Genomic DNA, 284134 nt, shown 5'->3' on the forward strand with positions numbered 1-284134 from the left:
TTAAGGCTGCAAATGGCGAGAGGTTGATATCTTTATGCCAGAATAGAGCAGAAATCCTGTTCTTAGTGAGCTGCTGTTGCTATCACCTCTTCCGATCTTGGTGGGAGCAGTTTAGCGTGTTCTGCTGGGCTGGACCTGCACAGTAGTGACCCACTACTACCTCTGTAACTCCTCTATAATGTTTGCCAATTACTTTCATTACTTCTCCCCTACTACACACAAGCAGCCCCATACCCACTGCATCCTTAAAGGAATTCAGAGTATAATTGTCAACCTATCGAGCCTGTCAGTCCCCTGAGGGATGTTAGCAGTTTCCCGGAGAAGTCAAATCTTCTGTAAGATCTGTGTCTCCTGGAGATCACAGTGGCCATACGTGTACATTTACTAAATTCTCCATGGTCATCACCATATTTTTGCTGCAACTGTTCCTCAGCAAAGGAGTCTTCCACACTTCGTGTTGCAGTGGAAGATGAAAGAGGGCTAACTTGCATTTTTAATAGCCATTATTAAATAAATGAGCCTATCTTGTTTCATTGTCATTTGTGTCCCATTTAACAGATCTCAGGACCTCAAGCAAGTGAACAGGATTTCTACTCTGAAATGCAAGCAACTGTAGATTTAGGTTGGTTTTTTGCGAGAAAAAATTAGCCCACGATCTGTGAGGGGAAATGATTGTGTGTTGTTCAGCACTGGTTTAGGAAATGTCTAATCAAAGAGAACAGAATTGTCCAGCCTACAGGGGATGTCTTAGAAACTTCAGGATATGCTGCCTACCTCTGTGGGTGCCTCATCTCCTATCTCAAATGGCATGCCAGCTGAAGATGTTTTAATTTTGTTTGTATAATGATTTTGTTTGTATGAATTAAATTGCCATGAAAGCATAACTCTGTTGCTTTTGAGTGAAGAATATGTAGTACCAATTAAATGAAGCAATTTTGAAAGCTGAAGGGAAAAAACAGTGTTTTGAATTCTAAATATTTGCTTTAAGCATGCAGAATGTTATTTTGTTGTTGTAACAGTCAGAATAGTGAGGCTTATGGGACTGTATAGAAACATCTTAGCAGAGAAAGAGAGGTGTTACTTTGTACAATGGAAAAAAAAATCTGCTGCTTTTCTGAAGTCGGTGGGTTTTTTTCTTCTACTGTGTTAGCCTACTGAAAGGTACTGCTGTTCTGCAGAAACATTTCCTCTAGTTTACTAAGCCATGGCTTTAAAATAGAAATTCAATGTAAGGAATGGCTAAGTACATAACATCCAAACTGCTTCTTAACCTACAAATAATTCTCCCAATAGTCACATAAAGGAAAGCATCTTCTTAGGCCTGGAAAGAGTTCAGCTTAAAGGCAAAAACAGGCACCCGGAGGCCTGGGGGATAGTTCCCAGCCGACAAATCCCATCACCCTGACTGTATGGCACTAGTGCTGTGGTACTGATGTAATGTTTTCATAATGAAAAATACCAATTTTATTTTACATCCTAGGCTTCTCTCTGTAGCCTAAACAAAACACAGGCAGAGCTCGAGAAGAGGCCAGGGCAGATTTCTACTACTACAACGCTCAATCTTCCTAGCAAAAGATGTTTGAAGGTCTGCCACATCTGCCTTTCTCGTATTGACATATCTGTCTGAAGTCTTGGTTCTTTGTAGGTGTTGAGTGTAGTCACAGAAGCTGATTTTTTTGCATGACCCAAAGAATTAATGTAAAAAATAGATTTAAAAAAAAAAAAAAAAAAAAAAGGGAACCCCATACCCAACCCTCCCCCACCCAACCCTCTCCTGGTACTGAAAAATAGAATTCCTGCTTAGAGTTTCTTTTTTTCTATTTAATTGAAAAATGGTTTAGGGAAAAATGTTAAAAGTTCTAGGAAAGGTTTTACTACTGTTAGCATGTGCAGTGGGGCACGCTGAATTTATTCATGTCTGAGTAAGCTATACCTATACAGATGACAGGTGAAATGATTAAACTTACTAATAGCGCTGTAAGTAGAAAGTGATTTTACTCTCTCGGTTGTGTAAGAGCTGGCATCAGGGCAAGCTCAGCAATAGAACTGTTAAGGGTAAAACTATATCCTGTTTAATTTACTCTCCAAAATGGACAAAATACTCTACTGTTAGAGATCCCTGTGCAAAAGCGATTTAGGGTGCCGTGTTATGCTTTGGATGTTAGGTTTAGATATAATCTTTAGTGAATTCGTGTTTTGTTATGCTGGGAAAGAAACACAAACACTCTCTCCCCCCCCACAAGAGGATTCAGAGTCAATTTTGGGTCCATAACAAAGTTTTGCCTTTTAAAGTTAAAAATAGAGCGCCAGTGGACTTCCCGGGAAGTCGTTTTGTAGTGGATCGGGCTTCCCCGTGGTCCCGCTGCCACAGCTGTCCGCTCTCATCAGTCCCCAGCTCCAGCCGTCCCCAGTCCCAGGGCGCAGTAAATACTGCAAACCCTCGTCATCGCTAAGAATAAACCTTTCAACAACAACAGCCTCTGTCAACCTGAATCATCCTGGGTTCTGGTTTGGGAAAATGACCCAGCTGATGACTTCATGTTAGATGCTCTATATAAGTCGAGGAAAAAAACAGACGTTCGCAGAGCGCGCGGGCTGGATTTAATCAAAGCCGGGAAACGACCTCGGAAGGGATTACGGTCGAGTGAGCACCGCAGTTATGTCACAGGTACAGGGAGATCTGTGAGACTGGCTCTTGTTGGAGCAGGGTGCCTAATAAATGTATTACTGTTTCAGAGGGTTTGCTTGCAATAACTTATTAGCAAGTTACTCTCATTAACCAGTGAATTCGGCTTTTCTGCTCTATATGACTTGTTCGGTTATGTTGAAGTATTTAAACACTGTTTATATATTTTAGCAAGTAAGTTGTTAGGAGGGATTACTTGAAGAAGAAGGAAAGCAGCTGCCCTCTACATGGTTAATTAATTCAGTTTTAAAATTTTCTGGTTTACCATAAATATTTTTATGTAGGAAGGGAAAAAACATTTTCACTGCTCTGGTTTGGGGTGTTTTACAAAAGGAGTGATTTCTGCTTTTGCAACACGCTTTCTCAGACAACGATTTGAAATTTTGGCAGTAGTTTTGAAAGGATGTGGCTATACTGAAGTATGCTGTTGTGTAAAGCTTAATGTATTGATATGCGGGAAAAGAGAGAGCGTGACTGAAAATTACAACTGTTAGGATACAATATTTGAGACTGTGAAAATTACAACTGTTAGGATACAATATTTGAGACTGAAATTTTGTATTACACGCTGTTACGTTCATTTTGTAACTAATAGTTTGTCTTTACTGTGTTCCGCAATAATCCATGTTTCAAAGTGATCTTAAAATTAGCTCAGAAATTTTGAGTTTTTCACATAAGTGTTTGGTTTTCAACACAAGCTACGCGTGCCTGACAGAGTTCTCCCCAGCATGAGAGTTTTACATGGTGGGTGGGATGGAGAGTAAGAACATGGAAAGGGTAGAAGAGCACAATCCTTCGACCGCAGAGAGTAACTTGGTTCGGTTTATTTTCTTTACTCCAAAGAAAGAGAGACTTAAAAAAACGGTCATATGTCTTGTAAACCAACACTTTTTGACTTGTGACAGGAGGAGATAAAGGGCAGGCTACACTGCTGTGCCAGCTGGGAATGGCTCCTGGCAAACCCTGCTTACAAGTGCACTTGCGTTGGGAGCAATTAGCAGTCGTGTGGCTGCGACACTGGTGGCTGCTGGTGCTGGCAGGTCCAGGGCTCACCTCTGTGGCTGACAGTAACTGTTCTGTGCAGCTTTTTTGCTTTTTAACTGGGGGCTGACTAATCCACAGCAGCTGTCCTGCTGGAAAATCCACCTGTAACCAAGGCATGAGAGGTTTTATTTTAAAATAACTGGATGAAATCCAACAGTTCTGCTGAGCCTGGCTGTGTCTCAGTGCATCTCAAGTGCCTCCTTTCCTTACCCTGTCCCCAAGAAGTCCCTTGTCCCCATGGAAAGAAGCCTCGCGGTTATTGCCTTGTGTCAACAATGGGTGAAGGACCTTAGCAGGTTTCGTATTCGTGTTGTACAAAACAAAGAGTTTTTTCCCCTTTCTGTGTTGGAGCCAACACGGGTCTATACTGGGGGCCTGTGCACCATGCCATGGGCATGGGGCACCGTTCCCATCAGATGCCAATTTTCATTACAGACAGACAAATGAAACCCTGTCCGTAGGGATGTTTGGTTAACCAGCTAACCGACCAAAAGCTGTTGCGAATTTTGAAGGGTTTGCTACCGCCCTTTCCCCTTGCTTGCTTTGGCTACTTGTAGAATGTTTTCCCCCAGAGGTCTTGTGAATGTTTTGTTTCCCACAACACATGCAAATGGGATTGACAGCGAGCTATTCTGAGCGTTCCCGGGAATTTACAGCCGGCAGAAAACATACCGAAGGCTCCAGTGCAGCCAGCCCACCCTGCCCGGCGCCAGGCATGCACACGCCGTCTCTGCAAGCTCCGCGGGACTCGCTGCTCCAGCCGCTTGCAGGCCTTGAGGGATTTGTTTCCCTCCACGACTGTTTTTAGCTTTACAGGCAGTGCCTGGAAACATGTAAGTGGGCTCCACCGCTGCCAGAACCCAAATATCAGAAGCCCTAAGTAGGTAGTGATGGTCGGAGAACTTTCTCGATGGTTAAGCGTGCCAATCTGTTAGAGTTGGAGTGTGGGGGTCTTTAGTTCTTTTTAATCGTATCTCCTGTGCCCCTGTATCCCACCGCAAGGTCTGCCTGGTGGGACCTTGGCGATCTGTCCTTGAAATAGTAAACTGAAGAGGGAAGGTTAATGGTGCCGACTGCTGCTGCTGCTGGATGTTGTGTCTGACTTTGAAGTGCTAATTTAAAGGTAGGGATAGGCTGATGTGAGCAAATGTTATCCTGATTTTCTTCTAGCAAGATAAACTGTAAACATGTTAGTACTTAGACATTGCAGTGCACCACCTGATGATGCATCTGGTTTTATATTAGATTTTCTTCTCTTTCTTTGGGTTCCGAGTCCAGTGTTTCAGGTGTGTTCAGCACATGCTTGTAGACAACCCTGTTCAGTGCTCAGATACTTTTGTTCCCTAAATTTAAGATCAATAACTGTGGGTCAAGTGTTAAGTTTATTCCAACTAAATCATGCCAGACTTCAGAATCTCTCTGACCAATTTCCTGAAGACGTAGTGACTAGACTGAGGCACAAGGACAATTTAGTAATGAAGTTTTTTTTTTCCTTCCCCAATATTGGACAGATCTTTCAATTACCAATCTGTACTTGCAGAATGACCAGGCAGGGTTGGACAGAGAAAATTTAAAAATAAATTATAAAAAAAAAAAAAAAAAAAAAAAAAAAAAGAACAATTAAGCAATCCATTGTCTCTTTTGAAGGCTGTACAATCAGAAGACCATTTCAGAACAGACCAGTAATAGTGGCAACAGATTTTGGGAACGGCAGTGAGACCATGGTTGTGCAAAGATCTGGAGTAGCTGAGTATACAGTCTCAGAGTTGAAATAGGTGGAATATTGTATTAGGAACTCTGTATGTTGTAGCCTTTGGGTTAAGGCAGCTTTGTTCCCTATGCTTCTAAATGTGAAATACTGATGTGTGGGCAATACGTCTGTTTCTTAGCCAGCCCCTGTGAAAAAGAAGCGGCCTCCAGTGAAGGAAGAAGACCTCAAAGGAGCCAGAGGAAAGCTTTCCAAAAACCAGGAAATTAAATCCAAAACCTACCAAGTGATGAAGCAGTGCGGTAAGTCTCCTTGACAGAAACAATTAAGCAGTCTTCCAAAATAAAACATCAACTGAATTGCTCTTTTCAAGTGAACGGGTGTGCCTCTGAAAGAGCAGCCAGCAGTGGGCTCCCCCACCCTGGCCTGGCTGTGCTGGGACTTTGCATCCATCATCACGGCTTGGAGCGATCGTTCTCCCTGTCTGGACCAAGTGGGAGGGAGAGCCCTGGCTTTGCCTTCTGAACCGGGGTTCAAACCAAGCCCTGGGACCGTAGTTAATGTCGGTGACTGCCCAAGTTGAAGGTTGGAGGCTTGGTCATAGATTAGAGGGTTTCTAAGCTCTCAGTTGGATCAGTTTGATGTGTTTGAGATGAAGCAGAAAGTGGGGGGGGATAAAGGGCAGAAGGTGGGAGAGAAGAGTGGCTGCTTGCACTGAATGCCCCTGGTGCTCTGGTTTTGTTTGGCTTTTCCACCACCTGTGGGAGAGTATAAGGAAAAATGTTGCATTTTTAACCCCTTTTCAGTGTAATAGCCTGGACCTCAGTAGTTTCCAAGTTTCTAAAGCACCTGCAAGCATCTGGGGCCAGTCGATGGTAGCAACCACAGGTGCCATCCGCTGCCCTGTGCTTGGGGTGGGAGCACTGTTCTTTAAGGTTTGGGAAGTTGATGGACGCGTGAAGTACTTATCAAATGCATATATATATTTCAGCAGCACTAGTTTTACTCTCCGTTTTTAGTGTTCTCCTTCACTGATTGCCTCTCCTGGTTTTCTTTTCCAAGAACAAATGGGCTCTGTGGCACCCTCCATATTCAGTCGGGATCGGACAGGGGGTGAAACGGTCTTCGAGAAACCAAAACAAGAGCCGGCCAAGAGCGTCTTTGGCTGACGGCAGAGCTGGATGTGTCTCACCCAGATGATTGTCGTAACGTTTTCCCAAATTTCTGCCCCTTACGCTGAAGTCACTGTAGACCTAAGTAGCTAATTTCTACTGTAAGTCATTAAGTAGGGAATAGACTCACATCAAAGGGTACAACTTCTACGATAATTTTTATTATGTGCTTTCTTTCTATGAGTTGAACGGTGTTTGCTGTAATGGTTTAATAAAAAAAGGTTGTTGGACATATCTTGGCACACTGTGGTGGCTAATTTCAATTTAGGCTTAGATTAATTCTGTGGACACTTTGGCCTTACAAGCGATGATCTAGTCTGTCAAATGCAAAGAATAAACATCCAAATGACACGGCTTTAGCGTCAGTGCAACTTCTTCACGCCGTGCCCTTGCCGAGAGGGAGCTGAGGAGGAGCTGGTCGGAGGGGCGTCACAGAAACCTGGAGAATTTGCCCAAATCTGTGCTGACCGCAGCGGTGCCCCAGCGAGGCCCCTCAGGCCTGGGCCGTGCCACAGGGCAGGGCCCCCCCGCCGTGGCCCCATGGTGTCCCCACCGGCCTCTCTGCTGAGAGGCGAGATGGCGGGCTGTCAGCGTGCCCCGGTGCCAAGGGAGGGCCTTCGGCCCCTTCTCCCATGGCTTTTTTCCCTCACGTCCTCGAGGTTCTGTTGGATCGAGCGAGAAGCGGGGCGGCAGGCCGGCGGCACCGCAGGCGCCATGTCCCTCCTGACTGACGAGCCGGCCGGCCCGCTGGGTGTCCCTGTACAACAGCAAACCCACGCTGGGTGGAAGCTGGTTTTTGGGGAACTCTGTTCAAGTCTTCATTTGCTGCATTAAACATCAAACTGTTCCTCCCCCCTCCCCCCCCCCAATCTATAAATTGGAGTATTTCCCCTCAGCTGGATCTTTGTGCTCAAAAAAGGGATGATCTGCTTTTCTGGCAGCTGCCGTGCTTCTCTCGCACCCCAAGTCCCCGGCAGCACATCTGGGGACAGTAAGGTAGGTGCCACCTTTATTTAAAGAATTACTTTAATTTTGCACAGGTGAGACCTGATTAAGAGGTGAAAGTGATATCGAAGGTCTCTGCACCATGAAGGATATCGTCTTTGCCTTTTGTGTCCCAAACACTTGACGGATAAAACGTGCTGACATCCACAAAGCTCCCAGAGAGGCTGCGGAGCGGGTTGTGCATAAGGCAGCAGCAAATCCTTTGGGTTTAAGGGGGAGGTTTCCTTAAAAAATTAAGGGTATCGCTGGTGTGTTGCCCTGCCCCATTTTTTTCACTGATTATTATTACAGCCAAGACCCTGCCTCCTCGCTTTGCTGGACACTATTTCTCCACGGGGCCTGGGCTCCTCACAAGTAACTCAGCACAGCCTTTTCCTCTGAGAAAGACCCCTTCTAGAGCTTTGAAGATCAAACCGCAACAAAACAGGATGGAAAAAGTTCCCACCCTGATAACACTGCAGCTGTCCCTGCATCAGATTTAACAAACCCTCCTTAATTAATCCGTGAGGAGAAATTGGCAGGAGGTTGTTTAAGAATTAGAGAAATGATGGAGAGGGACAAGTAGGCTATATGTTGCTATCGCTTTTTTTGTGTGATACAAGTGACTGAATATTGCAAATTTGCTAGGCTGGGGAGCGGGGGGTGGGGAGCGGTACTGTATATCAGACCCAGCTTTGGGAATGTTGCTGCCAATTTTGCAAAGCACAGAAACCTCTGTGTCGCACAGACCTGCAGCGTGGATACAGCAGGGAAGCAAAGTAAGTTATCTCCCAGAAACCTGGGATTTTGCTAACAAACAGCTTTATTTCCAGGATGTCCTCAGGTTCCATTATTTGTGATTCTTCCCAATGTGACAGGAAGTGCTCAGGACCAGGGGTCTGTCTTTTTTCATCTTTTAAGAGGGACCTCATCTGAAAAATACGCATTGGAGGTAGAATTGTATCCCTGGGACAAAGTTGCTCCTGATTTGTGACAGCAAGGTCTGTGCTCTCCTGTATGAACTGCAGGAATCCTGCCTGTCCCCAGCCTTGCTGCTGTGCTGGAAAAGTTACTGGCTGCTGCTGCAGGACAGAAGATAATTCTAGGTGAGAGGAACAAATATAAAGCTGCCTGGAGAAATTTTTTCATCTTTTTCTTCATTCTTGCAAACCTGATAAGTCCAATCGTGGAAAATGTGGGGTTTTTCCTTTTATTCCTCATTTTCATAATAAGAAATAGTAACAGAGAAGCGTCTGAACAAAGCCCCAGGGTTTGAGATTTTTAGGTCATTTTGCACTCAAAAGTATCTTCTGTTGTGATGGTGGATTTAGATCCTTCCTCCATTTATGTCCATTCCCCAGAGTGAGAAGCACGGGGTGCTGCAGGATTGGTGCCCTGCGCACCAGCAGCAATGGGCACGGGCCATCAGCGGGGATGGCTGTCGGCGGTGGTTTGTACAGAAACGGCAAGGTGCTCGAGTCTGAGGACGAGGCTGAGCATGACATTTTCCTGTAGCCGTTTCAAGAAGCCACAAAGGGTTGTGAGAGGGATTTCGCAGCTTCCCCGGGTGCTGGCTGGCTCCGTGCACCCAGGAACGGGACAGAGCCAACCATGCAGCCTAAATCTGTGCGGTTAAAGCAGCTCTTTAAAGTCTGTGTGATTTTACATGTGGGTATTAGAAAACCTGTGACAGAGCCACTTAATTAATGCTACAGCTTTCGCTCTTGGGGATCTTAGGCCACTAAGTCTATAATCCTGTGTATTTTAAGGGATTAACGCATTACATGAGTTGTAGAAGTTAATCAAATGTATAGCAGGTTTAATTTTTCTCTGTTAAAATATACGTATTTACATGTCCTGCTATAAACAATAAAATATTTGCAAGTAGTATGAAAGTCTACCTGGAAGAAGCCAAGTTTTTTTAAAAAAATAAGTTACTTAAAGCACAAGCTTTGTAACACCAGGCTGTGCTCAACAGACTCTTTATGGTGAATTTGTAAATGTCTGTTGAAGTAATAAATTACTGAACCCTGCATTAGCATCTCCTCGCAAAGCCGAGGCCACTGGAAGCATGTTTTCCACCTGGATGCTTCGTCTCTAAAATTGCAATGAATCAAACAGCGACGCATGTATTTCCACAGGATCTTTGTGTTAGTTTAGGATGATTAATGTCATCACCTACCATGGAGTTGTTAAGGGGAAAAATGCTGTCAAAAAGCAATACGAAAAGTGTTGCTGTGTGGATAGACTGCGGGTTTAGATAAGAAAGGGCTGTCTGCTATCCTGGAGCTGCCAGCACAAAGCAGACAGACAGGGAAATAATGGTGGCGAGGGCAGGATTCGGCCTTTTCTTGCACTGGGAAAGAATGAACAACTGAAGCCCTCTGAAAGCTTTCCAATAAACCAAACAAGCCCTGGAGAGGCACCCTGGACATGGGGCGCAGCGATGGCTCACGACAGTTTGCTCCCCAACCCGCATTTCTCACCTTGATTTCCCCAGATGTAGAGCTCAAGAAATGAGCTTTTGAAATGGGTTCTGCCCAGGGTTTTTTTACCACAGTGCCTAAAAACCTAATTCTTTCCCCACAACGTGTTTAAAATGCTTTGTAGAAGAGGCAGATGTTCCAACTTCTCAGATGGAGAAATATCTTTTAAATAGTCAGGCCAGCTAGCTGTCTTGCTTTAGGAGGCTACCTAAACACCACATGAGTGAGCACGTATTTTAGGAATAATGTTAGTATAACACTGTCCATAATTACCTGTGAAAAAAACTATGGACGTGTAAGAGAATTTATTTTTCCAGGGCTAAAAACCAACCCTTGACCAACAAAAACTTCACAAGAACTGCTCGAAGTCCCTGTTGGATGAAGATTTTATGATAAAATAGGAGGTGAAAAGAGCCATCCCACTCAGTTTCCAGGTAAATTCAGGTGCAGAGCTCTCCGAGCACTAAGGTTTTGTGCAAACAGCCCTGCTGAGCGTGCGGGTTTAAGGCAGCCTTGCAGAATCCCCGGCTGGATACGTTGCAGCTGTGTGAGGGCCGGACAAGACAGATGTGCTCCAGTGCACAGTGGTTGTTCCGCTGGTTTTTGGATGGTTTGTGTCTCCTTCATACAATTACATACGCATACGTACAGGCACTGGCTTAGCACCTCTCTCCCCAGGGAGTCCAAGCAAGATCCGATTACTCTGTTTTTACCGTTTAGCAAAAGACAAGCCACAACTGACTTTGCTGTCTGACAGATGAGGATTATGGCTTGTCAGAGGAAGCAAAAAGGGATGTTTCAAGAGGCCGACTCTGCACTTCTCATGGGCCAGCTGGGCAGGGAGGCACAAGGTTTGAAGAAGTCACCAGCTGTAAAATCTCACATGGATGTTGCACGTCTTGGCAATCTGCAAATCTCTGAAGTGCTTGAGGTAACATTAAGGATGTGCCCTTTCAAATTATCACTGTTGCGTATGGTAGAGATTCAGGCGTCCAAAAATGCAGCTTGTTGCACTGACCTGTTCATCTGCCTGTGGGATTTCATGTGCCACAGTGAGATCTAAGTTTAAAAGGAAAACTTAAAGATTTCTTAACTTTATGCTTTATGAAACATTACAATTTTAATGTTTAACAGCAAAGATTTGTTGGAAAAATAAACTTTAACCGAGTCCAACTTTTACTTATGTTTAACATGTAAATATTAAGTTTCTGGGTCTCTTCAAAGTCTACATAATATCCCCAGGTACAAGTTACTCATTAACTGATTAAGATAAACTGAGTTTTCATTTGAAAATCTTGTCTTTCCAAAATGGAGGAGAGAACGTTGCTCGCTTTGGTGGTCTTTTCCTCATTCGTAGTATTAGCAGAAACTATTGCTCAAAAGGTATTTGCTCTTTTGTTTTTTTAACAATACCTTGTTTGCTCAATTGGTGATCCAGTGGTATTGCGATAGCCGGCCAGGTAACACAGGTAACAACTCCTCTAGTAACCCCCACCCGTGGAGCCTCGGGTGTACTCTGTCGTGATTTCAGAGCTTTGGGTCCTTTTCAGGCCTTTTTGGTTCCTTGGGCTGTTATAGTGTAAATGTGGCAAGAGAGTATTTGCAGATGTGTCTGATGACACTCTTCCCCAGGGATGTAAAATATCAAATTTGAGGGATCAGTGGGTGTCCCTCGGCCATCAGACGAGGTTTGGATCTAATGGCACTGTATCAGTGCCATTAGAAGAGCACCAAATGAGGGCCGTTGCAGTGCCAGGTGATTTCTGAGAGGCATTTAATAATTTATATGGAATGGAAAAGAGGGGAGTAGACAGTTGTTTGTACCGTCTGGAGGAGTAAAGTGTGTTTTGTAACATCTCAGGGTAAGCGAGACTGGTCTTATTTTAAAAATATCAGTATTAGAGAAATAGAGGAAACCTTGCATTTGAAATTTTTTATTTCCGTTGCGCCTATTCAGAAAAGCGAAATGCAACCGAAATGCAGGCAGGTTTCTGGGAGGCAGGTTTCTGGTGGCTGCTGCAGGGGCAGGCGAGGGCTCTGCAAGAAGCTGTGGATGTGGTGTATGGGCCTGCAGTGCCTTGGGGAGCTGCCACAGGTCGCTCCCCGCTGCTTTTGGGCACGCACCGGGGGCTGCTCCTTCTCCTGCCTCCTTCAATAAGTGCGCAGCGATCCCCCTCACCGTGCTGCAACCCGCCGCGGGCTTGCTTGTGCCGGTGACAGCCTAAAATGCTGCTGGGACTGGGCAAGCGCAGGGGATGCGGGTCCCTGTCCCCTCGTCCCCGCAGCATCCCTTCGGCACGTGGCGGCGGGGCGGATTTTGCACAGGGTAAGTTTTGCACGGGGCGAGCTCCCCCTGTGCCAGAAGGATGCTCCACGGGCGGCAACGGCCACCACGTGCCTGCGCTGCCCCAATGAGCCACGACTGGAGGCTCAGGGCTCCTCAGTCATGGCAAACCTCCCTTCTGAACGTGCCACGGGCAGGTTTGAGCATGGCAGGGCAGCAAACGTGAGCAGAGGTGCTTGGGGATATTCGGAAAGCCTTTGGGAAGAGATAGTCCTGGGAGAGACAGCCCCAGCCTGGGCAGGGAGGGCTCTAGCTGGGGGTGGGCAGCAGGGAGAGGCACCTAAACAGCCAGGATCAGGAAATTGTTCTCTTGATGAATATTTTGGGGGGTTTATCCCATTGTTCTGGATTGTCAGTAGGCATCAGGAGATGGAGCACATTCTGGCAATATATCATGAAAAAAGAAACGGCCATCCATTACTCACACGGCACTGGCGGTGGTGCCTCCTGCCCTGATGCCTGAGCACAAAGCTGTGGTCACAGCTTTGTACTGAACGGCCATGTTTAGCTTGATTAAGCTTTTGAATTTTGGCCAGTGCCCTAACTAAAAAGAGGCCAGTGGATGCTATTAATTGGTGAGCAAAGTACAGGAGACAAATTATCAAAAGATCAATTAACCATTCAAAAGATTTGCGAGGCTGGAAAAGTAAAAATAGAAATGCAATGATCTGCTGTGATGCTGAGGTTTTTTATTTTAATAAACTATTGGACTATTGTGAGGCTGCTGATATCCAGATCAACCCTCCTTATTGTCACTGCTGAAATACAGGTAGAGCCTTTAAAACAGACATTCCCAAATGCAAAAGGAGGGTGTTTGCAGAGGCAGGTTCTCCAGGCAGTTCCCAGTCCAGCCGCCCTGTGGGGTGTTCCCGGGCAGCTCCAGGACGGTGCCCTCCTCCCTCGAGTGTTGGGGGCCCTGGAAGCACCAGACCAGGAGAAACACAAGTGCTCAAAGGGCATTTCTGCTTGTGCAACCAGCGAGGGGTTGGAGGCCCATGCGGGGTTTCAAACCTGCTAAACGTCGTATGTGACACGAGGCACCGAGCTGAAAAAAACATGCAGCAAAGTCAACAGCTGGGAGAGCAAATAAATAGTCATGCAAAAAGCCAGCAGGTCTCTTTCCATGGATGGAGCACTTTAAAGAGGCATCTGATTTTTCTGAGGTTAATCTTAGGTGATGTATCGGGGTGATGGAGCGGCTGCTTCAGAGTACCCCGAGGAGAGAAGACCACAGAAGAAGGCTTGACAGAAGTCTTCAGTGCAATGACAACATGCAGATATAGCTGCAGATTTTTCTTGGGGCTGTGATTGTAGCTGCAGAGATGTGAATAAGCAGATGGTCAGTCTGGTGGTGAACAATTCCCTGTCCACAGTTCCAGCCAGACCTTCTAATAGTTCATTTCTTCATCAAACTTTTCCGATGACGTCACCCACGTAAGGACTGCTTAGGAGCAAAACGTGAGTGTTTCTGGTTTAGCCTGTTTATTTTCTTCCAGCATGCTATTGAAATCTACAGCCTCCATGTGGACTGCAAGGTCACATCGCGATTCGCTCACACCGTCGTCACCAGCAAAATTGTCAACCGAGCTAATGAGTCCAGAGAGGCGACCTTTGAAGTGGAGTTACCCAAGACGGCCTTCATCACCAACTTCTCCATGTAGGACCAGTCCTTACCTGTGGTGTGAAGGAGGCGGCTCTGGGGGCTAGGGGGGGCAGGGTTCCTCTTTCTTCTCGGGAGGTGCTGAGCAAAAAGCACAAAATGCTGAGCTCTGGAGGGTCCTGCACAAAATGCTCAGTGGGCTGAAGCAGTAGGCAGCCAAATAGAAAAAAGGTGGCCAAGGCAAGGCTGCCTGCTGCAAAGGGTAGGTGACAAACAGGCTCGGTGGTGGGGGTTCTCCTGCTCCAGCTTCCCCGAGACCCCGCAAGGAGGAGGGCTGTGGTGTGGTGGTGGCTCCTGGCATCCTCCTGGGCGGGGAGGGATGTGGGAGCCAAACAGCATCCCCTGCTCACGTCCCAAGGGCCACAAAGTGCAGCCTTCCTCTTGTTTCTTTCCCCAGCGCTTTCCTTCTAATATTAACTAATTTTTATGGAAACCATAACAGGTCCATCGATGGTAAAGTATACCCAGGAATAATAAAGGAGAAAGCTTCCGCTCAAAAGGAATATGACACTGCGGTCTTGCGCGGGCAGAGCGCCGGCCTCGTCAAGTATGTTGCCATCCTGAGTAAGGCTGCTCCAATGCTCTTCCTCGGCTTCTGGTTTGGCTGGGGGTGGGTTAAACCCTGGAGCCAGCCACCTCTCAGTGGGGATAAATGTGAAAAGCAGCCTTGGATTCTTGTTGGGAGGGATGGGGGTGTATGTGTATATATATATATTCACATATATAAATATATATGATTTATATCTGGTCCTGCAATGGGCTTGTGGGAGGCATCACCGCTTAGTGTTGCCCTGGGATTTGCCATCACGCTGGAGCAGCTTGCCGGGCTGGGATGATGCTCAGACGTTGAGTTTGCTTCCCCGCAAGTGCAGAGGACCATGGCACTTGAGCAGATGTCACGCTTTCGGGGTATATTTAGTCTGTGCTTCCCATGTACTCAGTCCCAGTTCTGGCTGGTCCCAGTCTGAGGCACGCAGAGGTTTCTGCTCCATTTCTCAGCTTGCATATGCAGCGCCCGAGGCACGCTAATGTAACATATGTGATGTATATAATACTGCCCACAATGTAAAAAATCTTCTCTACGATGAGTAAGATTTACTGCTACTCTTTTTTTATTCATTCCATGCAGCCCCTTGGCTATTATTTAGCACGCTTCATACACTTTGGCCACCACAAGCAAACCTTCTCCCCAGGAGGTAAATCTCTGTTCTCCCCCCGCAGAATCACAGGCAGAAAACTGGAGCAGTTTCACGTGTCTGTCAGCATTGCGGCCGCCAGCAAAGTCACTTTTGAGCTGACGTACGAGGAGCTGTTGAAGCGGCAGCTGGGGAAGTTCGAGCTGCTGATCAAGGTCCGGCCAAAGCAGCTTGTTAAGCACTTCCAGGTAAGCTGTCCCGGCGAGGGCTGGCGGGAGCAGCGCGGTGGTTTTGGGGCACGGCTGTGTTCTCTCTGACACGCCGATGCTGACTTCTTCTCTGCTCAGATTGACGTGCACATCTTCGAGCCCCAAGGCATACGCTTCTTGGAGACAGACAGCACGTTCATGACAAACGAGTTAACTGAGGCGCTCACGAAAGTGCAGAACGAAACCAAGGTAAAGCAGCAGCTGCCAGATGTTACTGCCGGTGGCAGCTTTAAGTTATGTTGCTTTAAATCTTCTCTTCTGATTGCTTTGCAGGCTCATATTTTATTTAAGCCAACTGTAGATCAACAGAAGATAAATCCTGAACTCGATGAAACCCTCCTCAATGGTGATTTTGTTGTGCGTTATGATGTTAAGAGAGGTGCCACTGCAGGTGATATACAGGTAAAAAAGAAATAGAAATAAAAATGCTTTCAGATCATAGATACATCTGAATGTGAAGTGCCATCAGCAAAACGGCAACATTTACTTTGAAACACCAAGAGTGACGTTTTCATTAATTCAGGAACTGATGGCAATGTTCAGTAGGTCCCCAGAGACACTGGACACATTGCAAGAATGGATCGTCCATGAAAAAAAATCAATCTTTCAAATTTTGTTTCGATACCAAATCTATATTACCACTTTAAAGATGTCTCTCTATTTTCTTTTTATTATTATTATTTTGGCTGATCTGAGGTGTATTTGTGGCTTCTTGTAAATGAAATTTAGAGGAAAATGATTTATATAACTATTAAAATGACTGCTTGGTTTTCTTTTATTTTTTGTGACAACTGAGGCATAAATTAAAGAGAGCAGGAACTTAAAAATTTTTATGGACCAGTGCATATCCTAGGGAATGAAGTACATTATTTTCCATACCATTTCACCAATGAAGTATGCATGGATGTGCTATAAGATGGCAGGCACAGTCAATGAGCAGAGACGTGCTCATAGGTGGTGATAAAGGGGTAATGTAATATACAGTGATAATACAGATATATCATCCATATGGCACTGAGGTGTATAATATATATTATATATGGGTATTTTATATATATGCTGTTCTTTTGTAATTTGCTCTCTCCAGATAGTCTTACTTCCAGCTAGGAAATATTTAATAGTTCTTTGATTCGAGCTTATCTAGAAGAACAGAACGCTGAGCATGTACCTCCCTTCTTGCTATGCCAGAATGTTAAGATGCAATATTTATTTATTTATTTATTTAGATGTAATTTTATACATGATTTCACATTCTGTATTTCAGATCGTCAATGGGTATTTTGTGCATTATTTTGCACCCCACGAAATGCCAGTGTTTCCCAAAAATGTCATTTTCCTTATAGATCGAAGTGGCTCCATGGCAGGCAGAAAAATTGAACAGGTAACTTACCTCAGAGTACTGACCTCTGCTTGCATCAGTCACACACCTCAGCCTTTTGAGGAAGTGACTGTAAATTCCACTTTTGAAACACATGTTGGTTTTGTACACAGAAAAATTTTCAGACATATAGAAGTGCTTGAAAATACGTACGCACAGATTTAAGCTATCAAAGAGCAACACTTTTCTGACATGGCTGTTCTCACGGGTATCAAACATTAAGGCAGAGGGCACTTTTTCTGTCTATCTTTGCAGAATATTTCGCTTTTAATTTTTTTCTTTAATGAAGTTTAAAGAATTAATTTGTCTCTTTTACCTTTATTGATGACTGTGTATGTAGCTTTGCTGGAGAGCAGACAAGCCCGCTACAGTCCTCATAGGTGTTTTTTTGTGTCTGTAAGTTAAGTGAATTGGCCATTTCTGATGGTCTCAACCTGAAAAGTACCATTAGGGCTAAATAAGGGCATTGGGCTGCGTCTTGAATAGTGCTGTAGAGAAACCCCCTTATTACACTGCCATTCCTATCCCAGACCTGGCAGAGAAATAGAAATATTCAAAGTCATTGTTTTCTCCTTGGAACAGACGAGGGCTGCCCTGTTGAAGATTTTGCAAGACCTCCGCCCAGAAGATCATTTCAGCTTTATCACCTTTAACAGCAAAGTGGCGGAGTGGAGGAGTTCTTTGTTGCAAGCCACTGCAGAGAACATGGCGAATGCTGCAGGATTCGTGCAAACTCTTTCTGCTAGTGGAGGTACAAGGCATCACCTAGATGCTTATAACCACAAACACGCACCCAATATAATATATTGATCAGAAAAAATTTGGTTTTGTTAGTCTCATACTGCCACAGAACTCCATCAGTGCTCACAAAGCAAGTAGGTTTTTAATACTTACGAGTGATGAGTGGGATAGAAAGGCTGGTTATGGGAGTGGATGGATTGGTGACTACATTTTGATATGGCTATATAGAGAGATGGTTACATCACATCTACGAACTATACAAGCCACAAAGTTTTGTTTCAGATTTTTATAACAGAGATGGCTGGAAGATTTCACGATAGTACATTTTTTCTACAGAAAAATGGCAATTCACTCAACATTTGCCAGTAATTTTCTGAGTTTTATTTAGCATCAAGGGCCCCCTTGTAAAATAAAATGCACCCAAAGTTATGCTCCCGTGTTGGCTGCACTACAGAAACAAAATGGTCAAGATAGGCATGAAGCATTTGAATTGCTGCATCACTCAGTCTGCTTTGTTTTATTATTTAGTTTTAAGTATATCTAAAAGGCTGTATCACCTGTCAATGTTCTGGTGTTAGTATTAATGTAGGTTTTATCATCCCAGGTGCTAACACCAATAAAGCCCACCTGTGCCCAGCTCTTTTCTTTGACTTCTCAAATAAGGCTAGGTTAACAGATGACAGTGTGTTTATTTAAGCACTTTTTAATGGCTCTAAACGTGTTTGTATTAGCCATGACACATGTGTGGAAAATGCTCCCAAAAGAATACTCTAGCGTTGCCACTGCAGCATAATACACCGTAATTAAGCCCAGTAGGCTAAACCCCTAAATCCTCATCTCTCTGAAAGATTACTTCCTGCAGAAAACTTTAAACAACTCTGCAGGGCCTCTGCAGATGAAGTGCACCAATTTCTTCAGATTATTATCCTTTTTAGGTGAGTGATGTCTGCTTTCTCATTATAGGCACAGATATCAATCACGCCCTGCTGACTGCCGTGAGCGTGCTGGATAAAGCTAAGAGGCTGCCAAAAAGCAGCGTCTCCATGATTATTTTGCTGACAGACGGCCAGCCCACTTCTGGTGAGTAAATACTAGACTCGGTTGTCTCTCTCCTTCATTTTTTTTTATCATTTACACTTGCATCCTAGATGTTGATAGACATAGTCTGTGTTTCAGAAGAGCTTTGGTATAAGCAGGCTGGGCTATCACTGCATCTGTGTCGGAAGAGAGGATGATGATGAAAGGGCTCCGTCTGGCAAGGGCTGTAAGAAGTGATGGCAGAGCCTGCCTGCCCATGACTACACATTCTTCAGCTGGGAAATGTTTTGCTAAATACCATTGGCTTCCCAGTTTATAAACTCGAGGGGATTGTTGGAGATACTCCAGGCACAGCTGAAACATAAACGTAAAACACTTAGAGCTGAAACACGGACATTTTGCATATATTACTTACGGTCCCGTTTGAGAGGTATTGCTTCGTTTCATCACCCACCTTGCCCCATACATGAGATAATTTCAAGGTGCCTCTTGTTTTATATTCTTTTCCATGTCTAGCTCTTAACTAGTGGTCAGCTGCGATAGCACAAACCAGAGAGTCAAGATAGAAATATTAGGTTAAATAAACAGTAACTCTCATTGCAATGGCACAAACATCACTTGTTCTGAACAGGAGTTTGTCTAAGTTTTGTGTGGCACCAGCATCTCTCCAAGGCCAGCAATATTAATTCAGCTGTAAGCCCTCTAATGAGATCAGTCTGCCTTTCAGATCCTGTGATCCATGCCGCTTTGGGGTTGGTTTATTTGTTTGGGTTTTTTAATAAATTCAGCTCACGGTGCTGCCTGCTCAGCACACAGCCACAGTGAGTCTCAAATATCCCCGAGCACATTGCGCATCCACAAGTTGGCTAGAAAACAGGCCAGGGTGGAGTGCCAGGCAAATACATGCAGCGTAACTGCATACACTGCCTTCCTTGGCAAAGCAGGCTGAAAGGGAAAAATCTGAGCTGCTCCCAGGATATTGCTACAGGCAGTGACAGTTCCTGCCTGGAAATGCTGATAGAGAAGCTCTCCATGCAGGACCATCAGCAGCTCTTCAAATGGGCTAAGATGATGGTATGAAAATCTTTTCCCTTAGTCAAGCAAAAGGGCTGGGAGAGAAGCATGGCTGAGTTAATTTGCAGTTTGTCTCAATTACACCATTAACCAACCCATTCTGCTCTGAATTCGCACACATAATTTTTATGGATGGTACTTGTCTTCCCAAAGCTTGATCGAGTGTTTCCATCCCTGGCGCTGTTAACTTGTAGTGTGTGACCTTTTTGTCCTAAAAACTCCTCTGCCCCCCATGATCCTGTAAAATATTTTGCACTTAGCCATAACGACATGAGTAGAAGTTAGTAAAAGTCCTTAAGTGGGACAATCAGGTTCTGGCATTCCATAGGCAGAGTGGTGCTTTCATCTCCAATTCAATTAATGGAATTTTGTCCCATATATTTTTAATATTTTATTCTGAATTATTTTTAAAATACTTTAGGCTGAAATTTCTGTTAAACCTGCTGCTGTCTTTTTGTACTTTAAAAAACAAAACAGTCAAGGGTATGTTCTTGTTTCAATTACAGGTGAGAGTAATGTGGAAGTAATTCAAGAAAACATTCAGAAAGCAGTCAATGGGAAATATGCTCTTTTCTGCCTTGGCTTTGGGTTTGATGTCAGTTATAAGTTCCTGGAGAAAATGGCCCTAAGCAACGGGGGAATAGCACGTCGTATATATGAAAACGCTGATGCAGCCTTGCAGCTCCAGGTCAGGACTGAGGAATATGCCAGAAAAGCCATCCATCAGCTACATCTTATGTCTAGTCCTAGCAGCAAAACCACAGATTTTCTGAGATAAAGAGTTGATTTTGAGTTTATCTGTTAAATTTGGGGAGGAAGGCAGGCGATTCTGGGGTGTCTGTGGGTTTGTACTCTAACCACGACTCAAAGTCCTCTTCAAATCAGCTGCATTTGGACAAACCTGGAAACTCACACGTTTCTGTTCCTCTGCAAAAAGTCCAGGGGAGGTGATGGTGGAAAAACTTCTGTTCTTGGGTTCGATTTCAAACTGCTTGAAGTACCACCATTGGAAGCTGTTTGCTATGGTTTCCCTAAAAATAAGGTATTCTGAGGCACCTACAGGCAAACTGTCTCTGAAATACCACCAGCCTGGTCTTTCCTGTCCACCTGGAGAGAGGTTATTACTCTGGGGACATTCTCTTTTTTGGGGAAGCCACTTCTATCTGTTTTGGCTGGATGTGCAGAGATTAGATTTGCTTAATGTCAGCCCCAGTCCAGAAAGAGAAAGATTAATCCTCAGGATTAGTCAAGTTTAAAAAATCAGATGTGAAAAGTGGCTAAAGCAAAACACCTGGGTGAGATGGTGATAATGGGGATGCTGCTTGGGTACTTGAAATACCATGGGAAATACAGTTTACATGGCATTGCCAGCCTGGCTGGAGAAGGTGGGCTGAACCTTGGGAAGAAACTTTTTTTTTTCCCCTGGGTTTGCAGCAGTCTTACCCTGCTGAAGAAAAAGCTTTGCTCCTTTCTTTGTACGGGGGTTTTAGACATTCAACATATTGCTTTGCATAATTTTGCAGTCACTTGTGTGTGCTCTCCTTCTCTGCTTCTCTTTAGGGCTTTTATCAAGAAGTGGCTACCCCAATATTAAGAAAAATTGAAATGCAGTATCCAGAAAATGCCGTTGAGGGATTAACCAAGAACAATTTCAAGCTGTTTTTTGAAGGATCTGAAATTATAGTGTCTGGAAAAATTAGCAATGAGCTTGATCTTTTGCCAGTAGAAATTAAAGCTCAGTCAGTAAGTGTTTAGTTTACTAACTGTGAAAAATGTATCTCCTTTCTGTCTTTTATGGTGCAATAGGAGCTTTCAAGAAGTCTTTTGTGCGTAATATATGTTCTCTACATTTGGGCATTCAGCTGTTTTCCCATTTTAGGAAAATATTTGAGAATTCAAACAATTCCCCCCCCCTCCCCGAATTTGCTAAAAAAGAAAAACCTTGAAGTATATCCACAAATAAGCAAAAAGAAATTTTAATCCTTTCAAACCCATAATTTTTTTGGCCTTTCAAGCATTTTAAGGGAACTGGTTTGTATTTTTAGAATAAGGAAGGAAATCTGAATTATTAATCTCAAAACCATTGAAATAGAACAATTTCATTACCTCCTTTTTTCAACATTGTTTCGAGTCCAGAAACATATATCCAAAATACTTGTTTCTTTGATAGTTTGGAGTTGCATCTTCCAAGGGGAAAGGGCAAAACATAAAGGACAAAAAGGGCATTTTGGTACTGAAAGATGTTCTTTCAAGTCTAATAACGTGACTATAAAAGGAGTCTGGAACTGTTCTTTTGATGGTCAGTTTTCTCCCACTTCAGCATGCTAGTGACCTGACTCTTAAAGAAGAAGCAAATGTCAAAGAGAAGGAGCAAGTATTTCAAAATCAAAGTTACATCTTTGGAAATTTCATAGAGAGACTGTGGGCTTACTTAACCATTCAACAGCTTCTGGAAAAATCGTAAGCTTTTTTAATGTTTCATATTACAAATTTCTAACTTCTTGAAACACAAATTCCTTATTCACAAATTATATGATTGGAAAACACAAAGAAACAGAAATATTTCTGCAGATAGTACCAAAAATATAGTATACTGGAAGAATACTATGTTACTGTATGAGGAACATGAGGTGCTTTCAGTTTATGATGGTGCTGCATCATTAGATGTATATATATATTTATTTACACATATGAAAAGATAATATAAAATATTCTTCATGACAGTACTATGAAATAGATTTTAATTACATAGATTGTGTTGAGCTGTTGTTACACATCCAGAAATATTGTCTGTCGGTAAGTGAATGGCAATAGCTAGTAAAGAAAACAATAAGCATGGCCATAAGACATTTCACAGATCATGTATCTGCTATTTTTATGTATTTGAACCATACATAGGCTGTAGTGCTGCAAATAATTAAGCATCTCCATAATTTCAAGCACGAGAACAGCTGAGTTATCCCAATAAGACTACTCAACCTTCAATAATAAAAAAATACCTGTTAAGACACAGCTAATATGAAAAAGAATCATAGTCTCTATATGTTATTTCTTCATTATTAACACAGACTTTAGTATTTCAGCGCAAGAAGAGGACCAGAAAACCCTGGAGGCGCAAGCCTTAGAGCTGTCTCTGCGGTACAGCTTCGTTACACCCCTCACTTCCATGGTGGTCACCAAACCCGCTGGCCAGCAGCAGACAGAGCTGGTGAACAAACCCACCGAAGCTGGTAAATGGGGCATCGAACAGCCCCCCTGAAATATGCTGTTGTTATTGAAGATTTGCTATTGACCTCCAGTATAGCTTCCTTTCAAAATAAAACATACAGGGGTTTTTTAAAAGGTGAAGTGGTGAAATGGGCACTACTATTGAAATGGAAAATAATTTGTTTAAATATTAACTAAAAGTAATTTAACAGTTGTTACTTGGCATTCCTGGCACTGCAAAGGGATTCTGCACTTTTCTCTGTACATTAAAGTGGAAAAACGAATGCAGGGGAGGAAAGCATGCCATTGCTAGGAGTCTCGCATGTGCTCTATCTACCTACCCTTTAACACAAGAAAACCTCATCGCCTGAACCCCAACACCCACTTGCCCCAGTTTTCTGATTTGCACATGGGTAAAGTCATTTAGTGTTGACTCTATGACACTAATTTGTCCCTTTTCCTTGTGTTAGATAATGAGAAGCCCAGCAGTTTTCCAGTAGGAGGTAATTGTTTTCTTCTTTTCCACTGGCGTATTTCCATAATATTCTCTAATGAAAAAGAGAAAAAAAAAAAAGAGCTCGTGGTGTTTGTTCTATAGAGCGAAGTATCTGGGATTTGGAAAAATATGTGAAGCAAAACATAAGCGATGACTGCCAAGGTCTGTGCAGTGTTTGGGGGGATAACATGGTCAAAGGGAGAAAATCTTCCATTCAGAAAGTCTCAAAGGCCAAAATTGTCTTTATTCATGAGGAAAAACCGTTCTTCAAGTGAATGGTGTTAATGATGTTTTCTGCTTCTTCCTACCACGTGCAAAGCATCTGTCAAAAAATTAAGTTCAAGATATTTTGGAATTACCTCTGAGGATGATTTAGGTGGTTTTTTTCCCTCTTTCTGGAAATAATAATTTGTTTGAATATTAATTTTAAACTTCCAGCATTATTAATCTGATCACCACTGTGATTATACATCATAATAGCAATGCTTTTATAGGTGAAGAGCCATGGTTTGCTCTAGTTCTCTCACAGGAATGTATTGAGGGAATTATAATGCTGCCCCGTGCTCTGAAGGTAAGCTGTTCCAAAGTGGTGCTGGGGAGTTTAATAGCAGAAAACTCCCTGACCAGAAGCACGGTCCGGCAACCGTCCTGCCCTGCTCCCTTTGGCACCAAGAGGAGAAGAGTTTGGGGCCACGTCTGGAGCACGACCTGTTTCCGTAGCAGGTGCCAAGCCCTACATGGGTGTGATGGTTGGGCAGGCACGGCTGCTCGAGGGCACAGGGACGTCCCCGCTGGATCTGGCGGTGGTGCCCACCAGAGCATCGCTGAGCGCTGCTGTTCTCTGTCGTGATGGACCAGCACGGGTGGAGCGGCCGGGGAAGAGAAGGGGCAAGCGGGATTGCTGGGCTGCTGGGACCAAGGGAGGTTTTGATGTGCTCTTTTGGGGGGTGTTGCAATTTCTCGTGTTGAGCTCATCTGATTTTTAACCGCCAGTAACAGCTCTTGTCTGGGGCTGCGGCGCTCCAGAGGGACCACGTCGTGAGCCTGTGCTGGTGCTGGAGCTCCACACGGAGCCGGTCCCTTTGCAGATCCCCCCGCACCGGGGACGGGCGACTCTGCTGCACTGGCACCACCGCTCCCCCGCTCCCCATCCCCATGCGCAAGGCGGGTGAGGCCCCAGGCGTCTAGCAGATGACCAAATCCCTTTTTGCAAACCCCTTCCTCACAGAATTCTTAGTAGTTTTTGTCCATTTCCAACCTTTGGTTGGAAATATTTTCCAGGGATCAGTGCTCGTGTTCTGTGAACTTCATTACTGCAGATGATCGTTTACTTTGGGAAAGGAAGAGAGATGCACCTGGAGAATTACAGTTTTAATGTTTGAAACACTCCTGTAAGGCACGTAAAACAATAATGAATAAAACACAGATACTCTCTTTTCTTTCTCCAGATGCTTACAGACTGAGGAGTGGATCACCTCCTGGTAAGTGCTCCTCCTTGTTTTTATGCAGAATGATTTTATAAAGTTCATTTCATATGTAGGTTCATAGCAACATTACTTTAATAAATACATTTTGATTGTGGATGCCTACTTGATACACAATTTAGTATATACGATCTAATATATACAATTTATTATATGTATTTCAGTCCACAGATATTTTATAATGACCTATAAACTTTTGAAAACAATCTTGGTCCTTTTTCAGAAATAAAAAATTATTATACCTCCTGAAAATAAATGTGAAAGGTCTGGAAAAGCATGTAGTAGTAAGCTGAAGGAAATGGGTGTAAAAAAAATAATTTACCAGTCCTGGGGTTTGCTGTATGAAGCAAATGGGGGCACAGCTGTCTGCACGAGGACAATGCCTGTCCTGCAAGGAGGACAGCCCAGGGCACTGCAGAGACAGAGCCTGGCATCGCTGAGAGCTCCCATAGCGGCGAGGAGAAAAGGCACCGGCTGCGTGGATCCTGCATAGGATCTGCACGCGTGCACTCGTGGCTGTACCCAAAAAAGTCAGTGGGCAACGAGCAGGAGGGATTCCCTGTTTTAAAGGGCCGGGAGGGAGACGTAAGGCATGACGCCAAACCAACAAGACATTGGAAACACCTTTTATTTCAGGTCGATGGCGCTCCGAGACCCAATCTGGCAGCAACAAGAAGCTGTCGTCAGCAGGTAGTTATTCACAGTTGCGTGCGAGAGGAGCTGGGGTGGGTGTGCTGGGTTCAATGCTGCGTGGCGGCCAGTGAAAACGCAGCTCTAAACCCTCCCGCTGCTCAGGCTGAGCATGCCCCAGTGGCAGGGTTGATCCTATGAGAAATAGGCACTGGACATTACGCTTTTTTTCCCCATTGGGACATCTTCTTTTAAACAAAGCTCTCGGTAGAAGTCAGTGAAGAGGTCTGCTAAAAAGGTTTCTGTCACAGTATTCTTCCTGGTTAATTAGCTGACTTGGAGAAAAAGGTTTCATTAAACTCTTCTTACTAATTTTAAGTATTTCAGTTGTCAGGCTAAGAGACAAAACAACAGCACAACCTCTTGGTAAGTAATACATATACTAGTGCCATTTTAATAATTAATATAACTGTAATGTTCAGGTTTTCATACAATAATGTTTTTTCTGAGTGCATCAACTCTGTGAAAACTCTTCTTGTGAACCTTGGCTGGTCCTTTCCACGTAAGTGAAAAATAACACTGTATCCCACGAGAAAGCCTCTCTGACTCAGATATAACCACCAACAGAAATGCAGTACAACAGATCTTCAGCCTCAGCTTTTTTAAGGGCTCATTGTCCTTAATGAACTCTAAAAATCTGTTGTCTTCATTCGTATCAAAATGCTGTGTCTGGGTGTGCTTTTCAGTAATTATTACTGTGTTGATTTTAATCATTCTATTCTATAAAAGCTATAACTAATTTTTTAGGTATAAATTCATTAAGTACTTTTGCTGTGCCTATCCAAAGGGCATTTTTTTTTTTGCGTGCTAACATTGTTCTTCTGGCTTTTCAGCCAATGAATATCCACAGCTTCTCTTGCAATTACCCAAACAAAATGAAATAATCTGTTTAAATACTGATGGAAAAGCACAGCCCTCTGTCCACCTGCTGTCAGATCCGGAGCAAGGTGAGTGAGCCAGATTACCCCTGATACCAAGGACAAGGAGAGTCACTTTGGTCTATGAGAGCAGTTGGCTGCTTTGGGAATAACCTCCTTTCGTGAAGGGCCATATCATATCTGCTGCCTTGCAGTTGACCGGAAAGGCTGTAGTTAATTTTTCCTTTCTATTGGGCAATATTAACTTTCACTGCGCAACAGCTGAGGGCACTTCTCACAGGTATGGTTGTGGGTCACCTCCTTTTCCTCCTGGTGGCATAGCCATGGCCTTTAGGCTCTTCGCCTGCCCACCCTTGGGGGCATCTGAGGATGCAGAGACCTTAAACCCTATGGTCCCTGCATGCTAACAGAAAGATGCAGGCTGTTAAAGCACTGCACTTTTTCTGTGGTCCTGTATTCGGAGGAGCCGTGGCCCCAAGCGCCAGCTGTCAGCTGTTCTGATCATGGAGCAGAGCCACCTTTGTGAGAGGAGGTGGCAATGTCGGGGTAAACAGACCCTGGTGACCCCCCTGCAGCCTTGGGGGCACGTGGATCTGAAATCTGGGGTGCTGTGCCTCCCAAAACTAGATCTGAGACCCTCGAGTTGCTTTAGCAGCAAAGCTGAAGCAGTTTTATTAAGATCACTTGTACCTTATAAACACAGACACTTGACAAATTTGTGTCAATGTTATTAAAGGACTCACTGTGACGGGGAAACTTGGGGACAGAATAAATCACTTTGTGCAGTTTGAAGTTATCTATGTGAATCCCCCCGTGAGAATCCACGTGTCCACGGATGAGATTGTCCTCAGCCACGATACCGAGAGCACTCGGCTGCCATGGACAGAGTCAGCCACCTCCACTGTCCAGGGGTAAGGAACGTCAGCCCGTCCCTTCCCAAACTTGAAAATATGAGTCAGATCTTTTTTCATCCAGGCCTGTGCTTTTATGTTTACTTCAAGTAAGCGCTTCCAAATGTCCTTATCCAGTGAGTAACTCAACGTGAGCAGAAGCAGGGTACCTTCACAATCCCCCATTTCAAATACTGAGTACAAAAAAGGTTTGATTTTAATTCTCCATGCCTGTGTAAGAGAATCAAAACAACCGCGCCACCAGCCTGCCTTTCTGCTTCAACGTCAGAGGCAGACCATTTATCTTCCCAAGAAAAGGACCCGCTGCGGGACAGAGCAGCCCCCGTGCCACCGCCGCGCTGGCTGCCACCAGGCACTTCGTGTTCCTCCAGCCGCAGAGCGAGTCCTGCGAAGTGATGGCTTTGACATTTACTGTCTTTTTATACATCAGTTGGCTCCACGCAGGCTGAAGTTTTGTTTCTCCTCACTTTTAGCAATAACTCACATCTGGGCAGCTGACATTTTTTATGGGAAGCCATAAAGTGTTTGAATAGCTGTCTGTAACTAGATGCCCACTGTTGGAGAAAGGGTACTTTAAATGTAGACTTCATTTGTCAGACTAATTACAGCAGGATCCTTCACTACCACAAGAAAGAGCTGACTGTATCTAGTTCCACCAGCTTTTTTGCATAGCTGGAATAAACCTCCAGGAGGATCTGCTGTTGGTCTGGGGCAGACAGGACATACAGCACTCCCTGCCTTATAGGCAGTTCTAGACAATAACAGAAGTCCTAAACCAACTGCTTTCCATTATTTTTGTAATCTAAACGGAGCCAAGGCCATGGCTGGATTTATGCTCCTCTACAATGTGTCATCTGCCAAGCAGAATGATCCTCCTGTTTCAAACCAGCACCCGAGCCCTCGCAACCGCAGGACTTTGTACACCAGAGCATGCGGGTGTGTTTTTGTCTAACCTGATCTGCAAAGGAGACAAATGACAGTGGATGTTTGTGTTCTGCAAGCCCACCTGGGGTCAAAATAAAATTAATGGGTTAGAAGAAAGGCAGGGTGTAGGAAAAACTTGTGAAATAGCCAAGAAAAAAAAAAATTTGACTTGTTCATAAAGTAGATAGATTGAATTATTTTATCCAGTCTACCTTTTTTCTCATTAAAATGATGAGGAAAATATTCTTTTTCTTTTCCATCCAAGCATTTCTTGTCATTATGGATAATAAGGTGTTTTCATCAGCAAAAAGTTCTTTTCTGTTAGTGCATTTGCATGTAGCCTGATGTGGGAAAGATCAGTTGTGCAGCATAGAGAGAAAAGATGTGCTGCTTAATATTTTCTAGCTTAAAAATAACCACCAGCAGATAATGAAAAATGAAATTGCAAAGACATAAAAGGTAAAAATTAAACTATTTTAAGTAATTAATGTCAGCTACTTAAATACATGTTTTTTCTTCATATTCTTCTTGGAAATAACATCATAATTTACTTCCTAGGCTGAGAGTTTCAGTTGAAAAGGAAAGAAGCATTACAGCATCATTGTCTGATACGGTGACAGTAAAAATTTCCTTTGTAAAGTTTCCAGATGATTTCCTTGGGCTGTATTTCTTGAACACCGACTGTTTTTCCGACAAAGTCAATGGAGTTCTGGGTATGTAGCATTATGGATGTATGCAGCAAAGAAGGATGATCTTGTAACTAAGCTCCTGAAGTAAGAATATAGTGGGGGGGGGGGGTTCAGCTGCATCATAAGCACTTATTCAGCTTTTACTTCCCTGGGTCCTGACAAGCTCTCATGAAAAGCAGTGGGCAGGCAAGGCAGCAGGAATGCTGTAATTCAGGGGGTTCTAGAGAAACTTTACATTTCATTTATTCTTTTCAGACCTCTAACATCACCTTTTACTGCACAGCAATACAGACCCTACTCTGCAAAGAGGGGAGGTCTTAGCCTGGAAACGTAGCACAATGCTTTTCTGCTCACCCACCGGTGGTACAACCCTGAATAGACTATTAGGGGTTTAGAAAATGTTAAAATAAGGCTAAAATAATAGTTGGGCTTAACCTCAACAGTGCTGGGGAATGACATAATTTACGCAGCAAATTCATTTGATGTCAAATAATGGACTATAAATAATGGACATAAAATTATAAACAATCAGGGTTACAAAATGAAAGCCAGCTGGTCCTGAACGTCTCAACTCCAAAAATCCTGATGGGACTAACGTTGAAGTTTTTTCAAAAACTTTGCAAACGGAGAGGCTGCATGTTCTAAAACCACACCAAAATAAAAATGAAAACCCATCAGAGCAAGGCTGAATCTCTCTGTGGAGGAGTGTTAGGGATAACAGGAGGTCACAGCTGAAACATGGGAATTTTCTTAACTTACTAAGGGAGCTTCCAAACATGGTCTTTTTTCTTTTTTTTTGGTTTGCTTTCTGAGGCAGATGGCTGCTTTCCTAGTGTTATAGCTGCCATTTGGGTTAAATGAACAACAAACTCAGCTGTTTCTTATTTTTAAATAATTTGTGTATCTGTTGCTTAGGTCAATTTTATTCAAAAGCACATTTTGAGAATAATTCCTACATCAATCAGAGAGCTGATGAAAGACTCCTAAGTGTGTCTGGATCTGAGCACAAAGTTACCAGGTAACAGATATGGGATAAGGGTGAGTGATGTACATGTTTTGAGACCAAAAGAAATTAAACTAAGGGAGTTTGTCTGCAAGAATACACCTCTTTGGTGTAAATAAGAGGAACTTGTGCTTGAATTTTTCCCTAACTGCCTGAATCTGTAGCTTGTGAAGTGATGCTACAGGGCTCAAGGCTCCTATTTCATATGGGGCGGGGGTAAACCATACCCTGAGGCTAGAGTTTGCATAAAAACCACCAAAGAAAGTAAGGTTCTGCTGCCTCATTTACACGGATAAGGGAGGAGGGTTCCTCAGTTGGATTTACCACGAGAAAAACTTTTTACACTTCAATTGCTTTTAGTAATTGTCTGTGATGTGGCAGCAATGCTGTGAGCGTGCAGCTTCTGCTCGCTGTCCCTGGGCGTCCTCATCACCGCTGCCTCTGGCCCATGCACAGTCCCTCGGACCATCGGTACCATCTGCAAACATGAGGTTGATTCTGGGCCTGCCCTGTGGTTATTTTATCACAATTTTTTTCTTGTTTTGATTGTTTCAGGCAATTCAAGAAAGATTACAGGCTTGAGTCAACCAGCGATCCTGTTTCCTGCTGGTCAATAGATCTAACTCCCTAGAAAAGCGTATTCTGGGAAAGAAAACTATGCAAATGATGCTCTTCCAAATATTTTTGATACTTTCTCTCATCAAGAAAACCACACAGTTAAAGCCTTACCTGTTACTATATAGGAGTGTCACAAATCTTTTAACTCAAAATAATTACGCTTTCAAGATAAGAACGTGCTTGCTTGTTGTTATTTTAAAATGGTTTCTAATACTGTGGTTATATTGTTGAAGATTTATGTGAATGAACTAAATAAAACTGACATCAGCTCACAGTTTGATATGGGCACACGGACTTTGGTTTCCAAATAAAAATAACTAGTGGCATCATCCAATCCAACAATGTGTCATGCAGTAATAGATTTCTAAAGTTTATGCTCTGTATCCAGTTATAAATGACGGTGCTCTTGAACTGCATGTTTTGTAAAATGGGTATGAAGTTTAAAGCAGTATTAGTTTACCATTTCTCTCTTCTTGTTTTATGGAGAAAAAAAACCCAGTCTGGCTGTATTAGCGTTCTTTTGGAGATCATTCTGTAACAATGTTCAAAGCTGATGAAATTAGCAATAGGACCAAGAGGGGGGATGGCAGCCCACGCTGGCTGCCGTCCCGTTCATTGTTGCAAATTTTCTGAGGCTCTGTTTTAAAAACGCCTGCAAAACAGACATTGGCTTGTTGCGAAACAGACCTCTGACTTGTTGCGAAAAACTGCATTTCCATCCTGAAATTTAGCAGCTTTTTCAGCACTGTTTCATACAACGTTTTGCAAACATTGGAAGATGTTTTCCAAATAATGAACAACTCGAAACAACATGTGGTGCACAGAGGTAATGTTTCAGATGAAACGTACACAGAGAAACCCCTGCCCGTGGAATACAAATTGTAGTATTAGTCTTTGGGGTTTTTTCATAAATTTTAATTCCAAAATTATTTTGTGTTTTAGAATTTCAGTTCCTTTGTATTTTTGAACCCCTAAATATCCCAGCATTGTGGAAGGTTTAATAAAACTTGCTTTCTATCTTGCCAAAAACTGGAAAAACCTTATTATTTTAAAGCAAGAGAAGCAATTTCTTGCCAAAGTCAGGAAAATAAAGCAAACTATGTAATTAGAAACCTATTTTTTAAAAGAACTGTGTAGACTTGATGCCAAGCTGTATTTATGTGAATTGCTTGTACTTCCAAGATGCAGATTTGGTGATGCAGATTTGGCTGGACAAATTACATGACAGACAATGTGGAATTTGGAAACTGGAAACACCAGATTGCTTGCTTTGCCACACCATAAACAGGCGTACCAATTTGAAAAGCAGATTATTTCCATTATAAATGAACTTGGTATTTGAATTACATGCTGTTGATGCTGGGTTTTATGACTGGACTTAACGCACATTAAAAATTCCCTGCTTTCAGTTGTAGGGTGTCTGCACATCGCTTCCTCCACCTGCCTGCTGACTGCAGGGATAGCAAATAGGACTGAAATCGGGGAGCACTGGGACATGGCCGGGGGGCATCTTTCAGCTGGTCCCCTCTGATTTAAGCAAGGCTCAGGTGTGCACAGACCATTCTTGAGAGCCACTCTTCTAACCCATCCACCAAAACCTGCAATGGCTGGGGCTCTCCAAATGCTGCAGGCAGCCTGCTGCCCTGTCAATGCAACTCTCCCTTGCTGCAAAGAAGCAGATCCTGCTAATCCTGACAGATGGAAAGAAAATCAGCTGTCAGCCTTCCTCACAGCAAACTTTTACAGAGTTGGGGTTCCCCCCCCCCCCTTCCTACAACTTCTTCGCAAAGCTGTTCCTATCCTCTGGACTGCATCTGGTTTGTCTACACGGCGTTGAGGTGCTGTGCCCAGGGCTGCGGAGGCGACTGCGCCCGTGGCCGCCCCCGGCTGATGGAGCCTCTTGGGTCTTAAGACGTGCTCAGCAGCCGAACCCCCAGGGATGTCTGTTTTTTCTGCAGCAGCTCTATGTGGCTGGTGTGCCTGGCTACTGAGACTCCCAAATCCTTTCTGCAGTGCTTCTTCCCCTCTGCACGTGTGCTTTCCGTTCTGTAAGAATGTTCCGTTCCACTTTTTTCCACTTGAATTGTGTCTTAATTTGTTGTTTAGTCATTCTCCTCCCGTCCTTTCCAAGCCCTGAAGTGAGTTCTGATGGGCTTCTGATTTCCTATGCTCCCTTCCCTTGCTCAAGAAGCTGATGCCGTAATGAGTTTTTTGCATTCTGTAATTTCTAATTCCAATGCAGAATACAGAGTGTATCTCACACTCATCTTTTAACCAGCATTGTACCAGTCGGCAGTAGGAGTAAAACTTTTATCTAACTGTAAGCATTTGTCTGCTACTTTTCTCTCCCCTTACTGTCACCTTCAGCTACATTTGCAGTTATCTCCTATGTCACAGGAATCTTGGAAGAACTACATACTAAAAAAGGGATTTTTCCATCTCCACCAGTGTGAGTGGGAGTTTCCCAGGCTGCCACAGAAGCCATGCAAAAGCAGACCAGAGCCCCTGAGGCCAACTTCTGGCTGACAATTCAGTCACAGCTGACAAGACTCCTGCCACCTCTGGAGATTTGCCTCATCCCCACAAATTAAACAGGAAAGCTCTGGCTAAGGCTGTGCCTAGTATTGCCTTGTGCCTAAACTTTGCCAGCCAGGTAGGTCAAGATCTGTTGTCCATTGCTATCGTTTTTTGTCTTAATGGAGCAAGTGAGTACAGGACCCGCCCTGATGGACAGTCCTACAGCTCCTATCTCAGGTTCCATAATGGATCACTGATTTATTTTATTTTATGCCATCTAGTTCATTATCTTAGAAAAAAAATTCAGAAGCATGTAAACTTAACCTTACTAGGTTCAATTTTCTGGTCTTCTCTCACTCCTTCCTGTTTCTCCCCCTGCCTTCCACTGTAGAAACTACAGTTTTCCTTCATCATTTTCATCAGAAATTAGCAGGCAGATATCTAGCCACTGCGACAGCTGCCCTCCCTGCCAAAATTCATATTTCTTTTTCTTCTACAAAACTTCTGCTTTTAGTAAAGGATTTTGTTCCTGGAGAAGGCCTGTCTCTCCCATAAATTTAACAGGTAGTATACTTTTCCTCTATTTTTTTCCTCTTTTGATTTTTCTGTTGCTTTTTTTGTTCTGCTCTACCTTTGTTCTTTCAATTTAACCCATCACATCTTAAGTCATCTCTGGTTTTCCCACTATACTCCTCTTTCCTCATGTGTGTCTGCATTCTAGTTTCCCACACACTGACTTTCTCTCCTTGTCATATAACAGTACAGAAATTTTCTACTTTGCCATGTAAGACCACAATTGCCTTGCTATGCCTGACTTGATTAAAAGAAAACTTAAAGTAAATAAGAAATCTGCTCATTTTTTACTTTAGAACTAATAGTTTACAATTTCTCCAGTACAAAATGAATATATAAATAAATGGTACACTTCTTGCCCTGAAATAAGTACATAAATTCTGTTACGGGAACAGAGGGAGGAGTTTTACTGCAAGACAGTAAGGCTCTTTTACACAAAGAAAAGATACTGTCCAAAAGATATCTGCTATTACTTAAATCTGAGTGCTGTTTGGAACTGTGGCATTTCATTAATTTATAAAGATATGGGCATTCAAAAGTTAAGTTCAAATTAAAATGCTAAAATACAGATTTCCTGGATGCTAACAGTCATCTCAAGCGATGGCACCACACCAGCCCTCAGCACTATACAGTCAAGTGGTCAGATGGTTTTAAGTACTACTGAATTATGCTGAAATATGTGCTGGTCTGTCAGCTGTCCTCTTGTGTTGAATTGCAAACTACATCTGGCATCCTGGGCTTTGTGAAACTGGAATGAAAACATTGATAGCTGTTGGAATAACACAAGAAAGCATTAAGTACTGATGTTTTTATTTAAATCACTCCTGACACTCATTTATTGATTCAAAATTGGATAAAATGTTTCTGTTATATTTTTCAAAGTAAAGTTTTAAGTCAGAATTTTAAAACTAGTAAATTAATTCAGTAAAATTAGTGTATTTCAGGGGATGAGTGATATCTGTGCACACAAGCAGAATAGCTGTTTAGCACTTAAGATTTGATCAAATGTGCAGTAAAACTCTCTGTGAGAATCCACTGTATCTTGGCATTGCCAAACATGGTAAGCTTATATATTTTTAATAGTTCTTTAACATTGAAAAATACTATTCTTTCAGACAAATACTCTGTATACCCATGAATTTGGAGGAAGTTGCAGTTGTTTAAAACAGACTGGAAACAATATAGTCCGTATGAACACCATCTATCAGCCCAGCTCCATTGTTATGAACAAACCAGCAAGGAATATCAACGCCATGCTTAGGATCTCTTCTGTAATCCTTCTGCCAGCCCCTGAAGGGGAAAATACAGTCATGGAAGTATTGAAGCAGAAACTGCACTTTGACAAGGTAATCTTTCTTAAGTCTTTGCTAAGGGCTTAATTATTTTTTACCTTGTTACTGTCAGTTCATTGTTTTTAACAATCATTGTGGCATCTGGTTTCTTGGGATCAGACCCAGGATGAATTTCAAGTATGGTGAAGTCAATGGGGTGGAAAAACTGTCCTAAAAATAGAAGCCAAAATTACTATTTTGGGCATGTTGCACACATTGAAACAGAAACAAACCAAACAGAAACTCCAGAACTTCTTTCTACATGCTGTTTTCCATGTCCCCTCAGGGTTTTCAATAGATAAGCAAACACCAAGTTTTGTGTAAGGTTGAACATATGCCTACGGTATTACTTACTTTTTATAAACCAGAATTCTATGCATATCATCTGGATCTAAGTTCCAACTTCTGAGTGCACAGTAAAGCTAGCCTTTTCTAGATATCCTTCAAGATGTCCTCATTTTGTGTCTTGTCTATTCAGTTGTATTCATTACATACTCTCCAAGTCTTTAGCTTTTTTTAATCAAATAACGATAAAGAGTGTTGATCTCTGAAATTTTTGGATGTGATTATGCTCAGAACAAGGCTGACTTCCAAGGAATTTTCATACTCCTGCCAGAATTAGCTTTCAGACACTTTTGCCCTATCTGGGCTGGTGCAGGATGCTGCTGGTGCTTTGAGTGCTGTAATGAGCACAGATTTTAGATTACTTAGTGAAGTACAGAAGCAAGCTCAAAGATGATGACAATAGCGATGAGATGTGTCAGTGAACTGTAACATGGTGTACCCGCATGTCATGTGGGCTTTTGAAATTTTCTTGCTACTTGCAATTCACCACCATAGCAGAATAACTTCTGTGTGGAGAAGTCCTTTAGCCTGAGGAGACTGGAGCAGGAAAACATAAATAACATTCCATCCTTATGCTGCTCTTTTTCTGTCTAGTTATCACATTTCCCATGACACATGTGCTACCACTGACACCTTGGCTCACTCTCCTCAGGCCTCAAGTGCATACCAAGACCGAAAAGAGTAAGTTTGCAGCAGTTCATTATTTTCCACAGTGAGTAAATTTATTGACCCAAAATGAACGTTTGCTGCTCTTATCTGATTCTGTAAGTGAAAATTGGAAGGCAAGGGAAAATGGCTGCTATGTGTGTGTTTTCCAACGGAGAATGCACACCACAAAACCCACTACACTGGCAGAAAACAGGATTCAATGGGGTCAAAATTTTGAACCCTGAATTACCAACTTCTTATACTAGAATTAAGAATGTTAGCTAACATGAGGAAAATCTTAGATGATACAAGGTATTCTGTGATTTTAATATATGTTAGTAAATCAAGATATATATACCTTAACAACAACTTTTCTTACAAGGATGCACTAATTGAGGTTTGGCAAATTTTGATCGAGCAAATATACATTTTCTCAGAGTGCTTGTACTTAGGAGAAAGTTGATAAGATGAAAGGAGACAGAAAACCATCAAAAAGACTGGAGGAATAGTGTAGTAAGAAAAAAGAAATCTGTATGTGGGATTTAGCAAGATAAAGAGGTTTAAAGACTCCAGTGAGAACAATGGATGGTAGTGCTTTCAGCAGCAGCAGAGAAATTAATGAAAAGATAATGCATAAAACCAGAGCCCAGAATATTCTGTCAGAAATCTTAATAAGGCCAGTCAATGTTATCTCAGTTTCCTCCGCTATCTCAGTTCAGAAAGGCTAATTATAAGACTTTGTCTACAAATTTTGTAGCCTCATAAGGAAAGACAAGCACAAAAACACTAAATAAAGTCATACCTAATAATCCATGGGTCTGTTCAGACAGTTTATCACTTTCCAATGTATATAGTCCTAGGAAATCTTGGTGGAGAGGATGTTTCTTCCATACTTGGTGCAAAACAATAACAAATGAGGCACTGCTGCCCATTAAGAGCACCAGATTTTTTTTTCTGTTAATTATCAAAGTTAAACTGAGGAAAAAAGAAAAACTTGACTTAGGGCATTGTGCTTCCCAGACTTAACAGCAATAAGAAGAAACTTGAGAAGAAGAAACATGTCCAATTAACAAACATGGTTTTATAAATTGCTCAGTGTTTTTTAAAATAGAGGTTTTGCTGCCTAGTTTGGTCCGCATAAATCGTCTGTGTTCACAGACAGTCCAAGACTCATACCAAATTACACTGTAAAAGGTTACTTAGCCTTTAAACTTTTCAGCAAGATGTTTCTACTAAAACTCATCCTGTAACAGTACAATTAATCACAGATAGGTTAGCGATATGTAGATACAGCACCTCATGCTCAGTAATAAAAATGTTATTAATAAAACCATCACTTCCTTGCCTGGATGCTACCTGATACCTTTTCCTTTTGTTTTTCAGAAAAGACAGCTCCTGAATTGTCTAGGTTAGTGCTAGGATAAAGATTTGCTTCTTATTGTGTTAGTGATCATCAGTGTGGCTATCATAATAAAATAAGCATGCTGTATGAATAACAGTTCTGCTCCCATGCTCCTTCTGTTGCAGTGCCATGCTTTGAGAAGGTATTAATTTTGTTCCAGGTACACAAAGAAAATGTAAATAAGGAGGAGGAGGAGATGCTGCCCATTCCTTTCCTGAACTTCCTTTTGCACGAGTATAAATGATTCTGTAATAGATAGATCTCCAACTGACAGGGCAAAATGTACCTATTCTATAAGTATCACAATTTCCATTTCTTAAAATGGAGATTGTTTACAGCACATTATTATGTCTTTGAAAGATAACACACTATGTCTAATGTTACTCTTTAAATATTTGCATTAAGCACAATACCAAATCTAGTTTTACCTTAGTCATAGTAATAGAAAATCAGGGAAAATTCTTCACTTACTTATTCCAAGCAGAGGAATTTATGAATAATCACTCAGCAGTTATACAACAAAGTAGAGAACAGAATCCAGCAGGACTTGAATCAATTTCTTTTGTATATTCAGACAACAAACCTTAAAAGTACATTATTGATCAACACTAAAAAAAGGTGTAGAAAGTAATACAGGAGCCTGATACTCTTTCTGTAAGCCTTACCCTTCTTGTTGCAAGGTGACTGAGTCAAGCCAAGTGAAACCTGTTTTTTCATTACCATTCTGAATTGTGATCTTCTCAGGAGTTACTGTAAGTTTTAAATCCAGGTGCTTATTTGCAATACCAAGTTTTCCAAAATATGTGTTTTGGATCTTTGCATCACTATTTGCTCTCTTATCACCAATGAGTTCTCCATTGACTGTGATGCCTAATATAAAAAGGAAACATCAAGTATTGTTTTATAGATAGGACCTGATCAACTGATATCAAGGAGTGTCATGGAAATTTAACAACAACCCAAGGAAACAAATACGTGTTGAAAAATAGATCAGAATTACTTGTGCATGTTTGTACCAAAGTAGAATAAAGTTCTGGGGCCTGTTCTGAGGATTTCTACAAAGACAACAATCACTTTATTGAGAAAAGTTTAGTATTTCCTAGAGCACAAAGAGTCTGTGATGGGCACAAATAGCCTGTGTGACATAGGTATCTCTTTACTAGGTATTCCATGAAATGGTAACCTAAGGATTATTTTATTGCTTGTATTACTACTCACTGAGACAAATTATGTCTCTCAACTCTCACAGTGGTTTTCAAACAAAGTTTAAAAGTTCATTTTGCTCCAGGAAGTGAAAACGCAGTCATGGTAAAGGTAGCCTATCACAGCTACTGGAACTCCTACTAACTTTGCTGGGAAAAAAGCTTACATGGTATAAAAGAGAAACAGCCTTTAAACATAAGACATTTTGTTGTAAGCATCCTGATTTACTGTATTTAAAAAAAATTAAAACTCACCTGTAACTGGGTCATTTATTAAATTTAAGACAGCACCTGGGTTTTCATTGATATTAAAACAAATGGCATCTTCTTTTTGTGGCACTGATATAATGAAGTGTGGGTCTCCATCAACTGTGAAGGCAAATGACTGGTATTTCTATAGGGATACACAGGTTCAAAGTTCCACATGAACATTTAACATTGTGGCAATGGAACTGCTAATGGTGGGGACCAGCAGGAACTGGTCCCTGCACAAGCTACACGCCCAGCTTAGTCCAGCCCATCCTCCAAAGGAGTGGTGGGGTCCCAAGGAAGCTGCTACCACCTCCCCAAAGTGAACTACGTCCTTTTCCCCCTCATCTTTCCCAGGTACATGATATATAGCCTGTGTCTCTTGACCACTGCAAGATTTGGCACGTGGATTGTAGGTTGAGGATGGCCACCTCTAAGTGCTTATCTCTGAGGGCCATGAAAGTACTACTGTAGGCAGGAAGTTCATCTGAATAGAGAACAGGCAGTTATGAACACAAAGCCTGCCAATGGGAAGGAGGACTAAGAAAATGACCACATATAATCTCAGTGACTTGATCTTTAAAAAACATTTAGAGATGTTTAAAGTAAATTAAAATACTAGCTCCTTGGAAATAAGAGACGGCTGCATTTGTGGAAGGGAATTATCTAAAAGACTCGTAAGAATTGTGCAATTTAGTCTTAAATACCGTCTTCTGTTCTTCTTCCAAGCACACTATTCAAACTACTCACCACTAGTATACCATGCAGGGTGTGCCGTATATAGGTAAGATTGTGGAGCTGCAGAGAGTAAAGGAAAAAAAAAAAGTTAGAAAACCTTACATCAAAATGGAATATTTACACACTATCATCTGCACAAATGTGTAAGATGTCAGGAATTTAATATGCTAGGTAAATTGCTAATTCCATCCTAGTTTTTAAAGCATATAGTCCATGGAATGACAGTTTGTGCCCCTTTTGAATCAAGCAAACCTTCAGGATACAGATTTCACTTGTAGTCTAAATTGCTTTAAGGGTTTCCACAAGGCCCAAGTAACATATCTGTAGGACACAAATGTCTCAGACTTAAGGATTCAGTTGTCTATCAGCAACGATGTGCAACATCATCCATTGAAAACTTCTGAGGTTTTGACATTTGTTTTTTTCCAGAATGAATTTAAGTCTTTTCAATGAAGACTTGTGAAAACTAGACAGAGGCAGAGATTGAGAGAGACTGAGACTAATCTCCAGAGCGAAAACTGAAATCTAACTCTCCCATCTCCATGATTGCCCAACCAGCACTCTGAGAGTCAGTTGCTGTCTCTCTCTTGAATAAAACAGTTTCTTTTTGTATAAGTAACTGAACTTATTAATTTAACCAGAGATGCTGACATCATAGTCCCTTGCTTTATATAATTCCAAAGGAGAGGCAAATTCAAATCCATCCTCAGTTCTTGAGAAACAGCTTTCAGGAAAAAATGGTGGTTTGATGAACCAGTATTTACTCCTTAAAAGCTATTTAGCTGAAACTTTGTCATCTGGTATTATTCAACCTTTAAGTGTGTTTTTAGCAGTGAGCAGAATTTGGAAGTATTTGTTAAAATACAGTTGTAAACCCAGAAAAGGCAGTTTCTATCTCTCTGGTAGTTTCAGTTGTCTGAATCAATACTTCTGACAGATGCTGCTTCCTTCAGAAACTTAAACTAATGACTTACCCAGTGTAACACCTGTGATAGCCTGTGCTGTGAATGAAACAGAATGTTTTAGATGCTAGAAAGAATAAAAAAACAATCTTTCCCACTTCCTTCCTTCCACCAAACCCAACTCCAAAATATTTTAATTATGTATAAATTTCTAAATATTTAAAAAGAAAAACTTAGTCAAAACAGTTTATTTAGTACTGCAACAAAGCAAATGTCATGAACAGGCAGAAAGCACACCCTACTTTTCAGCAAAAACGTTACTTCTCCAAAGGCATGGGGTTTGCTCTGTAAGGGGCTGGGACAACCTGCTCTTCCCCAATTCCTCTGTGCCATCTTGTTCTAAACTGTACTACTGGGAAGTCAGTAAGATTTACCCTCCTGCTTCCACATTTTTTTAGTCTTCTACTCTTTTTACATCTGAAGCTATGGAGGGGTGTCTGAAGATGGGCTTTGTGCTGAAGAAGTAGCAATCACAGCATCAATGAAGACATCTCTATATGATAGACTGCTACACACAGGTATCTGGGAGCCAACAGTGCTAGCCCTGGAAAGCAACTTAGTTGTACTGGGCCTGAATTTTGTGATGGTGGGATGCTGCAGTTATCAGAGATGGGGGAACCACACTGAAAATTGTATTTACAAACTTTTCCAGCTGAAAAGTTTTTAATCTATTTATAACACAGTCTTGATTTATTCACCAAGAATTTTATAAAAATATTGCATCCTAGATCAAGTGATGCAGGAAATAGATCTCTAACAGTTAATAATATTAAGTAAATTTAACAAGAAATGTACATACCTTCAGCTGTTACCATGGGCAGGTAAGAAGTAAAAGGAAGACAAAGAGAAATTTACAGTTTCAGTTGTATGATTAAACAAGAAGGATTCTGACACTGTTAAAACATATTCTAAGAAAAAAAATTAAAAACTGTTTGACAATTCAACCAGGTATCTTCAGTATTTTACAATTCCATTTCTTCCCAATGATACAACTCAATATTTGTAGATCAAACAGAAGCCCACTGAAAGTAGAAAGCTGTTATGTGGGGCAGCAAAACTGCAATTAATTATGCATATGACAAGAGCACTATTAGTAATTGTTTCATTGTTATGCCATTTCCACATTGCAAAATGTTCCTTATTGGTTTTACTCTTTTGCGGTTTTCAAGGCATTTGATTCATTCTACTAATACTGACTGGATGATTCAGTAATCTTATTTGTGAATCTAGACTCTAGAGTGTGTAAAAATTATTTTCTTTTCTTATACAGCAGCAGCGTTTTGAGTATTTTCTTCTATTATTGCTCTATGTTTTCTATATACAGAGATGATTTACTTGGAAAGAGGTTCAGAAGAGGGCCTTCGTACTACAAGTACCTGGAAAACGAAAGCAAAGAGCTGAAGATCAGTCTGAGTGGATGCCACTTCTGTCAGATGTTTGGGTAAGTTTCTCCATCTTATGGAGTCCAGCTGTAAACTTTAAGGTCATTATGCTGTATAGTGACTTTAATGTTAAATTAACTATGAAGTGTTTTTATGTCAGTATCCCATTATGATAGTTATGAAAAATAATGCAAAAAATTTATTAGCAGAATGCCTGAAGAATTATTCAGAATTGGAGGACACTTAGCAATTAACTGGTTTCAGGACTTACTCCAGTTGAAAGAAAAACCCAGTAACTTCCAGCAAGCATCTCTGTTATACTAAAATGCCGTAAGTTACCAGGCCAAATTCAGGAGACGAGAAAGTTTTTTATCTAGAAGCCAGCTGAGTGCCCACAGAGAGCCTGGGAGGAACTTTTAGGGGACCTAAGCAAAAGGTGGAGGAAAAAATAATGGATGCTAATAGAAGAGACTGGAAAGCCTCATGAAAGGTTTGTCAGACCTGTTGAATGAGGGAGAGATGAGGATGGCCCGAACAACATATATAGATAAGGGCTTTGGGGTGCACTGCACAGATAGCATTTGCCTTATTTTGCTAAAGAGGAATAGAGTCATTTTGTTTCACACAGGTTAAACAAAGAGGCTGAACTGTATGAAAACACAGTGTTTCACTGAGCAAGTAGTTAATAATTAGCCAAAGTATCAGAGGAGTTGAGAACAAATTGTGCACCTTCAATATAATTGCTTCTCTTTCTGCAGTATATATGAATACTGTGTTTTACAGATATAATCTCCACCTTTTTACAAGCTGATATATCCTGCATGAGGAAGATCTCATGCAATTTCCCCCTTTCATGTAGAAAGATGTTACTACATCTATCCCTAAGCTGAAGTATGTAGAAAAATAAAGGAGAAAGTGATGTGAACTAAACTGAATATAGCTGGACTATTAGATTAGAAATGCTTCTTGGGTTTGGGTTTTTTTTGATGTAGTATTTTATATATTTAGCTTAAAACACAATTATTTTGAATTTATAGTATTTTGCCTGTATGATTTAGTAATGAAGGATGGTTTGATAGAAATGAACTTTACAATGAAAAATAATTTTACATAAATCATACACGTGCAAGGCCTGGAAAGTAGATTTTTCAGATATATATTTAAAACTATGCCCACATGAAAGCCTTTCTTTAGGGAAGCATCAAAGGAACACTTGGCTTCTCAAATAAAGTAAGATTTTGAAAATGTCTATACCTTCAATGGGTTTATCAGCAATCCCATCTTGATTGTTATAATCTTCTGGCTTTGTTACCACCATGGATGTCAGGGGCGTTACAAACTTGTATTTTAGTGAGAGATCCAGGGCTTTGGCTGTAAGATTCTCCTTTTCTTCTCCTGTAGCTGCAATACTGAATACAGGTAGAGACTCCTAGCACCAATGATTGCTAAATTGCTCACTGAACTCTGGATTAAATATTTTTCTTTGAAGTGAAGTCATTTCTCTGCAGCTAATTTATTGATAAGGAATTTGTTACAGTCTAAGAGCACTTCTGATTCTACTGGCTATCCAAGAAAAAGGCAAAACTGTGCTTTATATTTGCAGTAATTTAAAATTGTTTAATTTGCAACCTGAAACAGGAATACTGAGGTTGGAGAGGAGAATAGGTTGGAGGATTTTCCTTACTGTGTTTTATGCTTTCCCATTGGCACCTCAGTGTGATGTGAATTTCAGCTTCACATCCTAGAAGTTGCACCAGTCAGATGGCTTAGTGGATTCATAGCTAAGACATTATTCTAGATATAATTACCGTTTTTCCAGGAGTTGTTCAATGGTGAGATAAGCCCAGAGCCTTTCAATGTAGTCTCCAAATATGTATTCTTGTTCCTGGAAAGCTTTATCTGTTTGCTGAGCATCTTGTTGGGTAGTATATGACAGGGCATCATTAGCCTGTTAGGAATAAGGAAACTTCCTGTATAAGTAGCCAGGGACTTCCAGAACCTCCCAAAATCAAGACCTTTACATCTGAAAATCTTATTAAATTGAAAAACAGTACGGTGCTATGCAGCATGTGCCCAGGAAATTGTCAGTGTTGTATCAGGATCTTTGTTTTGTTGCTTCTGTGAAGGTTAGTAGTGTATGCTGTAGGACATAATGAAGTTTCCAAATTCACATGGAATTTTTGTTCATTAGAATTTGGCTACTCAGGATTTAAAGAACTTTGATTATGACACCGATTTCACACAGGAACATGTTCAAGCAGATATGCTGGCTAGCTTACTATTAACACTTTATTTGTAGTTGAAACATACCTAATTTCATATAATATATTTAATATACCACAGTGCATGGGGCATATATGCAGTTCACAGTATTTATGATAACATGATCTATATATGTTTGTGTTGTGTTTCTTGAATATCAGGGGCAATTATTTTTACAGAATCCAGATCTGGAGAGGTATTTAGATCACTTGGTTTGTATTAGAAGTAGACTTCTATTTTAAGAGGAAGGCATTTCAAATATTCAGCTGGCTTATCTATCCATCAGTTTTCTTCACCCAGTGAAGACTAGTGTCTGTGAACACTGAACATTAGGCTCCTGAAAGAATCAGGTAGAGTATTTAGAGACTAAAAAACAACAACAACAAAACAACAACAAAAAATTTGTTAGCAAAGCTAATCCGGTTATACTGCACAAAGTTGTTCCAGACTGACCCTTGTATACCTGACTGAGGCAAGTAACTTGCAGTTTTAAAGGCAATGACTTGGGCTCATCTAGTTTCTCACATATGCAGTAACACATCCTGCCACTGAGGTAAAGAAATACCAGTAAATATTTTAAGTATTGCCAGCTTTGAACATTCAGACATTTTGAGTACCTTACTTAAAGAAATCCATACTTACGCCTTCTCCTCTCACATCTACAGTCAAATGGTTCTGGTTGTTGTCTATAAAGCGCCCAGCCACCACAATCTCAGACCCATCATAGAAATGCTTAAAACTGTTTTTAGTTAGGCCTGATATTTCATTTTCTGGGTAGTTTAACTCTATATCCATGAGCATGGGATTCGACACCTCATCATAAAATCCCTGCAGGATAAAAAAAAAGGAAAACATTTAACTACCATTGTTTCTTTAATTCATAGGTAGATCTGTACCCAAAACCATCCTGCTATTTTAGCAATGAAAACTAAGTGTATTTTAGAAGAAATATTTAAATATTCAGTTAAATCCCAGAGCACAAGGCCTAAAAATCTACAAATAATGGAAATGTGAAAGGACATACGAACTCTTCAGTCTCAGTAAGAGAGAGGAAAAACACCTGAGAACAACATGCTGTGGATGATGAGTTCCATCAATGTTCATCAAGAGGGATCCCTAAGCTTTCCCCTATTTGATGGAAATAAGTTTCTAGATCTATTCCCTGCAGAGACTGAAGTGACAACATAAGCCAAAGGAGACTAGGTATTTGATTTTGGCAGAGCTTGCAATGAAATCCAGTATCTAAATTCTCTGGTGAATTTTTCAAATGGCTGCTATTGGAATGTGAGAAGTAAAGGTCAGCTCTGTACTGCCTATACCTGTTCTCATGTCTTATACAACTATAAAACGCTTCAGAAGTACAGTAAGATACATCTGCTTGCAGTAAGTTCCTCAAGACAGAATATCTAGAGCCTTTTTTGCTCTGTCATCCCTCTCTTCCCTTGACATGACATTAACTACATGATCTGTGAGGTATGGGAGATATAATTTTGCTGCACACCAAAGTGTCCTTCAGAACGATGACTTGTGTCACCCTATGCCAAGTTTTGAACTCTTTTCGTAGCCCACAGTGTGGGAGCAGCTCGGAACACCTGGCATTTGTTTTCAAGAGTGAATGTTAGAATTTGTTGTGCTGCATGTTTGCCAAGCCCTTGAAGAACTAGTTTTACAAGGTCAGGTCGGAGGATGACCTAGTGTACGCCTGGGAAGATGTGGCTGAAGACAGTCACGAGTATGTGTATGCAATATTTTTATCTTTAAGTGTTCTGAGGACTGGCAAACAACCCAGCTGAGCCAGGTATGTGTTCCTGTGTTCGTAATATAGACTGTATGCCGTTAGTTCTTTCCAGATCCTTGTTGAAACACATATAAGTTTGATTCTTTTGTGAAATAAACGGAATCTTGTACAGATAGCTTGAGCGCTTAATTCAGTCACTGCACACAGTATCTCCCTTTTACTGTCCTTCTACTTTCTGCTTATATAAGGGAAGGGGAAAATTAAATGCAACTAATATTCTGATTACAGCAGACTCTTGAGTATCTCAGTACCAGATTACACTTTGGGATTTTGATTACTTCAAAATAAGAACATCTGTATAGTTATCTGAATTAAGGTATCTCTCATCTAATTTAAGTGGTGATTACTGTACCTGAAGCTGTAAAGCTGCATCAGAGTCAGGATAAATCCGACGGGCCAATCCTTTATTCTCCAGCGCCATCTTCTCCAAGAAGCTGTAGTCAACACCATAGCCAAAACCAAGATTGTATAAGGGATATTTTCCTTCAATGGCTTTTTTTACATGCTCCTGAATCTCCTGAGTATTTGATACGCCTGCATCAAACCAGAAAAAGTTTGAGTTTTCTTCATATATAGATAAAATTATCACAAAACAAAATGTGGCTAGTTGTATTTGGATTTCTTAGGAGGCGTTATCAAAAATTTGTTTTAGTAGTATGATGCTGGTATAGTAGAATTTAAATCATGAAAACATCCGGAAGTCAAAGATGGAGGCCAATTTTAACTGAGCATTTTTTTGTTAGTTAATTCACTCACTTTATTATTCCACCTAACACAAACTTACCTACGTTTGGTTGGCCATCTGTTAACATAATAATTATAGAAGCGCTTCTCTTGGGTACAAGGTTTCTTTCATGAGCAGCATTCAGCATATCAATTCCCCTCATTATACCACCATGTAAATTTGTCACTGCAAGGTAGACATAGAAATTTGGTTTCAGCACAGATATTCAAAATACAGGCCCATTTTTCACTAAAAACTGACGAGCTCTCATTACAATAGGAAAATGAAATATTTGGATTTGCAAGCAGGGGGATGTTTAGATAGAAAAGTACCTGGACTTTGGAAACATAAGAAAAAATAGATGTCATGGTCTGAGTAAATTTCAATTTTAGAAATGTCCCACCAGTAATTAAAAAAAAAAAAAAAAAAGCTTTAGCATTGTGTTCACAGACTGAATCGATAAATTAATTTACACAATGACCTATTGGCAAGTCCAGTAAAGTACTTACTGCCTGCAGTGTCAATGCCCCGAACAAACTTCCTCGCTTCATCCAAATTCTCAGGAGTGGCCTTGATTAATGTTTCTTTCCAGGTCTGTACTTCACTACCAAACAGTATGAAATTGAAGAAGTCATCTTCTTTAATGTCATCTAAGATTTTTAGAAGTGCTTCTCTTGTCTATAAGAAAAAGAAATTTAAATGTATGGTTCAACATTTAACAAAATAGGTGCTTACAGATTTGACAAGATTAATCTCTCAGCATTTGGGTATTTTTAACTTCTACACAGTATGTCGTCAAAAGATTCTGAGCTTGTTCTGTCCTTGCCAGTCCCTGTGTCTATTTCACAGTAACTCCAGTGGAGTCAGCCAGTTGCAATTACACCTGGTAAATCTTTGTAGCTGAGATGAAAATCAGGTCTCATGTCATGGATCATTGTTTACACTGACGTAAGCTGGCATGGCAAATTGAAAGTGATGGGAAATGGGTAGCTACAGGTTGGTGGAGAAGCTCATATGCAAGCAAGCATGGATATTTTGATGTAGCACCAAAACCTGAAAATTCTGAGCGTTAGCTTAGAATGAGGACTCCTAACTATGAAAAGAGCTGCCGCTTCCCAGAGGAGACAGAATGAACAACATAGATAATGCACATAATACTGTATGCACATTTTAATTTTGGAACTGTCCAGTACCTGTCACAGAGCTCTCTGGAAATGTTGATATTGAGAGTTTTGAACTAATAATATTTATAAGTAAGTAAATGTGGCCTGAATGTATATAATTTTGTTCTGCAGTAACGCTTCAAAATAGTACTTATGGTAGTGAGCATTGGAGAGGTCACAGCATAAAACCACTTGGTATAGCTTAAGCGGCGCATATGCACTATAAGCCACCGTGTCCCTTCTGTCACAACAGAGGCTCTTTCATTGGGACTTTATAGTAATGTAATAACTTACCTGTTCTATTTCTCTTCCAGACATTGAGCCACTAATATCTATTACAAAAATTACATTCTTGGGCAACTTTGGTAGATTTGCTGGTGCAAAGAAGTGTACAAAGTAGCCATTGACAATCTGAAAAACAAAATGTAAAAAACCCCCAACACCCCAACTTTTGTATATTATAAAGATAAAATGGATAAAGAACAAATTACTTTCATTTAGTGCCTAGCCCCTGAGTGGACTAAAAGGTTTTAATGGCCCTTGACCAGTGTCACCTCTGTCCATGGGCCCAGGAGCTTCATTTAAGTGCAAGCCTGGGCCTTTAGCCCCTGCCTGAGCTACACTGTAATAATACCCGTCTCCAGCTGTGCCACAGCCATACCTGTTCCTGTCCACGGACTCCACTGATTTGGATCCTGTCCTGCAGACTGACTTCCTACCTTGACCTCGGGCTGCCTCATCACCACAAACTTGCCTGATGACCTGGACTCTCAGTTGAATTTGACTACCACCTCTGGCTCTGCCTTGCTCAGGTAGTGTAGGGAGTGGGCTCGTGGCTGGTGAAGCCCCTGAGCTGCCAGCTGTGTTGTCACACTCAGGTCCCTCTCCTTTAGGGAACAGCTGGCCCCTGCTGCTCCCTGACCTTTACTATGCGAGCTAAAGTGTTCAGCAGTTCAAAATTTCCAGCTGTCAGATCTACCTGCAAGTCATCTGGAGCTGTTCTCTTCACATCATATCTTACAGTAAAATCCCCATCCAAGACAGACTGTGAGCAATTTGCACAGGTTCGCTGCTGATCAAGAGTTGGCCTGAAAGAGATATGCCCCTGAAAAGAAAAGCCTTCATTAGATCTGAACCTTAATAGATGAAAATTTTCTACAGAACACAAAGAAGTTTGTTTTTTTGTAAAACTAGTATATTTATACTCACAGGCATGAGAATAACCTGTTTTATCAGGTTAGGTATTAGTTTGTATCAGTATGTACTTATGTATTTATTGATGGGTAACTGATATATGAAGGCTGCTATCTAGAGCTTTCTTTATATGTTCACTTCCCCAACTGCCTTGGTTCAGCCCTCCACTCTGAATGACACCTTTGATAAGGCTGTTGGGCAGTCTATGTCTTAGGAATGCTATCACCTCCATACATGACAAAACTAGTTGTTACTGACTCAGTTCTTCTGTAAGAAATAGTCTTACCAGTATCCAGGTTTCCAACTACTCTGTGGGACAAGGGCTACTAGTTTTGGTACAATATCATGCTAACAGCTATGTGGTTTCTGAACTGCATGGAGATGGCTAGCTTGGAATTCAAAGCTCATTTGCACAGACAAGCCTTTATTGCATTTTCTCTGTGTTTTTTTTCCTCTCACTTCCATTGCTAGCGCTGACATTGTTATTTCAGAATTATAACCGTAATAAATAAATTATGGAATGCAGTAGTCATCATACCTTTTTGTCTGAAAAAATTTTTTTAATTATATTTTGTAGATCATTGGTGATGAATGTTCCTTCTGCTTCCAGCTCAGTGATACCCTGGGGCTCAAAAATATTTACTTCAATCTGAAATATTAATTGAAAATTCATTGTCATTGATTACCCCACAATATATCACCAACTTAGCCATTTACAGGAGGATCAGCAGGCAACTACAGATGTGAAAGAGGGCTTTTCGTAAAAGCAAAAGAAATTTACTTCTGTAATTCATAGTGGCAGTCCAAATCCACACTTGTGTGGACACACCATCAGCCAAACAGGCCTTTTTATACACAGAAGTTAAAAACAAAGCTAGAAACAAATACACCTTAATAGAAATATAATTTGTTTGACAGGTAGATACTGGAATTTCGTAAAATGTCAGTAAAAACTCAAGTCCTTCAAAAATACAACCCAGCTGTTAGCTGTGAGTTGTGCCCAACTTCACCCTATATTTCAGTATGCCTTCTATCATAGTGTCTTTAAAATAACACTTCATAAATTCTTATAGATGCTGAGTTTTTTAATGATTTTTACAAAACATTTTCTGGGTATACAAAGGAGAAAAATTTTGCCTTAGAGCTGGGTTTTAGTAAGGCAGACAGGAGTGATCAAAGACAAGTTTTAGCGCACAAAAGCTGCAGTATTCTAGAATGCAATATATATACCACTGTAATTTAAGATGATGTAATTTCATGGCAGTGTGAGAAAGGTGTAGTTTATGCTATAAAGGCATTTATAAAAGCTATTAGTCTTCTATTTTACCCCAAGGCATCGTAATGGCTTTTTCAGGTTTCCATACATCATTTCTTTTGGAGGGTTAGTCGCTGAGCCAATTTGTCAGGCTTACAAATAAAAACCTGCACTAAAGCATACTGGTGTGGACTCCCCATGTGATTCATTAGAAATATTATCACGGGCCTTTAGCTCACCTGTGAACCAATGGGAATGACCATGGTACTCCACTTTCAACGGATGTACAGAATTTCATTATTTCTTAAGTTACAGTCCAATTTGATAAAGTTTGCTATTTACCTCAAAATCTTTGACAAGCTGCTTTGGTTTTACTTTGATGAACATCTCATATTTTCCAAACTGTCGCTTCAGCAGTTCCTCATATGTAAGTTCAAAAGTGACTTTACTGGCTGCTTCAATGTTGACGGAGACAGTGAATTTTTCTGTTTTTCTCCCTGAAGCTCTGTATTTAAGTGGGTAAGAAAAAGAATATTTTTATCCTCTTTCACAATATTTATTGTTTGGTTTGCTGGAATATGATTTTCAAAAAGGAGTAAAACAAAGATGGGACTTTTGATCTATTGCTAAAATCGTACCCAAACTGTAGAATTCATTCAAGTTTCCCAGTGAGCTCAATCCTAGGAACAGGTCATACAAAGTCAGTGAAAGTTGCAGAAACAGTCTTTCCATAATTGCAGATACTGCCTGCTTAGTCAGAAGTTATATTTCCTTTTTCTAATTTATACTACAATAAATCTAATTTAATGATTGTCTTTTGGTCCTGTAAAAAACAAACTTCAGAAATACACCAGAACAAAGTATTTCCAATCTCACAATTTGCTATGGCATGATGGTGTGGAAGCCATACAAGACATCATTCTTACTTGACAAGACCAGCAGTCTGTCCCTTTGAAACAGCCTTCTCATATTGTTTTTTTGCAACTTCTTTTTCCTTTATGGTTCCAGGATAAGTGACACCATCAATTGTCCTGCAGATGAAAAAGTCCTAGTTTAGCTGAATGGTTTGCACCAATACATGAAAAGTTACTGCAGGCAATTCTCTGTTTATTGATCGGTTTGCTAAAAATCACTTTCAGTAATCTGATGTTGCCAAGATTTGAGCACTTTCACTGAAGCTAGTCTTCTCAGTGAATTTAGCTGGAATGAAGAACTCTGTGCTCAGTATCTTAAGAGAATCTAAACCAATTTTTACTTTGAAAATTCATTAGATCAAAACTGGGCTGACAGCAACACTACTTACACCTGCCATATTCCTACACTTCAGCAGCTTGACCATCTTGTCTTCATCTAATGGCAAGCCAACTCTCCGGATGAGAATCATCTGTCCAAATGTAGCTGTCTACAGCAGAATATTTCATCCTTAGATTCCTTACACCATTAAACAGGCATTTCGCATAGGGGATTAATCTCATCCTATAATAATAGTTCTAGCATGCATTAAGAGTAGTTGTGCCCTAAAAGCTACTGTTTCTTTTTACTGAAAATAAAACAGGTATAGCGTGATTAGCAGAGACAGACGTGTTTAAACTGAACTAAACCTCATAATGGTGTGAGAATTGCGTATTATTGCAACTAAAGGTACAAATATAAAGGAGTAATTCTATTTCCTGCCTTTCATTCAAATATGATTTTTAAATGAAGAGATAAATTAAGATATAATGCCATCAGGGAAATTAAGTAATGGAACTTTTCTGGTTTGATAACACCAGAGTAAGTAAGTGGTACTTCTGAAAAGGTGAAGGGATTGCCAGAGAAGATTCTCCCATTCCCTGAGGTCCATGATGATGAATAGAAATAATTGAAAATTAGTCATCTTTTCTATAGATGTACCAATGTTTGCCTTTCTCCAAGTATCTTGCATGTTAAGTTAATAGTACCAGAGAATTCCTCAGCAGGCATTTAGAAATCTATCAAATGGCAAAGTAAAAATGAACATTAGGGTTCAGTTTCTCCTAGTTGTGTTTGCACAGATTTTTAGTCTTTGCTAACAATATTGTAAAGATTACATACATGCTGAAGTTGGTAATGAAGGCTGTCTTAGGGAGTTCAACATCAAAGAAGACTTCTTTGTGCACATTTCCACGATTGACAGCTCGACTGGTGATGACATTGTGGGCAAATCGGGAAGTTATTTTACTATCAATTTTCATGCTATAGATTTCTATCCCATTGACAACCTGTAGATTGAAAAATGAAAAAAAAAAAAAAAAAAAAAAAGAGCTAGCTGTTACACTGATGTCTGTGTTAATCAGCCATAATCACATTTTTAAAAAGAAATCACGGCAGGACATTCTATCACTCTAAAGCAAAACAGGAAAGACCTAATCATAAGAACTGAAGCACAGCTGTGTTTCCTTGGATATCTGTCTCACTGCCACCACAGTACTATTCCATGAGGTATAACTATAGCCTCTTTAACAAAATACTACCACCACAACAAAGATCATGCCATTGTAAGAATAATTTTTTTCTCTACTGAGACTGTGACTTTTATTTATGATTAGTCAAAGAGCACAACAACTTACTGCTGCCTCACTGTATTAGTGACTGTAGTTATCAGCTTAGTGGATGACTCCTAGAGCAGGGATATAAATAGTCATCTTGTTTAGAAATAGACCTAAACAATTTCGGATGGCTCCAAATTCCATTTTGTGTTATTGTCAACTTCCTCACAACTGGGGCTCATTTTAATTTAAACAAGCAAATGGGTAGGGCAATACTTATTTTCTTTGAATGCTCAGGTATAAGGTTGCTGGAGAATATATGAAAGCATAGGTAACAACAGATGTGACTCCTTAGGCAACTCCACAACGTCTGCTTCTTGCAGCAAAACCAGCACTGGAAAGAACCTTGGAGTTTGTATGGTGGGCCTGATCTCTGGTGGGTTGATTAAGAAGGTCCTCAAACAGTCAAAGCATTTAAACATTGCTGAAGTGGAGTCCAGGTGCCAAGTGGAATCACCTCAGAGATGAGGTCTCTTGCCTTCCTTAGAAATAACTACAACATAAAGTAAAAGTAAAAATAAAACCAACATAGAATGGATGTCAGAGATACAGAGGTGACTTCACAGAACTTTGCTATTTATTCAAATACAACGAGGTTAAAAATAATTTGTTCATTCTCTTTCCTTGTCCAGGAGGTTCCATCAGAGCTTGGAAAGGAATTGTCTAGTTAGTCCTACTGCCTAAAACAAGCAGCTCTGGGCTACTCCCCTCATCATACGCAATCAGAAATATCCACTTGCTCAGACTGGACTCACAGAAACATGTTGTGAACACAGTTAAGAACATTCTTGTCACTATAAATCTTTCTCAATAGCCTGGACAAAATCAAGCCTTACTCACCAAGTCATTATCAGCATTTCGCTTCTGTAAAGAGAAAAACAGGGAAAAAAATCATGACTAAAGTAGGAAAGCTACATTTAGAAATAAATCACTTAGCACCTATGTAGTTGTCTTATGCTTCCAAGTCAAAAGAAGTTGTCCAGGAGAAGGAAGGCTTGAGAAAGGTCCTCAGTAGTAAACTGAAGTAAATCTGGGGGAAGAGCAAGGCATCTAAGGCAGGTATAATTATTTTGCTTACAGTATTCCCAGTTTTGGTGAATCTTCTGGTTTTCATTTGATGTTAGTGCATCTTAAATACCAAAGGTTTGAAAGATAAGTTAAACTTTGAATGCTGCTGATTTTGTATTTTGCTCAAGTGACACAAGAAGAAGTTACCTCCTTTCAGCTGAAAAACAGTAACGGACTGCCTGATGATGAGGGGAGAGTGAGGGGAAAAGAGGCTTGAATGCTCAGTGCCATTTATATTTAAATGTCGTTGAGACTAAAGAACACACTAAAATCTGCTTAATGTGGCTTCCTTGAGTAGAGGTTGGATGTGTGGGTATGTCAAAGTAAAAACAGAATATCTTGTCCTGAGAGTGACATCTTTTTCTTGGGAATTCCTCTTTCTGGGCCCTGTGGTATGTATTTTGTCTTTTCAAACTAATTCTCCTTTGGAAGAAAAAGGGGGTTTGTATCAAAGCATAAAAAAACCGTTTGCACATTTTTTTTCCAGTCACACACACATCCAAACTATCAGGCATCCTTCTACTCTTTCAGACTTACTCCTAAATTTTTCCTGTTTCACCCCAACAGCCTGCCATTCTAACATGAATAGGTATGATGGTAATTCGGCAGGCTAAAAGAAAGGAGAGGCAGTCACTGTGAAAGGCTGCTTGGAGGGAAAAAAGCGGTTAGAACTTTTTTTTGGCATATTTGCTCCCAGAGTAGGTGCAAATATGAGAAGCTCTACAAAAATACCGTGTACTCTCTTCTGAAAGAGAGAACAAGCTTCAAACGTACTTACTGAATCATGTTAAAATAACAGCTTGTGTAATTCAATTCCTGTAAGCACGGCTGCAAATACCTTATCTCTTTTGGCTCTAAGAGCCTCATGGGTCACATTTTGTGCAAGCATGTTTACCTGCTCCGCCAAATAGAGGGGTGAAGACACAATAAAGTAGCAAGTCAGATACACATCTCAGGTACATTTAAGGCTTTTGTTACCTTTCACAGTTAGGAGTTTTACAGGTTGGAAACTGAGACACAGAGGGTTATTTTTTATTTTGGAGTTTATTCAAGACACTATAGTACATCTATGGTAATGCAAGTTTTTCTGGGGGGAGGCTTCTCAGCTTCTGTAAGAGTCTGGCCAAAAAGTCTGTGTATGTTTCTCTAGGTTCATCTTTCAAACTGTTATTGCCATACAGGTGATTTCTGTGTGTACGTCTCTCCTGTTTCAAAAACGTATGTGGGCTTTTTTAGTGCCTGTGTAGAGTATGTACCAATTCAGATCCATCCTTTCCCAAACTGAAATTATCTTTTCTATATCTATACTGTCATTATGGTTAATAATTTCCCCTTACAAAACACAAACTGAGGTATGGACCCTGGGAAATGAAAAGCTGGAAGTCACTGAAATGTTAGTTTGGTTAGTACAAACTTTTCCTTAAAGTGGAATTACCAAACAGTTTAAGAACACAAAAAACTATAAAAATGTGTTCTTTAGTTACAAATTCTGCAATTCTGACTACTATCACCTAAATTAAAAGATACTTTACCTTCATTTAACTTTCACAGAATTGCTGTTGTGCACATTCTTTATCAGAATTATGGGTTCTACAGTAATTTTGAAAGAGTTCTGTTCTGATTCTGTAAGTATTTTGGGGGGTACCCTGCCATTCTCATTGAAAAAGAAAATACAGAAAAATGGCTCAGTGAAAGGTAGTCTATTCAGAATTAGTCACTTCATACTTGGGCTGATCTTCAGTGGAGATGCTCAAACCCAGCTGGACATCGTCCTGGACTACCTGCTCTAGCTGACCGTGATTTGCACAGGGGAGTGGATTAGGTGACTCTGGGATTCTGTTTTGGTTTTTTTTTTTTATTCTTAATGATTCACTTGGATATAGCTAGAGACCTCACTAACATCAAGGTCATTTTAAGCTATGTGGGCAGAAAGTGATAGTGTCCCACTAAAAAATATGTTATGCAATTCTAGACCAAACTGAGATTTTAATATCCTCTACCTTGTGTAATTACAGTTACTTGATAAAATGTTTCTATAGTATTTTCACATATTTGCTGTTGCCCCAATTATTATAATTTTTTTCAGTTGTATAACAGTAACAAATTCTGCTTTTGTTTAATACTGTTTTGCTGCGGTAACAACAAAGAATACATGTGCAAAATATCTATGGAAATTGGAGAGGAAGAGCAGAGGAAACATGACATTTGAACTCCCAAGAGAATAGGGAGGGACAAGAGGGCTCCCATTACGGTACTTCCTGAAAGAAGCCTTGATTTTACAGCTTGGGAAACTAAAACACAGCATAACTAAATGATTCAGAAAAGTCTGTACAGTTAACTTGAAGTGACCTCTGGGAATTCACAACACTGAACACAACACTGATATATTTGCATATATCGCCAAGTACTACATAGGAAAAATAAGGCATGAAAATTCTTTCCAAATCTACAGCAACATTACAGATTTCATCATCCCAAGTGATGCTAATTGGTTATCACAGGGAAGAGACCATAATGCAGCTAAGCTATGTAAACTAAACTTCCTTGTGAGCTATGTAGGAGTCTCGCTGCTGCCAAAATGAGAGGGCCATAAAAGGAAGGCCGTATCATCGCTACCCATGCTTTGAAGGCTTTGAATATGTAGTTCTACAAGTAAGTTTTTAATCTAGAAAAAACTTTCCTACCCTTAGTAGCTGCATGCATAGGAACAAGGTGTACAATTGCATGTAGGGATCTTTGATTCGGATTTTTGTTCAATTTTCAGCAGAACTGGGTCTGCCAATTGTGTTTACTTGACTATGGCTTTAAAAGCAGGTTTGACAGCTTCAAAGTCATCAGCCAGCCAGACTTCCAGCCATGCTTCATCACTCCTCACTGGAATACTACTTGCTCAAAGGAGCTAAAAGAGGGATGGGGACTGAGACCTTCACACTTACATAGCAATCTCCTCCATTCCAATCAAATTACATTTGCATAAGTATATAACAAAACTGGGAGAATCAACTGACTTTTCTGTAGTGTTCTGCATGTATGGATGGAGCATTGCACAGAGCTTTGGCCATTTTCCATTGAGAAAGGCTTTAGCATTGCAAGACATATAGAGAACAACAGGTAGTATGGTAATCAGAAGGAAAAAGCTACATTATATCTGGGCTACATAATGGTTAAATAATAAGAATCCATAGCATCTCCAATTTGCAGATCTCAATCTCAAGCTGATTTTTAAAAGTTAGATACGTTATTACCCTGATTTTCAAAGAAAATGTCTTGGCAAAGACTATAACCTAATCAACAGAAATTGACTGTAAATTGCTTCATCCTGCTTTACCCACTAACCTACAATGCTCCCTAAAGAATTTGCCCTCTGTAATTTTTCATTGTATGTAACTACTGAGAGGGAGCAAAATAATTTATTGAGGTGAGGAGTAGTGGCTGACAACTTAACTGAAGAAAATTAGGCAGAACATCAGGAAGCACCACATTACTCAGAGATCCAGTCAAAAAAAAGAATGGCCCCTTTGAGGGAGAGAGATATATTTCATGTTACACGAACATGCAAATCCTTCGAGAAAAATCCTACCATGTCATTTGGATAGTAGACATATTTACCTGGATACCATGTTAGATCCGTTTTCTGCTTCTTGGAAGCATCTTTTCACTGTTATTTTGCATTGCTTTACAGGTGCTAAAGTCAGTTCCCAAGCTGCACCAATTGTTTTACACATTTAAATATAAGACAGCTAAAACATTTACTGTTATGTGATGGTGAGAGGGAAAATAGAGGAAAGTGATGCTTTTAAAAAGGGAGATAGGAGAGCTTCTTCAGAGCTGATTCAAAACTGAGGCTGATTAGAGGTAAACTAGTCTGATCTTGAGTTCACTGGTAACAGAGAACACAAAGCTTCTGGTGGCAGCACTGTATGAACTGTCTGATAAATGTTGATATATGGCAGGAAGTTAATCTATGAAGAATGGGAGCCCCATTCATGGTTGATTACTTACCTTGATGTTTCTGACATGTGCTACCAAAAAGTCTGATGAAGCAAAGGCAGGAATCAATAAAAAAATACAAAGCAACAGATGGTTTTCCATTTTGGAAAAAAGTAAGGTTCCAATCCGAACGATATGCATAAATATATAATGCTTTGTTTACCGAGTGTTAATAAATAACCCAGTGTGAAAAGTGGGATTAAGCATTAGGCATTCAGGAAAACCCAAATACTGAATTTTGAATTTGCATAATCTGCAGAATACAGTTACAATATAGTGTTACAGAATTTACAGAATATTTCAGCGATGTCTCTTCTATGTAATATCTCCAAACAGAAATTCAACAGCCGTTTCTGTACCAGCAAATGAGATTGACCTCTGCTCCAGATTCACCTCTTTTCCAAACGAAACCCGTCATCTTTCTGATACCTTCTTAAAGGCTGTTCCTGGCTCAAATTTATTACAGCCATAACAGAGCTTGCAGTCTCTTAAACCCATTTATGCTCCTCTTCAGAAACTACCTCCTGTAATCCTGCATATCACTCAGGTACCCAGCTTAGGTATCATTATTTGACATGTGTCCAGAAACTTCGTATTACATGCTTTCCTATTCATCGTCATGGCTGAAACCCAGGTCCAAGCTCCCAGGGTCTTGCATCTTGCACAATCAATACCCATTCAGCCTGCTGCTGCAAGGCCCATTTTCTTTATTTGTTATCTTGACAGCGTTAGTTCTCTCTTAATCTTTTCAACTGGTTTCATCTCTTCGGTTCTATGAAACACAAACTTTCAGGTCCGGGAGTTAAATGCTCAGTGATAATAAAGTATTCAAGGTCACAGAATTTGGGGTATTTTCTGTTTTTCCTGCAGTCAGCTTTCTGAGACGCGCAGCTGTGTGAGGGACACAGGACAGGTCCAGGAGGTCCTTTTAAATTAGTCTGGAGCTTTTAAAACCAATACTCTGGCCCATCCAAAGGTGAGAGGATGGCTCTGTAGAGCAGCTGTGCTCTGCCAGGCCTCCGTGGCCATCTCATGCCCCAGGGTGCACAGCAGGGCAGTGGGGCCCGTTGCGGGCTATGGGGCGTTGTGGCACAGCTGCCCACAGGGCTGTCACCGCGTCCCTGTCCTCACTATTCCCCAAAGCTCAGCACACAGGTCTCATGGAGCGGCATGCCAAAGACCCTCGTCAGACACTGCTTTTGAGGGGACAGCTTTGTTTCTCGGACCGTAACAAAAGGGAAAGCCAGCTTCACCACGACTAGTTGCCGCCTGCCTCACCTCTCCCTCAAGCTCCCTGCCCACTCTTAACATGGCCGCCTCACCCGCTTCCAAAATGGCCGCCGCAGCGCCGCGAAGCGCTCGCCCCATAGAGACGTGCGGCGGTCCGCTCTGCACGCCGCTACGGCGTACTCTCTATGGCTGTGGGGGGCCCTGGGGATCTCTATGGCAGCGGTGGCCGCGCTGCCGGGCGGGCGGGTACCGGAGGCGCCGGCCGCCAGGCACTGACCGGGCCGGGGCGGCGGGAGGATGCCCCTGGCTGCCTACTGCTTCCTCCGAGCCGTGGGGAAGGGCAGCTACGGGGAGGTGAGCCTCGTGCGGCACCAGCAGGACAGCAAGCAGGTAGCGAAGGGTTAGTCGCAGGGGGCACGGCTGCGGCCGAGTCTCGGTGTGAGGGGAATGGCCGTCGCCTGGTCTGGGGGTGCCGCTGGGGCCGTGGCCTGGTTTGGGGGTGCGACCTGTGGCCCGGCCTTGGCGTGTGGCCCTGACGACCGCCCCGGGCACGGCCAGGGTTGTGGCCTGGTGTCAGGGTGCAGCCGTGCCCGAGGCCTGGTGTTGAGGTGCGACCGCAGGCACATCAGCTGGGCTTGCCCGTTGAGGTGTTCCTGTTTTCCTCCCTTGTCTGTGAAGACTTTTCTTAAAGGTGTGGAGAAGACTGTTCCCCCCCCCCCCCCCCCCCGCCCCTTTTAATCTCAAAAAACCCCAAACCAAACCCCCAAAATCCTCATTTTTTTTTTTTTCTCCATTTAAATAAAACTGCTTATTAGGGTTTTGTTAAATGTATAACGTCTTGTTTTGGGGGAGGGAAACCTAGTTTTGGTAGTCCTTTGGGTGACAGGAAAATACAGCCCGCTTTTTTTAGCGTGAAGCAGAAAAGGTTGCTGTTGGCTTGTTACTGCTCGTGTAGTCTCTTCAGGACATGCACGTGTGGTGGGGATAAAGATAGCAAGGATGGAAGAAAACAGCTTCTGGTGTTGGCTTTTGCTGTCATCAACTCTGCTGGAGGAAGATGGGCTTTGTGTTTGCTGTGTCGACTGCGGCAGAACTGGGCAAAGTTATGTCAGATTTGAAATGCAAGCATTTTTTTCTTTGCCATTTTCATTGGAAATTTGAAATAATCTGTGTTGCCTGGCCAAAGCAGATGTGTTTGATAGAAAATACAAGAGGATAAAGAAATGGGCATGGAGAACATCCACAGAGAAGTACTGCAGAAACCTTGGGTGTGAGCCTTATGCCCAGGATTTTGACTAGAGATGATGGGAGAAGCGTTTGCGCCTGGTGGCGATCAGAGGGCACGTCCTTTCCGGACAAAGGCAGGGAAGAGGCTGGAATCCAAAGGCAAATCCCTGCGACCTGTGGGTTGGGTAGCAGCAATGGCAGCACTTGTTCGCTCTGGGCCAGTCACCACGGTGCATAGTCCAATGTCCACAGAGTTGCTAACCTCATCATCCTAAAAGTAAACAGTGCATTGAGGTGACTTTTAACCGTATACAGGTCCTTGGCTTTCACCTCTTTGTCATGCTGCTGATCATTAACATTGGCAAGAGCCTTGCTTCCTTATCGTTGTTATTTTATCTTAAATATTTGATGTGTTTTACTGTCTCTTATCTTTTGCCAACTTTTATAAACTTTCTTCTGTAGCAGGATGATTGAAATTTTTTGTTGTGACTTTGGCATAGTGCTACATGTTCTGTGAAAGAAATTATATTGTATTTAAGCGTATTTGCTGTTAACTGAATGGTGGGGTTGTTTTTGTGGAGAAGGCCAAGTGGCTCCAAATGTTTAAAACAAACAAAAAAACCCCAAACCCAATTTGTACACGATTTGGTATCAAATAAGGCAGAAGAGCATCTCAGTGGACTTTATGGGAATCTTGCCAAGATAACATGCTCATTAAGGCAAATATAACCGATGCCATGTTTAAAGTTAGGCTATGTGCATGCTTTTTGCATTTTGGTTGTATATCATCTAAAGATAGATGCTGATATGAAGCTAAAAGCTTTGGGTTTCCATGCCCAAAGATACAGTTGTAGTTGACTTGTGACACAGAACACAGTAGTTACAGCATTTCTATTTTACTTTAAAGTTAGATGATGCTGTACACAATTAGTTTTCTTATATTCCTCTTGGGAGCTGTGCATTGTCACAGGTGATAAGAATTGAGTAGCTTGTCTAATATCCAGCAGACTTCTGAAACACAAAATCAGGAGGTACTGTTGATTTCTGCCTAATTGATTCCCTTAGTATATAGGGGGCAGTCTTCCTCAACACTAATTAAACGTTCTGGACTAAATTAATAGGGCCAGCCTGGGAAGTAGACACCATAAGCAATTGCTGAGGATTTATTTACTCAATTACTGAAATTGAATAAATAATATTTTTTTTAAAGATATTTTGATTTAAGAGCTCTCAGGTAAGAGAGGAGTCAGGTATGTACCATGGCATGATTGTTCTGTGGAAAGCTGGTGCACTAAAAGTGATTACCGCAAAATTTACATCAGGAAGGGGGCCAGGTCAGACCTAAATATCGGTGCTGTGTATGATGAATGTGTGCTATGGATTTTATTGTCTCATCTTCAGCTTCAAGTATATTTTTGCGAAAACCTAAAATTCCTTAGAAATACATTTGATGTAGTACATATTAAGGAAGTAAATAACAGCTTTCATATCTAGTTTTAAAAAAATTCTAAACTCATCTTAATGCAGAATAAAAGAAATTTAGCAATGAGCATAAGACCTTTTGGCTCTTTTAGCAAGACCAAGAGTCTCTAGTACCCGGTAGTAGTTCATTTCTTCTTGAATAAGTTTAAGCCTGCATATGCAGAAACTCATAAATGCAACAGATAGTTTTAGGTCAGGTTTTAAAAAACGTAAATTACATCTGTGTTCAGGTTTTTGAGAAAGTATTTTTTCAATGTACCCCTAACTGTCCCTGCCCTCCAACTGCATCTCTACTTGCTACATTTCTTTTCCCGATAGAGACATTTTTCCCATTTTCCCATGCTTCACTGTTCTCTAGACTTTTTATACAAAGCAATTAATCCCAAGTCAATTCTGCCTTGGAGGTCTTCTGCCAGGTACAAGTTTTTTAAGAAAAGAACGAACAGACTTGAAAAGTTCAGCATTATTTTGTGCATTCAGAAATTCGGGTCTATTAAGTATTTCTTGTGAATATGACAATGGGGAATTTGTAATCTAAGCCTTGAAACTGAGATTTTAACAACTTTTTTGGTCTTCAAATGTATGATCTATGTTCGCCAAATTTGTGAGATGTTATTTCTTGAGTTTCTCTTTTTTTTACAAAGAACATATATTTCATTTCTGAAGAAGTGAAAGGAAAAGTCCACCTTTCCTTAAAATTAAATGAAAGGAGTTGGGTTTGGTTTTCTAGCAGAGAAGAGCAAAATAAGTCTAACCAGATGAATTTTATCCTAGGCATCCATTATAATTTTTTGCATATGACTGCATACTTTCCCTAATGTTGTTATATTTTTTAAGTTACTATTGACATGGCTCATTTTGAGAGTAACTGTGATGCACAAACAGGTATTTCAGGCTTAAGACACGAATGATAGAAACACATTTAAAATGAGAGTGGGGGGAAAAAAAAGTAAACATCAGTCAAAAGAAAGCAAACCACCACAAAATTCCTGTGCAGAGTTTTATTCGGGGAGATGGATAGAATAGCCACACCTGTTCCATTTTTACGGTGTAATGGTAGAAATGATATGTAACTGCTAGACAAATTGCAGTCTCCCTGTAGAATAACGTGTGGAGATTTCAAATACTGTATTTCCTTTAGATTTGGGGAATTCCCTAGGGCTTCCACGTAGTTACTTCATCTCTCATGATATACCTTGCAATTTCTTTTACAGTATGTCATCAAAAAGTTAAACCTTAAAAATGCTTCCAACCGAGAGAGGAAAGCAGCAGAACAAGAGGCACAGTTGTTATCCCAGCTGAAACACCCGAACATAGTCACCTACAGAGAGTCCTGGCAGGGGGAGGATGGCCTATTATATATTGTTATGGGATTCTGCGAGGGAGGAGATCTGTATCACAAACTTAAAGAGCAAAAGGGCAAACTTTTGCCTGAGAATCAGGTGGTGGAGTGGTTTGTTCAGATTGCCATGGCACTGCAGGTAAAATAAAGTATAACTTTGTCACCTTCAGATACAATTTGGCTCTTTCTGCATTTAAAAATTCCACTGTTAGGCTGCAGACTTTGAATTCCAGTTTGGTTGGGTTGGCATCTAAATACAGTGGTTATTAGTACATTAAAAATGTTCACAGGTCATTGCAGTCAAATTAACTATTTTAGGTAAGAAATTGCTGTCATATTTTATGTCTACACCTATGTATCACAGTAGACAGTGGTAACCTCCAGGGTGTTTGCAATTCTAGTCTGAAACGCTTCTCTGGTTTGAAATTTTAGATTAAATTTACGAAGTGTAGTTTAAAAAGAAATTATTATTTCAGAAGCATTTTGTGTTCTGTAGTTTTGCTGGTGGTTTTCAATGGTAAATTTAGACTATTAATTCCTCACTTCTATTAAATCTTAACTCACTCTATTGAAATATCGCAACTGGAGGTTATCAAACATTAAAGACAATTGTTACAGTGATAAAGACCAGATATAAATGTTAACACTAAGAAATAAGAAATTGGACAGAAGATTCTATCTTAAAATTGTCTGTTGTGATCAGACATATGCCAGGTCTACAGTACTGCCTGTTCATGTTTATTATAAGACTAATTTTCTTCCCTCTTTACACAAAGCTCACATTGTATTTTCCACTGATATTTTATACTTAAGACTGAGAAATGATTGTCAAGAAATGGAGGCAGCAGAAAGCGAGTTAACGTCTGAGCCTTAACTTTACATTTTTATTTCCTCTTTTGTGCTGGCTTGTTAGAGACACACAGGGAGATTTCAGTAAAGCAGTGCCGAGTTTTGGGTCCCTGCCTATATCAGTCATTCTTAATGTTAATTCACTAATACTGTCTTTAGCAGGAGCACTCCTGACTTTGATAGTGATGTATGTGTCTTTTCTGCATTTGTATTTTTCCTCTTTGACTTGTGTAACGTGACTTTACTTTTCAGTGTAGAAAAACCAATTAGGAGTTACTTAACTCTATTTATATGTTTTTTTCCCCCCAGTATTTACATGAAAAGCACATTCTGCACAGAGATCTTAAAACTCAAAATGTTTTTCTGACACGAACAAATATAATCAAAGTGGGTGACCTGGGAATAGCCAGAGTGTTGGAAAACCAGTATGACATGGCCAGCACTCTCATAGGCACACCATACTACATGAGCCCTGAACTCTTTTCTAACAAACCCTACAACTACAAGGTAGAGTATGTTAATGCAGATGTTGTTTCTGTTTCATTAGACAACTTATTTTGTTTGTTTGAGAACATTACAATCTTATCTATTGTTTTTAATTTCATATTGCTTCCAACTCTTTTTAACGTTCCCGAAGACCAAAGCAAAAAATAGGGAAGAGATTTGCAGGAACCTTTATTTCTGGAACTGTGTTTGCTGCAGTAAGTGGGAAATCATAGTATGTGAAAAGTTATCCCAGCCAAGGTGTTCAGAAGGCTTCATGTACCTATCACACTATGCCAATGTAAACAAAAATATCGGTCTGTGTTAGCTGCATTTTCTAAATTTATTATATAACAGACAGGAAGCTCTTTACTCAAAAGTCTGTATTAGACATAACAGGAGCATTAAAAAAAATTAAGTAGAGAAATAAGCAGAGTTGCTGTGAATTGAAAATAAAACAAAATAAAGCAAACGTGCTCATGTACACCTGCTCAGGTCTTTCTGCAAACCACACGCACCATAAATATGACTGTCTACAATGAGCAAGAGCTGAGGGAAAACTGTTCTTTCAATGAAAAATCAAAAGATTTTCATTTGCCAGTTAGAACTGATATTGTCCCAAACAAAACCTCCTAGAAGCAGCAACTTTTTACACTTCTTTTTGGAAAAATCTGGTGATATTTGGAAGAAAATAATTCAGTTGATCAAAATTAAAAATAAAAGAGTGTGACTGAACCCAAAAGTTTGCAATAGAATGGTCTTAATTAGTTTACTGTCATTAAAGGCCTCTTTGAAAGCAGGTGACTAAGTCTGGAGATAAAACTTCTACAATTAATAAAAAGTTCCCAAAACTTTTTTTTTTCCCCTTTTTTTCAGTCTGATGTTTGGGCATTAGGCTGCTGCGTTTATGAAATGGCTACACTGAAACATGCCTTTAATGCTAAAGACATGAACTCTTTGGTTTATCGAATTATTGAAGGAAAGGTAAAAATGTTTAAATTTTTTTTATCTGTGCTTCGATTTTTCCATCTAGAACTTGAGATTATCTTTTCCAATCAGAAATACTGCATGGAGTTGAACATATTTTGCATGTTACATGCATCATCATGTCTGTTGTAAGACTGGTATTTCATGATAGTATATGATGTAATATCAGACCCAGGGAGTTACTTGTTTGTAGCTATAGCTAGGGTTTCTTGTTACCCTTTTGTGTAACCAGTATATTGATTAATTTTCAAAGTTCTGAGATGACTTACTTTCTTAATTTGTTTCTGCTTTAAGCGTTGTGCAAAAAGTTACATCACTATTCATGTTGATGCCATTTTCCTGTTAGGTAAGACTAGCTTATTTAAGTATCTGTCTTGCTTTGGCATATAATGAAGTTAATATGGATTTATTTTATATAAATTTTTAAGCCTATCCACAGAACTTTAACTGCTGATATTAATAAAAAATTACAGTTCTTAGACAAAACACTTAGAATTTCTATATTCTGTTTGATGTTAAGCACTTGGGTAACTTTCAGCATATGAACAATGGGACTATTTTTTTACACAGAGTATGTAGCTGAATATAACTGTCATGCATAAATAATCTAGCAGTAGCCCCTATTGACAAATCTGTTAAATAATATCAGACTTCCCTTTCCTTTTACAGTTGCCACCCATGCCAAAGGATTACAGCCCCCAGTTGGTCGAAATAATACGAACTATGCTCAGTAAAAAACCTGAGGAAAGACCTAGTGTGAAAAGCATATTACGACAGCCATATATCAAGCACCAAATTTCTTTGTTTTTGGAAGCCACGAAGGCGTAAGATATTTTCATTTGAGTGATTCTGTGCAAAATATTCATGTTACTGTGGTCTCTGTTTTACAACTTTTCCTATTTTTTGTAGCAGGATAAAATGAGTTATGTGCAGTTACAAAGCATGTGAACATGAGTTTCTTTAGATTCTTTGAGAAATAGGAGAGAATTAGAATGGAAACTAGTTTTTTCTGCAAATGCAGAATAAAACTGTGAAAGTTAGGATTGCAGAGCTTATTCAGAGAGTTAAAAAAAAAAACCACCACCAGTATTTTCAAGGAAGCGAAAGGAAATATACATCTTTCCATGTGGTTCTTTAAGGCATTTATCAGCTGAGAGTTGTAATACCAAGTTCCTTTTGATATTTACTGATATAGTTATTTTTATTTGTCAGGTTTAGTCAATTATTTACTGCTTCCAGATAGAACTGATCTTGGTGTTATGCAGAACAAGTGTACATTGCTGGCAGAGTCTGAATGGTGCTTTTAAGCTCCTTTTTATCAAGATGAAAATGAGTATGTTGTACACAGTCTGTTGAAAAAGCTCAGTATCTTATACTCTCTGTAAGCTGTTTTTTCAAGTGGATTTTTTTAATTAGTATAATCTAAAGAAATATCTTAAGGTCTTGTTGATCGTGATTGAATGAGCAACTTTTATTTTCTTTACAGGAAAGCTACCAGAAGTAATAGGAAAACAGTGAATTCTAAACCTAAAGATCCTTGTTCTGTGGTCTCAGTAAAGAATGAATCTCATATCAGGAATGTTACACACCAAAACCACTCCTCTGAGCAAGCCAAGAAATACAAAGTTGTAAGAGATATATATTTTTTTTCTTTAAGAAAAAAAACAAAACAAAACCCACTTGCTTTTTCTAGAGGAGAAAACCAGCGTTATAAGAAGTGCCTTGAGCATGCATGAGAATATAGATCTGATTCCTAGCAATGTGTAAAATTCGTATTAAGGAAGGAATTGTGTTTAGGCAAGAGTGGAAGTAAATAAGCAGCTGTAGATCAGTAAAGCTAATTGCAGTGTCTTAATTATAAGATGTTAACTAAAGAACATCTGGTTTTTCATTTGTGAGTCAGTGAGTTACTTGTGGAGTATTTGAGGTCAAATATTTTTTCAAAAATATGATGGTGAGTGGTAATCAATTTTTAAATACATGTTTTTGACTGGGAAAAAAACTAATTATAGTTACAACCAAACATTGTTTATTGTTGGAATTCTTTCCAGTGGTTAGAACAAATCTTTTGTAATGGTTAATCATGTGCATGTTGTTTTATTTTCTGTAATGAGTCTGCTGTTCTGGGTTTAAGCTTTTAATGCTGAAATACTGAATGTACATGGTGATGTCATCTTAAAAACTGTTGGTACTTGTTGGCTTCTCCCATACAACTTTTCTTTCATGGTCCTGGTGAAAGGTAGGTGTACTGCATGTTTATAAACCAATGCCTGAAATAGGTGATTTGCAAATACAGTGTGTATCTCTTTAAAAATGTGGGTTGCAGCTTTTTTGAGGATCTTAATCTGTACTTGATCATAATTTCCTTGCAGTTTATGTACTCTGGTATGTTAATGATTTTCCTTTGGTGCTTAGAGTATTCTTTAATATGTGCATAATACCCAAAAGGTAATTAATTTTTTTGTTTCCTTTTTAATTCCAGAATGAAGAAGATTGCATCATCAAATATAAAGCCACCAAATTTTGTCCCTCAGAGAAACCAGCTGTTGAGTTGGAAAGAAAACCAAGCAATAATGATTTGAACAACCTGGGAGACTCCTTAGCTACAGTTAGTGAAGTGAATATTGATATCTTACCATCTGGAAGAACGAAGTATGGAAGCGAGAAGTGTGGCAGTGAGCATATTCCAGAGAATAATAAAGCAAAGTATTTAAATGTTCCAGGGAGTTCTAAAATAACATCCAGTAGCCCACCAATTAAGGAAGATGGACTACAGCAAAGAGCAAAGCAAGCTTTTAAAACTGAAAATGTTGAGTCTAAGCAGTCTTCTGCAGATGCTATAGAAGAAGATGGCGACACTTTGAAACTCCTGCAGCCTGTATCAAAAGACCAGAAACAACCTGACCTGGTAATGCATTTATGCTTACTTGAAGTAGACTTTGAACTAGATTTAACAAATGGCCAGCTCTTAAAATTTAGAGAGCTGCTGCACATGTTTTTCTGTCAAAGTAGGATGCTGCTGATGCAACTATTGAGATGCTTAAGTAGTTAGGAGCCTTGGCTTCAGATTTGCAAAGGTAGCACTGTGAAGTAATTTTAGGCTTGCATCTAGATGATGGAAATGTTCTGGCTAATCTTGAGTTGGTCCTGATTTGGATGGGGGGATAATAGGTGGTAGTTGCCTTTTCATTGCGTTTTGGTCTACAATGAGATTTTCATACACACTTTTCTAATGAGAAATCATTATCTATTGTAGAGCTTGGATTCTACTGAAAAGCTGCTAGCACCGTTTGTTCCTGTTGTAATTCAAGTAAGTGTCCTTCTTTGAAGGTTTAGTAGCTTAAAAATGCTGGTACAGCACGTCTTTTTTCTAACTGTCTATCAAGTAAGAGTTTATTGTGGTTATAACTGATATGTTAAGGTGGATGCAGTCCAAATAAAGTGGCCTGTGTTGATTTTTTTTTTTTTAAAGGTGTGTATGTGTAAATCTGGAAATGGCGTGTCTACATTTTTTTAAAAATACTTTTACTTATTAGGACGATGTCTGTCATGGAGCTTTGGGAGATGCTCAGGAAAAAATTACCTCCCACTTGCAGCCTCATAGCTCTGTCAGTGAACCCTCTCTCTCACGGCAGCGACGGCAGAAGAAAAGAGAGCTAGCTGAAGTCTGTTCAGAGAAGGTGCAGATACTAAAAAAATAATTTTCCTCTTTCCTTTCAGACTCTTGTGTTTTTTACTCTTTAAAAATGGGACCTATTTTTTTTAAAGGGTGGGGTTTTTAATGCTGTTCTTGTTTCATCTGTATCTGTATAACTTAATTGGTAACAAAATGCAGAACACTCAAGATGTCCTGTAGAAGCAGTCTGTAAATCTCTGAAAATCTCAATAACCCTCACAGGTGTGAGGTGGGTGTGCCACACAGGGGCAAGGAAACAGAGTGAACTGTGGGCTTTGCCTTTGCTGTGCTAGTGTCTTTCCTAGCAATTCTAATCAGGACTTCTCACTGTATGTGACTACAAAATATATAGCAGTACTTTTCCTGACTGTTGCGGATAAGGCTACTTGTAGTGGGTAGTAGATTACTAGTACTTTAGAGCGGACATGCGTAATGGCTGCCCTGAGCTTATGAGTGCAAGAAGAAAATCTTGTCATGCACATAAGATAGGGCTTCCGTCAATGCTTCTACACTGAGCAGAGAGATTTCTTTGGGGAAAGGCACTGGCTATACAAGGATAGAGAAGAGGGTTATTGGTGATTGATACCCTGTTTCTCTCTTGGGTTTTGCTATTTGAGGGTGGGGACAGTTGTTGCAAAGGCATTGGCTTAAAAGTAGTCTGGGAGGAGGGGGGACAAGACGTAGGGATGGAGGGAAGGGAAGTGGATGCAAACAGGTGTGGAGAGGGAGGGATAAGGTTGGGAGATGTGAAGAGGTTAGAGTAGGATCCGAAACCTCTGGCATCGAGCCTTACCATGCAAGAATGTCTTCTAGATTGCAGAGTACTTTAACTTTTAATAAAAAAGGTATAAGTTCTTGCTCGCTTCTCTTTCAAGTTCAGAACAGTTGCTTCTCGGCCTTTACCTTTTCCTTCTGACACAAACGGAAAGGCAACACAGAGGTGTGCAGAGCAGCATGGTGCTGAAGCCTCTGAATCTGTAAATAGCACCAAAACCAGTCAAGTTGCTATTTCAAAGGTTAGTGCTGAATACTGCGTCAGCTTGTTTTTGTCTCTCATTCCTTCTGAGCAATTTGTTCTCTGAGTGCATGCATAGTGAGTAAAGGAATGTATAGTAGCTTCCCATCTAATGGAAGTCCTGTCAAGCACCTGGTCAGTGTGGGATGAGAAGCTGCCTTGCTGAACCACGGAGGGCAGAAGCTCCTTTTCTAGAGTGCATATTAGTCTCATTGACCAAGACCATTTTGTAATAAATAATGAAGCATTTATTAGATGATCAGAAGGTCTACTCTAATAGCTCTCTCTTCCATGTCAGTTGAAAAGGATTTTTTGCTTTATAGGTGCTTAGATAACAAAAGCCATAATGACAATTGCTAATTAATATAAAATTAACTTCTTTTAAAGGAGCGGCCCTTGTCAGCAAGAGAACGAAGGAGGCTAAAACAGTCTCGGGAGGAGATGTTTCCCTCTGGTAACTTTCATGTTTGCATGCTAACATTTTATGTATAAGTAGGCTAATAACTTCTTTGTGAAGAAATTAGAAATTCTTGTCAGTTCTTCACTACTATCTTCAGAAAGATGCACTAAGGGTCTAGTTCTGTGTTACATAAAAATTTCTGTTAACATGTGTGTATTTTTCTGCTTCTTAGTTATGTTCAATTGTGTTTAGTGGTGACAACTTGTCTTTGAAATGTACGTGAAGTGCAGAATATACGCTTTTCAGATAGAAGCTTCAGTGTTTTCTCTTAACAGAATACCTACCTGCCTGTCTTCTGCCAGTTGATAGATTTTATTTTTTTTTTCCTTGCATGTACATGAATTTAAAATACATGCAGCTAAGTTGTAAATATTGTAAAAATGTCATCCTTCCAGTGATTCCAGCAGGACGAACATCAAATAGTGCAGTAGTTGAAGCAAAATCACATATGGAAAATCATGTTAAAGTTGCCCAGTCCTCATCAGATCCCAGTATTTCTCAGGTAAACTGGGGTCATCTCCTTTTGAAATCTTTAAATGCAGGCACAATTTGGGAGGAAAATTACATTTAAAAAAAAATCTATGTGTAGAAGAAACTCTCAGTCAGTAAGAGTGCACAGTTCTCTGTAAATATTGCTTTGTAGGTCCTGGGGTAGAGTACAGATCTCTAATCCACTTTTTTGTCTGGCAAGATCAGTTTAATGTTTGAGGCTCTGTGTGTTTTCACTCCACTTGTCAGAGACTAGGGAACTGTTACTGATTGTTACATGGGCTCTCTAGATTGCAGTCTGTATTTTATTTTGGAAGGGAAAAAGTTTATCCTGAACTCTCCTTTATTACTAAATTTCTATTAACAACACACTCCCTTTAGCCTGGTACATCTAATTTTGCTTTGATAGTGGTGGTTGAATGTTTTTATGTTTTTTAATCTGTAGTCATGCTAAGTGCATACATTTATGTGCTGGCAATAAGGAATAGTTGCTAGACGAAAAGTCAATAGTTTTTGTTAACATTCTCTTCCTTGTCTAATTAGAAAGTCTTTTTTAAGGTTTTAAACATACATTTGACAATCTTCTGCAACATCAGGGGAACATTATTAATACCAATAAATGCAGAAGAGTAACAGTGAAGAAATTTTAGTCTGAAATTCAAAGTGTAGGCTCTATTTTCCTCAGCCCAGCACTTGCATGGAAAGTATTTTGCATGTTTTACCTATGTGTGTATGCTTATAACTGGTATCTAAATGCAAAAGCTTCATCTGCATTCACAAACTGAGATTACATAAAGTTCGTATGCACTACTTGTACGTGTATATGCTAGTGGTGTTTTTGCATATTATGCTATGCACTGAACACAAGACTGTAGAGACACAAGTGGTTAAAATCTGTGTATATTTTAGGGAATGCTGGGAATTTACTGAACTGATAAAACTGTTTTAAATACTGTTTTAAAATGTGTATTAAAGACCAATAAACAGGCTAAGGGTAATGACTTTATAATATAGTTGGCAAAGAACCGACACAGATATATGATTTAATTGTTTTTAATAGAGGCACTTGGTGAAGCATTTATAGTGGTTAAAACTGCATGACTGAGATGTAATGCTTGTCACATAAGCATTTCATAAAGTGTGTTGATGATGTCCTGTGTATTAGCTTGTTTTTAAAACCAAAGGTTACATCTTTTAACTATTACCAAGCAGGGTCTGTAAAAATATGCCGTTGAAAGTGTTTCTTCCGTGTAAGAACAGTAATTCATGCCATATTGATAAATTACTTTCAGCTATTAGAATTTTTGTCATTTATTCCCTCTTCACTTAGAGAAAGAGAGAAACCCATTGCCTGTCTGATGATGAGTTAAGCTCTTCCACAAGCTCTACAGATAAGTCTGATGGTGATTCCAAGGAGAGGTAAGTATTTTGTTCAATACTGTGCAAGAGATTTCACTGCTATATTGGACCTTGACTTGGAGTGGGGAAAAAAATGGCAGGAATTGCTTTCACACTTCATCACTATGTAGTGAGTGGTTGAAGAAGTATGTGATGCATAAAGAAAACGAACTCCACTTAATTGTTGTCTCTCTGTGACTATAAACTTTCTATGCTGAACTTTCTGGGACGTGTGATTGTGTACCTCTGGTTTTTGTCAACTGTAGCTTCCCAGAAAATCAGTATTCCAGCATCAAAGGACATATACTGTCAGGATGCATTAAAAGCATGAGTTAGAAGGTGCCGACATGCTTCCTTCCCCCTGTGAATGAGGCTGAATTTATTTCTGATTTTGTCAGTGTAAGCAACTTTTCAAAAATATTATTTGTTGCATTACCACAGGTGCAGCTACACAGGTAGCAGTAGCCGATAGGATTGTGAATTGTTGCTAGGTGAATGGGCTCTGAGCCTTTGTTAGATGAAATACTGCTAACATTGCTATTGATAAAACTGCCCCACAAGAAATAATTTAACATGGAATACTTAGCAGGACCTCACTAAACTTATTTAAAGTCCTTTGAATGCAAGGTGAAAATTGCATCATGAATGGTGACTGAAGTAAATCTTATTTCTCCTCTACTAGAAAAAGCAATATGAATGAAATGAATGACTTGGTGCAGCTAATGACATGGACACTGAAAATGGACTCTACGGAGAACTCTGAATGCTGTGTAACCTCGACTCCAGCCCCAGAGTTTAAACTTCACAGAAAATATCGAGACACTTTGATTTTGCATGGAAAATCACCTGATGAATCAGAGGAATTAAAATTGGAAGAGATTTCTTCAGGTCTGTTGCTCTGTTGTTGTTTAAATGAATGATCGTTGACTGCTAATAATGAAAGAAAACCTGCTAGTGGGCAACAGAATCCACTCTTTATTTATTCTCAAGTCTCAACAATGCTTACAGAAATAGACATCCTTCTAAATAATTTTGTGTGCAAAACTGCTGTGGTTGTGGTTTTACTTGCCAATGAAAGGAATGTGCGATCGATCTATGTAATTATTAATGAAGACAGAAAGCTGGTCTGCGATATGCTTTTTTTCCCCATGTGACTTATATTTAGAAGCTTCCAAAATGAACAGTTGGAGTTGAGTGTTTTGAAATAAGATTTTTTTAAGGCATTCAAATGATTTGATAGCTGTAAAGCTTTGTGAATTACTGATAAAGCTGAAATTGTACACAAAGCATTAAATATAGTGGAGGTTTGTACAAGTATGGAAGTTCATCCTCATTGCAGAATTTGGGCAAGCTCTTTTTTCCTACAGATACAGGTGCAAGAATTGAATCACTTTTCATATTTAAGGTCTGATTTAGACCTTAAGTATGTATATGTGTTCCAAAAAGCAAGAAAAAATTGTATTTGGTATGACTGCACTTACTATACAACAAGTGAAAAAGCTGAGTGTAGGTTTCTGAAGTCTCCGACCTTCATGTGCTTATTGTTCTAAATGATAGGGATTCTACTTGTAACTAGACTGGTGATAGGCAAAGTAATGGGAGAACACTGGATTTTACTCTGGTAAGTTGATTCTGCATAGCTAAAGTAAAATAGGTTGAAAGAGTTTGTCTCTAAACAGGTGTGACAGAGTGTTGAAGGTACAAATTTCAGTTTGGTGGTTGTGGTTTTTTTTCTGTCCGTTTTTTTCACTCCTAAGTATTGTATAGTGAGATCCTCCAGCTATTTACTTAGTACTATTTGGGATGACAGGGCTACTGCATTTCTAAGCTGAAACTTAATTTATTTAGATCAGATATTTTATTTTCAGAAGGTGACCCATCCTATGAAAGGAGTGTGGGTGATTTCAGTGGTTAAAAGAGCAAGCTAGCATTCTCAGTTCTGTTCCTAATGGAGGCCTACCCTTATAAAATGACTATCTCTTCTTGGCAGCTTCAGCTGGGGAGCAAAAGATTCAAAGACTCTTGAGACAGGCAGATGACAGAAATTATGCCATTAATGTTTTACAGTGATTAAACTTTTTTTACACTTGCTGCAAATTCAAGTGATTGAATTGTTAAAATATTTTGGTGGTGTAGTAGTATTAGAGAATAGTACTTTTCATTCAAATAATATTTGCAATATAGTATACAGGAACTACCTGAAATAAAGTTCACGGACCTAACTGTGCAAACTGTATCTGCATTGACTTTGTACTGATCAATGTTTTAACAGTTAGCATCTGAATGCTTCTGATTCACCATGTTTGATCGTTATAGCTAGCCATTTCAGATAACATGCAAATGGTCAGCTGGAATTCTGTGGTAATACCCAACAGTCATCCCGTATTCTTCTTCTGCATAGAGTATGAAAATTTACTATATTGAAAGTAATTATGACTGCATTGGGTTTTGGGGTTTTTTTTGTTTGTTTTTTTTTTTTTTTTTTTTAATAGATATGTTATCAGTTCCTGACAAGATCAGGAGAATGGTTGAAATCCTGAGATCTGATGTGGTGCAAGGATTGGGAGTGAAACTTCTTGAAAAGGCATACAGCATCATGGAAGAAGACGATGAAGTGAAGAGAGAGGTGAATGTCTTTCATAATAAAATTGTTCCATTTCTTTATAAACCTGGATAAATGAGCAGGGTCTTTACTCCTCCCTCTCCCCTCCCTGCCTTTTTTTTTTTAGATATTGATACAGTAGTGCAAACCTTGATTCCAAAAAGTAGTCGTTGGCAGGCAAAGGCCTAAGTATATTGTCATTTTCAATGTTAAAAAAGTTTGATTCTGAGTGTAGACTATGTTCAATCACAGATTCTTCAGAAAGCATAGGAGCTTTAGAATTGTACCATGGTCCCTGAGTTTCTAGAAGATGCAAGGGATGCAAATTTACTCTGTAGTATTTCTCCAATAATAATTTCTTTTGAGCCATAATTTTTTGCCTCAAATTACTTGCCTTGTGCCCCTTATGTTCAAAGTGAGAAACAGTTTAATGTCTGTTCCTAACAGAGGTGAGTGAACAGTATCTCAAGCTCATTTGATTCAAAACTTGGTTACAAATGAAGGACTGCATGGGTAAGTACAACCTGTGAAGATCTGATTTATATTTTAAATTGTCAGGTGGGATTTGGAACTCTCTTGCCTTTGGACAACAAAGACTCTTCCATTTTTCTTCCCTCCCATCTATGTTGTCAGACTTCACATGCTGCTTTCACTTGAGTGCTTTGGTATTTTTTTTGTTAATATTTTGGTAGTTCCTGCTTTTTTCAATGTTAATAAATTTTGTATTTTTTTTTTTTTTTTTGTGTGTGTTCTAAATAGCTGCAGTTGCGGGAGCATATGGGAGACAAATATGCAAGTTACAGTGCGAAAGCACGCCATCTGAAATTTCTTGAAGAAAATGTAAAGTTCTGACCAGAACTTTTTTCTTGGAGAAAAGGACTGTTTTATATCTCATTGATAGATTGAACCAGCTTGCATTTATCCATTGATCTCCTTTGCTGGAATAAGGAGGTGAACTTGCAAAAAACCGTTAGAGCTTGTAGTAATATTTTCATGTTAAAATGTGAACCAGGCTATCACTTTCTCAGAAGAGAAACTCTGTTTAGTTTTTATTCTCTTAATGAAACTTTAAAAAGTTGCTTTTTATAGCTGCAAAGAAGGATGGATACCAAGTTTTGTATACAAAGGAGTATAAAAAAAAACTTTTGGTTTGAATTTGTCATAGCAAAAGTTTTTTGGTATGGTCACATACTAAATATGGTAACAAAATCTATGCCAAGGCTATGGTGTGATAGGCTAAAAGCTATTACATTAAATAGTTGTGAAAATTTAGCAGGGAGAAACAATTACTAATTTTTGTAGCACCAAAAGCCCTCCAGGTTCTGTAAATTGCCAAGTTAAAGTGCTGGGGGGCAGGGGGACCTGTATTACTTTTAAGCAGAGCCTTTGCTTTTGTGTTTTATTGCTAAGGCAATCACCAAGGTGGTGGAAAGTATTTGGTAACTGGATAAAATAAGTCTGAAAATGTTTGAAAGGAACACAGCCATGGTTACCATGGTCCCAGCTGGAGAAATCCCTTTGCCTTACAAATACTAATCCCTTTTACAAATGAAAAGTGCCCAAGACCAGGGCCACTTAGAGAAATAGGCGTCTTAGCTCTTCCCTTTCTTTGCATCTAGGTTGTGTTCCTAGACATGCACAGGCATTGTCACGTACCATCACTACAGAAAAAGCACGTGTTCTTTTTAAAGGACAAAGAAGTCAAAGGGAATTGAACTTGTAAAATAAAATTTTAAATGCACAACCTGTCTCTTTCTTTGCCTCTAGCTTTAATATTGTAACCTCCAGTATCTACGAAGAAGACTAACATGACAGCCAGTAGTAAAAAAGTGCAATACCTATGGATCCTGCTGACTCTCACATACTAGACGCTCAAGTTACAAAGTTTTAAGAGCTATTGTACCATGCAGAGTCAAGATGTTACTTTCTCTACTCGGGCAAATTTATTTTAAACAAAAAATGCCACTCTGCAGTCTCCTATTCTAGAACAGATTCTAGTTCTTAGCGTTTTTCAGAACTGTGAGGTATGTACTGTTTTACAGTACTTAAGCTGTCAGTAGTGCCAGGTTGTGTTTTACACATGGTTAGAAATATTTTAGTAGAAGTCCAGCTGTATATTATCTTTTTTTAGGCTACAGCAACAGCTTAGCTATACTTGATTTGATTCACTGTGTTCCTTTTTACTAACATACTTGAGTAAGATGTGACCTCCAGTAGCCTTCTAAAGTTAATCCCCCCACCCTGCCTTCCCAGTGACTTCACTGAAACTCCAGGAAAAATTTAGTGAGCCTTCATGCTCTCTGCAGATCTTGGTGTGCTCACCATAGTATACAAAGTAGTGAGAAAGAACCCAAACACTAAGCCAAGAAGTATCTCCCAGTGGAAATGCATTTAACAAAATTTAACAAAGTAACAGTGTGAAGAACCACATTTTTTTTTTTAGCTTTTAGCATGTCTCTTTGGCTTTCTGTCTGCTGGCTTCTTTTCTTCTGTTCCTGACTCTTGGACAGGTAGCCACTTCAGAGGATTGCGGCGGTACATAGGCCACGGAGGGAGTGTCAGCTTAGAGAAAAGGAATGAAGTCAGAACATGTAAATCAAGATGCTAGATAAGTGTTTTGTAGAGCTTGTTAGGAAAATCTCATTCCCTAACTATTGTACCAATTAGTCTTAAAAAAGTTCATACCATTTCATACTATAGAGAAATAAACGTACATAGTTTCGATTGTATACTGCATAGTCACGCTTAAGTAAGCGTGACTAAAGGACCCCAGCTTATTGCAAGGAGGAGAATTGACAGCACCCACCCTGAAGAAAAAAAGGATACTGCTGGACTAACACGGTATCGCCGGCATCCTAGCCCCTCTAACACCTCTGTGAAACCCTGCAATTATCTGGCATCGTAGGTAAGTAACTGTAGCAAGACCTGCTTCAGGGAGGTTTAGATCAAGAAAGCAGCAGATGGATGATGATGCCATAGAATTATAGTGGCTTTTCAAAACAGTAGTATGTGTGTGTTAAGTAGCAATTGGTCAAATCGTGTTGTATCTGAATGCTTGAAAGGTATAAGAACCATGTGTAAAACCGCATTTGGTGTGCCACCATTGGAACAGGACACCTCACGTGCATGAATAAGGAATTACTCTTGTAATTCTATACTTTGCGTCCTAGCCTCTCTCCTTGGTCGGCATGGGCCTGCTGCAGAATTTTCATGACAAGCTACTACTGCACAGAAAGCCTCACTGTGCTTTCTGTTATCAGTGCTATCAGCTTGACTTAAAAGTAACATACAATTGAAATGAAAAATTAATTCAAAAGCAGTATTAAATTGCAGCGTTCTCTAAAATCTTACTAGCATTTGAGAAAAGGCACTTACTGGTTTGTAAAGGACTTTCTTCGGATCAAAGAAAGTAAAAATATGTATTAACAATCTGAGTTATATAGCAAACCTTTGTCTGTACTGACAGCCCCTTAATTTAATGATTATTTCAGGTTAAATAGTGTATGTGTTTTCTGGTTTGGGGAAAAAAAAATTCTTACCAAACACGATAAAGCAAATCCAGCCATAACTATGTAGACAGTCCATCCAAACTGTTCAGTGATGTATCCATAGATGAAACCAATTACCTGGGGAGGGCGAAAAATAATTTTAAAAAAATCAAACTTTAAATAAACCCATTTCCCGTGCCATGATTAAGCTTGGGGGCAGGGGGTAGCAGTTAAGTAGAAAAATACAGGTTTTTCAAAAGCACAGTTCATACATCTTTCTAACCTTGTTTTCAAAATTGTAGGCCAATAATGAAAGTAAAAGACTGAAAGAAGAAAAGTCGTAATCCACGACAGCCCCTCTGATCTTGTCTAAAGCTTTTTGTGATCCAGTTAAGCCAAACAATCAGAAAAAAATGTTGTCTGTAAGATCAGGAGACAAAGCCCTTGTTGTTAGCGCCCATAGTTCTAGTATACTTACTGCAGAGACAAGAATGATTCCTTGAAAAATCTGTTCTGCTAATTTTTGGCCCTTGTAGTCCTGTAGAAAGAGATACGTTTTTGTCAGTTACCCAGAACGCAAACCTACCAGTTAAACTCTTTCAGGTTAGAGCCTAGAGTCAGCCTGACCGCAGGTTCTCAGCTTTTTTTGTTCAACTTTCAAACCAGGCTGGAATTATTTTTCTTACAGTGTCTGGATTTCCAGTGTAAAAGAATTAAGCTCTTAATTCACACTTAGCACCCGCCCTCTATTCTTGACCACATCATCCAAAAATAAAAGCAAGCACTGTCTGTTCAGGGTAAGTCACGCAAGTTCAAAATACCATTGCCGGTCGCTTAATACCGCTATGCAAGAGCCGTAACGCCAGAAAAGAGTAACATGCTTGAGAGGACGCGGGGCGTGTGTCACCTGCGCTTGCACGGCTTTAGAAAACGCGGCTCTCGCTGAGAACGCTTTGCCTTCTGGCCGTGCCGAGCACAGGCAGACCGCTACTGAGGGTTTCCCTTGCGCAGCTGTACATCGCCGTCATTTCACAGCCCGTTAAATCTCGACTTTTCAGACCAAAAGATCGAAACCATACGGAGTGCCCCCCCTCAGCCCCAACAGCAGTTCCTCACACGCAGGCACCGACACCGCACGGCCGAAGGGCAACGCTACAACCCGCACGCAGCCGCGTCGCCAGCGGCGACAAGGGGCCGAGGCCCGGGGCGCGGCCGGTCCTCCGGTGGCGGCTGCCCTACCATCTGCGTGGGGATGGAGCGGAAGATGTTCAGCATGGCGGCGGCGGCGGAGAGCGGCGCCTCCCGGTCCTCGTCCTGCTTCTTGTCGTAGGCGTCCTCGCTTTCCTCGCCGGGCCCTTGATGTCTGCCGGCTGTCCCCGTCCACCAGCGAGGCGGCGGCGGCGGGCCGGCTCGGCGGGTACCGCTGCTCAGCACGGCGCCCACCCCGCTGCAGCAGGACCGGAAGGCGGCTGCTGAGCTGGCCGGAAACGCGCCCCTTTCGCTCCGCCCCGTCCTCCGTCAGCCCGCCGTGGCCTCCTCCCGCCTCAGCCAACGGCTCCGCGCAGCCGCCGCCGCCCCGGGCCTCGGCCTCGGCCTCGGCCTCGGCCCTGGCCCTGGCCTGCCCCGCGCCGCCGTCGCCCTGCGGCGCCATCGGCAACGGCCGGCGCCGACGGGGCGCGGGACGCTGTCTCCCCGGCAACGGCGGCTTCGAGCCTCAGGACCCCTGACTGAGGGGCCTTCAGGCGGCGGGTGCGAGGCCGCCGGCGGAGTCGCCTGTCGGGAACCGACGCTGACTCGGCAGCTCGCGGGCGGCTCTTCCCGCCCGAGGCTCGAGCTCTCCTCGCGAAGTCGCCGACAGCTGCCGCAGACCCGCTAGTGGTGCAGCAGGGCAGGTGCGGCGCGGCATTCCCCGCCCCCCCTCCCGCGGCGGCCATCAGGCATCGCGGCGGACACCTGCGGCCCGTTGGGCTTCTGGTGCGGGGCGGCGGCGCGCTGCCGAGGTGGCAGTCGGCGGCGGCGCGGGCGGACGGTGAGGGGAACGGTGGGCGGGGGGGAAGGTCTCGGTGGAGGAGAGCTGGGCTCGGCCCTGCCGGCCTCGGAGCGGGCCCCGCCGCCGCGGCCGGGGGGAGCGCGGTTTGTGCTGCTGGGCGATGCGGTGAGACGGGGGCGGGGGGGAACGGTGGTGTGGCCGGCTTAGCGTGTGTGAACCCCGTCGCCGGAGTAACCGGCGTAGCGACGAGCGGGTGTTTTGAGTATTTTAGCGTGGGTTTGTGTTTGCACGGACAGTAATTTCTGGAAAAGTCAGTCTGTCAGCCCTTTTAGCGCAGGCTGCTGTAGCGTCACTGAAGGGCAGAAGTCGTATGTAGGTGCGTGCAGCCTCGGCACCGCTGCCGCCGGGGCTGAGGAGCGTTGCGTTGTGCTCCCGTAAAATAAGGCTACGTGCCCTGACCCCTTTCGGTAGCCCGGTAGGCACGGCACACGGCATTTAGTTGTCGTGCCCGATAAACGTGTCTTCCCCGTGGGAGAAACGCAACAGCGGAAAGAAGGTGGTTACGTCTGACGCGTGTAACGGTCACAGTTTGCAGTATTTTAATTTGGAGATTTTGCAGTGACAGAACTGTTGCTGTTCCGTGAATTTTGCGTGTTGTTACGGTGCGAGTGCTTTCTGTGTGTTACTTGAGAGCTACTTCACATTCCACGTTATGTAGTTCTTGTTCTGATTTTACAATCACGTTTACCGTTAAATAACGAATAAGTGTGTTTGAATTGCATACCAAAATTGCATCATTGCATTGTGGTTTTACCCCCTTCTATAACGTGATGGTAACACCTTCTTTCACACTTCTGTGATCTTTTTTGTGCAATGACACTTCAGCTGATATGCTGTTATATTTCACGTAGAGAATTTCATGGGTTTGGAAGTGTATAATGCTATTTGTTAAAATCTTATAAACACTGTGTCCTGCCAAAATCTTGCTGTTAGGTATGGAAAGAAACGTATAATCATTTGCCTTATTGCTGAGATGCTTCCATTTCAGATAGTTAAACAAATTTGTTCAACAGTAAAGAAACCAAGTGTAATTTTCCAGATTCCTTTCGGATCACTTATGACTGGCAGAAGGAGTTGGTTTTCTTTTCTGTTAGTGAAGTAAGTGGCAAGATCTGTATGTCTCCCTTTTTATCTCCGAGTTCTTCTTTAGATATGTCATTGTAGCTACATAGTTGCTGAGATACCATACTCAGTTATTCAAATGTGACATACAGCTTTGTCTTTTTAAGAGAAGGAAACATTTGCTGCATTTGGAAACTGTTTGGACTTTCCTGGTGATAGTGTGCTATGCCTTGTGTAGGCATGCACTGGACGTAGGAAGTGACTGCTGTATTTTTTCTCTTGCAGGTTTGCAGGAACCTTATGCTAATACATAAAATAACAGAATAAAAATGACATTAAGGAAAGGTATGTGTATATGTGTGCGACTAATGTTTTTAAAATCTCTTTTGTACTTTTCTGAGTTTCGCAAGCTTTCTCTGGTTATATTGATAAACTTTTTTCTTCTAAATTTTCAGTGAACATTTCCATCCTTGTAGTGGCTGTTGTCATATTTTTGCTAGTTCTTCATCATAACTTCCTAGGCCTAAGTGACTTCTTGAAACGGGAATTGTCAGGTACGTTGGGTTTTATTTTAATTTAAATTTTCTTTTTTTTTTTTTTTTTTTTTTAAGGTTGGTGGGAAAGCACATGCTCTGGCCAGGCAGAAACCACCACATTGCTGACATAACTTGTATGATAATGATCAATCATTTGCATAACAAGATATGATTTTTGTACTCTCTTACGAGTAGATCTTTTCCTGTTCTCATACCCAAGAAACTTCAGCTTGGTGGGCTTGTCTGTTCTTGCTGTCCTGTGACTTTTCTCAGCCAGGAAGCCAGGCAAGATAGCAGTAAGGGTTCCTTCTGGCTTTAAAAGTCATAAAAATATGATTCATTTTACTTAGCAAAGCGATTTCATTTTCCAGAGTCCACTTCTAAGAACTGCATGTGGTCCCACAGAGCCCCTCCATGTCCCCATTAACTGCCAAGCCCTAGTTTGCCACTCCTGGGAGCTGTTGCTTCTGGGTAGCAGTTGTACAGGGGCTTCTCAACAGAGGCAGAATAAGCCTGACAGGCCTTAACTAGGAATCAGTTGAAGTCAAAGCTGTTGAGCTCTGTCATTAGGAAGTGGCAAACAGAGCAGAAGCTGAGCTTTGTGAACAGCAGACCACTGCCAGCAAACTGCCAAGTCCCTGTTTGCTATGTTCCTCAAATTACCTAAAATTATCTAATATGTAATAGTCTAGATCATCTGAAAGGTACCAATGTTGTGATAAAAAGTCGGGGTAGGGGGCGATTTGCCAGCTTTTACAGGTGATGTGGTCTAGTACCTCCCATTTTCCTATCTGTGCACTGTGAGTATAAATTCTTGTGGTTTCAGCTTAGATAATGTAGTGTGATCTGTGATCCCTGAATAAACATGGGCTGTACTTAATGCCTTGATCTTTGGCAGGAAAAAATTCGCAACAGTGACTTTAATTTAGAATTTTTGTTTTCTTCATTGGTTCCTACCTAAGAGGAAAAGAAAAGATAAGAAAAAGAACAAAGGGTGATGTGGAGAAGACTAGGAAGGTGGTTAGGGTAAACAGGAGGGGGAAGTCAGTGGGATTATAGACATGGCAGAGGGGACCAAGGGTAAGTGCAGCTTACTGTAGTTAAGCCTCATTTTAGTACCTTGTTGTGCTGTGTGTGAATATGTATGGTTAAATGCATGTAGTTTATTTGTGTGATGTTTTCCTATTCATTAACATCTCAGATTCTCAAGAGCAGGTGCTCTATTTTAAGTGTTTGATACTTGCACGCTGTAATCTACATCTCAGCTTGGACATTCAAGTCCTTGTGTAGTAGAAATAATTGAAGGTGTTAGGAATTTTAGCGTGGTAGTAATGTCTGTGTTTCATTTGCATTAAACAAGTATGTGATGCCATTTGTACTCCACAGATTCAAATCCATTAGGACTTCAGCCTATAGATTTCATACCTGCAGTTCCCCAGAGGCTGGCAGATGAAAGGAATGATAAGGAGATTTCTGTGGTCATTGCAGCATCAGATGAGAGGCTTGGGGGTGCAATTGCAGCCATGAACAGTATTTACCGTCACACCAAATCCAACGTGGTTTTCTATATTGTTACTTTGAATGATACTGTGGATCACTTGAGGTAATGATCTTTTCATTAGATTCCCACAATACTGTAAAACTTAAGTATCTCTGAGAAGAGGAGGAGCTGACTCTCCCTGGGACTGCATTCCTCTAAATTGCAGTCCTATCTGCTGCTGCTTATTGCAGCTTTTTGACAAGGCTGCTGTGGGGACCCCTACAGTCATTCCTTCTGGTAATGTTTCAGGGATGGAAAAGAGCCATTTTTTCCAGCGGGGTTATATCCAACCCATGGGGTTGGAGTTTGTTGGTGGGGGAGTTGTAAAAAGTACTTCCTACATTTCATCTAAGCAATTCAAATGCTGGCAATGAGGTTTCTCTGTTTTTCTAGATTGTTCTTTGATCCTTTTGTTTTTACCCACATCCATTCACACTGATACTTTTTGTGAAGGATCTGTGATAACAGGACCACATACTTCTAATAAAATAAGAAGCAACCTCGTACCTTTCATGTGTCACAGCTGTGCAGTATGCTGATGGTGGGCATACCCCTGTAGTCATACAGGACACCACCAACATCAGCCATAGATTATATGCTATATGTATGTTTGTTGGATAGGGAAGCGAGTGGCCAGATCAAGGTCTGTGTCATTGGCAATCGGATCTCTTTTCATTTGATTTTGTTTTACTTAACAAGATCTGTGCCTTTCTCCTGTTTGCAGGCTGTGGCTAAGTAACACTGCTCTGAAAAATTTGAGATACCGAATTTTGGATTTTGACCCTCGTGTCTTAGAAGGGAAAGTACAAGTGGATCCTCAAAAGGCAGACACCTTAAAACCAGTGAGGATGATGTTGATTACTTTTTGCAATTATTAGTTAGTAACAATATATTTTGATATTGGCTTTTGAACACAATTCAAGATCAAAACCAAATCTGTTAACATAGAAGCAATCTTTTATAATCAAATTCCTAAACTTCAGTAAGTTTCCAGCTAGTAAGAGATGGATTTGAGTATCTACATATGCATGCCTAGTATTGTTTTTTGCTGCTAGCTACAGTGAAACACAGCAGCTTGCATGTCAAGCATGCCAACACATCAGAGATGCTACAGATATGTGTGGAGAAATAACAAATTCTAATATAGACCAGTTTAAAGTTAGTTTATCAATGCACAGATTCACAGGAAACCAGGAATTGATGGAACCTGTTTATTTTAAGTAACTTCTAGGATATTGCTGCCTACCATTGATAGAAGTTGTCTTGGACCTTAGTGCCATAGATAATTGCCAGGAGTATCGGTCAATTTCACATTTATTTGGACAATTTTTCATTTAATTCTTCACTTCTTTTGCTTTCTTGTTTTCACAGTTAACCTTTGCAAGATTCTACTTGCCCAATTTGGTACCTCATGCAGAGAAGGCCATCTATGTGGATGATGATATAATAGTGCAAGGTATGGGACCTTTTCCTAGCCTTTTGCCCGTGGCCTTATGCTGAGGTCAGTACGCCATCTCTGACAGTAACCAAACACTTCTGTTTCACAGAAAGATATAGAAACTTTGTAAATATGAATAAGTTGGATTAAACTGAGTGGTTTTTTTCTGCTGTAACCATGGACTGAACAAAAAGTTGCTCAGCGCTTCAACGGGATTACTTTTAATTTTTCTGTGCATACTTCCATTTTCCAGATGATATTCTTGAACTTTACAACACTCCATTGAAACCTGGACATGCAGCTGCATTTTCAGATGATTGTGACTCAACCACTAATAAAGTTGCAGTCCGTGGAGCAGGCAATCAGGTTAGTTTTATTCTGATTCAATGGTAACAATACTAGAGATCCCAGGCTTTGGAAACAAGCACTTGGTTTTAATATTCTTGCAGTTTGACTTCCAAATGCAGTGAACCTAAAGGTGTGACTGTCCCTACCCAAATCAATTTACTCTGATGTTTGTGTTAGAAATGACGCTTGCAGTTTCTGTTTAGGCAAAGTAAAAGCACTTCAAGTTTTTGCTGTGCTTTACAATGAGGGCAATTCCCAGTGTGGAACAGCAGGAGGTCTTAGAACATTAGAGGGAGAATTTTTCATTTGTGAGTGTATAAAAAGTGCTTTTCTGGGAGTGGTACCATATTAATAATATGGTATTATTGAGACCATGCAGCATTCCTTAAAATATGTGGTTTATATAACCATATTTTTTAAATGTAGACCTCTTAAGCTTTCTTACTCTCATTTTGAAGTAAGGTATTTGCTTTAACAACTTCAAGTTAAGCCAGTCTGTTGGGAGTTGTGCAAAATTTTTCTTTAAATAGTAATTTGACCATATTTTAAGCTAATTTCTACTCTCTTTTTTTTTTTTTTTCCCCCCCCAGTATAATTATATTGGGTTTCTGGATTACAAAAAAGAAACTATCCGAAAGCTTGCCATGAAAGCCAACACCTGCTCTTTCAATCCAGGAGTTTTTGTTGCCAATTTGACAGAATGGAAATTGCAGAACATCACTAAGCAATTGGAGAAGTGGATGGCACTAAATGTAGCGTAAGTACTGCGAAGCTGGGGGTGACAGTGGGTCAGGGGTTGGGTTATGGTGATGGCATTTAACTGTTAAATGAAAGGCTGTATGTGTATGTGTGGATTCCTGTCATGCAGCTGCAAGTGACAAATCAACGAATTTAGGGCCACACAAGCATCCTTTCTCAACTATTTTTCATCTTCTCTTCCAGAGAGGAACTTTACAGTAGGACTCTGGCTGGCAGCATCACGACACCTCCGCTGCTAATTGTATTTTACAAGCAACATTCCAGCATTGATCCCATGTGGAATGTCCGTCATCTCGGTATGTATGAAACATCTGTGACACTGTTCCCCCAGTGAGCTTTTCCAGGTCTGTAGCTGGACACCTAGTTGATGATGCAGCAAATGGATCTTTTCTTCCCCTATTTTATACCTTGTTCTTTAAGAAACACTGCTTTGCAACACCATCTTAGGGCTTGTGGGCCTGATCCTTCATGTTCTTTTTTTGAACTGCCAGGGGAATAGCTCTTGAATTGAATTACTCTCAAATTACTTCTCACTTTCCTCTTCTTTTTCCACATATATATATATAGTATCTGAAGGTGTTTCTTCCAAGACTGTTGAGAAAAACAGACATTCGTGCCTGTTCTGCTAATGGTGATACCCCAATGCTGGGAGAGGTTTCTTAGGTTTTGTTTCCAATGAACAATTCATAGGCTGCTGAATACATCTGGGTATTAAGGAGGTTTTAAAGAACTTGGAAGTTAAGGCAGTACATTAAAATAGATACTAAGACAAATCAAAGTGGCATTCAGATGCACCTGATTATGTTTTTCATTTTGCCCTGATTTCTGCCTCCCATATCACCTCCTTTCTCCATAAATGACATTTCCTTTGTTGAAATCCTTTGTTTTGAAGTTAAAATGTTGCACGTTGGTGTTTCTGCTGCCATTATTTCAGGCACTAATGCTTCTTTTTCAATAAAAGGGTCTAGTGCTGGAAAAAGGTACTCTCCTCAGTTTGTGAAAGCTGCCAAGCTGCTCCATTGGAATGGACATTTCAAACCATGGGGAAGGACAGCTTCATATGCTGAAGTCTGGGAGAAGTGGTATGTCCCTGACCCTACAGGCAAGTTCAGCCTGCTCCGCAGACATTCAGAAGCCTATGAAGCAAAGTAGAGTCAATTTTAATAACTGACGGCATTTTCTCAGGAAAATTCTGGAGCCAAGCAGAACTTTTCCCCCCCCCCCCCCCCCCCCCCCAACTTGTATTAGAGAGCGGTCCTTGCCTTCTGGAGCACAAGGTGACACACTTATTCAGGTGCGGTTCTGAAATGCACAGGTCAAAGGGAGACTCGCTTCACTTGTGTGACAGAAAATGCTACTCCAGCAACACTATAGAAAGCAAGGGAGGATCTCCACTAACTAGCACTTTGGTTAGTACGTTTCTGTCTATTGCACGTTCTTCTGCTCTTTACTACAAGTCTTCTACAGGAGGATCACTTTGTCAGCTACAGAAAGGAACAGTGTCTAAGAACAAGCTGCAACTTCAGCTGGTGCTTGCACCACACAGATCTTGCACAGCAATGTAATGTAATGAAGAGCTGCTTGGGTTTGTTTTGTTTTGGTTGGGTTTTTTTTGTTTGTTTCCTTATCCTGTGAAGTAGTTTCCTCAACAACTCTTTCTTGCATGAAATCTCCCCCCAGCCATTTCTGTGTCTTTCTTGCAGAATTCTGCAAAATTGAATCTTGTTTTTCTGAAAGATGAATTTTTCAAGTATTATTTCACTATGCAAAGTGGTTTTAACTGCCAGTGAACACTAAACCATTTTTTGTAAAGTGGTGGAGATAACTGTTCAAAAATAAAAGCTAATTTTAAAATCGTTGACTCAAACCTCAGGTAAATGGCAATCTGATTCTAGTCATGATCTGATATATGAAGTGCATTTCCTTTGTACTTAAATGCAGTAGCAAGTGATTGAAACTGAAGTCAGTTGATCTCATCTTTGCGAAAGCAATCTCATTCTAAAATTGCACAAAATGTTTATTTTGGGAATCGGTCTGTGTGAATTACAGATTAATTTTGTTATTGTGAAGTTCCTCATAGCTCTCTCAAGTGAGCATGGCTCTGCTATAGAAGTTTTTCCCAGTGTGCCTTTCCCAGTCTGGCCCTTTAAACTCACCAAGCAAGATTCCTGTGCCTTTTTGCAGCTGGCTGCCCATCGCCTTTTCTATAGGTAAGTTGGTTTTTTTCATAGTTGTAGTGTTAAGTTAGAGTAGTGGTTATTATTACCTGATCTATCCTGGCAGCTACTGTGCCAACCATTCCATTTAATACAGGTTTGAACTCAAGTTGTCATTTTTATTCAATAATACTGCTTGTGAACAATCTTCAGTATAAGGTGATGAGACAAAAGGCTTTGTGTTAATGCAGTGATGGGCTGAGTGTTGCATGGTCTGAGATACAGGCCAGCAGAGAGCTCAGGACTTGTTCATGAGTATAAGTATGGTTATAGGACTGCTTTGTAATTTAAAAGGATTTCCAACTGCTTGACTCATTGCAGTCGCTGTCTATAGTTCTGTTTCTGTAATGGATGGTGATCTGTGGTTTGTTGCCTATTGTTTCTTTTTCTGGTTTTGATGAACAAGAACCATTCTTATCCTTGAAGTGGTTAGAAGTAATGAAATAAGTTCAGTTAACAATCTTTGAAAAATTGTACTAGATCAGCCGACACCAACTGAATTCTGATGACCAGGCTGTATTTTAGGAGGTCTGAATAAACTGCATGTGTCTGTGCTGCACTTGAAACTTTTTTAAGCTACCTAGGAAGACTGTGCCTCAACATCCACTTCGGGAAGATACAACTATCTATTAGAGAAGGCAGCAATCAGACCTTTAAGTTAATAGGAAGAAAACAGATGCATAGGAGGAAGATGCTTGGTGTCAGGTGTTTATTCTAAGTTCTTAATTAATTGAGCAGCTGCAGGGCCTCTTGGTAATTCTCTTGCTACCCCAGTTCTGCTGTAGGCTGAGTGCAATAACATGTCCTTATCGCACAAAGCAACATTTTGCTTTACAGTTACCGGTTGCTGCCTTGTATAATAGATGTCATCAGGAAATATGTCTTTTGTTCAAAAGCACTCTAAGAACAAGAAGCTTGTTCCCCAGTAAAGACAGATTACCAATACCATAAGCTAGTTACCTTTCCCAATGAAGGTTCTGAACATAGAAAGCAGTACTTAGATAAAATACCTTATGTCTAGCTGAAGCACGGAGCATGTTCTAGCCAACCTTTACATACGAAATTTCTACAAGTTTTGCAAAAGTATACTGAAAAGTTACTGACTTAAGTCATGCTCTAGGGGTACACTCTCTCTAATCCTCTAGGAAAAAGGAATTAAATTTTATAAAGGGAGGATGAAAACTTACCTTGAAATTCAGTTGCTTGAACATGACTAGAATTAAACATTTACCATTGTTTTTCAAAGAAAAAGACAAATGGTTTATCCTTTTGAAACATCTTTTTATAAGGCAAAGTGAACAAACTAACACAGTCCATTAGGAATTTTTTAAAATAGGCTTTAACACAGGAAATAAAGTTTAGGACTTAAAGCTGAATACAGTCTGTTTCCTAGACTTGTATAAAATCTGGAACAATCAAGGGAGATACACTATTATATACATTATTTGACACAGCAATAATTGTGAATCTTTGCAGCAGCTCTGGTATGCAGCATTCCTCCAACTTCTGCTGCAACACAAGTCTTCGTCACTGTTCTGAAAGCCAGTAATAAGTCTCCAAATGGTGTCTTCAAACATAATTCATTACACATAGTCTGTATTAAAATCATAGGCATCATCTTCATCTGCTGTCTTATCCAAGCTGAGTGATAGTGAATTGGAATGTTCACTTTCTGAGAAAAGAAAATCATGTGTTAGTGAAACCAATGCAAGTGCTGGAGTACCAGAGACTATCCTTCAAGCCAGAGTTTTTAATACAGACCTGCTATCTGCTTTTCTGAATTTGTAGGGCTTGTTTGTTGTTTTCCAAGCTTTGCTTTCCTGGTGACCTGAACTTTGGTTTCCTACAAGTCAGAGAGGTCAGAGATATCTGTTTATATGCAGGTATTGCTAATGAAGTCTCCCATGCAAATGAAACCTAGCAGAGACTGATGGTAGAGGGGATGTCCCCTTGTATAGTTGGTCAGGAACACACTACCTTAGAACTGACTTAGAACAATGTTGTTTCCTTAACTAAACAAAAAGCCCAACCCTTATGTCCAGGAGAAGAGCTTTTTGATTACTCTTGGTGGCTCCACAGTGCCTATACATTCTCAGTTTACAGCAGGATACTGACTAAGTACTTGGTGTCAGGATCAAAACAGGTAGAAGCCTAATGAAACCCTGATTTACCTCTTTTTCTTCTTCTTCCACATCATCTTGATCATCCTCACTTTCTGTGAAATCCTCCTCTTCTTCTTCTTCCTCCCCCTCCTTGCCTGTTTCCAAGTTTTCCCACTCTGATACTTCCTCTATCACTTTATTTTCCTCTATTGTCCCATTTGCCATACCAGGTGACTGGAAAATGATGCTGCTTGCTGGACTGGGGTATTTTAAAGCTGGGAAAAAATAGGAAGTGTCAGTTAAGTCACTGTTAGACAGCATCAGAGGTAATGCCTACCCCCTGAGAGGACAGCCATTTTAGGTCAGGGCTAAGAAAAGACAGTCTTGCCACCTCCCTTCCACAAGACAGCACTTCCCCATAAGCAGGTAGAACAAAGGACAATTCCCTGAGAATATCTTTCCCTGAGGCATCTACAGAAGACTGCTAGGAGCTGAAAGACTTGGATTTGAGTATAGATTGTACTGAGTAAAATGTATTTGGTTGGCCTAACGAGACAGTGTTTATGTGCTCTTCAATGTTCTTTTCTCCTATTTCCTACTGAGGAGAGTTAGGTGAGATGAGCAGGAACTAAGAACTAGCAGGGGTAGTTTGTGTTAAGACAGAACACAGATGTACTGTTCTCTTGCATCAGAATCCATTCTGTTCTTAAAAGGTTCATATTCACTGCATATTGGCAAAGCTATCATATAAACCCCAGGAGGACTTCCATTCAAAATCTCCCATTAAAACTACTACTACCACTCTTAATGGTAGCAGTGCGTTACAGTAACAGTCCTACCTTGAACAGTGGTGGCGTTTTCTTCTTCTAGGTTCTTTAAATTCCAACACTCCTGCATTTCAGCTATTTTGTCTTCTGTAAGATATGGTGGCGGTCTCTGAGATACTGGAGGTTGTGAGTGGTAGCTTATTTTAGCTCTGGGAAAATAAAATATCAGCATTAAAAAACAACCAAAGATAACATAGTTAAATCACTGTATTTAAAAATAAAACCCAGAGCACAAACCTCTCAAACTCCTCAACCTAACTACTCATTTATTATTGTCTGCTTAACAGCAGTTTAAATAGCTATCTAAATTTGACTCTGAAGTTGTCAATAACACTGTTAAGTAGATAGCCCACTCCTGACAGGAAAAAGAAATGGCATACTTTGTCACCACAAATCACTTGCCTGTAAAATCATGAGCTGCAAAAGCAGCTGAACCACTTGAGCAAGGGAAATAGTCACACGCAATTACCAATTCTGAGTTATGTTTATTCCCACCCCCAGAATGTAGGAACCACTATAAATTTCCACAGAAAATTTACCATGTTCTTTCCTGTCTGTGTAAGAGGACTACATGGACTCAGTATTTGAGAGGAAGGCAAATTCCCCTAACAGAGTTATAGCAGAAGTCAGCAAACTGGCTATGGAGTAACATGCAACATGCTCTGACCCTTTTCATGTGCCCTTCACTACTTTAGAAAATTATCCATGGTTGGCGTTCTCTAAATCTGTTAGCCAATCCAGCTCTCTTTACCGAAGTAAAATGTGAGAAAGCAAAAAAAAAATAAAATAAAAAAAATAGCAGTCTCTCCTTTCTAAGTACTTCACAGGACTCAGGGCTTCTGCTGTGCTGGATTAACAGTATGAAAAAGGTGAGCAGCATAAAGCAAAATTCATAGCATACCTACCCTGTCCAGTCACAAAGTAGTAATTTAGCTATACTCTCCATGTCAGGAACACCTCCCTTTTTCAGCATACCCCTTTTCTGAGCAAGTAAAGTCAAAAACTCTTCAGTGTTCCTGAAATCTGGGATACTATAGTGCATCATTACCTAGTGCAAAAGAAAATGGTAGATTCAGAAAGAGATACCCACTTTTATCTTAGTTTTAGGAATAAAAGAGCAAATCAAATTGGATTACAATGAGGATGAACAACTATGTGAAAAGCTGTTTTTCTCTTGCATGTGGGAGTACACATTACAAAGCAAAGTGTCTACTTCATCAACAAATTCATCTGCCATTCACCCATACTAGTGGGTGTACAGAGACAGCACAGTGGTTAGCGAAAACACAGTTATCACAGAACTGAATGGGGATCAGGCTTAAGTTAATTACTTGAAACTAGAGTGAAATCAGAGTTGGATCTGAGGTCTTCACTGTAGTAATAGGAAGCAGTGAGAATATCTTCATTTTTCACTCTGTGATACTGTAATGAAGTCTTAAAAGTAGGGTTTTTTAAAAATCAGAAAAGTTATTGGGAAAATAGACTCTGGCTGACAGGATCGTGGCATGCTGTTTCTGCCTTCTGTTTATAAGGATGAAAGATCACACTTAGCATTGGATACACTAGCCAAAGTTTGCTACTCTGTATAGTTAGGGGAAAGCAGTGCAAAAGCTACCAGAATTAGTTGAAGTAAAATGAACTCTTGTTTTGGCCTAAGCAGCCTACAGAGAAGTCAAATTCAGTGAGAGAAAGGGAAAAAGATGGAGCTCACCTGCTGTTTACTGCAGTGGTTTAGAATGGCATCTACTCCTTCAAGCACATCTGCTGAGTCTGATTCTTCAGTGTCTATGATACTTCTCAAGGCCAGTGCCAGTGCACTGTTGGAAGGATCTGCAATTATACTTGGACTGTCTAACATCTTTGTCTGTTTATCAATGTGCACAATTTGCATGGACCTATTCAGAGAGAAAGGCACTGTTAGTAAAGATAATCAACTAGCAAAGGACTGGTAATGGTGAGGAATGCAAGACAAAGCTCAGCATTGGATTGAATGCACTTCATCCAGAGTCAGTTTCAGTGCTTTCTCATCATATGCTTTGTGTAGGACAGAAATCTACATGTACCAAAAGAGCAAGCTTATACACTGTATTCTCTCCTGACAGCTTGCATCACACAGATCAGTATTGTTCACCCTGGAAAACTGAAACATGCATTTAGACCTGCACACAGGGGCATACTTTGCCCCTAATGGATGGAAATTGTACACAAACAAACTCGAGGTGATCAGAACACAAAAACAGAGAAAGGAACAGCTTTTTTCAGACTCGGCTTACTTGGTAACACCTCTTGCTAGGCCAACATTGCAAGCACGAACTCCTTTAAGACTGTTGATTATGCTGCTCTTTCCCACATTAGGGAAACCTGAAGAAAACCACATAAATCCTTGTAAGTTAAATAAGAAAACTCAACCTATGTAACACTGGTCAAAACTGCTTCTTCCAGGCGTCTTTGTTAAAGTACATCTTCAGTGTGAGATCAGAGTTGGATCTGAAGTCTTCACTACAGAAGTAAGACAAAGTCTGTATCCTCATTTCTCACACTGATAATAAAAACACTGAATCTAACACCACAAATCTTAGCAGGTAAGAGGCAGTGCAAGCTGCATGGTATGTAACCTGCTTCTCTTGTTTCCCTAAGTTGGTGAATCAGCTAAGGCCTCACACAATGTGGCTTCCACAGATTACATACACTACATGCATTTAAGTGCAATGTAGATTGCTGTCAACTGAAGTATTACAATAGTGAGTCTTAGATGAAGGTAAGAATAATGACTAGAAAGCCCATTAGCAAGTCATGTGTTAGTTGTTTTACCCAATTTATAATGCAGGATATGAAAGCTTTATGGGAGAAAGAAACTACTCCTGTCTCTCCAAACACTTACCTACTACCCCAACCTGAATGGCTTTGTTTTGAGTCTTCCCATGCTGTTGAAGAAGTTTCAAAAGGCATTTGCTTCCAAAACATTCCGTGGTTCTTGATAAGTCAACACGTGCACGTCTTTTTTTGAACTGTTCCTGCTACAGGATTCAAAGGCAAAAAACCCCCATGGTCAGGAGCTATTTAGGAAGATAAATAAATCTAAGCATATATATATCTACTATAATGTTTCCAACTCCTGTCCTCTATTAGATGATGTTACTGTGTTCTTCTAAACAGAAATTAGTTTAGTAAGAAATTGGCTAACCAGTCAAGTGACAGTAAAAAAGGTAGCTGTTGACTACTAAGAGAAAAAGGAATGTGAACCAATGTAGAGGTGTTGTGATGTCAGTTCAGGCTGTATTGCAGTTCTGTTGTGCAACCATAAAATAACCATGTACATTTAGATGGTAGAATTCTTAAATCTGCAACTTCACTCAAAAGACTTCAATTTTTTGAAGGATTTGAAGACCTGATCTCTGCATTGCAGTTTCTGTGCCATTTCACAGGAGGGTCTATTTCACTATGCTGTTATCAGGGTTAAGGCATGTGAAGCATTATGTACTAATACGCATTCAACTCAAACAAGGATCTTCAAAGACCTGAGACTAGGACACAGGGAGCTAACCCCTTTATACTCTTCATGAAGTAATGGCAGGTGCTACCTTTATTGATGGCCAGTCAGGATGAAGGCAGTAGTATCGCCTGCACCACTTTATCTACAAAACAACTCAGATATAACTGGTGCAACCATCCTATGTGGAAGATGAAAAATTCCTCATCTTCCTCCCCTCACTGTCCTTCTTACAGTAGAAAAAAGACTTGCTTTGCTTTTATTCTAGTCCAGCATCCTGGGCACAAATAACAATATGTATTTCAAGAGCAAGAATTTGCCCACTGTACCACAAAGCTTAGTCAAAGTGCAGAGGCATATCCATTAGTCACAGCAGTATAATCGAACAAGGGGAAAAGGAATTTTAAAGAACAAGAGTTCCTGTTTCTCAACACGTTTCAACATGTATGATTGCAAACACATACGACTTAGTCATGAAACAGCCTGCAGTGCTCTTACCATAGTCCTGTCCTTCATCAGCGTTGCTGATTTAAAAGCAACCGTTGGAAACTCCTTCTTCAAATAATGCAACCATTTCTCTAAGTTCTCCTTTGGCACTAAATCTGGAAAAAAAGCACAGTCCTTTCACTTCTGTGAATCTTAAATGTCACTGTGTGGAGGAAATCTAATGTATCAGGAACCAGGCTGTATTTTGTCCATTTAGTACGTTTCTTTACTAGGGTTTTCAGCCAAACGTTACTTGTCATAAAGTACTGGGTATGTTCCCCAAAGGCACCCAGTGTTGCAAGTTCTAGTCTTTATTTTCTGCCTGAAGCAGAACATACTACAATTACATTTTTGGCCCCTTTGTCAGGTTTTTAATGCTGGGGTCTTGCTAGGAGACTTTTTATGGTACAGAGTGATGTTCTGTGAAGGATTATCCCATCATCCCTACAAAGGCTACATTAATACAAAGTTCCCTTTGCTCTTGCTCTTTGTATTTTCTTTTTTTGCCACTGGTAAGTCAGTAATTTCCAGCCTTTTTAGCTGGGTTTCACCTGCTTTTGCGTGGATTCTTTCATACAGCAACAGAAGGCAGAAAATACTTCCCAAAGCCAAATTTCAAATCCAAATATTGCATTGATTTGCTGATCCTTAACTCCCCATTGCCTCAGTGGGGACCAGCATTGTGACCTCTGCCTACTCACCTACGTTCACAAAAATGTTATAAAATTTTTTAAGATCCTTAACTTCTGTCAAATTTGGCCGAGACTGGCCAATGCCTTCAGAATTTACTGCAAAAGAAAGGGGCTAATGTGCATTTACCTGTCTGTGGTGTTTTCTTAGCAAACTAGACCAAAAGGCGGAGGAAATGTGACCCTGTCAGTAGGGCAGCGAGCTCAGAGTTGGATCTTATGTCTTCAAAGGAATCTCAGATTCCTTTAAAATCTTCTTCATAGCTCACCTACCACAGAACCACACAGTGACCAAGTAACACTTCAAGGAAACCTGTGCTTCTTACCAATTTTGTTCAGAACCAACAGTAGCTTTTTGTCTCCTCCAGAGCAAGTTACAGCTTGCTCCAGTTGAGGACACCGGCAGCCCATTGGATCTCTTGCATCTAAAACCTCTAGAACCACATCTGAGGCCTCAATTACCTAGGTCAGAAAAAAGAGAGAAGGCTCTCAAAGACGACATGACAGACCATTTGACAGATAACAACTCTGGAATAGCTGTGGCTTACAACAGTTACTGTTGAATTTCACAGAATGATTAGTGAGGTTTCATATGACTGTTCTTGTTTAAACTCCTTTCTTCTGAACTACAAACCAGAAAGCTGAAGCAATTTTCATCTTTTTCCTCCAAAGGCAAAAAATCCTTAGACGCTAGTACCTCATTACTACAAGAGCTCTTTGATCACTCAGTATGTACTGACATTGGCCCAAGAAGTCTAATGCCTCAAAGTGCTGGATGTCTCACTAGCTCATACCAGACAAGACTGAAACCCTCCCAGTTTCTGTTGTAAAATCCCTTACTTCAGTGTAGAAGTTTATCACAAGCAACCTTTATACTCACTAGCAGCTGCACAGTAATGCAAAGAAGGAAAATAACAAGTGGTCTCATTGCTGACTCTTATATAAAAATAGTTGAAGCGTCTCACCTTCTTGAGCTCCCTGCAGAATGATTTTTTTGAATTTTTATCCAGCAGTTTGTTAGTCTTTGCTTTAGATTTGCCAGAGGATTCCTGAGTGCAAATAAAAATGAAAGGGAATGATTAAACTGAGAATTAGTGTATTATACTTGTGTGCATATACAGCATGAAAATACAACATGTAACATACTGCTTATGAAGATGTAGTTTCAGGATGACTTTTATTGCTTCCATAAGCTTCAAAGAATCAAAATCATACCAGACACCTACCTTTCCCTCTGCTTTTTCCTTGACTTTGGCTGCATTCTTTTTAGCTTCAAGCTTCCTCTTCTTTTCATGTTCTTTCTGTCTGTTGAGCTTCTGCTTTTGTTTTAGTTCTTCAAGCTGATTACAAACAAAAACCCAAGCCAGATAAAACACATTTGAAGGTGGTAAGGAAGACTGTTCTTTCTCCCTGTTTACTTATTTATGACTGAAGTTCCTGAGACAGCTTAGTTAGAATTCATGGCTGTCCAAGTGACACTGGGAACTTTTTTTTGCATCCTACTCTGGAAAGAATACTGTTGCCTTCAATTGCCTTAAAACCAGAGGCAATACATCCATTAGCTAGACCCCAAAATAACAGCCATGCAGCAACGACATTACAACTGATAAGGGTGCTGCTCTCGTGTCGCATTACTCCACGCTGCAGACAGCGGATCCTTATTTTCTGTATAATCACATAATGCCAAGACTTAACTTCTAGCATTCTGATGGGACACCTGTGTATGTTAGCATCACAAGCAATTTGGGTTACATTAGAAATGAGACTTCCAGCATGATTTATACACACAGTGATGAAATGGAGGTTAAAAATAAAAGAACAAACTGTTACACACTGTATAATGCTGGAAATAAATATATTATTTTTCAAAAGTACATGTCTACTAGGACCATTTACGATCTACCACGATTGCACCTCTGGGTGTGCACGTGCACGCAACGCTTCCTTGAAGATAGGAATGGTCTCAGTTCTTGTCCTCTTTATCACAAACTGTATTTTACCCTCTGCTTTCTTTGCTCTGCTTCCCGTAGAAGCTCTTCCTTAAAAGGTGCAGCACTGGGAACACCGGGATCTTTCTTGGGCTTTTTGTGTCCACGTTTTTTGGCCTCCTTCCTGACTTTTCGGTGGTGTTCTCTGATCTGAAGACAGCAACAAGAACATTTTTCTCAGTCTAAGGCAAAAAAAAAAGGGGGTTGTATCCTTCCTCTTTACAGATACAGAGTAAAAAAGGGTACGTTTCTGACTTGAGATTGAAGTCTTTCTATTGCATAATGTCTCATTGTAAAGCTACACTTGAACGTACCAGCACAAAATAATGAAAAGTGTAACGACATAAAAACCCTACACTCCTTTATAGATTGTCCTTCAGCCTAGGGCAACTGGAAAGCAAATTCCTCACTACAATCCAGACTCCTTAACGTTCAACGTAACATCCTCGTTGTGTGCATGTATACGCACAACATGTTTACGTAATAATATATATAAAAAATGCTTTTAGCGTTAAACTAGTTAGCATGGAGCATCCCCCCCCCCGCCCCGCCTCTCCCCGCTCCGTGGGGCAGGGGCAGCCCGGGGGGCTCCCCACCGCCCCCAGGGCCGGGACCCACCTTCTTCTGGATCTTGTAGCGCTTGTGGCAGGTCAGCCTCTTGCTGGCCTTCTTCAGCTCTGCAAGGCACCGCGTCCCTCAGCGCCGGCTCCCCCCGCCCCGGGGACAGCCCCGCCGCTCACGGGCGCCCGGGGAAGCGGCCGAGCTCCCCCCTCCGCCCTTCCCTCCAGCCCCGGTGTCCGTCCGATTCCCCGGAGCCCCGGTGTCGATGTCCGTCCGATTCCCCCGCCCCGGCCCGCTCCGCCACGGGCGGCCGACTCCACCGGCCCTCCCCCGAGCCCCAGCCCGCCGCCGTTCCCCCGGTCCCGCGCCGCCGCCCGCCCCCGCCATTCCCTCGTCCCCGAGCGCTGGCCGGCGACAGTGCCCGAGGCCCGCGGCCACCGGCGCCCCCGCTCCCGCCGCTCACTGGGCCGCTTCATGGCGCCGCGCTCGGGCCGCCGCCCCACGTGGAAGGCCGCGCTCCTTCCTCCTCCCGCCGGCGGGCGCTGCCGTAAAGCGAAGCGGCCCTTCCTCGCCTGAGGTGTCGCGCGGGCTCGGCGCGTTTGGCGGCCGGGCGGGCTTTGCGGCAGCGGCGGGCTCGGCGGTACGGAGAGGCGGCGGCGGCGGCGGCGACGGCACCGAGGGGCAGCGGCAGCAGCGGTGGCGGGGCGGGCGGCGGAGGGCGAGTGCGGCCGCGGCTGTCGGAGGCGGAGCGCAGCCGGCTGGGTGAGCGGCGAGGCGCCGGAGTCGCGCAGGCGGGGCGGCGGGCCGAAGCCAGGAGGCCGCTGCCTCCCTTTGTGTGGCCGCCGCGGGGAGGCAGCGCCGCCCGGCCGCGCAGCAGCTCCGCCACGGCGGGCCCCGCGCCGAGCCCGCGGGCGCCCAAGCCCCTCCGCCTTCTCCCGTCACCTTCCCCCGTCCCCACCTCCCGCGGCGACCCCGGCCCCGGGTGCGGCCCCCTCGGCGTCGCCGTCCCTCAGCGGCGTCCCGGCCCCGGTGTCTCCCTCGGTTCCTCCCCGCTGCGCCGCGCCGTCCCGTCCCGTCAGCGGGCCGAGCTGGCAGCGGTGACAGCGGAGGCCGGGGCCTCCGGAGCGAGGCCCGAGGGACGGGAGCGGGTCCTGCCCGGTGGGGGTGGGCGGGTGGGCGGCAGCGCGGGTCGGGGAGGGGGCGTCGTCCTGTCAGGCCGTGAGGGCGCAGGCTGGCCCGGTGCCCGAAAAGGTGTTTTTCTTTGTCTCCTGCCAACGATAACACCTCATAAACTGAGCAGGGTGCGAGCCGGGTGCAGGCGGGGGCCCGCCCTGGGGGACGGTTTGGGGGAATTACGCGTTTTGCCTCTTTGTTTCTTGCCCCAGTGTCGATAAGAGGATCGATGTGCTGTGCCTCTCACTTCTTCACTAACTTTCTCCCTTTATAGCGTCTGGTGGTTGCCCTCCCCCTTTTCCTATGTCGTAGCGGGTTTCAGTGTGATCGGTAATCGGGGGAAATTCTGGCTGTGTTTCCCTCCCGTGTTCCGTTGGCTAAATTTGGCATGATTTAGCGAGTATTTCTGTTGAAACGTGGGAGATCCTGATAACGATAGCATACTTTCTGTGGTATCTATCGGCTTTTAGCTTTTTTGTACTTGGAGGCAGAAAAGGAAATGTGCGCTAGAACCTCATTGGCTTGTTTTAGGTGTGTTATTCAAATGCATGTAAAAACTGTTCATTTAATGAGGTCAGACTGGGTAATACTTGTGGCGATCAGTCTAATACAGCTTTCAGGAGAGGCAGTCTTCCACCCGTTGTGTATATATTAGTATACGTGTATATTAGTAATGGCCAAAGCATTTCTTATAGAGATGTCTATGGTTATGTGACATTTTTATGGGCAGTCTGAGCAATTATTAAGAAGACGCTCAAGCTCCTGTTGCACAGGAGATGCCTTGTTTGTAGCGGTGGAGATTCTTGGTGTGACTGTTGAGAGACTTGTGAGTTAGCAGTTACATTGCAGAAGAAAGTCTAGGAGACATGTTCTTAAGTAAAACAGAGTGCCTTTCTGTGCACGGTAGGATTATCTGTGTTTATGAGCATGGAGATCTAGAGAGAAGTTTGCATTTTGGAGCCTGATGCTTGCTAGGAGTTTTACGTAAGCATTTCTCTCACTGAGTATTCATGATGTTGTTCAGACTGATATGTGTTTTGCACCTTCCTCGGTTATTAGAGGAGAAAAATGGTTTTGTCGGCTGTGTACAGAATGGCCAGATGTTTTGATTATACAAGTGTACATCAGCATTTGTGTATGGCTGAGAGCCGCAGCGTACATGCCTCAGATGACGGACATGGAGAAGCCTATATGCAGTTTGCAGGCAGGTGCTGGCTGCGGGGTCCCCAGATCTTTATTTCAGGATGGGATTGGACTGAGTGTACTTTTGGGTTCCTGGGTGAATCAGAATTATTGATTCCATTAGTCCCTCCTGCCTGCCTTTCACAACGAAGAACTTGTGTTTTCTAGCAGCCTCCACATCAGCACACGCCTAGTCTTAGCCATTCGATACTGTAGCTCTCAGATAGAAGTTGGAGGCAGTGCCAAAAGCAACGGGCTGATTGACCATTCCTGAGATGAATTGCCTGCTAATAAAGCACAGTTTCCCTGTATGTGCATGTTATGCAAATGTCCAGAATACCAAAGAGGAAAACAGTCTCTCTGGGGTTTGATTGAAGACAGTAGTTGTATGAACTGAATAGAAGCAATCATTTTGCCATAAAATGGTTCCGTACATTTCACGTGGAATTTCTGAAAAAAATCAGACTTGGAAACTGCTTAGGAATTGAAACAGGTATATCTTTAGTGAACCTGTGTGAATAGATATTTAATGTTGCTTACTTACAAGGACAAAAATCCACTCTGAAGACTGCTGGAGGTGCATCATCACTAGAGAGTCTATTAAATGTTTCTTGACCTTAAAAGTTATTTTCTTATTGTTATAAGCACTGTACTACTTCAGATTCTCTGAGTTTTACTGCTTTCTGGTTTTTACTCTCAGGTCAGATATTGCTTATGTTTACTCCTGCTCTCCTTCATGAATCATTCTCTAGCAAGTGGCTAGAAATCTGTAATATGTATTCAGAAACATTAGAGAAATGTGTTTTTACTGTAAAAATGACAGAAATGTCTAGCGTTCTGTGTACAAAATTACTTTGTAGAGTTTTTGCTAGGCTAAAAATAGTTACCTTCTGTTTCTTGCTTTTTTTTTCTCTGTCACTGTAATTATTCAATGTATTCTTTGATTTTATTCTTTAGTTATCTATCTACTCTCAGTTTTCTTCTCTCTCTCTTTCCGTTTTCTTGTCTTCCAGTTTTGACTGTACTAACACCATTGCTGGTTAGCTACTCTTAGAGTGTTACCTTCTCCCAGTATCTGTACTTGGCCATCAGACACTATGAGGAGACTGGCTTTTCGAGGTGCTGGTTGTACTCTGGTAAATCTGGTAAATTATTGATTGTATGTGCACCATTCTCTCCATTCCTCTGCCTTAGGCTTTTGCTTTTCTTTATCCTAACTGTTAATTATTCCTGCCTTATTCATCTCATTTGTGTGCTTGAAATTAATTCTGTCTCTAACATAAATGCTCGAATGTGGTTATGTTGTGCTGCTATACCTTGTAAATCAACTGTGTGCTTCCTAGAAGAAATTCCTCGATTTGTTTGGAAAATGGGTATAGGCTGGGATAGACCGATCTATTCTGTCTTCAGCCTTTGAGACAGCTACAAATAAAGATATTTTTCTGATGCTGTCACTGGAAGCTGGGAAAGAGCCAACAACTTGTTCCGTAAATCACCATAGTTGTTGGATGGTGGTTATTCATTTGTCACTGTGTTGGTAAATGGAAAACTATGGCCAATAAAGGAGGTGGCTTTTTCTGCTTCTTGATGATTGAGCCATTTATCCTACACATAAAGTGGGAGTGGTAGGTCACATGATGGTCCAGACCTTTTTTTGGCTTCAGTCTAAGACAAGGTATTCAGTAGCTGTTTGAATTTTCATTTGTAATTTGTTTTCTGTGTGATTTTTTTAGTTTGTTTGTTTGTTTGTGATTTTTGTGTGGTTGTTGGTTGTTGGGTTTTTTTGTTGTTTTTTTTTTCAATTTGACATGGAATTACATGCATTTACACCAGAACTAAGCACATGCCTCTGTACAGCTTTTTCCTTTTAAGCAGCGGTTCTCGCTTAGTTATCATGCATGGGATGAGGTATCAAAATGTAGATAGTTTTAAGAACATATCCTAGTAAGAGCTGCTAAATTAATCTTCATCACAGTGAGCCCTAGGCTTCCTGACATTTCTGTCATCGGTGACATTAAAACTGTAGGACCACTTTGATTTCCCTTTACTCCTGCCAATTTTCAAAAAGCTGGTGTTTAGATATATGGCTTAACTGAACTCTAGTATATAACAAACATATGTGACTCATTCTAAGCATTGCTAACTTTATAGTTAGCTCTCACCAGAGAGTTTGGATGCAATGCCATGAGTTTAAGAACGTCTCTCTTCATTATAGAAGAAGTTGGATTCCATGGGTTCCAAGAGGCGAAGAGCTACCTCGCCTTCCAGCAGTGTCAGCGGAGGAGACTTTGATGACGGCCACCACTCCACGAATATACCAGGCCCAAGCAGAAAGAGGAGGAGACTTTCCAATCTCCCAACTGTAGATCCTGTTAGTACCTTCTTATTATGCACAACTTCTTTGAGGGGGGATACTGCATCCCTGCCTGGGAAATGCTGGATTGTAAAATGGATGATCATATGTAGCACATACACACTGGCCCTGAATCTGTTGTTGCCTTTGTTTAGGACCTTGTTCAGCTTTGGCTTGTTCTTGTCTCCCCAATTTAATCTTTTTCTTTCCCATTTTCCTTTTGCTGCTTTTCTTTTTTTGCTGATGATTTTAGCAGATGGAAGGATGTTGGAGAAGGAGCTGAAATCATAACATGCAGAATTTGAGAGCCGTGTCTGAATAGCAAATGCAGAGAGAGATAAGTGGGGAACGGCACAGGCAGCGATTGCTGAAGTGTACAATGTCTCTGTTATGCCTTTGATTTAGTAGCCTAATTAATTGCAGGGCAGAAGAACCCCTGTTGTTGTTTTAGATGTCTATAACTCTGAGAGGATTGTACTGAATTAATTTACATTTTGGGTGTGTTACTTAGAATTAGCATTGAAAGAAAGCTCCCTGTGTTCAAAAAAATAAACTAAAATTCTGCAGTACCTGGCATACTTGTCAGGTATCGTACTAATGTATGAGATGCACTGATTTCTTCACACTTCTGCTTTAGAGCACGCTGTGGATTGGCAGCTTGTCTTTCTCATTGTAAGCAGGCTTTGATTTGTTGCCCCTTTAAGATTTTCTCCTTTTTCATTACTTTGTTGCACTTACATTTTAGATTGCTGTATGCCATGAACTTTACAACACCATCAGAGATTACAAAGATGAACAAGGCAGGCTCCTTTGTGAGCTTTTCATTAGGGCACCGAAGCGAAGGTAAGACCATGGTTCTGGTTAAGCCTCGAATGTGAGGTTTAATCAGGGAGTAAGTGGATATTGAGGAATACTTCAGCATTAATAGCTGTGATAAATTTAAGCTAAATTTGTCATAGTTTCACACCAGTGTTTGATCCGAGTATTTGATGTAATTATTCAATGGGACATGCTAACACTGGTGCCCTTTTTCAGTCAAAAAAGGATACAATGAATTAATTTAAAATGTTCCTTGTGACAGCTACCTAAAACATCTATGCCTTTGACTATAAAATATTCCACATAAGTGGTGGAATGTAATGCTAAGGGCATATCTTGGGAAGATGAATAGAAGTGACCCTTGCAAATGCAGTAGGTAAAGTAAGAGACTGAATTTTATCTCAAACTCAGAAAATTGAGGATGATAACAGAACATGTAATAAAGTAAGGCTACTAACAGACCACTGTCCTGATCTTTTAGCTGTAACAAAAACTTACTGGAACTTTCTTTGTTTTATTTAGTCATAGATACATATGAACTTTAGTGCTGTGGTTTTGGTTTTACCGCTTGGAATATAATGCCTGTTTTTGTGATTGCAACAGAAATCAGCCAGATTACTATGAAGTGGTTTCTCAGCCAATCGATCTAATGAAAATCCAACAAAAGCTAAAGATGGAGGAATATGATGATGTGAATGTGCTGACTGCTGATTTTCAGCTTCTCTTCAACAATGCGAAGGCTTACTATAAGGTGAGGAAAATACATAAAAAGGCTCAAATTCATTGTAAAAGTGGTAGAGACATGTTCAAATTATTCCTTGGTTTGGCAAAAAACCTTCTCAATTTAGCCTTTATTGTTGGTAAGAGAACAGCATACATTGCAGTTATTTGCATATATGTTCCCGTACGGTTGACCGTATCTTTGTAAGATGTCCTACCATAGGAATCTTTTTATGGAAAACCATAGAATAATGTGGGGAGGATCTTCATGTAGTTTTCCAAAAGAGAGAGGAAGCAAAAATAGAGATGTAAACTGAGAAAAATACTCTTCTATCAAAGCTTTCTCATTTCACAACACACTCTGTCTAACCTTTTGGAATGGAAAAAGATATATTTTTTTTCTCAAAAGGAAGAGTTTATAAATAAGCAAGCATGCAGTAGGAGTGTTGAATCTTTCTCTCTCACTGGCCACTTAATATGAAAAAAAGGCACATTGATTATCGTCATCAGTGTTGATAGATTGTGAGTATACATGGTGATATATTTCATCAAGGGTGCAATCCCCATCTTCAAGCTGGGTGTATGTTTTATTTTAGATGTTAATGGTTTTTATTACAGTTGCTGTAAGGAAGTGGGGAAAAAAACCTGGCTTAATCTTGTTTAAAGGAAGGCTATGTTAAATACATAAAACAGTGAAATTGTATTTAGTGACTGAGATGATACAGCAAATCTAAAACTGCTAATATTACTTTTCATATGTCTGACTTTGGAGATGATCCAAATGTCTGCTTTCTGAATAACCCAACCAGCCTAATGAGGTGACATTCAGAAAAGCAGTGCTTATTTTGTTTATGTTTGCGTGTGTGTGAAGCTTTTTGAAAAACAGTCAGATTTATGGATTAATGCATTTACACATTCTGGTTACAGTAGAAAAAGTACAAAGGTTTCCAAATTCATTGTGTACTCCCGAAGCTTTGCAAGGCACTTGTCCATTAATGTTGGCTTTTTCATGGTTTCTACTGAGGGAGAAGTCCTTGATGGCAGGAGAGAATGATTAGAATTTTACAGAATGTGTGCTGCCTTTGCCTACAGAATAGTGGACTCAGAATTATGCCTGTATCATAAAAATCTTGCACGTAGAATAGAAACAGGTAGTCATCATTCTAGGATGAAAGTATGTTGACATTTCCAGAGAAATTTTGGAGTTGTGAGCTGGAGATATGACACACAAACATAGCCTCTTCTTTTTTCGTCTTTTACCTTACCCACGCAGTTCCAATGACGCATATAAAACAGGGACAGCTGATTCATTGTCAAGGTCTTTATTGCAGCAGGTGTTTTATTGGCAATGCTAGATTTGAACGCAAACCTTTGGTTTTTTTAGTATTTCAGTTCAAGTCTTAGACTTTTGAGCATCTTGCATTAATATAGAAGGAAGGAGACTAGTGGAGCAGAATACCCTTCAAATCTGTTCCTCATAATTAACACCTGGTCTAATGTCTTGAGAATATTTAAGCCTAGTAAGGTAAGCTTAAGAATAGTTCTCATGTTGGTTTCTCATTTGTATTCCAAGTTGTCAGAGGTTGAGAAAGTGAAGTAAGAAGAGCATAATCAGCAGTAATAAGGTGACATATCTGCAGGAATACCTGAAATAGAGGTTAAGTGACAGAGGAAAGGGAAAGAAAAATACATAAGAGTGGAAAAGCAGTCTTTTTTCTGGGTAGTGTTCTTAAGTAGTAATGTTAATAGGCACATGCTTGTCTGCCCCTGCCAACTCTGTATTTACGAAACTTAATCTGCTGACTCAATTCTTCTAGCTCTTCCAAAAAATATACTTAGATGTGTAGCATCTTAGGTGGTAGCATCTTGTCAGGTTCTTTGGAATTTCACGGTTAACGCTGAGTGTAAATCATTGCAGTGCTTTCAGAGATATTGGCACATTTGTTGGCATTCTTGTTCTGTAGAAATTAATTTTCAAGTGTTACACAATCGCAGCAGTACTGGCTAAAATCACATTTCTGGCATACTGATATTTAGTCTATTTTAAATATCAAGTGTTATGCTTCAGCAAAACCTAATGATTTCTCCAGATTCATCTAATAGGCTTGTACAAGACTGAACCCCAGTAATTTTATTGCTAAGTTTTCTGAAAAACTTAAATGCTTTGGAGTGATAGAGGTTATATTTTCTAGTGCTTATTGTGATTCTTAACATCTCTGTTGAAGAATGACTGAAGCAGGAATTTCCCAGGTTTTCTGTTATTTATTTAATGCATTTAGTACCTTTTAACTAATAATTTATCAGTTTCCTTCAGATAAGAATGATCTGAATTTTGAGTAGAATGTTTGATTTGTTTTTGCAGCCCGATTCTCCTGAATATAAAGCTGCCTGCAAATTATGGGAGTTGTATTTGCGCACAAAAAATGAATTTGTTCAAAAAGGTGATGCTGAGGAGGAAGACGAAGATGAGGAAGGACATGACAATCAAGGCACAAATTCTGAATTAGTAAGTGCGGGCATGACAGCTGTAGTTGGAAGAGGCCATGGCTGTGTATGGCACCTGACTCTATAAGAGGGAGATTGGCCTCCATATGTGAAAAAGAATTAAGTCTTTTCATAGTTAAATTATGCCCCAAAAGGTATTTCTTATACAAGTTTATTAGTTGTTAATTTCACAGCATTGTATGTGTGTTTCACTTTTGCCTAGCAAAAAAACATTATGAGGTTTTCTGATACAGATAAAACGTGGTTTTGGTTTAGTTGAAATAACATGATGTGTGCCTGATATGCCAACATTGAGGTTTGATGCAAGCAAGCTTCATGTCTAATGACATCATTTTCCAGCATGTGTCCCATTCAGTTAGTGCAGCTGTTCCTGGAGTGTTTTATAAGCCAGATAGGATGATAGGAAGTTTGGGCTTGTCTAGTTTTTGTGATGTTGGGATGCATATTTTCATTAATGTTGACAACCAAGTCTATTCTAACAATATGTAATGTATGTCTGACAGTCTGTAGTGTAAATGTAAAATTAATTTTTTTCTCATGTGCTTTACCTAAATGCATGAACAATGTTGTTTTGAAAAGTTGCGTCTGTGTTTTATAGCTGATTTTTTCTGTCTTTGAAAAGTAAATTAATATATTTCAGTGCAAGCTGAAGCACTCCACTATGGCTGCTATTAAAACTTCTTCTGATTTGATTTCTTATATTAGTCTTCTCCAGGTTACCTGAAGGAAATTCTTGAACAGCTTCTTGAAGCTGTAGCTGTTGCCACAAACCCATCAGGACGCCTCATAAGTGAACTGTTTCAGAAACTTCCTTCTAAAGTGGTGGGTATATTATAATATTGGTTGTGTTCTAAGTTGGAAACCTGGACATTTATGTAACTGATGTTATATGCTATGATGGGCACACTCAGGGTGCAGTTCTTTGTTACTGTCTCATCAGTGGCAAACTCCAGCTGTTTTTAGAGCTTCCCTCCTTTGCTCTGACCCACTCAATCCCAGCCCTTCATTGTAGATTGGGGCTTGCCCTGTTAAGCCAGTTTCGGTAATTGGGTTTTTTTGATGCAGAGTTTTTAATCTTTGTAAGTATGTCTGATTTCACTGTTCTGTTTCGGGGTGTAGGGTAACAAGTTTAACGAGCAAAATAAATACTCTGAAGACCATCACCACTTACTTGGCCTTCAGGCAGAACTGTTCCTTTATGTCAGTTTATTGATGAATTCTAATTCCTTGTATCTGGCTTGCCCAAACTGAAGCCTAGTGCTATGTTGATGAAGCTTACGCTGTTCTTATCTGCAATTAATCTAATAGCTCATTCCGTGAGCTATTAGAAGAATAGCTTTGTGACTGTTTATAGTAATATATAAATTATTTTTGTTTTCCAGCAATATCCAGATTATTATGCAATAATAAAGGAGCCCATAGATCTTAAAACTATTGCCCAAAGGATACAGGTACAGTACGTCAATGTGTCGGAGTATAGACTTGTTTAACAGTAAGCATTCTGAAATTGTTAGAAGCCAAATTTTACGATGGTAGGAAAGGCAATGTGTTTTTCCCCTGCTGTTTGAAAATCTGAACACTATGCTGATTTAATGTTCTGTGCTGAGTTAATGCTGCAGAAGTAGCTGTGTTGAAGATCAAGCATCATAAACTGTAGTGTGCTGGCATTGAGCCTGAATATCTTGGATTTCTTGATGTTTAATGGTTTAAAGTAGTTCCTTGGCAAGTACTGCTAATGTAAAACACTGAAGTATTGAAGCTTGGTCATGCATTATCATCACCTACTTTTGTTGTAGTGCTATAAATAAATGTTTTGTACTGATACATTTTTCATCTTACTTCTCCAGTAATTTGAAACACTGTTCTGTAATTCTAGCATTTTGTGTGTAATAGTGAGCGCACAGACTAACTGAACTAGCAAATAAAGGTAAAATAACATTTTGTCAGAACCCTTCAAAATTAAGATAATCTGATTTATTAAGTATTTTTGCAATCTTTTACTTAGCATTCATAAGCTTTATAAGGGCTTAGCACTTCCTTTTAGATGACTTTTTCCAGATGCTTATCTGTCCTCTTTATAAATACGTTCTCGTTTTTCTATAAATGTTCCCTTTATTCTATATGAATTCCCTTTGCTTTTCACTACTGACTTAGTGCTCATGCTGTCTGAAGTTTGCCACTTTAACCAGTTACATTTATTTTTTGTATAGAATGGAACTTATAAAAGCATTCATGCAATGGCAAAGGATATCGATCTTCTGGCAAAGAATGCCAAAACCTACAATGAGCCTGGATCACAAGTATTTAAGGTTAGTTTCAGTTGTTAATAGTTTGATTTGAGTTCAGATTTTCTTTACTACTTTCTGTGCTAATTGATTCTTAAATAAATCTTTAGCATAAGGACTCTGTTTGCATTTTTTTTAAAAAAAGCTATTAGTGGCTTTTCCTTTGTTTATATTGCTTTTAGTATAATTGGGGTGTCACTTTTTTTTTCTTGAGGTGTATGATTTTTTTCCAATTAAATTTTATCTCGGGATATGAGTTATGTAGCTTCTTTGCAGGAATGGAGGATTCCTGTACTTGTAATTGAAGTTGAAATGGCTGAAACTACATGTTCAAGTGATAGTGGTAGTACTCAGCTGTTAACTTCTTTCCAGATTGCAGAACTGTTTCATCATAAGCTTCAAAACTAGAGTCATGCATTTTTTGCATGGTTTTTGAAGATCCTCTTCCTTTTAGCCATATTTTTGTGACCAGATTGCACCTGCTATCTTTTTCATACTTAGTTCACCAGCATTTTGTGTACGAATTATCACATTGCTGTCTCCATACACTCTGGAAATAGGAGAATTTCAGTGGTAAATTATTCCCTTGTGTGTTCGGTTTTAAGGGCTTTGTAGTGAGAGACCTTGTATATGTATAACACTGTTATTTAAGTGGTTCTTGGACTTTTCCAATGGTACTTCTGTTTGGATTGTAGTTTCAGTTCCTAGTGACATGACTGACACTTGTAACATCACTCAAAGTTTGTAATCTCTATTTTGTGAACACTTGCTCTGAATATTGAGTCCACAGGTATAGAATGAGAGCATTATAAAGCTCGGTAATGGTAGTATCTTTTTGATTGCAAAGGCACAGAAACTCATTTGCCTGTTTGGTTCAAAGTGGTATTTGTGTATATTTGCAAACTGTAGATTTTTTTTAAAGTATATGACAAAAAATGAGCTCAAAGCTACTCAGCTATTCTATTCAGTTTTTAGAGGCCACTGTGGGTGTATTTCAGGCAGACTTTGTTCTATGCTTCATTTCTCATGCAAAATTGTTTTATATCTAAATGTAAAAACTCCTCCATTTTTGTTTTAGATTTTTAGATAGATGGGTAAACCTGACTTTCAACATTAAACAAAAAAATTCTTCTAATTGACAGGATGCAAATGCGATTAAAAAAATATTTAATATGAAAAAGGCTGAAATTGAACACAGTGAGTTGGCCAAGTCAAGTCTCCGAATCAGGTACTGCAAATAGAGTTCTTTTTACAATCTCATAGAAAAATGTCTATAGACATTCCCTTAATTTTGCTGTGGAGAATATAGTGGGAAATAATTGCTTGAAAAGTTAGTTTATTGTTGTTTAAAAAGTTATAAATAGTAAAATAGTTTTTGGAAGGAAACTTTTTCTTGAAATCCTTCTGTGGTGAAATATTTCTGTGATGTACTTGATTATGAAAAACAGTGTCAGTGGATCTTTTATAACTTAAGCTATGGCCACCTTCTACCACATGTGTTTATAAGTTAATAGCAGAAAAGGAATAGTGAAGAACAAGGTGCTTTGATGGGCTTTGCTTTACGAAAAATGCTGGATATTCTTGAACCTTGTTAGGAGCTGCAACATAAGAGCTCACAGTTAATTAGGTAGGGGCAGAAATATAGGAACAAGACTGCAGGCAACAAATATTTAGAGGGAAGTCCACATTATATAAACTCTTGTTTGAAAACCAATTTCTAGCTATGAAAAGAGGCACAGGACACTGAAAATCTGGACTTATTAATCAGTGAAGCATAGATTTGGTCTTGAATAGGCAGGTATAAAACACTGTTGATAGGTCTATTTGTTTCATGGAATGATTTTATTTAGGAAATAACATTTTCTTCCTGTGACAATCCATAATGTACAGAGAAGTGATGCAGTCATTTTAGATGTTTCTTATCTGAAATGCAATTAGATTTCTTCTCGTATAAACTTTTTACTTTTGAGTGTTACTCATAAGTAGGTTTAGGTATTATTTGCCAGTATGGGCTGTGTCATTTGACTAGAAAAATAAAGCAATGTCTTGCAAGTCATCCAAGGAGTTAGCAAACTCTTTACAAAGTGGACTCTCTTCATGTATTTGAGCTGTTTACTGGTATTTGATGCCGGAAAATAACTGCTGTCATTTCCTGCAAAGGTTTGTATGGTACAACTGAAAACACTAGCACTCCTGTACTTTACTGAAAGGCAGTTTAAATTTTTTTGTTGACTGAAAAATGTATAGATGGTGTCAGTATTAAAAGTATTGCCTAGGATTATTACATGTGAAAGAAATGGAAGTTACCTGATTGATCTTTACTATTTGATGCTTTGAGACATTCAACCTATATAGTGGTTTTTTTCTGGTTAATTTGTTCAACGTTAGCATGATTCCCATGTTTGGGTGAATCATTGTTGGAGCATACAAAAATACAAAAGCAGAAATACTGTTAGGGAATAATTCCTGACACATATTTTAATAATTTTCCTTCTTAAAAGTATGTGTAGACCTTGATTCTACAGACAGTGAATATACGTATGTGTTTGCTTTGCATTAACTAGAATTACTTACAGGCATAGAGGTTTTCTATTTAAATTTTGATTTTATTTTATATTTCTCACTGTGTTGGCCATTGATGAAACTCAGGATGTCATGTGTGTGTGTCATGTTTAATTTTTGAGGCTTAACTGTTTTTCTTCAAAATAAAGCTGTTTGCATAAGAAGGGATGACAGATAAATCACACTGATATTTGTTAGTTGAATCCTCTCTTGCACTGCCAGCCCATTTCCACTTCTCAGCTACCGTATTCTAATTGTTCTCTTATGTACTGTGTTCTCAATAGACCTGCAAATCCTGAAGTAATCTGAATGTCAGAGTAATTGACAGCTCCCCTATTTGTTTCTCTAACTTGGCCAAAAAAAATAAATTATAATGCCTGAAGCAGGCTACAATAATATTGGGCTGAATGCAAAAAAAATTGGGGTGAGGGAAAAGTATCATGAAAACCAAACCTTTCACCTGCTGTTCTGCATTTCACTGGTTGCTTTTTTTATCAAACCATTATGCTTTTTGTATTCTTTCTGCTGAATCTACATCACTGAATCATTATTTTTATTTAAATTCCTAACTGCTTAATTGTCTCAAAGGGGGGCTCCTTTACCTATTGCTGATTTTGGTAAAATACCCCCATAAGTTCATTTAAAGTTAATTTACTATATTTTTCTTCTGAATTTACATCTGTTTGTTTTGTCATTGGTGGATCAGACTCAAATTCATCATAATGCTACTAACCTGAGTTCTATAGACATGTTGCCTCTGTGTCAAAAATCATGCTTTTCTATTGCAGAGTTCATTGTATCCTTTGTCATACTAAATTGCTCTTTGTTGGTGCATTTAACTGTCCTCCCTTAAATAAAGTGGCAAAATAAAGTTGCTTGACAATATGCACTGTCAAAGCAGCTTGACAGTGATTTTGTTAAATATTGATAAAACATGATTGGATCTGTATGATTAGCTTTACCTGGATGCTAAGGAACATTTTGTTGGCTGCTTTCACTGCTATTGTAGGCTGAGCTTTGTGTATAGCTATTAATCCTCAACCTAAATGTTACCTTCCTCTGACTTTATAAACAAAATCAATATTAATGCTGGGGCACTAAAAGTATCTTGGTATTACTTTACTTTTAGCTTTAAAACATTTTATATCTGTCTCTGAACCTTTTGGCTGATCTATCAAAGTAATTCTGTAAAAAGCTTTATCCTTGCTGCAGCTTTTCTTGGGTCTAAGGTGGGCCTCTTTTTTTCCCCTTTCCTTGGCTTGTCTCTTCTGCCTTAAGGACTCCATCAAATTTGACTGCTTCCAAGCTGACAGGTCCTTCCTCACAGGGTAAAGGCAGTGTTGGTGATGAGAGAAATTCTTCTAACAAATATTATCGGTAAGTAAATTGTGGACTCGGAGGAAAAGCTGGGTCGTCATCGTATGGAATTAATAAAACTTTGGGGTTTTTTTGTTTGGGTGTTTTTGGGGGTTGTTTGTTTGTTTTATTTGAGAGTGCTCTTCAATATTGACTCAAATACTTTTTAGATTCAAATATATTTCAGTCAAATATCTATTAAGTATTATTTACTGTTACTTTGCTGTAATTACTCTTCCATGTTTGATTTTATATTTAACATTGCAAAACACCTGTTGTGAAATACTCTCTATGATATTATTTCCTTAGAAATGTTCTGAAGAACAGTATGTTAAGCTTCATTACAAAATAAAGCAGGTGAAAAAATCCATGGAATGTGTTGTAAACCTAAAGAATTATATTTGGAGACTAAAAAGAAATAATAAGTAGGACTAAATAATTAAGAGATGGATGGTGGAAAACAATGAAGCCTGTAAAAAGAAAGTATTGCATTTGAGATGCATTTATGGCAAACTTGCTGAGTAGACTGGGTTACTGGAGGCTTTCTGGTTTGTTCTTTCAGTCAGCAGTTGAGAATTTTGGTACCTAGCAGAGGCCTCGTGTCTACAGTCTCTGAGTTACTGTCTTGAAACAGTACTACTCCTGGTTAATTCCCTGTGCGTATACTCTGAAAGCATGGTTTTACACAGCAGCTGCAAGGGTGTTTAAGGGATTCAGCATTTGTACAGAGTTGGTGTCATTTTAAGCAACCCATCTGCTTTTTCCCAGTCTTCACTTTGCTCCCACAGGGCAAGGCTGAGCCCATTGCTGAAGGTGCTTAAAGAGCTGACATAGTAAAAAAGCAGGGATTGTCAGGCATAGCCTACAGTGTGGGTATGAAATGCTGTGGCCCAGGTTTGGGACAAAAGGGAGGAAGAGAGGGATACTGAAGAGTCTGTATGAGACCATAGCCAGCCTGGATGCTGACTTACTCCACCTAGAAAGCAGAGGAAGCTGCTTCACATACAGGCGCTCTGTGTCCTGAAAATGCCTAAGGTGGGGATTGGGGAATGGGAGGAGATAGCATATACCGCTTACAGTGTGCTGAACTCCTTCATGTACACAAATCCCTATAAAACAGGATCAAACAAAGTTATTAACTGGGAGGGACCCCCCTTCTCCCCCAGTAATTCAAATATTTAGGTATTCAAAATAAGACAGAAGATAGCTAGCTTGAGCTCTAGCTTTCTGATTGTGTCCAGTTTTTCAGTCTGATGGACCACCTCTTAAAATAGAGGCAGACTCATGGGTCATTAACAGTTTCTCTTGTTAAGGGCTCCAGTCTTTGCTTGCATAGTCGTGCCTGTATTCTGATAATGTAGGCAACCGTCATGAGCTTCACTTGTTTACTTACACACTCTGAGTGACTGTTAATGGTTAACATGATAACCTTTTTTTTTTTTTAAATTTTGCACATTTTTTAAACTTTTTCTCTTTTATAGTAACAAAAGATCAGCCCAAGGGGATCGTTTATCAGCAATAACCATGGCATTGCAATATGGATCAGAAAGTGATGAGGATGCAGCTTTGGCTGGTAGGAACTGAACTGCAGTTTCTCTATTTTCTTTAATTAAAATGTTTGGAATAAGCAAAACTGTAGAGCTCCCAATACATTCAGATATCTTTGTTTCAAAAATATTTTGCAGTGTTTCCAAACTCGCCCTGTAATTCTGTTAAATCCAGTCCCTGTTTCCTCTTAAAGTACGAATTTATAAATGTACAGCTGGTAAGATAGGGTAGGCCAAACTTGTTTGCATGTTTTGAATTTAGTGTGTGTGTTTCCAAGTATACTTGTGCAAGCTTTAGAAAACTGTTGCTTGTTTTCATTCTTTTGGATATGAAACAGAGGAGAAGACACTGGAGAAGACACTGGGTGCTCCTTGCAGTGAAAGAGATTTATAGTGCTGCAATTGTTTGAGAGAAATCTTGTTCACACTGGCTTGTTCTCTCTTGTGCCATTGGGTTGTCTAAGTACCTGTCAGGTTTTATTTTTTAAGGTGAAGATAATCTATATGAGGTATAAGGATAGATTAATGTTAGAACTTAATTCAGAAATACCTGGTCTAGCCTAGCAGTCGTGAAGTCTTGCATGAAGTTTTATGTTATAACAAAAGCACATAAAAAGGCATGCCTTCATACAGCATCCTTAGTTTCATTCTTTAGCATTATACTATAAGCATATATGGTGTAATATATGCATTATAACGGATATTTCAGTATCGGTCATAAATTGTTATAGGTGGTTGTCTTTTAAGTTAGCTTGCCTTGATAGTTACTGTCTCAGTAAATTCCTTGCATTCATTTCAGAGCAGGTTTCCAAAATGTTTTTGTACGTATATTATTGTGGGTTTTTTTGTTTACATTATTTCTGCATTGATGTGAAATGATGCATCGCTTCAATATATATTTTTGGGGCATTTATTTCACACCCGGTAATTGAATTGCACTCGCCACTGTTTTCTAGTGGATGGATATGCTGTAGAATTTTTTTGATCATTTTAGATCTTGCTGCAGGCAAAAGCATTTTTATTCCTGGTTAGCCCAGAGTTCAGTTACTGCTTCAGAGCAGCTGCTTTCTGGGAGGTGCGAGGAGTATTTATTAGCTTGGTTCAGTGTGATTGTTAGCTGCTGTTTTTGCAAATTGTAATTCTGTAAAAATGCATAGCTTTTTTACATTTTTGCGGTTTCAATTCTTGAAGTGATTTAACTGCTTTCAGGTGCCACCTTTGCTATAGACATTACTGTCATTTTCATGGAGCCTTGCATAAGCATCTGAGATTTTTGCCTTGCTGCTGTTGAAGCTCTATCTTTATTACATTTACCTAAGAGGCAATGCCAATTTTTTTGGCAGACATCTGTCACCTGTAAGATTTTCTGTCCCTCCAACGCACTACTTGGACATACCTATGCTTTCAGTCTCCACATGAAAAGAATTTTTATTTAAATCAAGTGGTCTTTTTATTAGTTGCTCTGGTATCTCATATTTTTCCTTCCTCTAACACTTGTTAAAATAAGCGAGAACTAGGCTGCATGACTGAAAGTTAAGAGAACTTTCTCCTTCTTGATACAGAGAACTAAATCTTTATGAGCTTCTTTGATTGCAGCAGTTGCCTAAGCAATGAAAAATACCTGTTTCCAACTTGGAGTTTATCCTTAGTTTCAGAGGGTGTCAATGTGTGATGGAGCTTGTAGAAGATTTCCAGCTCAAATGTACTTGGACATGAGCAGCTCCTTTGCTCCTCATTATAAACCTGTAAAGGCAGGCGTAGATGGTCATTATTTATTGCTTACAAATAAGTATTTCACTTTGTAATAAAGCTATTTTATTTAATTTAGAAATGCTTTGAGACTGGGTGCTGCTTTTGGTTTTACGAGCATCTATCTTCTATTGGATTTAGAGCATTCGTTTTTGTCTATGTGCTTTGGGACCACAAATGAGACAGTATTTAAAGTAAATCACTTACTGAGTAATGACTCTAATTTTCTTTCATATACATTCAAATGCTCTCCTCTCTGCTCTTTTTCTGCCTCATCACTGAGTAAGAGTACATGTATATGTTATATGCATTTATACCTGATAATAAAGCTCAGTTCACATTGTAAATTAGACGGCTTCCTCCTTTTGCAGTGGAGTTAATTTAACATCACTCCATTATGAAGCTGTCCCTTCATTAGGAAACAGCCACTGTGGTATGGAATGAACAGCAGGAAATACATTTTGTTTGGGATTGTTGAATGGCATATATTTTGTGGTTATGGTGTACTGCGGTTTTTTTTTTTCCTGTATCTGCTAACTGTAGTTGTGGTAACAGCTGCATGAAAGAGGAATAACTGACTGTTACTCTCCACTACCAGCGTGTGCTTGGTGGGGATATGGGACCTGGTGCTACTGCATATTAAAGAATCTAAAGTCTTGCATTAGATTGTTCCACAGCAAAATATGGATTTTTCTGTCTTCTGATCTGAATAATACATCCTTCAGTTCTTAAGAGAACAGTTTTCATATTGGCAGAACACTATCATTTTCTGAGTATGTGAGAATATATGTTTGACACATCGCTTTTAAAGAACATATACACATCAGAATGAAATGTTTATAGCTGTATTACAATATTATATAAACACTTTCCTTTTAGTGCCTGTTTAATTTACTGAGATTTTTATTTTAGGGAATGCTTTCTCCCTAAAGTAGTGTTCTACTTTTAATACAAAGGAAGTACATTTCTCATTTAGGGTATTGAACTGCTTTGTTGCTGGCTGCCACATGTCAGAGAATAGCAATATACTTGACTAATTTCTTATTTTTTCTCTTTCATAGAAACAAGTTCTACTTTATCTGTTTTGTTTCTTAATTTTTCATGGAGCACTCAGAACTGAACTGTTTGAGTAAACAAAACCAAAGACAATATTTTGCTGCATAATCTATTTTGGAAGCTTACTTTACCTGATGGCATTCTCTTAGCTGTTAGCATTTATCTCCATGTTCAGGTTGATACGTTAGGTACAGGAAAACACAGTGCTACCTCCAGTCTTTTGTTTCTACCCGAGTTATTCTGTCCAGCTCCTGCTTCGCTGGCTACTGTGTAGTAGATGCTACACCATTAAGTGATGCTGATTGGCATTCAGAGACATAATTAGGATAATTTTGAGTGTCCTCCCTGAATCAGTAATGAACATCATCATTATGTGTTTGCATGTCTACTGAGGTCTGCTTGTGTTTTAGCTTGCATCTAACTTGTCTGGTAGGACCCATACGTCATACACTCACATAGATCTGCAATGTCAGACTGCAGAGGAAAAGTGATAGTACTATGTTATGCAGTCAGTGTCCCCTGTCTTTGTCATCATTTCAATATGTCTTTACTGAACTTGGATAGAAAGCTTGAAACATTGCCAGCCTCCACTGAGCAATAATGAAAATGCCAGCTGGAAACTTGGCGTGAGTGTTAGAGAACTGTCTTTTGTGTAACTGAATTACCCAGTGTGTCGTCTGCCAAGCTTTCCTTCAAACTTTAACTCATGAGAGGGGAAAAAGGGTGAATAATTTAACTCTAATATGTGCAAAACCATGTAGATTTTGTGTTATGCATTTTTGCAAGGTACAAATGACACCATTTGTGTTAGTGAGAAGCATGCAAGGGTTTGCCATTTATTGCTTCCCATCCTATATTTCCACTACCAGTGTATTTTCATTCTTGTTGTGTTTCTGTTGCTCATGTAATGTTTCTTCCAATTTTATCTGCAGTATTAGTTCTTCATAGCATTTCTTTCATTCATCTTAATCATGAAGCATAATATATGCTTCATATAGACAACTAGAAAAGTTTACTATAAAATTTGTAAATACTTTATTATGAAATGATTATGCTAATTATTTAATAATTCTAAAATATTTATTTCTCCTTCATTTTGCTGCATATATTAGAAGTGTAGCTTCAGGCTTTAGTGTCATTTTTTTCTGCTAAACTTCACAGTTTTTTAATTGAGCTGTGATTAATATGGTCTAAAGGGTTATAGAAGTTTTGAAGTCACCTTTTCAATATATGTGCAAAAATTCATTTTTAATTTGGCCATTTTGCTCAACTGGCTAGGCACCTTTGAAAATTCCAGACATAGTTTGTCAGTTTGTATTCTTGTAGTGAGCTCTTGTCAGATAGCAGAGTGGTAGTGGTTCAATATACAAATGTATTTGGCACGAATACTAGTATTAATGGCTTGATGGGTAAATAAGGACATAGCTGTTGTATAGGTAGTGTGTGGCTGAATAGTCCTGTTATGTAGTCTCATGTATGAACACTTCTTGGCACTTGTAGGTGGCAAGGGTGTATTACCAGTGACAGAACTGAAGTCTCAATCTGATAAGAGAGATTGCAATACCTAGATAAAGTGCTTTTTTTTTTTTTGTTAGTTTGAGGCTTGTAAGATATATTTGTGATGTCCTTTTCTGAGGTAGGAATCTGACTGCCAGAGAGTGGCTGAACACCCTTGATTGAGGGACTGGCTTTTCTTCTGGTTTAGATCTTTATCCACATGAAAAGTCGACCAAAAAACCCACTTTGAGTTGTCCTGCTGATTTTCCTGTTTTTCCTTTCTCTCTGTGCAGCTGCTGCTCGTTATGAAGAGGGAGAATCTGAAGCCGAGAGCATTACTTCCTTCATGGACACTTCTAATCCTCTTTATCAGCTTTATGACACAGTTAGAAGTTGCCGAAATAATCAGGGCCAGCTCATATCTGAACCCTTTTTCCACTTGCCCTCCAAGAAAAAGTATCCTGATTATTATCAGCAAATTAAAGCACCTATTTCATTGCAGCAGATCAGGTAAGAAAACAGAATGAAAACTCTTACCTGGTGGGAAACTATTCAAGGGTTGGTTTCTTTTATTTCCAGAATCCTATCTGGTGGTCAAGTTGTTGATACCTAATGCAGTGTATACTGTCATTCCTCTACATTTGGTTGCTTCTTGTTTCAAGTCAGTCTGCATCACTCTTTTGACCATCTTTTACAGATGGCTGCCATTGGGTTTATTTTCCATGGCATTTCATTTGTAATGTGCCTGAAAGGTTGCCATATCAATAATTCTGAAGGCTAGGTGGGCGGCAGAGATGAAAGCTTCTGCAGAACCCCCCATTATTCTCTTTCCTTGACCCTGATGGCTTGGTTACCTCTTACTGCCATGTTTTTTTAAGTTAATAGTCTTCAGCAATGTGAATTGTAGAAAGGTAGTTGCAATTATATTTCTTTTGTCTAGGTCACAGTATAACTGTGGAGAATAATTATTTGCATTCATGATGTAGCTAGTCTGGACTGAAGTAAGCAGTACACCATTTATAAATCTGTGAGCCATGAAGCGTTCATCAACTGCCAGAGCACAGTTGTCAGATTAAAAACCTGACTGAAAAGAAGTGAGCCATATCTTTCTTTAGTGGTCCAAGATAAGCTAATATGATGGATATGTGTCAGGGTCCTGAGTGCATTAATAGACCTTAATGGCACGGACCAGCCTCGGGTGGCCCTGGCCTCCTGCCCAGTGGCCACTGGGGCTCCAGTCCCTGCCTGAGCTACACTGCAGGAGTGCTGGTCCTCCAGCTTTAGTGAGCGAGGATTGGACCCTAACACTCTTCATGGGTTTGTAATCCACTCTAATACATAGGTCTGTTAATTTTAGTTATACCGTAATACTTGATAATATGATCTGCTAGACAAGGTAACAAAGGTGTTTTTTTGGTTTGGGCCCCCCCCCCCATCATAATCTGTCAGAGGGTGTTTTGCATGTGCTGGGGAGCAAGGATGGAGCTCCCACACTGGTTATCTATCCATCAGTGGCTTTAAAGCATTTTTTCTTATCTCATAGTACAGCTGTTGGCTTGGCAAAGAAAGTGTCTTGTCTTGAACGAAGCACAAAATGTACTTGATGGGGAAAAAAAAAAGTGAAATTGAGAAAAATCATTGACAGTTGTCAGGAAGCTTTTTGTCTGAATGTACCAAAGAGTATCGGCTCAAATTATGTATAAATGGATTTAAATGGGAGAGACTTTCCATTAAAAATATACTTGATATCAGTTATAGGACAAATAATTTGCCATAGAGAGGCAGCTGTGTTTCTGCTTTCCTTACAATTTAAGCAGGTTGCATCTGGCTATGTGAGCAGTACAGAAATTCCATGCCAATATATGAAGACGTGTAGAAAAAAATGACTTATCTTATTGCCTGAGAGCTTAGAAAATAAAAAGGGACAGTCTTTTTAAAAATAGTGTTTGTAGCTTGCAAGTTAAAGTACATATTTATAATAGTCTAACTTCTTTTAGCAAATTCTGAAATTCAACTGTTCTTTAAATTAGCACATAATCATCACTTTTTTACTATACCTAAAAAGCCTTGAAGTCATGCATATGTGTACTTAATTGATGTGCTTTAGGGAAAACTGAAGCTAGCATGGTTTTACTGATACTGCAAATATGTCTTTAGGTATTCGAAACTGCCACTCATTAGGGGTGGAGGTTTTTTGTAGTGGATTTTTTTGTTCTTGGTGGTGGGGTTTTTTGTGTTTTGTATTTTGGGTTTTTTTTGAGATGTACTTACAAAGAGCATGTCTTCTGTTCACAGATGGGGACAGAAAAATTAATTGTCCTCGTAAAGTTGAAGGTGCTGGAGTGAAGTCTGGCATTCCTGTCTCTTATCTGTTTTGCTTTGGCATCTGGCTATCTAAGCTATCTTGCCAGAATGAACTGTGAAATGTGTGGTTGTTGCAAATTTTATAGCTGGTCATGTGTTTCAGGAGTTTGTGTGTGTTAAGTGCAGGAAAAGCCTTACAAAATAATATATGGTTTCTAGAGGGAGAATATGCGTATGTTTTGTTTTAATGGGATGTACATTATACCTATCCCAGCCTCTCCCTTTATGAACATTATAAACCTCAGTCATTTGAGCTGAGCGCTGATCCCAAGCCGTTCCTAGATGTGGGAGGTAATCCCCACATTTAGTTTTAGGTTTTAGTTTTCTGCTAGTTTCCTCAGACTTGCTTTTTACAGCATTACAGAAGAGCCGAGGTCAGAAGGGAGATCATCTGGTCCAATGCCTGGCTGTAGCAGGGTCACCTAGAGCCAATTGCCCAGGGCTATATCCAGTCAGGTGTTGAGTATCTCCACAAATGGAGACTCCACAACCTCCCTGGGCAACCAGTACTAGTGTTTGACCACCCTCACAGTAAAAACTAAACAAAGTTTTGGTTTTTTTTTTCTTTTTCTTGTGTTCATATGAAATTTCATGTGTTCCAATTTTTCCTGTTACATCTTGCCCTGTCAGTAGGCACAGCTGAGATGAGTCTGGCTCCCTCTTCATTCCCTCCCACCAGGTGTTCATACACACACTGATGAGACTCCCTGCCTCAAACAGGACAAAACTCAGAGCTGTAGAATGAGAAAATCCTATTTAAAAAGAAAAGCATGACACTGTGAAGGCTGTGACTTTCAGGTGTGATAAAAGTGCATGGTGTGGAGGTTATTTTGCAAACTTAACGTAGCTGGTGAGAAGACATTCTGTAGTTATAAGCGACTGGAGGAATAGTCGGGAAATAATGCTGGAGAATTTGTTCAGTTACCTGGTATATAAGTGCTAAATCCTGGCATGCTTACAAGAACTCTGTTCCTTATTAAATTTTACAGCATTAGTAAGTATGATCCCTAAGGAAAGTGGGCCAGGCTTTCCTACACCAGAGGAGGGAAGTGCTTCAGGGAATTCCCTGGCAGCAGTTCTCTCCTAAAACATGGGTGAGAGTGGTGTGGGTGCATGAGCGCTGAAATCTGTATCTTCTTTGGCATGCCCTGGTGTCTTGGACTCCAGGAAGCTGGGGTTATAGTTAAGGTTTAAAAAAGTGCATGGATCCAGTGTAAAACACAGTTGATTTTGTGTGATGTCTACTATTTGGGGATTTGAAACGCATTTTTCTTATGAACACGCATCCTTTTGGACAATGGTCTGCAGCACAGGAATCTAAACACTACATTTCACTGCACTGGGATGTACTGAGATTCTCCTGAAACTGTGAGATTTGTAGTGGCTCTTGTTGCCTTTGGATTAATTATCAATTATTTGAGTTGAACTTACAGTAAATAAGATCATCTGGTCAAGCATATTTTGCCTTAAAATTTAACCACATCTAGTAATATGGCAAATAAAGGTGTGGAACTTATCTTGAAGTAATGGAGACTTCTGTCTGGGTTAAAGCCTGAATGGTTTATAGACATATTTTTTCTTTTTTTAAATAACAGAGCTTAAGCCCATTACAAATTAAGTTCTTAATTTAAATAAAATTAAAATTTACATTAAGATTTTATTATTACATTGACTTTGGAAAACTAATATGACAGAGTGTTTCAGTTTGCTTCATTTATGAATGAGCCAATTGGGAAAATATTCTCTACAGAGAAAATGATGTCTCTCTTAGAATACCTTGTAAATTTTCACTTCATCTGAGATTTAGCAGTTCTTTCATTCCTTTTTCACTTAATATAATTTAATATTTATTGAATATTGTACAATTTAAAAATCTTCTGTGGAACCAGTTTTCCTACCTTAGCAAGTATTTTCTGTGCATGTTGTACGTAAGGCCTTTATAAAATCACAGGTTCAAGTAAACAAGGTTCCCAATGTGCTTTGTAAAATGACGACTGTCATTCCTCAATAGGACATTTGTCAAATGCCTTTCTTGATTGTATGCATTCATTGTTACTGGTTTTTTTCCTAAAGAGGCAGGACTAGCACTTCACAATTTCTGAATAGAAGAAGTTACATGATAACTGCTTTTAGCCATGTGTTTGAATTTGTTTTCTAGGAACTTTTTAGGCATAGCATACGTCTAATAAGATGGGTCTTTTGATCATATGGAGAGAGTATCTCTCATCTTCAGTTCTTTCAGATATTCCACCTGGAAGGGCTGATGAGTTTCCAGGAGACCTTTTAGGGAGTTGAGTGCCAGCTTACTGTATGTTTTTTTAATTACTATTCCAATTTTGACCAAATTAAATGTCATGCCAGTGTTGTTTTGGGTTTAGTGGCCTTATGAAACTGTAGCCTGCCTTTTAAACTACTTTTTTCCTCATTTTGCAAAGGTCATTATGTTTAAAAAGATATTCTTCCAAGTTTTACTCATGCTTTCAGATACAATTGTATCACTGTCAATTGTTTCACAGAAATTTCTCTTCGTTTCTAGTGTATAAGTTTAGTTTGTATTACTCTAGCAGTGACTTTCTGTAGAGCCATGGATTTGGTTGGTTTTAGCCTAGCTTTGCAAAATAAACTGACGTTTATAAAACTCTTTCCTTCCAAGATTGGAAAGATGGCTTTTTAAAAACTTACTGTGAAGCTGCATTTCATACTCTAAATGCAGAAAAGGCACAATACTTGAGTTCTGCTGAGTTTGAGTATAATTAAATCTGTTCAAAGTACTTCTGTGTATAACTTTCTTAGTCATCCTATTGTTTGCTGACAGCAAGTGCATTGAAGAGGATGGTAAGGTAGGAGGTTATTTGCAGACTAGAACAGGATTGCTTTTGTGCCGATGCATTTTTTCATTCTTCATATGTGTGGTTGGAAGTCGTTTATCTTTCCAAACCATATGGGCTAAGTCTTTATTTTTAATTTTGTTGTCAAGCCTTTCATGAATACAACTGTGAATCTAGGTTGTTTGCTTAAAGTCAGATAGCCTGCACCTTAATTATTTGGTGTGGATAAACAAATGCTGATAGAAGCAATATTTTATTTCCTGGTAAGATAATTTGAATGATAGCTCATCTTTCCTTTTTAAGACAATGTTTCCTCTTCCTCTTGTCTTCTGGCTTTAGGTTAAGAGTTAAAGGAGTAAGATATAAGCTGCTTTTCTTCACATGTGAGCTACTGTCAAGGTTCTCACCTTCTCCATCAGCTTAAAGATTTTGTTTCTACAGGGTCATGAGAGAGCAGAGAATCAGTGGACATAGAATGGTATTTCTAAGACTAATGGCAACTTCTTATGTTTTTTCTGCTTTTTGCTGCTTGAGGGTTAGACTGCTGCATTGTAATATGCATAGGTCACTGCCTAAATACATACAGATGAAGCTAGTGTGGGATACCAAAACTATGTGGAGTAAGTGGTATGTTTTTAGATGAAGCATGTGATAGTGGTGTTCTGGGGTCTGCATGAGCTACCTCTGCCTCTGGGAGGAGAGGCAGACTTGTTAGTGTCAAGTGGCTTGGGATCTGCTGATATGAAGAGTCACCAGTTTCTTTTACGATATCGTGAAATTGTACAGGACCCATTTAGAATTATCTTTTTGTAAAAAGAACATTGTTGCAGGCAGGATATATTCCCTAGGAAACACTATTGCCTTGCTTATTCTGCCTGCAGCTTGCTTTAAATTTGTTCTGCTTCAAAGGATATGGCAAATTCCGCCTTTCCTCAGTTTGATAAAACTGGCACCTAAACATAGAGAATTTGATTGATCAGGATATGTTACTAATCAGTAAATCTGATTTATGGTATCATGCTGACAGTGTTACTTCATAGATTCTGGACTTACAGGTGATAAGGATATAGAGTTGTCTATTGGCTTTAATCTCAGGAGGATGGTCATTGATGCTGAGTTTTTAAGTCAGTGTAATCCTAGACCTTCAGTGATTCTTTCACGGCAGCTTTAAGTTGGGTACAGAACAACTCCAGATAAAGAGGAGTAGTACCAAGTGGTAGTAGGTAGAAACAATCTGAACTGAAGAAGTGGTGCTTCAATTAAGAGGTAGTCCTTTAGGTTACTCTTTCAGAAAGCTGAATCCAGACCTCATGCAACAGCAATCAAAATGTGAACTTGCAGTTCTGTAATTCTAATTTAGTAAATTAATTGAAAGACTAGAAACTTTTACAGTTTTTATTCTTCCTGCTGTCCACTCTCTTAAAACTTGTTTTAGTTCTCTGGAAGAAGGCAACCATGCCAGAGTTGCACAAGAATGTTTATAAAATACATGCTACTAATATTTAAACAAAATTTGAGCCAGGAGTTGAAAAGCAGGAATGTTGCATACAGACTTGCTTACTTGCAAAAGGATGAACTGCAGAGTAGATCTTGAGAGGACTTTATCCCAGCTTGGTTGTTGTGATTTCTGAAGCATGATTCCTTGTCCTCCAGCAGTTGCCTTTATCAGTAAAAAGCATTGAGACATTTTAGACATTTATCTTAAGTATTTAATACTCAAATCTAAGGCAGTTTGTTAGTCTTCACTTTATTAGATTCTTAGTTAGAGCCTAATTCTGCAAAATTGTCACTCTCTGTTTCCACTCGGAAACAAATTATACTGATACTCCAAGGGGAGAAAAAAAATCTGTTGGGTCAGCATTTCTCCCCAGTGCTGCTCCTTAATTGATTTCTACACAGGATTTGCTGCTTTTTTTTTTTTTTTTAATTAATTTTTTTAAATGTTCTTAATATCTAAAGTAGTTTAGCTGACTTGGGTAACTTTTTCTAAGATGCAGAATTGCCTTTAGACATTATTTCTGTTTTCCATTAATCTTTTGAAAGTTTGAGTCTATTTTATAAACATCTGTAATAACATCATTAAACAAGGAAATTACTGCTTGTTTTACATACTTAATTTCCCTATGTGCCTTGACAAATTGGACTGTTCTTAAAGAATTCTGTTTTGAAAAAAATTAAAACTCACTTTTGATGTTTTTGATAGTTATGAGCTTATTAGTTGGGTGTTTTGATGCAAGGTTTTTAAGCCTTTCTATTCCATGTTTTCTTGAATATTCTCTTAATGATGTGTTAGCTTCTGTAACACCAACAAGTGTCTATGTGCTGAAGTCCTGTAATTGCTTCTTGGACTACAAGAATTAGTTACATACATTTTATTCTATAGATTTTGCTTTCTGTAACAGAGAGTGTTCAAATTAGCTGCAGAAGATGTAAGGTGACCTGTAGTGTTTGGTACCAGACAGTGGCAAGAGCATGAAATAGACTCAGTGTTTACATCCTCAGTATTTATGAGCCTATGCATCATGTGCTAGTGGTTTAGGGCAAAATAATCCTGAATTTAATGGGCTTTTAATTTTGTTTTTGACTTTTTTAATACCAGTCACATATTCCTTAACATATGCAAATAATTGTTGCTGGAGTTTTACAAGGTAGAAATGGGAGACTGACTTTGCCTTTTCTTCGGCAATTTAACTGGTACCCGAGCTCTTTTGCTTTTGGGCATATGTGTTTTTGTTTGGTTTTTTATTATTATCATTATTATTTGTATTTTTTACTAATCTAATGAAAACTGTATTGATATGTTATGGGTTTGTGTGGCGCGGGTTTTTTAGTAGCAGGGGAGTGGGTTACAGGGGTGGCTCCTGTGAGAAGCTGCCCCGGCTCCACGTCGGACCCGTCTCTGGCCCAGGCCGACCCAATCGGTGACAGTGGCAGCACCTCTGGGAGGACGGATTTAAGAAGGGGAACCCCCAGTGAGCAGGGGGCTTGGAATGTGAGAGGAACCCCTCTGTGGATACCGAGGTCAGTGAAGAAGGAGGGGAGGAGGGGCACCTGAGGAGGTGGATGCCCCTGCAGCCCGCGGTGAGGCGGCAGGCTGTCCCCCCCAGCTCATGGAGGGGAGCGGAGGCTGCCCAAAATGGCCGTGACTCCACGGGAAAGCCCGCGCTGGAGCAGGCCGTGCCTGAAGGACTGCGGCCCATGGAAGGGACCCACACTGGAGCAGTTTGTGAAGAACTGCAACCCGTGGGAAGGACTCAGGCTGGAGAAGTTCGTGGAGGACTGTCTCCTGTGGGAGGGACCCCACGCTGGAGCAGGGGAAGAGTGTGAGGAATCGTGCCCCTGAGGAGGAAGGAGCGGCAGAGTCAAGGTGTGAGGAACCGGCCCCCTGTGCCACTGGAGGGAGGAGGTGGAGATAACCGGGAGTGGAGTTGAGGTGGGAAGGAGGGAGGGCTGAGGGGAAGCTGTTCTCAGGTTTGGTTTTACTTCCTAATATCCTTGTTTTGATCTGATTGGTAGTAAATTAAATTGATTTTGTTTCTTCCCCAAGTTGAGTCTGGTTTTTGCCCATGACCATAATTGGTGAGTGATCCTTCCCTGTCCATGTCTCAACCCACAAGCTTTTCTTCATATTTTCTTCTCCCCATCCCACCATAGGGTGACGGGGAGCGAGCGAGCGGCCTCATGGTGCTTTGTTGCTGGCTAGGCTTAAACCACCACATGGTAACTCTCCTTTTTTTGGATTTGCAGAGTGCGTGAAGCTGACAGGAAAGCTTTTTGATTTTCTGTTGCTTCAGTTGGAAACATTAAAAATAATATAAAAAATAATGCATAAAGGTTTGCAAGATACTGATGTCTTGAAGTCTTAAAAAAGGTACATGAACCTAAAATGGTTCATTTTAAATGAGAATGGCAACAAGTCATTTTCTCCACATCTTACATTTAGGATATTCGTCCAAAATTGTTTTTCGCTTTTCTCATAGTCATTGAGGACATACTAGTTCTTCAGATCTGAAAGAAATTAAAAAGAAATAGGCTACATTTCAGTAAGGCACATGCAGCTGCCATCCTGGCAATGTGCAGTTAGTTGGATGTTTCCTGCAAAATGTATTTCCATCATGACAGCTTTATAGACACATGTGCACTTCTCAGTAGTTTTTATAGCAGTTTCAACTCCGTGCCGTGTTTAATCCAGCTGTGACTTCCTCATCCTTGGTGACCACTGAAGAGTCTGTTTAACCCAAGTTGAACTTGTTACTCTTTGTTCACTGGTTCAGCTGTAAGGTCAAATTGGCAGGTAAGGTTTAGGACTAAAAGATACTGTGTTAAATCTATTTTGTGGTAGTGCTTATGTTCCATCAGGCAGGTTTGCGTTCAGCTAGGTGCTGTGGAAACCAGACTAGGTTCAAAGGTGGTACATAACAGGTGGTTGTGACAAGCAAGCGGGTGAGGAAGGAGATGTGAAGGAGGATGACTGTGTTTTGCAGTTGTGATAGGGTTTGGTTTTTGTGTTGTTGCAGATTACTATATTCTGTTGTGTTTAATGAGGTGTTGGAAGGTTTAAAAAAGTTGGCTAGAACTTTCACCACTTGTGCAAGGAAATATGAGAAAACACATTCAGTTGTTGGCAGACTTAGTGCACTGATTCATCTGTTTAGCATATGAAAAATGACTTTTTTGTTGTTAGTCCTCTTCTAACTGTTTTCACGTGAAGTGTACTTTGTGGGTAGCACTAATCAACAGCCAGGTGGTTTTAAGAGAAGGCAAAAATTGGAGGGGGTTAACATGAGAGGTGTTGCGCACTTTTGGTTCTCACTGAAGATGAGTGGAATTGATGTGTAGGGAAGTCATGGCTGTGCGGAGCTAACCCATCATGTTGACGTCATACCCAGGACCTACACATCACGGCTGAGGTGTAATGGAGTACTCTCAGCAGGTTGTGCTTCTGCCTCATCTGTACCACAACTGGTCTGAGTATGAAAACAGGACTTCAGTCTGCACAATTTTCAAGAGGGAAGCTTTCAGAATTATTAAAATCATTCTTTAAGAGGAGATATGTTTCCCTAATGTATTTACAACTGGAAGATGTTACTGCAGCATCAGAAAAAGAAGACACGTTCCTGTAATTAGACCACTTTGGATATTGATTTATTGTGAAAATGAAGATGTTAAAGAACTCTTTCACAATGTGTAACTTGTGAAATATCTAATTGGTATTTTTCTTTTGCAGAACGAAACTGAAGAACCATGAGTATGAAACTTTAGATCAGTTGGAGGCTGATCTGAACTTGATGTTTGAAAATGCCAAGCGCTACAATGTTCCCAATTCTGCCATCTATAAAAGAGTACTGAAAATGCAGCAGGTTATGCAGGTATGTGGAGTAGAACAACCAAAAGGATATAACTTCACACGTGAATTTATTTCCCCAATGAATATTCTTCCAAAATAGTTTTTAACTAGACCTGTATTTGCAGTAGTATTTTCTTGCTTAGAGGGAAGTATGGGAATGAAGAGCATCGTAGGGTGATTTTTCTTCAGCACACCTGCTGCCTTCTGTGATTTCTTTTGGTCACTTTTATTCCTTACTATGACTCTTAACCCAATTAAGTTGTGAGAAAATTGATGATGTGGGGTTTTTTTAGGGTTTGCAGGTAACTGGAGGATGCTAAAACACTTCAGATTTCATGAAGTATTCTAGCTAAGTGCTGCAGTCTGAAATGGCATTGTTTTCAGATTGGTTCCTCAAAAATTCTTCTGACAGTTAAAAATAATTATACTGCTATTTTATGTCGGCCAACTTATATTAAAGAAATCACTGGAAATGTTTTGATGGTGGTTTAGTCTCAAAACCCATAGCTGTATCTTTCTTTCTGCATCTGATCTGTTCTGATGTTTAATACTGTTCTGAAAATGTCCAGCAGTGAGTTTGGCTTCAGGGATTTGTTCTTTTTTCAGGCAAAGAAGAAGGAGCTTGCTAGGAGAGATGACATTGAGGATGGGGACAGTATGATTTCTTCTGCTACATCTGATACTGGAAGTTCAAAAAGGAAAAGGTATGCACTTCTGTAGCTCCTGCTGACCGTGACAGTGCTACATCTTTTATTTGCTAAAAAGAATATTAAGCCATGGTTTTTAGCCATTTGTGTAGGATTTGTAATTCTGAAACTTAACCTCATTAAGTGTTCGTTCTAATTAATTCAAAACTATTTGCTGACTTTATTTTCCTTTTTTGGCCTATTAGTTGGCAGTTGTCAACATAACTTCAGTTCAGTAAGTAGCATGGACACTGTAGTTGCACTGAATTAGGTAATTTTGTCAGTGGATTTCAGGATTTTTATTAGTGTTTTATTTTTTCTAGCCTAGTGTGTGGACTGTCTTCACAGGTTGTTAGCAGTTATTGCTTCTTTTCTACTATTTCTTCAGTATATGACTATTTATGTAGTTTGGATAGCAATTTCAGAATGTAATTGAAGTTAACACTATAGTTGAATAAATTTTTTTGAAGTTTATAGTATTACTGTACAAGTATTTTTACTTGGTGAAGTCTCCTGGCATAAACATTATCATTTTCCATGACCTGAACTCTGCTTGAGAAGTTTTCATCATTAATGTTAGGAGGATTGCTTCTCTCTCCCTTCTGAATTTGTACTCTTTGGTTACCTACCTGTCAGTGTCTGGGCTGAGGAGGATATCTGACAAATAGATAAACTGTATAATTTGTATAATGAGTATAATAGGTTGATTATTCTGGATACTGTAATGTAAACAAAATTCACAATTATTTAAAATATACTCTTTTAGCGAGCAATAATAATGATTTATGGAAAGTATTCTTTAACAATGATAGCTGTTGAGTAATTAATACTAGTGATGTGTTTCACTCCAACAAGGGATATTTTCTCTAGTCTGCCTCATGGTATCATTTCAAATAAGTTCTAACTTCTGATAATATTATTGCAATAGTAGCAACTGCCAGTGTAAAACTGTAATTCAGGATCTTTCTTTGGTGTTGCCTATGACCTTCAGCGTCCTATATTTTTAGGGTTTTTTTTTGTCAAAGTAACAGCAGTTGTTGAGGGGAGGAAGGGAATGAAATAGAGCATCAGCAAAGATTCACTTAAGAGCAATCAAATAAGTGCAACAATGTGTACTCAAACTATCTGCAGAGATAAAATGTTAACATGGACTTAGGTACTACAGTCTAGGGGTGCTAGCAAGAAGAAACTTACAGAATGGTGAGACCACAGTACCAAGTGAAGATCTGGAAGGAACAAATTGTAAAAATAGCTAGTTTTGTGACTTCAGATTCAAAGAGAAGTACTAACCTAATCAAGTAAGTCAAACTGTCATCAGTGTCATTTAACCCTATGTTGTTTTTGATCACCTTGTGCAAGAGAATACTGAAATGCCTAAAAGAAAAAATCCGTCAGGCCTTGTCATCTCAGAATAGTAAAAGAGAAAAAGTTGTGTTCATAGATAAGGGAAATCAAAATTATTTTCTTTTCCTCATGCCTGAAGAGAACCTGAAAATGCTTTTGATGTTGTCAGTTCAATACTTGTTATCAGTTTCACTTGCTGAATGATAGGAAGTAAAAGAAGATTGTAAATGCTGCTGATAGCAGAAGTGAAGCACTGAGAGGAATTCCAAAATGTTGCTGAAAAAGGAAACTAATAACCCAGGCAACATTCATCCCATTGTGAAAATAATAGTGACACAGAAGAAAGTTGTTTGAATGTCCCCTTTTATATCCCCCTTTATTGGCAGGCCTTCTACTATTTCTGCTTTGGTTTTGCTTTAACTACCTCCATTGAATTAAATGTTGAAACTTGGAAACATGTTAAAATGTGGAACTCGGAAGGATGTCTCTGTTCTGGCATTGCTCATCTGCTAGTATGAACCACTAACGGTTTCCAGCAGTGAAGATAATGCAGAAAAAAGTTTTTAACCTATAGAAGATAGATTTTGAATTTTCTCACATGTTATGACATTAATTTTCATTACTTAATTTGCTGACCTCACCAAGGAGCAAGAGGTATCTGAGGCATGAGACTATGCTAGATTAGGTATATTTTAAATGTAGGAGGAAAAGGTCCAGATGATGGAAAATCTGTGATGCAGTTTGGTTTCTAGCAAGTTGTACAGTGATGTTTTGCATATTCTGCTAATGAAAATAGTTTTTGTTGTTGCCTTTACTGATAATATGGTGAAAGTTATAACTACTTGAATAAGTCTTACAGAGATTGCAATTTGGAAGCTGGTTTAAAAGACTGTAGAGAGTGCATTTCTGAGAGTGCTACGGTGTCTGAGCTGAGATTACACATTATTCGCATAAGCTTTCCTCTCCCTTACCTGATTAGCTTATAGATCCTCTAGTATATGTACAGGGAGCCATGTATAACTGTTTTCCTGATATGCTGTGTCTTGGTTGTGCTGTCAGATTTCTTGAGACAACCATAATATCTACACATAGGATGACTGTAAGGTTTGTGGTGATAGCATGTATGTAGCCCTTTTCTACCTGGGTTTGCAGTTTTGGTGAGCTTTATTGACTTGTAACTTTATTTGACTGTGGTTGACATATATTTAAGCAATTTAGACCCTTCTTTCTACTACATTCTTGATGTCCTTATTTTCTTGTATCTGGTACTGAAGAAGGTACAGCATTATTCCAAGATAAATAGCTCAAGTCTTTGATATTCTGTATTCAGCAGAGATAGTCATGAAGATACTGGCTGGGGGGTGTTTCACTGTTTGCACTAGATCTTGAGGTCTTGACTGGTCTGTTTTCTTTGAAGCTGGAAAGTGCTTAGAGCTCCTTTTGACCTTTGCACTCTTGAAAACTAGTTATTTGGTTTATTCTGTAGAACACTTAAACTTCAAGGTGAATGAGAGAAAAATTATATCTTAAAGTTGGTTTTCTGTTTATTTAGCCGACTGCTGGTTACAATGCTGTCATTATTTGCAAGTGGACCTGTGTTTCTAGTACACTGTCTTAATGTTGAACTTCTCATGTGTGTTTTCAGGTGGTTGTGGTTGGTTTTTTTTCATGATAGAGGATAATGTCATTTTGATATTAGTATTGGAAGCAGGGAAAAGAGCCCCTGACGTTTATTCTTTTCCTTTTTGTTCTTTTCCTTAACCTAACAGTAAAAAGAATATACGAAAGCAACGAATGAAGATCTTATACAATGCAGTTCTGGAAGCTCGAGAACCGGGCACAGGCAGACGGCTCTGTGATCTTTTTATGGTTAAGCCATCCAAAAAGGACTATCCAGACTATTATAAAATTATCTTGGAACCAATGGACTTGAAAATGATAGAACACAACATCCGCAATGATAAGTATGTAGGGGAAGAAGCCATGATTGAAGACATGAAGCTCATGTTCCGAAATGCAAGGCATTATAATGAAGAAGGCTCCCAGGTACTGTTTTGATTCTGCAGTCACACTTACTTTTCTGCTTCTTTGCAGACATGTAAGTTATGTTAGGATGCTTTAGCTTTGACTATTACTCACGTTACTTATGATAATTGTTTATTGAACTAAAATAGAAATATGACTTTTTCTTTCTGCTGATGTTTTAAATTCTGACTTCGTCTATAGTTGTATGAACATAAAATGCAACACGCTCCTTTGCGAAGGTTAGAGTTATTTCCTGTTAGCTAAACTCCACTACAAAGAATGCCAGCTGAATGTTTCCTAGTATGTTTTTAAAAAATAAGCTGGTTATCAAGTTCTCATTATTCATCCTCATTTAATCACGTGAAGGTATTTGCACAGTGAATGGTCATCAGCATGTGATTTGGAGCTCAGAACCTATAAGAAGGGATGTCTTAGTTGGAAAGAAAGCAGCTTTGTTTTCATGGAAATGGAGAGTGTGGGAGATCAGACTAGAAGACCTGACTTGTTTAGCCTAGCAAAAGGAGTCTGAAAAGAGTATGCTTTTCATCTACAAATATATGGTAGGGTGTTTCTATGTTGTGATGTTTCTCAGCCAGCAAGCGTGATGTCATGGAACAGAGTGGTGGTAAGAAACTTCCAGCTATTTCTGATGAGGAACTTGATCAGCTACTGTACAGGACTTCATGATAAAGTTGTGTTCACTGGGGTTGGATTCGAAGACCCAGGAGGACTGTTTGAGTCCTTTCTACCTTGATGGAATCACAATATTTCAAGAGATCTTTCATTGCTCAGCAGAATGGTTTGATGAGGACGTTGCTAAGACAACTGCACCTTGCTGTTTTGTAGTCTTGGGAACAGAAATGCAGCTTAATTGGATAATTTATTCAAAGTTTTATCTCCCTAATTTAGATGGTGTTCATCAGTTCTGCTTACCTGTATAAGTCTATTAAAGGTGTACATTTGAGAAACAAGTCCTTCTTTTTAATCAAGTACTTGGTTTTGCATTCAGCTTTTTCAAACTAACATTTAAATGTTTCTAGGGGGCTAGTTCTAAACTAGTCTAAGCACAGTAAACCTTGTTTTGTTTTGTTTTTTGATTACTTTACTGATTAATAGGTGTACAATGATGCCCATATGCTGGAAAAGATCCTTAAAGAAAAAAGGAAAGAACTGGGACCCCTAGCTGAAGATGATGATGTTGCATCCCCTAAACTAAAACTAAGTAAGGCAACGTCGTACATTGCTATGTCTCATTTCAACACTTATGAAAGCCCAACAATACAGATTAAAAGATCTTCCTTTTAGAACAGAAGACATGATCTGCAAATTTACACTGACATGCAAAGTAGAATTATGTTTTCAAAATCATGACAGCAATGGTGTGTTTATATGTGCATATAATAGAATTTAGTTGTTGCATATGGCATTTTTCTAAGAAAAGTAACTTACAATGAAGAAAGAAAATGTAGGAATGGTTGGAATGACTGGCATTTAGTCATGTGGTGTTATCCAAATGTTAGATGTTGCATTATGCGCTCAGTAACACTTCATTAGCACACTTCATGTGTGCTGCTGGGTTTGCTTGCAAGTAAGGTGCTTCTCAAACTGAGTAAAGCTCTTAATTTCCCTAGTCAAATGTCTGGGATTTCCACAGAATGATAAAAGAAATGTGAGCTTTTTTTTGAAAATTATTGAAAGCTATGAAATCACAGAAGTAAAATTTCCAACAATGTCTGTTTCTAGAGCTGTTGCCCTTACAAACTAGATTTGCTACTACTCCAATCTTACGTCCCCTTAATATGTGTTCAGAATTTAGCAAACTGAGAAGGATAAAATTGCACAGAAAAGCTTAAAGAAAATAACTGCACATAGCCCTCTTGAAAATAGAAATGTACAGCTCCTAGGTAACATACAGGTAGTAGAGAATTCACAGGCAGAGACTATACAGTACAGTAACAGAGATCCTGAACTAAACCGGAAGCTAATCTGATTGATAATCCCATGGGAGGCCTTATTTTACATTTTACCTGTAATAATCCTCTCTAATTTGGCATAAACCTGTCATAAAGGAATCTGATAATATTTAGAATGCTTAATTTTAGTGATAGCAAAACCCCCGTGATGACTGGATTTTTAAGAGCTGTAGAGAGAAATTAATGTAGAGCTAGTAAGACCAAGCTGAATTTAGAGGAGTTATTAATAACATTAAGTGGGAAAAGATGTTTTCCATTCTTTAGTCTGAAGAGACCTTTGCCAGGTGGACCACGTAGTAACATATGATTCTCTGTTTGCCAAAAATAACATTTAAAAAAAAAGAAGTATTCATACAATTTTGAAAAATAAAGGAAGCTGCAACTTGGAATGGGCTCCATGTTATGAGTCTTCTGGTCATACCATAAAGTGGTTCTTCAGTAAGCAATTCTCCACTGCAAAGGAGATGGACAAAGAAGTGTGCAAGCTCTGTTTTTTGTAATGATTTTTTCTTTTTTTTTCCCTCTTTTTGTCTGCTTAGGTAGAAAAAGTGGCATTTCTCCTAAAAAATCAAAATACATGACTCCAATGCAACAGAAATTGAATGAGGTGTATGAAGCAGTTAAGAATTACACGGATAAACGAGGCAGGCGACTGAGCGCCATCTTCTTGAGGCTGCCATCTCGGTCTGAACTTCCTGACTATTATGTAACCATTAAAAAGCCCGTTGACATGGAAAAGATCAGAAGCCATATGATGGCAAATAAATACCAGGATATTGATTCCATGGTAGAGGACTTTGTAATGATGTTCAATAATGCTTGCACATATAACGAGCCAGAATCTCTGATTTATAAAGATGCCCTGGTCCTGCATAAAGTTTTGCTTGAAACTCGGAGAGAAATAGAAGGAGATGAGGATTCTCATGTGCCCAACGTCACTTTGCTAATTCAGGAACTTATCCATAACCTTTTTGTATCTGTTATGAGCCACCAGGATGATGAGGGCAGATGCTACAGCGACTCCTTAGCTGAGATTCCTGCTGTTGATCCCAACTTCCCAAATAAACCTCCTCTGACTTTTGATATTATCCGAAAAAATGTTGAAAATAATCGCTATAGAAGATTGGACTTGTTCCAGGAGAATATGTTTGAGGTACTGGAGAGGGCAAGGAGAATGAATAGGTGAGCAAAGCTGCATTTTTCAGGTATCCTTTGTCTTATCACATGAGTTTTGCATTTTAACGTTAGACAAAGGCTGCGTTTTTTTTAAGGTTTTTGCTTTCCTTGGTATGGGTGTTTAGAAAACTAAATCTTAAAAGCTCTATCTGGTCTTCAGTGGCATGTATGCTTTCATTTAAAAACAAGGAAAAAGTTAGTTTTCTGCCATGAGATAATTTTGACATTAATCTTCCAAAGGTACACGACATGAAAACCAGGTTTGTGCTAACTTTCAGATTGAAAAAATGAAGAGGAGGAGCTGTTCACTAACTGCTTGACTGCTCCAACTCTTTTGGAGCAATCACGGTTGTATGAGTTATGGTAATATTGTGCAAAAACTGAACACTTGCAACTTCTTGCCATGTTTTACTTGAATAAGGTAGGGTACTTGGGGATGTGCAGTTGAGATCTTGACTCTGAAGGAGAGGAGGTAAAAACTGATATTAAAACATCTACTAACAGAAGCATGTGTAATTAAAATAAGTTAGTTTTGTTAATAATCCTGTTATTACTTAAGTTTTCAGAAGTTAACAGATTGTAGAGGTCCAGTAGCAAGTATTTTTGGTTGCAACTGGTTACCTTTGATTTTTCTGGTGTTTCAGGACTGGTGTATACAAAAATATTGTTTTGGGTAAACTATAATACAAACTGAGAGCAGAGTAGCAGGTGGAGCATGACTTGCTAGTGTCTGCTGCTGCTTATTATGAGTAAGCACAGAAATCTGTTGGTGGAGTGAAGCTTTAGTTTTTATCATTAAGTGTGGTGATTGATGTGTATGTGTTTAGGATCCTGTTTGACTCTCCACAAACTATGTTTCTGCCCTGTTGTACGTATTTTTGTACAGGACTGATTCAGAGATTTACGAGGATGCGGTTGAACTTCAGCAGTTCTTTATTAAAATTCGAGATGAACTTTGTAAGAACGGAGAGATTCTTCTGTCACCCGCTCTCAGCTATACCACCAAGCATCTTCACAATGATGTAGAAAAGGAAAAGAAGGAAAAGCTGCCCAAAGAAATAGAGGAGGATAAGCTCAAAAGAGAGGAAGAGAAGAGAGGTAGCTACTTTCTTTTCATTAATTTTAAATGTATTAATTGAAAAATGTACCTATGCATATGATGTATGCTCCACTGTTGCTGCAGCTTTGCCTACTTGAAGGGACCTTAATAGTCTAGTTGTCCAGCAAGGGTCTTGTATTTTAAAGTTGTTAGAGATTTATTTTATTTTGATCCTTATCAGCCAGGCCAGATGGCTTTTAAGAAGGAGATTTAGGTAGATATTAACCTATGTAAACTCTTTAATTGGAGCACATTGGGGTACCAGTAGTCTTATTTCAAGGGTATTATAAAAGAAAACAATAGTTTTTTACTATAGCTTTCTGCTGATAATAAACTTAATGACTGTTCCAATTGACTTTTGTTCATTTCCTTTTTGACAAATACTGATTTCTTGATGTGCTGATGGTGTTGTCTGTGATCATACTTTTAACACTACTAAAGAAATGGTATTTAAGTAAGCCTGTTGTGTTTCTTACTTGGCTACTGTGAGTGTGAAGAGGAGTGGGCTTGCACTATTTTGTAGAGCAAGAAACCTACTGTGAAGGTACTTTGTGTTTCATAGCTCCTGGCCATTACTGTCCATATGATCATTATGGAGTATGTCTAAGGGGATGAATAAAGCTCTCTGATTGCCCCTTTCCACATATGGGAGCAGAGCTGTTAGCTCTTTGTCCGTGAATTGTCTTTCTAATGTGGTTCATCTTCCCACATAGCACTGATGTCAGCAGTAGTAAAATCTGGTTGCTCCACCCAGGCTCAGTATTATAAAGGGACAACAGCTGTGATGCCCTTCTTCTGTCTTCCTTTGAGAGCTAAAAACCTCAAAGAAAGCAAACCATATCTTTCTGAAGGCTTCTGAGCTCAGTGCTGTCATTGAGTTCCTCTTCACTTACTGGGAGGGCTCAGTAAAATTCAACTGAAGAAGGGAAACCCAACCTTCAGCAGCACCAATAGCAGAAAGGCTAGCAGCACAAAACACACTTAAACCCTTCCTTCACGATGGAAGTCGGCGGTAGAGGGATGCATCAGGTATTGTGTGTTTCGGCATGTGGCACTTCTGCACTCAGCAAAGGGTGAGGGTGTTCATATCAGTAATACTTGGCTAACGTGGAAATGTGGCATTACTAACATCTATTTTTCCCTTCTTGAAATAAGAAGCTGAAAAGAGTGAAGATTCTTCTGGATCAGCTGGGCTGTCAAGCTTGCATCGGACCTACAGCCAGGATTGCAGCTTCAAGAACAGCATGTACCATGTAGGAGATTATGTGTACGTTGAGCCTGCTGAAGCCAACTTGCAACCTCACATAGTCTGTATTGAGAGGCTGTGGGAAGATTCAGCTGGTAAGGATGCCTTTGCTATAGGAAGACAATGTTCAAAACTTCCAATTGTAGTTTTTGTTGTGTAGATGTTATTTTATTTGCAGAAGTATGTGTAGACTGGTGAGTATTTTTCTTCTTTCTGAGTTGCTTTGTTCCACAATAGAGGAACTAAATTTGTTCCACAAATATGAAGTTCTTAGATCGGCACAGTTGTTTTGTTGTTCATTCCCACCTATTCTTAAATCGTAAGCATCCCAGAGAACAGGCTCTTCTAAGTAGGATGGGCTCCTTGTAATTTAAGCGCAGAAGAACACGTGGAGTTTTTCTGTGCTGAGAAATCTGAAACAAAGTTGGGCACATTTAACTGCAAATGTTCCACAGAACAACTCTGTTTCAGAACTTGCCATTGTTAAATTTCAGAAATGAGCTGAATCTTGCATTCCTAGGCAAATCAAGCCATGACAAGTACTATTTTGTTTTTTCTCATCAGTGATGCCTTCTGTTTGCAGCAGGTACTTCTCTTAAGTGTAAGGAAGGCTAGAGAGATGTCAAAGCATGGTGCATTCTCAGCAATCCTGGAAACTACAGTTGCTGAGAGCTACAGTGGCATACAGTGGAATGTACCATTTTGGTGGCACTTTTTTTTAAAGGGGAGCAACAGATGTGTTACAAGGACAGATTAAAAGGACCATGACTCTTAAATTTCAAGAGAAGTGCAAGGCAGGATATAATTAAGGTTTGCAAAATCATGAAGTGGGTAGATAAGGTAAATGCAGAAATACTGTTCGACAAATCCAGCAGTACTAGAGTTGGAGGGCACACACTGACGCTAATAAATCAGATTAAAACATGTGAAAGTGTTTGGCTTTTTAATGTAGGGGGTGGTGACCCTCGTGACTTCCCCAGGAGCTTGTGGAGGCAGATTACATCAGCAGGTTCAAAAATGGGCGAGACAAGTCCATGTACAACAGGTCTAAACCAAATAATAAAGGGAATAACCAGCAAATAACAGCCAGATAAAGAGAATAGCTCTCTAACACCCCTAATGCAATGACTGTAGGAGTGAAATGAGTTACGGAGAGTGGCCAAGATCAAATGCATTCTCCAAATAGCCTGTCCTGCTCACTCAGTTGGATGCAGTGTATTTGGGTAGATGGACCACTGGCCAGTTGGACATTTCTTACATTTGTTTGTCTGTGATGGAGAAAGTGAATAGTACTTTTTCTTCTGGTTCAGTCTACAGATTACAGGTTTTCTTTGATTTAGAAAAATAGTACATATTTATAACTTCTTTATAACTCATTCTTAACAATTTTATTTGTCACAGCATAACGCAGAAGAAATAGTTCTTAAAAAACCATGAAACCAGTTATCTAAGGTTCTTCAAATAATCAGGTGATTGTTGTGTAGACTTTGAAGCCATTTCAAGGCCTGAAAGTCAAGATTTATAAATAAGAACTGATTCTTCCTTTGTTTTGCTGAGTCAAGTTTTACTGGGGAAAAAACAATTAGTGGGCTTTTTAAGCAACCTGAAACAGTTAAAGAATCTTGTCCTGTTTTAAACCAGTTTACTCTCATTATAAATGACTACACGGCTATTTGATTAATCAGTCAGTCTGTAGTTGTTTTTTTCTTGCTCATGCACTAGAGAATATGCCATTTTGCATTTTTTTCTATTTCTTTCTCCCTTCTCATTTTTGTATCTTTTTTTTTTTAAAGGAGAGAAATGGCTCTATGGCTGTTGGTTTTATCGACCAAATGAAACGTTTCATCTTGCAACACGAAAATTCTTGGAGAAAGAAGTTTTTAAAAGTGACTATTACAATAAAGTTCCTGTTAGCAAAATTTTAGGCAAATGTGTGGTCATGTTTGTCAAGGTGAGAGACTATTCAGTCTAATTTGTTAAGCAAATAACATATTCCCTTCTATTTTCTTGAAGAGCTGTAGGGGTTCTAACATAGAGACAGTCTACTAATACTTAAATAAAATAGGAGTTGTTGCTGTATACTGTTTGTATTCTTCATTTGTTTCATGAGATAAATAGTTCACCCAAGTGATGGTGTTTCCTTGTGCTTGTTGGTTTGTAGAATCATACGCTTATTAGATAATTAGCTAACTGATTCTTCAAAGCATGTGGTAGAGAAATTGCAGGTAACTTCTTAAAGGTTCCCATAAAAGCATGTAGGTTTAGGTTTGGCAGAGGGAGACTTGAATGGCTTGGTAAGAGGATGAAGTCTTTCATCTCTGTCTCAGGTTTGATTCCACAACATCCTTGTGCAAAGGATTTTTGGCTTGTTTGCAACATTCCTATCTCAGCCAGTTTTCTGAAGGTAGTGTGTTTGTATGAACAACATGCTACAGCTGCTGAGGTATCATGGTCACATACCAATGAGCATGGAGCTTAATTTCCCCCACTCCCCAAACTTGGTGATTGTGTCCTCTTTCCAAGTCAAAGCTCAGAAATCTTGTAAAGGTAGTTTTAGGCTGCAGATCTTGTACTTGTTAATGTACTGTTTTGGTAAATGAATAAAACCTAATTTTTCTCACGTGACAACCTGTATTGAATTTAGCCTCTTCTTTAAGGGTGGGATGTCTTGTCGTTTGCTTTTAATTTTTAGTATAACTTGGATGTCAAACTGGAAGAAAAGAACTCATTAGAAAGCCTTTACTAGTCTAAAAGCATTTCTGATAGAAACGTAAAACAAACAAACAAACGAAACAACAGGAAGCATGAGAGGGAGTTCACCGTGTGTCTGTGGGGGCTGTGTATGTGTTGCTGAAATATTTCATATGTTTTCTTCAATCTGCAGGAATATTTTAAACTGTGTCCTGAAAACTTCAGAGATGAGGATGTCTATGTCTGTGAGTCACGTTATTCTGCGAAGACGAAATCTTTTAAAAAGATTAAACTGTGGACTATGCCTGTAAGTTCTGTAAGATTTGTCCCACGAGACGTGCCCCTGCCTGTGGTCCGTGTTGCTTCTGTATTTGCTAATACAGACAAAGTAGATGAGGAGAAACACACTGAAGCATTGGAGGACAGCAAGGTGGGAGAAAGTATCCTTCATCTTGAAAAGGTATGTAAGATAACAAGTGGAACATCAATTATGTTTGACAGGTAAAGAATGACAAGATATGAGCCCTCATGACTGCGGTTTCACAGCATCCAGACACAATAAAATATAAATAAATATAATGTTTCTGTTATAAATTATGTTATACACATTTCTAAATAAATACAAACAAAATATAAATAAACTAAACAGAAAATAAACTGTGTACATATTTGCTAGTGTCATGGTTTAACCCCAGCCAGCAACTAAGCACCACGCAGCCACTCACTCACTCCCCCCCCGCATCCAGTGGGATGGGGGAGAAAATCGGAAAAAGAAGTAAAACTCGTGGGCTGAGATAAGAACGGTTTAATAGAACAGAAAAGAAGAAACTAATCATGATAATGATAACACTAATAAAATGACAACAGTAGTAATAAAAGGATTGGAATGTACAAATGATGCGCAGGGCAATTGCTCACCACCTGCTGACCGACACCCAGCTAGTCCCCGAGCGGCTATTCCCTGCCCCCCACACTTCCCAGTTCCTATACTAGATGGGACATCCCATGGTATGGAATACCCCGTTGGCCAGTTTGGGTCAGGTGCCCTGGCTGTGTCCTGTGCCAACTTCTTGTGCCCTGGCTGGGCATGAGAAGCTGAAAAATCCTTGACTATAGTCTAAACACTACTGAGCACCAACTGAAAACATCAGTGTTATCAACATTCTTCGCATACTGAACTCAAAACATAGCACTGTACCAGGTACTGGTAAGACAGTTAACTATCCCAGCTGAAACCAGGACAGCTAGATTCTACAAATGCTTTCTTGTGATCACGTGAAGGGGTTGGTTGGGTTTTTTTACCACTTCAGAAAAGAAAATTACACTTTTAATGTAAAGCTTGCCTTAATCCTAAAGAATCAGTAGAACTAAATGTCTAGTTTTAGTTCATGGCAGTACTGAAATGCTTTATTATGTAGTATTTCAGTAAAATAGTAACTAGGCAGCAGTAAGCAATACGTAATATTCTGTTGTTTGTGACCTGTTTATGGTTGATAACTGAGTGGTTTATTGTCGAAATGCTTAAGAATATTTCTATCCAACATACTGGGTAAAATGATTTATTTTATTGTATTTAGAGTCATAAAAGAAAGAAATTTAAATAAATGTATTAAATTCAATTAAATGTATTAAATTGAATTAAATTTATCTAAAATAAATTTAGAACCATAAAAAAAAATAAACTGGGAGTTATAAAATAAATCCACATTACATTGAGTTCTCTAACAGAACCTCAGAACAGAATACCCAGCACACTCATTGTCAGCTTTAATCAGACACTTATTGTATATTACTGTATTTATTCACATCATGACAAAAGAAGGAATTATTTCTGCCAAGAGGATGAAAGCTTGTAGGGTCTTTTCCTTGCACACCTTGAGGAGATAGCCTATGTTTTCATTGGTTTTCTGAAATCCTAGACTAAAAGATCAAATGAGGCACAATGTGAGTTTTGACTAAAAAGTAAGAAATCAAATAGGGCAAGTGGTATGAATTTGCAAGCAATGCATGGAGTGTTCATATTATTGTATATGAGAGTTAAATTGTTCAATTTCTATGTATGTTAACTTGGCCATATACTCAGTTCTTGCCTGTTACGTGTGTTATTGTCCTTTAAAACAAACCATCAAAACAAGCTGACAAGGCTTGGCTTGGCCAGTTAACTTTGAAGCAGTAGAATAAAAAAGGACCTGTAAATTACTGTTCTGGCAAAATTACAGCTTTGTGAAATAGGAAAGCTTGCGACATACATGGAGGGTATCTTTGGCTTTGCTATTTTGTTTTTAAATTTCAAGGCCCCTCACTTTGGCGTGTACAGCTCTATTTAGTGTTTACCTATTGTTGGTAACATAAAAATAGAGCAAAGTCTTTTACTTGCACCTGGCATCTTTTTATTTATGTGTTTGGTTTTCCTTCTTTCACAAGTTCCTAAATGCATACTCTTCTGCAGGACAAAGAAGATGTTCCTGTAGAAATGTCCAACGGAGAACCTGGTTGCCATTACTTTGAACAGCTCTGCTACAATGATATGTGGCTTAAGGTTGGGGACTGTGTCTTCATAAAATCACATGGGTTAGTGCGACCTCGAGTAGGAAGGTGAGTGCAACTTCTTTATTTGCCGTTTATGTCTATAAAAATAACTTGGACAAAAGACGGGCTCGTTGCAAAGGGTATAAAAGAGGATGGGGAAAAAAAAAATCTTCTGAATGAAGCAAATGTTACAAGCTCTTAATAGATTGAAGTAGAAGTTTAGCCACCTAATAAAAAGGTGATGCAGTTGTACAGTTGTAGCAGGCTGTTCTTCTGTACTCATTTTTTACTGACAGCCTTCCTGAACAACCTAGTGCATCCAGCTGTCTCATTTAGGATGGCTGGCCCTTCGTTTCTGTCAGTGGTTTGGTTTTCTTTCCAGAATTGAAAAGATGTGGGTGCGAGATGGAGCTGCATATTTCTTTGGTCCAATCTTTATACATCCTGAAGAAACTGAACATGAACCAACTAAAATGTTCTATAAGAAGGAAGTGTTTTTGAGTAACTTGGAGGAGACCTGTCCGATGACTTGCATTTTGGGTAATTATTAACAACTTTAAATCCAACGGACACTCTTTTTCTTTTCCTATAGAATCTGAAGTGATTTATAGCTATGTGTAGGTTTGATTCCAAGTATGTTTTTTTCATCTTGAGTGGGGGAGGAGAGATTATTCAGTCCATTTCTAACATGCATTCCTGATTTTGGGACCTGTAGTGAGAATTTTCACTATAAGGAAGCTTTCTTACAATAAGGGAATTACATGTTATGATATCAAAGTGAACGTTGTTTGCAGCCAGAGAACATAAAACTCCATTATTCTCACTTATTAATGTAATTATTCCAGTATGTGTTACCTGGAAAGTTGGTCCAGGATGAGGTTGAAATTTGGTTTGTTGCATAAGATGCTGACTATGTACTTTGTAGTAATGATGCTGCGCTAAATATAGTTAACTGACTAGTGGTCATGGGGTTTTGTTATTTTGCAGGTTTTCTCATTCTTTAAAAAAAACCAAAAACTGCATTAATTTTGTGTAGGTTTCTTGTGAGTGGCATTATTTAATAGGGATATCGATTGGTGTATTTTCTGTAGTTTTACCAAATACTGGGAATCTTCCAGACTTACGAGACTGGCAAAAACTTGAGTCTCCACACTTTTTATAAAATGTCTGCAAGCGTGGCTGCCTTCTTACCCAACTCTTTCATTTCTGCAGGAAAGTGTGTGGTTCTGTCATTCAAAGACTTCCTCTCCTGCAGACCAACAGAAATCTCTGAAAATGATGTTTTTCTTTGTGAGAGCCGCTACAATGAAAGCGACAAACAAATGAAGAAATTCAAAGGGCTGAAGAGGTTTTCACTCTCTGCAAAAGTTGTAGATGACGAAATATACTATTTTAGGTAAAAATATGATGGGAATGAGGGGCGTCACCTGCACACTCTTCTGTATCATGGTGGACTGACTCTGGTTGGCAGCTAAGCCCACACCTAGCCACTTGCTTGCTCCACCACAGCAGGATGGGGGAGAGAATGGGAAGGGCAAAAGGAAAAAAACCTCCTGGGTCAAGATAAAGGCAATTTAATAATTGAAGTAAAGCTGCACACGCAAACAAAGCAGAATAAGGATTCACTACTTTCCATTGGCAGGCGGATGCTTTGCCGTTTCCTGGAAAGCAGGGCCTCAGCATGCATAATGGTTACTTGGAAAGACAAACACCATAACCCTGAAAGTCCCCTCTTTCTCTTCCCTTCCCCCAGCTTTTATTGCTGAGCACAATGTCATATGGTATGGAATATCCCTTTGGTCAGTTTGGCTTAGCTGTCCTGGTTGTCTCCCCTCCCAACTCATTGTCCACCCCCAGCCTGCTTGCTACAGGGGCAGGGTGGGAAAAAGAAAAGGCCTTGACTTTTGACAGTGGACCAGCACTGTTCAGCAGTTAACTACAACATCAATGTGTTATCAACACTGTTGTGGTCACAAATCCAAAATACAGCACCATACGGGCTACTATGCAGAAAATTAACTCCATCCCAGCCAGACACAGTACATATGTAAAAGTCATAGTTGTAGGAGAAGGTGAGTTTTGACTAATCACACTTTGGGGAAGAAGTCCAGATAACATCAGTCTTTTCATAGTCTTAACACCAGTGGACGTTTTCCTTTTCTTCTCCCGACTTTAGGAAAAGTTGTTACATTATCAGATTAGTATTTTAATGACATCCAAGAGAATTTACTAAAGTCCTCATTATGGGTTACAAATAGCTTTCCAGTTGGTGAAGATTGCTATTAATAAAAATATTAAGTTCTAGCAAGTAAAATGTAAAATCTGGGGAAGGTGTGGTGTTAATTCCCTTCTATTGCAGGAGTGAAGTATTTGCTACATTGAAATCCCCTTCTAACTTACAAAAAGTTAAAAAATAATTTTAAAAAATCCTTGAAACAAGTGACTGAAATGAAACACTGGCCATAGACACTGAATGATTTCTGCTCAGTGTTCTGAAAGGAAGCACAGGCACATCTGGAGTCACCATTATTTCCATGTTGTTCAGTGATAAAGGAAGAAAAGTTGGTTTTCTCTTCAAAAATATATGCTATCTCCTGTAAAGTATGAGTGTATTCTTACCTGTTTTTTGTCTTCCTCCTTCACCTTTCAGAAAACCCATAGTTCCTCAGAAGGAACCATCTCCACTACTGGAAAAGAAGATTCAGCAGCTAGAAGCAAAATTTGCTGAGTTGGAAGGAGGTGATGAGGACATGGAAGAGATGGGAGAAGAGGAAGGTGATATGACTGAAACACCTTCTATGCCTCAGCTTCAGACCCCGTTAGCTAGTGAATTGGATATAATGCCTTATACTCCACCACAGGTGAGGATCTTCCTTGAGAAACTTTTAAACCTTTATATTCCACATTCTTTCCCCAACCCAAATAAACAAAGAAACAGTAACATTTTATCGTATACACAGAAGAGATTTATACTTCAGTTTGTGAGTCTGTGGAATAAATTACATGGTACAGTTTTGGCATATCCAATATGATATCCAGGTGATATCTAAGTACGTTAAAGTATTTTTAAAGGAAATTGTTCAGTTGAGGAAAATCTAGGGTACATTTTTATATGGTATGCTAACGTTATTTCTAGTTAGTACGTTTTCTATGATGCTTGTTCAGAAATATCAGATCCTTATATTAAATATAAAGTTGGGATTTAAGGGTTTAATTGTAATTCTCGATTTACCTAATGCACATTTTTAAGCTTCTCCTTACATTTTGAAAAAAGCTAGCATTTTGGTTGTTACGGTTTTGCTACTTTTTTAGAAAATGCTGTACATCATCCTCAAAGGAACAAGAATAACCACTTTTTTAGCATTGAGTTACCATTCTTACTTAGAAATAAGAACTTGTTAAAAGAAGAATTCGATGTCCTAGAAGCTTTAGTATTAATTTCCTGATAAACGGATAGGAAGTAAAAGAGGAATTGTGTGTGGTCATATGCCACTTGAATGCAACATGAATCATTGCAGCTGCTTAAATGGGGGACTTTTGATCCCCTTCCCTCTCTTGCTGTGTTTCTTACACAAGTCCTGGTATTTATGTAACTGAATACTGAAGCAGGGTAAGGAACTGCTTTAACTAGAAATTAACCTAACCAAAAACGTTTGTTTGCAACTGGATTAAACCCTTTATCTGTCTCATCACGTTGACACATCCAAGCTAATGCCAGCATTAAAGAGGCAATGGGAATGACCTGCTGGGAACAGGAGGGAGTTTCAGACACATTTGTAACCAGCAATATGGATTTCTGCTGGGTTACATTGACTGTGAAGTGACAACCTCATTGGTAGATGAAGAAAGGATGTGACCCCTGGATAGAAATAAGTGTCTTTGGATGTCACGAAGAAGAGTTGATGAAATTGAAAGCTTTAGCTTGGTTTGATTGTGATTTTTGCCATGTGGGCAGACCACCAAATGCATTTTCCTGTGCAAGGTTGTCTTGCTGCTATTGTTTTAATGTGCTGAATTTCGTAAGTAGCATGAAAACTCTTGCAGAGTGTTACAAATAGAAAGCATGTTACCACCATTAACCACCTAATGTAACACTTTAGGAAGGGGAAGGTTACTTTTTATAAATCAAAATATTACCATTGTTAAGCATGGCAGCTGCAAGCAGTTTAAATAGAGATCATTGGACATTAAAGATGTCCTCAAACTGCCTTCTGCATTATTCACTGTCTTTTGATCGCTTTTGCTTTCTGTCTTCCTACATAGCTGTGTTTTGTTCAGATTCCCTTGAGAAGTTTTATTTAAATACTAATATAAAATATCTCTTTAAAAAGCCAGCTTGACAGTTGCATTATTTTTTAATTTTTTTTAATTGTTTGTAATGGGACAGTCTTGCAGAGCTTTCAGGAGAACTAGTGAGAAGTAAGGCTCAGTGGATATATCCAACATGTGTGTATATACCTTTAGACAGATATGAACTCTGGAGTCTAGAACTTGAAGTGAAAAAAACCAAACTAAAAAAAAAAACCCCAAAACCCCAACAAATAAGGAAAGCTGAAAAGGATCAATAGCAATGTATGCTAAGAAGTGAATGATGATACACAAGTGCCCTGGCATATTCCTCCAGCTGCTGATTTAGAAAGAACAGGCATGTTGTGTCTGAGCTGGCATTCAGAGCACAATTTAACTGGTAGAGAGGTAACTAGCATATAGGACAGCAATAAACTTTCTTCTTCAGATAATCTGTTCTATTTATGTCCCAAATGAAAAGTGTCTTTTTAAACACAGCTCCTAGGTAAAAAGCATGTGTTTGCTTCATGTTCTCTTAAATGTATGGAATTTTATTTAACAACTATTAAACCCCAGAACTTTTAAACTTTTTTTTTCTCCTGATAACAAAGAAACTCTTACTATGTCTAAGGGTAAAAGGAGTCAAGACAAGTAAATACATGGTATTGTGGAGCTTGACAGATAGGTGGATGATGCTCTCCTGCTGTAATTTGCTGTGAATCAAGTAAAACCTAAAAAAGAAAAAGATGTGCAACTTCGTTTTTTGCTTCAGCAATGTGGCTGAGAAAAGGAATAAAAAGTGTCCTGGTTTATTTCTTCTCTTAAAACATTTAAAACTGAATATGCAGTTACCCAACTCAAATAGAAAAGATTCTGTTCATTTACAAATGGTTGTATCGGAGATGTAAAAGAATGGAGTATACAAGAACCAAATTCAGAATTCTTACAGTTTCTCAAAGTCCTGTTTGCCCTCCCAAACTGATGTGTAGGCTTTTACATTAGATTACTGTTATCGAAAACTGTTGCAAAAACTGTAGAGGCAAAACCAGCTGATAAACTTGTAGCTATCTGAGTGCAGATGTCTAAGAGGCCACATATATCATTAGATTTTCCTGTTTCTGAATTGAGAACTCTGCATCTGTCAGTGTGGGCTTGCCAGAAAAGCCATTATGAGTTGTACGTGCCCTGTGTGTCATCCCAAAACCTGTGTGGACTTTTCTTCACTTCTTCCATCTTAGAGGCAAACCTAGAAGACTTCCTCCCAAAAGGACTAGTGTTGTCTTTAGGTTCATAATGAAAACATTAAGGGTGGATTGCCATTTGAAAATTAATACAGTGAAGTTTGAAGTAACATAAAAGTATGCCTCAGTTTATCCAGTGCCTGGCTTAAATTGATGAGCAGGACTTTTTAGGCATCTTGGTATTGCTGGAGCTTTGTTTTTAGCTGAGAGAAGAGTATTGAACTGCAGGATCAAAATGGCAAGTAAAAGGAGTGTTACGGATGCACGCACACTCAAGCCCAATGGGTGTTAAAAGTCAGATTTATTCTTCAATAGAAAAGTTAGTTAGCACTCTGGTAACAGTAGTGAACTACAGGCTCAGTGATGTAAGGGGAATTAGTACTACACAGCTGACTTAAGAATCCTTAAGATTCAAAAGCGATGACTCAAAATGTGCATATCACTCACCTAAAAGATGAAGGCTCTCTCCTTTGAGGGGTTACCTCGGACGGTGCCCCAACCCAAGTGGGAGTCCCCAGCTGCAGACATGCTGCTCCGTGGAGGACTGATTCTCACATGTCCTCCAGCAGGACCCCATTTATACCCTTGTTGAATCTGATCTGTGGTCATTTTAATCCCTGTTGGCCAAGAAGGTCACCTCAGTGTACCTGCCATGTCTTGATTGCCCAGTTCAAATTTCATCCTGCAGCCTCCAGGGTTTAGGTTTTTTTCCTCTTCTCCCTGCCTGGAGAAGTTTTATTTCTGGCTGGGGGGGGGGGGGGGGGGGGGGAAGGGAGTGTACTGCCACAAGGAGTTAGTAAAGTGGCCAGAATTTCAGGATAGGAAGAAAACAGTTGTGTATATTTTTCTTTCCTTTTTTTGCCAACCAGGTATTTGGAAACAATTACACTTTTCAAGTTGGGAGAAATTCGTAATGTTCAGGATTATGAGAAGGGCCTTTTGAGGGTTTTGGTATGACGATACATTTGTGGGCCTTGTTGATCAGAGTATGGGTCAATTATGGTCCCCTGTGACAAATATAGATGGAAGGAGTCTTCAAAAAGGGGGTTCCAGCTGTGGTGTCTCAGTGGTTGTCAGAAAGGTTAAATTTTTTGATGTCTGGTAACATCAAGGAGCTCTCAACAGAAGCATCCATGGTGGGAAAATCAAAGGAGGAGAATTTTTGTTATCCATTGTCGTGGTTTAACCCCAGCCAGAAACTAAGTACCACGCAGCCACTCACTCACTTCCCTCACAGTGGGATGGGGGAGAGAATTGGAAGGGTAAAAGTGAGAAAACTCCTGGGCTGAGATAAAGACAGTTTAATAGGTAAAGCAAAAGTTGCGGATGCAAGCAAAGCAAAACAAGGAATTTATTCACCATATCCCATGGGCAGGCAGGCATTCAGCTATCGCCAGCAAAGCAGGGCTCCATCAAGCATAACCATTACTTGGGAAGACAAAACACCACAACTCCCAATGTCCCCCTTTCTCCTCCCCCTAGCAGAGCATGATGTCATATGGTCTAGAATATTGCTTTGGTCAGTTGGGGTCCCAGCTGTGCCCCCTCCCAACTCCTTGTGCCCTCCCCCCCCGGCTGCTCACTGGTGGGGTGGGGTGAGAAGCAAAAAAGGCCTTGACTCTGTGTGAGCACTGCTCAGCAGTAACTAAAACATTTCTGCATTATCGACACTGTTTTCAGCACAAATCCAAAACAGCCCCATGCTAGCGACTATGAAGAAAATGAACTCTCAGCCAAAACCAGCACATCCATCAACATAAGAATGTGATGTGAACCTGTTGTGCGAGTAAACAGTGATCAGTAAAACTGGGCTTTGGGTTTTTCAGGGAGAAATGCCTACTTATGTAATGAAAGGTGAACACTAGAGAGAAGGGGAAGTCTGGCAGGCAAAATAGAGAGTATTTAGGGATGAGAAGAGTGGAAGGTGGAGCTGGGGGGGTAGGGGTTGCAAAGGCCAAGGATGAAATGGGGAAGCATTTCCCTAATATGTGCAATGGTAAATAAAATGTTTTACTCAACTTGTGTTGACAATATTTCTGAACAGCATAATGGATGAAATCTGTGACATAACACAATTACTTTTATTCTCTTCTGGCCTTCCAGAGAGTCACTTATTTGCTATTCAGCCTCCCTAGTCCTCTCGTTCAGTTTGAAATTATTTTAGCTAATAGTAAGCATTTTGTGTTGTCTTGCAGAGAATTTTTTGAAGCCTCAATTATAAAAGTGGTATTATGTGTGGAAGGGTTGAAAAGCATCAGAATATTGTGGGGTTTTTTTTGTTTGGCTGGGTTTTTTTTGCCTATGTACTTTTCATAAGTGCGTGCGTATACTCTTGTCATGCATCACTAGATGCAGTCTCTCTTTAGGGGCTCTAAGGCTGGATGATCCTTGTGAAAATATGTTCAAGAGAAATGTGGGAATATTTTAAAATACTGTTTCTTACAGCTTTGAATTTTGTATGTAGAGAAGCTTCTCTTTTGTACACTTGTGGTCATAACTGCTTTTTCTCACAGTCCACTCCCAAGTCTGTTAAGGGCAGCACCAAGAAGGAGGGATCAAAAAGGAAGATCAACATGAGTGGGTACATCTTATTTAGCAGCGAGATGAGAGCTGTGATTAAAGCTCAGCACCCAGACTACTCCTTTGGAGAGCTCAGCAGGCTTGTAGGAACTGAATGGAGAAACTTGGAAGCAACAAAGAAAGCAGAATATGAAGGTAAATAAAAACTAAGATGCTAAACTCTTTTCTTCTTTTTTTTCTTTCTCAACACGTTCACTACTGTTATTCAGATGACAGGTTTAATAAAAGAAGATATTTGTGTTTGTGTTCTGGACGTACCTTAAAGAGAAGTTCATATTGAGAGATGACTGAAGAGGAGCAAAGCGTATGTTTAAGTTATGTAGTGCACAACTGAAAATTTAAATGTCTTTGCCACAAATAACCAAATGAACAAAGACCAAGAAAATGGGGACAAAATTGGGAAGCCCCTGGGCTGGAAGTCAGTTGGAAAAATGGTTTGTGAAAGTTTCCTTAAAGGACGACTGGGGGCGGGGGGGAATTTTGGACAAGAAGCTCTTTAGAGCTGTAGTGGGCAGGTAAGAAGGCTTACAGCGGAGGGGGAAAAAGTTCTTTGATTAACAGTACTTAGCATCCTAAAAAACTTTGGTAGAATAAAATCAAGGATACAGAATCTGTTATGATACTGTAAATATGCCCTGTTGTTCAGTCACAGTATTAATCAACTGTTGTAACTGATTTTGTTGAGAGATTTCATATCCTGAAGTAAGCCTAGGAATATTTCATAGGCATGAGATACTTTAGACCTCTCTCCTCGTCTCTTTCTCTTCCTCTCCTCCTTGCTTTCTCTCCCTCCCCCCTCACTTTCTCTTCCCCTCCCTTCCTTTCTCTCCCTCCCTGTCCCCCGTCCCCCCCCTTCCTTCCCTCCCTTCCCTTCCTTCTGATATTGGTCATTGTGTTTCAACTTTATTTGATTAAAATAAAATACAATTGATCCTTAATAGCAGGCCCTTACCCAAGCCAAATACATTGGCTTAACGTCCGTAGTTACTACTCTAGTTAATAATATGTCAACGCTTCCAATATGAAAATGATACTTTTAAGCAACTGTTGCAGTTTTATTGGAAGAAAATGCTACTTTGGAAAGGAAAGTTTCAACACCCTGGAAAGTTATTGCCCAATTAAGTTATAACTTTGCTTCTTTAAAAATGAGATTTGATAGGTTTTCTGCATACTCATAACTTAAAGGCACCTTTGATCTTCAAACTAGAAGTTTGCATGCTATCGCTTTCCACTCTCAGCCACCTCAGTCCTTTCTGAATTTGCAGTAGTACCTCTTTGCAATTCTGGAGAGTGATATGGCACAACTCGGCTATATGCAAGTTTTCTTTGCAAATGCTGCGAAGGGAAACGGTAATGCTCTTTCTTTGTGAAAGTACTATGGCCTTTTTTGCTGTTGTAGTTGCCTTTTACAGCATTCTAGGTGCACATGGTATCTTTTTATTGACAGATCCCTCCTTACAGCCTAATTCTTAAGCAGTAAGATGGCTAGCATGTCATCACTTCCTAGCTTAGAGCAGCTTGATGTCTTGCACTTCTGCAGGAAGACATAGCTGTAATGTAACGGTAGCAACGGTCTCTGTCCACTGTGTTAATGGTGCCCTACGTGCTTCCATTTTAATCCTCTTTCTCAATTAAAATTTGCCAAAGCTTTTGGGTTTTGGGCTGCAGTTTCTCTGGCTTGGTGTCTGCCCAGAACTAGACTTGCTTTCATTTGGTTTTGAGGGGTTGGGATGGGGTTACAAAATGTCCAAACTGTGTTTGCTTGCCATGTGTGAAAGGAGAGGAACTCATTACCTTCCACTATGACGAGTCAAAATTCATATGCTTTCTAGTGTGGATGTGCACCAGGGAGAAGGGAACAGGCATGGTTTGACATCTCAGTGAAAAAGTGCCTTTCCATGTTCTGGTGAAAAGTATTTTGATTTTAGATCCATTTTGACCTGCTGAAAATTTCATGTGCAGGGTAATAGTTGATTTTTTAGCAATAGTTGAGCAAAGCATAGGCTGCGTTGGAAATGCCTGCATGGCTAACTACACTGCGAAAGCTCCTCAAAATAAAATAAAATAATGCATGTGATTGAGGTAAAAACCTGTTTTAAGGCAAAGCTCTGTTCAAAGCAGAAATTCTCTTTCCTGTCTCTTGAGATGTGTTGGAAATGTTGTTTTATCTTAAGTCCTGGCCTAAACGATTTAGGTTTAGTATTGAGTATTAAGATGAATATGCAAGGCCGAACTTTTAGACACCTGCTACAGTTCATTTTGGCAGTGTTCTTTCATCTGTTAGTTCCATGGCAGTCATGGCATGGATAGAGGCTAGGTAAAACTCAAGTACTGTGCTATGTCAGGTTCTTCTTCAAAGCTCAGCACTCTGAAGTCTGATAAAGCTGAACACTTAATAGTAATTCTTCATTCATCAGAGTGTCTCCAGAACTTTTGCTTTTGTCTGACCATTTTTTTTGGCTGGCCAAAAGTAGGTGAGAGTCAGAACAGCTACTTCATCTTTTGCCCAAATGCTTGCTCTGCTCTGAAGAGGATTATTTCATTTTTCTGCTTCAGGATCTAGCTTTGAATGTCTTGTATATTTTGTGCTCAATCACATATAAGTTCCCTGTAGTAAGTTTAGGAGTTTCTGTGCGTCGTCATCTCTTCCTGAAATGACAGAAGTGAAAATGAGGAAGGAAATGCTTTTGGAAATGAAACTGGTCTTTCAGTGTATGGAAGTAGTGCTAGAAGCTGCGCAAACAGGTTCTACAGGGGACAAACACATGATAGACATTCAAAGTTGTATACTAGACAAAACGAGTAACATTAGCAGGATGCATAACTTAATCTCCTTGATGAAATCCTTCTTAGCCTTTGTTTGACAGAGGACCTTGGTTGCTGTTTTAGTGGCAGTTTTCATCTTTCACCAACTGCAAGAGAACTTCTAGCCCTGCATTCACTGTTATTAAAATTTGCTGGAGATGTATGCTGCATTCATTTATTCTTTGTTGTTCCTTATTGCGTCAGTCAGATACAGTGTTCAGAGTAAACAAATCAGCAACTTGCATGCCCCCAAAGCACCTCGAGTGGGCATTCAGTATATCTCCTTTTTTTGTTTGCTTGGGTTTTATTTTTTTTTCTTTCTTCTTCCCATGACCCTTTGCCCTTCCCTTAATATAAAATTGTCCTCTGGTCAGATTCCCTTGCAGTAGATCTTTTGTTCTTGCAGTCACAGTGAGAAACTTGATTGAGATAATGACCAGATTCATCGTACAAAGGACACACATGACCTCCAGTGAGCAGCACAATGTGAGTTAGACATCTTCAGAAAAAAAAAAAAAAAAAGAAAAAAAATAGCTCAAAGGGGACTAAGTGGGGAAAATTACAGAAAGAGGCAGAGAAAAATATTTTTGGTTCATCAAACTGCTGCTTGTTATGTTCCAAACACTAAGGACCTATCTACACTAGGGAAACTTTGCAAATGCTTCCCGACTTTGCCATCACTTTTCAGCTGCATCAGTAGTAAAATATGTGGGGAGCCCAAGAATAAACGGGCTACTGGCTGGCACTGTTATCTGCTATTTGCTTCTTACTTCAGGGCACATCCGGTAGACATGGTGCTTAAAATTCCCGCAGCAGCTAGTAGTGGATCTATGTGCAAGCTGCCAGCCTTGGCTGCAACTGGTTTAGCTGAGCCAGTGGTGTCAAAAGAGGGAACGTTTTGCCATGTTCTCCTAGTGTGGACTGAGCCTAGTGCTGGACTGCTGCTTCATGTTGGTAACACTGGTGTTATTATCAAATTTGTTCTTTTGACTTTTTAAATTTTTATTTTATTATTTATTTTTTTATTTATTTATTTTTTTTAGAAAGAGATAAAACTTTGTGGAATATTTTTCATTAAAGGTTCTCTAAAAGTCTTAGCTGCAGCCACATGAAATCAAATCATATGCTGTATAAAAAGATTCATCTGTTCTACTTTATATTTGACTAAACTATGCCAGTGTTTGACTAGTCCTTTTTAATGAACAGATAATATTTTGAAATTCTGGGTTACAAAACAGAACTGAAAATCTAAAATACTTTTACAGAGCGGGCAGCTAAAGTTGCTGAGCAGCAGGAGAGAGAGCGAGCAGCACAGCAGCAGAATTCCTCCCCCCGGGCAGGCACTCCTGTCGGGGCTCTTATGGGGGTGGTGCCGCCACCAACACCAATGGGAATGCTCAATCAGCAGTTGACACCCGTTGCAGGTAAAACGTAGGAGCTATGACCATTTTTTCCTCATCCACTATATCAATCCCCTTCATAACTCTGAACACTCTCTTGGGTCACTTTGTTCTTACGGAAGAAAAAGCTCAACCTCTTCAGTCTTTCTTCATAATGAATATACATAACCGCAGCAGTAGCCTGGTAGTCCCACGTTACTTGCTCCAATAGTGAATAGCCTGTTGAAAATGCAGGGGGAAAAGGGTCCTCCTTGTGCGGTAGTCCTGTTCTGTTTGTGTGCAGTCGTGTTTATTCACTCTACTTTGAGAGTTCATGTTTAGCCTTGCTATGGCAGGAGGGGAGCAAGCTAAATACTCTTCTAGTGCATGCAGCATTAGTGGAAGTGATAAAATAGGAGGAAAATTATTATTATTTTTTTTTATTGTCAGGAAGGTGAGGGGCAAACAGAATCCAAACCAGATTTTAAATCCAAGCAAAAGCTTTACAGAATTGCTGATTAGACACTGGTAAGCAGAGCAGACTAGGATCTAGAGCCATTGCAGAAAAAAATACGAAATGCCAACATTGCTGGTTTTCTCAGGTGATTTTTCACAATAGAGCTGAGCTTGGAAAACTCTTCCACAAGGTCCCTGTTGCTGGGTGTTGTGCTTGTTACCAGTTGTAATCTCACTTGAGTTCATAGGGAATATGCTCAGAGTAAGTATCTTCAGGATCAGATCTGAAGACAATGTTGTCCACTGGAGATTCTTGTATGGGAATCAGCCATACGCTGGTGAGAAGATGAATTAGGTATGACCTGATAGGTTGTTTTCCTTCTCCCATTTCTATTCAAAATAATTAGATTACTTCAGTCAAGGTCAAAATAGTACCAAGTAGGTAAAAATTAGTATCTGGAGGGTTTTTGGTTTGCGTTTGGGGTTTTTTTTAACTTTCCCTTAAGGCATTCCAATTATTCCATTTATTCTTTTGTCATTTTTCTTTTTCTTTCCCGTCTCACAGGCTGTGGCCATATTTAGAGCTGAGAGCCTGAAGCATTTTTCATCACGGTCTCTAAATCCATTTTCAGTAAATAGGCTATATGGATGTTTAAACTGAAGGCACATTCCTTATTTGGTTCATGGTCTCCCAATTACAAAGCATTTGTTTACGCTGAGTTGCATTTTTCTTGTGGTTTTTTTCACTTTGTTCTTGATAATTTTCCTCTGAACTGTTTGCAGTTGGTGTGTGTTTGTGTGTGTGTACACATACCTGTGCATATATTAAGAAAAGAAAAAAAAAAAAAGAAAGAGTTCTGCAGTGATCTCTTTTGTGAGTAACCTACTTCAATCTAGAATATGTAGAAATGTCATCCTCTTGTGGTTGTGTTTTCTTGGTTTGGTTCTTGTTTTTTTGTCATTGAGTCACATTTCCAATTTTTTTGGAGGTAGGTGTAGGTGAGCATTAATACTTATTATTAACACTTTCTTAAAACTTTCCCAAAAATGTGCATTCTGCAAACTACACATGCTAACTTACTTCCTGCGGCAGCCTCCTCAAAAGCAAACCTGTATTTAAGACCATCATCTTATTCAAGCAGTTAGACATTCAAGTCTCTTCACTTTGGCATTGTGAAATACTTCCTTAAAGTAGACGATCAAGTAGATCTTTTTAAACTCTTTCTATTTTTATGGCCCATTTGAAAAACAGTCTTTCATCTTTTGGTTTCTACAAGTCTTACTTAGAAGTATCTTATTCTGTTAAGACCTCTTTCACATCCTCCATCATTTGATTGCTTTTCTCTAGTTCAGAGAAATTCTCCACAGAAGTTCATAGAACTTCTTTATGACCCACGGGTCCAAGAAATCTGGATGCCTTCTGAGATGCATTTCTCTTAGCGTGCAGCGCTCTAGTTTCTTGTAAATTCGGGCATTACAAAAGTTTATTTAATCTTACATTTTTATAGTAAAAATGGGAGAACAAGTAATTTGAGAGACATCGTAAATCATAGCTGTGGGAGCTGGAAATAGTTTGCCCATGTTTACTAGTTTAAAACCAAAGTGGTAACTCATACATGGGGTATGAAAGTCGCTGCTCTTAGGACCTTGTGATGAGCTACAAGAACTGTCTTCTCATGGGGATTTGATGATAACTTTATTAATGCAGCCAGTTTTTGAGTGAGTATTTTATTTGGAAATGTAGAAATGAGCTTTCATGATTGATAAATATGGGTTTGTTTCATTGGAGGATTTTTGGTTTGTTTGTTTTAAAGCTTCAGAAGTGTATGTAAATGCATTGAAGATGTGATTGCAGCTCAGAGTGCACTGGAAGTACCAGACAGTAGCTACAGTGAAAGCCCTTTATTCCAGGGATGCTTTTTGTTTTTCTTCTTTTACTTTTTCCGTTAGAAATATGGATTTCACTACATTAATAAAGAGGTACAGATGAGGTTCTAGTTATTTGAAATAGGGACTTAAGACCTATTTAATAAGTGTCAGTCTAGGTGTCCTGTGGAAAATGGAAGTTTGAGGGAGATCAGTTCTTTATTTTCTCATTTTTTGATCCATGTAAAGCTTTTGGAATTTCAGGTTTCTCACCTTTGTAACTCTTCCTGAGGAAGAGACAAATTGAGCTTGTATTTTGGAGCTGCTTGATCTGTTTTGATCCTGAGCTTGTGACAGCTTTGTTTTCAGTCAGAGCTGGTGTGAGTGTTTGGCCAGTCTTATTCCAGAAATCCCTGTTCTGAAAGTTTATTTTATGAATTACTGGCAGTGTGGCAAAGACTCAGTAGGTGGTTTCTTGGAACAGACTATAGAAGCCCCAGCAATTTTGCATTTCTAAACTTACCTCATCTCTCTAGACCTGCTTCTGTCCTCTGTCATCTTTTCATTGTCTTTCCAACCCCCTTCCTTGGTTACCTGACAACACATCCATTTAAATTAAAAAGCCTAGAAAACAGGCAAGGGACAAGCAAGTTACATTCCAGGACCTAATAAACATAGTGCAGTTATATTGTGTAGGTTCACCTCATGGACAGAAGCAAACCTGAGCTGAAACCAGAATAAGCTCCAAATTGTCTTTGCTCACATGCAGTAAACTAAATTTTTGAGCAGCAGCACAATACTGTCTTCATTGTATCATTGATTTTCCTATAAAGACACCTTGAAGACATTGAAATTCTGTGAGGAACTGGAGGTGCTCCTTTTAAGTCCCTTTACTTCGGTCTAGTGCTGTAAGTGTAAGTCGCTGCAGCCCAGCACATCCTGTGCTGTCAGGTTTAAAATTTGCGTTACTTCCTTAGTTCATACTGGAGATGGTTTAATAAAAATCACCTGTCACTGCTGTTAGTTTTAAGTATGCAAATGTTGTAGGGCTTTTGTGTGTGTAATTTTGCATATACGCTGCAGAAAAATGTATAGGTTTTTATTTTTGTTCAGTTGGGTTTGGTCTCTGAGCTAGCCCATGTAGCAGGGCCATACGTGAAGCTTGTGAAGTTAGTGTTGTGTTTGTAATCTGTATGCAGATGGCAGAGCTTTAAGCTGTATTAAAATTGCTTGCATTAGTAACATTTAATTGTGGCTGAATTTATTCCTTGTGTTAACATATCTGAATATTCAGCATTTATTGCCCCATGAGAAACATACAAATACACTAAATACTAATTCATCAAAAGAATAGTGTTTTGTATTTATAACTTTATTTTTAATTTTTGTTTATTTTTGCAAGATACTAATTGTAGTATTGTCTTGCTGTACTAAAGGTGCTTTTTTTTAATTTTTTTTATTTTGTGGATAGTGCATGTCTTACTGTGTAGATCATATTGCATGTTATTGATGCATGTTTGAAATTTGTTGTGTCCTTCAAGGCATGATAAGTGGCTATCCACCGGTGCTGCCACCTTTGCAGGGCCCAGTTGATGGCATTGTTAGCATGGGCAGCATGCAGCCACTTCACCCAGGGGTGCCCCCACCCCACCAACTTCCGCCAGGTATGCCAGGCATCCCAGGCATCCCACCACCCGGTAAGAATGTCATCCTCATTCGCTCCTTGTTTCATTTTCATGTACTTGCCGTTTAACCAGTTGTAACAGAAATTATCTGCAGCTTGTTTTGGTCATAGCGTTTGTTTCTGAGCATTGCAGGTTCGTTTAGCTGCAGCGCACACAGTGCACTGCTGAATATATGAGATATGTGCAAAACATTGACAGAGCAGCATGTCCAGTAAACTGGCAGGGAAAGGTTACTGGAGAAATGTGATGCTGCTCCAGCAGTAGTTTTGCTCCAGCCAAAAAACTTGACAATTGTGCTTGAGTTTATCAGAGGTCTGAAAAGCTGAAATCAATCTATTCATATTCTTACGTCATTTGAATAGCATCCTTCCACTCCTCCTTATTTAAAGTGGTCTTATAAATGAAATTTATTGCTCTCACTCCTTATCAAACTCTTTTTTCATTATGTTAATCAGTAGTCAGACTACCCTTAAATGAACCTGGTCATGTAAGACCTCTTGTCCATTGGAGCACTGACATATGTTATTATAAAACAGTGTTCAGATTAAACATTGTTGGTAGAATAATAACTGGAAATACTTGGTGATGAGGTGAAATCAGTATACTGTTGTGGCCAAATTTTGAATCGATTTTTGAGAGCATATGTACTACACATTTGCTTTTTGGTTTTTTTTACACACTTTTGATGAAAATTGAGGCTGAATGAAGCATAAACATTTTTCCAGTGTTAATCCCATTAACAAGTACCCATTATGGCGAAAAATGTTCATCTGCCCTCTCATCCTGTTTTCTGTGGATTCTTTCCGTTTTTACCTCTGATAACTCATGTGTCTGTTTAAAAGATGTGCATCCCATATATTCAGCAGTTAAACAAGCTGTGGACAAAAGTGGTCTCATTTGCCTCTCCTTACCCCACTTGCAACTGTGTTTATCAGAAACTCTGTTAAGACTATCTATATGTAAATTGGTTTGGGGTGTTGTTTTTCATTTGTTTGTTTGCTTGTTTTTTAAAGAAAAATCCATTAGGTGTGCAGCTTGCAGCTTTGCTGGTGTGTATGATTCACCGTAATGTCATGTAGAGGGAGTAGGAAAATAGTTGTGTGTCTGTGAGCCTGTCCCCGACTCACCAAGGCAGTGACATTTAGCACACATCAGCAACGTACAAAAATGTTTTGGAGGCGAATCCAGGACAATGCATTTCTTTGAAGAGTTTTTCCAACTGGAGAAGTGGGCTGCATGTATGATGTTTAAAACGGAGAGGATATGGATTAGGGAAAAACCAATGCCTGGGAATGGAGGACCACATGTGAAGTGGGTGCTAAATGAGGCTGGGTGGGCTAAGGGTGAAGCCATGCTCTGATGCTGGAAAGATGGGGATGCCCTCCTCCAGACCTCTTTGCTTTGTACCAAAAAAAATCCTTGCCACAACTTGTGTTATCAATGTTTTTCCCACCTTCTGACTTGCTGTTAGTACAGATGCATTTAAAATGGGGGCTGTGATCAAGTGGAAAATGCATTCAAAATACGCTTTAGTGTGCAAAATGCTGTGGCACATCTTTTGATCACTGATACAGAAACCTGCATGCAAATTAAACCCTTAGGAAGAGCACAATTAATTTGCAGCTTTTCCAATGAATGAATATGAGAAGTGGCATAAACAGAAGGAAACACAGCAGCACACACAACTTTTCAGACAAAAGCATCTGTATGTGAAATATCAGGAACTGCATGACTCTTACGTAGCTTTATAGATTTTTGTATGTAAGATTGACATGGGTGTTTTCTGCTGCGCTCTGCAATAGCAAAAAGTCTCAATATGTTTGAGAAAAACTAACAGTTTTTATTTTTTTGAAATTTATTTCAAATGTTCATCGGTCTTATACGTAAGACTATTAAAGCTTAACCTGCAAGTTACGTTTTATGTTATTGAGATCTAACAGAATTTGTGCAATGGCTTGAATTTCCTCCTGCTGTGAATGTATTTGATAAAACTGAACACAAGGAAGTGTTAAATGTTGCTAAAGCAAATCAGCATTTCCTTTCTTAAAGGATTTCAGGAAGATCCTGTCAAGCCAAAGGCATATATTATAAATGAAAAGATTTAGTCAGGCAATGAATAAGTAACATCAAAAAAAACCTGAAAAGCAAAAATTATTCACTTTGCATTTATTTAATTAAATTAATTCAACAGGCCACATATTGATGTTTGGTGGGGTAGTTGTCATGTTGGCTTTTTTATTATTATTTTTTTTCATTCAGAATCTTCTGAAGTGTTTTTACTGGGGAAGAGGGGGATATTTTAATGTCGTCCATCTGCTTAAAATAACTGTGAGCAATGATATCAAAGTATAAATTCTTACTATAGAAGACGAAAGAGGTATTTGTTACTGCTCTGAAATAAGACCAATTATTTTATATTTTGGAATATAGGTGTTATAGGCCAAAATGTGTCCCCCATGGTAGGCACTCCAGCACCCGGAGCAAGTCCTTTTGGACAGCAGGTGAGTAATTTTTGCATTATTTATGAGGTTCTAGGGCTCTGAATTAGCATTTGAACAATGTCTATCATGGTTTGACCCCAGTCAGTAACTAAGCACCATGCAGCTGCTCACTCACTCCCCTCCCCCCTGCAGTGGGATGGGGGAGAAAATCAGGAAAAGAAGTAAAACTTGTGGGTTGAGATAAGAATGGTTTAATAGAACAGAAGAAACTAATAATGATAATGATAACACTAATAAAATGACAATAGTAATAATAAAAGGATTAGAATATACAAGTGATGCACAATGCAATTGCTCACCACTCACCGATCGACACCCAGTTAGTCCCCGAGCGGCAATTCCCCCCACCGCCACTCCTCCCAGTTTCTGTACTAGATATGACGTCCCATGGTATGGAATACCCCGTTGGCCACTTTGGGTCAGCTGCCCTGGCTGTGTCCCCTCCCAACTTCTTGCGCCCATCCAGCTTTCTTGTTGGCTGGGCATCAGAGGCTGAAAAATCCTTGACTTTAGACTAAATATTACTTAGCAACAACTGAAAACATCAGTGTTATCAACATTCTTCTCATACCTAACTCAAAACCATAGCACTATACCAGCTACTAGGCAGACAGTTAACTCTATCCCTGCTGAATCCAGGAGAGTATCTCACTTATAACCTCTAGCGGTGCATATAGCCCAGGGACAGCATAAATGAAATGTACACCGATGTATTTAGAACCAGTTAATATCTTACACTCAAAGTGTATGTCGGTATTTGTTGGTTGAATTATTATTAGACTAATTAGGTCCTGTCCAGTGGCATAACTTCTGCAGTGTAAGCAAGACAGTGTTTTGTTTTGTTTTCCTTCTACTAAAGACGAGTCATTTCAATACACAGTTAAACTGCTGGTAATTTAGGTTTTGCATGCTTCAGTGATGCAGAGAGGACGCTGTCCACTTTCTCAGCCATTGATGAGTGGGTAAAAACTGTTTTGTTTGCTCCTGTATTTCACAAACTGATGAAGCAGATGTTCATTGGCAGTTCAGAATTTGTGAGTTTGGATAACAGTGATGATCAGATGTTTCTTCTCAGAGATTAACACAGATTAAGTATTCAGCACACTTCCAATTTTATTGACTAAATTTTTGCATCATAAAGAGAAGTGTGATTTTGGCTAGAGGGTGTAAAGAAAACCAGAAGTTGAGTGAGAAAGTAGTGAAGTGTTTATGTCATGACACTGAGTTATTCCAGACCACAGGATATCTCTGCTAAGAGTTCAGTACTGCTACTTAATCACAATGGTGGGAATTCTTCTGTGTGACTGTGGGTTTTTTTGGTGTGCCTGCTATTTTTGCCTGACAGTGATTAGCATTTATTCTGTGGAAGTATCCCAGTCGTCCAAGGATCAGGGTCAATTTGGATTAGATGTTTTAGATATAAACCCCACACTTCACAGATCACACAGTTTCTGATCAAATTAGAGAAAGCATGAAATAAAAAGGAGGCAAAAGGAGTAATTAAGATTAATAGGAGAGAGGAGAAATGGTGATAGTAATCAGAGTATGTTTACATAGATTAGAAATATGAACAATGTTGTCTGTTAAATATGAATATGGTTTGTTTGCACTTCTCTCTGTGCATCTCACTGACCCCAGTAGATAGCCCTGGCTGAAGTGGTTGTCCTCCAGGGAAATTTTCTTATGCTTTGCTCATAACCTGTTTTGAAGCTCCATTGTATGAGGATGACCTGATGCACACATGTGAACCGGCTTCCCTGCAATTCCCTGAAATGTGATCTCTCCATTACTTTGTCATTGCAGATAGGAATCCTTGGCCCACCGGGACAGCAGGCACCGCCTCCGTATCCCGGCCAGAGCCCAGCAAGTCAGCCAGTTATGCAGCAGCCCACAACTCCCATGTTCGTCTCCCCTCCACCAAAGACACAGAGGCTTCTTCATTCTGAAGCATATCTGAAATATATTGAGGGGCTTAGTGCTGAATCAAATAGTATTAGCAAGTGGGACCAGACCCTTGCAGGTAAGGCTTTTGATAGAGTGGAATGTTTCCAGACAGAACACACTTCTTCATAACCATTAATATCTTTTGCTTTTATGAAAAATGCTAAATAAATCTGTGCTTACTTAATAAAATGTACACATGCAAGTAATTATTAAAAACAAATCAACAGAATGGGAATATATATGTTATCGGTAGGCTAATTCCATTGATGTTGTATAAATCTAAGAATCAATTGTATGGGCTTAAATGCTAGGAGTAAAAGTTATGCTGTAGAATTACATTCAGCTTTTTCTAGAAAAATTGCAAATATCAAAGCCAGTGGATAATTGGACCATTTCTTGACCTTCCAGCACGAAGACGAGATGTCCACTTATCAAAAGAACAAGAGAGCCGACTCCCTTCACACTGGTTGAAAAGTAAAGGGGCTCATACCACAATGGCTGATGCATTATGGCGTCTGCGAGACTTGATGCTACGAGACACCCTTAATATCCGTCAGGCATACAACATAGAAAATGTTTAGTCGCATAATTGCTTCTTTCTTTGATACCGGCATATAAGGAGTTTTGTGGAACAATAGCTGTTTTAGTTACTGGGTGGGAAGAGATAACCAACAATAATTTGTATTGCATTTTACTGTACATTGCAAGACCATTTTTATATAAGGACACTTTTAATAAGCATATTTCACTTTTTGTTATATTAAGTTGACTTTATCAAATACACGGATTTTTGCATATGTTTCCTTTGTTTGAAAGGCGATTTCATAATTGGTTAAGTGTAGTCAAGGATTCATCTTTCTTATACTTTATTGCTGAGAATCGGATGCCATTGTTTTTATACAAAAGAAGAAAAAAGAAAACAAAGTATTTACAGATTGATACAGTGGAATGTGAAATTAGTCTTAGTTTACATCTTAGAAGAATGTGTGTACATGTGCTTGTGTGTGCTAGCCACTTCCAGCAGAAATCTTGCTTGGATGTGAACAGGGAGGATCTCTTAAAAGAAGCTAAAGGTAAGATGTGCATTGATGCTAGGGAAAAATGACATTTCAAGTCAATACTGAGGCAGTTGAGTGGGCCACAGCAATCATGGAAGTGCTAGTGTGGACAGGACAAGGGTGTCTTGACCACTAATGTTGTCCAGTCCTGTCCAGTTAATTGTGTAGCCAAGGCCATTGCGATCCTAAATCAGTAACAGAATACATGTGCTGGCATGTGCTTAGAAGGTGAAATGTTTCATCTACCGTGACCTGTGTTGGGGGTTCTGTGATGTCCCTAACACCAAGCAGTGGGAAGGGGAAGCTTCCTCCCTAAGCAATTCCGTCTGCATGTGGGAGAGGCATGCAGAACTTCGAACCAGTTCAGGTCTTGAAAGGTAAGTTAGAGGAGAAGAAAAGTTGAGTTGTTTTGTTAGTGAAGTAACGTGATGTTTTTAAATTCACACATGTTCTGTTAATGATTGGGCATTGTAAGACATTTTTATATGCTTTCTTTAAGTGTATTGATTCACCTTAATGAAAGTTTTGCAATGCAAAATTTGACACTTAAATTAACTTTAAAGTCAAATACTACTGTACGGTATGTGTAAGTTCAGCATAGTGAGTATGTTGGAGAAATAGAGTACTTGCATTGCAGCCTTCAGAGGGTTTGGGGTTTTTTTATTTTGGTTTGGTTTGGTTTTTTTAAGTTAAGTAAGGTAGGTATAGACTCTTCTTGCCAAATTTCAAGGTTGTGGCTGCCTTCTGCTAAAGACTTATCTGTCCTCGTAACTAACCAACCTTTTGGACTGCAAATGTATTTGTTTAAAGGTAAATCCTTTAATGTATTTAATTTTAGAAAAAGAATTAATACTTCTGGATTGCATTAAGTAACTGGGAAAGCTCTATTAATTTGCAAAAATTGTTGGCAGGAACGTGGTCACTGCATCTCAGTCCAAAAGAACTGATTTAGTGATACACTTTATCTTACTGCTAGAGATGTTCATCATGTGGAAATGTTTTTTAAAGTCTAATAGTACAGAACACTTTCATTTCAGTATATTTGGCAGAAGGTTAAATATTTTTCTTCAAATACTGGATATCTTGGGTTTTGTTTTGCTGATGTAATTAATACTGATGAGGGAAGTGACGTGCAAGTATAAACTGTTACTTAATTTTACTGGCTAATTCCTCTCCCTCTCCTATTGCAATCCTCCAGTCATTGCACAGAAAACCATGTAATTACAAATAGGCACTTAAGGACATTTTAGGTCAGATGTGCAATGGACATAAAGAAAATGGAATTAAGCAACGTATAGGGAAATTACAATTTTGAGCTCTACAAGTAGCACACCTGTGGTACAGAAATTCTTTGCTGGCCTTTGTAAATTATCAATTTTATTTAATAAAGTAGAAATTGAATAGTCTTAGACCACCCCCATATATACAGTATCATCTTAAAATGTGATTAAATTACTGTAGGCTTTGCAATTTTAGCCACAAAGACGGGACGTTGAAGTGAATCAGGCAGCAAATCCTAGTTTTGAGTATTTGGAACTATCAATGATTGTACTAATACACCACCAGATTCTCCTACTTCTCAGCATTAACAAAATTACACCAAAGAACCTGGGATGGATTTTAGTTAAGTTATTGTTTTATTTATTTTCTTTTGAGGACTGGATGGGACTCCCTTTGGAGCCTGTATAACTCAGATGTTTAATTTATCTGAAGGTCAGTGATGAGCAGACTTGCAGCACTGGCTCTCTCCTGCCCGAGCAGCTGAAGCTCTACTTTCGCTGCTCTTTCCGGCCCAGGAGCAAGAGATTGGAAGTGCAAACGAAACCTGGGTCCTCCCGCAAGGCAGTGCAGAGCACTACCTCTAAGCCACTGGGCTGGCCCTAATCAATTATTTTAAGCTTTATTTATTTCAAAATCATGTCTCTGTATATTGGAGGCATTTCAGTCAATTGCAGTAAAATTTAGGATATAATGGCTACAGTCTAGAATTCAAAACCAGCAAAAGAAACTGTTTTCTGACTCTGGTTTAAAAAAAAAAAAAAAAGACATGTCTGTCTGTCTTTCTCTTTCTCTCTCTTTGTGGGTATTTGAACCCCTCATTTGTTTTCCACTGCCGTTCATTGTACTGGCGTGAACAAAACTTTCATATTAAAATAAAAGTATGTATGGGAAATGGTTGGCTTCTGTGAGAGTGGAAAACAGATTAATTTAGGACCGGTATTTTCATAAACCAGTTGGAGGTGACTAATAATTATTTGTTCGCTTCCTCAGTCCTTCCCTTCCGTGAGAAAATTTACTGTTTGTGTAAAAATACAAAACGTTGATGTTGGTGACTTTTTTTTTTTTCCCCAGCGTATGTTTTCGGACCTGGTTAATCCATGCTTGGCTTTTCATTAGATCTTGTACTCCTGAAGGTTAAGCTGCTAACCAGGTTTATAACATGTATGTACCATCACTTTGTTTACCTGAGTCTTTTTAATTTGAATAAAAATAGTTTGCAAAGTGTTTTGGATTAACCAGGTTTGAGTGTCCCATCAAGACTTTTGTTAGGATTTTATTTCAAGTAATTCTGGCTGTTGCTGATGCAGATTTTATTAAGTCCTTGGTACATGCATGCTTGTGCGTGGGTAAAGAATCCTTTTTATATTGTCCTGTGTATTTCAAGAGGTGCCTGGTAAGTAATAAGAACAGTGATGCTGAAAAATATGGTTGAAAATTGAGCCATAAGGAGCACGAACAGTTAAACCTTGAAAAATATGTGATGCATTGGGAACAAGCTGAGTGGAGATGATAAGACTCGGTCAGGCCCAGATGCCTCCACATTAATTGCTTTGAAAATAAACAGCAAGCCTTAATTTCATACTGGAAGCTAACCTGGTTCAGGACTGTCTTTTATGTAGCTGTGTAATAAAGGAAATTAGAACAGGAATATGGAAAAAGCATCTTTTACACAATAAAAATCGAAACTAGGATAGAAATTTTCTTTAATACCACAAACTGCAAGAAAAATTAAGCGATAGCAACCTCTTAAGTCTCAAGGTGCCTCTGCCATAAAATTTACAAAGAGGTATTTAAACAACCAGAGCAGATAGCATTATATTTAATTAACACGTATTCATGTCTTTGACCCAGGGGATAAACACTGCCCAGCATGGCAGTCATGCAGGCTGCCAGCTTTACAGAACTTGCACCTTTCTAAAATTTGATGGTGCAGTTGCACAGAGGAGACTAATTCTAATCATCCTCTACATCCTTTTTTTGCTCAGACTGAGATACTGAAGATCATCCACAGATGTATGTAGCTCCCTCTTGGCTGCAAATACACTAAATTGGAGCAGTGTTTCAAAATGTCTGGGTACTCTGAGCATCAAGTAAGAAATGAGATCTGATTCACTGATATATGTGAAATTTTTTTATTAATAAAATAAACCTCATATCCCTTTTGTTTACTGCATTTTCCAGCAAGTCTAATTTGACCATCACGCAAAGAAACAAAAGGACAGCTGCTGCAGTGCAGTAGGATCTGGTGATCCTGGATAAAGAGATTCCCAGTCTCTGTCAGGCCTTGGAGACATGGTGGTCTCCTACGGTCAGTCCTTCCTGCGCCAAAAGGGATCAGAAATCCAGTGCAGAAATCTGGCCATGCAGCTTATCATCTGTTAAAGGGGGCAGTGGAGAAACAGGAAAAGAAATGGAGGAGAATGCCCTGGATTACACAGCAACATGAGTAACGGGTGTGGCTCAGCCCAGGTTAAGCTAAACTTGATGAAAGCCTTGGACAAAAATGGTGAAGGATGGTTAGTCCTTCATGAAGTCTGTGCAACTGTCTCTACAGGGAGTGTCCAAATTCAGTTTCCATTGGATGATTTTTGGGAGGACTATAATTAATCCTCACGGTTTGTGCCAAGCACCAATGTCCAGTGATAACTTAAGGAAATTCCTTGGGACCAGTCATCCCACCAGTGCCTGTTGCAGGCTTTTGCAACTTTCTTGGAAGCACCTGGGGCTAGCCATAACCAGAGCGCAGGTACAGTTTTGTATGTGTGTATGAAGTCCAAAGCAAAATCTCGCCTCCACTGAAGATGATAGAAGTTTTGCTCCAGGGAAGAGTTTACAAATACATAACAGATTACTATTTTTTCCGCTTTTTCTACTGTTGAAAAGCTGGGACAAAACTCTGCTGCACCCCTGTTCCAGGGAGGAGTACAGGCTGGGCACATACACACTTCCTTTACCAGAACTTCTTTTTGGTACTTCCTTGGCTCACCACAGGTCTTTCAGCAGGCAGCATCTTTGGGTGCACAACAGCAGGGAAACGAATCAACGAACATCCATTCTTTCCACAAAATCATTCTGAATCGGTTGTGAAATGGTTCCCTCTCTAATGCTGCAGTGGTGAGCAGCATTGCTTGTACACAAGTATCACTGTTTGTTCACAGATGACTATTTACTGCTGCTGCTTATACCAAGTTGAAATTTCCCATGCTTGATACCTTTATTGGCCTGACTTCTGCAATTTGGAAAGCTTTCAACAGAAATGCTTTGCTAATTCTCAGAATTTCCTACTGTGGCCGCTGCAAAGTGAACATGAGACCACCGTTTGTAGATGCTAAGCTGCATTCTGGGCTGACACCAGATGAACTGCCTGAAGAAGGGATGGACGTGCTCAACTCCAGAACTGGCAAGGGCTCAGCAGCACTTAAAATGAGAGCTGTGTTCCTGGCTTGCTCCCACAGTGCGTAACAGAAGCAGCGGTGTTCCCAGTGCTAGCCTGAGCTCTGAGCCGAAGGAGAGTTCTCACTTCCAGTTGCCCACCACCACAGCAGACAGAGGGGGAAGCTGGAGGATGGGACGGAAATAGGGAAATGTGAGCAGGAAAGAAGATGGGGAAGGCAAAGACCACAGAACTGGGTGTCAGCAGGGATAAAACTGAGAAACCAAATGAAGACCTTGGTTGTTGAAGATTAGGTGTAGATTAAAACTGATAGTAAAGCCCAGCATGGGCTCGGTACTGGAATGGGCTGGGCACTGGGGCCTTACAGCCACTCTTGCTTCCAGCGTTAGCAAGATTCTGGCAAAATCAAATGCAGAAGGATCAGCACTAGCAAACACATTGTGGAAGCAAGAATACAGTTCAGGTTTCTGAATGTCAAGCTGTATCTTCTGTCGTAACAGATCTGTGTTGCCTGAAATCGTACAATGCCAACTTGGACAATTTTATTCCTGCACTGGTCACGAAGACCAGTGCCACAGAATTCCCTGACACCACAATTCTTGTGACTGACTGCAGCCTGTCTCTTTCTGTTTACCTAGCTGGAGCCACCCAAGATATCTTCCAGATATGCTTGGCACTCTCAGCTGCAAATGGGAAACAGTGCTGCAAAATAAGAGCTCTGATGTGAAAAATTGGGCCTCAACTCACCGATGTCTGTGAAACACCCTGTTATTATTACAGGAATGCCAAGGGAAGCCACAGGACGTTTTCATACCAGGCTCCTGAGGACTGAGAAGTAACCAGGGCACGAGGCTTTTTCTTAAAAACAAGCAAGGATCTTGAAAAACTTATTTGCTCTATGGAAACAAAGAACCAGCAGGAGAGAGTTCCAAAAGGCTCAAGAAGTAAAGGCAGATGGATCTAAAGCGTGATAATTTTCAAAATCTGGCTTTTTATTAATGCTTTATTCTTTATTGTATTGCTACAGTCAGGATTTAGTTCAGTGGAATGCTCTGTGACTGCAAAGAGAAGCTTGTGCGTGAGTGTTTGAACTTGGGCTCTGCCTTGGAACCAAAGTAAAAATCTAATTCTTATTACTTCTGAAATAGAGGTTTTCCCCAAGTAATTCATTTGCCATCCAGTCAAAATATGCAGTGGCACGGCACGGTCACGTCTTTAATTCTCTGTCAGTTTTTTATCTCCTGAAAACACAAGTAGCACTAGTCCTCCAGATCAAGTGCTTGGAAGACACAACACAAAGTACAGTGTTTACCCTCCATTTGCAAGTTATGTACCTTCACCGTAACATCTTCACAACAGCCATTGTCTCTTTAGTTGATGAAAACTTAGTTCTGTGGAAAATGGCTGTTAGGAATTACCACAGGAATGTATGTAAATGTATGAACTCCCTTGGGTTTTTTTTTAGGCTGAACTTAAAAATTGGCTTCTTTGTGGAACCCTCAACATATACACATACTATCAGAAATGAAACAAATTTCACTAATAAGTGATCCTCACTTATAAGACTTCATCAGTCACCCTAATGCAGCCGCTGACATGCTCCCACGCACTTGAGAGCTAGTGTCACTGTGTTAAGGGAGTAAAACAAAACTTTAAAAGCTGTCTAGGATATAGCAGTTAGCTCTGTTTTCCTTCTTTGGCAATACAGGAGTCCTGCAAACAGAATTCAGGTTTGCTAGGACTACTGTTGCGCATTCCTCTAAGCTTGTGCCTGTTACCACATAAACGCATCAGACTTTTCCCCCAAAAGCCCTCAGCTCAATTAATTGTTAAGAGTAGCAACAATGGGTATTACAGCACTTGTAGGCAGTGAAGCCTGAATGCACGGATGACTTTCCAAACAGTGTGGGCTGAGTAAACATGGAACAGTAAGTCTGTCCTCTTTTTATCTAGTTAAAATTATGCCACACTGGAAAGAAAACAAATCGGATGCCAGAGCAGTTTCTGTCAGTACAAAGGAAACTAACTAAAAATTACTATTTCCATTGTGCCAAGATGCTATGGATGCAATATGTAACATTTCTTTCCCATTGGTCTTGGCACAAGAACAGTGTCTCATCGAGCAAAGAAAAGCAGTAGCCAGACTCCGTTTACTCAGTTTAGTTTATTTAAAAGTACTAAACAAACATGAAATAAGTGGCAGAGGCCTACGTATAATGAACTTTTCGCTATTGTATTTGGCTTAAATACAAAATATTAAAGATACGAAGTAGATGGAAGAAGAAAAAACTGCCACAACCATCTGAGAGCGTATTTCACAATTACAGTTCATCTTGAAGGCAAAATCTTCCCCTACCATCAACGTGGCAGTAATGCTTCTTTGGTATTAATACAGTTGAAGCATTCAGGACCTTCCCCTTGAAACCTTTCAGCTAAAATTCTTTTTTTTCCATCCTTGCCTCGTACTGTCTTTCAGATCGTTTCCTACGGTAAACGTCATCTGCCAGAAAAAGATTTTATTATATTAGCATTTTCCAAGTGCAAGATAATACTAAATGTATGAAGCCTGTCATCTCTTTTTAAACTTTTCAATCCAATTTTCTCTTGCAGACACTAAGAGGCAACTGAAAATTCAAGCCAACACAAATCCTTACTGCCACTTAAAAATAACTCAATGTTCTCCCTCCTATCCAGGCTAAAGTTCTTCCCATCAGTCCTGATGAAATGTTTTTATAGGAAGACTTTTTCCAGTGTGATACAGTCATTTCTTGTCTACTTTCCCATGAGGGTGATTAAAAATACAAATGTCCAAACTAGCTGAAGCCAAATGGAAATTAAATTATAGGCACAAAGTCAATACCTGAGGACTGCCAGCATGGCTTCAGTATTTTAGCTTTTTGCCTTTTTTTTTTTTTTTTTTTTTTTTAAAAACCAAAACAAAACACAGTAATATACCCACCTTCATAGTCTTCCTAGTTGTCCTTCCTGCCTCCCCTCACCCCGATAACCCCTAAGTATCCATCACCAAATAAAATTTCTCACTGACAAAAAAAAAAAGCTCATCAGTCTAGCACCTTGTCACTTTGCATGGATTATGAGCAGTAATATGGCTAAACTGCACAATTATTGTTACTGTAATATAGTATCATTTAGGCATAGCTTTTTTTTTTTTTCTCCAGGAAAATAAGGCTCAAGCTGAAATATAAGGGCTGCTACACGAGTGTGCTTTAGTTTCTAACCTGACTTTATTACTATACAGGTATGCGTCAGAAATTATTAAACTGAAAAACCACAACAAACCCACGCCTTCAGAAGTGAGTAGCAAAGCAATTTTGTTTGCAGCGAGTCTGTCAGCTATGGAAATTGTATCAAGCTGTTTTATTCTACGGGAGAGTCAGCTAAATTTCCCATGAAAATTTGAATATTCCCATATAACATACAGTAGAGCTGATCCTTTTTTTGAAGCACAGAAAGATTTCTAGCAAGGCTTCTAAAAGGGAAGAATGCCACATTAAAACTAAATGCTTTAATTTCTAGAAAACGACTCATGAGAACTTAGCTAATGGCACTCAGTTTCATACTTCTTTTTCAATTACCTAATTAAAAAAGTCACGTGTCAGATGAACCCACACCTACATTTAAATTCTGACGACCCCTCAAAAGACCCCGAGCCTTTTTCCAACGTAAAAAAAACCCACAAAAAACCCAAACGAAACTATAATTGAGTATTCTAAACCCATTTTTGTTAGTTTGTTTCTGCCCAGTGTCTTCTGCTAGGGTGGAGAGTCCTGTACTAAAGAGAGAAGCGCCTGACCTGCTGATTATCTTTGAAGTCCCCGCACCAGACCCCGCTAGCTCGTTGTTGTCCTCGGTAAGGGGGACCGGCGCCCCGCTGCCATCGCCGCTAGCGGGTGCTGTGGCACAGGGTGCCGGGTCAGACCCGGGGCCGGGCCGGGACCCCCGGGAGGAGGAGGAGGAAGAGGAGGAGGAGGGGCGGGGGGGGGGGGGCAGTGATGGGGGGGGGCAGTGATGACTCAGCAGGGAGCGGGCCTCCTCCCGCCGCCCCCCGGCGCGGCCCTCACTTACAAAAGGTCTCCTTGCCGATGCGGACGTTAATCATGAACCACTCCATAGCTCCCCCGAGGAGGAAGAAGAAGGGCAGGAACCTGTACACGCCGAAGCGCTGCTTCCCGGGCACCAGCTGCAAGAGGCGCCTCACCCTCCTGCTCACCAGCATGGCCGGGGCGGCACCGGCGCCCTCAGCACTTGGCGGAGGACAAAGAGGAAAAACGGGGAGGGGGAGGGGCGTGTGAGGGGCGCAGCGGGACGCACAACAGGCGCCCCCGCAGTCTAAATCGCGACCGAGAGGCCAAGCCCGCTGTGGGAGAGCGCGGGGTCGCGGTCCCCGGTTTTCCCCGTCACGCACGGTGGAGGGGTGACGCGGGGATCGCCCGGCACCAGCCTCGTTCCCCCCCCCCCCCCCGCGGCGGAGCGGCCGTGGCGGCGCCCCCCGTCCCCCCCCCCCCTCCGGCGGGGAAGGCGCGGCCAATCGGCGCGGACGGCCTGGCGCGCGCCCCCCTCCCCGGTGCCCCGCGCGCGCCCCTCACCTCCCGCGCGGGCTCCCCCGAGCCCTCAAACAGCCGAACGGAAGGACGTGGTCGGTGCCCGCGTGACCCCGCTGAGGGGAGGTTCGCCTCGCCTGATTGGCCGGGGCGGGGCCGGGGGGCGGGGCTGCAGCGGGAGACCACCGCCGCCCCCCACTCTCCGTCCCCCGCCGCCCTCTCCTGAGGGGCCGGAGCGCGGCCAGCGGAGCCCGCCCGGGCCCCCGCCGCCCCCAGCCCTTCTCCGCGGGCAGGCGCTGCGCGCCGCCTTCCACCACCGCCACCCCGTTCCCTTCGCGGCTGAGGCGTGGCGCGGCCCGGCCCCCTCGCACCGGGCGGCGGGGATTGGCCGGGCGGCGGGTGTCTGCCGCGGGCCGGGGAGACGAGACGCGGAGCGGAGCGGAGGTAGCCCCGGCCGTGTGCGGGCTGCCCCGAGGCGGCGGCGGCGGCGGTCGGCCGGCGGGACCATGGCGGCGCTGGGCATGGCGGCACTGAGGAGAGGCAGCGGCGCGGCCCCCCGCCTCCTCGCCGTGGCCGTCTCCTGCCAGAGCTGCCGCCCCAAAACCAGCCAGTGCCCCGGGGACGGCGGCCACGGGCAACCCAAGGACCACCACCCGGCGGCCCCCGGCAGAGCCCGGCGCGGCGCCGAGCCCGGCCCCGCCGCGGGCAGCCAGCCCCTCCCGGCCGAGGGAGCCGACACCAAGACCTACTTGTGGGCCAGGTACCACGAGATGAAAAAGCTGGTCTACGGTAAGGGCCGCCTCCGGGCGCTGGGACTGCCACGTCCTGCCGAGATTGGCCTTTTTCCTTTCTTTTTTTTTTTCTTTTTTTTTTTCCCTCCTTCCCTCCCCCCCCCCCCCCCCCCCCCCCCCTCACCCCTTTGCATCCTGGTGCCTTTCCCCGCGCTGCAGAACTGGGGATGTGCCCGTTGCTGTGCCGCTGCCGGGGTTAGAAGCCTTCCCCTCGGCAGTGCCATCCACATGCCTCCTTCGACCGGGGCCCTCTGGGACGGTTTTATTTCTGTTGAAAGCTGGCCCTGGTCTCCCTCACCCCATCGTGGGCTTCCCTCTGTGAACATCCCTCGGCTGGTCTCAGCGTTTCAGGACACGCAGAGTACGTGGGGTTCTAAACAACTGGCTGCCCTAACGTGGATATCGTCATGGTGAATGGTTTAAATGAAGGGCTTGTTGCATTTTTCTCTAATTTGCCGTTGGTTGGCATACCGAAACGTGGTTAGTCTGGAACAAATAGACAGTCATGTTGACTGATGTGGTGAGGAGTCCAGGGTCCAGCTTGTAACTCTCCATTGGCACAAGAGTGAGCATGGAGAAGGCTCATGCTACAGCTGCTAGGATGTCTCCTGATCCTGAGCTCAGTTTGTGAAACACCTTTTACTCATGTGTGCGTGCGTGTACGCATGTTTTTTTCTCCTCTGACCAAGAAGTTACCTGGCTCCATCAGGTACATTGAAATCTTGCTAAGCAAGGAGAAAACTCATGCCAAAGCCGTCCATGTGTAAAACAGGATTGCGGTCTTTTTGGCAGCAGCAGACCTCCACTGTATTAAACTCCCCTAAAAATATGAAAAAACGGCTTTCATGGCATAAGGGCAGGGAACTTTTCCCTGATGGTTTCTTGATTCTTGGAATGCTGAAGGTAAGCGCCTCAGAGAGCTAGGAAGCGTGACTTTGCCTCTGGTGTTAAATAGCTCTCCGTTAGTTTTTGTTTATCTAAGGGTTTGGAGAAGGATGGCAGCCAGCCATAGGCATCTGGAAGAACCATCTCACTGTTACGAGACTGGCAAGTTCTGTCATTCCTTCCTCCCCTGCCTTCCACATGAGATTTGACATAAAATCTGAAGTCCTTCATGATGCACAAATGTAAAGGAATTGGCCACCGATCCATTGAGTGCTCAGCCTGCTGCATTCCAGCTCTTGCAGGATGTGACCTCCTTTGCCTGAGCTGTTGAAGGCAGTACAGGGTGCTGACAGAGGACAACAGCTTCGTGTTAACTCCCTGCTCCAAGACTGAGTTGTGGTTTTAGACCCACTACTTCAAAGAAGTTCCAGCTCACAAGACATGTAATGGTGTTTGGACGTTAATATCCTCAAAGGCATTTTTTTTTCTTTTCTATAATGGTATTGAAACCGTAGATGTAGATAAGTTAACAGGCTGTGTCGTGGTCTCTTGGGAAAACGCTCACTTTACTATGTGATGGATTGTGAAGTTTGTATTCACATAGTTGCACTTGTTGGCATGCAAGAGATACAGTTATTACTTGAGGTGGAGAACTAGTCAGCAGCACTAAATACAAAATGAAGTTCAGTGAAGTAGCCCATGTGTTACAGAGCAGACTCTACAAACCTTCAGGTAACTATTAGGCATGTTGAGTAAGAAGGCCCTCGTTTGTTTAAAGAATAGCTCCCCAAACTAAAATTTCAAGACTGTGCTGTTATTCAAGTCTTGTCAAGAAGAGACATAAACGGAGTTGGTCCACATTGGTTTTAATTGTTGCTTTGACGACTAAACTGAGTTGTGCAAAACGTGGCATCAGTCTGTTCCTTTGTTCTTGATTTCTAACTCTGATGTAAAAGTGAATATCTGTGGCTGGGTTATGGATTTGAAAACATCGTCACATCTCAATATTCATCAGCATTGAGTTTGAGAAGACTCCTGTGGTGCCACCTCCTCCTTCCTTCTCTGAAACCCCACCTTTGTGAAGACCTTTGTCCTGTATTGTCAGTTATTGCTATTGGTTTTGGAGAGAGGTCTCTGCCAGGAGAATTTCTTGTGTGTTTTCAAACCAGCTCTTGCTTAGGACCTGATTTATAGAGCAATGTTGCATTTTGCACAGAGGGGATTCCAATGATAAATGCTGACTGAGTTGGATGGGGCAGGCTCTGTAGAATGAGAACTTCTTTGCAGTGAAGCTCAGCGGTGGTACGGGTTTGGTGGCCAGAGCCCACAAAGGTGCTGCTGAGGTAAAGTCTCCCCTTAGCATTGGCTCAAGAGAAGCCATTCTCTTCATTATTCCTCCTTACTTTTTGTAACACTGACTCTTAGGACCAAATTTCATTACTTGTAATAATTTGAGGCTACTACTTCCACTTAATGTGCCATTTTTTTCTCTTCCAAAAGGAAAAGTATAATCGCATTTGTTGCAAGTGGTGTTGAGCAAGAGGGGTGGTGTTAAGCAAGACTTGCTGTTTTCCGATTTAATGACATCTAAAGTGTCAAGGAAGGCTGATATGCTCTCTCAGTAAGCAATGTCTGAAGTCTCACACTCTAGGAAACATCCAGTCCTGAAACTGGATGGAACTGGCAAGTGAGTGAGGTTTTGGCTGTAAGCAAGTGTGTATGTTTTTCCCTAGATCTTTCAAACTTGTAAGTATGGCTATAATAAATCAGCTTTCCTAAGGAAACTTTAAAATAACTGTTAACTTCTTGCCGCTGCATGACAAGCTTGAGTGTAGTTAAACGTGAGAACTACTAAGAACAGAGACAAGTTTACAGGTAGCAAGAACATGGTTAGGCATTGATAACACTGAGGGTGTAGCTCAGAGGTAGTCCTTGCTCTCTTTAGTTTGTGTGGATCAAGAGATACCTTTGCATCTAAATAATGCAAGCTGCAGTCAGCAACGTGTGCCCATCACATTTGGAAATGGGAGAGAAGACAACAGCCCTGTGTGATCATTGCATTGGTGATTTTGGTGCGGTGCAGAGGTGTTTTTTGCAATCTAGCACATTTTGATTCTGCTTGTGTTGCTAATCTCAAGCAGGCACAAAGATTTAAGGGCCTCACTCTTTGCCAACCCAGGAAATGAGTCTAGTGCTATGACAATAAATGCCCTGTGAATCGCTTAGGGAGTATGCACATTTCACGAGTTGTGGCATCTGCAGATTGAGCTGGGACTGGGAATGACAATTAGCAGCCAGAACTGGAAGTGCAACCAGTTATGTTAACCTCCCAGTTCTGCTTTCCTAAATGTAAACATTTTTTTTTTTTGTAAAGAGCTCTTATAGCAGCATTTGTCTAATGTATATAAAAAATGTCATTTTGGAATCAAAAAGTATTTTTTAATACTGCTTTTGGTTCATGTAGATTTCATTGGTGAGGAATCCCACAATATTTAGGCATAGTGGCATAAATTTAAGTATGCTCCGGACTAACTTTAAGTACTCTTTTAACATGGTTCCTCTGCCCTTTAATGTTTTTTAAGTAATATTTCCCTCTCCCTGCCCTCTTGGTAGAGGCATCTACTTCAGCTGGTTGGAGTGCTTTGCAGGAAATGGTACAAAACAACAGTTCAAAAGGATAAAGAGGTACTTGGAAGCAAGGAAAACTGGCAGTTTGTCTTCAGAAAGCAAGTCAGTGTGAGCAAAGGGAACTTTTTCATCCACGAAAAACGTGGAGGATGGTGGCCATCTGCTTTTCAGTATCGTTCTTTTCCTTACTAGTCTTACAAAGAAATTAGCGCAGCTGTCTGCTGTGTTGGACCTCTGGGAGTACAAAGGCTGTGAGATGGGTGTGAGTTGCCCTTTTTCTGTATTGTTCTTCCCTAATGTGCTGGATCTAAGGCTGAGAGAAAAGGAGCATTTCCTGCATGTTGCCATTGGTACTCCTGGGAGCTCAGAAAAGCACAGGACATGGTTGGCATCTCCTGACCAGAGCGTTTTTCACATCAGAAGGGGCCATATGGTGTCTTGGCATCTCTAACCATTGCTTACAGTTAATTACCTGCTTTTGTTTCCATTTCTGCTCTCACGTTGGGGATTGAGTGTTATTGCTTTCTAACAATGTGGGCTATTGCCTGGGAAGAGGCACTTGTGCAGCCATGAAGATATTCCAATTTAAGCAGCTGTTCAGGGCCTCATAGTGGTAAAATAAAGGACATGTTGTGTGTTTACCTTGCATTTACATCCAGGTGTAAAAAATGCATGAGATCAAACACACTTTCTTGTGGTCTGCCTTTGTTGCTTAGTTTCATCATGTGCTACGGATATGCAGACACTTCCCTTAAAACCATCAGAGTTGCAAATGGGAGTGAATTGTGCAAGTATGCAGATTCCAGGCATTTGTATCTATTGCAAGAGCTGCTTTTTCCCCACTGTCCTCAGATGTATGCACGGCAGTTTTCCCTTAGATCATACTTCCTGGGTGAAATGCTGAGTAGACAGTGACTAACTGTGATACTGTCTCCCTTTTCAGTTAGGACCCAAACAGAAAAAGTAGTTGGGATTATCGTTCTTTTTTTAATGACCCAAACTGGTTTTCATTTAATTTTGGTTTTTTTCTTGCTGTAATTTATCATATCTGTCCAGCAATCTTTTTCAGTGTCTTAGCAGAGGAAAAGCAAAAGCTATTATTCCTGGAAAAATGGCATCTTCATGGGCTTCTGGAAGGTGTCATCTGCTTGTTTTGACTCGAGGATTGCCACGCAAACTGAGGCAAAGATCCCTGGCAGATTAGGTGCTGAGTGTTAGCAGAGCAGCAGCACCCAAGTCTGCAGCCCAGGACTTGATTAAGCACTCGGAATTTGTAACCACTCAGGTGATTATCTTTAAAACAACAACAACAACAAAACCCCAACAACAACAACAGAAACTAAAACCAAACCATAAAAACAAACCTCTTGAAACCTGGCTCGGTAAGCCAGGCATGTTTGGCCTCTTGTATTGAAACTGATCTTGCTTGTGCTCCCAGCTTCTGTCTCTTCCCTGTGGTAGTTTGAACCTGCAGAGAGTCTGCATGAGCTTAAAGAGGAGATGGACACCTACCACTCTATTGAGGAGGATGCTGCAAATGGATATTTACACTGAGCCAAAAGTGTAGCATGAGTCTCTGGACTGAAACCCAGAGCTTTTTCCTTCTCTCTAGGAGATCAGTGACTTTAAACTACTATAAATTTAAGATGCAGGGTGATGGCATGGAAAGAGCAAGCTGTCAGCAAGCTGCTGTGGGTTGCTTTGGTGATGGTGTTGTGTGGTAGGAAACACAGCAAGGAGATGTGTGGTGCTCCAGGAAGTGTGCATAGGAATGTGGTATGTGTGAGGCAACGGTGATAAAGCATTTTGGCTAGAGTATGCATTTTTTATTAGCCTTTATGAGGTAAGAGAGAACACACTGTGTAAGTTAGTGACAAAATGTCTGAGTGGTGTAAAATGATGTGGGCAGGAGGCTGTCAGAGTACAGCAGAGAGGCTCTGTACGTTTGAGGCTGGCAGGGAGGAGTATGACTTCATCTAGTGGGTCAAAATATACTTCATAAATTATACTGTGGCACAGTTACTGCTTATGCTCCTGATCACAGAAAAGACTTGTTTCATGCGCTTCCAAATCTCAGACTACCCTTTCCTTGTTACAAAATCATATAGCTCCCTTAGCTTTTCCTGATTGTATTCTTGCAAAAGTTGTGGCTGGCATATGTTGCTGAATCTAGATGGGTCTCATCTCTTCTGTGAAAGGAGAGGTGGGGTTCAGGCAATGGTATTTTAGGCTGCTTTCAGACTATCAAAATGTGTTGTCATAAAGCTGTTAGCAAATGGTGAATGTTGGAAGAGCTTGACCTCTCTGTAGGGATACGGTAGCAGCAAGAGGGGTGCATCTGTCATTAAAAAAAAGAAAAAAAGTGCTTTCATTAGAAGCATATTTGCACTGTGATGTGATTAGGGTTGTGTCATTTTCCTTGTGAGGAAGAAAAATAACACTAACACCCTGCACATCCCACTGTATGCTTAGAAAAAGATCTTCCTACAAGTTATCTGGAGGTGCGGACAGGAAGTGAAGCTCTGTTTATGGTGCAGAGCATTTATGATGGGAAGATGAAAGTTGCGATCATCTGAATCCTATTTACGTTTCCCATCTTTTAAAATCCCAGTGGAAAGTACTCTGATTGCATCTTCTCTCTTCAGCCTCTTCCAGGAACTTTGCCACCAGCAGAGTCACTGAAAGAGAGCTCTTGTTCCTGCTGTGTAGTCAGTAAGTCAGCCTTCCTGCCTTAAAATACGGCTTTCTTTTCTAGTAATTCCTCCCTAGCTGATCTGGTGAATTGCATTTGAAGGCCAAAGGAAAGTGAGTTAGGAGAGAGGGATGGGTATGTTTTGTAATGCATCTCTCCCCTGAAAAATAAATATTGATATATCTGAATCCTGTTTCTTTGGTCATCTCTTTGGGTTAGCGCTCACAAATGTACTTTGGACTTTTACCTAAATTCTGTAATCATTCCAGACAAAGTCTTTATTGGGAATGGCTGGTATCTCTTTCTAATAATATTTTTTTGTTCTAGATTCAGATGAAACTTGGTTTTATAGCAAGGAAGCACTAAAAAACCGGCAAAGGTGTTCTTGCTAAAAGCCAAAAGTTAAGGTAGGAAGGGAAAAAAAAAATCCTACCCACTGATGCTGTGTAGGATCTGAAAAATGTCTGCACTTTTCCTATCATTCAAAGAGAAAATTACACGTCTTTGAGGACGGAGGAAATGTCTCCTTCCCCTCTCTGTCCCCCAGTGTGGATGTGACTAGGCAACCTACTACAGGGAACTATTTTTATTGCTCTTTCTCATCTTGCAATGGACAGCTCTCGTGGAGTGGGAAGCCTGGGAAGGGTCTGTTCCTGTCTCTCCCATTGTGGTGCCACTAAAACTCTCGGCACTCTAGACCAGCTCTGAAGAAGGACGTACAGGTAGTTCAGCTGCTAGGTCACTTAACCCCCATTTTCCCCATGGTCTGGGGAGCAAAGTGTTATTCATAAGCATTTTGAATGGTAACCCTGTTTTGAAGTGACAAACCACACACAAGGACCGAGCTGTTTCCACAGCTGTTCATCAGAGGAGAGCAGATAACTTGTTGCTATCAGCATTACGTGCTCTAAGAGCGTAGGTTAGTGTGTTTTTCTTCACGTTTTGTTGGTGTTTGTACAAAACCTTGTTTTGTCCTGCCCGTTAATAATAATAATAAAAAGCCCTAACGGTACCTGCAGAATTGCTCTGTGGAGTCTGGTTTCTTCTGTGAGAAACAAAAAATGCTAAAAGGCAAACCTCAAAATTTCTAATTTGAAGTAATCTAGATTTCTCAAAGAGGAGAGTTAGTCTGTTTGTCTCGCTCAAGTTTTAAGTGAGGGGCATGTGTTTTGGTGGTCATACATTGCAGCTACCTTTCACGTTGGTGAGCCTGCTGAAACTGCAGCTGCTGTAAGCTAGAAATTTGACACTTCAAAATCTCGGGTCTGCTTTGCTTCATGTAGGCCAGAGACCTGAGGACATTGATTGTTTCGTGGCTTCCTGACGCAAAAGGTCAGTCTTACTGTGAGAGTGGTTAGCATCATCACCAGAGGCAGCCAGAGGTTTCACAGTGTGTTTTTTCACAGGGAGGATTATTTGAGTGAGTTAACAGCAGCAGCCTTCGACAGAAGCACTGGGCTCCTTTGCTGCTGCTGTGTGGTACTTGCAGCTGCTGTCAGGTCCAGAATGAAAAGTTGAAATTTCAGTGATCCTCGCAGTTTCTCTAACCTCTCCTCTTTCCCTTCTCTTAGATCTCCTTCCACCAGGAGTCTGCAATCTCCTCAACCCAGCTGCTATCTACGCTAACAACGAGATCAGCCTGGGCGATGTTGAGATATATGGCTTTGACTATGATTACACATTAGCACAGTATTCTAATTTACTACACTCTATGATTTTCAACACTGCCAGAGACATCCTAATAGAACAATTCAAGGTAATGATGTGCTAAGAATTTCCACTCAATTAAGCTTACTGCTGTCTTTGCGACGCCCCAGACATGCTTGCAAAATGCCACACTGTGCGCATCTGTCAATTACTTGTTTTATTGAGACAAATTTCTTGTTTCACAATCTTTGATTGCAGAAAGTTTGGTCTGTATGTGGAATTAATTTCCTTTGAGACAATTTACCATGCTCTACATTCCTGAGGTTTTATAAATATGGAACAGGAACCTTAGTCTAGAAAGGTCTGGTCTGTTTTACATAACTATGGAAATAATGCCCACAGAATTGCTGGTTCGAGGTACACATGATGGATAAACATGAACCATGGGACAACACTGAAGCCATACAGGACTTGACATGTGCAAGTCAATATGGATGACGCTGTATAGCATGTCCAGTAATGGACACCCTGTTTCCAATAAGTGACTGGTGGTGCATTTTCTTCTCGTCATGTCTTTCTTTGTAGAGGGACTCTGCAGTGTCATTGTTTTGCCAAATATATGCATTGAATGGAGCTTACTAGAAATGTCCTCACTACCTGACTGAACCTGTTACATTTTCACTAGTGTCCCTTACACAAGAGAAACTAGTTTTAGGGATCCTGTTCCTCTATATCTTCCTGTGTTCATCCACTTTATTTGTTGAAGGGGCAAAATGAAGTGCACATCTTCCTTGGTCAGTTTATGCCTGGGGTGAGACAACTAGTAGGACTAAGCCAGCTCAACAGGTGAAATGATTTTGTTGATAACCCAATGCTTATGCCTCTAATGATGTCACTGTTTGTCTTCCCAGTATCCAGAAGGGCTTGGGAAGTATGACTACATTCCAGGGTTTGCTATACGTGGACTTCATTATGATGTACAAAAGGTAAGCTGTACAAAGTTCAGTCTCCTGGGCTTTGTCTTCCATTATGTTATGTTTTTAGTGGAAATACTTTCTGTCATTGCTTGCAATAACATCAATCACCAAACTGTCAGTGAGTCCGGGTGGCTGTGTTTTTCATTGCTTAGGTTCTTCTTGCTTATAAACCTTGCAAAGGAAAGACGTCTTGTGTTTGCGTAACCTCTAGCAGAATGAGACATTCTAGCAAAGACCTCTGGTAAACAGCTTTGCCAATTTAAAAGTCAGTTAATTCCACAAGCTAATTAATAGAAAACTCAGCTTGTTTGTGTGATCATTTCTGTCTTTCAGGAAATTTAAACAAACCTCAATCCTGCATCTACAAGTACTTGCCAGGAGTAGAGGCATTATGTCTTACTCTAATAATAAAAATGACTTGTCAGGAGAATGCTTTAGGAAGCCTTTCACACCCCCACCCCGAATAATAGGACTGCCTGGAAAAAGATCCAAGCTACTTGAGATGCATGCTTCTTAGGAACACAGGCAAGCAAAGTGCAAGCATTAGCTTTAACCCTTTTCAGTGCTTTGGACTGATTCCCTGAAAGCCTGTTGCCCAGTGATATCATGCTGGCTGCTGCAGTGAGGTGGGAGCACAGCAGAGAAAGTTGCTTCACTGTAGTAGCTTTTCTTATGTTGAGCGTTGAGCAAATTCAGGGAAGCAGGCACTACAGGCTGGAGCGTGTGTGCTGTTCTTCAGCAGTGGCGGGGGGGGGGGGGGGTGGGGGGGAGAGAATGAAGAAAAAAAAAATACAGAGAGAGTTTTCCTGTGTCTTTTGTCCAAACTGCAGTGACAGCATGGCAGCAGACTGCTCATGCCTCTGACTTTACAAAGAAGTAGGTCTGTGAGAAACTGAAGTTTCTTTCTCTGTTTAAATCTCTGGCTGATGTATCAGAGAAACACAGAGGCGACTGGCCTAGCCAGGCAAAACACTCTTTGAGTGAGTAGGAGGTGAGAACTCTGTTTTCTCAGGATCAGAGTTTGCAAAACACACGAAAAACTGGGTAGTGCCTGTCTAAGTAAATTGCCCAGCATATTTCCTGCACTCCTTCCAAACTAGTGGGAGGTCTGCCCACGGTGTAACAAGCTGCACTGATATGGTATTGTGATAAAAGAAGGGGCCTGAAGGTTTTGAATGCTCCGTGGAATCAATTACCTTGCACTGTGGTAGAAACAGGACAAATAGTTTGATGCTGTGTCCTTATTCAAGTTGCAGAGCAATGTGGGTTTAATGTAAGGCTGCTTTCTGTGCCCAGAGAACTTGTGTTATGCTTCAGAATGATGGATGGAGGAGAAGGGATGACTCACAAATAGGGGAGTCTGATACAAAAAATGCAAAGAAAGCTCTAATGTTACCAGCCTGGTGTGCTCCCGAACATCTTTGCTTAAATGTCTATTGGGGAGGGGGAGAAGTGGTGGAGGGGAGAGCTCTTGTGTGAAGAAAATGCAGCTGTGCTCTAAACCAAAACTTGCCCACTTAGTTTGGCTTAAGATATATGTGACAAGAAATAGATCTCTTGTGCACACAAAGCTCCTTTGGAATGTGTGTGCTTTTGGAAGGGAGATAAGAAGAGACTGTCTGAGTCACAGAAACATTGTTCTCTTGTTTTTCAACTGCATCCCTGTCCACAAACTTTGGAATGTAATAGGCCGTGGTACTTTATCTCGTAAAAAGATGGTCTTTTGCCAGAGAGGCCAATAAAAAGTCACAGTATCAGTGAGTGTATGTAAAAGTGGCTGAAGAGTAAGTGCAGCTTAAAGTACATAGATGTGGGGTGTTTATATTGAATTTTATTTTCTGAATGTCATTTGTGTGGAACTTGAAACTTAAATAACATTTCAGTGTAAACCTACCCAATTCTAACAGTAAATATCTATTCCTTATCACAGAGCCTTCTCATGAAGATCGATGCTTTCCATTATGTCCAGCTGGGGACGGCATATAGGTCTGTCAGTTCTGAAAATAATTTTCTAAATGCCTATATGTGCAAAGGTGTATTACTAAATCTGAGTGTCTGTTCATGGCATTTTTTTTTTTTCTGAGCAGAGCACAGTCTCATCTGGCTTATCCTGTTTGCACTTGCTTCAAATGCTTACCTGGCATATAATTGCAGGAGTTATTTTTCTCAAGCATTTCAAGCCAAGTGTGGGTGGGAAGACCTGAAGCTTTTTGTAATGGTTAATAACACATCTGGTCACGTACTCTGCATGATATCTGAGCTGCAGCTACAGCATGCCTGGGTTAATGTCTCTGAGCAAACACTGCAACTAGGAAAGGACTCCTCTGTATGTTGTCCAGATATGTGCCTGTCTTCTCCAAGCAGGAGTGTATCCCAGCAGTAGTCTGCTGTGCCTTGTCACAAAGCTAAGAGGATAGTGGTCTGGATGTGCAAATAAAATCTTAAAGCAGTGCAGACATGTCAATAAAGTAATGATGCATCAGAATCTGGGCTCAGTTTAAGGCCTAGGTTGTCCTGTTTTTCATTCTCTTCTGTTGCTCTCCAGGGAGAGCAGGGTGTGCTTTGGAAGAAGTGGCTGAAACAGTGCAGAGCAAACTTTTCTCCAAAAAGCTGTGAGACTGCAGACTGGGAGAAAACCTTGCCACAAAGTGGAGTGGGGTTGGTGTGCAATAAGTAGTAATTCCTAGATATAGTTAGCAAAACTCCTGTAAATCTGTGTTGTATTTCCTGAGCATGGAAGCCAATGTTGTTTTTTTTTTCTTGAACTCTGCCCTTTTGCTGTTAAGCTTCAGTTACAGTAAACACTCTAAGAATATTAAGAAGGGAGTTTCATAATCAGAGAGAACTGGCTTCTTTGAGTACTAGCTTTTTGGGGGGAGGGTACAGGAAGACAGCTTAGTGCTGCCCCGTATTTCACTTCAGCTTCATGAAGAGATTTTTAGTGAAAACACATTTCAGCGGTTTTTTCCCTTAGTGTCCTTTTGTAGCTATCCTTCTTGGAGTGTCCTTTTCCTAAACTGTCCTTTGCTTTTGAGCAGAACTGAGGCAACTTTTAACTTCTCAGAGGCTGTTCAGACTATTTTTCCTATTCAGGCTGAATAGAAAAGGAGAAAAGTGTCCTGGTTTCGGTTGGGATAGAGTTAATTTTCTTCTTAGTAGCTAGTACAGTGTGTTTTGGATTTAGTGTGAGAATAATGTTGATAAGACACTGATGTTTTAATTGCTGCTAAGTAGTATTTATCCTAGGTTAAGGGGTTTTCAGTTTCCCATGCTCTGCCAGCAAGCAGGTGTACAAGAAGCTGGGAGGGAGCATAGCCAGGCCAGCTGACCTGAACTAGCCAAAGGGATATTTCATACCATAGGATGTCATGCTCAGTACATAAACTGGGGGGGAGTTGGCCGGGAGGGGCAGATTGCTGCTCGAGCATTGGTCAGCAAGTGGTGAGCAATTGCACTGCGCATTACTTTTCTTGGGTTTTATTTTTTAAATTATATTCCTTGTTATTATTGTTGTTGTTATATTTTTATTATTATATTTTCATTATTATATTTTATTCTACTTTAGTTAGTATATCGTTCTTATCTCAACCCAGGAGTTACTGGTTTTTTTATTATTATTCTCCTCCCTATCCCACTGGGAGTGTGGGGAATGAATGAGCAGCAGCCTAGTTGCTGGCTGGGCTTAAACCACAACAAAAGCGAAAGTTCCTGACTGCTTGACTAAACAGCCATCAAAAGTTGTGGGAGAGATGAAACCTGCAGCAGTCAGACAACCTGATGTTCATGAATGGTACAGCTCATAGCCATACCTGTGATTACAGTATTTTGGGGAAACCCAGAAATATCTGTTGAATGGTCTTAGCAAAGACCTTGTTTTGCTTAGGAAAACTGAATAGGAAGGAAATGTCACTTTCAGAAAGCTGTTTTCCTACACCTTTGCATTTAGTGGTGATACATTTGTGGAAGCAACCTCTCCAAAACTACAGTTACCCAGTGCTGCCAAAGTCAGGTCATGGGGCCGACTTGGTGGGGCAGTCCTGTAAGCAGATTGATAGCATACAGAGGGAGGCCTCTGTCTGAACTCTGCTGGAATGTGGATAAAGCCCCTCAATTAACTTGAAGGAGCAAACAAGGTATCTGAAAAATGTCTCAGGAAAGATCTTATGTGAGTCTTAATAAACCATGGAGCTGTCAGGCTCTCTGGCTCTCTTGTGTGCAAGAGAAATAGGTGAGTTTTAGAAAGGAGGCTGTTTGTCCTATCTTCTCTTTCTCTGCAGTTTGTAGCTCTGTGCACCCTGGTGATTATTGACAAACTATTTCTGTTGTTTTGTGCCTAGAGGGCTCAAACCAGTGCCTGATGAAGAGGTAATCGAACTCTACGGTGGTACGCAGCACATCCCTCTGTACCAGATGAGTGACTTCTATGGCAAGGTATTGTAAGACCTTTACTGCTATGATGCAGCAGCTCTTTTAACAGCTAGGGAAACAGTGAACTATATGAGCATGTAAATGACTCCAGCCTCTCTTGGACTCCAAAAGGCTCAGTCCCTAGTGAGCTGCAGTGTGTGTTTTTGTTCTAGTGGGAATTTGCCCCAGAGGTTATTTAGCAGTTTAGCATGTGAAAACCATCTGGGAAGCTTTCCTAAACATCAGGGCTATTGGCCTAGTGCTGAATGGTTCTGGAGACTGATAAGGAGATGTTTCTTGCTTGTTCCTTGGCCAATGCTAGCTCCCAAGCTACCAGGGCAGCCTGCAATGATGGTGTTTGCCATGAGTTATGTGGAAGGGGGGTATGTGTGTGTAGCAGCAGGGTGCTTGCAATGCCTTTCTCTTTTTGGTTTTGGGTAGGGTTTTTTTCCTTCATGAAAGGGATCCCCCTTACACACCTCTTCAGACCTACTCAGTGGATATTAATCATAGGGTTGGCATCCATGAGTGTTGGGGCTGTTTTTTAGGCAGGAAAAGCTTACAGTCACAGTAAAGGACTGAAATTCTATCCATAGGAGCTGTAGGAATCCCTTGGTTGCCTGAACTAGAGGAATTTAGGAGACATTTTTCTTCATTAAGTGCCTAGTGTGGCGCAGTGGGCAAGCGGGACCATTGACATCCCTTTCCCCCCAGAACTGCTTTGTTTCTTGCCCTTTGTCAGTTCAGTAGCCTTAGGGGAAGCTGGAAGGAGAACGCTAGGCTTCCTCTGCTAATACCCCTTTGAGTCTGCTGTGTGAAGTCTCTAGCAAGGTCACTTTTTGATTTCTTTCTCTCTCTTGGGAACGATTAATCTGCGTGGTTACTTTCTGGGTACGTATATACTCTGTTTATAGCTCAGTGTTTTTTCCAGCTTTGAAATAGGATGTTTCTGTTTCAAATTTGATATCTGCCTGTAAACTGCACTCGATTAGCTTCCCTCTGTGTAACTCTCCTCACTCTTGACAAACTTGAGATGATTTCACCTTTCTTTTTAAATAATTGTAAACATGAAATCTGCTTCAAGTTGTGGCCTTTTGTAGGACCAGGTGCTCATGCCAAGGTGCCTTTCTGTGCTGCTTTGTGCATACCAGGTGTTTTCTTCTTTCCTAGTAGTTTAGTATTGAAAAATTCAGTATAACATTTAGCCACAGAAGTAGGAATAGCAACTTATTCTTTGCAGAGAGGTGACTCTCTTTTCCTAATAATGTAATGGACTCCATAAACTAATAGGTGGATCCCAAAGAGAACAAAAGTATATACAACTAATGGCATTTGCATCCAGCAACATCTGCTCAACCTGTGCCACTAACACCTTAGTGGGAAAGCATCTGGATTATGATGACTGCTAGTGTGAGCAAGTGCAGTGCAACTGGCGTGGAGTGAGACTGTAGCAGGCATCTTTGACCTTGTCCTCTTTAGTCTGCCACACTGATGTTGCTACCTGTATGGGTAACAGGAAGGTCTGCCAGGTCAGTGATTCTAGGCAACAAGACATAAGAGAAGCGGAACTGATGTAGCTGAAGTGTGTAAATATTCTTCCTTAAGGGTTTTCTTGATCCTCTGTTGGCAGGAATGTGTGGACAGCTACCAGCATCCCAGCACCTACAGTAGGTAGGCACAGATCTTGCCCAGGGTTAGACAATGCAACTAGTGTGTCTTTGCTGGCAGGACTTGTAATGAAGGTGGGGAACTTATCGGTGTTGTGGAAAAAGCATATGTAGTGCTCTTTCTAAAACTATGGTCCAGTTTTCATCCTGACTTGTGTCAATATGTCTGCTGTAAGGAAGTTGAGGCCACTAAATGGAGCAGGGGAGGCTGGACTTGCCTTGTAGAATGACGGCATAAGGCACAAAAACTAAATCAGAGTTGACTACCTACAAGGTAAGTCTTTGTTGTTAACATTGAACATTTAACTGTCTCCTCTGTGCTTAAGCTCTTGGTGGGACAGGTCATTGCTCTGCTGCACTCCGCTAAATCCCATACCTAGTGATTTCAGTAGGAACTGCCTGTCTGTGTCCCTCTTGTTTCTTTCCCAGAATCCCTGAACAGGAAAAAAAGGTAGGGGCTGTTTTCAGGAAATTTTGGTTTTGCTAGTGGGAGAAATGTTCCCTTAGAAACCACACATCAAAATGGACAAAAGTCTGTTGAAAGGATTCAGCAAGTATTGCTAAGCAGCACCAGCATGTGCAATATGCGACCCAAACCAGAGGGTGTTCTTCGTGTTCTCTTGTGCTGCAGGTCAAGCTGTCCTGTGCTGGATGGATGGATGAATAGAAATTTTATAACCTTCAGCACACCAACATAGGTTTCAATTGTGGCATTTTTGGTAACGGACCTCAGACAAAATGCTGGTTGTTATTCCTTTGCCCTTTTGCATCTTTCCTTGAGCCCAGTTTGTGTTGTCCTGATATTGCCTTCAGATAGTGCTACAAACAGAGTGCTAGTCTCTTGTTCTACCCTTACAAGACCAGACTAAATGGGAGATGTTACTGTTGTTACATCCTGATGTGACACTAGTGGCACATGTTTGTCATTAGGCAGCACGTGCCCTCTGTCAGCTTCCACCATGTGTACCTTCTGTGATCTTTTGGATATTGCTTTCATGTCTGTCTTTCACATAGTTATAATAAATTCTTTCTGATGTGGACCAGTATTATCCTAGAGAGTTGTAACTCTGTGGCTATCAGTCATGGATTGCTCAAAGCTCACATGTACAGGCATCATGTGACTGGATTGGCAGGGCACCTCTGGTGACTAGGTTTATTGAGAGGTCTATGCACTTCCCAAATTGCTTTTCATATACAAGATCTTATGTGGTGGGTTGACCCTGGCTGAGCACCAGGTGCCCACCAAAGCCATTCTGTTACTCCCCCCACCTCAGCTGGACAGGGGAGAGAAAGTATAACAAAGGGTTTGTGGGTCAAGGTAAGGACAGGGAGAGATCACTCAAACAATTACCGTCACAGGCAAAACAAACTCAACTTGGGAAAATTAACTTAATTTATTGCCAATCAACCAGAGTAGAGTAATAAGAAATAAAACCAAATCTCAAAACAACTTCCCTCCATGCTTCCCTTCTCCCCGGGCACAACTTCACTCCCAGATTCTCAACCTACCCCCACCAGTGGCGCAGGGGGATGGAGAATGGGGTTATGGTCAGTTCATCACACGTTGTCTCTGTCGCTTCACCCTCCTCGGGGGCAGGACTCATCACACACTTCCCCTGCTCCAGCGTGGGGTCCCACCCATGGGAGACAGTCCTCCACGAACTTCTCCAACGTGGGCCATTCCCACGGGCTGCAGTTCTTCACAAACTGCTCCAGCATGGGTCCCTCCCATGGGGTGCAGTCCTTCAGGAGCACACTGCTCCAGAGTGGGTCCCCCACAGAGTCACAAGTCCTGCCAGAAAACCTGCTCCAATGTGGGCTCCTCTCTCCACAGATTTGCAGGTCCTGCCAGGAGCCTGCTCCAGCATGGGCTTCCCACGGGGTCACAGCCTCCTTCACGCACCCACCTGCTCTGGCGTGGGGTCCTGCCAAGGCTGCAGGCGGCTATCTGCTCCACCACGGACCCCCCTGGGCTGCAGGGGGACAGCCTGCCTCACCATGGTCTCCCCCACGGGCTGCAGGGTAATCTCTGCTCTGGCGCCTGGAGCATCTCCTCCCCCTCCTTCTTCACTGACCTTGGTGTCCGCAGGGTTGTTTCTCTTACATGTTCTCACTCTTCCCTCCAGCTGCCATTTCTGTGTGTCCCACAACTTTTTTTTCCTTCTTAAATATGTTATCCCTGAGGCGCTACCACTATCACTGATGGGCTTAGCCTTGGCTGGCAGTGGTTCCGTCTTAGAGCCAGCTGGTATTGGCTCTGTTGGACATTGGGGAAGCTTCCAGCAGCTTCTCACTGAAGCCGCCCCTGTAACAGTCACCCCCCCCCAGCTACCAAAACATTGCCACACAAACCCAATACACCTTAGTAACTGTCCTGTTGGCTGATCTGGCACTTCAGCGATGAAAGATGAAAAAATTGATTCTAGCTTCAGCTTACCAGCGAGACTCACCATGGTCCTCTGCACAGGTGGTACATACTGAATAAACAACCTTTATTATACTGGAAGGCCTCTCTGGAGCCAAAGTTGGCTGTTGACTTGCTGATAGATTTGTGATTGATAGGCAATAAAAATAGCAAATGTATGGGAGAGCTGCAAACTTGCCTAACGCAAAGTGAGTTAATCCTTGGTCAGGATTTAATTGTCCATATCCACTTGACTTCCTGGGTGGGCTGAAGTTCTTCTTTGTGCCCACAAAGTCCGTAGTGACTCAAGGGTAGACAGGCATTGACAAACTGCTTGTTGGAGTGATACTTGCATTGCTGTGTGAAACCTCACTGGAGTGGTTAGAGCAGCTTTGGTGCCCACGTGTCTAGTGTCACAGCCTGCTTTAGATGAGCAATGGGGCACCTCCAGCAAGGGCCACAGCTGCTTCTGTAGCAGAGCATTGTCTGTTGGCACCTGTGGTAAAGCCAAAAGCCCAGGTGGGAAGCAGAGGGCATGGGGTTGAAATAAAAGTTAATGTCTAGGACTGACTCTCCGCTTCCTCCACCTTCACCCCATGGTGTTAATGATTCTGGGTTTGTTCAATGATTTCTGTGAAGGAGAAACCTCTCTCTTCTCAAGTGTTAATGCATTAGGTTAGTGTTTTGGTTGAGAAGAGAGGGCTACTTGCTGAGTGTTTTTCTTTTTTTAGCCTGGAATGTCTTCCAGATGGTACTGAATGATATGAGTTTGTTTGTTGGCTTTGCCTTTTTTTTTTTAAGTATTTTTTTTTAAGTATTTTTTGTTTAATGTGTCTCCTTCATTTTTTTGCTTTCCAGGGTCCATCACTTAAGCAGTTTATGGACATTTTTTCTCTTCCTGAAATGACGCTGCTCTCTTCAGTCATTGATTACTTCATAACTCATGGCATTGAGTTTGACCAGGTGCATCTTTACAAGGATATATCTGTAAGTAAAATGTCGACTGTCCCATAGCTCATACTACATGAGAATTGTGAGCTCTTTGGCTTGTGAGCACTGGTGGGTTCTGCAGCACCCAAACCTAAGGGGCTATTACTGAGTAGCCTAATATGACAGCATTGTTGCCCCTTTAGGTTAAAGCATTACCAGGGGATATTCAAAGTTGTGTTTTCAGAACATGTTAGGTTTCTTTCTGTAGTACAGAGTTGCTGTTGCTGTACATTCTCTTGCAGGAGTGCCTAAGCTGGTTAGGTTGAAGGTCCTTCAGTGGGAAACATGTCACAAAGCTTGTGTAAATGTTTTCTGGTTCTGCAGACTTTTAAGCTCTATGTTTTCATGTTAATATCTCATTTTTCAAAGAGGCTTGGTCTGACCATGTACCAAACAGTTTGGTTTATACAGTGATTGTTGTGAAACACCTGCCCTTGCCTGCTCTGAGAATCCACCCCTTGCCTTTGCAGCTACAGAGTAGTCTGATCCTTTGGGATGTTTTCCAGTGGGTGACTGTAGCTTTCAAGAGCCAGTTACTCCAAGGTGCCAGCTGTGCCTTCCAGCTTCAATCCTGGCATTTGAAAGGGCTGCGTGGGATTATCAGCATTGTTTGGGGGTACTGTTTGACTTCTTAGTTAATGCTGTAGGCAAGATGTAATTGCTTGAGATTGCTGCCCTGGGTGACTTCTGTTGACAGATGATGCATCTTCCTTGGTAGCCGAGTCTTATCACATGCCTTTTTCCATGGAAAGGGGTTTTTGATTCGTACCTTAAGGAATCTTATGCTCATCCACTGGTAGAAGCCCATACGTATGCTGTTCAGTCTTCTTGTGAGGGAAATGGAGCTCCACATCTGTGCTGCTGCTTTTGTGATAAGAATCCATCTTGTCAGCTTTCCTGCAGCCAAGGATTACAGCTTATGTTCTGACCTTCTGTTACTGCTTGATAAGAGCATGTCAGCTGGTTTCCCACAAGAGCTTAACATGTTTCTAGGGTGTTAGTTATTGTAGTTGTTTTCGCTCTTGGGGTGGGGAAAATGGGGAGAGGGGATACAGCTGACTCCTGAGGCCTTTTGTCAAGAGTGTCTTCTGAACCTTCTTTTGAGGTCAAAATGGATGTGTTCCTAATTGAAATCTTGAGAGCGGGTGGGTGGTTGCCACAGCCTAATACATACTCAATGCAGGGAAAATGGTATGCTCAAGGCCCAAAACTACTGAGTGCTAATCCTGGCATTTGTCTTTGCATCCTTTGCTGAGGGATGTGGTCATTCCTGAGAAGTCACTGAGGTAGGCAGAGAAGAGAGCTACAACAGAAAATCTGTGCAGTGCCTGAAATCTATACTGAAAAGTTGGGAGGTGTCCTGTGCTCTCACCAGAAGAGTACTTGCTTTTTCTGTACAATGAGGATCCACAAACATTTTTGCAAAACTTATCCCTCTGCAGTACCCAAGTGCAAAGAAATTGTTCGTGGACATGAGCAAAGAGATCCTTTTGGGCCTATGCAGACATGTGTCGAGAGGACTTGCATAGCCCCAATCATTATTACAACACAGGCTGATAGTGCGTTAAGACCTGTCTAAACCTGACACTCTTCTGTAATTCTTAGTGGTAATCGTAATGGCATCGCTGTGTGTTTGGGAGCAGGTTGAGTGCTAGAGACGCTGCACTGAGTCAAAAGGGCAGACCCTAAAGCAATGGTAAAGGTTGAAGCTGATATGTAAACCAAGTAGTGCAGTCACGCCAGTTTGGTTGCTTTGTATTTGAGAGTAAGAACGTACAGTTTACCCTGCTTTCCTTTGGAGGAGTTTGTGAGCCCTGTTTGACACCTCCCCAGGCTACCAAGACTTTACCTGCAGGAACCTTATAGTTCTTCCCCTTTCTTTTTTGTTTTGTTTTGGGGTTTTTTTCTTTTGTTTTTTTTTGGGGGGCAGGAGTTTAGGGAAGGAGCACACTGTAATCTCTTTGTCCTGCAAAGGTAGTTTTCACACAAATCCAAGTGTTGCTTGCTTTTAGTGCCAGTGCTGGTCAAGAGAAAGTTGTTATCTTGCTAGCGCTCTTGCTTTTTTTTCAGTTTCTTTCCAATAAGGCACTCTCTTGGTGAATGAGATGTGACCTCTGCCTTTTTACCATTCAAATCTACATGGTGGAAGGAGACTCCTAAAACTCTGTTTTGAAGAGGTAACGCCTCCTCCTTCATTGTACCCCATCTAAGTTTTAAATTCTGGTTCCCTCCCAGCTTTGAAGGAAATAATTTTTGGGGTGACGAGCAGGTTTCACCAGCACTGCTGTGAGACCAAGTGACTCTGTGGCATCGTGTGCAAGTGTCACTGTAGCAATGTCAGTGGTGAGTATGGGAATCCAGTCTGAAAGAGCAACTCCCAAAGGAGCACACATAGTGTAACAGGGATTTAAGGGTCCTGGGGAAAGGCAGCATTTGTTTACCTGTCTGAATTGTCAGGGATGAAAATGGTACCGTTAAAACAAGCATTTGCATGTGCAAACACTGCAAAATATGTTGCTGCTCTTGAAATGGTTTTGTGTATCTGACATATCTCATTGGATAGAGACTTGGGAAGAACATCAGCTGGGTGTGTCAAAAGATGTGTTGCATCTTGGCCTCTGACCTGGAAAATAGAGGATATTTGGATGCCCTTGATAATACCTGTTTTAACTTGCCTCCCTCCTGAAAAATGAGCAGCTCTGTTTTGGCAAAAAACCCTCACCCTCCTAGTGGAAGCTTCTGCTCTGCCTGTGCCCACTGGCCCTCCTTGGCTTGCGGGGAGTGTTTTGGAGTTACAGATGCTCACCTCTGCTGCTGTTTGACTTGGCCACGCTCCCATTGTTTGGGTCACGTTTGGCAGAGCTTCCACAGGCATAGGGAGGAAGAAAAGCCAGCTAGTGTCTGGACCAGTACAGTTTTGGGGCAGTAAATGGTTTTGGAGTTGCACAGTCTTGATTGCCTTGGTACCAGTGTGTTAGCATGTGCATTAACGTGTGCTGGCTTCCAGGAGCAGGAAGGAAGTTGTGCTCTCATGGATAGGTTTTGAGGTTTCTCCCCTTGTACTGCATCATCTGAGCTAGCCACTGTGGTGATCTTTTTGGCATGTTGGTGAGCCTCGCTCTACAAGATCTTCTGCTTAGCATTAATGTAGCTTTTGTTCATTCAGCAAGAAGAGGGGATGTGTCATTACTCTATTGATCCTCAGTAGTGGCATAAGGTTTGCATGCTGGGAAACTGGAATGCCATATGTAAAACTGAAACTTTTTTCCCTGCCCTTTTCTTTAGGATGCTATTAGAGATGTACATGTGAAAGGAGTGATGTACAAATGGATTGAAAAAGATCTGGGTGAGTTTAAACAGAGCTCTGGTGCCAAATCCATTTTGATGTGTCTTGTCCTATGTGGCGTTCTTTGTAAGATGACTGTGTAGGCCCTACACACCGTCACAGGAGTCAGGGGGACGCAGAACTTAATTAAATACTTGATTGTGGCATGCCTAAAGGCAGCTGTGGGGTAGACTAGCATTAAGAACTGAGTGGTATTTAGGGTCAGATGGAAGATCTCTTTTAATGGAGGAAACAGCTACCTCATTGCTTGTGTTTCTGTTTTCCTTCAGCTTGTAAGCGAGGGATGATGGTCCTTGGCATGATGTGAATGTGCAAAGGCACCATCTGGGAAGGCTTCCTGGTCATTCAGGGGAAAGCAACCTCCTGGTAGCAGCATGGCCTGGAGTGGCTGTGCCTGTCCCATGTGACAGTATGGTATCAACCTTTTTTACCAACCTTTTCAGTTCCTCAGTCTTTCTCTTCCCTCTAGATAGGATTGATGAGGATGAGGAAGGCCATTCTGTCACCATGGTGTTTCGCTACCTGCCTGTCTGGGGTGGATGTAACTCAGGCCTTTTGCATCCCTGGTGGTATAGGAGTTAGGTTTGTTTCTGTTTTTAAAGAAATGTGGTTGTGACTTATGCCAAAATTTTTTGATTGATGATGTCTGTTTTATTCTGATATAGAACAGTATATTCTGCATGGGGATGAAATCTATGCTGTGCTAAACCGACTGGTGAACCACAAGAAGAAACTCTTCCTCATTACAAACAGTCCCTTTAGCTTTGTGTGAGTACTGTTATTGCACATTGATGGGTCACCACAGCGCAGCAAGAGCTGTGCAGTGCAGTCTCTCCTGTGAGCATCTGAAAGTTCTATGCTAGAGGTTTTTGTGGCAATAGTCATGAGAGTGCTGTCTGGGAACCGGTTGTGGTGAATGTTGCACCCCACAGTGGTCTCTACATCGACTCTCACTTTTTGAAGAAGGTGGAAGGCTGTGGCTGGCCCCAGTGTTACAGAGCTGCCACTTTGGATTACCTCTAGCAGCTTTTTCTGCATCACAGACTTCTTTGGACTTCCCATGTTATAGGAGAAAGGGTGGGACAGCTTGAAACAAAGTGCTACATCAGTACTCCAAGCAATGAAATAGCCTTGGGGGGGGGAGGGGGGGTGTCACAAATCTGTAAACTTTCTTCTCTGTTACTGAAATGAGAGTAAATTTAGGACAAACTGTTGTAAAGATGCAGTGTTGGGTGAAAAGGAGTACTGGATCTGTTAACTTTTCTGTTCCTTTGCCCTTAGGGATAAAGGAATGAAACACATGGTTGGCAAGAACTGGAGGGACTTATTCGACATGGTCATTGTGCAAGCTGACAAGCCCAACTTCTTCACGGATCGGCGGAAGTACGTGTCCCCGGGGCAATGCTGCATTGCTGCATGTAGGCCTGAGGTTTTGGGCCCCCTTCCCTGGAATAAACAGCTCCTTTTACCTTCCAAAAAAGTAGTGGTTTTCTAAGCATAATCTAGGTCCAGTAGACATTGAGGCTTCCACTGTCCTCTCAGATACTCTCTGAGGAGATGAAAACTGACCAGTCTGGAAATAAGTGGATAGACTGGGTAGTGCCAAGCAGAAAGCATGTTTCTAAAATTGGCTGTCTTTAAGTCTCATCAGTTTTGTCATGGTCTGGGCTTAACTTAGATTTTTAGGGGTAATAATGTACTTAAATGTTCAGAAAGAAAAGAGGAGTGGAATGGCGTGTATGAGAGCTGGCCATTTCTTGGCTCTAGGTCTTGAGAGTGTGCCAAAATCTTTCCTTTTCCTCTTCCCCACAGCAAATATCTGTGTGGTTTGTTTTTTTGTTTTGTTTTGTTGTTTCTTTGGTTGTTGTTGTTTTTAGTTACTGGGTACATGCTGTTTGGTAATTGGCAGCTCTGGAAGCCTTTGTACGTGGCAGCTGGGTTTTGTGGTCAGTTAGGAGCTGCCAAGGGACTAGCTGATAGACAAGCTGCTGTCCTCGCTTTGCTCTTTGGATTATTTGCTTTGGGAACTTGCGTCTATTTTGTTGCCTCAACTTACGACTGACCAGGAATTAGTGCTCTTGAGGGAGAGGTCTATTCTTTCCTCTTTACATATTTTCTTCCTCCATTTCCCAGGCCACTAGCATAAACAGGAGTAAACCTACGAAATGGTTTATAAGCTGTGCTGACCTGGTAAAGGTTTTCTTCATGGGATGTAGGTGAAGTGTCTTACAAATGCAGCCTGGAGCTATGATGATCTGGCCCTCTAGGAGATAAAACCTTATGGTTGCACGGTGCCTAAGGTCCACTCGTAGTAGGCCAGTAGAGTGAAATGGCACATGCATCCAAGGTGAGGGAAACCTCCTGATGGTGAGCTGTAGTGAATTGTGGAGTGTTTTATCTGAGGGAAAATGCAGGTGTGCACTGGAGATCACTTGTGGCTGAGAAGCCCCTTGCCTGGGTAGGATGTAGAGTTCATGGTGGGAGGCTGGATTCCTTCTGCCCTGTGGCAGCTCAGGATCACACAATACTTCCGGATGAGATTGTGCTCTGCTTGCAGCAGGAGCAGCTTCATACCAAGGCTTTGATCCTGGAGCTCACAGTTTGGAACTTCTACCCCAAGAGCGAGCAATGTTCCCCTCAAGCATGAATGTTAATGGGGGTCAAGTAACTTAAGCATTGTTTTGCTTCTTCTGTCCAAGTGGAAGGTAACCAAGCAAGCCCTTGGGAACAACAGGAGCCAGCTCCTGTCAGCTGCTGAGATCAGCACGGAGACTGATTTCCATCCACTCTGCAGACTGCTTTATCCTATTAAGATATTCCACGGTCTCTGGGCTGGGGCATAGCCAGACTGGAACAGGACACGGCAAAGCCTTCTTGGTCTTAGTGTTTCAGAGGGAGTCTTTATTGTTATTATTTTTTTTCCTCTTCTCTGTATCTGAAAAGCAAGAAGAATTGTTAGGGATATTGGCATGAAATGGTTACAGTCACTTGAAGCATTTTGAAAAGATATTTCCCTCTCGCACTTTCTCTTCCCCTGAGAAAATAGTGTAGAATGCCCAGAAGGTCGCTTCTCATGTAGAGATTTTATTATGTGTTGTTACATAGGTAAACAAGTTTTCCAATTCAGATGTTGTGGTTGCTGGGTAACAATCACCAAAAATCAAAAGAAGTTGACATCTGCCCCCTTTTCTTCCAGACCTTTTCGAAAACTGGATGATAAAGGCTCACTGCAGTGGGACAAAATAAACCAGCTGGAGAAAGGAAAGATCTACAAAGAGGTAAAGTGAATGGGTGCATAAGGGGTATGAAGCAAGAGGCTGAAATGGTGGGGACTTATAAGACAGCTGCAGTTTTGGAAGTCACTGGAAAACAGGAAAATCTGCTTAGTCAGGATAGAGGAAAATGATGGGTTCTTCTGTAGGTCATTTGTGGCTGTTTGATGTTTGAAAAGTGAAAAATGGAAGTCCTTGTAAAGAGCACCTGTGATACTTAGAGGGCATTTGTAAGAACACATGCTCTAGGCTCTGTGTGCTGCGCTGATTGGTGGTAGCAAGAGATGCCCTCTGTCCACATCCGGAGAGCCCTTGCTGGCCTGGTAGGACACTGTTCCCCTGAATGCTTTCAGCATGTCTCTTGGCATGCTGTGGAGCAATAGCCTTGTGATTTGCATGCATCTGAAAAGTCTTTCAGCTTCCGCTGGGATGTAAGCATTAGAATAAAGGGTCTTTTCCTATATCGGAAAGCCCTGCCAAGGCTTGTGTTGTCTGTCAGCGTGTGATAAACCAGCCTCTGAGAATGGTGATAAATGCTTCATGCCAGGTGTAGAAAAGGCTGCTCTCCTGGCAATCACAGCTTTTTACAGTTGCAGGAGGCAGAGCTGAAATAAAGTATAACAGAGCTGCCTGGCAGGAAAACTTTTTGTCTGCAGCTCTGAAACAGTTTTCTACCCAGCTCCATGTAGGTCATGCTGCAGAAAGGCGTCTAACAGGAGTGATGTGTTCCACCCAACTCAGCTGGGCTTGGCATTAGAGGTGGACGGACAACAGGGACAAGGAGGAAAAAGGCAAAGCAGGGCCAGTTAACTTAGGGTGTTGGGTGCTTGCCTTTCTGCCCAGGAGAACCTGTGTTATCTCTTCCAGACTGAGTTTTTCCCTGCTGCTGCCCTGTTTGTGTGAGAAGGGGTAGCAGGGAAACATCCTCTGCGTGTGGCAGAGGTCAGTGAATGCCCCCTGCCCCGGTATACAATGAAACCTTCACCCTAAGAGCTCTGTTCTGACATTGTCCAGTGTGGCCAATAGTGCAGTTTTCCCTTGGCTCTTCTGGTGACCTGGTCCTGAAACTCTTGTTCTGGAGGGCCTCCCAAGAGTGTGGTAGTTCAGGGTAAGAAGGCAGAGCTCTCTGCAATCTGATGTGTAGGCAAAGATCTTCCACACCTCACTCCAAATTGTCTTCCATAAGGTTGGAAAAAGGTGGACTTGTGGAGGAGGGAATAGAGAAACAAGGGTGATCAAATAGGGTACAAAGCCTGGCTCCCATCTCTCTACTCTTCCTGAAAGACAAGCATGTCTGAAGGATGGGCTGTTACTCTGGTGAGCTTGCTGCCCTGGGGTGTTCTCCTTGCAGCTGGTCTGTCCCCTGAGAACAAGTTGCCTCTGGCTTTGGGACGGTTTGTTCTTGGTTATATGAACTGTTCAATCCCACAGGAAGAAACTGTTAGTGAGATCGCAGTCAATTAGCTGGGACCTGACCTGTGGTAGAAAAGTAGGTCACGTCCCTGAGTAGTGCTGTTGGGAAGTCTCTGGCCTGTCTGGTGGGTCTGTCAAAGTGCTCTGCTAGCATCCCATCCTCTGCCAAGAGCTTGGAGCTGGAAACATACAAGTAGAGCTCATACAAAGTCTCTCTCACATGGGCAAACTTTCCCAGTGGGTTAGCAGCTCCCTTAGGAGAAAAGATGCACCTTAGCCATGGGGTTTATTGCTGAATTAAATCCTGCTCTTGACCACCTACATCTTGTGGTGACAGGTTGCTCACCCAAGTGAATGGTGCATTGAGGAAGGGAAAAGATGAGGGAAGAAGGAGGCATGGGTAGGATTTTGGGCTCCTCTCCAGTTCTCCCCCACCACAAAGTTCGTCCAACTGCATCAAGGTTGTTGCCTAACTGTGGTTCTTGGGATGTGACAGAGTGTGTATCTTGGTTGTAGTCCATCCTGTCCCCAGCATTTCTGGTTTCTTGGAGTGCCACAGTATGCTTCTTTCTGCCAAGTGTTAGTGACCATGGGCCTTGCTGTGCTGGTGATGTTGCTAGAGGCCTCTGAGCTGACCTGTTCCTCTCCCCTGAAGCACAGCTGCATGGTGGTTGTGCTGTGGGCATCTCATATGAATGGGACCTCAGGGCTTGGTGTTTTGCACTGGGGACTGGAAAGGTCAAGTGATGGCCCTCTAGTCCCTCCTTTCTAATTGATGTGTCTTCTGTGTGGGGGACGTATGTACTCCCATCCCTCCCCTAGTCTGTGATCTCAGGAGGGGAGGAGAACAGCTAGCTCCTGGAGGTCATTTAACAGGTCTGTGGCTCAGTGGAGGTTCAAGAGAAGATCTCCTGGTTGTCGGGCCCACTGCTGTTTGAGATGACCGGAGCACAGCAAAAGGACCATCCTCCTCCCAAGGCTCGGGTCCATTTCCCTGCTCTGCCGGTGGCCTCATGAGCAACTCTCAAGCGAGCAGCAGCAATGTTGTGTCCAAGAAATGCAGAGGCCTGCCTGACCCTGTGTTTCCATGCTGCTAAGGGAAGTCTGCACTGCTCCAGTGATGCTGCAGCAACAGGAGGCCCAGCACGCTGGTTCTGGGCACCCTTTGCAGTCCATATAGCGTGTTGCCAGCAGCCAAATGCAGGGCTGCAGGCTGTTGTGGGAGCTGGCTTATATTTGGGGGTTTTCTGTCCAGGCCAGTGCTGTTGGGTAAGCATGCTAGTTCTTTCCTGGCACTGGAGACTGGCTGGAGAGATTGCTGCCAAGTGGCTCGCAAGTTTGCATTGACTGCTTGTGCTGACACAGTCTAGTCTGCTGGTGCTGGTGGGGCCTTTTCCTTTCCTAGTGGGTTTTGTTTCCATTGTGACTCATGTGGAAAACTTGCGTGGAGACGGAAGGGGGGTCCCTGAAGTCTCCTCTGTGTGCAAATGGATGTTTGGAAAGCCTTGATGGCTGCTCTGTGCGGTGCCTTAGCTGGTGCTTTGGGGTTTGGTTTGTTTTACTTAGCTGTGAATCTCCCCAAGCTGCCTGGCTTTTTGGCTTGGTTAAGCAATTTCTGTGAACGCGTGGGTGGTTTAAATCTTTTGGGTTGGGATGGTTGTTGGTGATGTGAGAACGGTCTCAAGCGGTCCTGACTCCAACAGCCTTGCATGATAGCACTCACTTCACCTCTGATGCACCTGGTGAGGTGAAATCATTATTACCTGAGCCCAACAACTTCTAAACCCAGAATACCTGGGGTTCTTTCTGTCCATTGCTCAAGCTTTTCTAATAATTTAGGTGTTTTTCACTTTTGGCCTCTAAACTGCCTCCTTTTGTTGCCTTTTTAGTCCATATAGTCCTCTTGGCTTGCTGTGCTCTAGAGCACAGAACTTGCCCTGAATTGCCTATTTGGTTCGGAAGAGTTTCCACCTTTTTCTGTAGCCTAGGAAAAGCTGCGGCATGTACAGGAGGGTTGTCACATGGGAATAAAGTGAAATAAGGTGGGGGAGGACGGAAACCTCTGGGTTTGGATGGTGGGGGAGCAAGCAGGTTGAAATCTCATGAGCGCTCACATCTGCATGCGGTAAGGTGGCACATCCAGTTGCGTTGACAGCGCTGTTGGAGTGGCTGCCCAGTACCATGTGGTGAGGGTGGAGGCATTTGGCCTGTAACCACATTTCTCTCTGTGCTCCTTTTACTTGCCAGGGTAACCTCTTTGATTTTCTGAGGCTGACAGGCTGGCGTGGGTCCAAAGTGCTCTACTTTGGTGACCATCTGTACAGCGACCTTGCGGTAAGTAAAAAGGTCTCTACTCTCCAGTGAGGTGGGAGCAAGTTTGCGTGACTCTTGTGGTTGCAGCTGTGTTGGAGAATAAGGCAGGGCCCTGCTCCAAGTGCTCAGGTCTCCAGTATGCTGTACTGGGTGCTCTGCAGGCTGCAGCTTTCAGGGCACACATAGGACGCATAAGCATCCCCACTCTCCTGTCACGCAGAATCAAACAGTGGAAAAAGGGCTCCCAAAGTACTTTCTGCAGGTAAAGAACATGTGCTGGTCTGTGAACTTGAGAGCAGTTTGTGTGACTCCAATGTTTGCCACAGCTGCTGGCTGGGACATGGGTGTTACCATGGCATGGGCCATGGATGCCTGTCCCCTGAGAATCTATAATGGGAACAGACCGCTCTTCTAGGAAACAGGGTTGTGTTTTGCTTTCCATCTTTATGTTGAATTCTTGGTTGTTTTTTCACCCCGACCTCTAGGACCTCATGCTGCGTCATGGCTGGAGGACTGGAGCCATTGTTCCTGAACTGGAGACAGAGATTCGGATCATAAACACAGAGCAGTACATGCACTCCCTGACCTGGCAGCAGGCTTTGACGGGGCTGCTGGAGAGAATGCAGGTAAACAGCTCCTGTCTGAGAGGGGCAGGTAATATGCTGCCTTCTGAGTCTGCGCTTTGGGCTTAGCATGGGAATCGGGGGATGTACCATCTTGCCTGCGTTCTCAAAAATATCTCATCCTCTTGGTGCAGCAGACTTGTGGGTTTGTGAGTTACGGTGGAAACTGGGGGAGCTGAGGTGCAGCCTTACAGGATTGATGCAGTGTGGTGCTTTCCGCTGTTGTCTTTGCAGATGTATCAAGATGCGGAGTCGAAACAAGTGTTGCTGGAGTGGATGAAGGAACGTCAAGAGATCAGGTAAGCGCTGTGCCCCTTGCTCATGAGGTCTCTCGGGGGCTCCCAGGCCAGCACTGGTCTGTTTTGTAACCTGATGTGGGGACAGTGGTGCTGCAGCTGTTGGGCTGTGGTCCTCCCTGGTGTCCCATGTCTGGGTGGGATGCAGCAGTGCAGCCCTGCAGCTTGGGAGGTTGGACAGGTTTGAAGGCAGGGTGGAAAAGGGGAGCTGGTGTCACCCTGTGCTGGTGGGGGGTTGATGGGCTGCCTGCTACTGCAGGTCCTGGCACTGCGGGTGGGTCCCTGCCCGTAACAGGTACGGTAACAAGGAAGAGTAAAAGCATGGTGAATATTCATCACAGTCTCACTGTACAGAGGCTGGTCTGCATTGCAGCCTGCGTGGGAAGGTACTTGGGGTGATCCCTAAATGTGTTCTGGGAGTGGGGTGGCCCAGAGCCAAGGGATTGGAGGAGGAACCTGGGACCCTGGCCTCTTATCTGGAGCACCATCTCTTTCCTCTCAGGTCGCTGACGAAGAACCTGTTCAACCCCCAGTTTGGAAGCATCTTCCGCACCTTCCACAACCCCACGTACTTCTCTCGACGGCTGGTGCGGTTCTCTGATATTTACATGGCATCCATCAGCTGCCTGCTGAACTATGATGTGAATTTCACCTTCTACCCGCGGCGCACCCCTCTGCAGCATGAGGCTCCGCTCTGGATGGATCAGCTCTGCACAGGCTGCATGAAAACCCCCTTCCTGGAGGAGATGGTGCATATCCGGTGAAGGGCCAGGTACTCCGGGCAACAGCACACTGCGAGTCTGTACGTGGGGCCGGGCTGCTCGGCCAGCAACACCTCTGTCTACCACTAAAGGGCGTTTGACACTTACGTATGTGTGTAGATGGTGTGTTTATTTTTTCCCTTCACTGGCTCCATCCCTTTCCCTGAGGTGTGTTGCAGGCTGGACAGAGGATGGGTGCTTGTTCTGGGCCATAAGTGGGCTGCAGGGAGTCCTCTGTAGGAGTAGGTGAGAAGGAGAGCTAGTGCTGCTGGTGGGAAGCTGCCGCAGCTTGCTCTGTGCCAGAAAAGTGGCTCAGAAATGGACTCCTGAGTCTCAGGTGCTTGGTGAGCACAACACAGGCTCCCACATGAGGTGTTACAAGGTGTCTCAGGGCTGTAGCTTCCCTGGTATCCTTGGGTACTATGGCATGAGTGATTCTGCAGGTAGACAGTGAGGGGACAGGGTTGCCAACGGGGCAGCCAGTGAAGCACATCAGTGAATGCATCACAGATGACAAAGCATCATCAGCAGTGTTACCTACCCAGAATGGTACCAGCAGCCCTGAGCCCCATCCTGCTCCTCGCCAGACTGGTCTGTCCAGCTGGTGACTCTTGTAGGTAACTGTTAGTGAAATGTGCAGGAGGCGCAAGTCCTGCGAGAGCTGGGTAGCAGTAGGTCAGGTCTAAAATCAAGTGTTCAGTGACACGCCTGGTTTTTGAGTGAGCTTAGTGCCATCCGCTGTCAGTATTTTTTGGCTTTGGTACCATGTAACATCACTATTTTGGTAATTGATGTGGTATGGTCTGTTGTGACTTGCGCAGGGACATGCAGGGTTGTCAGCAGAGGTGCCGGCCTTCCACCTGTGTTCGCTGAGATGCGGCTGAAGGTGTATGGAGGGGATGGTGAGGATGCCCTGGGGCCATGTGAGCTTGAAGTGCTGCTGGGTGTTGTGGGTCAGAAAGGGGAGCATGGCCATACAAACCGCTGTGGTGCCTCCTGAGAAGGAGGAGGAGGAAGAGGAAAGAGGTGATAGTAGCGATGCCAGAGCGTAGAGAACCAGGGACAAGGGTGATGGCCTGGAGGCCCAGACAGGGCAGAGCTGCTTTTGGATGTGAGGGGCAGAAAGTAGATTCTTCACACAGCTCAGGGCTGTGCTGTTCTTGGCCAGGCTTCTGACTGCCCTGAGGGACAGGCAGGGTGTTGGGGAGGGGTAAAGGGGCTGTCAGGTGGGATGGGGTTGTTGAGAGTTTGTGCCACCCTTATGCTGGCTGGCCCTGGGAAACAGGAGAAGGTCATGCCATCGGAAAGCTGGGTGTGTGGGAAGCCAATGGCTATGGGATGAAGAAGGGGTAAGAGGCATCTCGGAGTGTGTGATCTGTGAGGGCCCCAAAGCATGCGGGAGATGATAGTAAGTAATGTGGCTGCTCCCATGGGAGACAGACATGCAGGGGCCATCAAGGGATGGTTGAAGGCAGAGCCCTTGGTGCGAGCACTGGAGATGTTGGTTGCCTTGGTCCACCTCCTCCTCCTCTTACTGCTGCACCGTTTGCAGATGGCAACAAGGATGACAGTGCCAGCTTGTTTGCGGGGCAGCGAGTGTTGAGGTGACAGGTAGGAGCGAGAGGGAACAGAGAATGGATGCGCTGCTTATGCTGGGTCTGGCAGTGAGGAGGCAAGGAAATGGGTGGTCAACTGTGTGATGGGTTGGGAGGGATGCACGGTGTGCCTGCGTGGCAGGTAAGGGCTGTTGGTTTTTGGGGAGGCTGGGGGATTAGCACAGGGGGAGGCACGGGTTGCTTGTGGGCTGTGGCAATTGCTATATGGGCTGAGTGTTGTCAATGTGGAGGGCAGCCATGGGAGAGGAAGCAGGTCAGTGTGGGGGACCTTCTGCCAGGAAACTCCTCAGAGAATGGTGCTGAAGTAGAAGGTGTAAATGCCGGCAACCCTCAGTGAGATACACGCACACACAGGCCTCTCTCTCTCTTCTCCTGCATGTTCCTCCCCTGTGGTGCGCCAGGCTGGCCTGTCAGTCTGTCACTTGTGTCTCACTGCCTCATCTTTGTACTCCGTGCCAGAACGCCTTGCTCTTGACTCGGTGGCCTGAACAATTGCTGTTAACGTAGCTGCTCTAATCAAATGGTTGTAGTGTGCGCACGTGGCCTTTGACGTCTTTGTGCTGTGTGTAGCGTGAAGGCTCAATAAAAGTCTGCAGCATGTGTAACTAACTAACTGACTAACCAGCTCACTCACTGCAGGGGTGGTGCTCGTCTCTGCTCCTTTGCCTGCCCTGGGGGTGCAGCTCCGGGTGCAGGACCAAGGAGGAGCCTGGGGCGGGTGTCCGAGAGACCGGGGCCGGGGGGGGGTCCAGCGCAGAGCAGCTTGTGCCCCTTACGGCCGCAGTGCCAGGCGGGGGGACGGGACGGGACGGGGATGGAGCAAAAGGGGCGTTTGGGGCGGTGAGGAACTGATGTGACTCGTCCCTGACCGCGGCGGGGGGAGCGTGGGGGCAACGTGCATCGGGGCAGAGGCGGCGGCGCTTGAGCGCTTTTATTTCTCGGCGCCCTCCGGGGCGCGGCGGGGGCCGAGGGGCCGGCCCCTCGCTCACTGCAGGCAGGCGGGGGGGTCGGTGCCGGCCTCCGCCAGGAGCGCGTCCTGCGGGGGAGAGAGCGGCGTCACACCGGCGGCGTCACACCGGCGGCGTCACACCGGCGGCGTCACACCGGCGGCGTCACACCGGCGGCGTCACACCGGCGGCGTCACACCGGCGGCGTCACACCGGCGGCAGCCCGGGGTGGGGGGCGGGCCCGGGGGCGGGGCTCACCTGCAGCGGCTCGTAGTCGGGGGCGTGGCCGCCGTAGAGAGGGTTGGGGATGGCGACGAGCGGCCGCTGGGGGCGGTGCCTGGCGGCGTGAGGCCCCGCCTCCTCCTCCTCCTCCCCGCAGAGGTCCGCCTGCAAGGGGCGGGGCGCGGGGCGGGGTTGGCTCCGAGCGGGCGGAGCCGTGCCCGTCCCCGCCGGTCCGCACCGCGGCGGGGCGGACCCGCGCTCCCCCGGGCTCCCTCCACCTGCCCCGGCCGCAGAGAGGCCGCTGCCGCCTGCGCTTACCTGAAAATACCCGAACTGCTCCTCCCGCCGCCGCCTCTTCACGCAGTAGTAGGCGACGCCGGCGCCGGCAGCCAGCGCCAGCGCGAAGCACAGCGCTGACAGCGTCCCTGTGGCCACGGAGGCCGCCGCCGGCGCCGCGCCGTTCACCTGCGTCGGAAAAACAGGGGCCCGGTTGCGGCAGAGCGACGGGATCTCCCGCACGGCCCGCCCTGCTGACCGCGGGCAGCCCGGCCAAAACGAGCCGTGCCGGGGGAGCAGGGAGGACGGGGCCGGTCCTTGGGCTGACTCGGTCGCCCCGTCCCTGCTCCCAGGCCTGGCGCCAGCTGGTTCAGCAGCTTGCTTCCCCAATCCGTGCCCTCGGGCGCTCACCTGACCAAGATGAACGATGGGAGGCGGGATCCTCAGCGGCTCTGCGATGGCGTGAATGATGCCGTTGAAAGCTATGATGTCCCACTCCACAATCATCGTGTCATTGATCCCCTTGGCATCCTACAGCACAGGACAGAGATGATGTCACCCAACCGGAAAGCCTCGCTGTTGTTCCCAGTCTCAAAAGAGATGTGGTGAAAACTTGCGTGGTTTTTTTTGACCTCAGCCGAGGTTAAACCTACTGAGTGCTCTGTACTGTTGCCCACTGGGAGGTCTGATATATGGAGGTCATATCCTGACTGGGACGGGATGATGGTCCCTGTTGTGAGGTTGAAGCTGAAGAGGACAACGTTGCTGGAGGACACGTGGAGCTTCAGTTCTTCTCCTGTCAGCGTCTGAAAAAGCAACAGGGAGCAGGGGTGAGAAGCGGCTGAGCTGGCTCTCACCCCTTCCCTCCTGCTGTGTGCAGCCCCTCTCCATGGCCACAAGACAGCTCAATTCATGGGCAACATGGCACAAAACTACTGTGCAGAGAAGGGGGGATCACCATCCTTAGAAACAGTCAGAGCTCAACTGGAGAAGGCTCAGAGCAACCTGACCTAAATGGCTCTTCTGAGTGAGGGGCTGGACTAGAGACCTCCAGCGGTCCCCTCTGACCTAAATTCCTCCTCCTTCCCCAGACTCTATTTCACATCACCATCATGCCAGCTTTGGCGGGCTCCTGCTCTCCTCTAGGGCTCTGATATTCGTTCCACGCGCCCTCGAGCGGCCGCGCATCCCTGCTTGCTTACTTCATTGTCTGCGAAGCCAGAATTCAGAGGGACAAAGAGAGTTTTGGGAGCGGAGTCATCAGACAAATAGATGAAAAAATCCAGTCCTTCTTCTGTGTCGTTGGCAAAATCGAGCAACATCTGGAAAAGATGGGAGATCTTCCCCATCAGCACACTGCCGGCAGCTCAGTGCTGTTACCTTCCCCAGCCCAGGAACCATCCCCCAGCCCTGGAAAGAAAATGCCTCTGCGTTTGTGTTTGCTACCCCGCATGCAGACCAAACCACCACTTCTCCTTGTTACAGCCGATCCCTCCCTCTGCCTCATTGCCGGCTGCTGGTGTACCAGAGAACCAGGAGAGCATTGCTTACAGAATAGAAGGTGGAGAAGCGAGCGTCGTCTGCGAGTACATCAGGGAGTTTGCCGCTGCACCAATACCCATCTCCCACGAACCCATCACGGCAGGTGCAAGTCAGATCTGCGAAGGAACGCCAAGATGTTACTTGAGTTGACTCGTCTATGCTGGCAACACTGACCGCCTCTCCCTTGACTTCTGGATACCACTCATCACGTTCCCTCCTGGCACAGGCATAGGGAGAAGGGGATGTGCCCGCCTGCCTGTGCCTCATGCTCCGAGGGCAGTTCTCTGCCTGCTGCCCCAACACGCCTCTTGTGCCCAACAGGACCGACCCCAGGAACTGTGCTCGCACCACTTACCCTTCTCCCGGTAGCAGAACGCATCCCAGGTCTCACTCAGGTTGCTTCGGGAGCCATAGTCCACGATGCCCACTCGGTTAGCCCCACAGCTGGGGTTGGGGTAGGCCGTGGGGTATCCGGCTGTGCCATTGTCCAGCCAACCCACCAAGCACAGATGGAATCCCATCTAGCAGAGGAAAATGAATGATTAGATTAAAAATAGTATCCTTGGCCCAGGTTTTCCACCCTGATGCACACTCCCATCGTGCAGCCTTACCCGACATCCCCCCAACACCTAAAGAGTTGGGCACTGCCAGAGCTCTCGCCCCAATGTGACTGGCAAGACCCACTGGCCCTCCTGGTTTCATGGATGTAGATGGAGCAAACAGGGCCTGGCTGAGGGGATGGGAGGTCACCCACCCATGTCTCATGGGCTCGCTACCACTAGACCAGCCCCAAGGAGAAGCACTGCGTGTCCCCACCCCACGAGGAGATGGAGCCAGCCCCTGCCCGACCTCTGCATCCCTGCCCTGACCTGCTGTGCTGCCGAGAGCTGCTGTAAAGTGGCCAGGGAAGCACCTTCTGCGGCACAGGCCTTCTGAGCTTGCTCGTAAGTGAAGTCGTACTTTTTTTGGGGTGACTGCAGATGAAATACGCCCATAGTCTTATCTGCAAGATACCAAGGCCAGGGAGCATCAGTGCAGTATGGAGAGCGGTGTGGAGAGCGAGCAGCCTCCCTGGGGCAGTCGCGTGGGTCCCCCGTGTGAGCACAGACAGCACCGCCAACGGAGGGTGCTCTGTGCTGCATGGGAGGGTGGGATGTGGACAATGCTCAAGTGAGGAGGAGGTGGGATGCAGCATGGCTTCCTCTGAGCTTCTCATCCTCCACGAGGTAGTCAGTGCTTACTGGCAGCGTAAACCCACAAGAGGCCATCTTATGCATCACACAGGAGCAGACAAGGACGGCTCGTCCTCCCCGTATGACATGTAGGGGAAAAGGGGAATGTGAAAACCAGACAAAGCTACAGACGTGAGTCCCCGGCCCCTTGGCTATCCCACCGTCCAGCTCTCCCGAGGGGTGCCCCAACCAGAAGGTGAAGGATGAGGGAGTGTGACTTCTCCATGGACCATCATCCCCGGCACTGCAGGGCGGCGCACACTCACCATGAAAGTGCAGGTCGGTGCAAATGGCCTCCCGATGGCACTGCCCGTTGTCTTCCAGGCACCGGTCCGTGGGGGGAACAGCCTCTTCCAGGCACTGGATCCCGTCGCCAACATAGCCCTGCTTGCACTCGCAGCGCCGCTCATTCTGCAGCACAAAGGAAGGATGGCATTTGTGTGAGTGCAAACACACAGAAGCCAACTGGGCACATGCTGTTCGAAAGACAGCTGAGTTTTGAGGTACGTGGCTTGTGACTCTTGGACTACGTCATGCTCCCAGTCCCACCTTCTGGTCTGCAGTGAGCAGCTCTGGTTCCTCTGCAAAAATGGCTGGCATTGTCCTCAAAGGACCATCCCAGAGCCCCCCAAAACAGTCCAGAAATGCCGCAACTGACACAGCTTATGCCCCTTAGACAGAGGGATGGGGAAAAAATGGCCTTAGTACAAACATCAGCAGGACCATCGCCAGAGCCAGGCAGCAGACTGAGGGCATGGCAGCAGACCAAGGGCATGGCCCCTGCCTGGCACTAAGGACCTGCAGGGTGAGCGCAATAGCTGAGAGGACTGGAGAGGAGGGCCGGGCCTGGGGACTGCAGTAACAGGGGACACTGTCACGTCACTGTCCTCCAGCAGCCTGAAGCATCCCACAGCGTCCACCTGCACTGTTCTCCCAGGCATGCAGATCTCCCCAGACCTAGGGGATGCACTCACCGGCCCAGTGCTGATGCAGTTGGCGTGCTGGCTGCAGTCCCCGTTCCTACCATCCGCACACCTGTCTATGGGGTCGCAGGCGTAGCCGTCACCTCCGTACCCAGAAACACAGGCACAGGAGACGTTCACGCCAACCTGTGTGCACTGTGCATGCCTGGCGCACCCCCCGTTGTCTTGACTGCACATGTCGATCACTGCAGGGATAAAAGAGTTAGGTTAACTAAAACACCTCGCTAGGTGTCCTGGTGGTCTGTCTGTGTGTCCTGCCAGTTGTCACACCGATGTGGCCATCAGGAGACGGCCACCTGTTGCCTTGCTATGTTGTCTGCTTTCCCCTTCGCCTGCCACCCAAGCCCCTCGTGGCTCCCCCACTACCTGAGCACGTTCTCCCATCTCCTTCGTAGTGCAGGTTGCATTCACAGAGGTTGTTGGAGCGGCAGATGGCCTGTGGGTGGCACGGTGGAGAGCAGGTGGGTGTCATGACTGAAACCAGAACACACACAGGTCAGGAATGATCTAAGGGCTGCAACACAGGCATGGCTGCCACGGCCAGCCTCTGCCCCACGCTCGCCCCTCTCTCCCACTGTGCTTTTCTGCAGATGCCTTGCCCAGATACAGAGGACCATTACTCCATCAGATACACCTCAGGCCTTCATCTCACCCTCAAGCTCTTCATGGAGCATCTCTGAGCTCAGGGACTTGTTCATGATCAAGTGGTGTTTTCCTCCTCCTCCTCCTCCTCCTCACCACCCCAACCCTTGTGAAATTCAACAGCAAGGGCCAGATCTCAGGATGAGCCCTGCAGCCGAGAGCTCCTTTTTGGAGGTATTTCTGACTGGCTGCTTGAACAATGCAGCTACTGGGAAAGAGGCCATATGGCACCAGGTCCCAGGGAATAGTGGGTGGTGGGGCTTGGCATCCCTCACCTAGTCTGATTTCACAGCGGTCTCCAGCCCAGCCCTCGGCACAGAAGCAGAAGCCGTCGCCATGCAGTCCACCGTTGCACACGCCATTCTCAGTACAGTTACACTCTGTGAAGAATGGATAAAACCACCGTCAGGGCACCCGCCTTGGTGGCAGTGAAAGGCCACAGGACAGCCATGTGGCAGAAACGTGGCTCCTGTGGGCAGTGCATGAAGGCAAGCACGGCAGTACGCACCCAGCCCTGCCTGTCACTGCCAGCCCTGGCCCGCCGGCTCTGCGACACACACCCTTCACAGGGGAGGGGAAGCCTCTCTGCACCCACAAACCCTCATCATTCCCCTCCTCTGGGCATTTCTAGAGATTCTCTGAGTCCCTGCAAACATACAGCCATCAAAAACATTCCTGGAGACCCTGTAAGGCCCAGCTTGGGATGGGAGGATGGGGGACTCCCTTCTCCTTCCCTTTGCCTCACAGGGCCACAGGTCCCTGCTGGTCATGTCCCAAGAGATGCTCCTTCTGTACAGGGTTTCATCACAACTTATTTACGGATTCGTACCCCAGCTCAAAAATACATCTTGATACTTTCTGCTAGACTGGGGCTCTCGGCTGTGCTTGACAAACGAGAAGGGGTCTTTGACCCCGCAGCCTCGGCACAGCTCCTGGCACGTGCCACCCAGCCTTCTCAAACTACAGGTGGATTAACGGCTGCCTGGCCAAGAGCCCAGGGAGGGATGTCCCCAGCCCCAGAAGTCTAACCCGAGTATTGTGGGGACTGGTGCGAACGTGGCAGCGCTGACTCCCGTGCCGTAGGCTGCCCAGCACCTACCTCCCCTCCAAGTAGCACCATGTGCCACAGCCACCTCTGCACAAACCCTCTGCATTGCTGCCACCCCACAGCTTCCCCCTTACCTCGGCAGTCTGGCCCGTATCTGCCCGGCGCACACAGCTCACAGCTGGTCCCAATGTAAGCCTGGCTGCAGTTGCATCTCCCCGAGCCACTGATTTTGTCGTCGCAGGTACCACGGTTACCGCACGGTGCCTCCAGCCCTCCCGGGCATGCTGCAAATGGGGCACCTTAGTGAGGCTACAGTGACAAAGTGACCCTGCGCTGGAGGGAAGCCACCTGTTGCCCCCGGGCAAAGCCTGCACACCACGAGCCACGTGAGTTGCCACTTATGGGGTGCTCGGACCACAGAGGCTGCTTGGTAGTCTGAGGAGTGAGTGCTGGGAACATCCCATGACAATAAACCTTAGGAATAGGGGCAAGAGGGACAAATTTGGCATAGCTTCCAGCCTGGGAAGACCCCCTGCTGCAATATGCTGAGGCTGTGCTGGCCTGCCCCACACTAAGCTGGCAGGAGATTCATCCAAGAACACAAAAGCTGCCCATGCACAAAGCGCAGAGGGCAGATGCCAGGGAATGGTTGAGCATCGGCAACATCCAGGGGTGAGTGACATGTCTGACAGCCACCCCCAGCAGCCCTGTGCCCAGGGCTCTCCATGGGGACAAAGGGTTCTCCAAGGAAAGAGAATTCCCTGTTATGATACCATACACGCACACTCCCAGGGGATCATTCCCTGCAGCCTCTACAGGCTGTAGCTCCCTGCCTGAGGTTTTGCCCCGCCTTGTCCAGGGAAGCACGTTCATGGACACCAGACGTCTGCGCTGAACCACTAATGCCGTCTTCCCACAAGAGAAAGGGCCGGGGTGGGAAAGGGTTGCACGGCTCCTTACCCTGACAGTCACGGCCATAGTGGTTCGCACAGCACTGAGGGACCCACTGGGTGGAAACGCAGCTCCTCTTGCAGCCTCGTTTCAGAGGCCCCCTGGAAGAGAAGTGTCTTCTGAAGGGGTCCCACGGGGAGGGTGGCCAGGATGGCCGCAACAGAGAGTTGCGGTGAAACAGAAAAGTGTTTCTCAACAGGTGGTTTCCGTAATAGTAGCAGCGCCTGGTTTCCCCCTGTGAGGAAACAGGCAAAACACAGAGTTTGCCACATTGGTCACTGATGTCTCACCTTGACTTTTCTTCTGCCACTCATTCAGTTTTATGAGAAGTAACAGAGGCTTCCTAACTTGTGATGGAGCTGGTGACAGAGGAGCTACAGATGTACCTCAGGGACATGCCAGAAGCCCGGCAGAGAGAGACAACGGGCGATGCAGTGAGAGTGGGGTACAACCACTGCCCCCCAAGGCTGCTCACCACCTGACCCCTGGTCCGTCTTCAGCAGCCAGGCCAAGCTCTTTTGCTATAAATCACCCAGGGAAGCCCCCAGTGCTGCTGCAGGGACCACTGCAGCCGCTGTCACCCATATACGGATTGACTAAGCAAAGACCAGTGGAGACCCTGACCCCATGTTGCCCAGCCCAGCTCCTGCCCTACAGGACCACGAGACTTGGGGCCAGGCATGGACAATGCAACCGTGTCAAGGGACTCATCACGTGGACGTGTGCCTTCATTTTGCTGCTAAAACATGAGGGGCACGTGGGTATTGTCATCAGCCCCATAACAGGCCTCCTTGGTGACAAAGCTGTGAGCTTTACCCGTTGAACGGAGCCAGCAGGGCAGGGTGGCTCAAAGCCACAGAGTCCGCAGCTCTCTGTAGATCCCTGTGGAGGGGAGAAAGAAACCTCACAACAACTCAATATGTGCTTCTGCCTCTCTCGGCTGCTCAGAGCTTTGCCGAGGACAAGCAGCAAGCCCTCCTGACATCCCTCTTCCCAGGTGTGGGGCTCAACAGGTGGCACAGATCCTCACTGGCATCATCGCAAGTGCTCACCTGCAGCTCAACAAAGCTGAACTCATCACACCGAGATCCCAGATCCGGTGGCTCCAACAGCCTATCGATGCCATAAGCAATGCCCCCATTGAATTCCATGTGCCTCTGGATGATGGTGGCATCGCTGTTCCCCACCAGCAGCTCCCCCTACCAAAGAAAGAAAGCAACTTGTGATCCTAGCACACCCTACATCCTGGCTGCAGCACCCAAAAATTGCCCTTTTTGGCTGCCACGACCTCTCAACCACCCCAAAAACTCTCAAAAATCTCCATGCTCATGACCTTGACCACCTTCCCTGATTGCCACTTTTCATGGCCATCTCTCCTAAGAAATAGGCTCTATCCATGCAACATGTGCCCTGTAAAGGTCATGGCAGCATGTGGTTGCCTTTGCAACCTGGTCATCGTGAATTGCATGTGCAGGTACCACGCCTCCACACTTCCCTCCCCGCTGTCCACAGAGTCTGGAGCCTCTCTACAGGCTCAGCTGTAGCCAGGGGAATGGGGTGTCTCAGCCTGCAAGCACCCCAACTCTGTGTTCACTTTCTGCTGGTGACCAACACGGAGCATCAGTTGCCCCGTGGCTATGCCCAGGGACACTTGCTCAGTGGAAAGTCGAGCCCAGCATTGCCATCACTCACCACGTGGCTTTTGCTGCAGCTGAACGAGACAATGGAGCCGTGCATGGTCCGTATGGATTCAACTTGGGGCACATTACCAGCAACAATCTAAGAGGGGAAAAATAAATATGTGAAGGGAGAGACGGGCAAAACCGGCAGTTCATACTTCTAACGGGATGCTGCCTGGTGAGGACAGGGGTCAGCAGCCACACTGTGAGGGAGTGTGATGTGGCAGCACGTGAAGCCGATGTGGGGGGAATGGGGTTAACTATGCTGGGTTAGTCCCAGATTCCTGAACCACTAGTGAGACACTAGCATGTGTGAGCAGGCCCTGGTTTTGCTCAGCTGGGCTCTTTCCCTATAGACAAAAGCCTGTTTGTGAGCCTTGTGATGACACTCTGGCGGTGATGTGGCCTCTCCAAGAAGCTGATAACAGAAGGTTTCAGCTCAGCCATGCTGCACCAGAGGTTCATGATGAAGCGGTAGTTGCCTCAAATGCTCAAACAGCTTTGGGTCTTCTCAAGACAACTAATATGCTGTATGTTCTACAGCAGCAAAATATTTCGTAAGGTCACTCTGTTGTAACCATAGGCACACGGTGGCACCACATGTTGGCCTCAGGAGGTATAACTCTGTTTGTTGTCACTTTTACCTTCATGTCCCTGATCATGTGTGCTTTGAGGTAGGAGGCCAGCACGTCCCGATGCTCTCTGCGGTACAGCCACCTCTGCCTTTTCTCTGAGAGGGCGTTAAACGCAGCATCTGTGGGCCACAGCATGGTGAAGGGTCTATGCCGGGGGTCACTAACCAGTGGCAGCAGCTCCGCGTCCTGTCCGAGATAAGATGGGATACAAAGAAAAAGCCACAGTCCTAAAGTAAACGTGCACATGTACACACCACCTCCCCACAGAGCAGCAGGGGTCAGGTTGCTCACCTGCAGCAGCTTGCTATAAATGGTGTACCCAAAGGCCTCTGCCACTTGCGTGATATTTTGCTGCAGAGGGAAGAAAGCAAACAACTGTCACTAAGAGGTCCCCCTCCAGGACCTGGAGCAGCAATGCAGGGGAGAAACCAGACGGTTAACAACTACAGTAGCTAAACACAAGTTTCTCTCTGTCATCATCACACTGATGGAATTGGCCTGGCGAGCGCTGGCATTCAGCAGCCGCCACTCTTCTGATTCATCCTGGGTAGGCACCGCTATGGCAAGAGCTGGGATGAATTTCAGCGCTCTGATGTGCTGTACAGAAAATGTTATCTTCTGTAAAACACAGGATCTATAAGCTCCTAGCGCTTGTTTGAGGAGTAGCAGAGAGACATTGGCAATCTCATGCTGCAATCTGCTCTGCACTGGGAAAGGAGTGTGATGGTTGGCATGGGACGTGATTCCCCTACCTACATCCAGTACTCTTGTTCCCTAGTGATGGATAAGGCTCCCTCTGTCCCAAATACGGCTATGCCACAAATGCGGTCACCTTCACAAGCCAAATCTGTGCCCTCAAACAAGCCCTACACAGCTAGGAACAGGGAGGAAGAGCACCCCGCGTGGCCTTGGGCTGAGGGCTTATCAGGGCAGTCACTGCTTCAGCCTTACCCGTGAGATCTTTAAGGAAACGTTACGGCCCACCAGGTCACTTGGAATGAGGATCTTGTTGATAAAATGAATGACGCCGTTCACGCCGATGATGTCACTCACGACCACTTTGGCTTCCTCATTGAGATAGATGCTATTCTGAGAGAGAAGGCACGCGATGAGGTATTCACATCCACGGCACTGCCCTATGAGCCATCTGTGGGCCTAGGCAAGTCACTTGCCACAGCCACAGTGGCCTTCAAATGACAGCAAAAGTGACATCCTGACAAGTGGGACAGGGAAGGGACAGAGAACTCTCTGTGGCAGAGAACTACCTCTTTCGCTGTGATCTTTATTTTGTGACCAGATAAAGACGTAAGGGACTCCTGGGCTTCCAGGTCACTGGATAGCAGTTTCTGGCAACCCACCATATGGTAGCGAAGCAGGTCCCGGAGGAGACCTCTGCTCCTCCACTCCTCAAACTACAGACGGAAAACAAGAATGAGGTCACTTTGGGGTACTTCTCCTTGCAGGCGAGGCCTCCAGACCCAATGAGGGAGACCTGGATTGCCCAAGCCCCCTCTGACCCATCCCTGCAGGAAAGCCAGTCCCTCCAAAATGCGGTGAATGCGCAAAACCATTTGAGAGCTTTGGGAAATTTCAACCAGCTTGGCAAAACCAGCGTTCAGGTCCCTTGATGGAGGACAAATGACCACATAGGCCTTGAGGAAGTGACACCTGGGATATGCAGACACTGGGAATTGTTCCTTTATTGGGTGCATGGGGGGCCCAAGAGAAAACCATTGGGGCTGGCCATGTGAAGCTGCACAACAGGACTTGTCAGTGATGGTATTAAGATAGTCCATTACACTGACACCAAAAAGCTGTTGGTTAAGAACCTGGTTCACAGAGTCATGAATAAGGATCTCTCCTCCCTCAGGTCTCCACTTGCCCCAAACATCCCACTGTTGGGACTAGAAGGAAGGGGCTAATGGAAGTGGAATGGCAGGGCCTGAGGCATAGAGAAGGAATAAGAAGCCTTTGTCACAGATGCCTTGAAGCCTTGCTGTTACCAGCCCTTAACAGCCATGGGCAACAAAAGTCACCACGCATCACTGATTTGGCACAGTGCCTCTGAGGACCGTGAGACAGAGTCTCCAGTAAGGGTCTCCTTACAACAGGAGCCATGTCCACCCCTGCCCAGGCTGTCTCTGCAGTGAGTCCGCCTCCAAACCTCTGCTCTTACACTGATGGAGAATGGGGGATGCCTTTAACCCTTTGCAGTGCACCCTCTTTGCTTCAATTTACTGGACAGAACAGCCCCAGAGGGGAGGTTGCCACAACTGGGGCTTGCCAAACACCTGACAGTGCTTGGGATGGGAGGACACTTACCGTTGTGGTGTTGCCTATGAAATCTGCCCGTGGGACAAAGACAGTGAAAGGCCCTGCCCCATTGAGCTCCTTGATGTTTTCTGCCTGTGGTAGAAGAGCATTTGTGGGAAGGGAAACAGAAAACATAGTTCCAGTTAGCAAGACCCTTTGCAGAAAACCCCAAGTGGAATTTACTACACAGAGACAAGCTGTTTGTTACCAACCAGTATCATCTTAAAGAACACGGATGCATCTTCAATCCTTCCGAGCTCCTTGAACAAAGAGAAACAGCTAGTGTTAGCAAAGTCCCTTCTACTTGTTCCTTACCAGTCAGCACGGTGACTTGTGCTTCCACTCCAGGTCATTCTCCCACCCCAATGAGATACTGGTTCTCCTGACACACCGTAGTGATCTTTCCCTTCCTCCCTTCCCAGCACTGTGGGCATGGAAGATGGGGAGGTTACAAAGCAGGCAGTGACTTCTGCCTGGACCATTTACATCAAGGATGCTGCAGGATGAAGCAGACAGAGAGACGAAAGCTGGCTGCTTCTGCAGCAGCTGTCTCATAGGTTTAACTGCCCCTGTACTCATGGGACACCTGAAGTGCTTCGCAATCTCTCCACTTTAACCTTCCTGTGCTGCCACTACCAGTTCTGGGATGCTGTCCAGAGTCGCAGACATAGCCTTGGCAGGGCAAACGCCCTCCCCTTACCACACTAACTTCCAGTAAGAGCAGAAGCACAGAACTGAGTCCATCTCTTTTCTCCTGGCTCTGCTGTGGGGATGACAGCTTTTATTTGCCACTACCAGAAAAGGTCACTAGTTTGCCCGAGGACAGCTGCTGTATTGGCAACAGAGCCAGAGATAGATTGCTGCCCTCCAGACTGGATCCCAAGTCCTGGCATGGCCACAGGGTACAGCTGCCCTGATCCCACAGACTAGAAGTGGGTTCCCTTGGGGAAAAAAAAAATAAATTACTCCCATTTGCTTATAACATTAAGAAAACAGCACGCTGGAGGTATGGCCAACGTTGCTGACGGAGCAGCAGTGTTCACATCATGACTCCCTTTGGAGCAGTCACTTTACTGTGATTGTCTCCCACAGCTGGCACACCAAATACACCTACAATTTATGGATAGTTTGCCTTAAAGCACCTGTCTCCACTCCTACACCACACAAGTGTCAATATGACACTACTGATCTGCTTATCTGCAGCTTACGCTTGGAGGGGAGGGAGCTGTTTGCTGCAGGGCAGGGGCCCGAACACAAAAGAAAGATGCTGTGCATGCTTCTCACCTGATACACTTTGCCATGGCAGGTGAAGCCATCTCCGATACTGGGCCAAGAGCAGGAGCAGTTTCGAGTGCCAGGGCCCGTGTACTTGCAGAGCCCAAATGGACTACAGCCTCCGTTGTTCTAGCAAGAAAAGCAAAAGGCTTGCATGGAGGGGCATCACCAACAGCTTGAATGGCCACTTGCATGCAGGAGCTGTTAACTACATCCAGCCCATCTGCCTAGTGACTTAGAATAAACATCACCCAAATCCTCAAGGGCTTTTCAGCACCAAATCCTCCCATGAAACAAGACTTTTACACCTTACTTTGGAACCCAGAGTGATGACAAAAGCCATGATGCAGAGAGACATTTTGACACGGCAGCGATGCCGTGACCACAGATTACTCTAAAGCTTTTGAGCGTGTCCCACACAAAATGGATGTAGAGAAAGAAACCCAGATGCCTCCAACCCTGTGTCACTGTTTCTACACTGCTTCTCCCACAAGAGGGAGTGCCAGCTGGCCCACATACTCGCAGGTCACTGTGAGAGGCAATGGAAACCAAACGCACCAGAAAATCCCTTCGGTATGTGAAAAGGCAACATAGCCAGCTCTAAACAAGCAGGCTAACCCTGTTCTTGCTGTTAACTGTTGGGAGAAAGGAACGCTTCAAGGCTGTGGCCTTCACCTCTAGTAACAGCAAAATGCAGACGTACCTGTTCACACAAGTTGATGGGGTTGCACTGGCTCACGCCATTCCCACTGTAACCGGGGAGACAGTTGCAGGCAACCTGGAGGGAGAACAGATGCTCTGTCTGAAACCTGGACCCAATAAAGAAAATACACAATGGCTGAGCTGGGTGGAAAGTCTGTGGTATAGCACTCATTGCTATTCATGAATAACCATGCTTGTGTCGACAACAGATATAACCTAAGACTGCATCCAGCCTCTAGCCCACAGCAGGCATCTGCTTTCAAGGAAACAGCAATCTTTTCATGCCCTTCCCAGGCAACTTTTCTATGTGGAAAGTAATAAACATGAGGCAGCGCATTGCAATGGAAAGGATTGTCTCTAAGAAAAGTAATAAACATGAGGCAGCGCATTGCAATGGAAAGGATTGTCTCTAAGAAAATTACACAGCTGTGACAACCTCCATAATAACGTTGCCCTGACATCCATCTTACATACTCACCTTCCTTGGGCCTGTTTTAATGCACTCTGCGTTGGTGTGACAGCCCCCGTTGCTTTCAAGACAGAGATCAATTTCTGCAGCAAAACAATAAGGCCACATTATTGCTGAGGGCTGCTCAAGGCAGCTGGGAATTAGCAACCCAAAGAGGTACTGGGAAAGCAACAGAGAGGACCTTTCCAGCTTGGGAAACATTTTGGTGGAAAAGTGACTTGTGATAGCAAAGGAAAAGGGTACAACTGCAAGTTCTACTGCCACATGTGGGTCTCAGCTGTAATAAATCTGCCCACAGAAAATCCCACGCCTGCCTGGGTGTGCTTTAAAGGGTATGAGAGGACTGGACTCTCCCACAGCTTCATCTTCATTTCGGAGCACCACTGTGGGATACTGCCCTCGCCCTCTGTCTCTGGACCTCTCCGTGACAGGCATCAGGGCAAGAAACCTCTCAGGGGTCTTTTGGTTTGAGACCAAAACACTGGTTTGAGGCCATCCAGCGAGACAGGTGCCAAGGGCAGTGTGCGCTCTCTGCCCAGTTTTGGGTGGCACTGTGCTGGGACAGTGATGACCACGTCACTAAACATGACCTGGGAGAATGCTGGGCACATACCTACAGGTATGTGTGCATACACCGCAACAAAAACCAGAACGACAGTTGAATCAAGATCAACCGGCAATTACTTGCTTTGAAATAATCACTGCATGAACAAAGTGAAAGGACAATTCAGTTATTCAACGCTTTAACTTGAAATTTTAATGCTTTTAGTGTGAAATTCCCCTTTGCATGGATGATGCCTCACCACTATCACCAAAACATGCACTGAGCACTCACCCATGCAGAGCGTCCCATCTCCAGCATAGCCTTCCTTACAAACACAGGTTCTCTCTCCTGGGGACACTTTAGTACACACAGCGTGTATGGAGCAGCCACCATGATCGATAGTGCATGGATCTATTTCTGTGACCCCAAACAAGAGAAGCAGAATCAGCTCAGAGCATCTAGGAAAGATGAACTGTGCAAGAATGATCATCTATCTTAACAAAAAACACAACATCTTATTAAAATCCCTTTGTTTCTCGATGAAACTGTAGGTCCTTTAAAGGCACGGGGCCTCACCCACATCTGAGAAAGGCCAGTCCAAAAGTCATGCTGAGCTTAAGTAACTGCAAATTGGACTAAGAAGTCTTTCCATCACAACATTTGCTCACTGAGGATTAATGATTAGACGAGAAAAAAATATTTTCCTGCATGACGTAAATTATTTTTTTGCACACCACCCCCCCCCCCCCCCCCCCATTTTCAAACAAGGGCAATACTGAAAAGAAACTGTGATGTCTACCAGTATTATGACTATTACGATTTTATCAACTCTGAGTTCTTTTTCTTGTCTGTTTGCTTTTCACATAGACTGCGTTTGTATGTAGCTCTACAGCAGTATCCCAAAATCCTACCTCGTTTTGCCACAACTGCTGCACTGTTTCTACCTGATTTTGGCATGGCCAGCAAATAGGAGGGGCAAAAAATTCTAGGGAATTGAAACACCCAGATTCCAGGGATTCACGGCCAAAATTGTTGTATCTTTGTATCAGAACTAATACAACCCATTCATGTGCATCTCTGTCCACAAACAATAAGAACTGCCCTGCTACACTTGCCTGCCTTTTTATCCCTCTCTTGCAGGCTCTATAAATATCAAGAGCATCCTGTGTAAAGCTCTGGACTGGAAAACATCTCTACCAGAGCATGGCAGAGTTCATGGCGGATGCCTGAGACAAAAAGGATTTGAATGATCTTTCCCCTGGCAACATCATGCCATTTATTTCACAAACAAACCCCTTGTCTTTGCATAGCTTCAACAGGTGTTTGCAAGCCTTGAATCTCGCCCACACTTGCTGCACATACCTGTGCAATGGGTCCCATTCCCTGTGTATCCAGCAGAGCAGAAGCACGTAGGTGGGGAATCTGCAGAACTATTGAGGCAGCTGAAACAAGAAAGGGGTAAAGAATCACTGATGACACCTCCTGATTTACTCAGCCCCTGGGAAACACTATCCAAGTCTGGCATATGCAAGTTAGAGACCACGATGACCACAGGAGGAACATGCCTGAAGTTGCTGTGTATTTCTTTACAGCACAATATTCAAGTCACGCTGGCCAGGGAGCTGGCATCCAGGCACAGGCTTCACACCTCGCACAGTGCACCTTCACCATGCCCATCAGCCTAATTAATTCTTTGGTGGGGGCAGGCGAGGCAGAAAGGGTAATGGGTGTTGTAAATGGGTGGTGGATTTGCTCCATGAATAAGGCCAGACTTGGAGTACCTTGGAGTATCTGCTTTCTCCCATCCACACAAGCAGAAGGAACTTGGAAAGAATTTATGCTCAGACAGACAAAATCCTTGGGGAAACTGGATGCAGCTTAGCACCAAAGAGAGTTCCCAGAATGGAACTGACATTTATGCATCTTTAATGAGTAGGCACCTTCTCCCAGCCCTCTGCGAAGCCCTAAACACAGAATCACCTCTATGTAAAACACATACAAACTCACACGGCTTTCTCAGAATGACCCAGCCCCTTGTCTCTACTTACTTGGCCATTTGATGGCAAGTGTTATTGCATAAGTCAATCTCAATTCCTGCAAGACAAAACACAAACCTGACTTGGCATTTTCAGTTTAGCACTTGATGGGGCCATTTCTGCCATCTAGAGTAAAGGACCCTGCAAACAGCCTCACTGCCACACTTGTGGTGACCTGACTGATGATGGGACACACCAGCAGCTATGCTAACTCTCCTGTCCTACGTGGCAGCAGGAAAATGTCATGAGATTTATGTATTGGCACTTTGCAATGGAGTGAATTCGATGTTCTCTGTCTGAGCTAATGGTTCAATTTGATCCCATCTGCATGGCCTCCACACTGCTAGGAATGAAACAAGGACTAAAACCTTGTTAATCCAGACATACAGGGCCATTTGGCTTTGCCTCTTTCGAAGCAAAAAGATGAACTTTTTCATGCTTTACATTTACACTAGATAGGACAGCTCCACTCATTTTCCATTCCTAAATGCCCCCAAAACATTTGACTTCACTACAAAATCAATCTTTGTGTGCAAACCTTTAATATCCTGAAGTATTTAGAAGCTCAGGTTCCTCCCCACCCCAATGGTAATCATAATCCCAAATCCCAGGAACAAACATCTCCAACATATTACTTTGACATACAATGACAGATTTACTGAGAACTGCAGACCACGGCCTGAGCTCATCTAAATCAATGCATCTGTAAGCAGAAAAAGCAACTCAGCAGACATACTGGGGCCCTTCAGAGGCTTCAAAACAAGCCCTGCCACCTTCTTAGGCAAGTGACAGGAGTCATGGTCAACCCAATCTGGCTGGGAGCTTCCATCTCTCTCTCCCAGGGCAAGGGGCTGTTCCTGAGGTGCCTCAAATCTCAGCAGAGATGGAAGCAGGGGTTATGCTTTTCTCTATATGAATTTCACCCAAATAACTCGAGAGCTCATGTGCTGTTGGGGAAGTCACACCGCATATGCAGCTTATGTACAGGAATGAGCTAGCACAGTCTGATAAGCTTTTGGGGGGATGCAAAGTACATGCGACTGCAGTCACCTTGCTCAGCTAACACAGAATTGCTCTGGCAACTGAAGAGGATCACGTAGATTTCTCTGCCAAAAAGGCAATATTACACCATAGGCCCCTTCACACTCACGTACTTTCTTGGCAGGTAGGGCCCTTCCACCCTGGGAAACACTCGCAGCTCCCGTCCCCTTGCAGTCCGTCGTTACATATGCCGTTGTCGCAGGCACATTCTGCAGGGGAAATACAAACACTCGTCACTGTCAAACCAGCCAGGTCTCACAAGCAGAGTCTTGCTGCCATTTCGCTGGCAGCTCTGTTCCTAATCCAATGCATCAAACTGCCATAAAGAAAAAGTCACAGGAGTATCAGCTCTTGTTCCCTCACTACCGGGCCCAAAAGCCCAGGAATAGACCACCCACCTCTACTTTCTGTAGTTTGGGTAGCAGCAAGATCAACAGCATAGCACAGTCAGTCATGCCTTGGTTTGAGGATGAAAAATGGGGCCACTCTGGCTGACCACAAATGCTCACTCCCACTGTCCTTCTCTCAGTGGCCTGCCAGCTCTTTCCCTGTCTCAGAGGTCTTGGGACATTACTTCCCTCCCACGACCCCTCCCGAGAGCTGAGACGTGGCCACTTTCTCCCCTTGCAAGCAGGATGGTAGCAACAAGCTGCAATAGCCATCAGTGTCACCTGATTTGCAGTCAGCTCCATATCGGCCCACTTCACACATTTCACAGGCGGTGCCGTGGAAACCCTCCAGGCATCGGCACTCTCCACTGCCCTCGATGCCGTCCTGGCATTCCCCGTTCCCAGAGCACCAGTGTCCTGGCTTTCCTGGGCACATATCGCACATGTGTCCGTAGTAGCCAGGGCAGCAGACGGACCTCTGGAGAACAACAAGAACAAGTTGGAGTAAGCCATCTTGTGCAGCACAGACAAGGTACAGCTTTATTGTGGAAGCTACTCTATTCCTTTAACTATGCGATAGCCATAATTTCTGACAACGCATGAAAGGGCCAGATGTGCGCAGGTAGGACAGAGTGAACCCCTTAAAATGGGGTGCTCTGTTGCCCAGAACTTCCCGTAAAGGTCCGCACTGCCTTTGAGCAATGCTGGCCGTTTGGTGAGCAACGCAAATGTTCAGTCCTGTGCCCGCCCAGCCTATCTCCTGCCTGCGTCCCTAGTGTGTCCCACCAGTAAGATACTCTGTTGGTCAGAGAGAGCCTCTGCCACAAGGTGATTTGGTTCAGAAGCCTGATTTAACTGCTTTCACTTCTCTCTGCATCTACCCATGCAGGGAGGAAACCACGATGGGACCAAGTTGGACAGTACAGATGAAGAGAAACATTGTCTAATGAAGGGACGCAGAAGTATCCAGTGAGGTACAATTGCTGACTGAAGCTCTGCATGCAAGTACTGTATGTCCAACTCCCTCTCTCCCTTCTCCTCAATCTCCCATTCCCACTAAACTTTCCAGGGAGATGCTTCAATACCTATAAGAGCTCAAATTCACACAAGTCTTTCTTTTACCATTTCCTCTTCAAATGTTTTCCCCAACCACGCATTTTCACAAAACTGGTAGGGGCCATAATAACTGCGAGACCTTCTGCTCCTCCCTTTGGTTCGGCTCCAATTAGTCATCAGTTATTTGGGAAGGCAAAATACCATCATTCATGCCTCATTTCCTTAGGAAACCAGACTACAAATGTTCAACTCCTTCTCTTCCTCTGCAGGACAAAACCCAAAGCAACAAAACCAAAACAGCAGACCACAATCCATCACTGTGCAGACATTTCCGCGGGTTAGTTTTTTCTCCAGTGCCCTCCATCTCCAGGATGGAGAGCAACTGCCAGACAAGCCCAGTCTCAGCTACACAGTGACAAAAACGCAGCCAGGACCTCAGCACAGGCTGTATTTCCATGGCTGTATTTCTAATACCCATCTTGCTTTTGTCAGAATGAATGCAAGGCAAATGTTTTTCTTACTAGAGAAACTTTTGCACAGGTGAAATGGCAGCCAAGAATTCCCATATCTGCAGAGCGTAATTCACAGCGAGCGAGATTCTTGCTTCCTGGCAATTCCTGCAGATATGATTAACACAGATACAGATAGAAGATATTACAATATTTAGATAAACATTGTACATTTTGGCGCATATGGCAGCATTCTTGCCTAACAGAGGAATAATGCTTTTTATCCTACAGGAACAGCCCTAAAAATTTGGACTATCCAGAGCTGAGACCAATAAGGCATCTCTAGACATGAGGTCACCACACAGAGTCTATTTTGTTACCTGCCAAATCCATGGTATACATGTCAGTATGAATACTGGGAAAAAGCAACTGGAAAATTTTTGGCGTAAAGTAATGAGGCCTAAGAAGCCAGATGTGGCTGCTAGACAATTCATAGCCAGCACACAGATGAAATGTTTAGCCATTTTCCTCTCCGGAAATGTTTGTCACTCACTCACAAACAAGCTGCAGGCCCAACCAGCCCATCCGTGTGAACAAATCAATGGTCCAGGCTGGGAAATTGCTATTGGCACCCCTAAACAGGCTTTTCTTGATAATGTCAAAAGACTAAAAGATGAAAAAAAGACATCACTTCTTCCCTGCTAAGGTGGGAAACTCCTCACACTGCATGCTCTAAAGTTCTCCTGAAATTCAGGCAAAGCCTGGTGCCAGCTCTGTAAGGAGCCTCATGGTTTATGTTTGTGTTTTTCCTGTGTAAGCCTCCCTTGGTTTCTTCTTCCTCTTACAAACCTTGCTAACGAATGAGTCACAGAGGACTCAAGGGCACATTTTTTCAGGTATTGAGATGACATCTGTAGAGCAGTAAAAGAACATCAAAGCAGTATCTGCAAACAGTCTGTGAGATGTCACATGAATGAAAGACTCACCACAAGAACTGATCCAGGAGGACACTTGATCCCCTTCTCACACTTGCCGCATCTTGACTAGGGCACAGAGAACAGGACAAGTCACATGTGTGCCCTCTACCAACGTCACACCAAGACACTAATCTTGATTACAAATGGTGGTGTACAGGCTGCTGGCTGGGACAAAGACAAAGACGTATTTATCTCTGTGGCTCAAAACACCAAAAGATGAAAAATCATGATGCATGATCCTCAGGTCCTGGCTGCTATCAGGTCTTATTCCTGTACTCCAGTGGTGTACACAAGGTCTCACTTCTGCACTCCAGAGACTGTACCACAAAACAAACCAGAAAAGATCACATGCTACACCTTTCCGGAGATTCTAAGCTGGGACAGGGCTTTCTGTAGGCCTGAAGCTCCTTCATGCAAGGCTGCAGATACTTTTTTTCTGATCTGTAACAAAGCAGGCACACCTCAGTCTGACCCTGCAATCTTCAGATTGCCTAGAGCCACAAGATACATGTGGCCTGGACTTTGGCCATGACTCCCAGGCAGACCACAGCATTTCCTAGGAGCCTTGTGGTCATGCCATGCAAGAATTGGGTTGGATTCTCCTTCCACAGCTGAGCATCTGTGAGTCCCTGCACCAGCCTGCCCCACGGCTGGCACTGTGAGGGAGCCCCAGCAAGTGAACTGAACGTGATCTGCACAAGAGCTGCAGATCTGCTGCATTAGAAGCACAGAGTCTGAGGCTAGGAGGTGCCAAGTCTCCAGGATGTCCCATTTCACATGACGCTCATCTGGGGTCAGACCACAAGCTACTGTCTCATCCACGTGGAAGAGACAAGGTAGGTTGTCTCCTATTCATCAGTTTGGTTCAGCAAGTGGAGAAACCCTGTGAAATGGTGGTCAGCTCCTCGGTAATCACCATTACCTTTTGTATGGTGGTGGTATTGGCAGTGCAACGATTCTTCTGTATCTGGAGGACCTGTGAAACCCCAATCAGCATGCCATTCTTTGTCTCAAGAAATTTTCCATCCAAAGGAATATTATTGACAAACTTCTGCAAAGGAGAAGAAAATGGCCGATAGGATAACCTTCAACTCCACTTGCATGGATTGTGTAACAGTTGTCAGACAGTCACAGTAAACTCGTGAGGGTGTGCAAAACAGAAATGGATATATCCAGCCACCAGCCTTAGAAAGAGATAGGTCAAGCCAGATCTTCAAAGGGCAGAACAGTCTTCCTTCCTTACCTGGGTGCTGTTTTGATAAAACATGAGCCAGTAGGAGAGTCCTAACATGCTGTTCTTATGAATTCCACTTCTCAAGTCCGTGGGCAAGAGCTTCTCTCCCAGTACAATGTGGTACTGCACTGTCTCATTGTCCTAAATAATACACAAAACCACCAAATGTTAGGACTCTCTTGACTTCCTAGACTACAATTCAGTCGGACATATGGCATAAGAAGAGTTCCTAAGCATCTGTAATGGCTAATTAAGCCCACAGAGCCTACTACTAACTCCCTATCACAGATGACTGACCACACTTGATGACCCTGTTACTGGATGAAGCCATAAATGCTTTTGGAACCTTTCGAAAGGTCAAAAATTGCCACAAATATGCCACAGCCAGCCAGGAAGGGCAACATGTCATGCCATCTATCCACACACAAATCTACTCAGAAATTTGCATCTGGAGTCCAAATACTGTTTTCGGATCCCATTGCAACACCCCAGGAAAACATCTCATTTCTCTCTGCCGCATTTCTCCCAGCTTTTAGCATCAGATATGCTTCTCCTCTCCATGCTCAAATCCACTGAACTCAAGTTTATGATCTGACAGTGTACATGCCCCTGCACTTACCACAATACATATTCAAGCTGAAAGGAAGTAGTGAGCTTACCAACTGTGTCACATTGGAAGCATGGCAGTACTCCTCGATGGAATTATTTCCAGGAACAAAAACTGTGTATTTTTCAGAGGACTCGAGTTTTCCAATGAGCTGGTATTGCTAAAAATGTCCAAGCACTAACATTAGCTATTACAGTTGTACTTACTAAAAACCAGACCACACATGAAATCAATTACAAGAGCGCTAGAAGAAATGCTTGAAAATGGGATATACAACTTCTATTCAGTCACACACATCTAATTGCTTGCTCCTTCTCCTGGGCTGACATAAGTGCAGCTTCTCAGTTATGAACAAGTCTTCCTTGTCCTCTAGGTTTCTCTGCCCTGTGCAAGCATGACAGCGCCTGCAGTAGACAGGTTGTCCTCCACTGTAATAACATGCCAATGGTATAGAGGTCCAACTAAGTATATAACTCTCTGGCTGCTCAAAAGAGCTTTCCAAGAAGATCCCCCATGAATGGTAGGAAACAGGTGATCTCCCTTGTCTCACCAGGCAGTCCAAATTTTGGTCCCCCAGTACAAGGTAAGGTGGGCATTTGCTCAAAACACAGTTCTGACAACCACAACAGTGCTCACCTCAGCTGCTTACCTGTAGCAACTCCTTGAATATGCTGAATGAGGCAACTGTCTCAAGCTGTTTCTGCAGACCTGGAGGACTTGGTGGGATATCTCCTGAAGGCAGCAACAAAACCTGTGGGAAAAAGTGAGTTCATAAGCAAGGTTGGGCAAGGGGCTCTGGGGGAAATCACACTAGACTCCTGCCCTGCTTGCAAGAAAGGCAGTTAGAAAAGGCCTCATTTTACACAATTCTGCAATAGCCTTAACTCTTCTTCTGTCAGCCAAGAGAAGAGGAACTCGCCTCCCGCTTGTCCTGGAGACAAATATTTTAAACATTAAACACTGCTGCACAGGAAACATCTGTCAGGACCTTGTGATAACCAAATATATTCTTGACATTATATCCCTTCCTAACTGTCCAGACATGTATTCCTCCTTGGCCCAATTACAGATGCTGCAACACAAACCTGCTGCTACAACTGCAGCATTTCTCAGTATCACACGTACTGACATACCTTACTGAGGACATGAATAATGCCGTTGCTGGCAGGGATGTCACTGACGACTATACTCGCATTCTGGATGGTTAATACCTGCAAAAGCATCAGAGGGAGAAGCAAAAGGTTTAGAAATTGCCAAGCAAATTCAAAACAAGTATCTTGTTTGTTCAAGGTTGCACATGATTGATCTGAGTACAATTTTTGAAAGATGTCTGAGTTTGAGGGCATCAGTGTCCCATCCAGGCTTCCCACTGGATACAGCAGCTCTTGAGCAGTTTAATTTGGTACTTGTACGTATGCGTTATGTAAAAAACCCTTACGCCGCTCCTGGTGTTTATCTGCCATCTGGTCTGTGGGTTGAGGGTGGGCAGTTCTGGCTTGTCATATTTTTTGAGCTTTTCAGAAGTGAAGACACCTTCAATAAAGTGGGCCCTGAAGGGAACAAAGGCAAGTAAAGAAAAGATTAGGCACTATTTGTAATAACAGGGAGATAAGACCATACCACCCAACATTCACGTCTCTCACATGAAGTAGTTAAGCATAGGGAGAAAATGATAGAGGGAGTTACTTGTCCTGATGCCATCTGCATCTACATGACAGGGAAAATCTCCCTCTGCATATACATGAAAAATAAACCCACTTCCCATGGCCTGTGGTCTGTTACATTTTAAATGCCTACTAAACTCTTTGCCTGCTAGATATTTAATCTTGCTTCTAGATTTATCTCAAGATAACTCTTTATTGGTCTTGTACAAGCAGAAATCCAGTTCACAGCTTTGTTATTGTTGTTTGGCAGAGTAAAGCAAAGGCAGGAGTCTCCTCATACCTGACTAAAAATGGCAGCATGTAGGGGGTCAACCAGAAATCTTTCTCAGTCTTGCTCAAGTTTTTGATAGCTGCCTCTGATGGCACCAGCACAGTGACATTGGTTCCTGCTGGGATGCTGAAGAGAGATTTCTGTTGTCCAAAGCACAAAAATGAACACATAAGACATGCCACAGCCACATCTATACCACAAAATATAACCAACAGCCATCCCACTCTTGCAGTCGCATAAGGGATGTGTAGAAAGACAGCATACGCTCAGCAGCACAGCAGGCCTCCTGGGCATGGCAGGTAAGTGCTGTTGGCAGTCAACGAATGCTGCAGGTGGTTTAGCCAAAACAGCTAACATCCATTTGCCAAGGGAAAACCTACTGCTTTAAGCCCTCCTTCTGTACTTCAATTAATCTTCAAACCCATCCAGTCATACCAATAAGTCCTTTCTGAACCCTCAACATCAGTTTTAGGGGAGAGACCAAGATTATTCCTAGCACATACAATGTATGCAGCAGGACAGGTAAGCTAAAGCTCAATTAGATGCCCTATGTCATAGCATGCTTCCACAGACTTGCTGCAAGTCTGCAGAGTGTCTCTGTTACTGCCACACCAGAGACAGGGAAGCAGTAACAAGAAAAGGAACAAACATACAGTCTAACTTCTCAAAGCATGCTCTTCTGAAAAATAGCTATTATAAAGCTGCCCCTTTTTCTTTCCCTTCTGTGCTATTTTATGATGGCCAGGAGTTACAGATGATACAACCATGAAAATTAAGTGTAACACTGCCCCAGCTTCCTCTGGTGCTAGAAACACAATCAAAACCCTCACTCTATCACAAACTCCGGAGCTTTTCTACACACTTGCTCTGTAATGATTTATCTTTTGCTGTTGTTTTGTTTTTCTCTAATGAAAAAGATAAATGGAGTTGCTCTTTCTGTAGCAGCAGTGTTTGCAGAGACGTCACTTCTACCGAACTTACCCGTGCGGGCATCCCATGGCTGTTCTTACCTTAAGCCAGTCATAGAAGCCTGCGAAGTGGGAATTCCTGGCCAGCTCCTTCCAAATAGAAACAACAGAAGGGTTACCCGGGCTGAGCACTGGCATTGCAGGGCTGGGGGACTCAGGGTGGGGGAAAGGAGCCCTTTGCAATATCAAATCTGGCAATAATGACTTAGACACTCCTCTCTCACCTTACAACCATTACAGGCACTGTGTATCATGGGGAGGGATGGGGACTCCTAAAACCACTCCAGCCATTAAAAAAAAATGTATTCTTAAATAAACAAACTCTTTTCAATTCATCTGCAACTGCTCATGTTTACCAGGGACAGGGATTGAATCCACAATGGCCTTTGATATTTCTAATGACAGAAAATGGGCCTAGCAGCCGTGACCTGGAAAAGTTTTGAAACAACAAAAAAACCAGATCACTTATTGCACAGGACAGACAGGGGTGAAGCAGCTTAGAAATTATGGTTTCACGAACATGTTGACCTTGGCACCAGTTCTGTCTCTGTGGCCTTGGGCAGACACATGTGCTGTGCTCTCAGGCTGGTACTGGGAGAAGGAGTAAACTCAGGTAACAGAGAAAACGAACGTAAGAGCAGAACCATTTCTCTCCAATCTCAAGAAGACCTCAGACATTTATTTTTTTACTCACTTTTAGAATGTCCCCATAGCATGTCATGCCATCCCCCATGTAGCCTTGAGGGCAAGCGCAGGATCTCTCTCCTCCTCCAAGGGGTACACATGTAGCCTGAAAATACAAAGAAAGAAGAAATTAGAGAGCAAAACCAGGTTATGCAGTGTTGTACCTATCTAAGAATTGAATTCTGGCCTCCCATGGCCTGGGCTAGGAGAGCACACAGAAGCTCCTTCCTCCTATTGCCTTTATGGTGGCACTGAATTTATACCTCCTCATCCATTAAAGCCTAGGTGATGGCTTTGGTTGTGTGAACTCACAAAAATCAGAGGATCCACCTGAGTAAATCAGAGACCAAACCTTTATAACACATCAGTGACATGCCAAGAAGATGATGTAATGTAAATCCTTGTAATTCTCTCAATGCTGTGGCTGAAAAACCTCCGTTAGGGAGCAGAGGAGCCTCAGCTGCCATGCCAGCCTTGGGACAGCACTTTAGCTACTCACCAAGTCATGGCAGCCACCGTTGTCCATGAGGCATGGGTTGATTGCATCACAGTTGTGGCCATCACCAGCATAACCCCTCTTGCAGACACACTTGCTCTGCAAGAAAGTGACATTTCAATCTTACAGACCTATCAGCGAGTCCTCATTTGCTACTCAAAAAAGGCCTAAGGCAGCAAAACCTATTCTCAATATATTTTCCCAAGTTTTCTTCCTAGTCCCTCAAGACCTGGAAACGTGGAGGTATTTCTTTAGCAGGGTATCATCTTCTATCACAGCACACATGCTGCCTGATTACTCAAGCGCATTGATCCCTTGCACTGCTTGGCTGTAGGAGGGTCACTTGAAGATGATGGTTTCCTTCTTTGTTTCCAGCTTTTCGGGGAACGACACAGAGTTAGTGAATGGCAGAAAGAGAAGAGGGGTTAATTTCAGAGCTTCCTGCTTTCAAGATAGCTAGGAGAACACTTGCACATCTCACCTCGCTAACATCTGCGGAAGATTTGGCACCTTTTTTCAGCACATTGTCCAATGCTCCCCTGGCTCAGTGGGGAGAAGCACTTTGAGAAGCAGCACCCTGAGAAGCCATTTCTGCATGCCTTCCTTCTATCTCAAGTTGCCCGACTGCCAGCCCAGCTCCCCCCATGGACTATCTGAACAGCTGCCCATGCTTTTCTGTATATTTTAGCATTGCCCAGAGACAATGCCGTGATATGGGAACAAGGAGGACACAGCAACTGATGGCTTATACTGAGCTGTATTATGGAGCGTAGTGTCTTTGCTGCATGAAAGTTTCAGAGTAGCACAGCAGCCTCAAACTCCTCAGCGCATCTCACCTCATGCAAGCACACTGTGTGGTTTTAGCTGCAGCTGGTGTTTCTGGCAGCAGACAAGCAGGCTTTGCTGCTGACCAGCCTAATTTCTACCTCTGGTGATCCCAGGCCATCTCAGAGCAGCTTAGGAAATGATAAGTCCACTATCAGACTGCTTAGCATTGATCATACCTGGCCAGGGCCGATATAAATGCAGTCAGCATTGATGTGACAGTTCCCTCTGCTCTCCAGCATGCAGTTGTCTATAGCCACGCAGGCCTTCCCGTCGCCAGTCCAGCCAGTGTTGCACTTGCAGGTGGCGGTGCCAGGGCCCGTACTGGTGCACAGGGCCTCCAGGAGAAGGGAGAGAAAAAGAATTACACTCAGCAGAAGAAGGGAGGGAGTACAGTGCAAATACAGCAACAAATCTCCTTTGTCAGGCTGTGGAGAGTTTCTGAATGACCAATTCTGATTCCAGCACTGCCGGGGGGGCAGGCGGGGGTGGGATGGAAGTATCTTCTCCAGAAAAGTCCTGGACAACTTCACAATAAATTGATTCCAGAAACATTTAGTGTTTTCAGAGAGGCAGACACTTGTGTCTAGGGTGGCTCAGAATTCCCAGAGGATTCCCTACCATCCTGTAAAGCTCTTCCATTACAGAAGAAATATTCCCTGACGAGGAGGAGCACAATCTCCTGCCTGGAGACGCGGGATGGAATCGATGATGGAGAGCAGATCTCTCTCAGGAAAGACCTCCTTTGTACTCAGTGCTATCCTATTTCCTTCTATACGGCGCAATGTGTTCCTCTCAATGAGGGGTCTAAATTATGGTGAGGTCTGACTGTTTGGCAGTCATTTCCATCATAAAGCACCACAGTTCTTTACTAAGGATAATAATGTAGTGTTGATGGTTACTAGAAATATGAGCTGCGGCTGACAGCTCAGCTACAGCCTGAATGCAGCAACAGAGAAAATAACACACGTTGGAAGAGCTTGAGGGGAAAATCACTACAAACCAAAAATCAGTACAGCTAATCTCTGTAGCTGCCAAAATATCTGGTGCAAACCAGCCAAACTCTCCCTGGGGTGTCACGTTTTGGCACCAACCCAAATGACTGACATCCTTACAATGACTGTGTCCAGGTACTTGTTACTCCGCCCCATCTTACAGACAGGGAAAGTTAGCACACAAAATGCGTAACAGTTCCAGGAGTCCTGGATCCCTGCTCTGACTGATAGGAGCTGCTTCTCCACGCTTTGACAGTCTGACCCCACTTACATTCTGTGAACAGCCTCCTCGTTCTGGCTGACTGCACAGGTCGATGGGCTGGCAAGAAAACCCATCACCTTCGTATCCATCCATGCAGATGCACCTTAAAAGTATAAGCACAAAAGGGGCACAGATAGAGCAGTCCCTTCTGAAAGCCAGCAGAGAGTAAAAAGGCAGTTTGAGCCTCTGAAGCAAGCAAGAACCTGACTTTGATTTCTAGCAGGTTGGCTGCATTACTCAAACAATCCTGTGCAACAAGTATGCAGACATACATACACAATTACAGGGCTGGCAACCACAGAGCCGCTGTGTGCCTATACAATGGCAATGTGCCCCCCTGAATGTGCATGCCAAAAGACTGACCTTGCTGTGTCGTTGAGGCTGCAGACAGCATTCTGGTGGCAGTACTGGGACAGCCCACTTGGGCCACAGTTCTTGGACATCTTGTCACAGAATTTCCCGGTATAGCCTTCCTTACAGGACCAGGACTGACACACACCACCGCTGCCAGGCCTGTTGTCACAGATACCATGGACACAGCCACAATCTGTCAAGTACATGGAGTAAGACCAGTAACTACAAAAAGTCCAGCATCCACCACAGTGACAGCATTTTGTAGATTCCCAACTTTTCTTTACAACCTCTTACAACACCAAATGATCATCCCATTTGTTTTTGACAGAGAGACATCTGCTAAGAGACTTCTGTCATAACTCAAAACCTGGCCATGGAACAGATCCTGTGACCACCTGGGTACGTGTTTTTTATAGGCTGTAAGGACAGGCTCAAATTTAGGTTATCAAGCTCAAGGTCCTTGTCAAGTGTCTTTTCTTTCCTAGCAAGAGATCTAAATCAAAGTCCCACACCTAAGTTTGGCTGATGTTTCTAAGAGCCCCATCACCATTTTCGTATCAGCCATTGTATTGGGTTTGTGTAGCAAGGTTTTGGTAGCAGAGGTGTTACAGGGATGGCTTCAGGGAGAAGCTGCTGGAAGCTTCCCCAGTGTCCAACAGAGCCAATACCAGCCGGCTCTAAGACGGACCCACTGCCAGCCAAGGCCAAGCCCATCAGTGATAGTGGTAGCGCCTCTGGGAGAACATATTTAAGAAGGGGAAAAAAAGTTGCTGGGGCACAGAAATGGCAGCCAGAGAGAGGAGTGAGAAAATGTGAGAGAAACAACCCTGCAGACCCCCAGGTCAGTGAAGAAGGAGGGGGAGGAGATGCTCCAGGTGCCGGGGCAGAGATTCCCCTGCAGCCCGTGGTGAAGACCCTGGTGAGGCAGGCTGTCCCCCTGCAGTCCAGGGAGGTCCACGGTGGAGCAGATCTCCACCTGCAGCCCGGGGAGGACCCCACACCAGAGCAGGTGGGTGCGTGAAGGAGGCTGTGACCCCGTGTGAGAGACTGAAAGAGTCAATGTCTCAAACACTGTGGTGGGGCAAGCTCTGCTTAAAGACAAACCCTGCTGTGCCAGGCCATCGAACCCACAGAAGTATAAGGCTTTGGTAGGCACTGGTGGACAGTGTACACTGATGCCATCAGGATACAGGGGCACGGAACACATCTGGATCTCTGGAGTGACAGGGGGATGCCAAGAATTGACTATACTGGAGGCTGAAGTGAGCTTGACAGGGGACAAGTGGGAAAAACACCCCATCATGACTGGCCCAGAGGCCCCTTGTATCCTTGGCATAGACTACCTCAAGAGAGGGTACTTCAAGGACCCAAAGGGGTACCGATGGGCTTTTGGTGTAGCCACTGTAAATGCAGAGAAGATCAAACAGCTATCTACCCTGCCTGGCCTCTCGGAAGATCCCTTCACTGTGGGATTGCTGCAAGTTGAAGAACAGCAGGTGCCAATCGCTACCAGGACGGTGCACTGTCGGCAATATCGGACAAACCGAGACTCCCTGGCTCCCATCCATGAGCTGGTTCATCAACTAGAGAGCCAAGGAGTCATCAGCAAGACTCATTCACTTTTTAATAGTCCTATATGGCCAGTACAAAAGTCTGATGGAGGATGGAGGTTAATAGTACATTATCGCGGCCTGAATGAAGTGACACCGCCACTGAGTGCTGCTGTACCAGACATGCTGGAGCTCCAATATGAACTGGCATCAAAGGCAGCCACATGGTATGCTACAATTGATATTTCCAATGCATTTTTCTCCATTCCTTTGGCAGCAGAGTGCAGGCCACAGTTTGCTTTCACATGGAGAGGTGTCCAATACACCTGGAATCAACTGCCCCAGGGGTGGAAGCACAGCCCTACCATTTGTCACGGATTAATCCAAACGGCACTGGAACAAGGCGATGCCCCTGAACATTTACAATACATAGGTGACATCACCGTGTGGGGCAACGAGGCAGAAGAAGTGTTTGAGAAGGGAAAAAGAACAATTCAGATTCTTCTGAAAGCTGGTTTTGCCATAAAGAAAAGTAAGGTCAAGGGACCTGCACAGGAGATTCAGTTCTTGGGAATAAAATGGCAGGATGGACGCCGTCATGTCCCTATGGATGTGGTTAACAAGATAGCAACTATGTCTCCACCAGCTAACAAGAAAGAAACACAAGCTTTCCTAGGCCTTGTGGGGTTCTGGAGAATGCATATTCCAGGTTATAGTCAGCTTGTGAGCCCTCTCTATCAAGTAACACGGAAAAGAACTATTTTGAATGGGGCCCTAAACAACAACAAGCCTTTGAGCATATCAGACAGGAAATAGCTCGTGCAGTATCTCTTGGGCCTGTCCAGACAGGACCAGATGTACAAAATGTACTCTACGCTGCAGCTGGGGAGCATGGTCTCACCTGGAGCCTGTGGCAGAAAACACCAGGAGAAACCCGAGGTCGACCACTAGGGTTCTGGAGCCGGGGGTACTGAGGATCAGAAGCCCACTACACCCCGACTGAAAAAGAGATACTAGCAGCATATGAGGGGGTTCGAGCCGCTTCAGAAGTTGTTGGTACAGAAGCATATTTCCTCTTGGCACCACGATTGCCCGTGCTACACTGGATGTTCAAAGGAAACATCCCCTCTACACATCATGCAACCAGCGCTACATGGAGTAAGTGGATAGCATTGATCACGCAACGGGCTCAACTGGGGAAATCTAACCGCCTAGGAATTCTGGAAGAGATCATGGACTGGCCAGAAGGCAGAGATTTTGAGGCATCACCTGAGGAGGTGACTCGTGCCCAAGAGGCACCACCATATAATGAGTTACCAGAAGACGAAAGGTGTTATGCTTTGTTTACTGATGGATCCTGTCGTGTGGTAGGGAACCATCGGAAGTGGAAAGCTGCTGTGTGGAGTCCCACACGACAAGTCATTGAGGCCACTGAAGGAGAAGGCGAGTCAAGTCAGTTTGCAGAAGTAAAAGCCATCCAACTAGCCCTAGACATTGCTGAACGAGAAAAGTGGCCGGTACTCTACCTCTATACCGACTCCTGGATGGTGGCTAATGCCCTATGGGGGTGGCTACAGCAGTGGAAGAAGACCAACTGGCAACGCAGAGGTAAACCCATCTGGGCAGCAACATTGTGGCAGGACATTGCTGCCCGTGTAGAACACATGACTCTAAAGGTACGTCATGTAGATGCTCACATGCCCAAAAGCTGTGCCACTGAAGAACATCGAAATAATGAACAGGTAGACAAGGCTGCCAAAACAGAAATAGCTCAGGTCGACCTGGACTGGGAGCGTAAAGGTGAGCTATTTGTAGCTCGATGGGCCCATGAGACATCAGGGCATCTAGGGAGAGATGCAACATATAGGTGGGCTCGTGATCGAGGGGTGGACCTGACCATGGAGGCCATCACACAGGTCACTCATGAATGTGAAACATGTGCTGCAATCAAACGAGCCACCAGAGTAAAGTCTCCCTGGAAGAGAGGGCGGTGGCTGGGTTTTCGCTATGACGAGGCCTGGCAAATTGACTACATTGGACCACTGCCACGAACAAGCCAAGGAAAGCGCTACATACTCACCATGGTGGAAGCAACTACTGTTTGGCTAGAAACATATCCTGTAAACCATGCCACTGCCCGAAACACCATCTTAGGCCTCGAAAGGCAAATTTTATGGTGACACGGTACCCCAGAAAGAATTGAATCAGACAATGGGACTCATTTCCAAAATAACCTCATAGGCTCCTGGGCAAAGAAACATGGCATTGAGTGGGTGTACCACATACCCCATCACCTGCAAGCATCTGGAAAAATTGAGAGATATAATGGACTGTTGAAGACTATGTTGAGAGCGCTAGGCAATGGGACATGGAAGCATTGGGATACAAATTTAGCAGAAGCCACTTGGCTCGTTAACACCAGAGGATCTGCTAACCATCCTGGTCCTGCCCAGACAAAACCCCTACATACTGTGGGAGAAGATAAGGTCCCCGTGGTGCACATGGGGAAGTGGCTGGGGAAGGCAGTGTGGATTGCACCTCCCATGGGAATAGGCAAACCCATTCGTGAGATTGTCTTTGCTCAGGGACCTGAGTGTACTTGGTGGGTAATGCGGAAGGATGGGGAGACCCAGTGTGTGCCTCAAAGACATTTTACCCTGGGGGAAAAATAATCTTTTATGTGAGTTGTATGTTGTAGGAAGTGATGTAGCAGGAATGACCTGAACTGCAGAGGAGTGAACTTTGCAAGGAACCAGACAAGTGCATCAGTGACCCAAACCAAGCCGGTGTTGGTGCCCAATGATCGAACATACTGCTTCTCCTGTCCTGACCACTCATCTTGATGGATAGGGCCCAAGTCATAACCTGTGTGTGAACAGGAGGAGTGGAAGAAGCCCATGGAATATCTATCTCTTAAAGGACAGGGGATAGTAATTAATTAGAATGTATAAATCTGTACGTTGGGTATAAAAGTGGTTTAAGTATGTAGTTTCAGTTGTAAGTGTGGGTAAGAAAGGATTTCAGTAATGAGAATTAAATACAATAGTATGGTTAGAAGACATCTGTATTAAATTATGTGGGACCTGAGCAGGACGCAAATGGTATGGAATAAGGGGTGGAGATTGTATTGGGTCTGGCTGAGATGGAGTTAATACTCCCCATAGCAGCCCTCATAGCACTGTGCTCTGCATCAGTAGCTAGAAAGGTGTTGACAGCACACCAGTGTTTTGGCTACTGCTGAGCAGTGCTGGCACAGCATCAAGGCTGGCTCTCCAACATTTTTGTCCTCCCCTCAATGGCAGGCTGGGGCAGGGCAAGATCTTGGGAGGGGACCTAAACTAACCAAACAGATATTCCATACCATATGACGTCAGCTCAGATATAAAAGCTAAGTAAAGGGAGATGGAAGAGGGGGCGTTTTGTCTTCCAGAGCAACCACTACGTGTACTGAAGCCCTGCTTCCCGAGGAGCGGCTAGACGTCGCCTGCTGATGGAAAGTAGAGAATAACATCATTTGTTTTTACTTTGCTTTCGCGCGCATAACCTTTACTATCACTTTATTAAACTGTCCTTATCTTGACCCACAAGCCTTTTGTTATATTTTCTCCCCCCTGTCCAGCTGAGGAGGGGGAGTGGTAGAGTGGCTTTCGTGGGCACCTGGCATCCAACCAGGGTCAACCCACCACACCTGCACAGCAAGGAACCAAGGTGAAAAACCCATGAGCTCAGACATCAGCAACAGGAGGGGGAGGGCGTGCTGGAGGGTGCACAGCTCCCTGTTCTGATAAGCTGTTCTGGTACAAAGATCAAATAATGGCAGTGTCTGCAGGGAAGGAGAAGTTACTCCACAAACAACTCCCAAGCCCAAATACTCACAAATTGCTCACTAACCTGACGAGTTTGGGTGCCTGCCCGAAGGAGGGGCAAGGATGATAAAAGGACACAAACTGAAGCCCTGGGTGCGCAAGCCCAACAGAACTGGACCCCTCAGCTGACTGAACAAACGCTGGACCCAGTACCAGTGAAATCTTTCTCTCTTCCTTTTTCTCTCTCCGTCTTCTCCTCTCTTTCCTTTTCCATAATCCCAACACCTCATCCATTTCAAGACATAAAACATTGACCACATCTGAGACTAAGAGTGGATTCAGCTGCCCCTAAGCCCTTCTCGGAGGAGGAGTCTAGAAAGCAAGGGGGTCTGCTCTGAACCTCATGACTCAACAGGAGGGATCTCCTTATTCCCTGAATTGATGTATATGGTTACCCTGGGTTACACGGTTTACAGAAGTAGTTATGCCAATTCCTGTTGTGAGAAACCCTGCCACCTACTACCATGCCTCCCCAGTTCAGTTTACTTCCGTCATGAATAAAACCTTTAACTGATCACTTGGTGTTGTTTCACCTTAATTTAGCCTGAGGGAATTTCAAATTAAACATTACTCCCTAGTCTGTCCAGTCTGGGTCGTGACACCCTGTGGGAAGCCTGCGCTGGAGCAGGCTCCTGGCAGGACCTGCAGATCTGTGGAGAGAGGAGCCCACATTGGAGCAGGTTTTCTGGCAGGACTTGTGACTCCGTGGGGGACCCACTCTGGAGCAGTGTGCTCCTGAAGGACTGCACACCGTGGGAGGGAACCACGCTGGAGCAGTTCGTGAAGAACTGCAGCCTGTGGGAAGGACCCACGTTGGAGAAGTTCATGGAGGACTGTCTCCTGTGGGAGGGACCCCACGCTGGAGCAGGGGAAGAGCGTGAGGAGTCCTGCCCCTGAAGAGGATGAAGTGGCAGAGATAACATTTGATGAACTGACCATAACCCCCCTGCCCCCTGCGCCACTGGTGGGGGTAGGTAGAGAATCCAGGAGTGAAGTTGTGCCCGGGAAGAAGGGAGGGGTGAAGGGAAGTTGTTTTGAGATTTGGTTTTATTTCTCATTACCCTACTCTGTTTGACTGGTAATAAATTGAGTTAATTTTCCCCAAGTTGAGTTTGTTTTGCCCATGATGGTAATTGGTGAGTCATCTCTCCTGTCCTTATCTTGACCCACAAGCCCTTTGTTGTATTTTCTCTCCCCTGTCCAGCTGAGGTGGGGGGAGTGATAGAGCGGCTTTGGTGGGCACCTGGCATTCAGCCAGGGTCAACCCACCACAGCCATGTTTTCTCCACTGTTGCTTGAAGGGACGCCCATGATGGCATTTCTGTCACTTATTTTGTGACACTGATCTTGCCAGAACAGAATCCACTATGAACTTGCACTATATCCTTTCCCTACATTTTCTTCTCCTCTCTCTACCAGAATTACCAACCTTCGTCACAGTTCTCGCCATGCTTGTTTGGGTTTGAACAGATGTGGCAGGCTATTCCTTTGAAGCCTTCAAAGCACTGACAGTTGCCACTCCCTTGTATGCCATCGCTGCACTGGAAGGAAAACAAGAAGAAAATCAACATGACTGAAACTCAGGGAACCAAGGCAAAACCAAGGCTTTGATATCTACCAAAGGCACTTTGATACTTGCAGTAAAAAATAGGACTTTGAAGAGTGGTGGTAGTAATACAAAATCCCACATAGCCAGAGCTGTCCCCAAGATCCATGACATGATTCACATTAGAGCTGAAGATAGAAAACTCACTGAGTGTGTGCCATTCTCCCTGGATCTTCTGCTACCACTGCTGTGGGCTTAGCCCTGAAGCACAAACTCTGAATTGTACTTATCCATAACTACACTTTCTAACCACACTGTTTCAACTGTTCATTGCAACACAGCAGGATCTTTTGTACTTACATTTCCCCGGCCATAGCATGGACTGGAGTATCCCCCTGGGCATGGCATGCAGTCTGGACCAAAGAATCCTTTGCAGCATCCAGGTTTCTGAAACAAAAGCAAAATTGGTAAGGTATGACGTGACTTAACAAGAATTGCCTGGAGTCATCCTGCCCTCATAATTATGAAATCCTAGTCCTCCTCTCTGACCTGGACTGAAATGGACTGTCTCATTTGGCATCCTCCTGTACTTAAATTATTTTTCAACATCACTATTTTCTGCTCTCAGACTTCAACAAACAGGGTCCGTGTTTTCTATGAGCTTTTATTTCTTTAATAGCTGGCCTACTCACTCCTACTTTATCCTTGCTGAGAACTGTGTTTCTTTGGAGGGATGGAGCAGTCCTGGATCGCAGGTTACAACTTACTAATGGAAGAACAATCACAAGACAAACAATCAGCAGTATTCAATGTGACACCCACAAGTCATTCCATATAGTTAGCACTGTGAGAGCTCAGGAGCTGCAAACAAACGTGAGGTCCATAAACTTGCTAAGATCGACTTTCCTGAACCATCTGACAACCTTTCATAAACAGGATGCTATCATTTCACAGCTTACAGCACTTTCCCTGTGCTCAGCTTCCTTTGGGTGAAATGCTAAAACCAGGGCACTCTCAGAGAAAACATGCCACAGCTAACACTGCATCATTTGTCTCATGGCTTCCTCCAGCTTGGTTGGTTGCAACTGGCGTGCTTTATTTTATTTAAAATACTGACTCACGTTTAACTGACCTGCTTTCTAACATTTGCAGCAGGTTGCTACCCTGTGCTCTCTCTGTTTTCCAAAGAAAAAGCAGGTAGCCAGTTCATGTGATGGTCCTGGGGACAACCCTTTGCATGGGACAGCTTCCCTTTTGCTCCCATCCAGCCCTCTCTCAGCTCAAGGAGTCAGAGCTTTTCCTGATGAAAGAGGAAGGGCAAAGCTGGGCTCCTTTCAAAGGGGATGTGGTCTTCCATCACACTCACCGTGACAGTTTGATTGCAGTACCTGGCGCACCCCTTCTTCAGGACATTCAGGCCTTGTGGATCATGGATGTAGACACATTCTTTTGGGAAGAGCGTTGGTTCCTATACAAACAAATCAAGTCATCAGTACTGTAAGCTTCCCCTCTGCTCTTTTTGCTGCAGAGAGCAACTACGCCTATCTCTGAGCTGAGGAAGTTCACAGAGGAGCCAAGGTGAACAAGATATCATTATGGCATGCCTATCATGAAAGAAGGCACACAGCGCTTTCCTCTTACTCCCAGAAGACCCCAAGTCTGAGCCAAGGTGCTGCCCTTGTTCAAATAATAGTATCTATGATAAGGGAGAGAATGAACGTAGGGGGTGAGGGTAGGGAGAGAGGGGGAGGAAGAGAGGGAGAGAAGACAAGGGGGATGAAAGGGCCGGAGTGAGAAATAGAGGGTGAGAAAGAGGGAAGGAAAGAGAAAGGTGGGGGGGAAGGCAGGAGGGAGGGAGAGTGGGGCAGAGAGAGTGTAAGAGTGAGAATGAAAGAGTGAGGGTGGGAAGGAAAAAGAGGGAGGGAGGTGAGACGGAGAGAGGGGAAAGGACTGCAAATAATTTTGGAACAATGCTCAGTGACCTGTCATGGAGTTATCGACATGGACAGAATTGGGCCCCAGATGATTCTGGCTTCACCTGCCTCAATCAGAGGAAAATCAGCAACTAGCGATTTTGCAGAGCCCTACTTCAGACATGCATGCTGAGACTGCATCAGCAAGTTCTCCTGAAAGTCAGATCTCTCAGAAGACACCCAACAGTTAACAGTGGTGAACGCCTCTCTGGCTTTCACAAACATCATCTTGGGCCTTGTCTTTACATGAGGATTTCCTGGAACTTGCTGTTCTGCTAAACTCAGCATGGGACAACACAAACACCAGCACCTAGCCTCCTCTTCCTTACTCCACCTTCAGCTTGTTCTGCTCACCTCTGAATCAACAGGGAGCACAGGCCAAGAAAAAATTGTTTCTCACCCTCTACAGTGCAGAAAGCTTGTTGTGATTCTCTGGCCATGACATAGGTAGTGGTAGTACTGGATGGCACTAGTGGGATCAGGCTTGGTTCTAGCAGTCTGGAGGAGCTGGCAGACTCAGCATGTGAACAGGAAAGCCTAAAAGCTGCAAGTCTACATTTCATTTAGCCCAGACTGTCTCACAGTTCTCTCCATTGATTCAGCAATCAGACTTCAGAATAAGAAATAGCACAGAGCAGTTAGAGGGTGACAGTCTGGGATCACAGAGCATGGATGTGTGGGGAGTATGTATCCTCTAACAAGGCTCTCTAGTGGCTGCCTTTCCTGCTCTCTATTTATTTGAAAGTGGCTTGGGTTAGAAACTGTCTATCGGTATCTGTATGTCATCATGCAAAGAAGAAATTACTGAAATAACCACAAATATTTACCATTTCTCTGCTGCCAGGCGGGCAAACGCTGTTGTTGAGGGCCTCACAATCCACACAAGAGCCCTGTTAAGAAAACAAAAGGGGAAAACTTAATCTTCTCAAAAGGAACCCATTCCCCATGCCAAGAATGCTACAGAGCTACTGTTCCCAGTATATATCCAAAACATCACAACAGGTATCAGAAACATTCCTAGGACGGACTTTCCACACTCTGAAATGGGGTAAATTTATCACTTAAATAAAATGACTCCTTTGGCTTGAGGAGATGTTTGCACCTGACTGCAAGATGGGGTCTGTCTCCATCCTGTGAGCCTTATCAGCCAGCAGTTATGCTGGAAAACACTTTGGGCACCCATGCAGCACGCCTCACTAAGTCAGAAGTTATGTGGACCCTCTGGCCACTTGGGATTAACTGTGTCTCTCCAAATCAGGTACCTCTTGCCTATTCAGAGCCTCATCTTCTTTCTTTAGGAACCTACCAATGATCAAACTATGGAGCAAGCACCTAAAATAAGGTATACAAAACTGTTCAGGTGAGAATATTGCACACCATTTGTAGGTCCTGCTACTGAATGACTGCTTCCTATCCAGGCTACAGGACACCAATGCTGACAGCTATGGGAACAAACGAACACCAGCCAAGTTAGCAACTGTGTTGTGAAGATGATCATATAAGGCCTTATGAAAAGGCAAATGTACTTCTGAATCAAAGGTAGGATGGGTGCAAGGAAAGAACAACAGCCTGCAAGGAACATTAGCTGATTTCCAGGAAAGCAGTGCCAAGTGCTAGCAGAAGAAACACTGACAGCGCTGACGCTGCCAAAGTTCACATCAGGGGACCTCTCAGAGAATGCATTTCCCAAATGCAATTTACACAGCCTGCTTTTGTCCTTCTAGGTGAGTGTGGGGTCTGCAGCAGCCGCTAGCGTGAGAATGGGAGAAGCTGACTTACTGTCACAATTTTATGTTGCTCTTCATTGCATCTGTGAGGCAAAATGGGAATTATCGAAGGAGGGATGAAGATGCCGTCCAAGGTATGAATAATACCATTTGATGCCACAATGTCTCGCATGTTTAAGGGGATCCCCGATTCATCCATCAGAATTCTTCCCTGATGCAGAAACACAAATAATTTATCTGCATTTTAGCCCATTAGACTGTATCAACTACAAAAAGCCAATGCAGAAAACAGGTGGTACACAATATCAAGTGCAACCACACAAACGGTCAAGCCTCTTAGTGGAGTCACAGGTTGGATAAGAAGCAAACTAATTCAATGACCTCATTTAAGTCTAATTTTTAAGCAGAGGAGGAAGCAGAGATAGGCTGAAACCACATTGTTCAGAATCATATCCACACATTCTCCTAACACAGGAGGGTTTGCCCAAAAGGGGTTTGATTCATACTTACATCCGCACTGATGTTGATGGTAAGTATCTGGTTAGCCATAGTAACAATGTGTGGCATCATTATCAGTTTCTCTACAGTCACCTGAAATAAAAACACAAGAGGACAGTACCATGAAAAAGCAGGGTCATTTCAGTACAGCTTACAGAATGCTTCCATGATTCCCATCAGTTAAAAAACCTTCTAAAGGGGACTTGTCTTTAACATTTACATTTCATTAAATACCTTAAAACACAAAAAATGTGTCAGAGGGAAAGCCAGGACTTCATGTGAATTGTTTGCAATACCACAAACACAGTGGTGCTGGCAGCTGCAGCCTTGGTTTTCATTCCTTGTGTAAGTAACAGTTGAGCACAGCTGAAATTAAGTCTCACTAATAGTGTCTCTTACTAATACAGCTGCAAGCAGGGTCAGACTAATAAGGAGATTTTCCAGGACATATTCAATAAACAATGAAAGCTCAGCCAGAAGCATAATAGAGAACATATTTTGACTTAATAAATAAGCTTATTTCTAAAGGCAGAAAACAATGTAAACTGCAGCTAATGTACTAGGAAACTTAATGATTTGAGAAGTAAGAAGTTCTGAGAACCGAGGCAATTGTTACTTTTGTGTCCAACAGGTTATTAAAGAGTAGCTCAGCTTGTTACCATGTTGTTATTCATCAGTTGCAAGTAAAACTAGGTTTTGCTGTTTTGTCAAAGTGCTGCTCATTTTCTTTACTGGAATTAGGAAAATCACAAGGACTGACATTTGCTTCTCAGTAAAGAATGGAAATAATATTGATATTTCTTAATGAAGGACATGACATTGTACCATAATGCTTGAGTATTCACTTCCTCCACAGGTTTTGAGTCTAACTTTAAACATTTCTCTTGTTTACTGTATAAGGGAAAATGTCTTGTTGATGCACTGTAATGATTTTATTTACCCTGCCATTAATAGTACACAGCAACATTGGTGCAAGAATTTGCAGTACCAGGTCAGATCACAGGCTCACTTGCACCAGTTCTCCACCTCTAACTTTAGCCACTGGTAGAGCCCATGGAGACAGGAAAAGGAGCAGGGAGTTTGGACCAATTCTTCACTTGGCGATAACTTTTGTGTTACTGCTATTAGTGTTTTAGGGAAACTGTAGGCTGGAGAGTTCAGAATTAAGGTACGCTCCTAATTAATAGTTTAACAAATTAAAGTGATAACAAGAGAACATTTGCCTGCAGCAAACTCTGCTGGACAACATTTTCATTGTAAAGGCCATCCAGATAAGGAGCACCATCACTCCCAGGAAACTCGGTTTCATGATGGAAGAGCACAAACCACTTTCATGGTAAACATTTTGCCTCATCAGATCCTGAATCACATCTCTGCTCCTCCAGGGGAAGTCCAAAAAGTATCAGCTGAAGTCATCAACACTCCGACCTCTATGCCAAACCACACAGTTGATAATATGCTGGCCCAAAGGACCCCATTTATCTGAAATTAGAGCTGCCTGCCTTACCGCTGCTGAAGTGTAGATATGATGTTTCACAAGTTCCTGAAGCTTATTTATGCCCTAAGGAAAGAAGAGAACATAAGAATTAGATACCCCTTCAATGCTCAGGAGTAAGAGGAGGCAACTACATCTTCTTTTAACCGTGACTGACAATGCTAATGTACTATAGCGAGTAAGTGCCTTCAATTTTCCTCCATCCAAAGCCGCGGTGAGGAAAGCAAGCCAAACGTCAGATTTGAACAATCTAGCTAACCATGTTTCTTACTGCAGGTTCCAACAGCATTCACTTCTCTCCCAAAGCCTTACAGAAACATGGCTTAGCCATTTCCAGGAAGAGGAACTTTCAGCAACGATGAGATATGTTGCACAAGCGATTCCAGCACAGCATAGTGCAACACTGTTGGCTCAGGATGTCTTAAAGTTCTATGACCTCTCACCTCTGTAAAAAGATAAATGAGCCTTCCATCTCTCAACTTATCCACACCATCATTGCTGGGTACAAATACAGTAAAGGGGCCTGGTCCATCCAGTATTGCAGGCAGGCCGCAGTTCTGCAAAAACAAGAAAAGATTTCATCATGGATCTAGCATGAGTTAGTGAAGGGGGTCTATCAGGAAGGGAGAGGAAACGCTAAACAACCCACTAGAGGCAGAGTTATTGAAAAGCAAACGTATACAAGAGGCAACAGGACACCAAGGATAGGTATGAAATATAACAGAGGTATAAATGCCACAAAAACATAGCTTGGACACGAAGCCACAGATGTGAATGCAGCTAATGTGGACAAGGGAGTACTGGCTAATGCTCCCTGCGTGCTTTAAACACACAGGACATATACAGAGACTAAAACTGTATCTTTTTGCCTGAAGAGAAGAAAAAGAGGATCAAGTCTATAATCACAGTTGCAGCTGGTGAATTTTGTAAATGACTAACAGCCACAGAGCTGAAAACAAGCAGGCCAAGATTGTTGTGAGCAATGCTAGAGCAGATCCAGATGACTCTGATGGAGGTAAAAGGAAAATCAGTGAAAACCAGTGAACTAATGTCCCTAGTGAAAATAGTAACTAAATAAATCTTGGGCAGCAGCCTCAAGGGTTTATAACCTAAGGACTGCTTTTATTTAAAGATCTACACCCCAAAACCAGGTAGCTACAACCAAGCCTGGCAAGAGCAGTCATGAAACCTTCAGTCTTTGTCCTGACAGTGGTCAAGAACTAAACACGCTTTGGAGAACAAACTCTCCACAGGGTACAGGGGAAGGGGTGGTGGGGAAGCAGATGGGAAAGAGGCGTGTATGCTTGCTGCTTGTGCCAGATCCCCTATAGGTGTGAAAACTCTGATCTTTTCCATTACATTTGCTTATGTAAAATACACAAAATAAGAAATGACACAGAAAAAAAGCATCCAGAAAGCAAGCCAAACTACTGAGATGTAATTAAATGGTTTTCAAAATCCCCACAAAAACAGCAGCAGGCTTTGCAACAGCAGCAATGCCACACCTTCCTGGAGCAGACACAAACATGCTTACCTCCAGTATAGTTTCAAATCTACTGAAGATCTCCATTGAAGCAAGGATCTCACCAATGGTTTTCTGCAAGAAGATACAAAGAGGAGAAAAATGGCTGGGGCTGAAGTGAGGTCTGAGCACGTACTGGAATGCCCTTGGCCAGTTTGTTTGTGGTTTGCATGTAAAGATCTACAGGATCATCATCCTCACAGTCTTTAAACCCTCTGTATTGGCCAGTCGACCTAGCAAGGACCAAGCCTGCAGTAACTTAGGCACAAAGTCTTTCCCATGCACAACAAACTAGATTTTCCAAGGTACCATGCACTTGAGCACCCTTCTGTTTTCCGACTCCCATCTGCAGATTAAATTAAATGAAGAGGCAATTGCTTACTATCATTAAACTAGAGGCATACTTCCAGCGATACACAAATCAATTCTGGGCTGGTAGGCAGTGGAGCTGCTCTGTCATCTCAAGTATCCCTGTGCTTTGAGGACAAGAGTTCACTCTACCACCTGCAAATGAGCCCCAATGCTGAGAAAATACAATACATATGCATATTCCTGAAAACACAGAGGAAATGGATGCCTTCCTTTTCTCCACGTTGCCCATGAAGACAAAGGTAACAGGAGAAATGTCCCTTCAAGCATCAAAACTTGTGAAGGGACTTGTCTGACTTTTATTTGCAGGAAACTGCATGGATTTTTGGCAGAAACTGCTTCCCATAGAACATGCAGAGGCACAGAACATTATTTCCAAGGGACACTACTGGTACAAAGGGATTTGATGCCAAAAATGGCTGAGATGATCACTAGCCTTCATTGCAATCACAATGGCAAACAAATGCCTGAAGGAATCCCAGGAAAGACAAGCTCTGCAGGGAGCACTTTTACTGTCCTGCCATCCCAGAATTGCTGCAAACCCTTCCCTGCAGGTACCGGTGATCTTTACCAATGGTGTAAAGTAAATGCAAACTACTACCAAATTCCTACTAAATCCAAGACCTTGTGTTACTCTCTGAGAAATTTTTTTGCAAGGAGGTAGGAGGTAACAGGGCCTACTTTCTGCATATAGAAACAATATAAAAATGCTCAGGCATAGCAATGTAGTAGCTACAGCAAAAACTACTCCCAGCTAACAGGGAAAAGTGCTCAGCTACTTGAACCTGAAAGCCCTGCTCAGTGTCTTAAATTCAAGACATGACTTCAAAATGCAAAACTCTAATAATTCTTTGTCCTCATTTTAAATATTTTTAATGCAAAGACAACTTTTTGATTCTAATTTCAAAATGCAGTACAGACTGATTGAAGAAAATCTTCATTTGATTATATGAAGAATGCTTTTTCAATATTTATCCTGTAAAATATGTATTCTGTAAGATATGACTGAAAAAGAGCTCATTTGCTATGAATAATCTTACTCATGAAAGTAGAACCCTCTACTCATCCAAGCACTGTAAAAGTATCATTGCAAGGCCTGTATCTGGCTTATGTAGTGCTATTAGCTATTTTTAATGGTATGCTGACATAATAGTGCCTAGCAGGCCTTATCAGGAACTGAAAACAAAATAAATAGGCTTTTTGCTTTAAAAAAAAAGCCTCACAGATTTGGAATTTTAATGATGAAAATACATGTTTTTAAAGTGTTTATTCTGCTGTCCCATAAAACAGAATACAAATGTCTCTGTACCTGTGGGTTTCTGAGGTTGTCAGTGCTGGGTTTTTTTCTTAGGGTGTTAACAATATGCATGATGCCATTGGCTGCTGGTAAGTTCGATTGCAAAACATTGTACAGTTCTCCCGGCAGGTCTTGATATCGAAATGATTTGCTGTACATCTGGATAATAATAAAAGGTTATTTTCCTGTGGTATACCTGTGTTATCACAATAGATCTATAAATCATTGTTCCCATCGGTATTCTCTGCCTATGGATCAGCAAGATGAAGGTACAACCCAAGTTACTGTGGAAAAAGTAAATTTAAGGGGTGGCCTGGGTGCAAAACAAACATCCCACCTCTACTTGAGTTGGGGTAATATTTTGATCCTGGGGGGTACTTTTAAGTCTTATTACAGAAAGAAGACCTAATCTGGGACAATCAGCTCTAGAATTAAATTTGTCTGAGTGTGAATGATGCCTGATCCCAGCTCTGGATCACAAAAGGGTGCACTGACGATCAAGTAGCTGCTGCATCAGTCTGCCAAGTACAAGGAGAGGGGCACAGTGCCTCCTGGGCACCAGAGTACAGAATTTGGAGGCAATCCAGGAACTACAGCTTTGATTGCAACTTTTATTGGCTCATAATGCCAACAAGGAGCCTTCAGAACAAAGTCAAAGCAGACAGGCTCACTGAATTACAGGGCACATATCTGGTCCTTCTATATTGTATACAACCATGCACTGAAGCTAGGCATATGGAGATGTTCCAAGGGTAACCTACAAACTAAGCATCAAGATATTGGTGCTGCAGCCATAATCCAAGTTCAGGCAAGCACAACTTCCCCATGCTTTTCATTTCATGACGTGCATTTCTTGAACTGCTCCTCCCTGCCCTGAACTTCAGTTCGCATCACTGAGGATTCTGGCTGAAACAAAGGAAAAGGAGGGCAGACTTCCCAGATCAAAAGGCTCCTGAGTAAACAAACAGGAAAGAAATTTAAAAGGAGCATCGACAAGCTCAGCTCAGATTCCCTGGCTCCAAATACTTTGTCCTTTTGATGCATGCAGTGTCCATGTATTATGACCCAGACCTCAAGGCCAAGGCTGGATCCTCAGAGAGGAAACATACGGCCCTCCCTTGGCCAGCTGTGAGCACGCATTCAGGAAAAGTGTAGGATAGAGAGAGAACAGTGGATGCTGGAAAATATGAGTCAATTGCAAAAGGGAAAAGGGAAAAAAAGCCTTCCACATCAGAACATAATGACGAAAAACGCTTTGCTAGGATGACTAAGAAAAATAAAATAGGAAGAGGGGAAAAGGGAAACTGCAAGAGGAAAATACTCAGCATGTGGCTGTGTCCAAGCACACAATCTCCAAGGTGAAGCATTCAGTCTGAGTAGAGACTTTGCTGCCTCTTCCAGGTCAGCCACATGAATATTGTGGCTGCTAACAGTGTAGGGAAAAGGTCTCTTCTCCAGAATACATATACAAACCAAGGAAAGACCATTCACAAGATGAATTCTGGCTAATTGGTTGTCTGCAAGACGGAAGTGGTTGCTTGGGGTGTCAGGTCTTAAATCACCTTGCTTTGGAATCCACAAAGGAGCTTGTTGCTCTGATAACAGGCAGGCTGATTAGAGAAAAAGTTTTTCTGGTTAAGAAAGCGCACCAAGGAAACTATGCTCAAGCTCCAGTCTGTCCTACGTGAAAGCTGCGGTCCAGGACTTTCATCCATGAGATCCTTTACCTGGCTGCTGAATGTTAGCCGATGTCCTGACAAGGTCCACACAGTCTTGGCTTTTATCATGTCTTCTACCAAATGCAGACCAGGAACGATGTGCATTCTGCACAAATGCTCAGCAGTGGTGTCCTTTGGGGAATAAAGAGCACACAAAGAAGATAAATGACATGTTCTTTCAAGTACCTCATTTACTGAAAGACCCATGATATTACCTTTCTCCTAGCTAATACACACAGAGAAATTCTTAGCATACAAGATTGAGCTTCCCTCTTCATTTTGGTTCACTGGAGTAGCACTGTGGCTAATCTTTTGCTTCTGTTTGTGTGCACATTCAAACACAAGGAGACTGATTAACCTGCAAGTGACTTAAGAGGAATCCCCTAGACAGACACCTACTGGATTTGGACAATTTAAAAACCATCCTTGCATGCTTCAGATTATAAAACTTGCTGAAGTTCCCCATACAAAATCTTTGTTTATGTTGGACCATGTAGGTGGTCTAAGCTGCTGAATTTACATTTAGTTTCTTCCTTTCTTTTCTGGGCTTTCCATCATTGGTGGTATTTTAAGACAATCCTCTGGCAATACTGATTTAGGTGGAACTGGTCCTTGTGGGAACAGGGCGACTAGATAACACAGGAGCCTTTCCTGATGTATCTTCTATGAATCCAGAAGTTACCATGATGACCTGGGCACAAGGCCTGACGTGTTAGTGGAAACTTCTGCTCAACTAGGTAGTAGGAGACAGCTAATGTTCCTGGCATTAGTAGGTTAGGAGTTGCTCCCTAGACTATATATGAGTTACTGCTGCTGCATAGATAGCTTTGCTATCAAGCAAAGGAATGATGTTTCTAAACCAGTTGAAAATGTAATGTTCAAGTAGGGTTGGTCTGTCTGGATTACTTTTAAGACATTTACTTTCTCATATCCGAATGCTACCTGCAAGCTAGCTGCCACCTGAAAAACAACAGGCACCTCGTATGAGCCACGTTTGTAGCTCATGTGTGCTAATTTTTAGCTCTGTCCTGGAGAAATGGCTTATATACCTTCTCATCCTCATGAGGAATAGCCTGGTTGGGAGCTTAACTGTGCAAAACCTACTGCAATTGAACACAATTTAATTAAAAAAAAAAAAAATTAGGACCTGCAGGACCTGCTGAAGCCTAGAATTCTCAAACTCTTGTCCTGGCTCCCATACCAGTTTTCTCCAGCACTGCCATATGTGTGGTCTCCATTAATAAAATAAAAAAATTTCTTCTCAAGAAATTGATACCATACCCACATCTAGGGCCATAGGCCCAAAATCCAATACTTTGATGCAAATCTCAGCCCCTTTTGAAAACCCCACCCTCAGGTAGTGAAAAGCCACCTAAAGTTATGAGAATAGTCACACACAGGAGGTTTGAGCTTTAAATGAAGAATGGCCAGAAAAACTTACACTTCCTGACATCATAAACAAACTCTGTCAATATTGAAGAGAGAGAGAGGTTTAAAAAATAATGAGAGGGATGTAACATCTTCTATGAGACTGCAACTTAACCAGACAATGAAGAGTCTGCCCAAGAGATTGCTTCTATAAATACTGCCTTCCAAAGTTCCTCTCTCATGTGTCAATCAGTTTTTACAGGCTGCAGAACTCAGGCAGGAAAGAAGCATAAGGAAGCAAAAATTTGCTAAAACCAAGAAAACTTACGTTAAATTCCATTCTATCATGAATTGGAAGAAGGGATGGTACAAAGACTGTGAAAGGCCCGTATTTAGTCAGCAACACTGAGCAACCAGAAGCTGTAAAAAGAGTGGCAACATGAAGAATTTACTGGGCATATGATTTAACTCCAGCAATAATTATTCCTCTTGTTAACAGCACAATTCAATCTAGACATTGTTGGCCTGACGCAAGTAACTAGTACTTGTTTACAAGGAACCAGAGGGAGTCTGATATTGCTACCACAGCCCAGATTGGTTGCTATTAGTTTTAGCACTTGCCCACAAGATTTCTGAAGGATTGCTGGTGACTTTGGTCCACTTTGAATCACTGCTGGAATTTGCAGAATATGCATAGTAATTTTGTTCCTACATGCTTACTACCTTATTCTTGGGCCAAGTGTCCTCTGTCTTCCCCTTAAAACAACTAATTTTGGGGTGTCATCAGGATTTACTGAAACTAAATACTTCTTGAGTAGCTGTTACAAACCCACAGTTGTCACTCTCCACTCAACTGTCAATGGCCCATCAACAAAGTCCACATCAACAAAGGTCATTAGGTATTAAGTCCCACTGCACAGGAATTAGGAACCCAGACATCTTCATGCGGTTGCCCATAGCACAAATCATTACAGAAAAGATGCAAAAAATGAGTGTTGGCAACACTGTTACGTAGCAGGGTATTCACAAAAGCTAAGCTGAGCTTTGAGCCCTATCTCTATGCTTCTCTTAAGTTAGTGGAGATAGAGAAGACTGTGCAGAGCATGAGCTGGAGAAGGTATCTAACATAAATATGCTTTGACATGAGCTAAAGCATTCTCATTCTTTCCTTGGATTACAGTGGGGCAAAAATTAACCTTTGCAGATATCTCTCCCCAGCCTTGCAGTACACAGGTTCTAAAACAGTCTTCTATGCTTTGCAAAGCAATTCCTCACTCAGAAAGCACTATGGTACATAGAATAAAGCCTTTTCATCTCTATAATAGCCACTCACACATGCATGCTGGCAAGGAGGCTGTTTAAGGCTTAGTAGATGTTCTACTAAGCAGAGGACTCACAGCACACCAGCCTCAAGCATCACTGCTAGAAAACGCAGCAAAAGCTGAAAGATTGCTGAGACTTCAACATAGATACTGCAGGTGGAGGCCCACTGCTGGTTTGATACAAACAGGTTTGAATCACACCCCCAAGGCAGGTTTTCCTTCTTCTGCAGATATGGTACATCCTTCACCAGGACTGCCAAATACCTAATACTCATCCACAGTGCTCTCTGCAACAGTATCCTCAATTCACAGTCCAGAACTGGTGATACGAGTTCAGAGATGTGATGTGTTTAGTTTTGCAGCCCATGGTCATACACTGCAAAATAGATCTATGATGCTGAAAGGCTGTTAACCTTTTCTGACACACCCTTGTCCCCACATTTGCTCCATTCCCCAAACAAATTCAAAAGTCATTTACCAAACATTTTCTTGGCGACGTTTAATTTCCTAGCAAATCTCCCTCGTGAATTATGTTGATTTATCTCGCTCAAGAGATCTTTATAACAACTTCTCCCATCTCCAATCTCCCCTTCTTTACACACACAGCTAAGAGACAAGAATGAAACATAACAAATCATTAAAAAACAGTTTGCAACACATTCAACAAATGTGATTAGAACAACATCTCAGTATCTACACTTGAAAGACAAACCCCAGCTTTAAGGTGTAGGTAAGAGCTTAGTAACTTCTGCCTAAACTAAGTGACAGGAGAAAAGATGCATGCTGCTGGAGTGCAAGCAAATTTGGACCTACCCAATGAGAATGAAGATGCTTTCTCAGATACAATCAACAGAAGGATCGTCTGCTCTAGAGTTCAGGGTACAGGTAGGCACAATATATTTATCGACACCTTTCTAACTAGTTACCCAGTCTGTACCAGTAATTACAGCATCTGAACATTTTAGGTAATGCATAAAACCCACAGGTTAAGTGAAAATCTAGCAAGCAGGTCCTATGTGACCCCACAGCTTCAGTGAGAAGTGCCAGCTCAAGCACATCAGTTAGCTATGGTTTATCTTAGACTTAATGAGGGCCCCAGAAAGGCTAATGACTTTTCCAGAAAAGCTTATCTACATGTGAAAATCTCTGTCCTGATTCACACGGATTTATAGTCATTACTCAGAGCTTACTTGAGATCATTGGACGATAACCATGTTTTTTCCCGTTTGGGTTTTGTCCAAGTATCGGCTCAGCTCTTTCTGTTTCAGGGATGCAAAGGCATGCGACACGGGAGGAATTTGACATTACTCCAGCCTCAGAGGGCTGAGTGCCAGCTGTTGGGGAACGGACATACTAAGGCAGGGACCATGCTGAACACTGTGTCCTGCACTTTGTTAGCGTTATCTTTAGAAAGGGAAGCCACTGTATTTCAGTTCTGGCTGGAGCAGACAATGAGCAGGGGGATGCTAACAGTTTTAGCAGCACTGGAAAGGAAGGGTCAAGGAGATGGGACTGCTCTTTCCCTCTTCAGTCTCTCAGAGATGCTCCGCCTTTTCTTGGTAACACACAAAATTCTCGGTGAAGCTTTCTCTGGTATTTGGGAGGCCATTATGCAAAAATAATCCTAGATCTGGCAATATTTCCCATCTAAGGGGTATCAACTTCTAGGTGTTGTGCTCCAGAGGACTAAATAAGGTCTGATGTTTCTTCTGTCAACTTCCCCCTTCCCTGTCAATCTGCAACTCTAATTTACTTCTTGCTTACAGGCCTGAGTGGGAGGACAGCCAAAGACTTAACCCCCAGAATCAAATGTGGGCAAATGGGAACAAACAAGTCGCACATCTCCCTTTTAATGATTGATTATTGACTGATAATACCCTACTACCACCACCAGCTTGGGGAGCTGCATCTCCAGTTCACATCACAGGACTCTGCTGACCCAGATTTAAAGCATCTTGTGACCCATATGCCAAAATTTACAATGACTGATGTAAAACTCTTTACTTTCAATGGGCTTGTTACAAACAGGATCTTCTCAAAAGGTGACTCTGGCCCATTCTCCTCAGTTAGCTGTCAGTTTCTTCAAAATTCAGCTCATCCAAACTCAGTTTCCATTCTAGCTGCAGAATAAGCTTCTTTAATAACAACCTTTAAACTGGCTTACCTAGGATTCCCCTGAGAATTAATTTCACACGTGGAAGTCAAGTCGCAAAAATACTGCCGGCAATCATTGGGAAATACAGAACACTCAGATGAAGGAGTTCTCCTACTCATCCCAGGCTTGCAAACACAAGATGCCTAAGAGAAGGCAACACAGTGATTATAGAGTTGCATTCATCATCTTTTATCCAACAAGTCACCCTACAAAAGAGCTGTCTGGTTTCCCTTTGCAAAATCTAAGGTGAGAAGAACAGATTTGACCAGCATGATGGTGAGCTCATTCGAAGAACTTCTCACCTGGCCATTCTTCAGACCCTTACAGGTTGCTGACGTGCTGTTACTGCCCTTACCTCTCCTGGACGTCTGTAAACACAAATGGTAGAGTTTTCTGGGCAGCCTCCATTGCTGTCAACACAAGGGTTTATGGGCTGGCAAATCTTCCCATCTCCTTGAAATCCATCTTTGCAGGTACATTGATACTTTCGTGGTCCAAGAACCTTACATACAGCGAAGGGGGAGCATGGAGAAGCAGCACAAGGATCCAGAGCTGTAATTAAAGAGACGAGAGGTGACAGTAACCAAACTTCTGTTTTCAAAACAGCACTTACTGCAGCACAGCAGAATGCAAAAGGCCCGCAAAGAACAGGATATAAGGAATTTATACTATTAAACTTCTAAAATTTCCCAGGAAAACAGAATGATTCCAGACAGCAGATGTTTGGGGTTTTTTAATCTGAGGAATTTGGATGACACATTTTTTATGTTACTTCAGTAACAGAAGTGTGAGTGACAGAGGATGCTTGGATTTACTTCTGAATTTCCATCATCTGAGGATGTATGAAACTGCAGTTTGGTCAGAAAAAACTACAAAAAGCCAGTGAAAACAGAGCTATCCATAGCTAGCTAATCACATGCATTTTATTGACTTTCTTTTAACAAAACAAATTCACAAACTTAAATTTGAAATCAGTGAAGAAATCCTCCAGTTATGAGCCTTATTATTTAAAGTGGTATAGACTCACCAATATCCTATTGTCATGGTTATTCAGTACATACTTATAGCGAGTGCTGGACGGAACCTGCCACTCTAATTAATTTTTTGCTTTCAGGACCAAGTGAGAAGAGAGCCAAAAACTTAGCCCTTAATCTTAAAGGGATTCCTAAAAAACCAGGTTCTTAACCCTCCACAGTGAAGTAGGCATTGTATTCACAATATTCAAATTCATCCAGAGATACCAGTGCAACAAGATTTTTCCAAACAGGGGTCCATTTAGGGTTACAGAGAAGTTTCTCACCTTGGCAAGTGTTCCCACTTTTTCTGTAGCCCAGCTTGCAGTCACACATTGCTGTCCCATCCCTTACCACACATTCACTGTTGGCCTCGCATGTCACGCCTTTGCAAAGGGGAAGTTCTGGAATCACACAGCAAAGAGAGTTTCCCCTTGAGCATGCAGGGTACTGCTGGAAGATAAAACTTACCTTACAAAATATTTGGAAATGAAGGCAAATGTGGTTTCCATCCCCAAGCTGCACAAAAGCCAGGGAATATAAGTAGTGCAGACAGCTCTAAATTACTGGCAGCCTACAGGTAGTCAGGTGCCACAAGGCTTAGAGAGAAGAAAGGATCTATCTGGTTTCCAGAGAAAGAACAGAGGCACAAAGAGATGGTACATCTCAGCCACCATCACAGAGTGAGGAACAGACCCCATCTTTTCCCTCTGTCTAGATCTCCAGTGCTCAGATCATCTTCCCTCTACATTCCCAAGCTATTAATTTACCCCCAGCTCCTTTTGGGACACATGCATCATCCAAGCCCATGTCATAGTTTAGCTCTAACAGCCCCTCTGCAGGTACCAATGTATTTACCTTGGTCGCACCTGGCGCCAGTGTAGCCTCCATAGCACGTGCAGCTTCCATTCCCAGCGACGCCGCTGTTGCATTCCCCGTGCACACAGTCACACACTGCAAGGAAAGTCCAGACAAACCTGACCTTCGGCTACAAGGCAGTGCATAGGGCTCCAGGCATACATTGGCCAACTGCCCTGGGACTTGGCACTCTGTTTTCCCACCAATAATCCACGGAAAACATAGCTCTTTTCAAAAATAAGGCCATGCCAGTCAGAGCTTACAGAGGGCAAACTGCATGTCCTGGAGTCAAGAAGACAAAGTGCAGCCCTGCAAGAGCAACCCTGAATGCAAGATCTAGACCAGCTTTTCAGGCACATGTTTTAACTTCCCACTCCTCTAAGCCACCTGCAGCCAATGTGGAAAGAGGCAGTGTTATGAGAGCCTAACACACCCGTGATCCCAGCATCAATGTCATTGTGTAAGCACAACCACCGAGATCACACCTATCTCGCCTGCATGGATACAAGGGAACCAGGGGCTGGGCAAAAAGGGCACCTTTAACAGCCAGGCTGAACTGGTCATAAATCACCTCCAAAAATGCCATACAGGAGAAGAAGCACTGTGTATTTTAATTTTGTAGGGAGGGCAACAAGGAAGAAGCTGGGAGACAAGTGGAGCAGTTACAGGAGTCTGGAAAACAGTCGTGAAGTGAGTGGGGGTCGCTTCAGGGATGTAGGTAACAGTCTGGCTAAAAAGAGAGAGGAAACTGGGATAGGCCTGGTAAGGGGACAGAGAGATTTACAATAGGAAAAATGGACTGATTTGAGTGAAAGACTGAGAATCATTTGTTTAACGGGACAGTGGAAAAGGGCACAAAGACAAAATGCCGAGACACCTGCTATTGAACACTGCCAGCTGGCACCTTCTCCTCCTCTCCAGCATCCTTCCTCACTCAACCTCCCCTTCCTCTTTCCTTGCTCTCAGTTATTTTTGTGGAGGTTTCACCTGAATTACTCATCCTTACCTGACTGACAGTCTGGGCCAAAACGATTTTCACCTCGACAATTCTGGCAGGCAAAACCACCGTATTGCTCCTAGAAGGGCCCCAAAATGTCCCAGACGTTATTTTTCTGTATCATTGCATTGTTCCACACATTGTTATAGTTCAAAGTCTCTCCCCATTTCTGATTTCTGTGACAGCTGAAGCAATACATTGAAGAAAACTGATCTGTCCAATGCTGTAGTAGTATTAACCAGCCCCCATGGCAAAGAAGATCATAGTGTAAGCTGACACACAAAGGGCATGCAAAATGCCAGCAAAACTCCGGTGGGCATTGAGGAAACAATGTCCTGATCACAGACAGACAGGAATGTACCAGCTGGCTTCTGATATCTCTCTGAAAGAGGAATTTGGAATTCACTAATGCCAACAGGACTTTTAACATTGATTTTACAGGGCTTAGGCACCTTCAGCATATATTTTAATTGATATAAGGTATCTTTGAGTTAAATCCAAAACCCACTTTTCTCAAAGAAGGTCCCAAGAAGTAGGGTTTAGCTCACAATGCTATTAATGAAGGAAGCGGTAAAAACATACGGTTCTTAAGAGAAAGTTTCAAGTCTGACACTGACCCATTAAGCTAAAAATTTTAGAAACATTGCTCTGTACCATTCAAATGTGCAGGAATTGTTTATGCTTTTTGCTGTACTAAGTCTGGAGCTGTAAAGAAAACAATAAACACCTGTCCTAAAATCTCTTTCTATTCTCTCCTGCTTTTCCTGAGAGAGGGAGGATCTGCCTGCCAAGGTGCAGGACCAATTCATTGGGGAAGTGTATCATCCAAGCCTGGAAAAGGTGCAGCTCATTAAGAGCCAAGTATCTCAGGGCTTCTTGCAGGCACAGACAGACACTGATCATTTCAACTAATCAGAGTGTTAAATTAATGCAATTCTTTCTTCATTTCTCCCTAGAGATCCTTCACCAACAGTGTCTTAGTGCTACTGCAGACCACACCAACCCTCCAGGAAAACCATAGACACTGATACTGGAATGAAAGAAGCTGCTAATGACCTTCCAGGCAGAAGGGTAGCCTTCATCCAAAGCATCTGCACAGATGCTATACAACTCCCTTTGACAAAAGCCCATCACCCTCAGAATACATCGTGCACTGACCTTGCAGATGCAGGTCCCGTTTTGCTGCATACCATCCAAGCATGACCCATGGCCATTGCAGGGATTTTGAAAGCCACCCGGACACTCTAGAAGGCAAAGAGACAGGCCAGACGAGATTAGATTGAACAACCAGCACTGTATCCCCCTTTCCATCTCCTTTTCCCCCAGGCATTCCAGTTGTGCAAAAGCAACGGCCTCTTCCTGAGCAAAGTCCCTGCCTGCTTATCCAATACACCTAACACTGGCCCAGAGCTGGTGAATATGGCCAAGAGTGGCACCAAGGAGCAATTTGGCTGCTAGCTAAGAAAAGCCTTTTATTGAAAGTCTAAGGAGAAGTCCCAATGGCCCATAACTCACTAAATTTCAGCAAAGGCACTGAAACATTTTAAGATTGAGCCACTGCTGCTAGCATCAGCTAGAGGTGGTATCAAACACCTGAGGGCAGTTCTGCAACTCGGGACAGACAGGAGCCTGCTTTGCAAAGATGCTGAGCATTTTCAGCTCTCCCTGACTTCGTGAAGAGCTGGAAGTGTGCTCAGAAAAACATGGTCCACACATCTTTGGAGTGGGGTACCTCCAAATTCTGGGGACTATTTCTGATAATTTTAGGCATGTGATTCCTCAGACGAAGCCAGTTGCTTATTCAAACCACTTTGTCTGAGAACAGACTCAAGCACTCAAACAATCTCCCATTTTCTGCAGGACTGGAAAGTGTCCTTCCATATTCCAGCAATCAATCTTATGAGAAGTGTTTAGCTTGGTACGTCTTGCTTTTGGATTTCTGAGACAAGACAAAACAAATTCTCATTACTTGGCATAAAACTGAGTAGGAGCTTTGGGATGGTTATTTTCACCTTGGGTTGGAATTGCTAAGTATTTTCTGTGGCTGAACGGCTGCCTAATTCCAGACTATACAGAAGCACACGTGGCACACACACTGCAGACTAGAGGGACATCAGAAAGAAATATCTTCCTCTTCCTTTGGAAACTTTTTTAAAGAGGAACAAAAACATCCCTTTCCAAAAGCTTATTTTTAAAGAAGAGACAAAAGGAAGTTCCACCAAAGGAGGTTATGTTATGTGTTAAATGTAAGAGGATTCAGCTCATTTGAAGCAAAGAGATTCCTTCCCCATTATATTCTGAACCTCCCAGACAGATAACAGAGATCTTGTGAGTATTTGAGGAATAATGAAAATTAATCACCTCAATGCAGATTTAATGCTTCCTTTTAAAACTGGTTTGACTTACTCAACAGCTAGAGAGCATCGTAAAAAGATGAAAAACTTACCATAGCACTCTGTACCCCAGAATCCTGGACAGCACTTCTTCTCCTCAATTTCCTTCTTACATATGTGATGGCATCCTGGCTGGGAAAGTGTATTTTCTCCTAACTTGACAGTGTATCTTAAAAAGAACGATCCAAGATTCAAGATTGCACCACAAACATACCAAACGCCTGTTAGAGGGTTTCTAAGCAATCACATTGCAGTGCACTGAACTCTGAATGGAAGAAGGGCACTCATTCCCTCTGCCATACATGCACACAAGAGTTTGCACTTGGGTTATGTCTTCTCTAAGGATGCCCATTGATTTGAGCCTCAAAGATCAGTTACAAGAAATCTGCCAGGGATTGGACATGAGACAGGACCTTGGGCAGTCTGAAGGCATCAGGACAGAAACCTTGGATGCTGGAGGGTTAGACAGCACAGAAACTAAGTTAGGATCTCCAGGGTGACTCAACATTTGATTTCAAACCTAAAATGACCTCGAAAGAACAAAATCTCCTTGCAGGACTTGTCTCTTTCTGTCTTGCACTAAAGATTCCAGATTGGGATGCTGGAAATTTGGATTTAATAGCTGTGTTACTCACAGGTTCTCCATTCAATCTTGGACAAACCCCTGAAAACCCCAAGAGAAGCATCTTCTTTTCAACCGTTCATCCATCACCTCTACACACAGGGTAAGCCCTTGGTGGCAGTGTCTCTTGTTCTGCACTTGTGCAGCACAGAACTATTCCTGGGTCTGTCCAACAACCACCATGAGAGCAGATAACACTCAGAAAAGCTGCATACACTCACATTATTCTTACGCTTCATTTTATTTTTGGCACAACATCCTTCCCAAAAGGAACTTGGAAATTGTCTCAATAGCACTGCTGCTATGGCTTCAATCTGACTCCTATGCATGTGTGTGCAAAAACTGCTATAAACTGCAAAACTGCTACAGCTATTTTTAAAGTATTTCGACAGAATAGTGAATCACAGAAAACAGTAGACAATGAAGCTATATTTTAACAGTTAACATTCACTACTGAATAGATACACAAACAATGATCTATAGTGTTTCATTTTTTAAAAACTTCCTGGTAAATTCAGTTTTCCTTCACTCTTTTCCTATTAGAGCCAAGCTCAACAGAATAAGAACAAGGAACACATGAACAAGCAATTGTCATAAAGCGAACTAGGAAGGTAAAAAGTTCAGAGGATTATTGCTGGAAGCTGGGAGGATATACAAGGGGAACTATCATTATATTATTTTCCTAATAATCCACTACGGAATTCTGAGTCTGGATTAGGTTTCTATGCTAGACAGACCTGTGTTAAGTTGCTGTATCAGAATTAGCAAACTCAGGTTGTTTAGGGCAAGTTAGAGGTAATTAGCATGTAATTTGTTCTGTGGATACACAACCTCATGCCCAGCAAAAAGTCCATGGGATTTGCAAGGAGAAAAAAGCAACAACAATAGGGGCCATAAATCCATTTTTATACATCTAAAACCAAAATTCCTTAGAGCTTTAGAGCTCAAAAAACAGATGTGTTCTCCTGAAAGCATACACACTACTCCTTGCATAGCAGAGCTGCACCAACACCTTAACATGGTTAGGAAATAGGCCTTACCTGCAGTTCCTCACCCCTAATCCTTGGGTGGTCTTTAACCAGCCTTTTGGACACACCATTTTAGGTGCTGCGGCACAAGCAGTACATGCTGTATTCATGGTAAACATCGTCTTGATATTGCATCGCATGGATTTTAACTTAAAAAAGAAAAAACAGAATGGAAATAAGCCCAAAATTAAATTGTTACCCTAGCCACTCATCTTGCCAACCTTTAATATCTTTATCAACATTGCACCATTCTGTAGATACCACTGGGAAGGGCAGTCACCAGTGCAGCTGCTGGGAGGTCCACTGCACACTCATACGGGCTAAACTATCATGTCATGCTGCTGTATGCTACTCCACTTGGATCTCAGCTAGAAGGCAATAGGGCACATCACAGCCCTCTTATCTTTCCCCTACACCTCACAGCAAAAATTCTAACCATTTCTAAAATAAATTAACAGTGCACAGTTATGATTAAGCTGATCTTTTATAAACATGTGGTAGTGGTATGTGAGGACAAGCCCTAAATTAATGCTTCTTTGCTAGAAGACACTGAATTAAAATGCAACACAACATTTCTCTTCCATGCCATTGATGTGATCCATTTCACTGGTGGTTTCATTGCTGTTCTACAGGTCCAAAGAACCAAATGCATTAGCTCAGTCTATTTCCCAGACCCAGGAGCTGCTCACACAAATATTTCTCACGGCAATTGTCTTCAAGAAGGTGCAGGGGGGTGGATTAAAAGGAAAGGTGCTCTGCACCAATCTGACCACCTGGATGGCCCTTGATGCTTTGACCCTAGGTGAGAAGACTCCATAAACATTGGCAAGAAGATCAGGTAGGAGACTTGGATAATTCACATGGCTGGTGATAAATTCAGCACGAGTCCTTCCACCCAACCAGAACAACTTCAGGGGTTCAGGTTTCCTCACAGGGTTTTTCTGTACCCCTGTACCCAGCAATCCTGCTTCTCCAAATGAAACACTGCCAGAGCAGATGAAAACAGTACAGTCTCAGAGTGAATAATCATCAGTATATGCCAACTTGTCATTAAAGCTCATGATTTTACCCCAAAAGCGTTTCCTTGAATTTCTAAACTCCTGGAGTCAAGCAACTGCACAGAAGCCTCATTGCCCATTTTAAAAAAAGACAATGTTTGCCACTGACAATGGCAGAGAAAAGCTGGGAGGCATGAGCTGTGTTTGCCCCAGAAGGTCACTGGCTGGAGAAAAACCACACAGCTCACCTCTACTGTGCCTCTACAGGCACTGTATTTTCTAAAAATAAAAACATTAGATCAAATTTTGGGAGGAGGCCTTGATCTGGGAATTTTTTAAGCCAATCCTGAACAATGCTGTTAATGTAGCAGCTCTCCAGCGCCCAGAACTCCTTGTTTTGGATTCCCATCAGCAATCTCAGCTTTGCTTCCTCTGAACTTAAGCCCAAATGCATACATTTGCCTCAAGGCAAGAGAGGAAACCCATGGCTTCCCATCAGTTATCAACAGTTCAGGAAGGCCCTCCCAGATGGTAGCCAGCAGACCCTGTCAGGAAAACCTCCTGAGAGATAACCCTCAAGTCCTAGGTCCACAGGGACATCGCCCTGGAATGGTTTCCTGACTCACACCCCCACGTTCCGCCTGCCTGGAGTTGTTGAGCTTTCTCTCACCTTCACGGATCCATTTTCTGCAGCCACACATGCAAAACTGCTGCCCAATGAAGAAAATGATTTCTGTGTCTGTTGTTGCCCTTCACATGGATATTAATTTCTAGTTGTGCATCTAGGGCTTTCTTTACCATACAGTAGCCTCCACTTCCTTTGGTGGCAGAATCCCCACCAAAGGAACCCGTTATGTCAAGGACTCCTTTGCATTACCAACAGCTCAAAAACAATCCGAGATCCACCAAATCCACCTATCCATGTCCTGTGAGCACCAGCTTTACTGATTTTATCCAGCAGGACAGAGATCAGCTTTGCTGTTCCTTATGTTTCCACCCCATTGGCACATAGTGCAGCCAGAGGAGATTTCCCCTTTTTCAAAACAGAAAGACAGTCAATGTGGATGAATAAACGAGGTGCTACCTCCAGAGTACTCTGTCTCAAAAGATCAGCAGTGCCATTGATGGGGTAGGGAAGAAGTCCACCCAACCAGCTGATTCAAGTACAAATTAGGACTCCAGATTAAAGCTGGGCTTTTGAAAGGAGCCAGTTGAAGCCAGGCACACGGTTCTGACAGAATGGTACATCTCCTGCCTTTCTAGTCCCATCAAATCCCAGCTTTAACCTTCACTGAGACAATGCCTCAGAAAGAGGAATGGGAAGATGGCCAAGGAAGAAACACAGAGGTGGACATCTTCCCATGAGTTATGATGTTAATGTTGTTAGAATTACCCCACAAACCTTTATCAGGTGTCTGAGGCACCCCATCTGTATGAAAAAGACCACACAAACAAAAGAGTACAAACCACTAAATTAAAACTCTCCAATCTTCTATTTCATCTTTACTTCCAGACACCAGGAGTTAGCTGTCAGACACAGCTGAACCATTAAATGTGTTCTCTGTCATGGTGGTGGAGGAAGACACCATTATTCATACATTGCTCCATTTTCCTTCTCTTTCCTTCACCAATGTGGTTCCATTTCTAAATGGAGAGGGACACTGGTTGAGGAGAAGGGCTGTTACTCCTCCCTGTTGGCATCTTTAATTACTTGCAGGACTCTTAAGACAAGACATTTATTGTAGAATTCCCCCTACCCTACCTTCCTGGGACACTTCATGAACTTTAGGCAGCTTTCCAGTAAGATCTTCCGCTTTTTATAAGGAAATAAGCTTGTGTCAGCAGCAGCAGGCAGGAGGAAAGAGGAAGAAAACAGCTGTGTGGAAAATAATTAAAAAAAAATAATTCCCTTCTTATTTGAGTGACAGAACTGATGAAGCAGTCATTTTCTGGAGTGTTTTGCTTCTTAGGAAAGCAGAAGAGGGAATCAAGGGACATAAATGCAACAGTTTGGATACTTAGATTGTTGAGAGGATGAAAGATAGACAGGAGTTTGAGTCAGAGGTGGCTCCTGGGGCACAGCCTCATGGAAAACAATGATGCACTGCTGCCTTGGGCTCATCTGTGACTGCTGTTTCTACATTTGAAGACACTGGAGAGGAAGCAGCAAGAGGGAATATCTGTCCCTGTGATGCAGCAATGCTGCCTGGTGGGCTGAGAGTCAGTGAGGTGCATGGTGGCTATGCCAGCGAAAAGGGATGAAGAGTCACCGTTCTGATCAGGTGATGTCGTGAGCCTGGACTGTATCACACTTTGGGTACAAAACAACAGAAAAGGAAGACTGGTGCTCTCACAAACGGCTCCAAAATTAAAGGAGACTTTTAAAGGAGAAGACTTCTAGCTGTAGTTGAAAGAAGTTACGAGCCAGGGTGCCTCTGTCCACACTGAGCTCCATCTTGCCGGGGCTGGACTGTGCTCTCTCCCTGTGCTCAAACACATGCATGTGCATGAGCAGCCGCTGCCCTCTGTGCTAAGCTGAGATATATCTGAGCTTCTGGATGCTGCAGTGTTTCCTTCCCTCCTCTCACTCTGACACAGATGTCCCTTACTTCTCAAGTGCTCACGTTTCTCTTATTCCATCTCAAAAGAATAAGCTGGGAAGGGTTTTTTAAGGGCTAGTTTAATTCCCCTCATTTCGCCCTTTATGTTTTCCTTCCAAACCATAACAAATCCTTCTGCATGGCAAAATCTCAAGGAAGAAAGAAAAACACATTTGGACGTCAGTGTTCGGCTCCAACAATCCTGGGAGCCAGTTCTGGAAACAGCCATTATCTAATGAATCACCAAGTTTCCAGTGCATTTGCCCTTTACAAAACAGAGCTGTAGACACATGCTTGAGTCATTATAGTGATGCACCTCCCCAAGAACTTCTCAATAACACTTTAGCTGAACAGACCAGTGGCTCCTGGACACACAAACCCTTCGCCTTTGTCCAAGGAAGACACTTTTCAGCACGAGGGTGAACAATCAAGCTCAGAAACCACATAAGACAAGATCTACTATTGCCCTGGGTGTTCCCCACCAATCTCAGCTGCAGAGCACTGGAGGCACAGGGATGCAGAGAGCAATCCCCTCATTTCCCACCTGCCTCCATTCCGCCTCTAGCACAGCCTGGGACTGGCCTCTGCCCAGCAGAAAAACTTTCACGGTTCTCACATCTGCTGCATCTACCCCAGCCCATACCAAGAGGTATACAAAAAACGAATCGGGCTAACAGATATGCTGTCATATTTGAGCCATCAAATCAGAGCCCTAGGGCAACATCACTGAAAAACAGCTCGCACAAAATCTCTCTTGTCTCTTGATGGCCCCTGCAAGCCAACTGAGGCCTCTTGTGGAATCACAGCACTTCTACTGCAATTGGATCCAGTGGCCATCCTAAACTATCAGAGAAGACTTCATCAGACCCTTGTTTTTCCTTACCTCCCATTATAACCTTCCAAATGTTTCTTCTCTTTCTCCAAAGAGGGAACCTTTTGGAGAAAAAACTCTAAAAGGGAGTTATTTTTCCTGGATTAAACAAACTGCTCCAGAGGTGATTCAAAATATTTCACTTCTCTGTGAGTGGGTACTCATTACCTGATATTTTAACTGTTTCACACCAAGCCAGACACCTCAGTGATTATAGAAATCAACACAGTGTCTCAAGGTGAAGAGACTTAGATTTCCACTTACACCAGCTGAAGATGTGAGCCCATGCCTCTGAATGCACTACGATACTGGAACCCATCTGCCTGGAACCCATGCCTCCAGACAAACAAAAAACACCAGCAGAGACACTTCTTCATGTTTGTGCTCAAGTCACCTTAATGATTGTACAAGCCTAAAGGTTCATGAGGTTCTTACCTTACTTGTATGCTTGTTAGTCATTTATAGCCCTTTTATGAAAGGGTCTATACAAGAGCTTCCACTCCAAGTTCTGACACTGAAGCATCTTTTCAGTGCTCTGGCTTTTTCTAAATTAAGTCTTTCAGACTCACACGCACCTTCCTTAGCACAGGTCTGTCCGCGCCCCACAAGGCCCCTCTTTGTCATTCAAGACAAGACAACCCTTCTATAGCTCTGATTCCCAGGGAATAAGATTTCCAAATGACCCACACAACTTCTGACTTTGTAGGCCAGTTCATTCCTCCAACAGCAGCACACAAGGGCGATGGGAGAAGACAATATAGTACGAATTAGTGTGAATTCTAGCCTGCAGAAAATGGGATGCCTCACCATGGAGCCTAGAGAATAGATCTACAAAGGCATCATACATTCTTCTAGATGCTGCTGCTAAACACAAGAATGGAGATAAAGGAATCAACAGAAAATCAACAAAATTGAAACAAAATCAAAACAAAATGGAAATTGTTCCACACTCCTCATTGGGGAGCTGCTGGGAAATGTACTTGAAACAAAGGTATCTACCTTGTTGCAAAGCAACAATTTGAAGAGATTTTTAATATTATTTTTTTTTATAAAATTCTCCTAGGAAACTTATGGACCTGTCCTGTCAGATGCTAAGCTCCCTTCACATGTATTGAAAATAGCAGAAGACAAAGATGCTGAGTATATTCCTTTCAATATTGCTACTTTTGCATTGAGTGCAGAACATAAATACAAATTTAATCTGATCTAAAACTCAAGCAGCTCCCTTCAACTCTATTTTTAGTTCCTCAGTTTAGATGACACACATACCCGTACATAAGCAGAGAAGATACCTTACAGTCCTAAAGTTTAATTATGGATGTTATTCTTCAGCTAACTAAATGTAAATAAAAAAGCAGGTTTGGGGAGGACTATTTCATAACACACAACTATCCAAATATGAAGAACTGTTCAATGAACATTTAAACAAAGACTCACAGACTTACCTTCTGACTCTGGCAGTCAGCTGTAGGAGTGAAGCATGCTGCTAAGAAGAAAAACAGCAACCCAGGAGGATGCATTTTCATGCTTTTACAGGCAGGACCCTTTCCACAAAAGGGGTGGCGATAGAGGCTGCAATTTCTGTAAGATAAGACCGCCTACTAAGAATCAGATCCAAGACAAACCAGAGGTTAAAAGTAAACAGGGACAGAGCATTTTTGCACTGTGCTTTTTGGCTGCAAAACCTTCAGAAGTGGATCTGCTACTTCTAGTGTTACATCTGAATCAATACCACCTTTTTCTTTCTTTCTATTCCTTTTTTAAATGCACAAGCAGAACTCCTTAGTAAAAGGTTGACTCAAAACAGGAACATCTACGGATTTCCTCTTACATATCAGTTCAAAACAGAAGGAAGGAAATCCTTAGTTTTCAACTAATTGGAATGAAAAGAGGTTAACTGTATACTTAACTGAAGGCAAATCCAATGGGCAAACTTAAATACCATGAATTCATGAAGGATAAGTTAACTTCCTTTTACCACTGATGTTAATATGTCCACAACACCTCAAACAGAAGGTAGACCAGACCATTGCCTATCCCAAAGTATGCATGAACAAAACAATGCAAGTGACATGCTGTGTTTCAGAGCAATAATGTAAGCACATCCTATCAATCAATCAAGCACTCTGGGTAGGCTTTGATAATTATTTTAAATATTTGAGTTTCTCAGCAAGAAAAGCATCACATTTTGCAGGTGCTATGGCAGCAATGGCAAAATACATCATTTTCCAAACACTCTGCTGACAGCTTGATGAATCCAAGGAGCACTTACATAGCACTGAGAATAAGAAAGTCCCAAAATGGGATTAAAAAAAACCCCCCATGCTAGCCTGAGCTATGGTCTACAATTTATTTTCTCCTTTTGAACATTACAAACAACCAAGAATTGATTATCGACAGATTTTACATGGACTTTGTCTCCCTGTGCTGCCAAGAGAACCCACTGTACTGAACCGTCCAAGGACTGTTTCTGTTAGTAACAAATCCTACTGAGCAATGAGGGATCTTTTAATTTTTGAGCCATTAATAGTACATGAAGGTGCCTAAATGAAGCCAGGATAGGAAGCTATTCTTGTGTTTACATAAATAGAGAGCATTAGTATTTTTTTGCCCCCTGCATACACGCAAAGCTACACATGCTAACATATAAAGTATATAAGAACTGCTGTACTTACTAGTGCTGTTAATTGTGCTTTACCTCTTCCTCCATCCTACAGAGATAGCCAGCATGATGAACAGCCAGCACTATTATATATCATGCACTAACAGGAAGCAGATAAGTCACACAACCATCCACTGCAACCCATGTGAGAAGTACCAGCCCACAGTTCAATCTGACGGCTCAGCCCACTTGTTCTGTTACAGGACAACTGCAGCCCTGGGACCATTGCTGCCCAACAGACGGCCACTCTGTCAGGGTCAGAGGGTTCACGCAGCTCTGGAAACCATTTGATAACCTGCAGATCTGTGAAATGAGGCAAAAGAAAGATAGCTCAGACCAGTTCTGGTGGGATGGCAAAATCACAAATGGACAGTGGGGACGTGCGGGAGGTAGAAATAAATGGATGCCCGTAAAGTTGAAAGCAGATGATCTTTATTGCTAAAACACACACATATTTATAATCACATATTCTGCAAAGTCACTGTATATGCGCACAAGCATAAAATATGATTGGTTATATCAACTCTGTACATGTGCATAAACATAGGACATAATTGGTTATACCAACCAGAATATGCGAAACTTGTCTCAGTCTAATTGGTCAAGATAAACTGCCGAATTGAGGTTCTTTGTGCCAAGTTCCCTTTATCGTGGAATGCGCACCTGTGTTCTTCTAATTGGTATCTTTCTTTTTTTGTCTTCTTGTTTATTCTGTTCAAGGTCTTCTAAAGGCATCTGGAATGCTCTTGCGACCGTTAGCTAAATATGTGTCCACAATTCCCCCTTTTTTTGTTTTTCGTCAATTAACACCTGCTGTATTGCCCTTTGCAAAGATCTATGAACACAATTAATTAAACACGGTAAAAGCAACATTATACCTAATGAAATACACAAGAAGAAAAGAAACCCCGATTTTTAACAAAGACACAAACCAACTCCTAAGTTCCCATCCTGCAGCTAAATGCTCTAAGCCGAAATGACAGCTTTCTTAATTGCATTAAAGCTCTTGCAGCTCCTTCTTGCCTCTGCAGTTCTGTTATCTTGTTTATTAATTGCTCCACTGTCCAAGTTCCTCACGTCCATTGTTTTTCTGGTGGTTCAAAGTCCGTTCATACTGCAGCTGTCACGTACTCCTGCCCACTCATGCTAACTGCGGCCTACTTACGCTAACTCTAAATAATCAGGCTCAAAGAAATGTCCCCATTTTCCATGAAATCTCCCACAATTCCCCCGTTTTGTTTTTTGTGCAAGCCAAGTTAGATGAAATGCGTTTGCAATCATACGTTCAACTATTTTTATGATACATGGTGCAATCATTACAACTGCTAATATTACAATTAAAATAACTAAGCCATGCATAAGCAAATCTTTCAATTATCCCATAATTCCCAAACTTGCTAGCCATCCACTTAACCCTGTGTCAGTTATCGTGAGCCTTTTACTGTGAATCGTATTGATATTGGGTGTTAGTAATGTAAGTTGTCCGAGGCTACATGGCCTCCCATTAAGTTTTGATGGAATTCCCCCCCACGCTCTATCCCCACAAATTAAAAACATCCCCGCAGGTAAAGCAGCTGGAATAGAAAAAAGAGTGTGATATTCTGGAATAGATATAGTTACAACGAGCTGTAGCATTTCTATATACAGGCAAAATAGCATTTACATTCTGACCCTTTCGAGTGGTGTTATGGGTGTAATTAAACATCACACAGGCATTCATGATGACTGATCCTAACAACTCTAACTCTTGAGGTCCTTGCATTACTTGAGGTAGGTGTGCATACACACCATCCCAATTATCGACCCAGGATTGTGGGTTAGTACAAAGGGAAAATTCAGGCATTGGATCTAGCCAGGTGTCTAGAGGTAACCCCACCAAACAGGTAGAAAAAGGGTTTTCAGGGGTAGCGACAGAAAGACATATAGCTTCTTGATGTGTTATGTTCGCCAAAGTTACCCATACATTCTGTTTTGGTTGTTGGATCATCCATTCTTCACTTATGTGTGTCACCCATAACAAGCCGAATGCAGCAAGGAGTCCTTTTAGGTTCAGGTTTTTTCCAAGGATGTAACAACTGACCAGGTTTTTACCCACTTTGCTGGTACCCATCTTGTTCCGTGATCTGTAACAACACAAGCATAACCTTGTCCCCAGGTTATTAATTGAAATGGTCCTTCCCATACATTTTTCTCAACATTTTTAACCCTAACTTGAACATTGCTATTAATGTCAAACTAATGTCCTACCATGCCTTGCACATGTTTTACAATTGGTGGTACACTTTCGCCATCTGTCAATCTCAAGTAATTCAACACACATACAACTTTCTTCAATCATTCATGAGGAGTAGCCATCTGCTCTCCCACTTTTTGTTTTTGCAGTTGGAGTTTCTAAGTCTGATTCATGCGTTCTACAATTGCCTGGCCTGTAGGGGAATGTGGTATACCCGTGGTATGTACAATACCCCATTGACTAAAAAACTTTTGAGTTGCCTGTGTGATGTAGCACGGCCCATTGTCAGTTTTTATCTGAAGTGGAATGCTGTGTGCTGCAAAAGCTAAACGCAGGTGTTGCTGGACGTGTCAACTTGTTTCTCCTGTCTGCGCTGTTGCCCATACAGCTGCAGAAAAACAATCCACAGACACATGGACATATTTCAATTTACCAAACTTAGGTACGTGTGTTACATCCATTTGCCACAATTGTAAAGAATGCAAAACTCGTGGATTTACGGCTCCAGGTGAATTTGTTCCCACAAGTTGTTGTGTCATCGCGCAGTTCACCGGCACGCTCTGCTGGTCGATTCCCAGCATAGGTGGTAGTGGAGAGCTATTCTTACGATATTTAGAACGGCAAACACGAGCGGTATGCCCACCCTTCTGGCATCTTGCACAAACCTGAACTGGTGTTACAGTTTGTTGTCGATACTGCAAATGATTTTGTCTCGGTTTCCCTTTAGCCCGACATTGTGCTTTTAAATGACCGGGCTTTCCACAATTCTAACATTTTTTATCCCTTCTAAGTGCAACCACAAACGCTTCTGCTAATGCAGTCATTTGGAATGATGTAGTTCCAAACTTGTTACATGCCTCAACCATATCAACAAGGCTGGCATCTCTGGGTAATGCCATCAAAAGCTTTTTACAGTCAACATTTGCATTCTCTACTGCTAATTTTAGCACCAAGGCATTCTGAGCCTCCACACTTGATAGTTGTTTAGTGACTGCATCTCTTAGTCTGTCAATGAAGGACGTGTACGATTCCTGGGGACCCTGCTTAATCTGTGTGAACAACATAACATTTCTACCCTCTTCTGGCAGAGTCATCATTGCTTTAAATGCCATTACTGAAGCAGTTCTCAAGGCCTCTATGGGAAACCTTACCTGTAATCTTGGATCAGTAAATTTGCCAGTCCCAATAAGGTGATCCATCCCTATTGCCTTCAGGGGTCATCATTGGGTCTATCCAAATTTTTTATAGCAACTTCTTCACACAGTCCCCTCCATCTGTCTCTCCACAACATTTTCTGAGTTGGCTTTAATAGCATGCTGGCTAATTGATCGCAATCATATGGAGTCAAAAGTTGAGCTCTGAAAATATTGTCGATCAGTGTTTCAGTGAAAGGAGCCATCAGCCCATAATTATGGACTGACTTGCGCACTTCTTTTATCAAATCCCATGAAAAGAGATTCCATTAATTTGGATCATTTGCCCTCACTATAACAGGATAAGCATAAGGAACGACCACTCCCTCGCTTGCTGCTTTCTTATGTATTTTTCTCCAGTAACTTCTCGGGTCACAACCCAAATCTTCAGCTATATCGTAAATTGGCTGCGTTTTTTCTTTTTCTCAAGAAATATCATCTTGGGGAGGTTCTGACCAATTATCATCATCGTCAGGTAAAGGTGGATATAAACCCATAGATGGCTTAATCGGGCGTATTTCTTTCTCAGGGTTTCGTGGTAGAATAGGTAGCGATGCCTTTTCTGGCTCCAGTGTACCTTTTATTGAACCATCTGGTAATGTCATTTTATGACAAGTACAGTCAGAGGGACAATGCGAACAAGATGACTCATTGGTATCGTGTCTGTCCTCATTGCCAATTACTGACACCGATACTGTTGGATTAAAAATCAAATTTGCCTCCGCTGCCACCTTTCTTTCTGCCCGTAAGGATCGTATATTGTCAAAAAGCAACCACCAAGTAGTAACCAGTTCTTCAGCGTGTTGATCCCTTTTAGAGATTGCATCCTGTAATTTTGTTCCAATTTTTGCCCAAATATCAGGCTCAAATGCAGTAGCCGTTTCAGCAGGATAGCCCTGAATTCAGCACCATTTCAATAACGTTCTCACGGAGGATTCATTACATTTAATTCTTCTCTTAGAGAGTATATGCAGTAGGAGTCTGACTATTGCCCTTTCCTCCGAGGACATATTCTGCCCCATACTGGCCCTGGTTGCTCACCTTCCTTTCAGGTGTCTTCTTAGCCTAGGCTCAGCTTCCCTGCTTTGGTCCCGCTGACAGCAGTACCTCCAACCAGGACTTCTCCTGCCGCGTCTTCTGTGCTCTCAGGATCACGTCGGGGTCACCATTTGCAGGAGGCAGAAATAAACAATGCCTGTAAAGTTGAAAGCAGACGATCTTTATTGCTAACACACACGCATATTTATAATCACATATTCTGCAAAGTCACTGTATATGCGCACAAGCATAAAATATGATTGGTTATATCAACTCTGTACACGTGCATAAACATAAGACATAATTGGTTATACCAACCAAAACATGCGAAACTTGTCTCAGTCTAATTGGTCAAGATAAACTGCCGAACTGAGGTTCTTTGTGCCAAGTTCCCTTTATCGTGGAATGTGCACCTGTGTTCTTCTAATTGGCATCTTTCTTTTTTTGTCTTCTTGTTTATTCTGTTCAAGGTCTTCTAAAGGCGTCTGGAATGCTCTTGCGACTGTTAGCTAAATATGTGTCCACAGGGACGTTCTTGTGGAGGGGGGCATTAGTATGGAAGCTATACAAAGCTTTCTTTACCTAAAGTCATGGTACTAGACTGGCCACGTGAACAGAAGAACGAGACTGCTTCGCTGCTCCATCCTACCTGTTAGGCATACACAGCTAAAACAGGCAGCCTAGAAGGACGTTGACTGCTTGTGGATGGGTTTTCCAAGAGCTAGCTATATGATATAGGGATTAAATTACCCGTACTGGGCATCCACAGATAGCTGATAAGCTTTTAAGGTGAAGATAGCTTACCCTGAGGCACTTGAAGATGCATGGGCATTTTTTAATGAATCTTCAGACCATTTTCTAAGTGGCTCAACACTGAAAATGGTACAGTGGGAAAAGGACCCACAAAGAGTGATTCCAAGGCTTTCTACTGCTGCTTGTCATCACTGTATCTGACCTACTGCAAGGAAACTAGGAAGGAAAGGGAGAGAAAGACTTGGTGAAATTCCTGTCTGAATTAAATTAATCAGATTCACAGCAACATTAAAAGGTTCACAGCCAGCTTCCTTATCTGACCATACCTCATTTAAAGGCAAGCAGTAAACCAGCAACGTACAGGCTAAAAATGCAAACACCAAGTAGTGTCGTTGTACAGCAGCAGAACATAAACTGAAAAATCAAAAGGTCCTCTGTCATCAGATGCTGCTCTTCTGATCAAGCAACATAGGCAGCATGTTTCAGTCACTGCATATGAACTGCTCTGAGAGAATGGAAACTTACTTCGTGGATCACTGGTGCTGCATCTGGAACACCAAAACCTCTATCAACTTTGGATCTGTGTGATTCTGGGAATTAATAAGAAGGTGAAGCACCAACTGCCTCCAAATCAATGGGTGGCCAATAACCATTAATAATGGTGGAAAGATGCCAACATGCTTGCAGTGGCAGTCCAGTTGGCAGTATCACCAAAGATGGCAACACTGGCATGGAAACAGCACAGGGAACAAAACTGGGTGAAATAAACACAAATTACTGCTCCACTTACACTGTTCCTGTTCTCTTCTGATGAATGGATTCCTCCTAGGCAGACAGACAGATTTTCTCAAGGATTATATCAATAAAAAACTTATACCTTAGAGGAAAAATGCATTGGATCAATTTTTTGATTCCACTGTTTTGTCCAACACCCTTCAAAATATGTTGATAAATAAAAAGCAGGTCCTTCACTTGCTTCTGTACAAGACCAGCTCACATACATAGATGTCTGCACAAAGCAATTCAATCCCCCAAAATCCCACAAAGCAAGATCCTGAGATCTGTCAGAGCTCAACATCTGATTGCTTCTAAACTGTCCAGAATTTACAGAGGGAATACCCAGTAGTGCATTAGGAATGAAGCCACAGGACACACTATGTCACTAGCAATTAAAGGAATATATGAGACAGGAAAACTGGGACACACCCCCCCCCCCCCCCCCTTCATCAAAGGGCAAATTTGTAGGCAAGACTTGTAAGAATCTGACGACAGAGTATCCAAATGGCGCTGTGCAGGCAGGGTAGAGGGGTTTTATTCGCATCCTAGTCAAAGTTTGATTGAAACAGGATTAGGCAAATCCAATTTAAAACATACAGTAGGAGCTGTCAACTGTCTGCCAGAGTGTTTATCTGTGAGGTTTAGCACATGGGCTTTTATTTGTTTTGGAAAGCATGGAGGTTGACTTATCAGTCAAGTGTCTGCTGCCCACATGGCAGAAGGTGGCTTGTTTAGCAGTTGAAGTCACAGACATGGGTCTCAGAAGCATCATCTTCAATTTCTGGCCCTGAAGCAGACAACTTCTACAAAACACTAATAATTCACCTTGTGGTCTCAAGTCTCCCAAATCATCGGCAGATTGTTAGCAAGCAGCAGTGCTCAGGAGTTTTGCCTCACTCTTTTTGCTTTATACATGATGAAAGGTTGGATCCCCTACAGTAACTTATCTAAGACCTGGCATATTTTTCTGTGAACACATTAACATTCAGAGTCGAGAAACTGCTGGCAAAAACTACTCAACCTGTTCCATAGGAAAAAAAAAGTCACCTGGGTAAAGGCAAAGAATATAGCTACGAAGCCTTCCCACCTCCCTGCCTGTGTCACACGCTGCATTTTAAAATGCTGGGTCACCAGCACTTCTCTGAAGCGCGTGCAGCCCTGGCCAGCTTAGGCAATTTCCTGCTATTGAAATCTTTTGTTTAAGCAATCTTTACAGAAATTACAGAGCCAAGACAAATGATTTACCATCTAGTCCACCTTGCCACACAGCATCTATGGGAGCTGACCGCTTGGTAACATCCACAGAGATAAACAGGTGCTCATTCTGCTCTCCTGGGAAAGCTGGGAAAGAACATAAAAGTCTCTTTGCTCTGAATTCTAAGTGCGTAAGAAGGCTGTGAGTCTGAAGAGGTACTAGCAAAGGATTAAACAGATCAAGCCAGAAGCGCTTGTGTGTAGGAAGAGGGCCAGCTGTACCATACTTACTGAACATACCCCTGAGGATCTTGTTGCAGAGGCTAGGACACAATGCTGGTTTTTGGTTTTGTTTTTTCTCTTGGCAAGTTAGAAGGAACAGGAATTTTAAAGTTTGCTGATAAAAGAAAAAAAACCAGACAGGTTGCACAGCAAAGAAGAGTCTGTTTCTCTCTCTCTCTCTCTCTCTCACACACATGCAGTGGTCCATTTCCAAGCAGACAGGTAGAGCTGCCTGAGCACAGTGTTGTTGTGGAAGAAATGATCGCAGCTGCTCGCATCCTGTTAGTTCAAAACCTCGAAGGGCAGCAGTACAAATTTCAGTACGTAAATGCTGTAAGTCCTAGCCTATTTATAGCTATTGACTCCTAGTTCCTTTGCACATGCTTCTGCAGTGAAAGCCAGCTACATATTCCCATCTCGTGGTTTTACTTTTGTACCTTTCCCGCCTATTAAGCAGTGCTCTGGGATTATACTAGGAGAGTCAGGCACTAAATTCCCCATAGGTATTCAGTATGAATTAGAAGTCTCAGTAAAACTGTTTGAACAGGCTGAGTTACTGAAACTCACCCAGCACCTGCTCACATCAGCATAACTAAAGAGGCAGTGTGCTTTCCCATGGTGGTGCTGCTTATCCTTCACAAACTATTATCTATAAAGAATAGAAAGGGCCTGTAAAGTGCTTGACTAAAGCTATACCAAACAGTTTGCCAAGGATTGCACTGAAGTGCCTGCCTGAGAACAGCATGGCAGAGATGACAGTTGTGATCCCACTAACTCAGCATTTTCAACAACTTTAGAGATGCTAGGGAGTTCTTATCACCCCCTCTCTCAGAGAGCTTAAAGCCTGAAGCACAAGGGCTCAGTGCCCAGCTTACCCACTATGGACATTACTCTTTATGTACCTATTCAGGTAGGTTTTTTCCAATGTTGGCGACAGCCTTTCTTTAACACCTTCTTTTTCTCATGAGTTTCATATCCCTTTTCCACATCAATTTTTAGCTTTCCAAGTTACTAAATGCCCTTCATTATCAGGCAGACAGCAGGATACAGAAGTTTGGAGTCTGTCTGCTCTGAACCACAACTTGATGCTTTTCTTTGTGCTGCTGCTTCTCTGCCCAAGATTTGGTATGTTTGAAGATTAATACCGCAGAAGTAAACTTTGTGAACATTCAAGCAAGCAGCAGCACCATTTTGTGTTACTTCGTTTTGTTTTTTTAGAATTTTTTTTTTTTAAAAAGAAACTCCTTATCAAAGCTGACAAGAACAGGAAGACAAGTCAAAGGGGCTGATGTAAATACATCACTGTTCAGTACATCTACAGCCAGGCAGATCAGTGTGCTGTAAAAGCAGCATGGGAATGAACACAGGACAGACAGGATGCAGGTCATGCTGTCATTTCTTGCAAAGAAAACACAGTTTAGTTCAGGTCAGCACCTCGTTTACTTTCCTTCCTAATGAGATTCATTTACAATTTTTCAATTGTAATACAAGGGAAGTTTTAAAGCCTTTGGCCAGATCCTCAGCAGATGACACTGAGCATAAATAAGTGCATGGGTCTTCCTAGGGTAGCACACAGCTACATCAGCTGCAAACCCAGACTGTGGAAGTCTAAAATGGTTGAGGAGATACTTCCCTGAAAACGGTTTCCCCACCTGTCTATGCACGTATCTGGTCCCAACTTTAGCTACTCAGATATTGTCTTAATGTTGAACAAGGGTTGGAAGCTGTAAAAGATCTGAGTATAAAGGATTACTAAAGA

General features: G+C 42.5%; 11 protein-coding genes, 1 long non-coding RNA gene and 4 other non-coding genes across 41 annotated transcripts; 7 read left to right on the forward strand and 9 right to left on the reverse strand.

The window, feature by feature from the left end:
- Positions 1-2423: 2423 nt before the first annotated feature.
- On the forward strand, positions 2424-6921 carry MUSTN1 (musculoskeletal, embryonic nuclear protein 1). Its single transcript, XM_049826411.1, has 3 exons — positions 2424-2668; positions 5620-5740; positions 6501-6921. Exons 1-3 carry the CDS (start codon positions 2660-2662, stop codon positions 6605-6607), a joined length of 237 nt encoding a protein of 78 aa, XP_049682368.1. The 5' UTR covers positions 2424-2659; the 3' UTR covers positions 6608-6921.
- Positions 6922-11366: 4445 nt separating this feature from the next.
- Positions 11367-30894, forward strand: ITIH4 (inter-alpha-trypsin inhibitor heavy chain 4). The gene is made up of 22 exons (XM_049826391.1): positions 11367-11463; positions 13921-14081; positions 14527-14631; positions 15306-15468; positions 15568-15678; positions 15763-15891; positions 16754-16870; positions 17450-17618; positions 18572-18688; positions 20227-20408; positions 21281-21463; positions 22041-22180; positions 22796-22950; positions 23398-23430; positions 24872-24904; positions 25544-25597; positions 25925-25963; positions 26431-26544; positions 27212-27386; positions 28869-29023; positions 29915-30017; positions 30558-30894. Exons 1-22 carry the CDS (start codon positions 11389-11391, stop codon positions 30631-30633), a joined length of 2589 nt encoding a protein of 862 aa, XP_049682348.1. The 5' UTR covers positions 11367-11388; the 3' UTR covers positions 30634-30894.
- A 3609-nt stretch (positions 30895-34503) lies between these two features.
- LOC126049660 (inter-alpha-trypsin inhibitor heavy chain H3-like) lies at positions 34504-58120 on the reverse strand. The gene is made up of 22 exons (XM_049826414.1): positions 58003-58120; positions 53773-53796; positions 52439-52605; positions 51292-51396; positions 50708-50870; positions 49649-49759; positions 48896-49021; positions 48211-48327; positions 47263-47431; positions 46814-46939; positions 46382-46563; positions 44874-45059; positions 43778-43917; positions 43224-43378; positions 41387-41392; positions 40600-40626; positions 39638-39685; positions 38894-39007; positions 38102-38306; positions 36837-37009; positions 35101-35212; positions 34504-35000 (listed from the first exon to the last, which is right to left on the reverse strand). The coding sequence occupies exons 1-22, from the start codon at positions 58090-58092 to the stop codon at positions 34871-34873; spliced, it is 2676 nt and encodes an 891-aa protein (XP_049682371.1). The 5' UTR covers positions 58093-58120; the 3' UTR covers positions 34504-34870.
- Positions 58121-59383: 1263 nt separating this feature from the next.
- On the forward strand, positions 59384-76128 carry NEK4 (NIMA related kinase 4). 4 transcript variants are annotated; one of them, XM_049826393.1, is made up of 16 exons: positions 59384-59574; positions 63144-63410; positions 64430-64627; positions 65480-65587; positions 66260-66414; positions 67077-67218; positions 68073-68498; positions 68847-68900; positions 69127-69270; positions 70142-70282; positions 70669-70735; positions 71137-71243; positions 72561-72649; positions 73311-73516; positions 75121-75254; positions 75990-76128. In XM_049826393.1, the coding sequence occupies exons 1-16, from the start codon at positions 59518-59520 to the stop codon at positions 76080-76082; spliced, it is 2388 nt and encodes a 795-aa protein (XP_049682350.1). In that variant the 5' UTR covers positions 59384-59517; the 3' UTR covers positions 76083-76128. The 4 variants fall into 4 exon arrangements, with proteins under 4 accessions (XP_049682350.1, XP_049682351.1, XP_049682352.1 ...); XM_049826392.1 differs by having other exon boundaries at positions 59385-59610; XM_049826394.1 differs by lacking the exon at positions 65480-65587 and having other exon boundaries at positions 59384-59610.
- On the reverse strand, positions 75949-80220 carry SPCS1 (signal peptidase complex subunit 1). The gene is made up of 4 exons (XM_049826413.1): positions 79958-80220; positions 79197-79256; positions 78770-78856; positions 75949-77792 (listed from the first exon to the last, which is right to left on the reverse strand). The coding sequence occupies exons 1-4, from the start codon at positions 79991-79993 to the stop codon at positions 77670-77672; spliced, it is 306 nt and encodes a 101-aa protein (XP_049682370.1). The 5' UTR covers positions 79994-80220; the 3' UTR covers positions 75949-77669.
- A 144-nt stretch (positions 80221-80364) lies between these two features.
- Positions 80365-88334, forward strand: GLT8D1 (glycosyltransferase 8 domain containing 1). 5 transcript variants are annotated; one of them, XM_049826403.1, is made up of 10 exons: positions 80365-80610; positions 82116-82175; positions 82286-82384; positions 83753-83969; positions 84631-84748; positions 85278-85362; positions 85598-85710; positions 86283-86449; positions 86635-86747; positions 87413-88334. In XM_049826403.1, the coding sequence occupies exons 2-10, from the start codon at positions 82160-82162 to the stop codon at positions 87601-87603; spliced, it is 1119 nt and encodes a 372-aa protein (XP_049682360.1). In that variant the 5' UTR covers positions 80365-80610; positions 82116-82159; the 3' UTR covers positions 87604-88334. The 5 variants fall into 5 exon arrangements, with proteins under 5 accessions (XP_049682360.1, XP_049682361.1, XP_049682357.1 ...); XM_049826404.1 differs by lacking the exon at positions 80365-80610 and adding an exon at positions 80670-80692; XM_049826400.1 differs by lacking the exon at positions 80365-80610 and adding an exon at positions 80672-80747.
- Positions 88335-88579: 245 nt separating this feature from the next.
- Positions 88580-168712, forward strand: PBRM1 (polybromo 1). 13 transcript variants are annotated; one of them, XM_049826376.1, is made up of 32 exons: positions 88584-88661; positions 102179-102301; positions 103381-103536; positions 104264-104361; positions 104941-105088; positions 107420-107563; positions 108268-108384; positions 108945-109013; positions 109773-109871; positions 110990-111075; positions 113688-113786; positions 115247-115338; positions 119908-120124; positions 130034-130175; positions 130760-130857; positions 133953-134229; positions 135325-135430; positions 136721-137363; positions 138244-138455; positions 139612-139797; positions 141496-141653; positions 142587-142853; positions 144843-144988; positions 145305-145462; positions 146135-146318; positions 147573-147783; positions 152964-153165; positions 157101-157259; positions 161078-161233; positions 163652-163722; positions 165526-165742; positions 166075-168712. In XM_049826376.1, exons 2-32 carry the CDS (start codon positions 102263-102265, stop codon positions 166245-166247), a joined length of 5130 nt encoding a protein of 1709 aa, XP_049682333.1. In that variant the 5' UTR covers positions 88584-88661; positions 102179-102262; the 3' UTR covers positions 166248-168712. The 13 variants fall into 13 exon arrangements, with proteins under 13 accessions (XP_049682337.1, XP_049682333.1, XP_049682331.1 ...); XM_049826374.1 differs by lacking the exon at positions 88584-88661 and adding an exon at positions 99450-99572; XM_049826377.1 differs by lacking the exon at positions 88584-88661 and adding an exon at positions 99450-99572 and having other exon boundaries at positions 103384-103536.
- GNL3 (G protein nucleolar 3) lies at positions 89964-99367 on the reverse strand. The gene is made up of 15 exons (XM_049826397.1): positions 99274-99367; positions 98868-98926; positions 98262-98399; positions 97488-97601; positions 97227-97310; positions 96588-96723; positions 95585-95688; positions 94478-94613; positions 93870-93957; positions 93308-93491; positions 92502-92644; positions 91609-91745; positions 90839-91044; positions 90429-90510; positions 89964-90339 (listed from the first exon to the last, which is right to left on the reverse strand). Exons 1-15 carry the CDS (start codon positions 99284-99286, stop codon positions 90251-90253), a joined length of 1713 nt encoding a protein of 570 aa, XP_049682354.1. The 5' UTR covers positions 99287-99367; the 3' UTR covers positions 89964-90250.
- Positions 92932-93007, reverse strand: LOC126049993 (small nucleolar RNA SNORD19). Its single transcript, XR_007509359.1, has one exon. It is a non-coding gene; the product is annotated as a small nucleolar RNA SNORD19 (small nucleolar RNA).
- LOC126049994 (small nucleolar RNA SNORD69) lies at positions 93562-93639 on the reverse strand. The gene has a single exon (XR_007509360.1). It is a non-coding gene; the product is annotated as a small nucleolar RNA SNORD69 (small nucleolar RNA).
- LOC126049992 (small nucleolar RNA SNORD19) lies at positions 94059-94132 on the reverse strand. Its single transcript, XR_007509358.1, has one exon. It is a non-coding gene; the product is annotated as a small nucleolar RNA SNORD19 (small nucleolar RNA).
- LOC126049991 (small nucleolar RNA SNORD19) lies at positions 96456-96528 on the reverse strand. The gene has a single exon (XR_007509357.1). It is a non-coding gene; the product is annotated as a small nucleolar RNA SNORD19 (small nucleolar RNA).
- Positions 168713-173558: 4846 nt separating the features above from the next.
- Positions 173559-176104, reverse strand: LOC126049658 (small integral membrane protein 4). Its single transcript, XM_049826412.1, has 3 exons — positions 176007-176104; positions 175486-175664; positions 173559-173899 (listed from the first exon to the last, which is right to left on the reverse strand). The coding sequence occupies exons 2-3, from the start codon at positions 175634-175636 to the stop codon at positions 173832-173834; spliced, it is 219 nt and encodes a 72-aa protein (XP_049682369.1). The 5' UTR covers positions 175637-175664; positions 176007-176104; the 3' UTR covers positions 173559-173831.
- A 288-nt stretch (positions 176105-176392) lies between these two features.
- Positions 176393-207180, forward strand: NT5DC2 (5'-nucleotidase domain containing 2). Of its 2 annotated transcripts, XM_049826113.1 has the most exons (14): positions 176393-176750; positions 184529-184713; positions 185516-185590; positions 187512-187567; positions 189919-190012; positions 194918-195046; positions 198335-198395; positions 199061-199163; positions 199677-199778; positions 201592-201673; positions 205328-205414; positions 205879-206019; positions 206251-206315; positions 206815-207180. In XM_049826113.1, the coding sequence occupies exons 1-14, from the start codon at positions 176468-176470 to the stop codon at positions 207074-207076; spliced, it is 1725 nt and encodes a 574-aa protein (XP_049682070.1). In that variant the 5' UTR covers positions 176393-176467; the 3' UTR covers positions 207077-207180. The 2 variants fall into 2 exon arrangements, with proteins under 2 accessions (XP_049682070.1, XP_049682071.1); XM_049826114.1 differs by lacking the exons at positions 187512-187567; positions 189919-190012.
- An 856-nt stretch (positions 207181-208036) lies between these two features.
- STAB1 (stabilin 1) lies at positions 208037-275016 on the reverse strand. Of its 5 annotated transcripts, XM_049826107.1 has the most exons (70): positions 274942-275016; positions 273689-273824; positions 267787-267923; positions 266178-266293; positions 264890-264975; positions 263741-263810; positions 262735-262830; positions 262164-262280; positions 261219-261415; positions 260873-261006; positions 259187-259314; positions 257715-257806; positions 256028-256150; positions 254313-254459; positions 252647-252709; positions 251556-251669; positions 251125-251178; positions 249630-249710; positions 249172-249330; positions 248220-248282; positions 246786-246887; positions 245780-245866; positions 245303-245414; positions 238467-238650; positions 238113-238206; positions 237026-237184; positions 236025-236120; positions 235536-235631; positions 234884-234931; positions 233883-234013; positions 233377-233488; positions 233072-233149; positions 232588-232689; positions 231991-232098; positions 231341-231472; positions 231020-231148; positions 230107-230163; positions 229193-229288; positions 227898-228093; positions 227340-227435; positions 226198-226243; positions 225512-225591; positions 224441-224566; positions 223615-223688; positions 223138-223212; positions 222444-222563; positions 221372-221419; positions 221169-221252; positions 220112-220258; positions 219798-219935; positions 219138-219197; positions 218856-219032; positions 218225-218311; positions 217585-217731; positions 217349-217414; positions 216542-216767; positions 215716-215865; positions 214809-214913; positions 214258-214365; positions 213883-214076; positions 213175-213319; positions 212546-212679; positions 212032-212197; positions 211686-211792; positions 211337-211456; positions 210788-210940; positions 210546-210665; positions 210177-210323; positions 209895-210023; positions 208037-209725 (listed from the first exon to the last, which is right to left on the reverse strand). In XM_049826107.1, the coding sequence occupies exons 1-70, from the start codon at positions 274971-274973 to the stop codon at positions 209675-209677; spliced, it is 7890 nt and encodes a 2629-aa protein (XP_049682064.1). In that variant the 5' UTR covers positions 274974-275016; the 3' UTR covers positions 208037-209674. The 5 variants fall into 5 exon arrangements, with proteins under 5 accessions (XP_049682064.1, XP_049682062.1, XP_049682063.1 ...); XM_049826105.1 differs by having other exon boundaries at positions 210177-210665; positions 274919-275010; XM_049826106.1 differs by lacking the exon at positions 274942-275016 and adding an exon at positions 274919-274941 and having other exon boundaries at positions 210177-210665; positions 273689-273841.
- On the forward strand, positions 214380-222552 carry LOC126049578 (uncharacterized). 2 transcript variants are annotated; one of them, XR_007509254.1, is made up of 3 exons: positions 214380-214707; positions 215823-215967; positions 222466-222552. It is a non-coding gene; the product is annotated as an uncharacterized LOC126049578 (long non-coding RNA). The 2 variants fall into 2 exon arrangements; XR_007509255.1 differs by lacking the exon at positions 222466-222552 and adding an exon at positions 216851-217333.
- Positions 275017-284134: the final 9118 nt, after the last annotated feature.

The sequence above is a fragment of the Accipiter gentilis genome, chromosome 23 (assembly GCF_929443795.1).
Source record: "Accipiter gentilis chromosome 23, bAccGen1.1, whole genome shotgun sequence".
NCBI classification, from domain to species: domain Eukaryota; kingdom Metazoa; phylum Chordata; class Aves; order Accipitriformes; family Accipitridae; genus Astur; species Astur gentilis.

Excerpts from the sequence above, each read along its gene's own strand:
- LOC126049660 (XM_049826414.1), bottom strand. The coding sequence starts at position 58,092 with ATGGAAAACCATCTGTTGCTTTGTATTTTTTTATTGATTCCTGCCTTT. Across the intron at positions 39,686-40,599 it reads TATCACAGGTGTTACACTGG|CTCCACAATCTTACCTATAT; the intron begins GTAAGTCATTAG and ends TACTCTCTGCAG. Across the intron at positions 39,008-39,637 it reads CCCTGCATGGTATACTAGTG|TTGATGGAGACCCACACTTC; the intron begins GTGAGTAGTTTG and ends TTGCCTTCACAG.
- NEK4 (XM_049826392.1), top strand. The coding sequence starts at position 59,518 with ATGCCCCTGGCTGCCTACTGCTTCCTCCGAGCCGTGGGGAAGGGCAGC. Across the intron at positions 70,736-71,136 it reads GGAGGAGATGTTTCCCTCTG|TGATTCCAGCAGGACGAACA; the intron begins GTAACTTTCATG and ends TCATCCTTCCAG. Across the intron at positions 75,255-75,989 it reads ACGATGAAGTGAAGAGAGAG|CTGCAGTTGCGGGAGCATAT; the intron begins GTGAATGTCTTT and ends TGTTCTAAATAG.
- ITIH4 (XM_049826391.1), top strand. The coding sequence starts at position 11,389 with ATGGAGGAGAGAACGTTGCTCGCTTTGGTGGTCTTTTCCTCATTCGTA. Across the intron at positions 20,409-21,280 it reads ATGCAGCCTTGCAGCTCCAG|GGCTTTTATCAAGAAGTGGC; the intron begins GTCAGGACTGAG and ends GCTTCTCTTTAG. Across the intron at positions 27,387-28,868 it reads GCCACCTCCACTGTCCAGGG|GCTGAGAGTTTCAGTTGAAA; the intron begins GTAAGGAACGTC and ends TTTACTTCCTAG.
- STAB1 (XM_049826105.1), bottom strand. The coding sequence starts at position 273,769 with ATGAAAATGCATCCTCCTGGGTTGCTGTTTTTCTTCTTAGCAGCATGC. Across the intron at positions 237,185-238,112 it reads GAGGAGGCTGTTCACAGAAT|GCCCTGTGCACCAGTACGGG; the intron begins GTAAGTGGGGTC and ends CTTCTCCTGGAG. Across the intron at positions 209,726-209,894 it reads CCGACTACGAGCCGCTGCAG|GACGCGCTCCTGGCGGAGGC; the intron begins GTGAGCCCCGCC and ends TCTCCCCCGCAG.
- PBRM1 (XM_049826376.1), top strand. The coding sequence starts at position 102,263 with ATGAGGAGACTGGCTTTTCGAGGTGCTGGTTGTACTCTG. Across the intron at positions 153,166-157,100 it reads AAAGAAAGCAGAATATGAAG|AGCGGGCAGCTAAAGTTGCT; the intron begins GTAAATAAAAAC and ends ATACTTTTACAG. Across the intron at positions 161,234-163,651 it reads CCCAGGCATCCCACCACCCG|GTGTTATAGGCCAAAATGTG; the intron begins GTAAGAATGTCA and ends TTTGGAATATAG.
- GLT8D1 (XM_049826403.1), top strand. Across the intron at positions 83,970-84,630 it reads GATACTGTGGATCACTTGAG|GCTGTGGCTAAGTAACACTG; the intron begins GTAATGATCTTT and ends TCCTGTTTGCAG. Across the intron at positions 85,363-85,597 it reads TGATGATATAATAGTGCAAG|ATGATATTCTTGAACTTTAC; the intron begins GTATGGGACCTT and ends TCCATTTTCCAG.
- LOC126049658 (XM_049826412.1), bottom strand. The coding sequence starts at position 175,636 with ATGCTGGTGAGCAGGAGGGTGAGGCGCCTCTTGCAGCTGGTGCCCGGG. Across the intron at positions 173,900-175,485 it reads CATCGGCAAGGAGACCTTTT|ATGACGTTTACCGTAGGAAA; the intron begins GTAAGTGAGGGC and ends TTTTTCTGGCAG.
- GNL3 (XM_049826397.1), bottom strand. Across the intron at positions 94,614-95,584 it reads TGATGAAGGACAGGACTATG|CAGGAACAGTTCAAAAAAAG; the intron begins GTAAGAGCACTG and ends TGAATCCTGTAG. Across the intron at positions 91,045-91,608 it reads AAACGCCACCACTGTTCAAG|CTTTAAAATACCCCAGTCCA; the intron begins GTAGGACTGTTA and ends ATTTTTTCCCAG.
- SPCS1 (XM_049826413.1), bottom strand. The coding sequence starts at position 79,993 with ATGCTGAACATCTTCCGCTCCATCCCCACGCAGATG. Across the intron at positions 78,857-79,196 it reads GAATCATTCTTGTCTCTGCA|GTAATTGGTTTCATCTATGG; the intron begins GTAAGTATACTA and ends CGCCCTCCCCAG. Across the intron at positions 77,793-78,769 it reads GATTTGCTTTATCGTGTTTG|CTGACACTCCCTCCGTGGCC; the intron begins GTAAGAATTTTT and ends CTTTTCTCTAAG.
- MUSTN1 (XM_049826411.1), top strand. Across the intron at positions 5,741-6,500 it reads CCAAGTGATGAAGCAGTGCG|AACAAATGGGCTCTGTGGCA; the intron begins GTAAGTCTCCTT and ends TTCTTTTCCAAG.
- NT5DC2 (XM_049826113.1), top strand. The coding sequence starts at position 176,468 with ATGGCGGCGCTGGGCATGGCGGCACTGAGGAGAGGCAGCGGCGCGGCC. Across the intron at positions 184,714-185,515 it reads TCCTAATAGAACAATTCAAG|TATCCAGAAGGGCTTGGGAA; the intron begins GTAATGATGTGC and ends TTGTCTTCCCAG. Across the intron at positions 199,164-199,676 it reads AACAGTCCCTTTAGCTTTGT|GGATAAAGGAATGAAACACA; the intron begins GTGAGTACTGTT and ends CTTTGCCCTTAG.